Raw genomic sequence first — 288,358 nt, forward strand, 5'->3', positions numbered from 1 at the left:
CATGACCTGAAATATTTTCAGTCAGTCCACATCATCACAGGATTCAAACTATCTAAACTGAGAACATATGAACAAGTTTTGTTCTTTCGAGATCAGTGGTTGGACACCAAAGTGTGTCATGTGTCTTCAGATGCAAGCGAACGACGCCATGAAGCCACATTAAAGCAACATCTGACTACAAAGCACCCAGAAAATATCAGAGCAAACCAAAGTGATATTAACAGGATTCAAATTAAAATTAGTTTCCATGTATCACTGTAAAACAGGTCTGAAGTATTAAGGTTGAAAGGTTTTAAAATACAAATAGTTCCAAAGGCTGAGACTAAATTTTGTCAGTCTGTGTTACGATTATGGGGGGTCTCCCCTGGAAGGGGTTTGTGGCCCCAGATAGTTTAAAAGGCCTGCTGTGGTGTGCTCTTATTGAACTACAAAGTCATCGGTGGTGATTAAGTCAGAGTGCAATTCATGCCAAAAAAATAGTATTGGCATATTTTAAACAATGACAACAACCTTTCCCTAATCTTACCTATGTACTTTTGAATCTTGAACCTTTGCCATAAGCATGAGTATCAGCACATCAATCACATGCTTCCAGCAGCAAGAGATCACAAAATCAAACAGAAACAAAGCTAGACTGATCACAATTATGGCTTAAATTGTTCTCACTTCCCTGCTGTGCATAACTCATAGTATTTAAATAAGCATCTTCAAATTTAAAAAAAAAAAAACTTTGAGAAGTGGGAAAACATCTTCAGTAAAGGGAAGATAAAGTGGCAAAGAGAAGCAAAGTCCAATACATGTGTTGTTCATGGCTTAACCAACTTGGATTGAGTATTTTAAACCTAAATTCTTAAATTGGATTTTCCCCATGGCAGCTGATACTGTAGGACAGGGGTGACCATGGGAGTGTAATAGAATGGTTGTACTGTAAAAGGTGGTGCACAGGACACACCGCACTGGTCGCCTTTAATATTGATAGACTCTTGACTTCTAGAAGTGTGAAGTGAATCAGCTATGAGGTAATATTATTACCACACTTAACCCCGAAACCTCTGACCTGTCTCACCTGGTATCTGATGATTTATTCATTCGGGTGGGGAACTCTACAGACAGGCAGACTGAAAGGCGGATAAAATATAAGGAAAGGGACAGATGGCTTCAAGAGACAAGTAAACAAGCACGCAGACAAATTGAAAGACAGAAGAGACTGCTGTAAGCTGAGCTAGACAGAGGAATTAAAACAAGCTTTAAACAATGACAGTGTTGGCAGTTTTGATTTTAAGAAAAGAAAAAAAAGAAGTGGAATACATTATGAATATATGTGTTCACTTATGAGGCTGGACAAGTTAAAGTGCGATTACCTCAAAAGTAGTCAAGTGACTCTCTTTGGTCAGATTTCTGTTAAATAAACTCAAATCCATGTATTGTATTTGTAAAAGAAGGACAGAAGGAGGTTGAGCTTAGGTTTGCCGAATAAATAGCATGAACTTTACTGAATATGTTTGGCTAAATATAAGATCCCCGTCTAAAATGCCATGCCAATTATGTATATAAAAATTCAATTAATGTTAATATTTGTTTCAATCACTGAATGAAGCCTGCCATATTTGGGACAAGAATTGCGACCTTAAATTGCTTGCACAATACTCTTGATCAGCACTCAGCATTTGTTTATTGTTGTCGTTCATTTAAATCGCTATGTGCAGAGCGTGAGGGTGCGAGAGAGAGAGAGAGAGAGGGGGGGGGCATCCACATGTACTAAAACACATGTTTTTCCTTAGCGTCTGTTTCAAGAAAATCTGCATCCAGACGAATCCACTCAGTGGACGACTCAGTGCGCTGTAGTACATATTCCAGGCCTATATGTGGCGCTGTTTCTGCTACAAAAATGCAGAAGAAGAGACGGAGCTTGACCGGATGTTTGCCGTTGCTATGGCAACACGTGAGAGCTATGGCTTATCTCCACCCGACCACCCGATCAATAAACACCCATAAGATGACAATTTGGCCCGTATAAATAAAACCAACAATAAGCATCAAAAGCCGTCACCCTAAGGACCGTGACGAGTCGTTGTCACACGTTGGGATGGATTAATTGGACAAATAAATGCCTACATTCATGCGAAGTTAGCTAGCGACTGTTTTTGTAGAATGTAGAACACCAGAGATAGAGGCACAAGTGATAGAAGTCTTCTCTCTGCAAAAATGGGAGCTCAACAAATTTGCTACTTCCTTTCGACAAGCCACATTTTGGGAGAAGTTTAAGTACCTACTAGGTTATCATTGAGCTACACCCCTGATATTCGATGTCTGGAGGCTATTAGAAACAGATATACACTGTAGAAAATTTGAAGGCCACAGGTGAGATAGTTTTCCAGATATTGCTGTTTAAAAATGACTTTTCAGAGTATGATGCCAAAAACCGTCTAAACTACCCTTCATTGATGTTTCATGAGAAAACTGTTGACAGTAGAGACCTAATATTTTGGATTTTTTCTATTAACAAGTAGGGGTGGGTAAAAATATCGATTCAGCAATGCATTGCGATTCTTTTCCCCGCAATTCAATATCGATTCAGCAATCTTCTGAATCGATTCAAGCCCCTGGCCAGTGGGGGCGCTGTGACCGACACCCTCGTGTGATTCGCGCTGTATGGACGGGGGCCGCACTAGACCAAACCATTACAATATGGCGACCGGAGTGAGTACACACCGGCCGTGGAAGCGCCGCGAATAGGCGCGTAGCGGAGCCCGCTTCCTTTCGGCGCCCTTGTTAAGCGATAGTGTCGTTCACACAAGACGCGGAGCGCCACGAATAGGCGCGGCCGTCCCGCGCCGTGAAGCGATCGTTTCGGCGTCTGCTCTATTTTTTGCGCGTCCCGCGAGCGAACGCGTCAGTTCTGGCTAGAGTTCTCAACGGGTCGGCCCAGCCCGACAAACCCGACGGGACCCGAAGTTTCGGGCCGGGTCCGGGCCTAAAAAATACGCAAATGAGCCGGGTCGGGTCGGGCCTCGGGCTTCCTTTTTTTGTAAAACACATTTTATTAAAAAATAAAAAATAAAAAAAATTGTAGGTTGTAAATTATATATTGTTTGCTGTGAATCATCGCTGTTCACGTTTGGTCAATCTGGCTGCCTGCTTCATGGGGCAGAGTCAAAGTGCGTGTCCACAGGCAGCGGTGTTTCCCCGCGTCCCATTCATTGTCTATGTGAAAAGCTGTGCAATGCATTCTGGTAGCGTCGCGGCGAATGTCGAGAGACGGCGCGCGAGTTGGCCGCTCCTCATTTGCCTAAAGTTGAAGTCGAATCTACTTTATGCTAATCAGAGGCGCCGGGCTCGACTCGCCGCCTCGGGAACGCTCGCGAACGCTCGCAAAAATGTGTTGTTTAAAGGAGAGCGCCTGTCAATCATCCTCTCGTGGCAGCCCGCCAAGCGTGCAATACCGGGAAGCGGCGCGTCCACTCGCGTTTAAAATCGCCCCTGTGGACACGCACCTTAAGTTTCATTTGAATTCACGTCTGCTGTCTGTCTGATCGTGATAACAAGTGTATGAGGAAAACAATGCAGGCGCGCGGGGGGTCGGGTTCGGGCCGACAATTCATGCTGGTGTGTCGGGCTGCGTCGGGTTCGGGTTTAAAAACCCGCGGGCCGGGTCGGGTCGGGCTGTAATTTTCAGGCCCGTTGAGAACTCTAGTTCTGGCAGTAAATCACACAGTAGCTGTGTCCCAATTCAGGGTCTGCAGCCACAGCTAAAGAAACACGAGACAATCTGGCCAATTTTCAAAATAAAAGCAATTTCCAAAATAAAATACCGCGATTGACAAATGCGATCATAGTTGTGTATCTCAACTCGCACTGGGAAACAGGAAGAGAAAATACATTTAATAAATGTGAAGAGTAGATAAACAAATATGTGCATTTCAACGGTATATCTGCACTACCACTGTCTACTACCATAGCTTCCGCGGCCGGTGTGAACCCATTACATGCACTGTAGTTCAGTGTTTAAGCAGTATCCTGTTTTATCATGCTATGAGTTATACCACGGCTGTTCATAAGGCATGAAACTAAATAAATTATTTGAAAAAATGATTTGGTACTCTTACTTGTGTATTTCTACTTGAAACTGAATCGATATCGAAGCATTTCAATCAATATCGAATCGAATCGATATTGAATCGAATCGTGACCCAACGAATCGAAATCGAATCGAATCGTGAGATTCTAAACAATACCCAGCCCTATTAACAAGTGTGTTGTTGTGGCTGTGATGGTCGGGTGGGAGGCATTTGATGTAATGACACGGAATGACCCTCATTTACTTATTTTTGTGTCGGTAATATGTTGTTAAATATGTTTAAACTTAAATTAATTACCTATACAAGTAGTTATGTCTCGTATTAATCTGTCCTGTTATTGACGTGCCTAATGCGCAACCAGAAGTTTGAATATGTTCGAATATATGCGTTTCTTTTTAAAGGGAATATTCAAACGTCATTTTTGAGCAATTTTGACAGCCCTAATGTGTGTGTGTGTGTGTGTGTGTGTGTGTGTGTGTGTGTGTGTGTGTGTGTGTGTGTATATATATATATATATATATATATATATATATATATACATATATATATATACACATATATACACACATACAGTACAATGTCAGTGACAAATTGACATTGACACAACGCTTTTATTATTTGGGATGCTATTTTCTAGGCATGAAAGAAGCATGAAAACAAAATACGCTTTCAACCCGTGTTTCTTTCACATCAAAAGTTGTACATGTATTTTATAAAATATTGTATATAGTATCCCGAATTGAATTATGGATGAGCGGTCTAATGAGCAAATTAGTGAGTCAGTTACAGCTGCAGTGTTACTCTCCTCCTGGGAATAATTAGTTATTTAAACACACACACACACACACACACACACACACACACACACACACACACACACACACACACACACACACACACACACAATATTAAATTGTTTTCCGTCAGAAAATATTATTATGAATATGAATATTCCTCACAACTCACACAGCCAGGCCTCTGTCAAACTGATCAAAACAGCTTGATAACAATCTGGACGTCCCAGACGAGGTCATGAGAACAGGCTACAATTAAACGGGGAGGGGGGGGGGCTCCACACTGACCCTGCTGACTTGCTAATTCTAAAAGCTCGTCCAACAGAACGAAGGCCTGTTCGTTAACACGTGGACTGGACAATGACAATGACATGAGGGTCCCGGTGTCCCGGTGTGGATATAGCCTTGCTTTATTCTGTCCTGGGTCTGCCCACATGACCAGAAACAGGTGTACCAGCTGGAACAGCAGGAACTGAGTCTGCTTTGTATCCTCGAGCAGAACACACCCACACTGTAACAGAAGGTATGTGCATGTTGTTACTGTATGTGTATTTAATCACACATGTGGGTGCATCCACAACCTCTGCACACACGTGTTTGCTGAAGAAGCACACAGGTACCAGGGTTTCTACCAACTGGGAAGAAAAAAAAGGCAAAACCTCACCTTCACTGTTGAGTAACAAAAGCAAGTCAAAATTTAAACAGGACTTAAAATCCCAGTCTATATAGATAGGCCTATTGTCACGATAGCTATTGACCAGCTATTTGCGCCAGTATCGGCCCGATTGTGCATCCGTAAAAGTTACCTTCTCAAAAGACAAAAACATATGGTTGTGCATTGATGAAACATACAAAATACAAAAGGTTTCATTGTTTAGGATTTTCAGAACCCCACAAGAAAAATAAATCATTGTATGTCCTGCTCACATGGCAGTACAGTCCTAGCTGGGGCGACTGTGGCTCAGTTGGTAGAGCGGATTGGCCAATGTTCGGAGGGTCGGTGGTTCGATCCCCGCCCTTCTCACTGTGTCATGGTCGTTGTGTCCTTGGGCAAGACACTTCACCCAGCTTGCCTCGTGTGAATGTGTATGACTGCTGTATGTTTGTGGTGGTGGTCGGAGGGGCCGTAGGCGCAGAATGGCAGCCACGCTTCCGTCAGTCTGCCCCAGGGCAGCTGTGGCTACTATCGTAGTTTACCACCACCGGTATGACTGTGTGTGAATGAATGGAACCCGGAACGCTGTCAGAGCGCTTTGAGTGTCTTGAAAAGCGCCATATAAATCCAATCCATTAGTTAAACAAGCATCAGATTCTCCAGAAGCTGGAAGACTGTTAAAAAGGGGTGTAGCGTTACTCTATTATGGTTAAGTCATCCCATGAATTACTACTACTACTACACTCACACTTTCTTGTGAAGAAGTGGAACAATTAAGGTCAGCGTAGTTTCACACTCATCATGCATACTCTCCAAGCACTTAAAAAATGTTTAACCACTTGTGCCAGATATGCTCACGGCATTACGGACACAAAGTGCATACTCAAGCTTTTACGGACATGTACTTTTTATAGCCATGTGCTCTTCTAATCTCTTCTTTCTACTGTTAGTCTTGCTCATTCTAATGGTAAATATCACCGCTGCAAGAGCACCGTTCTTGTAGTTGCAGAGAATTGAGCTTGCAACAGTCTATCTAAGCCTCGCAGCCACTTTCTATTTAAACAGTGGGACAGGATTCTTAACAGAGAGGGGTAACAATGTTTGGAGCAAGAAGACTCTTTGGCTGACCAAGGATCAGTATTAGACTAAAGGTGCGCCCACGGCAAATGCAAAGCAAATCTTTGCCTTGCGTTACTCTGCTATGGATAACAAACCGTTGCTATGGACGTAGTTCTGATCTCTGTGGTAATTTTAAATCAATCACATCATTTTGAAAATTGTATACTGTGTGAAATGATTGATGTCTTAAGTAAGTAAGTAGAATAATGTACTACGAAATGAACCCAGGCAGGGTGAGCAGGAGCCCGAAGCGCACGGGTCATCAATCACCTTGAAGGGATGACCTTCAAGGTGTCACCGTACATGATCACTTAACCACCATCAACATATGATGTCAGCATGTTCTGAGTTTCAAAGTGTAGTGCAGTGTGTCCGCATCGTTGCGCTCACTTGTATTAACAACTTGGCTACCTGACTAATTGCTGCAGCTTGGTAGCAATTATAAGATACTGCTATAAATATAGCCGGTAAATTTGAGAGCAAAGAGCGTTCAGAGCTGATCGATTGAACCTTCTCAACCAAGGCAATGCGGATTAATGACCTAATTATGGAGCAACGCGTTGCCATTGATAAGTTCTAGGAAAAAGTAGTCATAGTCCTACATTTGTCTGACATATGAAGCCACAGAATCCATAGAGGAAAATCAACTCATAAATCAGCTCCACTTGTACAACAACCAAAAGCAGAAATTACTTCATACAACAGCACGTACTGCATTTATATGATTTGTGCTGAGTTGGGGGTTGATTATTTGTGTTTCTGCAACCTTTCAAAATAATTCACAGTCCATAACTAATTTGTTTTTGTCTACCAATTGATTGGATCATTATTTTCTGTAATTAATGAAAAGCATCCTAAATTGTAAAACAGTGGTACAGTCCTGAAGCCTGTTAAAAGTAAAGCAGCTCCCTGCCTACATCATCTGGAAACACAGAAATTAAGGCCAGGAGCCTGTCAGTGCTCGGCAAGATGCCAGAAAGCAGACGCAGTTAGTGGCTAACCCCGTCCCACTACCCACATCCCATCAGGGGCTTAAACAGTTTAGGTAGCATAATGTAGCATTTAATTATAATGTAATAATTCTATAATTTCTTAGTTTTACTGTACAACATCAAGTGAAATTCCTGTGTACATTGTAAACTTGTTAATTAAAGTCATTCTGATGTGTCTTGTTATATAATGTCAACAACAATGGCAGGTCTGTGTGAGTTTGTGTATAAGACAATGTTTCACACTAAATAAGAGAACTGTTTACATTATAAATTACAAATAGCTCAACAGAGCAAGCAATAGCCAGAAAGACACACACATACAGTATGTACATTCAACTCCAGACCCCCTGGTACTAGTCCATTCCCTTTGTTCTCTCAGGACTTGCTTATTAGCTCCTTTCTCTTTCACCGACTGTGTGTCCCAACTAGCTTGGGCCATCAGCCACAGACAACTAAAGCTTTGGGGAGTGGGTGGGTCCTGCAGCTCACAGTAATGAGGCGACACACCAACTCTAAATGATATTTGAAGCAACTTTAGTTTTAGACTCATTTCCAGTATTGTATTAAAAGGGTATCTGTGCGCTCCTATCATGAAACGGTTGATGTGACAGCTCAGTCATAGCACTCAGAACTTTAAATAAAAATTAAAACAAGACCAGCTTCTCCTAGGTGGCAATGTGCATTATAACCAACAAAAAGGTGAGGACAGATTAAACATCATACTCACAATGTTGCTGCATTTTACAATGTTATATGTGCTACCACATTCACTATTATTAGTATTATTTTATATTTAACGTGGTAATGGATATCGACACAGAATCTGTGTTATTACAGACACAATAGCATTAAATCTTGCAAAAGTACACAAACATATTTGACTATTGGCTACAACAACTGCAGTCGTACGCGTTTCCTGATGGGATTCACAGTAAAGTCACAATTAAAAACACAACACAATGGTGATTATCACATAACGAGTGGCTTGTTGGCAATAATGGACTACTTATCTACTGGTTATTTACTTACAGTTTTGGCACAACAAGAGGCTGATAAAAATACAAGACAGTAATGAAAGAAAGAAAAAAAAAGGTGGGGGATATCTTACTGCATGTTATTACAGAAATGTGTTGATTTAAAGATGATAAAGTAGCATAACTGTCCCCCAAACATTTTCCATTTCTTTATGAAGCATAAGAGCACTACAGCCCATTGTATCTGCAGACATGCTGCAGGTTCTATAAAAGCCTTGTTTTTTTGTTGTATTAGCATGTCAGTTATGGTTGTGTCAGAGCTATGAAATATTAAAACGTCCACCTCATGTGTGCATATTAAACCCCAGGCTATGAAGCTACCAACAGTATATCTTCATGACATGAGCAAAATATCTCAACTATTGGATGGATCTCTACAAAATTTGGTTAGGCCAACTGAGTGATTCATGGGGCGATCCTTTTCATTTTCCTGAAAGTCAAAATTAAAGATTTATAACCTACGACATGACATTCCCATCAGCCTGCCCTTTGTGTTTAGTGCCAAGTAGCACATTATAACTGTAAAACAAAAGCATGTTAGCATTGTCATTGCAAGCATTAGTAATTAGCTCAAAGCACTGCTGTGCCGAAGCCTCACACAAGCTGCTGGCCTGGCTCTCGAGTCTTAGTCTCATTAAAAGTCATGAGGCCGTGCACCACAAGCCTGCAGGGATTAAAACACGGCAAACCTGGACTCCATATCACAATGGATACTTTCAGCTTTCTCAGACAGACATGCTCTTTTAGCTCCGCATGGCACCAGCAGCCTTCATGACAGACGGTCAAAGAATCGACACATGCAGCTGGAGTAGCCAGCAAACCAGTCAGTCAGTAAAGTCTCTTAGTTTTGAATGGACACTTCCCTTTTGGCTGCCAGATTCCTCGGTTGCTCTCGGCCTTTTCTTTTTTTCCTCCTCCATGTTCTGTTTTCTCTGCCTGGTCTTCAGAGGAAGAACTGCTCCGTCGGACCCATCAAGGACATTTCATTGTTAATCCTTTGTGACCCAGAACTGATGCATTTGCTGCTACTTTATCACGAAATGTAGAGAGTAGAAACAGTGTTTACATGTGAGGTTTGTATTTCAGCGTCTGATCATACATCACAAGAAACCTTTTCTGAACAACCTACTTACATCCAACACTACTGCAGTAACACACTACAAAGAAACTACACAGTACCACGCGGCTGAGTCTGGGTGAAAATACTTTTTTGTCCCATCTCTTCTTAACTGCTCCCATTTACATTTTCTTAAAATGAATGTCATGTTGCACGGAGGCAGGAATATCAGATTTGCCAATGGACGTATTACCCACAGTGATTTTGTCACTCAAGAGTTTAATTTAGGATGTGTCTTTAATGATTGTAAGAGACAAGCATGGAGCATCTCAAGGGAGTTTTTCCTACACCAAAGTGAAATGTCGAAAAATGAGCGACGAGTTTTGAAACTCGCAACTTAGTTGTGCCCCAGAAAAGTTATGGAGTAACAAGGCATTTGACAAATCGAGAAGATGACAGCTCTGGACCTACAGCGAGAATTTCTCACTACCATCTGCACTATTTCCCCAACACTCTTCTTTAACTTGTCGTGCTTTTCATATCCCCCCCTCCTGCTTTCAGAAATTTTATTGAGGGAACTTAAAATTAAAATTAGCCGTGAAAAGAATCCATTATCCTTTGAATTTACAACCAGACTGGCCAATTACAGCAGGAGCCTGAGAGCACTTTGTGAGCACCAGCCCTGAAGACTGCCATACAGATCAGAAGTGACTGTCTCATTATCATGACAGTGTCTGTAGTTGCACAAGTTCCGTTTTTTCCCCATCCTCAGCTATTAGCTGAATTAAATAAGCCTCTTCTCAGCTCCCTGTAGTACTTGTATGACCGACCCCTACGTCTTCAGCTGTCAAGATATCCAGATGTGAAATGATTGTGACAAGTGATCATTTCCCCAAATGTAGATAAGGATCGTAAAGTAAGGATCATATTATCTGAGTTAAAGACAACGAAGCAGTCTTTTTAGCCACCAGCTTTTCATACTGGAGGCAGGAAAAACCCATTCTTTTTGGTGAACACTAATGGTCCCATTAAATACAATACAATTCAATCACTGACGACAGTAAGATATTACAAGATCTTGTACAGAGATCTCTCCTACATTCTGGAGCTTTTACTAAACATTTTTGGTAATAAATCATCTTATTTGTTGTAATTTTTTTGCATCCTACTCATCTGCTCAACCCTAACCCCGAGACATTCCTTTGTGGAAACAACACCTTAATACAATAATAAAGTATTTTTAAGTAAGTTACCCTCGCTGGCGGATTTAGGTATACAGCAACCCCTGGTGGTTCTGGACTGACGAGGAGGCACACAATACAATCGAGAGCACAAACTTCTTGAAGTATTTTTCCTTTGCCTAGAATATTACATTTTTGCCAGGATAAGCCAGTAATCCATTAACCACGCCGCTCTATTGCCAGCCTGGATGATAAGAAACAGAGAGCTCAGCTCAGTTAGCTAGGGAAATTACAGGCCAATGTCAGCCTGACCTGGCATTTTGATTTGAGTGTGTCGGAGCTGACAAGCAGCAAAGGCATCGCCACTGATGTGTCCCGCTCTTAAGAGGCAGCAGGACATGATGCCAGTCCTTTTTCAAGCTTGTCGTCTAGCCCATGTTTTGCCACACACTGCAACCTGTGAGCTGTAAAATACAGTTTTCTATACTTCAGATAATTACACTCTATGTTTCATGATAAAATTAACATACATCTTTCAGGAGGAGTGTATTTTTTTTTTCTCACATTTTTCCCCCCTGTATCTTGTTTGTTAGCAGGAATTAATTCATTTAAAAAGTCAAACTGTGGGCCTGAAGGAAGAAGAGATTCTCTGACTGCTGTTCTGTCACTGAGAATCTGCTCAATGTAATCCCACCCAATCTCTTTTGTAAACCCCAGCTAACTCTTCTTTACTTTTTTTTTTTTTTTTTTTTACTTCATCTTGCTTTCCACTATCTTTGTTGCCCACCCATCTTATTCTATCATAGTGATAAGTGGTGTGACCTTTAAGAGAGCAGACCTGACGGGCTCTGTGCTTTGTTTTCTGTGTGATATTTTATCTCAGAATCCATTTTGACGCCGAGTGTTTCTACAGATGCACCCCCGGATGTCAAAGGGCTCAGAGGGGACCGCGGCTGCAGCGTCCACCAGAGACACGTCTTTACACAACTTGCTTTCTGATCCATGTTGCTTTCAGCGCAGAGCTTTTTTTCCCCCAAAAGTTCAAAGAGTACAACACACGCCTGAAAAATACTTATCACTTACTTATTTCCAACCAAGACCCGGGAGAATCGGCAGCTCTAAAAACATACTGAGTCCAATATTGCAAAGTCAAAGATCTGCTTTAAGCAAAAGTGTTTTTCGGCTCCCTCAATTTCTGTGGCAAATAAAAAGTGTTTTATATATAGTCTGCCAATGGGTGCCCTTAGAACTTCACAATGTGTAGGATGTGTAATTATAAGGTAGTAATCATACAAGCTGGAAACAGTTATAGATAAAGAGAGATACAAGTGAATAAGGTTTAAAAAGCAATGAAATAGATTCCCTTCACTTGAAATTTTCCGATGGTGATTCTGACACCATTTACACATTTTATCAGAAAATATCTATTAGGAAAATTACTCCCATTAAAAATCACTCTGGTTCATGCATCTGAGAATCATTCTAGGAAATCTGGAAGATGAACTAAAAATAGTTCAGCCAGTTCAGCTCGATATCTAATATATGGCAGACACACATAGGGCTTATTCCAAGAACGCCGGGGTGCGGCGCAGATCACTTGTGGCACACTGGTGGTACAGGGTGGGACCTGAAAGGATACATTATAGTGTGCATGTTAGAGCTTGTGGCAATTTGGGAATCCTAAAAGGTTTTCCTCAAAGTCAGTTGTTGTGTGGATGTGCAGAGTATTAAATATGAATACAGCAGCTCAGCTAAATACCATCTAGTGCCATACATTTTTTATATGGATGATTCCCATTTTTTTCATGTTGTATTTCTTCATTTTTTGAAAGTTAAGATATGACTCACATGCAGAAATGATTGCTGACTATCACTGAGAAAAATAGTTGCCTCTAGTTGCCTCCAACGCACCTGTTGATTTACAAAAGAAACTGTGGAATAATTCATTTAAAACAGCATGTCATGTGCGTAGAAGCGTGGAGGCTCCTGTGGTTATTTCACAACAGTCTCATGCCTATTGCACAAAACGTAACCAGCAGGTTCGCCATGTAACTGCGGCTCACTCCGGTTGGAGACTACAAATTAAACGGATGCAGATGAAAATGAAAAAGGGGGTTGTGTGTGATGTTAGAGAGGTTTATGTGGGTGTGCCTTCATCATGTAAAGCGGCCAAAACATTATGGGATACAAGCGCTGAGCTGTGGCAGGCAGTGGGCCATGCTAAAATAAAAAAATAAATAAAAACAATAACACAGGGCTTCCGCCAGTGGATTGCAAGCCCAGCGGCTGAAATTCACTCCCCACCGGGCCGATGAAACTAAAAATGTGTTATACAAGTAGCAAACTCCTTTATGGAATAACTCAGTGGTGGACCAGCTATTCTCATCTGAGTGACAAGCTGCTCTTTCTAGATTTGCTCAGAACACCGACTCCACAGGCTGTCGGGCCTAACAACGTTTCTGACTGAAAAAAACACACTCATTCTCGGCTACCAAGCCTCGCCTCCCACTGGGGCACACAGCGAGCAACCACGAAGCCACACCGGCAACAGCAAAGGACCTCAGTGCGCCCCAGGAAATACCATTTTGGGGACGTGACGCTGCGTTCTGTGGCGAAGCGGAAATAGACGCATACTGCGTTGACAGCCTGCTTCCGAGAAGGGAGGAAGTTCTCCTTTCATCACGACTTATTTCCTGGTTTCATAACAGTCTGAAACATAAACTACTTCAGTTTAGCGAAAATCGAAAAAACTAAATTTCCTTTTGCATGGTTATCACTTTACTGAACTTGAAGCAGCTGTCTTAAGTTGCTATGTCATGGCATTACAAAAACTCCCCAGCTATAACAGCGCCATGATGTTCAAAGGGTTGAACAACCTTTCATGCTGAATGCGTAAATGATCAAAAGCATTTCTGATACTTGACCTTTTTAACATAACATCATGCTTGTAATGCCTAATGAGCTAGGACAGGAATCAAACAAAGAGGCACAGACAAGAGCACTGCGGATATAATTTGAGAGGTTACACTGATGCTTGTGAACTACACGGCCATCCACGGGACTCACACAGCCAAACAGGGCACTGTTGGACCGATTTAGATCTCCAAAATGTTTGTCCTCTTAAATCAATTTGGTTATGTTCCCCATATTTTTAGACATCTTCTGTAATTATCTCTGACTGCAGCTTGCACCGCTCTCTACAGGCAGACACCGTTTTTGTTTACTGTGATGCAAATAGTTGCAAAACAATTCGTGAGAGCCAAAAATTAGATAAAATGCTCCCAAACACCGTTTCCAACATGGTTTTGAATATCTCATATCTGTGTAGTGCCTAGTTTATGAGGCCCATTCTCCGGTGTCTCTCTCTTCACAAATCATCTCCACAAAAGCCCGCCAAGCTGTCCAGATTTCACACATTCACAGGGATGCGCACACAGCTGGGTGCACAACACATGGACATAAATAAGCACAAAAAAGACTCACAAACATAGCATAGCCTGAAGCAGCAGAATTACAAGATTAAATAAATCTAATCCCATCTGCACAATGGGATTAGCCAGTGATGTGGAGGGTACACACATGAGCACACAGACACAATTGCACTGGTAAACACACATGTATGCACATAGCGAAATGCATATACACACGCTTTGGAAGACCGAAAAGCCCACGCGCACAAAAACACAACAACTGCATTATAGCAGCTGTTGTAGCCCCTTGAAAGCACAGCAGCCAGCTAAATAAACATGCATTTAATGAGTACATTTCAGGATGATATTTAGTCAACAACATAAGAAAATGCAAATGTAGACATAGTTACCAAAATAAAATCCTAAGTTCTGATCCAGGTAGGCTACAGCTCAATATTAAAATAAGATCTAATATGCATTCTCACATCAAAAAGGCATCAATGCATGACATAACGAACATTTGCCACACAAAACAAAGCATGAAAAGACAACCAACTCTTGACATTCTGCACAGACCCATTGTAGTCCTGTGCCATGTCGACAGCTTGCTACAACACAACAGTCTGACCACCCAGGCAAAACAAGAGCACGTGATATAACGTTGATAAAATCAGCAAAACACACTGCATTAGCCACGGCGGGACATTTAACCAGCGAGCAAAGACAGAGGAAGGAAACTCAAATAAATAGGCCTACCTTATTAGAGGTCGAAGGCCCTGCGCCATCTTCATTAGGGAGGAAGTATATCCAGAATATTCCACCGCACTTGTTCCTCTGTTGGTCCTCGAGTTGTTGCTAGCTTGTCTTCACAGGAGCATAAAAGCACAGATAGAATCAAACTGATGCCGCTGTTGTTAACTTTACATTGTTTGTAAGTTCATACCTTGGCTGGCTTCGTAGTTTCTTCTTCCAGAGTTACGCCCAACCTTTGCATGCAGCGGCGTGATATGACAGCCTGCAGTTAATTGACACGTCGTTTAGACGTCACCATCACCTGAGGCCTCTCCACGGGGGATTCCTCCGCTGCAGGCTGCAACGCCGTCTTTGACCACACGAACTGGCCATTATAAAGCATAACGACCGGGTGGCGCTGTTCCACTCATTTGGAAGAAAACTACTGCCGGCAGGGGGCGACTACTCGCAAAAAGAAGTCCAAATGCATGGAAGTCTATGAGAAAATGACCCTACTACTCCCTTGATTTATTACCCCAGCAAACATTGTACATATTAATGTCTTCTTCAATACAGCATGATGTCCATTTTGTAAATTATGGTTCCATTTAGAGTAAAATAGATGATAGCAGGGTACAAGTGTGGCTACTTTGAAATTGATAAGTCACTACAGCGGCCCTGCTATCTTAGCTACCGCACTACCAATACAATTAGCTTCTGATATTCATAGATATCCAAGACTTCACATTCAGGCACCAGGAGCCAGAGGCATCAAAGTTGCCGCTCTGTCGCTTGTGTTCATCATCCACCCGTCGCTCCTCCGCATTCCAAAAGTTATGAAATCAATTAGTTCATCACATTGTTTTCTTTCTGAAGAAAATTCATTTTTTTTTTTACAATTGTGACACATTCTAAAAATGTTTGGAGAAACGTTACTGTTTTAACACTGATGATGTAGTTGTATGGATCTGTGAATTAGTATAAATTGGGTATAATTGACCTCAAGTCTTACTATGCTGTTATACAAGTGCAAGCAAATTGAACATATTAGTGTCAGAAGTGTTTGTAAGTTTATATTTTCCTGTCAATGTAATAAGTTTGTGCCCTGGTGAGATCCATTTGTTGGTTTGCATCAACCTTAACTCAGCCCGGCGATTAATAAAACATGTATCCTAGGTATTCTGTGTCAGGAGAGAGGGACTGCAGCAGAGCATGGTGGCTGGAAATCTAGGTCATCAGCGAGCGAGAGAGAGAGAGCGAGAGAGACATACATGATGACAGCAAGGGAGGAGAAAGTACAACAACAAAAGATAGAGGCAGTCAGACAACAGTGAAATAGAGGTGAGGTTTAGTTAAGATGTCTTTTTAGAAAAACAAAATCCAGATCCCTCACTTTGCTAGGGGCAGGTGTGGAGATGATTACAACCTGGGTAACTCTATGTTCCTCCTGTTTGTGCAGATAATACAGGGAAGATTCCAGCTATCTACTGCCTCAAGCAGTGTGATATGTTGGTTTTTTTTACTAAACATGATGCAACATTACTGTAAAGACACAGTATTTTAAACTGTGTACACTTCCATGTGAGGCATTTGGACTTGTCTGAGTAGGAAACGCACAGGTGTTTGCTACTTTTTAATAATGTATGTATAGCAGCTGGATATTTCAGTGGGTAACCTGACTTCGGTATAGGATCCCTGTTAGGGCTTGGCAGATCCAGAGTGAGCCCTTAGGCAAGACCCTTGATGCTATCGGCCTACCTCAGGCATGAGAGGAACGGGGCCCATCATGGAAGGACAAACAGCTGCACGCCATGTACCATCGACAGATTCAGCCATGGTTACATTTCTTTTTATTTACACTTTTGATATGCCAAATGCCTATACATTTTTTTTAACTAGTACATATTTGCAACAAAGTTCATGCACACAATGAATTCTTGTCAAAGGAGCATTGGATCAAAAACTTAATCAACGTGATTACGATTTTTTCTTTAAATTATTAAAACATTCAATTATTTTATGTTTCTAATGTAACCCAGAGAATCCCTAAATTTCCTCCTAGTTCATAGGTCACAGTAAGGTCTCCAAGACCCATCACACACCATTCCTAAAACATATTCAAAAGTAATTTTAACTTTATTTAAACATATGAGCGGAATACAGTAAAAACGGCATGTCTTCTGACCCTGTTGTCTACTCTAGTTAGTGCCCCCTCTACAATACCTCAATCTCAGCTTGAGCTCACTACAGTTTTATCTGTTAGCCAGGAGTTACACACCACCTCATCTGCCCAAGACCCCGAGAATAACATGTCTGGATTTTCAAATAAAGCGGCGTTCCAACAAGAATATTATATCCTAACCTTTCTATTATAGAATATTGTTCTCTGTTGGTGATTTATTTTTATCCTTGTTGTCACTGCTTTTTATTCATTTATTCTCACACAAGGCTGCCTTACAAAAGAGAATCCAGGCTCAGCGGAATGCTCTTGTTAAAAAAGAATATTAAATAAGAATAAGAAGAGAAAAATGAAAAACGGTGTCTCCTCTATAATGTGTACAGTAAATATATTCTATGGGGTTTCTACAGCCAAACACACAAACACACATCCCCATGACCCTGAAATCTGCGAATCAGCAGAGGAGCTTCATTAGAGGTATCATGAAGAGTAATCACACCATGCATTGGTGCATGTTGTGCACGGGGCCCCAAGGGCTCCATTAAGCCAGTGATATCGTTGCTTTGTGTTCGGATGCGGGCGTCATGAGCTTGTTGAGTTGGAACACACACTCTGGAGCTGTAACACAGACACACACCCGGCGTTATCAGCGGTTGAAGCCCCGAGTAGCATGGAATAATTATGTGATCACAGCAAATGCGCATGCACGCATGCAATGTAGATGCTGTGACAGAATGTGCAAATGCAATAATGTGTTAATTAACCGGACGCCAGCAGTAAGACAGCATCGCAACATATCTCTACAGCTCAGCCAGCGGCTGTTTGTGCATACGAGGGATTGTGTTCTCTGCTCGCTAACCTGGCTTTGAGTCAGTGCGTGTGAAGTTTTGTTGAATATATTCAGTAAGCTAAGCTTTGGGCCGTCTTTCATGCTGTTTTTGTTGCCATCCGTGCAAAGATTTGCGCGGCATCCTGGGTACGTTTCTGATGTCTTCAGGGAAAAAAACACAGCTGTGAGCAGTATCTTACTGTTTGAATCGCCATTTCTTCCTCCTATATTAGAAGCAACCTGTTAATGCTCATTAAAAAAACGAAGAGGAAGCTGGCAGCTGCATCTTTTCATACTTCTGTGCTGGTGGACCTCCATGTGTGGGCGGGACCCACAGGTACGCTGACTTTATTGATTAACTCACAGCAAAGGCGATGTTGCAGGGTGAAGGTTTTTTTGGTTTTGGATAGACGTGAAGTAAGCTGTTTGCTTTCACTGCTGTCTGAATTGCATCACCGAGGCATAAAATAGACTGATACCACTGATTGGTTAGAGTAGCTGAACTCTTCAGGGAAGTAACCAGTGTGGAGTGATACAACAGCTACTATCTGGATGCAATGCTAATGAAAGTTTCAGACTATTTTGAACCCCCGAGTATGCCACAGTAAATATTTTATTTGTGTTCATTTTATGAAAATCGGACCAGTGTGATCTGTTAATGACCCATGGTGCTCTCGCTATCGCTGGCCTTTCAGTGAGTAATTACTACAAGATATTCACTGGAATGTGGGCTTTCTCAGCTCACTCCAAAGTTGTTGTTTTTTTATATTGTGGAATGAATCACTGTGTCCTCTAAAGATGTTCTTTCTCTTTCCTTCCTGTGCACGTGAAACACATTCATATACTCTCAGGTGCCATTGGATCTGTTATACCAGCCTACAGTGATACAGACTAATGCAGCAGCCTTGCAATTCTAAAGGCCATAATGTTCCAGTTGAAACTATTTCAGAGAGGTGTTGACTCTAATTTATGGTCTTTCGAATGCCGTAGTTTGTGTTTTTTATTGAACTATAATGTGTTGTATGGGTCCTATTACAGGAGTTTCTCAGTGTTTTATGAAAAAGGAAAAAACTGCCTGTGTCATTTCAGGTTTGCTCGTGAATGAGTAGGAACTGTCCGATGTGATGTCTAGATTCCATGATGCTTTCCCCTTATAGCCCATTATGTCCAATGTGATGGTTTCTCTGTTGACAATCCCATTACCTGAGACAGTTGCCAACTGTCTTCGACTTGCTGCATGGGTAACATCCCTCGGATGAATCTCCTGCAGTCAATTTCCATTTCCGAAAATATACACACAGAGGGTTGAGACACAGGCTGTACGGAATCCACTGAAAAAGAGCACATATTCAACACAGCAAAGTGGAGGTGTTCGAACACTCACCTCGAGTGTGAGCACAATGGTGTAAAAATATAAAGACACACGAGTCAAATATCAACGCTGAATGGATTATCCTTGTTAAAAGGATGACTCTGCAGGGGCTCCATTGAACATTGGATGTAATGAGATCAGAGGGCTTGTTAGAAGGCTGTGAGCTTGGTACTTTGAAAAGACCTAAAATATGTATTTTTTTCCTGACATCATTTTGATGCATTTCCAGGATATTGTGCAAGAGGAAAGACATTCTTTTTGACAGGAATGTGCAGACAGTGAACTATTACTCTAGGTAAGTCAAGGAACTGAAACAGTTTAAAACTCAAAGTAATTAGTATAATAAATGATACTAAAATATCCATAATAGCAATAGAATGTGATTCAAATATGAGACATTTGCACAAATACTCAATGTGATCTAATAACTTAATTGATCTAAAAGCAAGAATATGAATGGTTTCACCAAAACAATGAATTTAGATTTGCAGAGTGGAGTCTTAAATAGATTTTAATGGAAGTGAAGGTTTATTTCCAAGTCGCAGGTCAGTCTTGAAGACAACGCCGGCTCCTCAATTCACTTTCTGTGGAGAAACGGGTGAGAAAAGACAGAATGGTCAGTTTAATCTGACATGTACCAGAACAAACATGTCCTGGATCGATTCTACAGGCTTTTAGCTGGTGCTACTCCCATTGACTGACGCCGTGAACAGACCGCAGGCAACAATGAGAAGACCAATAAGTGAGCGAGTAATAATAATGCAACATGAACGCTACCCACAACTGGATCCGGAGCCGGCAGTGAGATGACAACCAGATGCAAGGAAACACTTCCGCCGTATAGTCGATAGGATCTGCAGACAATGACACACTCACTCAGTTACAATTACGAAAGGCACACACGGTAAATGACATGGCCAAATACACCAAATGCTGGGCCACTTGTATTTTGATGACATGCATTGATGAGATTCATCAAGTTAGGAGCTATTACCCTTCAGGTTTCCGATGTATCAATCAAGACAAATTGTAATGTAACCCAGCTGACAGATTGTACAAAAGCAATATCGGGGCTCAGCCTTTCGTACAGTCAGTGAATTGGCTTCTCACGGCAGCTTCACAGAACCAAACACATTTAATTTTCTCTTTGATTGTTTACTTCAACATCCCAGTCACCAGTTGTAGTGCTTCACACCCCGAGGGCCATGAGGTAGTGTCTGAGTTTATGAGAGAACAGGGTGACGGAGAGAAAAAACCTACAAAGAAAGAGAGGGAGACATAAACTGTCTCCATGGGAGACCAAAAAAAAAAAGCAATGAGGGGGAGGAGATTGGAGTAGATATATCAATTCATCCTCTAGTTTGGTCTCAGTTCTGCATCTGCTCAAGAGCATGTATACATTCACACCATCACCAAAAATATAAAAAGAGATATTTTCAGGCACCCACAGAAGTGTTTACTCGTACATTCTCCGGTGTCCTGTGTTAACCTTCTCTCTCTCTCGGTAACCTGCTTTTCCTGTGTGCATTCAGCGTAGCGACAGATTAAAGAGGTTGACCTGCGACTGTGTGATAAACTACATTTAAAAGGATACATGTCCTACTCTGGCGGAAGCAGCACAGGACTATCTTTAAAAAGTGTCTTCCTGCGAGGCTTTTTCGGCAGCGCGCCAAGGATTTCTGCATGAGCGAGCGAGAGTGGAAGAGAGAGAGTGAGCAGGAGAGAAAGACAAGGTGAAGCTGGTCAATAACTGTGGTGTGTGTGTGTGTGTGTGTGTGTGTGTGTGTGTGTGTGTGTGTGTGTGTGTGTGTGTGTGTGTGTGTGTGTCTGAAAAAGACAGAAGGGAGGAGAGAAATAATTGTTGAAATGTTTTTTATAGAGCTTTCCCTGGGAGATTTGGATGCAGATTCATTAATCTAAAAGCAAGATGTATATCCTCTCAGGATGTTCGCAGCACGGGGAAGAGAGGAGCTCCACTTGACTTTTTCCTCTCCCTCTTTCCTCTAATTTTCTATCCATTTCCCTTCTTTGATTCTTGCTCCTCATTACTCTCCTTCTCTCTCTTACTCTGAGTGTTTTTTATCCGAAAATAAAACATTGGATGTGAACAGTTGATGGAGAATAGGGTGCATCAAAAAAAATATCAAAATAAATAAATAAAATACAGTGGAGTTGAATGGTTTAGAGCAGAGATCTTCAACAGGGGGTCCGGGACCCCTAGGGGGTCCGCAGAGTTACTGCAGGGGGTCCCCAGAATTATTTGATACCAAACTTGCATTCTTCCAAAAATGTGTCCTTAACAAAATCCACCTTAACATGAATACAACCTATAATAAGCAAATATAAATCTTCCTGTTTGTTTAATATTATGAGAAATAAAATTAAAATATTAATCTGTCAACAATTATTATTTTAATGGCTTAGCATTGTATACATCCATCATTTCAAAGTACTGTTATACATGGCACTAGGCTGTATTACACATTATTATTGGCCGGTTTAATAAGCAACACAGTTTTATGTAATAGGGGGTCTCTTGAGGCCTTGGGGGTCCTTGGCCTGAAAACACTGAAGACCTCTGTTTTAGAGTTCACAAGTTATGTCAGTGAAATTCTATGATTTAAATCCCAAAACTGAATGTTTGACATGTATAACATACAGTTGTAATTGTTGTAATAACATCGTTCACACTTCTATTTGGTCTGCACCAGGCTCTATTGCATTTTCATATTTGCTCATATTTTACTCCATGGTGTTTATAGAAGGTGACACCATGATAAGGAACACACACCGACATTGAAGCCCTCGGATGAGCACTAATGTTCACTTCATCGAGGACTTACTCACATTTTCATGTCACCTCTGGATGTTCAGCATTCCTACGGGTTGAACAAAACTGAAAAAGAAAACTGAAAAAGAAAATGCTCAAGAGATTGACTAAACGCTTCCAAACATAAACAGTGTAAATACACTTTATGTGCGTGTGTTGCTTTGAAGGAGTACTGGATGCCTACAACCACAACTTCCTCAGATTACATCAGCCTCTGGTACACACACACACACACACATTCAAACATAAGCACATTCTGCTCAGCGTTCGCTTTCAGCTTTACTTGAATAGAAAGGTCATTTACATTCTTGTTCGTTAGAGCAGCCTAGCAGACAGTTCACATTTATCTCCCATCAAATGTAATAGCGCGTCAAAACACACACACACATGGATTACACATTCTGCAGCACAAGCATCGTGTGATATTTTACCGATCAATCCCCACAGTACTGCAACTAGGGATGCTCGTGGGTACTTCAGCAGCAGGGCCATTTGAACTTTGTGGCGAGGACACTCCTGTTAAAGGATTTTTTCCTTTAGTCCAGTTAAGCGCCACGATTACTTCTCAGCCTGTGGAAACGGTTGCCTCTTTAGATCTGGAGGGAGCTCCTTTTTTTTAGGTGAAGCAAAATCCCTGATTGGGTTTGACACCTTTCACCGGAAGCTCGCATTCCACTCCAGGGATGTGGGATTTAAAAGAGCTTAGCATTTATGAAGCAGGGGGTCTAAAGAAAGGTTTTATTTAGATGCATTATAAGATACAAAAACCAAAAAGTTGGACCCTAAGTGTGGAGTAAAAGTCTGGCGATTTCAGTCTCTACTGCTCTGATTCTGATCGTTCTTTTTGAAATCTGTGTCATTTGATTTGAATTTAGAAGTACTAATTTATCCTATCGTACCCTTTAAATAAAATGGAATAACCAAAGTTTCAATGTAAGCCTAGATATTTTCAATGAAACTAACAAAGACATACAGTGCGTGAATTGTTGAACCAGCTATTGTGACCATGATGTATTGACTTTGATTCTAAAGGGAAAGGTCGTGGACTTTTATTGAAGGATGGAGCCAGATAGTGGTCATGGCAACAAGCACAACAGCAGATATTTTGTCATACTAGGAAAAGCATGGGTGTTACTAATAACAATGGCGCCATTCAATTCAAATGTCCCAGCGACTGTGAGCCAGCGTGCACAATGCCAGGACCCTGTGATTAAAACAGCTACATGGAATTCAGTCAATTATGATTTCATTATTTACACTCATGCTTTTCCTACTGTGACACGTCAAAATGTCCGCCGAGGAAAAAGGTCAGTTCGGCCAAACAGTCCGCCACTTGACCTTTCCTGCAGTGTACGCAAGGAGAAAATCCAGCATGGAGAGTCCAGCCGTTAAATCAAACGGCAGGTTGTTAGTTCTCATTTTCATATAGTGGGATGTAATTGTTACTGCCTCTAGTGTGGTGTGTATGTGCATTTGTGTGGTGTGGTGTGTTTTGACTAAACAATGTCTGACTGGTGACCTGCTCTTCTTCGAAACCTGCTAAATTGAATAGACTGCACCTGCAGGTGCCCTGGTAGCACGCACGCACGCACACACACACACACACACACACACACACACACACACACACACACACACACACACACACAACCTAATAAGCACATGCACATACACCTGTGTTAAATTATGTCAAGTACTGCTCTGCGTGAATGCACAAGGACAAAGGACACACACACACACACACACACACACACATGTATATACACGTACAAACACTCATATAGTATACACCTGTGGGGAAATAGAGATGCTCTGATACGGTTGGTTGCACAAGGTTAAACCCCACATGTGAGTACGCAAACCGCATACGCACACACTCAAATTCACAAATACACACACAAATTAGGCCATACAAATGCATACTGGCACTTGGATTTTGCCGCAGGGGGTGAAGAGAGAGGGAGAGAGAGAGAGAAAAAGAGACTGGACAATAATGAGCGAGAGAGAAAGGAGGACATAGGGACGGGAAAAGAAGAGAAGAAACAAAGGGATGAGAGGAAGAGGGAGGTAATGGGGATAGAAGAAGAGTCCTTCATTTACATAGTTATTCATTGTATTGATTCATTACTGGACTATTCCCCCCAGATCCACAGTTTATCTTTGTTATTACAACATATTACGCCAATTGATACCCAAAATATGTGAAAGAGCACAGAGAAGCTCAGATTACAACGCAGAGGGAGACTGACTTTATTACCTGCTCAGGTTTGCTCCGCCATGTCTTTACATTACAAATAGCGGTTTGAAGCTATGTTAATGATGTAAGTCTAGATATGTTCAAACTGACAAAGATATACAGTGGATGAATTGTTGGACCAGCTATGGTGACCATAATGTACTGACTTTGTTTCTAAAAGGAAAGGTTGTTGACTTTTATAGAAGGATGGAGTCCGTCTCTAGTGGTCATGACAACAAGCACAACAGCAGATATTGTGTCATAAAAGCATGTTTTTTACTTATAACAATAATGTTAATGATCTGAATCTCAAATTAAGTATCTCTATAGGAGTTCAGGAAACATTGGTTTGTTTTTATGTAAAACTCTTCATTTAAGTTCAAGTTCAAGTTAGAACATGAGATGCCCGACACAAACAGAGACTGTATGAAGACGTATATGCAGGTATGCAGTTTTTTGATATCCACACTCTCTCTCGTTCTTATTATGTGCCTGGCAGATTATTTGCATTTCAAACACAGAATTTGGGTGAGCCACTTTTCTTCGTCAGTGTGCACAGTGTGTGTTTGAAGGCTGCGAGGGTTTGTCAGTTAGGTTGCTCAACAGAGAATAATGGTTGGCAAGAACAAGAGGAAGAGGAGAGGAGGTGGAAAGATGACGAGAAACCTGATTCAGCTCATTCTCTGCTCTTAATGGCTGAAGCTGAATGTAATTCTAATTTCTTTTGAGATAAACTACCAGTGAACTTTCAAATGTTTGCAAACTTCATTCATTTAGAAATATCTGTGAGTATTTTTGATCTAAACAACAGTTTTTCTGAACAATGTGTTGGTATCAGAATAAGTTCAAACCCAAAGTGACTTTCTTGTAAGTGGGATTGCATCCGTGAGTTTGAATTAATATCAAGCCAGAAGAATTTGTAATTATCTTTGGAGCCAATTTAACATCAGATGAATGTTTCACTGCAAAATGACCCTAACCAAGAACACGGTTACAAGGCCTCAATTGATCACATTTGCATGTTCTTTCATACTAAGAATCCCTCGTAAATGGCACTTTTTAAAAATGAAATTATAAGTCCAATCATGCCATATGTTTAAAATCCACAAAGATCCCAATTTGGAGTGGTCATACTCTTGTGACTGACAACAGTCCAATTAGCTTCACCAAAAGGTTTTTGTATTGCTTTAATATTAGTGATCCATCAACTGAATCATTCAACCAGTAAAGCTAGAATTGGTAATGTTGAGAAACCAACATAATTGTGCTGGATTTTCAAAATCCTACCAAAGAAAAACCTTGCCCAGTGTTGCCACCTCTTTTCCAATAAATGTAGTTATTATTAGTCTGAGCAACACTGACAGCCGTCCCTTCTGGCCTCCGTCCTACTCCTCTGTAGTTGTTCCTTCATGATGCTACAGTAATGGCACTGTGATTGCTACATATTTAGCAAACTTAAACCTCCTTCTATTAAGGTTTGACTGAAAGCCAGTGTTACCATGGCAACTAAAGTGTTCATTCAGACCTGCTTCAGGAAATTGACATAAGGAGAATTTATCAAAAAAATAAATCTGTCTATGTGAAGTAGTTTGACTGGAATATCATACTGGAATGATGGAAGGTAAATTAAAAAAAAGAAGACAGCTACAGCATGTTATAGATAGATAAACTGTGTTGAAACTCCATGCCAAACATTAATTTAATGCAGAAAATAAGTACATTTAATGTCTAAAACATTTACTGATTGTGCTAAAGGGGATGCAAATCAATTTCAGATGCAATGAATGTTTTATACATTGGATGTTTATGCTTCAGGTTTTGGTTTAAGGACACTGTAAATTGTAAAACTAATCCTGTCTGTAACTGTGAGTAAATTATATAAAATTTACCTGCAGGGGCAAAATGAGTAATGTAAGTTATTCATAAAATGAATAAATGCCATACCAGCTAGATGTCATTTAATTCTAATGCAATATGGGGGAAATTATATTCATATTCATACCATTATTTGCTTGCAAATGTTGTGGTGCTTTCTATTGTTGCTTCATAAGTCATCTGTTGTCTTGAGCAGGAGCAGATGTCATCAGGTGATACCCGGCCTTCATTGAGTGTTTCCAACCACCATACTGATTTGGCCTCTGCAGCTGATCTCCACAGGGATCAACCATGCACCATCCCTACACGCCTGAACTAAGGACTGGCACTTCAAAGCCTTTCTCTTCAGGGCCTCTTCACATCCCTCTTCCCATGGCACTGTTAAATCAAGCACAATGATTTTCCGGTCTTCAGTTGACCATAGTACTATGTTCCACGGAGTGATCTGCGCACCACCTCTGGGAACTGTTCCCTCCTTTTTACGTCAACCCCCATCTGCCTGGACCTGGTAGTTTGCAACAGATTGGGCTTTGGTCTTTTGGTTGAGAAAGGCCTGTCTACCTCCTGCAAGAAAGGGAGGGCCTCTTCTTGCATGTCTCCTGCACTAGTGTGTTGGCAAGAGACCTTATCAAGGTGGCCTCCTGTGCCGTCTTTGAGCTAGAGTTGTTTTGCACCCTCTGCCACTGCCAACATCCTCTTTTGACCACAGGGCATGGTGCATGGGTCCTCTCTCAACCCCCATGTGTGCAGATGTGATGTCAACGGAAGAGTGTCACAACATGAATCAAATAAGACTCCAGTCTCTGCAATTATATCCATTCTGCCCTGTATTCTGTGACACTTGCTTGATTTACCAGGTCAGAGTTGGAATCTCTAAGTTAGTAAGACCTTACATTTCTCCATGATTGATGTAAGGAGAGCTGTCATACGAATGTAAAAGCCTCCTGAAGAAAAATCCTGGGGGAATTCCCAACTTAACAGGTAGTTGTAGTTGTTGGTTTTCCTCTTGATACTCACAACAGTTGTCATGAGGAAGTCCTAAACCGTAAATACCCCCCCCCCCCCCCCCCCCAAAAAAATGGTCAGAATGCCATACATGAACATATTAGATAGCAATGCTATTTTGACCATCTCTCAGACTTTCAGCAGTTGGCTTTTTTTATGACTGATGACTGTATATCAAGAATGTATGTGCACAGCCGTAGATCTGAAATGCTACCCTATAATGTTTGGAGCATGTGGACAGATCTTACACCTTTAAATAAGGCAGAAAGTACTGTACTGTATTATATAGCCACTTGGCTTGGGACACTGCATTTGATTTGCCGTTTATCAGACCACAAAGAAGACAAGAATCACATCTTACGGTCCCTCAGCCTCACTCTTTGCTGCAGGGAGACTACTCCGCCAGGAGGGGAGCAGGCGCCAGCTAAGAAGATAGACCATCCCCGCTGTAACCCAAATTAAGCCAGCCCAAACCTAGAGCCCCCCATCTTTGGAGTGGCCATCTGTTCTCCTCCCGGCTGTGGTCTCCTAGCGGCGGGGAGCAGGGACCCAGGGACACCAGCCCGCTGTTTCGCTCGTTTCTGTAACAAGTGTAGCGATGCACGAAAACATGCTGAAATTAGCACGCTAATGTTAGCTAGCTAACTCGGCAGCTGCTGAATGAGAAAAATGTAACTTCTTCATGCTTCGTCTGCACATTCTTGTCACAGCGTAAAGCAATTTGGTATTGCCAGATAATCATCCATGCTGATTCACCAGACTTTGTTATGTGCTTCATTTACATAAGTCCACAGAAGGAAGGGAACACGCTTGTGCTGTGCTGCGATTGTAATACTACAATTAGTCACAGAAAATGTAAAAACCAAGGGGACTGTGGGGAGAGGCGAGGAGGAGGTACCAATTCTAAGTTCGGTCATAGAATTCAGTCAAACGTGTGTGCAGGCAATAGTCCTAATAAATCTCTTAAGGTAATTCGTGATTTCCATGGTGCTTTCACATTGACCCCGGTACGCCAGTACAATTTTGTCCCTGAGGGATCCATACAAGTGTAATTTTAAGTGACAATCCGAATCAGCGGAGCTCATCACCTACAATGACAGTTATTTAAGAATGTATTTATTATTTGATTTCAGCTGAATTGACTCAGACTTTCACAACTGTGAAAGAAGAAAGGTGGGGATTATTAACAGCCAGTGGATACAAGTGGGATGATAGTTATACTGTGCAAATAGCAACATAGCAAAGAATGGAGCAAAATGAGTTACAAGAACCCGCATAACAACCAGTTGTCAGTTTTTGTTTGTTCATTTCTTTGTATGCTATCATACCTATTACCGTAACGTGTTATTTTTGTTGTTGAATGAATTACAGATGTGCATTCTTTATGCCCACCAACCAAACTTACTAAGGGAGTCATGTGTAAAACTGGAAGTCCATGAGTGCCAATTATATTTGACATGTTTTTATGGTTATGGTGCATGATCTCTTCCCTGTCAGACAGCTGTCATTTCGCTGGATTGATAAGGGTGACAATGTGCATCAACATTTCTGACGTTTCTGAATTTTTACCCACATACATTGACCTTTACTCACTGCCAAAACAACCAATGCAGCTTGACAACCAATTTTCAAAAGCTGCCACATTGAAGATAGACATAAATGTTACGCATTTGTGACGATGTTCAGATGTTATCAAGTGGGAGAAGCACCTACATCTGTGTAATGGCCCTTATCTTTTGAGCAAAACGTGCTTGTCAGTATCACTTCGACATCACAGCAATACAAATGCATGATTCATGTTCATTTTATGCCAATTTAAATATGTATTAATGTCTCATTAAATGTCACTCTTGGGGTGATGGGAAGTGATCTTTATATCCGACATGTGCTATCTCCAGACTTGTTAAAACCAATAAATTTAAAACTTACACCCATGCCTCTACGTGCACGCTACACAATTTATAGTCTGCGATCATTTAATATTAAAATGCATCTGTGCTCGAGCCATACATCTTATTTGGTCCTGTAAGGCACAGGGAGAAAAGAAAGCAGACAAGAGGATAATATGAGGGGAATGAATGAGGTACAGAACAGCAGCAGAAAAAGCCTGGTACAATGGAGGACATGTGACGATACATTGAGAAAGCAGCGAAAAAAGAGGAAGAGTTAGGAAGACAGAAAGGATCAAAAGAGAGAGAAAAAGACAACAAGAGCAAGAGGGACACTGGGGGGTGGCCGTGGGGAATAGATAGCCAGGGGCCTGCAGAGAGGAGACAGTTGGCAACACTTTGACATAACAAAGGCCAGAAGCACACGACTGCGTAACAAAAACCCAAGCTGCTGCCAGAGGGGTGACCGGGTGAGAGAGGAAGAGACAACAGAGGGAGGACGACGAGATAGAGGCATATTGATGTGTGCGTGAGACACCGGAGAGACTGCGTGTTGGGAATGTGTTGGCAGGGCGGCACACTTTGGAGAGGACAGGCAGAGCATGGCTGTAAGCAAAAGTAAGATCCAAGTTCAGCAGAAGGGCAACACAAACAATATTCTCAGAGATTGTGACAATATGTGTACAAGATAGTAGATGCTTAAGTTGTATATGCCAATAAGACATGCTGTAAGACATTTAAAAAAAAAAATACAACATTTTAGCCTGATTCTTTTAGCTGCAACTCCAGCGGTGAAAACAGATTGGGAGCAAAGAAAGAATTAATAGATGATATTAAACACCTTGCATTGCTTTGCTTATTTTTTAGTGTTCACACCAAAGTATTTCACAGCTGAGTTTTACAAAAATAACAACAGGCACGTTGGTGTGGAGGGAGACACACATCTCTTGCTACTGGAGATGTGCCGTATTTGCAGATTAATCAAGAGCAAAACTTGTATCGATATTTTTCATTGGCTCAGTCTGAGGAGTGCTGTGTGCGCATGTTGGCTGGTGTCACTGAGAGTCACTGTCGCTCGTTAAAAGGAGCTGTATACATGCAGAGAATGAATAAATCATCTATGTGAAGATAAAGCGGAGTCATGTCTACCTGAGCAGAGGAGGAAGTCACTCTCCCTCTGTTAGTGTTGTTATCAGAGCTTATCCTTGCTTTGTGTGCTTTTAGTGCATGTGAGCGTGCCCTACCTCCGAGCACATGGATGCCAATCTGCACATCTGTCATAAGGCGGTAAGTACATATGTGTCTTCTAAAGGCCCGGCTACTTGCTAATCTATTCTATCCATTCACTAATAGCACGGAGATATGGAACGTCAATTTGTTTAGGTTGCATTCACCTTTGGTGCCCTCGCATAGTTTGACAAGCTATTGCACCGTATACACGGTTACATACTTCACCATCGTTTACCAACAATGTAAAAGGGTCCAGCGCTGCGACTGTGACTAAGCCGTAGAGACAGTCACTAATCAATTCACCAACTGCTAAATGTTTCTGCTGCATTAATCAGATCGTTATGACTGTCAAGTGTGATATGTGCGGAGATATGGACTGGTATGTGGTTAAGGTTAATCCGGCGGAGGAAGAGCTTGGGGGGATTTTTGCCGAGGCACGGCAATTATGCATGGCGGCCCTGCAGGCTAATGTCACGTATTGATGATCTCACTACTCCACCATTTATCAGGATTGATTTCCTATCCAGCTTGTTGCACAGACGCAAAACTAATTGCACAAGCTGCTCATTCTAAGACAGTATATGAAGAAGTCTCCGAAGGATGAGTGATTATACGCAGCATGTGTGCACCTTCACTTGAGTCACTTGCTCCAGAGAGCCGAGGCTTGGCGGAAATAGATAAGAGTCATAAGAACATAAAAAGATTGAGCGTGGCCATAGATGGGGCCTGGGCTGCAAACAGCACATCAAAGCTGTGCGACTGTCTGTTTTGTTCTTCTGCTTTTGTCTGTCAGATAAGCTGGCTGACGGTGCGGCGAAAAGAGTTTAATTATTGATGCGTCAGGAGATTTAATCCATGCCAGGTCCTCCAGTTTGATAGCAGGACTGTGACATTGAGTGAAATACCCCATTTGCCAGAGTATACTTGCATTGTGCTTAAATAAAGCTTCCCTTCTAAAGGTCGTCTGGCCCCGGCGATTCTAAACGGTCCTAATTGAAGCACGGATATGCATTCCTCATGATTTATAGATCATGGCGGTTTGCAGGGAACACGCTACTCTTTTCAGGATTCAGTGTTTGTCTTTTCTCCAAGATTATTTCCTCAAAACTCCCGACTAACTACCGAAATCACTATCATTGACATTTTATTGAAAGTATCATATTTCTCCCTGCTCTCACAAATGACTTGTTTTTGACACATTGCACCATCAAAATAGAATTTTCTCAAACCTCCTCCGATCTCCCCCATCACCTCCTCTGCCACTTGCTCTCCTCCTCTCCATCTCGTCTATAATCTGTGTTGATATTCATCAGCTGAAATGAGGTGGAGAGACAAGCCTCCGTTAATATCCTGAGCTCTCCCGAAGAATCCGCGTTGACACGTCGCAACATCAGCAGTGACATATGAGCGTGCTGATCTGTAGCGAGACTGACGCACATCTTACTCCCTCCTCTGCCTTAAAGACCAACCGCGTCGCAGGCAAACAGAAGAACAGCCGGCAAACAGACACCCAAACAAGGAAATATATCTAAACAGATTGTTCATCACAGCCCCTCGGAGGATTGTGGAGGATGTGTGTGCGCTCTCAGGGGTGTGTGCGTGTGTTTGTTACCAATCAGATTGCAAAGATAAGGGAAGAAACATAGGGACCGAAAATATACAGAGCAAGAAAGAAGAAGAAAACATGCTGAGGTAAAATGCGTTGTCAACGACAGCAATTTAAAAGTTTGATGCTTTGTCACTTGAGGGAAAAGCAGTGTTATCCTCCAAGCTGAGTGTAAAATAATGTTCAATGTGATAAATCCCGAAGCGGAGGCATCTAATTATCTTTCCAGTGACTTCACGAGCAAAACAATAGAAACTGTTTGACTGGGAGGTTGATTTTGATGTCCCATCGGTGACAAGGAATAAAGAAGCGCTGTCTCGGGAGAATCCCACACGAGACACGCCGAGGCTCCGTTCCAAGCGGAAAAAGAGGCTTCTTCTTAATTATTTATATCTATTTAATTACTTCTAAATATGGAAATCCTTTCAAATTAAAATGCGTTTTGGTGGTGATTGAAAATAAAAATGAGATGAGTGATGGGAAGATACATACAAGACAACAGACCACTTTAAATGTGATGATGTGAATGCTGTTGGTCCTTTTGTCCAACTTTTGATTAGATTGCTTTGAAATTCAGTATATGCATTCATGTCCCCCAGAGGATGAACCCTAACTGACTTCAGTGATCCTCTGACTGGACCTTTTCTTATATCTCTAGGTTGTCAATTATTCAAGGATGGATTGGCACAAGACAGTGGACTTCACCCCACACATGTAGCTGTCGATTTTTGGGTAACTTAGTTTTTACAATGCTATAAAAGGCATTTTATAACTGTAGACTTTTTCTTATTTCAGTTGGTGATTTTCAAATCCTTCTAAAAAATAATATATAATATATATAAATTATTATCTACTGGCTATGTCGGTTTCTTTTCTACCATAACTTATTTAACAGCAGGACCTAAGAGCCAAGATCTTTTTTTTTAAAAACTATTGAACATCAGGGGTCTTAAGGAGGATAAATGAGTTAGAGAGCTTATGGGCATAACCCAAGCATTGACAGCCTTCTGATGCTATTTCTTATTAAAGCAGGTACATCGCCATGGAAACTGCACTGATTACAATTGTCTTTAAATACATAAAAAGCCTCCTTTAATCTCACCAGTCAGGGGAAAATAGCAACACCCTGCTCTTCTTGAAGGAGTTGATTTGGATGCATGAATAATAGCAAGGTTGTTTTTTTCTCCCTTCCTTTGATATGATACGTATTGTTTCTGTGAAAAGTATTCCACTGTCTTACATATATTTACATAATATTGTAGTAGTCAGGGCTATACTTGTAGAAAATATATTTTCAGAAGCCCCGCACTCTCAAAGACACACGTTCTCGACGTATGCATGGAGAAGATTGCTTGTATCGGAGAGGGCTGTGCTATGTTCCATCCAGAACAAGCAATTAAAATCGCCCCCAATAATCGAGTTAGTGTTGGAAACATCTGATACCAACCCAAGTACTGTAGCTTCATGTAAAATTCAGCATCTTCCTGATTAGACCCATAAATATTAAATAAATAACCCAACACTAAGACATATTTCCCGTTCTTCTCATCAATGCTGGATTGATGCCAAAAAGCAACTCCTTAGCGGCTCATAATGGCTCCCTGTCAGAACTTCAATGATGAAGAGTTAAACTTTCTATCGTGTGCCACTCAGAGCACATACGGTTGCTATAGCAGCATTGATTTGGGTCACATGCCTCTACGGCCTCTCTGGACCAGACCACTGCTCCACCTGGGCCTTCTTCTGCATTTTTGTACTCTTTTATATATCTTAGAATCAATACATATTGTGAAAAATTACATAAAACATGTAAGAAAAAAGTTGGGCATATATTATGTTTTATGCTAAGTGAGTTATGAAATATGAATTCAATCAAGCTTTTAATGTCGGTGCTTTTAGTTACACTTAGTGCCCTTATGTTTACTTAATAATAAAAGACATTTCTGCATGACATAAAGTGAAGGTCTTACTAAGAAAAGCACTCAATCATTTTAGCATTGAACTCACATTGTCAGACTCTTCACAATCGATGCGGCAGAACCAGAGATATCGTCCTTTTTTATTCCGCGCATTCTTCTTCCTTGTCAAAACGTAGCACCTATATCACCCACAATGCACCTTGGTAGGTGACAGCTTGGTATAGATCAGAGGTGCCACGGTAGTATCGGCATTTGGGGTGAAGAGAGCCATCACTGAAGATGATTGGCTCACAGACGTCAAGGCAAAGAGTGAATTCCCTCAGCCAGAGAGTTCAACCATTAATATTTCACTTTATTTAATGATAATTTGCAATAATAAGGACACTAACCTTACTTTCCATTGTTCTTATGTCAGCACCAATGTGAATTCACTAATGAGGCTGAAACCCAAAGAACTTTCCATCTATTGTTTCCTCTAACAAGATGTTAGAAGTGTGTTATGAACGGTAGCCAACTCATTCAAAATGTAAGTATTCAACTTTTTCTTTTTCTTGCCAGAAAGAAACCTTTCAAGTTGATTCAAAGACTCTTTCAGATTTTAGTGTGCCTTTGCTCCCAGGCTACAGAAGCAAACTTCTCATGTGAAAACACAGGGTTATGCCACCAGTTGCATAATATTGCATGACTGTAAATCATTTGAATTTGCTTGTGCCAAAGTAATTTGTAGCTTTGTCTTTCCATGTATCACGTTTAAGATTTCTTGATATAAAAGCAGTCTGCGATGTCTTTTTTTTCCTCCACCAATTCTGACTGAAGAATTCGATTGTTCCCACTCTGTAGTCAGAAACTGATCTCAGTCTCCTCTCCCTACAGAATCACAGCATGCTTCCAGCATTATCAAAAGATATCTCCTCTATCTCACATTTGAGCCATTTCTTTTTCTAGTTTATTTTATAGCATTTATCATTCTAGGGTTCCAGGAGTATTCAATTAAAATATATATTTAACGTTGCCTTCACTGTAGGTTGCCATCAACATGGCAAAAGTTTCAAAAAGTCAGATTTTACTATAAATATTGATTCTATGATTGAATCATAGTTGCTTTTCTTTGTTTTAATATTTCCTCTGAAAATATATGCATCTTAATCATTCTGAGCAAAATAAAATTAAGAACATTAATTAATACATACATGAATATTCTTGATTATCAGTATTTTAATATAGAGAAAACAGGACACTTCCTGAATGCCAACAAGCCACATAGATGAAATCTAAAGCACGGAATAAATAATCGTATAAACATATTTTTTTAAATGCACACCATCAGTTGTTATGAGGTTATGAGTTGTAATGTGTTTCAGAGCTGTTTTGTCAGTTTTTTGACCACAAAACCAACGCCCAGCACTCAGACAAGAAGCAAAACCAAACCGTCCTGCTTTCTCAGCATGTACTTACAGTCAGTTTACTAAGCTGGTGAAATATGCATGTGTCCATTAAACAGTGGAGAGTGTTCTGTGTGTATGCTACGTATGAAGCTCCTACCATAGTTGGATGGCTGCCACACTGGTTAACTCCGTCTGAATTCTTCTCCACAGTCACCTGTGCTTAGCTTCGTTTGCGTTGCTGCATTAAAGATGATTTATATCACCCAAAGATAATTTATACATATTGTAAGTGGGAGAATCAATGGACCAAACTGGATTTCCCATCTGATCATACATTTAACGCTGCAGCAGAACTAATTTGGCTTCACAACAGCTTGCTTTGGTGCACAGTCTGAAGATATGGCTTTGCCTATGAGCAGCAGACCAGTTAAAGCACAGAAAAAACTACACTGTTTCACTGACTAAGCCATATTTTGAGGCTGGCTAGTCACCATGCTGGCTTATCGTATTCAATATTTGACAGGGCGGCGAATTGTGGGGGAAAACAGCTGCTCAATTAAGAACACAGATTCTTTAATCAGTGGTGCTCTGGCTTCCCTGTGGTTCCTGTTCCATATGTTTGGTAATCAGTAGCATGCGTTATCTGGATTATATGGCGATGTGTGTTTGTTTGTGTACACACTGGTGGCATGATTAATTAACAAAATACTTAAGAGTGAATATTTCATATTTAGCCCACTTTAAATAGGTCTCTGCCATACAATATGATTGTATTTTATTATTGCATTGTATTTATATTATTTTATATAAACAAAGTTTAATAAAACATTTTTTTTTTCCAGTAGTCTGAGAGAAGATATTGTTATGTAAGCAAAATGTCCCCAATTCTTAATATTGACCAGTAGATGAAAAACAAGTCTTGGTTACAGTGTCCTGCTAGTCTATGGGCATTCCTATGTCCCTCCCTCTGCACATGTGTGTCCGTTTGTGTTATTAATGTACCATCACGTGCTGTGTTAGATTGCTGCTGCACCGCTCTCTACAGGACAGCCACATTCAAAACCTGTACACATCAACGCTCTTTAAACACACATGGACATCGTGGAATATGTATGCAGTTACGTTGGCACTAATCCTGACCTTGAAATCTGGGAAACAACAGTAACGCTCCTATGATGTAACAACCTGATACAGTCTCCCCGGTGCCCTTAGCTGGAATGCATTCTTCAAAGGATTCTTTAGGTTCATTCTAAGGTGCCTTCAAAGTGCAGAAAAAAGTTGGAAATCTTACTGCAAAACTTGAGCAAGTATTTACACAGTAGAGGTGTGACATATCCCTTCATCCAGTTAATGGAAAATACTACCATGTTACTTACTTTTATCTGTAATTTCCTATGATTTGGCTGAGAAATGAAGTGCTGTATTTACAACTTGAAGGTAAATACTGTTTGTCACGGTCCCTGATATTTACCACCGAAAAGCAAGGATTGGCTGGCTGCGGCGTTTCTACTTAAAGGATACCCCTAGTTTATCTCCTGAATGCTGGTAAAAGGTTGCATTTGTCTGCTCTACGGCTGAAGGAGCATTTGGAGTGGGGCAGCCTTGTCAAGATTTTATGAGGCATCCACTCCTTAAATGGGGGACTCCAAAGAACGAAGGCCCTTCGAATTAGGATGCAGCAGTCACAGTAATAGAGTAACCTTGTGCGAACCATCGTTCTATTATGATAATGTGCGTCGGAGTGCTCATAACTGGGACTGGCATCAGCATTAATATCAACAGTTTAATGTGGCTGTTAAGTTGCAGCATGGGGCGAGGTAGAGGTAAAAGGCCAATGCTGTGTTTAAATATTAATAACAGACGAGGAAGAAACTCTATAGGTGTATGTTTGGGCTGCCGGTGGGCAGACAAGAGACAGCTGTGGGGAGAGAAAGGCATCGGGGATGTGGCTCTTTCACCTCTGCTGCCTGCGTGTCCTCAGACCGGCTGTTGACAACTGGATTACTTGTAGCAGGTAAACGCTGTCCGTGGTCCTGATTTGTCCGCCGAGAGTAGAAGCAGCCCAGTCGGAGCAACTGGAGGATATCACACATGGCACAAGGGCAACTTATTGAAATTCTTTTCATTCTCACTTCGGCTACAAGCAGGGAGCGTTGGGTGACTTAAAGGACAGCGCCTCTGGATTCGACCCACTTCTCACTTTTAAATATTTGCACTATAAAAGGTTTGGTTGGCGAGACACAATATTGACACTTGATACAAGTCGCTTTATGCGTCTCAACACTGTTAAATAAATAATGTGTTCCTTCCCTCAAAGCATCTGAGATTAGATAATACTTCATTTAAGAATGTATTACAGCAAAGCGCAGAATAATCTATGATCAATATATTTTAACTCAACCAAGAGTTTTCAAAACAGTGCTTGTCGTCAGTTTGATTACAATGCAAAAGAAATGTAACTTAAAAAACAAACACACACATGCAGAACTACGGAGCCCCTAAAGGGTCATGGAAGGATTTTTTTTTTTTGCGAGATCTCGCAATACTTTTGCGAGATCTCGCAATACTTTTTGCGAGATCTCGCAAAAAAAAAAAATCCTTCCATGACCCTTTAGGGGCTCCGTACAGAACAGATATCAGGGGGGGAATATTTTCGCTTAGCAGTTTTTAAAACTTCTTCCAATTTGACTTGGCCTCTTCCTTTCTCTTCCGATTCAGCTGGCTGCTTCGTTTCCTGATAGGAAGTATGAAAACTACTTGGATCGAGTAAATGAAAAGCCATCGCCTATTTCACTCCAGAGTTAATATCCATGTGTTTATAAGCTTTGGAAACAAATCACCAAACAATCTGTTGTAAAGGCAATGTTCGGCTAAAAGGAGCCGATAATACACTCCCATTCCAGCTCGTTGACGCAACACACAACAAGCCTTAAAGATGGATTTCTGCATTCAGTTACATGGACATTTGGCTACATTCAGCTGGCATTGCTTTCGCTGCCGTGCAGAATTTGACTGTTGTTTAGACTGTTTGGCATGTCGGAACAAAATGAGGAAAGTCGAATTGCCTCTAATAGTATTTGAAAGCCGTTGCTGTTTTATGGCCGCATTATGGTTCCATCACGCCACGTTTTGGGGGAAGCTGATATGGATTTGAGAAAGACTGCAGTCTGCTTGTTTCCCTCCGCCGTTTGCTGCAGGGACCATTGCGAGGATTTAGAACCACAGTCACGATTTACTGTATAACCTGACAGCAGCCAGAGCGCCCAGGGGAGAGGCTGAGCCGGCCCAATGAAGATAAATAGAAAACAGAATCTTAAGTAGCTTCAGTTAAAGGCAAATACCACAGAATTCGGTTAAAATTTCATCGGGCCTGGGGCAAAACAGTTTGTCATAATGAATAATATATCCTATGGCAAGAAATAAGAAAAGATTATCCTGTCAGGCCACACAGTACAGCTCTACCGAGAATTAATTTGGGAAAAGTCTCATTTGGGTGTGAAAGCTCCTATCAGTTCCTCTGTGTTGTAATAAGTTTGGTTTGAGGAGACCCGGGTTGCACATTTTAATAACATCAGAGAAGATTCCTGTGGTTTCTTTGGAGGAGCTGTTTACATTCACTAATACTCACAGGGTGCATTCAAAATAGACCATTTGACCTTTAAAGAAAGATGTAGTGACACACTAGAGGAAAAATCTTTACGGTGACTTTGTTCTCCAGTGGGGAGAAAAAAAACAAACAAAACAAACAAACAAAAACTTTAATTTAAACCGAGGACTTTAGAATCCCACGGCAACCATTATCATCACCCTCGGGCAGCGCTCTCCTTTAGGCTCAACCTGTATTTGTTTAAAGTGTATCTGGGATGGAGAAGAAGTTCCTGACACTTATCTTCACAATGGAATGTAATAATGTATTAATCAGAGCCAGCGTCGTACAAGTCTGTCTCATTGTATTTTAATCTGCAGCAGTCATATTTCATTGTCTCATCTGTTGCTTAAACAACGTGATCTGACCATTGAAGCCCCCTGTGCTGTTTTAAAGGGCTGTTTTCAGTCTGAACAACGACTAAGCCAGAGGCACTGCCTGTAGGAACCGAACCCTGCGTTTCTGCACTAGTGATGGAGAAGTTTGACCCGACACCACCTCTGCAATGTCATATGATCTATCTTGTCTAAACTATAACCATTTACCATAATATCCCGGGTATATATATATATATATATATATATATATATATATATATATATATATATATATATATATTAGGTGGATGCCATCAGTTGCACAATATGTTCCATCACAGCAGCCCTCTGTGATTTGGTGACATGAAATGAAATTGAAATTCAGAATATTTCTGCCCCAAAATAAAAAAAAATACTGCAGATTTCCAGAAGCATGTCAGCATCATTTGATTGCTACAATTTTAAAATCCTTTCCAGGGGTGTGGCTTTGTGGTTCACAGACACCGAGGGCAGGCACACAAGCTCCTCAGCAGTGGGGGGGCGTCACACAAACAGCTCATCGGGCAGGCTGCAGGAAATGTTCTGTCCTTGTTCATGCACAGCAGTGTGACACGCGCTGCAGCGAAATACACTTTTCTCCCGAAAATGACAGGCTTGACAGGTGAAAACCTTCCAACCTGAAAGGGGGGGGGGGGGGGGGGGGGGGGGGGTAGTGTAATTGTATGTGTCTTCAGATTTATTGAGGTAAGCAGCCATGATTCAAAGATGTGTGTGTGTTTGATGTAGTGTGGATGTGGACAAGGATGAGGATAACTTGAGGACCGGCCTGATTGAGATTTATTAATGCATGTGTTACTGGAAAGTGGATTCCAGGGAGCAGAATATGAGAGAAGAAGAGGCAGGGGGCGCCGATACAAGAGAGAAACGACTTGTAATCACAGCGTGGGTGTCCAAGTGGACAACTTATTAAGAAGTTTTTGGCAATGCGTGTCATTTCTTAATGGCAATTTTTAGAAAAGGAAGGAGGGAGAGAAGAGATTGCATGGTGAAAGGGAGAGGCCTCGTTCAGAGAGACTAGAGGGAGTGTTGTGTGTCAGCGGACTGTTGAACATGTCCAAGGTCGGGGGAGAATGAACGGCCTGAAGGGAGCAGGGCAAAGAGGGAGACATGAACCAGAAGAAGAAAGACAGAAGGTGGCAGGAGGACTTCTAAGGGGGATATAAGTGTGACGTAGGATAGAAATGAGAAGATGAGTGAGGAAGAGAGGACTGCATAGGATTGTCAGGAGCGTCTAGAGAGAGGAGTGAATGGAAGAAAACTGGGCAAAGACAAATATGACATTATAGGGGAAATTAGCTCATGAAGCTGGAGTGGGAAGGATGGGAAAGGTTAAGAAAAGTGGAAGAAATAAATGTATTGCAGTGGGCATGCTGGAGGACAGAAAGTTGAGGTGAAAAGCACAATGGAATCCTAAATGTCTTCACGCTCCCTACAGTATATTCTCTTCCTATGTGGAAGTCAGGCTGGAGAACCTGTCTGAGAAGGAAAGGAAATAAACACAATGAAAAGGAGTGGAGGAGTTGTAGCTTCCCATCCTGTATTACGTAAACATACCCAACACGTGTTGCTGCTGATGCTCCCACACAAACATGTAGTTTCTTTCTTTGTCATTAGTTTACTTTCTTTATCGTCTTTTCCCCCGTGCTTTCATTAACTCGACCTTCTCTGTGTCTCTGTCGGATTGCCTCGCTCTCCCCTCTACTTTATCTTCCCTTTCATTTTCACTTGGATTTTCTCCCGAAACAAGCACTTTCTCTTCCAAACAGGGCTTTTCTTTGGCTCTCTCGGTCCCCTCTATCCCTCAACATGGTTTTTGTCCTGCTGCACGGATCCATTCATTTTATTTCTATGAAAAACCCACACCAGGACAGTCGTCAAAGCAGATTACTCATGTACAGAGAGCTATCTTTTTTTCCCCTTTTATTTGCTGTCTTGCGGTGCCAAACGCCCACAAACAGGGTGAGGTACCATCACAACCACCACCAATGAAATGCAGACAAGCATTTAAATAGATTTAAATACAATGCAAACACTGGGAGATGCCTTATTTGTCTTGGCCTGATTTAGCATTCATTTCTAGTATCAAAGAATCCTCTGCAAAGATTATTACACAATGTCAAAGGCAAATAAAGCGGAGGGACTTCTGTTGTTGCAGAATGAGTACTAATATGCGTTAGGCTACTCTATGAAATAATTTCTTAGCAGGGGTTAAAAACAAAATGAGAGCTCTGAAAGGCTGTTTGTAGGCACAGCACAGCTTTGTGCCAAATACAGCATGATGACAACGTCCCAAAGTATTAAGCGTTTGACTGGATGATAGAATTTGATGAAAAGCAACTGATTCGGAACAAATTCATCCAGAGGGGGGAGGTTTGTACCACATTTGATAGCAATCCATCCAATAATTCTCAAGACATTTAACTCAAAATCACTACTCATTAGTATTGTTTAAAATCTAGTGTCAATCTATATTAGTGGATAAGTGAAAAGCTTTTTTTGAGTGTTTCTTTTAGTATCTGTTGTCCACAGCTTCTTTATTCTGTGTGGGAAAAGCTTCTCATCCAACTTATGAAACTGTATCCCATTTTAAGATATGACGCAACCATTTACAAGGTGAAGTAGAATTATTATTATGACTGACGCAGCGTCGGATTAATGCCTCAATCATACAAACTACTTTAACCAAAAGCATTTTATTATTTATTTATCATCCTTTTTGTTCAGCAGCTGTCGTCATGTCACTGTGATTGAATGATGCGGCTGAGGGCAAATTTAATTACCCACCGCACCTTCTGCTCTACATCCCACTTTACCCAGCCTTCTTTTACACGTTTACATTGCATCATCTACATGAACCACAATAGATGTGTTTTAATGCATGACTATAAGTACATGTGGCTGGTCAGCAGTGAGTTGCAACGCCTGTCAAACGTGTAGGTCAAAGCTTTGTTGATACGTTTCCCCATGGTTAAAGTCTTGAGGGAGAATGGGTGAAACCAGCAGCCACAGTTCACTGGTTCCACAGGAGCTGAAGGTAGAAGGCATCTGGGTGAACTCAGACTCATGTCAAGATAAGCAACAGTTTCAACCATCAACATCCCCAATGAATATTTAGGATGTTGCAGAATATGGCAGCTGGAAAAAGTGGAAAAAGTTTACTAAAACTTCCATGGAACATAATACATCTTCTTTTCAGCCAGAAATGTGGATCTAAAATTGTGTGTGTGTGTGTGTGTGAGCTATTACTAGATGACTCGATAGGCGTAATGGCTCTGCCGGTGCATCAGAATGATTGAAATGAAAATAGATGGAAACTGTCAGAGAGGTTGAACGTCACAGAGTTGGAGTAGTAGTATTGGGGAAAACCTGTAACTTAATTATTTAACGTTTACTAGAATATTACAGCGATGCTCCACGATCATGGTTTTGAAAGAAAGCCACCTGAGGTTACATGAATAAAGTATTTTCACATTTACATTTTTTGTTTTTAAGAAATACATTTACAGCTGTCTAGGATAGTGTGACACACACACGCACACGCACACACACACACACACACACACACACACACACACACACACACACACACACACAGCTGTATGCCTGTCATAGGGAGACAGATTATTAATGCACACACGCGGCTCCATGTCCTCCACTGACTGTTGGTAATTTTGCGGCCAGCAGAACACCGCCCAGCTGTACATGGTCGGATTAGGAGGAATACGTTATCTGAAGTGATGAAAACAGGTTTCAGTCATGACCGATCAAATCAATTTCAAAAGCGGCCCACTTTTCCAGCTGAGAAAAAAAACAGGTACATGGAGCGGACCTGTCACAAAAAGGTTTCTCCTGGGAGGGAGCCGATGTTGTTTTGTGGGAAATGCGGTCCCACCATGACCGAGCATACAGCGCCTTCATTTATATTATAATGTCGGGAGGGGCCGTCACATTTGGTTGAAGTGTTGCTCCGGTCTGACACTTCACATGGCGTGATGCACACTCAGGGTTAAGTGTTAGACATCATTCACACCATGGCCACGGGTCTACATGGTTAAGGCCTCAATGCTTCAAACAAAGTGTTTGTGAGATCACCTTGTTGAGGCTGAAACTGCATGACAATTATGTGAAACATGCAAAACCAGTGTGCCCGCTTCATGTGGGAATTGGCCAGGTCAGATGGATTGCATATTGACTCTGCACACTGGGAGATACCTCTCTTCATAAATATCAGACTACCATATTTTATTCACAATTCGGGTCGGTATCAAGCCCTCATTATCGATACTGAGAGTAGTCATACATTTCTGAAACAGACATCAAGGTTAATGTGTCCAGAAATGTTTATCAAGTCTTTATGTAATATTAAAAGACTCAACTAAACTACTTTTGGCTAGGCTTGGCCTGGTTTAAACATTTTCGAACCGGTCTGATGTTAAGCCAAACACCAGACCGGACCGGTATACCAACCTTTACCACTAGGTGTCGCACTTGCCACACCAAGTGAAACATTAGGCCATTTCACGCTGAAGATTGCACTGTAATCGCGGTAAAGAGATTCAAAATGGCTTTGCGGCATAACTCCGCAACGATGTCTCATTTTACAAAGCATCCCGGCTTTGTAAAACCGTTTTCATAAATCAAACCGGTTTAGCTCCGTACACCGAGCCGGACCGGTGAAACCGGAAATCGGACCAAGTCTACTTTATGTCAAAACTAAGATTGTAGGAAAGGATTTAAGAAGCTTCAAGGGACATTTTAATTGTGTATTCTCTGCCATTAAAAATGTTAAGATATTATAATACAGTATGACTCATAAGCCAAGTTTGTGGGTATTTTTGCATCAATATACCAGAATTACATTTTATATGAGTGTGCAATATGCATGCCAGCATGTGCCCTTTGATATTAATAGCATCTGAAATAATCTGAACCTGGGGTCAACGTGTGCTTCCCACGTAATCACCTGTCACATGCGCGCTGACACACATTTCGTCACAGCGAGAGCCAGACTCTCAGACGACTGTCAGCAGGGGTCAATCATCCCATCAGCCCTTTGCTGTTGACATGAATGATCGCTGCAGTTGGAAATTACCTGTTGTGACGCTGGAGGTTAAGCAGAGCAGCGCTTTTGCATTAACTCAACGCAGGTCTGATGAGCGCTGACAGCAGACGTGAGGGCCAGTAGGCTTCACCATGCGTGGATTTCATTTGAAGCCGCCTGCAGAAGCGTACCGACATTATTTCACAAAACAGATGTGACGGGTGATTCAACGTTGTGACCCTGATGAGGTACCTCCAGAAAACCCGTTCGCCCTCTACCCAACACGTGAGATTCTGTCGCACTTATGATGCTCTTACCTCTCTTCTGCAGCCGTAAATTAGAAGCTCTTACAAACGTTGGCCCTTAATTGCTAAATTTGAAGGAAAACATCCCCCTTGATGCTATTCAGACTATGATGATACATGGATGGATGCTTGGATATAACCACAATGAGTTCCACACCAACGCTGCCGAGCTGTTATGATCACAGTGGGGATTTCCACTTGACCATTTTTTCTTCTGTCATTTAACAAACCATGAGAGGCTCAAAGTCATATGTGGCATGAACAGGAGACCCCCCACGCAGCATGTGAACCCTCCATGCAGTGAGGCTTCCTGACACGATCTGAAGCCAATCACAAAAGAGAGTGTTACTCTTTTTGTTTCAGCACAAATGGCTCGGGGCATAATGGTGGGAACCAAGTTTTTATTCATGCAAAGAATTCAGGCAACGAAATCAGAGCTCAGAGAACTACAGAAAATGACACTTTATATGGGTTATCACATCTTTGCGTAGCCCAACTGGCTAACGCCCTATTTCATTTAGAAATTACAGCTGGTTGGGCTCTGTCAAAGAGACATTTATGCACTAATCCTGCTAATTTTTCGAGCAAGCCTTTAAGTGTTGAGATTTTCCTCCTGTGGTCCTGATGTCGCAGAATCAGAAATGGAGGGGGAAAAAACACCATAGCAGGCTGTGGTCATCCTAATGATGCGAATAAACACAAATGACCCCGCGGTCAAACTCGTAAGGTGAAAATGAGCTTCATGTTTGGTGTGAACACACCTTTAGACTGTCCTGACACTCTTCTACGGCAACCTACTGCTAACCGGTTGCATATCAAATGGACAGACACGAGAGTGCTATTGATGTTCTCGCCTAAAACACAGCAAGAAAGCGAATAAGTGTGCTTCCCAAAGTGTCGGCCTCTATGCTTTTAATGGGATGCATAAAAATGTTTGCCTCTAAATCAGCAGAGAGGAAAGTAATTGTTTGTCAGATTTGTTTAGCAGCCCCATTCCCCTTAATAAAGTATAACAGAGTGCATATTGCCAGCAGACTCTTGGAACAATACAACTTTGATTCATGTCATTGCATCCTGCACATCTTCTAGCCGTTGTCCGGTTGCGTTGCGTCAAGCTACAACCAGCTGCAACTGGACACAACCGCAGGCGTTGCTTTACACGTCATCCTGCGTTAAAGAACTGACAAAGTGTCCCAAGTGTCGGCTCTGGTTGTTGCCACTTCAGAGCTCTGGTGTTGCAGCCAGTGTGGCATTATAGGCTGGCAATATCTCACGGATGGTTTATACTTAACAACACGCTGTAAAGACTTGGAACTGGCCTGTGGATTTATAGAAACCTTTGTAAAGTGGGAGTGCGGATTCCTACAAAGCCTCGTTGTGGGAGGGGGAAGACGGGGGGAAAAGAGAGAGTTGGGTAAGCGAGTGGGAGTGGCAGACAGAGGGACAGGCGAGGACGGAGAGTAAGAGATCAGATAGAACAGACAGTGGAGAATTGAAGTTAATTTGTTTTCTTTGATGACCACAGGACACCCAGAATCTGACTTGAAACATTAGCATATCGGATATCTCTGCGATCTCTGCCCTCAGATACAGATCCGCGATTATTTCTGTCACCATCCATTAATCTCCAAATCTGTCTCCTTGTCTCCTCAAGTCCTCCCCCAAAATTCTTCATCCTAGGTCCCTTACATCCCACACAGATAGTTGTCTCCTCCCTATCCCCTTTTTCCATCTCTGGCACACTTTTTCCATCTTCCATTGCTTTGCTTTTAACACACTTCCCTGCCTAAAGTCTCCTGGTCATCCATCTATTTAATGCCCCCTTTTATTTTCAGTTCCTCCAGTCCTTCCTCTGTCCCCCCCCTCTTCCTCACACCCATCCTTATTTTGCCCACCTCCTTTCCCCCCTGCATCCTGCATCCCTTCCCCTCTTCCCTGCCTCTTACACCGTTCGTTGCTTCTCTGAAATGTATTACTGTCATCTAGTGTTTAAAAAATGAACCACAGCACACATCTGTCTTTGATAAATAGCACTTCTGTTCCATCTGTTTTCCTCTCTAGTTAACAAACACAAGTAATATATACGGTAAAGATTCCTCCATTAAGACATGAAAAGGATTACGCAATTGTATTTTTTCTTTTATTGCTGGATCCTTTGGAAGTCTTGTACAATGAGAACTCACTGCTTACGAAATAATAAACATTCTGCAGGGCGTGTCCAAAAAAATACAATATAAACTTGCTTAACCACCAACTCACCCCCTCAATACACAAGTCTCTCCAGTTTAAAAGTATGTAAAACTCCAAAGGCTCTTGCTGTGATACTAATGTCTTACATACATTATTATTATACTGAGCATTAATGTGCAAACACCACGTAATATCATAGTATGCAGTCAGGGTAGAAGATGATTCTCACATTTGATCACATTGTACCTCCGAGGACGTAGCCACTCGAAATGTCAACGATTTACATGATCCTTTTGTAGTCATTTTAACAATGTCTGCCATTCAGTAGAACATGACTCAGCGTGATAGAATATGATCTCCACAGGTTAAAGGCTGTATGATTCAATTCCTGGATAACATTTTGGAAAAACAGCAATTAAGTAGTATTAACTGCACGTGATCGTCATGTCCTAAACATTTTTACATCACCACATTTTGATGTTCGGTTTTGTGTGAAATGGGCGTAACAAACGCGATGCATTTTTCAAACAGCAGCTGACAATCATTCTCGTTGGTTATCTGCCTCGGGCCTCTCACAATGACGTTGATGGGAAACGTAGGTACATTGAGCGCTGGCCAATTCATACCGAAAGCAACTGTGACACACACTGCCTCCGTTTCTGGGTGGAGGGCATTGCTCAACATCCTGGAAATGTTTCCAAATATTGAACTGACAGGGAAGGAAAAACTTATGGAAACAACATAGACAGAAGGTTCCGGGGGAAAAAGGATTCAGATTTGGACAAACTGTTCTCCGCAGGCTGTGTTCTGATCCGTTCGGCTTGCCCGGTCTCTTTGAATGAGACTAAAAAGTGATCCGACAGGCATCTCTCATTGAAAACAGATCGTTATGAAGTGAAGATGATTGTAAGACCGTCGTGCTTTCATATATGACAACACTGATGACAGTGATGAATACAAATCCAAACACAAGGCGTTGCGTCTCCATTCGCCTGCTCCACGGGGCCGCCCATAGCAACAGTCTGCCCAAACGGCTGTCTGCTGTTAGAAGGCAGATCTCATTGTGTGAACAGCAGGCCCAGCTGTCTGACTGTCAGGTGTGTGAAGGTTAATGCTTCTTTTGTTGGGTGAAATTTGCGATTATTGTATGCGTAGCCCAGTTCACCAGTTTTCTCATGTAGATGATCTAAAAACTAAAATTACAAATAATAAAAAAAAAGGAGGAATGTCAGTTTCAAGGGCTGTGATAGAAAGATCTAACTCATATGAGAGAAGTTTTAGGACTATAGTTTTTTTTTTTGCTTGTTAAATCAATGGAGGATGACGGAACACAAGGAGTGCCTCTCTGTTAAAGACCCAGTCGGCAAGTCCGGCGGATCGAGGGATTTTGAATGTTTACAACTCTCACGCTCCTCCCCCACGACCACCGAGCTCCTTCCCCTCGACTCCGTGCCCTTTGAAATCCCTTACATCACCCTACCTTTGAAACGCGGGTCCGATGTTGACTCTGGTTTTATCACGGGCACCGTCGCAATCTTTCTTTTTCCTTATTTTCCACTGGTGTTTTCTTTTCCTTGGTTGTTTTGGACCTTCTCGTTTCGGTTTTTAACAAGGAATTGGAAGCTTGTTGCTACTTCCCTCCGCCTCCCCCTGTGATAGTGGTACGACCCGAGGGAAGAGGGGCTCTGCGTGTGCACGAACACAGTCCTGCGTGCTGATTGGACAGGATGATCCGGGCGCTGTTGATTTTTTGCAAAACAAACAACAGGCTCTATGTGCACGTAGAGGTACACTTTTTTTTCTAAAACCGGATGATTTATGTTGTTCTATCGGAGCATAGCAGTGAGCAGTGAATATGATCAAAAAAATATTGCCGACTGGGACTTTAATCTGACTCTAGCAGGAAGATTATTCCAGTGCAGGATTTGGGACGGGGGTGTGGTCATGAACTAGCCTGGTGCAGCTAAATTGGAGCCAGGCAGCCGGTCGTGACGGAAAGCGTGGACTCGTAGGGCTAACCGTGGCCCGGAGGTACGGAGCTGCAGATCTGTTCGCAGCCGTGTGTGCCAACGCCAAGGGTTTTTAAAAGTATGAGCAGCCACAGGGAGCCAGAGGAGGGAGTGGAGGACGAAGCTGGCATGAAGGCGTTTGAGGAGACGGGCTGCGGTGTTTAGGATGACTCGTGGGAGGGGGGCCCGATGGAGTGCTTCAGAAGGTAGACTACAAGGAAACCGATGTAGCGATACTGGAGCTTGGAGGACTGCCTGCAGAAGACTCACCGGGTTTTATTAATGTTGTAGAGTGTAAACCTGCAGGATCGTGGGGAGATATAAAGCACGACTTTTAAAAGTGACACTACAAAGCCAGGCTGTCAGAGAAGAAACGCTGTTTGATCCATAACCGTGATCTACTGTTTATATTCTTTCCATACAGTTCCGAGTGAGGAGAAGAAAAACTGACATGTCGACATAAAATGTAATATGTAATGTTACCGTAGAGTTTAGACTCAATGGTGCTAATTTTTGGTCAAAAGACACGGTGCAAATTATTAGTTAATTCAGTTTATTCTGTGCTTTATTTGCAAGTGCGCTGGCTCAGCTGTTAAATCGACCTCTTTCATTAGCATATAATAGGGTTGAACCATGCAGTTGCTGCATGGCACTAGAGGGAGAAGCACTGCTGGCTCTGGAATCATAATTTTTTACAACAGTGAATCAACCAGGGCTGCATAATTTCAGAGAGGTGGTCTCTTTTTTTAAACTGGTGCATCAAAAGGAAGGAAATGAAAAGCATTCGGAGAGAGATGACTTGTGAGTTTGTGTCAGCTGACTGTGTCTACTAATTAAGGCTGGAGTGAGGATGAAAATACTGTATGTAGCCATTTAAGACACCAATGATCTCATCCATCATGGATGATGTGTTGTTTTAACTTGTGACAGACAGGTGTCAGGCGGTAATCGAAGGCTGGCGATAATTTGGATGTCGTCAACAACTTCCATGAAAAGAGTCCATCGCTCAGAACCCTATTTTGTGGCACAAAGGCCCATTTCTTTTGGAAATTGATGTATGTCGTCTTTGAAAACAGGTCATGAATACACTTTTGTTCACAAAGAATAATTTGGTAAAGCAGCTGGGAACTATAGTTTCAAGCAACTGTAATCTGTATTTTCATAACTTTTTTTCCTAGCCACATCTTGGGGCGGCTGTGGCTCAGAGGTAGAGCGAGTCGTCCTTCAATCAGAAGATTGGCGGTTTGAATCCTGGCTCCTCCAGTCTGCATGACGAAGTGTCCTTGGGCAAGATACTGAACCCCCGATGCTGCGCCATCGGCGTGAGGGTAAAAGTGACTGAATGTAGTGTAAAGCGCCTTGAGTAGCTAGTTAGCTAGAAAAGCGCTATATAGATGCAGGTCCATTAACCATCTCAGGGGCACCAAAATTGTTGCTGCATACTGTTGGGACCTAACCGTTAGGACTACACCATGCGGCCAGGACAATAGGACAAAGGGGATTAAAAACTACACCGCCATTTTAGTTTCACATCTCACCCAGGTGAGAGATGCGACGCCACACAACTGATGCCTATTGGCTGACAATCTTCAGGGAACCACGGGGGGTCCCCTGGAGCGGCCTGAGCTTTATAAACCGAAGCCGCCTGGAGAACGCTCTCTTATTCACTCTTACTCCGACTCCTACTCTGGCGTCTCTTCCTACAACCGGCGCAACACCACGTTGCAACGGGAGGCGACCCCCTCCTGCAGCGCACCGCTGCAACAAGAGGAACCAAGCCGGTTCCTGCCGTCCAGCTACCAGACGCTGTCTGAAGTAAGCTGACTAAATCGCCAAGCCGCGATTATATCGCCGCTCGTGGAAGGAGGAAACACCAACTGTTTCCTTTATTTGAGTTTGATCAACGAGAGGAAACCCGCTCCGCTCTCGTCTGGACGAAGCCGACTCATCACGTCCCCCGCTGACGCCGGGGACTCACGAACCACCGCCGTTACGGAACGCCGTCATCGTCTTACGCAACGATACCAGTAAGAGGCTATCAGTCTGGGCAGAGACACAAGTGATAGTGTAGGATATGCTTGTAATTCTTGTTAATGTGTTTTAAGTTCTGATCGCGGACCGCCGAGTCCGTTGGTTCATGTGCTGCTGTATTTGAATACTGTTCGTGTACCCACGCAGCTGGGTTGATTTCTGTAACAGTGTTTTCGACTAACCTCCGCCATATTCGCGAGCTCAGAAAGCCTCTACTATCAGTTAAAAGACCGGTCTCGCGGAATAAACGCCAGTTTATTCACGCAAGCCCGTGTGATAGCGGCACGTTTTCTGTGCCTCAGAATATCGCTCGCGTATTTTCTCTCTCTTTGTTTGTGTCCCGCTAACACACACACACATAAACGCGGCACACACGTGCCCTAAGCCAGCTGTTCCCGGCGGACGCTAGGGACATAGCTACATCTGGTGGCTACATACGGCTATCTCTCTCTCTCTCTCTCTCTCTCTCGCTACTCCATCGGACCTCAGTGGCTCCGCCCCTGACCGCTGCGAGGAATAGCTCCACCTCTCTCTCTCTCGCTACCCCATCGAACCTCAGTGGCTCCGCCCCTGAACGCTGCGAGGAATAGCTCCATCTGGTGGCCGCCCATAGCCATCTCTCCCTCTCTCTCTCTCTCTCGACACGCACGCGCACACACACACTCCACGTGTGTATCTCCCTTTGTTTAAGCTTAGCTTTGTGTGTTAGGTAGTTAGGTAATAAGGCTTTGTTAATTGCAGTGTTATTGATTGTGATCATTATTACTGATTTTAATAAATCTTATTATATTATAACTAGCGGTCTCTTGTGCTTGTTGTGTATATGTCACTGGATAACAGCAGGTTGTGAAGGCTAGTGCTTGAATTTCACGCCCTTCTTAATTGTTAGATTGTTTTATGCTTCCATGTCAATGATCACGATGATTGGCATGTGAGTGTAAAACCTTTATATTGAGACTGAATACAGTTTTAGGTTATCTTTTCCCTGATCCCAGGGTGGTGCCCCGTTTATTCATGATTATATCATGATAATATATTAAATATAATTATTAATATCGATAATCATATTGATATTGATAGTTAACTGTTGATAACCAAATCTGCTCCTGCTACAACCCCAACAATACCCTCTGACACTGGGTAGTTGCACCCCTGAGCAGAGGTCTTCAACGCTTTTCAGGCCAAGGCTCAAAAAATAGTGACACGGTGAAGGGACCCTCTATTACACATTGTATAACATTGTGTTGCTTATTAAACCTGGCCAATAATGGTTCAGATTCATATTAATAGAACATATTTTAATTCTATATTGGCATTTCGACATCACAATTTCACAACATAACATTTAACAAAAAGGATTTATATAAATATATATTATATCATATATTGTATGCATGCAATTTTGGACATATTTACATTTTTGGAAGAAAAAAAGTTTGTGATCAAATCATTTTAGGGACCCCCGGCAGTAACTGTGGACCCCCTAGGGGTTCGGAGCCCGCTGTTGAAGATCTCTGCTATGGAGGGTTATTCTCTCCACTTTAACACTTTACAATTCTCTGCATTAGCAAGTAATATTATGCTCTAATGTCTGTTGTTGGATTTAAGTTACAGCTTGTATTTCCTTTAATGCCTTTAGGTTAGTCAAGTTTCGAACACACACAGTTTTTATCGCCATCTCTCCCCTGATGTGAGTGCAATGTCTCACGCCCATGCAGCTCTGCACGTCACTGCAAGTGAGCCTCGGAGCATACTATTTCAGCAGCCACCATTTTAGTCAACGCCGGGATCCTGAAATAGAGAAACCCTGCTTTCCCGTGGAGATACACCCATGAATGCATCAGCCCACACACACTCCGTCACCGACACGAGGACGCTCACGGAAACACCCCAGACCCCGGACCCAAACCCAGACCTCTATGATGTGAGTGGGAGCAGAATTCCAAGCAGGCAATGCAAAGACACTGCGAGCTTGGATGAGACAGGAGATAACAGTGGAAAATGGACCAGCTCCCTAGACGTTCAAACAGATAATGTCACATGAGGGTGCAGACTTTGGGCAAGCATCTTAAGTAAAACATTGCAGAGAGCTGCCTTACCTCGCCGCAGAGCCGCTGACAACAAAACCAGCGTGCTCTGCGTTTTATATTTACACATTAGCAGCCTCCCTTTGAGCTGTGCTCCCAGCCTGTGGATCGTTTCTACCACTTTCACTCAGAACCCAGAATAACGAAGCCACATTCAACCAGCATTTGACCCACTTACACGAGGAGGCCGTCCCGATGCCTAATTGTTGCCGTTCACACAAGAGCTATGATCGCAGCTCCACACGAACCTTTTCAAAACAAAAGCACTTGCGTTCCTTCAAATGTATTTTAATCACACGGTTATTATACAACATGTGGTCCTACTAAAGTCGAGCTGTGTACGTCCTGGAGGAGGGTCGCAAAACGATTTCTGCTTAAATTTCTGTTGAGCGGTTCGGATTGACTGCAAACATGGATTGATTTTATCAGTCACACATCAAAGGTGAAGCCTAGGGGGGATCACCATTTCCATTTCTGGAAACTTGTAAGCCGCCACGCAGGATCAAGTGCTGGAGCCAGAAAATAAACATGGGAAAAAATGAAAGCAAAACGACACGTAGAGGTTAGCCTGTGAAGTAGTTACAGAGCCACTATTTGGAAGAACATTCTTTATATTCATTGTGCGTTTTGTGCGGATGCCGGCCACCATTTGCACTTTTTCAATGGGCATGGGAAGAGCGTTTATGGAACGTTCTCCCTCGGGCCTCCCACTCGCCTCGCCTAGACCAGTAGAAAGCCCTGAAGGAATGATTTCAGGGGTTGATGCTGACATCGTTTCAGCAGCGAGCGAGAGGATGCAGATGTGAGGCCGGTCCTATTACAAAGTCTGGAGGTCAAGAGTGGATAGTGGTAAACAAAGCCCTAGACGTTCCAGGAGTGGTCGGCAGTGATAAGGACCCTCAGGATGCTTTTCCTGCACTGGACACAGACCCTACTGTACTTTTAGTATATCAAAATTCAAAAACCAGGTTGAGGTCTAAATATCGAACCTCACCTCATCTTTGGAGTAGCTCAGCAGTGATTAATAAAAGTATTTTTACACAGAAGGAAAGTACATCTTTAGTATCTTTTGTCCAATTCTATCTCGTGTTTTCTCTTGTTATAAAATGTATGCTTTTGGTTCCACGGCCTGTAAGAATGAAGATATTGTAAGTGATGTGGTGAGAGAGAGAGAGAGAGAGAGAGAGAGAGAGAGAGAGAGAGAGAGAGAGAGAGAGAGAGCAGTCTCTTAACAAGATACTCAGAGCATTAACTGCAATAAAAGCTGACTCCCTCTCCTTTGTCAGTGTAAACACATGCTCTTTTGTTGCACAGTACACTGCCAATGTCTTCAGTCTCTCCTGTAACAGACAGGCAGTCTCTAACTGGACTGTACAGATGCAGAGGCTGAAGATAATTGGGTACAAGTGTCTTGTTGATCAGCTCTCAACACTCAAGGCCTGCCCTCCATTCCACGGCGTCCCGCTGTGCAGCCCAACCAGTAAAGTGACTGTCTCCTCCTGATGAAGTTATTTATTTATGATTGTCTGGACTGCTACACATGTCCAACATTCTCCTGGGATCTCTTTTGTTAAGCCAAGTCACGCGTGGATGCGTCTGGAACAAAGAGTGTGCTCAACAACAGGGTGAACATACATTTTTATATAAGTAATGTAGCACATCAACCGTTTCATACGAACAGGAATTGGTTTGATAGATTTGAAGGAACAATTCTGTGTGTGATTTGTGTTTGTGGTTCATCAAAGTCTGGATTGTGACTTTCAGAGCACAGTCAGAACTCAAGAGGAGTTAGAGATGATCAATTTATACGCTACAGAAGAAAGAAGATGTTATGCTGCCAAAGCCTCTTCCAATCTAAATTATAAATCATGGATATCTGGCAACTCATAGCCTAAACATGAATAGAAAGATAAATTCTGCTCAAGTTGAATCAATTTAACAGTTCGTTTTCATCGTGATATTTCGTTAGTTGCTTCATTTTTTACTGTATAGACAGTTATTATGGTTAAAGTGAAGAGACTGTCTGGTGCATTACGCTCATTCATCAAGTTGACGCTCGTGTCATGTAGCCATGTGTGTGTGGTCGAACCAGTTCACCACCTTTGACACCAGTCATTCCTTCTCACTTTCTCCCACCTACATGTGGACATACTCGTCCTTCTCCCCCCGGCTCGCTGAATAAAACAGCTCTGGGATTTTCCCCCCCCAGCAGGCTCCTGGATGTTTACAGAGGACACTTGTGAAATTGTGTAATGGTTCAAATGCGAGTGTGTGGTGAGGAGGGTTATGCAAGTGCATCTCTCCGGTCTGATTCATGCCTTCTCAGATCTGCATGAGTGTGTTTGTGTGTTTGTTTCGGGAAGGGGGTTGGTACACCTTTCTCTCCCCCTCAGAGTATTGTGTGAGTACACACACACACACACACACACACACACACACACACACACACACATTCAAAGTCTTGGAGAGACACTCGTGAGTGGGTAGAATGTAAGATGGAAAAGTGCACGCCCACAGAGACACATGCACATAAACACCTGCAGAGCAGCTCCAACAATTTCAGTCCACTAAGAAGGTCAGAACGCAGACGTGCGTGTTTTGGCAATGATTCCCTTCGTTGACGCGGGGAAACACATTTGCAAACCTTTATGTGGGGGAGCTAATTGCAAATCCAAACATGAAGTCTCAGGCTGCCCTCCAGTCCAGTCGTGTTTGTTCAGGCAGTCCCCCCCCCCACCTCCTCCCTCTAAATACACATCTAAATTGCTACTTATCTCAATGAGAAAACAATAAAGAGGAGTCAGAATCACTCCCCACACTCGAACTCTAAATTGAGTACTGAATTGAATAGAGACAGAGTGCAATTAAGTCCCGCCCACACCGGAGGAATAAACATGCTTTCCATTGACTTTGTATTGTGTGAAGGTGCCTCCTTGTCAATTCCATCCGCTAACAAACAGAAACATTGCTTAAAACCACTGAGTGGGTGAAAGAGCCCATAACTACATTGTTATAGGCTGCAGAACTGAGAAACGGAGCCTTTAAATTCAGGATTCAAATGGAAAATGCCCTTTTAACCCTTTTAGATCAGATCCCCTGTCATATTGTGCATCTATGTAACAACATATTGTGTATATCGATATCCCAGTCGGGCTGCGTTAGTGTTATGTGGGACACCTAAGCTCCACTGCATTTCTCTCTTCCTTTTCAACACGAAACTAAAGAAGACTGTGTTGCATCAAAGCTGAGGTGTCATAATTGAAATCACATGACTTTGCAGATGTGATGGGGAATAGGAAGTACCCCCTTGTCCACTCAAAAGCCAAGTCATGGGATTTAGACAAAACCAATCTTAAGGATATGAACATATCAAAAATAAAGCAGTTCTTGATTGTTACGTATTTGCAATACTATTGTGAAAATGTGCTTATGCATTATTCTTGTTTTATTTATTTGAAGGATTCAAAGATCATGATTCAAAACCTTATCATGAGCTCGTTTAACATGCTAGACAAAGCAAAAGCTTTTTGCCAAATGCAATGTAATAGAATACATAACATTATTACTGTTGCTGCTTGAAGTTATTTGAACTACGAGGTTCCTGTGTAGGATAAATAGTTCGACATTCCACATGTTAACATACAGGCTGCTATTTTATTCTGGTAAAGACAGTAAAAACATGTGTATGCACATTAAACCATGAGTGTTTGGGCAGATTAAGAGGCTTTGTACAAATGAAGGTTGGCCTTTCTAAACTTAAAAACTAGTGTCCCAGAATATACACAATTATACACAAGTCAGAATAACAATAAGGGTCTCGTATACTTTCATCCACCCGATCGTGCCGTTCTCCTCGAGCTGGTGTTCTGAAGGACCTGCAGCTCGGTCAAGAAATGAACCATTCTCCCCCCAGTGGTTGCTGGTGGAATTTTTATTTTCATGCATACTTTGATTATTGCGCATATGTGTGTTTTAATTGCACTGACCTGAAAGCTACACAATTTACAGTAATCTGTTGTGGTTTCATAATGACTGTGTATTCCTGGATGGCGAACATCTGAGGTGAGCTATACTGTATAACATGTCTCTCTCTCTCTGTGTGTGTGTGTGTGTGTGTGTGTGTGTGCACCTGTGAACTGACACCCTGCTGCTGAACAAGGCTCAGCCACAGAGGAAATAACAGGCCTTGATTTCCCAAAATGGCTCTGAGTGATAATGATACCTTTGTCCACCGACCTACCAAGTCAAGCAAAGACTAAAGCGGGACACGATGACATATACGAGTTGTGTAATGAGGACATGGTTTGGTTCACTGAGCAAAGAACAAAGAGCTGAACATCATTATCATGCATTAGATATGGCGAACGGGATTCATGGAGGTATATTCAGCTTGGTTCCTACTGGTGGAGGAGTGTTAGAAACGAGGTGTGCTCTTCCCCGTCTTGTCATGTGATTGGCCCAGATGGCCTCAAGATGTCACTGCAAGTCATTTGTATTCACTGTATATATTCAAGACCGAGGTGAGGAAAACCAAATGGAGAAAATCTCGGCCCTTTAAACTCAGGATGGATACGGATTCAAGTGGAGCCGGTGGCATGCAGGCCCATCACACCTCGGCTAATATCGCACACATAACACACCAAACGGAAAGATAAAAAACAGGCCGGCGGTCAGCAAGTGTTTTAGTTACATTCAAAATTATTTTGTTTACATTCAACAGCAGGAAACGTGCCGTTCACAGTCTGGCTGTGTGTGCTTTTCTTTTTCTTGCTCCGGTAAATCAGAGCTAAACAGACACAAGATCAGAGTGACCTTCAGCTGTGAGTTAAACACACACAGCCTCCAAAGTGCACTTTCAAGTATACAGAAATACCTTCACCGACTGTTTCTTTAGCTTGTTTTAATTCCTTGTCTTGTCATTTTGAGACTTTAAGATAATAATTTTGCTCATTTTTTGCATTTTGATTTTAGCTTCTTTCAATGACTCACTGTAAAGTCTACCTGTACATGTTCTACTGATTTTAAACAGCAGGGGGCAGCACCACATTAGTAAACTAATGTGTGTGCTTTTGATTAATGTGTATTTCAGTTAGAGCTTATATGTTTTTCTGTTCTTCTCTTAAAAGCACTGATGTTGTTTGAATTGTTTTACAGTCAACAGGATTTCCCAACATAATTAACAACAAACACAAGTTTACCCAGATATGCCCTGGACAGGTGAACAGTAAATAAAAGGGGAACCATTTGATTAAACAGTAAAGCGAATTCAGCCATGGTGCCCTTTCAAAAACGATTACACCTGGTGGAAAGCAGACAGACAGATAAGCACCAGACGCATAGGAAAACATTCTCGTACGGCAAAAAATGTCAGAAGTTTCTGTACTTCTGCTTTAGAGATCCACCCCTCTAGCTATGTGTTATTTTTCCATGCCGTCGCATTTAGTGAGATTGTTTTTGTTCTGTATTTATGCTTCAGTTCACATGACCAGGCCCTCCTATCACACACGGTCAAGTCCAGTCTGTTGCGTGGGGTTTCATAGTTTTAGTTTAGGAGTAATATGGAGCATCCCCACTCACTCTAAACAATTAAAAGAATATGATCTTCAAATTTAATGCACACCATCTTTTAAATTCATTCAGACTTCCAGCCTTTTGTGTTGGCCTTCTCCAGAGTTTACAGTCGCAGTGACATTAACAGTCTATTAATAATGAGGCGTCCCAGTTTCAAAAAGGTCAATAACCACTTCCGTTGGCAGCTTTTAGGCACACTGACATGTCTTCAAATATTTCAGTTCCAAAGGTGTTGTGGCATTAAGAGGTCTGGCTAAACGCAGGCAAAAATAACTCCTCATAGCGTTCTGTATGTTTTCATCCATCTCAATGTTCTGCTTAATACAAAAAGGTTGAAGAATGGGTTGAGTTAGTTGCAACCGCCTGCCGGCATAATCAGCTTTCTTTGCATGAAAAATACTCTGGGTGAAGCCGGGGCTGTACTTTTGCTTTTTAAGCAGAGCTGCGCCTCAGACAGACAGGAAATGGAAAGGCTTTCAGAAGAGGAAGTGAGGCCCCTTGGTACGTCGGAGAGGAAGGTTCCAGTGGGGGGGAAAGAATGCTATTCAAATCAAAAGCCTGCTTGGTACATTATGTACCGTACATAAACACACTTTATCGTGCACAGCCTCCTCTCTCTCAGTCTCCTCGTACTGGTTTCTCCTGTCGAGCACCTTATGGCTTCACCTTTGAACCCGATGGCAGCTGCTGCATGTTGTTGCCGTGACTCCACAAGGGATCGCTAACACGCAGGTGTTAACGCCGACTACACAGACAGTTGTGCTTCACACAGGTAAATGGGTTTTCTAGGCCGACAGACAGGTCATTGAAAGTGAGTCTGCCTGCCTCAATGTTTGAGGACAAGTTAAACATTATGGGATATACGCTTATTTGCCTGATAGCTGAGGGCCAGATGAGAAGACGTTTCCCTCTTGCTTTGTCTGTATGCTAAATATGAGGCAACAACCGGCATCCTGGCTCAGAACAAAGCCTGGAAACAGCTGCTATTGTGAGCACCTTTAAATCACAATAGTCACACGTTGTATCTACTTTTTCTGTACAAAAGCAGAAGTTGAAAAAGGAAAAAAAAAAAAAAACATCACTTCTTCATGGCTGGGAAAAGTAATCCTCTGGAGTTGCTGGGCAACCAGTCATGACCAAAATATAGTCCAGCATGAAAAACATAAAGCAGCAGTTTGATGTTTTTGTCATTTCCCTTCCCACTTCATATGTAGCATATAGAGAGTAGTATCAACATTCACGTCTAAGTCTGGGCAAGACTTCTTATAAATATGAATTTATTATTTCCCAAATCGTCAAACCTTTGCTTTAAGTTTTGCTCCGGCAATATGGAATCAGTCCACAGGTGTGGAAGGAGCCAGCGGCCCCCAATCCATTATTCATCCACCACAGCTGTAACCATGCCGAAGGGGTCCCTCCACCTCATGTTCAACCTTTCCAGTCATCGACAGTCCAACGCTGGCTTCTCACCACACACCTTTTCCTGTCGGTCAGGTCACGCTTTAAGCTTGCTCTTGCTATACAGTATACATGCAGAGTAAGTGCGGAAAGGGCTAATGGAAAAGGAAGGGCCCGCTCCTTCCGCAGGGTCAGGGTCGTCATTTATTTCTGGTTCTGCGTGTGCAAACCGTGGAAAACCACCTACAACTCCCTGACACATCTCTAGAGTCACAAGCGGCTGCCTCTGTCAAACCGCAGGGTCTCTTCGTGTGGGTGTCGATGGTTGTCTGAGAGTTTACCCTGAACTAAGAAAACAATGAGAGTTATAGTATTACCCCTATGTGTTATATTCTGTAGCGTGCATATAGATTTTGTTAACTGTCAGGTAGCTTATAATTAGATTTTCTTTCTTATTCTCCAACAGGTTGTATAAAGCACAGATTGGGAACCTGTCTCCATCTAATGGGTTCTCTCAGAAACCATTTTTTGCAAATGTGTAATGCATCAACCGCTCTATTGCCATGGTGAAAATAATATTTGGTAGAGAAAAAAAAACAAACAAAAAAAAAACAGCCGTTATTGATTATCCACAAATCACTGACATATCCAAGCTTTCTGAATATTACATTCCTCTTTAAACAGCGGGAGATTTGTGGCGTTTCAGCTCGAGGAAGAAGCACCACGGAACTAATGACAAACAGATGTTTCTGTGGTGCGTTTGCTGCAGGTTACAATACATGAATTATAAGCGAAAACAAGGCAAAGAAACCAGAATATGTAACAAGTGTTTTACACAATGATTTCCTGTACAGGCACTGCATGGGCCAGTCATTACACATGCAATGAAACATGCGCAGCCAACAGATGGCTGCGAATATGAGACAGATTATTCAGAGCGAAACAATCAAGTCACACTGTGCCGTCACACAAATTCAAATTCTCACTACATGCATGACTGTATTTTAAACGGATAGAGTAAGAAGAGCAACGCTCACGTACTTGAACTTTGCACTTGATTTTTTTATCTGTCTAAAATAAGTCATTCCGTCCAAAGGCCAACTAATCACATGGTCATCCAGAGGACAGCTTACTGTCGTCAAACACCGCAGACCTTTTAGTGTTTAATATAAGGCCGCATGATTATGACCAAATTGATCATTATTATCTCTGATCAAATTGATTGATACAAACAGAACACTTCAACGTTGTGCTACCTTCGGGTCCTTATTCCCTATTTTTTTAAATTCTGAAAACATTATGTAATTGATGTCATCTGAAGAAAAAAAAACTATTATTATAATTTTAGTAAAGTGAGTTAATTTGCGTATTGTTCGAAACAAATATGGACTGCACTGACAGAGTGCCCCTCTCCCCCTTTTAGTGTATGATACCTAATTACAATCAATGGCCAACATTTAATCCATCTATTCTATTTTAGCTATTAAACCTGCACAGGCAGGTAACATTAAATAGTTCTATAATTAATACAGGAACAGAAAAACAGAAGAAAAAAAACAATCATATGACAATCATATGAAGTGACTAGAAATAAACTGAAAAATTGGAACGATAAAGCACCTGTGAGACAAAAACAATAGCTCTGGGTCCGTGTGGACTCTGGTTGATGAGGGTTAAAGGTCTAGTGTGCAGGATTTCTATTGGCAGAAAGGGCATATTGAAAGATGCCTTCAGGTGTGATAAGCACTGCGGTGTCGTGTGATTGAATGGATACAACACACACATGGCCAACACCCTGCTGCGATACACATGGGCTGTGAGACGTCGTAAAGCACACTTCATTCAAAACAAGCCGTGATGTACGCAGGCAACCGGCTCAGAGTCATTGTAGAAGACACGTTTCACACAGTCCTGTGAAAAACAAAATCCGAGTTGCCAAGCTGCCCGCATAGCAGCTGCTGAGAGTTCTGTTAGCCATTAGCCAAACGCATTAAAAGTGAGGGCCCTCAGCTGTGTTATCACCAGCAGGCCCGCCAGTCTTGCAACCATAAAGGTCAGCGTTTGGCCTCAAAGGGCCGGCGACAGTATCGTCAAGTAAAATCAAGATCATCTTTTTCTGCATTCCTGTTCGGACACCCTACAGTTTCAACTCGTTTCCGCTGTTTTTCTGCCACCGCAATGAACACGCAACTGCAGTGACATAAACGTCACATATTCCCAAAATGGTTTATATTTCCGAAATAGATATAACAATTACAATGGGTACATTGGTTCACTCAGTTGCACTTTGGCTGCTGGCAACACACCAAGCTAGAAGGGACAACATTGCATCTGTGTGTGAGTATTTACCCCACCCGGGTAAATAATCAACAGACATCACTGCTTCAAGGATGTCATTTAGTTGCACTTGACTGATTTATCATGATTAAGAGCACTGAGCTCAATCACCTGGGGTTGAACTAAGTGTTTTGTTGACACAAAAGCCTAAAATATAACGCGGTTACAAAAGAAAAACATCTTGGGAGACTAATTGTCGTGAATTGAGGTGATTCAGACATCGTCAGACATCCGTCTGACTTTTGGGATCATAAAACACTTTGACATAGATGGAATAAAACAATAAACCTTGAACTTCACCCACTCATGAGTCTCAAACACACTCATACACACTGCGCCGGCAGAGGCACTCTAACGTCAGCTCAAATTTACGGTGTAATAAAAGACAATACATACACTCACGAGAACAGACACCGTATCCACATAAAACCTTCTAGAGATAAGAGGACACATATACAGCCAGGAAAATAATAATCATTTGGTCAAGTGATCAAATAAATCACACATATACACAAACACACCGACTTATGCACACTCAGACCAACATGTATATGGTGAATCAGCTGACATACTAATACACACAACCATGTGGAACCACATGGCCGCAGAAGCAGTGAGACTTGAAAAGAAAGTGTGACTGTGTCAGCAGGGTCATGGAGAGGAAACGTTAAAAAAATCCTAATTCATCTTTCTATAAATAACACCGCCATCTTATTTCATGTCACTACATTTTTATTGAATTATGATAATGCATAAAATAATGGTATCAGATTGAAGGCCTGACAAACTTACAGAGAGAATGGAAGGAAAAGGTGTAAATAATATAAATTATAAATAATAATATTTAAAATAAGAATAATGAGGTAGTTGTAACTATATATTAGAAGTTGACGTAGTCGCCATGACGTCACCCCTTGGTTTGTGGACTCCAGTTGAAGCCTCAAGTTCGGCTTTGCAACCAGTGAACAGAAATGACCATATTTGGACTGCAGAGGAGCGACGGGTGGAAAACAAGTGGCAGAGCGGCAACCTTACTGCATCTTATTGGATCTGGCTTCTGGTGCAAGGATGTTAACAAAGTAAGCCTCATAATTCAAGGTAATCTTTGGTGCTAAATGCATTGATAGCATGTTAGCTATGGTAACGACGCTGTGGTAGTGACCTGTCGATCACAAGCCACGGCCAAAATCATATCCTGCTTTATCGTCTATTTCACTCTAAATGGACCATAAATTACTAAATGAAGATATGCTGCATTTAAGAAGACTTCCAACTAGCGATTGAGATCATAAACTCATGTTTACAATGTTTGCTGATATAATAAATCAAGTGAGAAGTTTTCTCATCGATCCCTGTAATCGCCCCCTGATGGCCAGTAGAGAGAATGCAAGCCTAAGGCAGTTTTCTAAATTTTACAGAACCAGAGCTTGCACTAACTGGTTGTTAGCCGAGAATAATAACCACTATAAAAACACACACAAACACTTCCCCTTACATTCTGTTGTCAACAAGCTAATCTACTCACTCATCCAGTCCAGCGTGTTCCTTGGCTTTTTGCTGCGCCTTCCTCTGACAAAAGATTTTTGTGTTACTGTAACTCTAATTAGTTCAACTTTTTAAATAAAAACAAAACAACAAACCTAAATCAGTCCCACTTCTCCAATAAAAATGCCTCGTCATTATCTGAAATCTCCCTTCTTGGTGTTTCTCACCTCACATGAGCTTTGATAGTTCCCCCTCATAGAAGTGCAGCGCCAGTTTCTATCAGTTTTTATTAAACAAATCATTAATCTCTGTGTGCTAGAATGTTAACAGGAAGATGACATATAATACTTTATTTGTCCTCCAGGAGATCATTTCCTTGGACAAAATGTTTTACAAGAAGAATGTTTAAACACATAAAGATATCGAACAATGCCAAACACTTCAGGTAAAAAAAAAGAAGAAAAAACTGATTATAATTATTGAGCTGGCTTGTATTTAATATCAGTATATCAAATGTAACTTAATCTTCAACTCAATGGGACTGGATGTCCACCCCTGATACATAATATCCTTTGTTGTTGCTGCAACTTTTTTCACTGTCACTGCCAGTAAATTCCTTCCACAGTCAAAGGTTACTCGGGTTCTGATTGACCGGGATAAAATCCTGTTTCCAAGATCAGTTTCTCTCCGTGACAGACCAGGCACACACCCAGTTTTAGTTAGGTCAACACACAACCACAAACACACACACTCACTCACAACACACGCACAATAATAATATTATCGCCCCATTCTCAAAATGATCCCCATAGAGCTATAAGGCAATTTGTGTGTTTAAATTGTGTTTTTCTAACAGTTTCCCCCTACGCATAACACACACACATACTGCGTGACACTGACCGGCAGCTAAAAATGAACATAACCAAGAGGAAGTTAACCTTTAACAATGCTCCAATACGACAGTTCCGCAATATGATTTCAAGGCTGGGCGTTGCACAAACGCTACACGAACACACACTTTTGATGAACAGTCATTTATAAAGACACATAAATAAATGACACGAGGAAGCTCCTGCTTGTAGAAATTTCCGTAAGCAGTTTCCTGAACGCAGCAGGAAAAGACACTCAATGCAGTCTAGTTTTATTGGCTTATTGTATTATAAAGTATGAGAGCTTACAACAGCCCATTCCTCCTCAGATCTTCACCATACCTTCAGAATGTCTTAAGTGAGCCACTGCTGACGTTGTCACTAACTTTTGGGCAAATAACCTCCTTCACTTTAGTAAGCAGGTGGCAGGAAAAACGCAGGATTTGGGCTTGGGTCTTAAGGAGATGCAGCGTTTATTCACCAACAAATAAACTGTACACACACTCAACTGCTACGTTTGCAGCTATAACATAATAAGTAATATTTAATAAGACTCCGAGGGCTCTTCAGACATAAAGTATGTGATTTCCTCCTGATAAAAGAAGCATTAAAACTACTAATAATGGGATAATTGTTGCAAATTCTTGGCATAAACAGCAGTGCCTTCACTTACTGTTATGAACTAGATGCATTTGAATGTAGTTTTGGTCGTTTAGCGTGGAAAAGAGGGAAGGAGGCCGCATGGTCACGTCAGTTACTATGAATCTTCAAACTGAGATGAACGTGAGTGATTCCTAATTTACACTTCTAGAAAATATGCCACATTATATAACCAAAACGTATTGGAACATTGGAGAACATCACTGCCGAACAGCGATGATATAAAATGGGCTGTTGGATTTGGTGGGGAAGAGTCTGGTGCTGAATTAGCTCATTCCCCGTTTCCGTTATGGAAAAAGCGTTCTCTTGCCCAGTTTAAACAAGATCACACAGGATCATTATGACTTAACATCACTGCTAATCTGGAGTGCTTCGTGTAATAAAAGCTGCCCCGTCAGCTTTTCCATCTGAGTCAGGTGATGTCATCAGTGTTGTAGAAAAATAAGTGATTCACCTCACATGCATGTACACAAACACACCGATTGATTTATTTCCGCTGATGACCCATGAAGGTGTTTTGATTTTTGAGGCGAGTTTTGAGCGGGCTTCTTCTCCACCGACTGACACCGCCGGCAGGGTGTGCGTTCTGAAAGCCAAACCCCGTCCTGTCAGGTGAGCGTCACGCTGACTGGAGGTGACGTGCAGAGCAACCCTCAGGGGAGAATCTACAGCGTTCAAAAGATCTTATCTTCTTCTCTTTCAGGCGTTTTGTTTCTCAGGAACATAACAAAAGCCTCTGCAGATTTATTTCTGATTGATAAGACGTTTGTCAAACATCAGTTTGATACCGCCTGAGCCAGAATGACCTGCGACATACAGTTTATTTAAAGAGATGTGTGATTTAAACTACCCGAATCGTTGCTACAGGCCAAGGTGAACGACCTTAAAATGCCTTTCAAAAAGGCAGCTAAACGTGCTTACAAAAACAAGTTTGAGGTGATTAGTTTTCACTTTTTTCTTTTTTGCTCAAGAGCTGAGTACTTTATATGTTTTCTGTACTTCTCAAGTTTTGAGATCTCCTCTAATCCCAGCTGTATGGAACCGTGATGAGGAGTCTTGCACATTCAGCCTATCCATTACTGTTCTATGACTGACTTGTTAAACTGTAAAGTGAGACCCTCTTACTTTTGCCAACAACTAGTCAGTCAATTTCTGGTTTCGCCGGTCCGGTCTGGTGTATGAGCTTAGACCGGTTTTGGCTCTAATAAAATCTGCTGATCTTGCACCTGTCAACAAAAGTAGCCTCCAACGGCATCACGGCACTATTGCAGAAGTAAATAAGCTAAATAAGTAAGTTATTTCCTATTTAGAAGTTACATAGTCTCACTTCAAGGACACATTGCCTTTATGTTAATGAATGACAGAATCAGCCACACTTCTACTGGATGGACTACATTACACATGACATACAGTCGATGTTATTATTGTACCTCTGATTCATAGAGATGAGAGTGTGAGCAGAGGGCAAACACCTACGCATTGTTCTCTGTGTTTTTATTTCCGAACTGATTTGTCCCTCAGGAGAGACGGTAAATGTAGAAATATGACATATGACAAACATACTGTCATATCATGAAAGACATATATACTGTAAATGGAACAAAACGTGAGAAACTATAGGCTCTCATGATACACACTCAAATCAAGAGATTGTGGTTATGAGTCACTGCTGTTACCTCTTTGATCTTACCTATCCTCATCATGTGAGCCTGTGTCACTGTGGTTTGACACTGCAGAATATGCACAGTGTAGCATCACAAACAAGGGGGAAGGGAAATTAACCGTGTCGTGGTGGGAAACAAAGTGCATTAATAGGGCTGGAAACTTCTCTGTAGTTTCCTGGTTTCTTGTGCCGAGTTCAAACTGAAATAAAGCAGCTAACAATATGTATCTATTCTAAGATGGCGTACTGCTCTTCTGATACGAAAACGTTGAGTCGAGCAGGAAATCTGAAAAAGCAAAGCGCGTGGTCTCGGAGGCCTTGAAGGCAGCCTCTTCTGCACACCGCACTTCCGGTTTAGACAGACAGGTAACAGTAACATGAATTCAGTTTCACATTTTGATCACTTCGGAAGGAAATATTCAACAAACTTGCTAGTTTGGTGTCTGAACGTTTTAAATTGCACTGGCTCAGGAGGGGATAATCCAATGATACTGCCATGTATGCTGGATGTCTTCATGTCAAACTGATCCATATAAAAGTTGATTATGTTACCATGAGTTACATCATTATACACAAAACCTAAGTTAGGTTTAAATTACAAATACTGTAAAAACAGAAAACAAAAAAAGCACAAGAATAAAGCATAGTACAGGATGTTATAGTAGTTTAGTTCAGGGAAGTATAAATCATAGTATAGTATACTTTAGTATAGTGCCGTTGGGTTAAGTACAGCAAGAAACAATAAGTATGAAGTATAGTGTGGTAGTACTTAAAGTACAGCAACCTACAGTTTAGGCTCGGCTTTTAGTACTTTTGCTTTTAAAGTACTTTTACCACTACTTTAAGTCTGATGTAGTCAGCTCAGTTAATACTTTCCCTACTACTTTAAATTCTAAACACAGGATTATTGTGGTTAACTTCATGAAAATCAAAGGCCATGTACATTAGTTGAAAAGGTCAGCTCTGTTTCTCAACACACAAAACCAAGGACCCTTGACAGCTGCTGCAGTGGAAAATACATCAAAACCCCTTCTAGGTAAGAAAAGTAAAGTATACTTCATTGTCATTGGAGACCATAAGCAAGACGGCTGCACAGGAGAGACATAGGTGACATAAACTAATAGAAACAGTCATGTCTTTCACCACTTTCAACGAGGTCAGGAGGGATTTGTTGTGTCTTGTATCATTGTCTCTGCTTAACAGGAACACAAGGTCATATCGGGTAAGCAGGACAACTCAGTCACCCGGTACCACACGCCCACATCCATAATTTATTCCTGTGATTCATGCAGCTCTAGGATCTGTGTGCTTATGACATCATGAGAAAGTCTTCATTCCCATCCCTGGAGTTTTGGGAGCAACCTTGTGGTTAAAATACTTTTTTTATTTTATTTTTTTCACATGACAAATTTCTGTAATAATATAGGATGAGTGTTCAATGTCCCACCTAACCCTGATCTTATATTCCATCCGACAACAGAATCTTTTCGATTTGACCCCTTGTGTATTTTTAGATATTTACAATCCCAAGTAGCCTCCATCTATGATTGTGACCGTGATATTTTTAGTACGTCTGGAGAAATGTCAGCTGCAATAAAAAAAATAACGGTATACCCTGATCTGCTGGTAAACTAGTCGGCAGCCTGATGGAGCAGAACAACTGTTATATGTTGTTGTATGTAAATGTATCTTTGCTCTGAAGGCGCTCATAATGCACACTCTTTGGAAACAAACCTCCCCTTTGGGAACAATAAATCTGTCTATCTGTTGAATGACGAATGTCCGTTTTTTCCTTCTGTGAGAGCTGACCAGCTGAAAAAGGAGAACAGAGCGGAAACAAACCCTGAAACAAACTCAAGAACTGGTGGAAACCATCGAAACTTGGGAGAAGGAATCGACTGTAGTGACAGATTCTCAGTGACTTCCTTTTCTAACTCATTAGATTATATTGTTACTTTATATTTCTTTATTTTATTCAAACCCATTCATTTTAATTCACAGATTTTTATAGTCGTTACAGATTGAAGAAATGTGATCAGCTCATAAAATGTATTGTAAGATTAATCCAACCTTCTCACCAACCAATCAACTAGTAGATGTCAATGAGTTGTTGCTGATATTTCAAGGTTTCAGATTATTTTTGGCTAACTTTTAAAGGCCCCACATGGTCTTTAATAAAGAACCTGTACTTTTACTTTAATACCTCGTGTGATGACTTGTACTTTTACTTAAGTAGGAATACAAATATAAGATTTCATTGTTTTGCCACTTTTACTTAAGAAAGAGATTTAAATAAGTAAATATCCACCCCCGCGCAATAGATCTATCGTTGGAATGCAAAACACAAATCAGCGCAAGTTAACAAATGGCTTCTCTCCGCGATACCTTCTGCATTAGAATGCTTCTTGGCTCCACATAATCAGATAAGTTCTAGATTGACCTTACGCTGGCGGCTCGGAGGAAAAAGTGCATTCCTTAAAGCTGGTCAAGCTCCAGCATGAAGGGTCCCAGCTGCTGTGCTCGCGCCGTGCACTCGGCATAGTGCACATTCCTCACTGACTCACCAAACTTGTGTGTGTTTTCATCTCTCTACCTCTTTTTAGTCTAGACCTCTGTGTGTGTGTTTGTGTGTGTGTTTGTGTGTGTGTGTGTCGTCTGTCATATAAGTCAATGACTCAGAGTCCATTATATATTACGGTCTGCCCAGCCACTATTTTAAATGCCCGTCAAAACACTCCAGTCCACCCTGTTGCAGTGTGTTAACAGGAAGTGCCACCTTATCGAGAGCTAAAAGTTCACACCGAACCACGCACCATTTCAGGATGTGAATGCCTTTAAAAAAACAACAACACACACACACATCATATAACATCTCTATGAGTCATTGTTTTAAACACACGAGGCGGCGTAGAGATAAAAAAATAATATGTTTTCTCACTGTACCCACATGCCCACACCAGTGCTAGCATCATTTCCTGCCACAAACTAAAAACAGGTTTCACCTGCTGATGTCGTAAGACCTCGCCTTTCTCAAACTGAAGCAATGCCAGGCCACACCCTGGAACTTGTCTCCAGGGGTCACGGTCTCACACACACACACACACACACACACACACACATTTTTTTTAATGGTGTGGATTCTCTGTGTAGTACATTCTCTTCTGGGTAACTATCTTGTACCGTGTCAGCGATCAACAACAGCGGAGAACCTTTCTTGTCACGCTACACATGATACATATCAGGTTATCTTTTGTACTACAGTAGAACTGTGGTTGTGTGTGCCTGAGCAGCAGTGTTTTTGTGTGAATGACAGCGTAGGTGTTGAAGTCGCAGCATTTTTTGACCCAGTTAGCGACACAAAGAAGGTCTTGGTTGGTGAAAGATTGAATACAGCCTAAAGAATTATTATGAAAGCGGGTTTGCTGGGTCAGCTTGTTTGTCTACATTTTACTCCCCTTTCTTCAACACGAGATGTTTTCTTGCACAGCTATTAGAGCTTCTTAACAAAAGCCACAAGGCCGGAGGGGAAAATTCAGCAGTTGTTAGACAATGAAGCTCTTACGAAGAAGAAGGAAAAAAATGTAGCAAATGTATAATTGTTCGTTGGTAATAAACTGGAAGTCTGAAATCTGTAACTCTCCACACAATTAAACAAAGCAATCAGATGACAGAGAACTAGTTCATTTAAGAGGAAGGCATGTCACCTCAAAGGTGTGACTTGACAATCAACTTTTCCTTTTTATTATGAATAAGCAAACTGTACTGTTTGAATTCATTGGGGATAAGATAAGGAGAAAGTAGGTTTGCTTTTGAATCGTTTCCCATTCTGATTCATATGACAGCTCCTGTACTTAAATCAAAAGGGGCAGTGAGTGAGTCTAAACCAACACACTTTTTTTGTCAAAAATATATCAATAAATAACATGCACAGCTCTGGAAGAGAAAAGCAGTCGGAGCGAGAGGGACAGTAAATCTGGGGAGCGGTATTTGTTTGGGTTTCGAGTTCAACTTGCCTGATACTAAAACTAAATAAACAGAGCAGCATTAGCAGTAATGACTGGTATTAAACAGGTTCCTTCCTAATACAATAATGACATCAGCATGGACAGTCTATTGGGCTGTAATGGGTGTTGCAATTACTGTTCAGCTCGTCTAACAACAATGTTGAGCCACATAAATACCACTTAAATGATGTGTGGGCTCCATTTACTCGTCGTTTACAGCGTTATTAAGGCATTTACGTTTGTCAAAGCATCCGCCGCTGATTTATTATGTGCTAAAGAAAGTGTACCGCGTTTGATGTAATTTGATGTAATGCGAATATGACTGAATTTGAAATTGATCTAAATATGCGTTTTCGATTCGCAAAGACGATCTGGAATGTGACATATGAACATGATCTTGTGTTTTTATCATCCATGTGAAAACACACACACACACACACACACACACACACACACACACTCCACATTACATCTTTACACCTTCATACTGTTTCACACACTTTACAAGAGAGCCTTTCAAATGTGAGGAGTGAGTATTGGACTGTGTGTGTGTGTGTGTGTGTGTGTGTGTGTGTGTGTAGGTGTGTGTGTGTGTAGGTGTGTGTGTGTGTGTGTGTGTGTGTGTGTGTGTGTGTGTGTGTGTGTGTCAATAGTGGTGTAGTGGGAAATACAAAGTGTACGTGAGAGAGAGGAAGGAGCTCAGGGACTGGACAGAGGACAGAGGAGTTTCAGTCTCTCTGTATTCTTTCTGACGTAGCCGTCATTCTTAAGTAGACCAATACTTCTATTCACATTTGCTTTTTCTCATAATACTAATATATTGAAGTCCAATATATCAAACGGTTGCAAAAAGTGTACAATTTATCCAAACTGGGGGGGGATCACATACAACAGACAGAAAGGCCTCCTTTTTTCAGATTTCCTCTCAATTCATTTTTCATGCTCAACATTCAGCCATTTTTTTTTCTTTTTTCACCAAAGCCACTGCCAAAGACGTAACCGTCAAATACGTAATGTACACCCGATATTTTCCAGCACTCTTCACGGTCTCCATCACCGGCGATCCGGCATCTGAGGTCACAGTCAAGTCCACCCCTTTCGCCATAAACTCACCTGGCTTTTCACTTGTCAGGAAGATATATATGAGTCAGTGTCATGGGTGATGGCCGTCTTATAAAAGTACCTTTATTATCTGGTTGGTTGCTCCTGGCAAAACGATTACTCTCTAAAACCAGATGAGTTTAAAACTAACAGCGTAACAGCTAACTGGTGACTATTGCTAGACGGGCAGCTGAGCCCAGTTGACAGAATGAAAATGAAATGCAAAAATAAAAAATGGGTGAACACCCACAAGTCTGTCAACCAGCTGTGGTGCATATGGGAGCTCTGAAATAGAAACACTTAGGGGCCAAAATGGACAAAAAATGCAAACTCGCTTTGTCAGTTTGTGCGTCTGATAGCCAAGACACATCTGTGAAACTCCCTCATTCTGTGTGTGTGTGTGTGTGTGTGTGTGTGTGTGTGTGTGTGTGTTGTTCCTACAGTGCAGCCAGGAACATACTTTTCCCTTTTAAAGAAACAGTCAGAGTTAGAGCGAAAGCACAGGGCAGACAGATAGAAGAGGTTGGGCCTACACTCGCGAAGCAGGGTTCGCGGTGACGTTATCAGCGGCGTCTGACACGCAGTGAGATAAGACCAGATAAGTGGCACGACATCAAAGAGGCGCACAGCGTGGTGACGTAGAGCGGGGATGAACGCTGAACTCCCAATATTTTAATGAAACGGCATGGCAGAAAGAATGCTGAGGTCACGTAGAAATATTTAGAGCGCGCGGTTACATTCATCATAAGTTCTGTGTAACCACCGAAACATGAACAACAATAAACAAGAATAACTGAGCAAGAACATTGTTTGTATTTCATTTTGCAACCACTGAATATATTTCCACTGGCTCTTAAAGAAGCCTTCTATAACATCACAGGTAGCACACATTAATAGTTTACTATATTATCCATCCGTATGACCTCTACCTGCATATGAAATACAACCAAACTATGCATTATGTGTTTTTGTTTTTGTTTGGTCCTGATTTAATGAAATCTGTTTATACACTGCTCTTATAGGTATTTATCTTAATAGTCAATAAGATGAATTTCACGTAGATTTGGCCAAAAACCAGAGTAATGTGAGGCACATCAAAAAGCTGGGTTTTAAAAAGTGACAACATAACGTTTCACGCCATGGTGTTTTGGTTATTCGTGCACTTTCCCCCCGTAGGCATCTTCCGGTCCGATCGCCGGTTACATGATTGGAGTGCCGCCGGGACGCTTTTTTGCCCAAAACTTGGTTCCGATATAACTTTTTACCGCAGGCTGCTCCATTTTATCCAACGTCCCTCGCCGTCCCGACCCCTGTGGCCCAAAAACACTACTCCAAATGAATGGGAAGACTGTGGCCTGAGAGCCAGTGAGATAATGAGCACGACTGTTGTCCGTCTCAGGGCTTCAGGCTCTGTCGAGCCTGCTGAAGGCGAAGAAAGGCCGGCTCCGTCTAACTTGCTTGGCGGTACACGCCTCTAGTGTCCTGCATCAAGCTCCGGCCTGCTGCTGGGTGACTTTTAAGAGTAAACTTTACTCATTTTTCCTTCCTGTTAAATTCAGTGAAATGTCTTCCTTGGGGCTCGTGGAGGAACTCAGAAAGCCTTATGTTTGCTCTGAAAGGTGCTGTGAGCCCGACACTTCAACCTGTAATCCATCTGTCAGGCTTAATCTTTGCCATCTTAAAGTTCACGACTCCAAAACCAGAGGAACAGGACAAACTCAAAAACAAAAGGATCTATTTTTTCTTCAGCCCTGCATTAGCAAACGTCAGCTCCTGACAGCGTTAGAAGGATGAGAAGTGAAGGTGAAATAGCCTGAAACCAGTAAAGAGGACTATGGGTTACGGTTACTGTCAATTGACAAAGATTTACATTGTGATCTAAAACCAAAGCATTCACATCGGTGGGATTAAGGAAATTACATGCAATAAACACATTAAACCTAATGACACTAATAGTGTGAGAAATACTCAGAATCAGAGAATGAACTCATAAATGTACAGGACTTTCTGGGGAAAGACACATTAATATTTTGTGTGTGTGTGTGTGTGTGTGTGTGTGGTGTTCTGTCTTATTGATTCAATATGATGCATTCTCATTCAAGTTCATTTTTATATTTCAGGATCATGCAGCTATAAAATTATACTTTGTAAAGGAAAACTTACATTTTAGAATAGCCCTCTCACAGACGGACAAACTGGTCAGAAAACATTTAAAAGTATTCTCTTTGTCTTCTTCTCACAGGCAACAAAACTCTTCCTCCCATGGGGCTTTTATTATACTGCAAAGACTTCAGTATCAAATTTAGGCATTTATGAGGAAATCTAATAACAAATATATTTTTAAAACTCTACATGCTCCTTCCAGGATAAGACAATTATGCCACTGTTGATGTATAATTTTCATTTCCTTTGGTTTTTAGGGATGATTTTAACCTATCATCTAATTTGACGGCAGTTGCTAAACTTTAGGGGCACTCTGCTCCAAGCCTGAGCTCATTTTCTGGCAATTGCTTCAGCCTGCAGTTCAGAACATTTTGTTTCATTTGTTTCATTTTCCGACTGTGGCTTCCCGTCTATCCCTCCCCCCTCATTCTTCTGCATTTCTTCAACCTGGCCCTGTTTCCGTACGAGAAGGAAGAGCACTGGTGCTCTGGAAAATGGGAAAGGAAATAGAGGAGGTGGTAAAACAAAACGTTTTAAGAAATAGTAGAAGTTCAGAGAATTTTTGGGTCTCAGTGGGAGGTGACACACTCGAGCGCAAACAAAGTAAACAGTTGACGGATAGACAAACTTAAAAAGTCAAAAACTTTGAAGCTGACGTGCACAGCTGTATCTATTCTACCGTTTTATGTTCTGTAACGTTATTGCTCAATATGAACACAGTTTGAGATAAGAGAGATGAAAGGTTGGGGTTTTGAAAACTCCCCCAATAGAGAGCGGGTCAATGATTTCTTGGAACAGGGAGAAACCTCTTTTCCTGGCACAACACAAACGCAGTGTACAACTACTACATTCACTATCCTGTTCTGTTTCTGGACTAAAAAAAAGGCAATGTGCTAGAGACAGCCATTTTCCTTTCTGCCGTAATCAGCTGGACCTCCAGCAACAGTACAGAAAAACAGGGAAGTAGGGAAGAATCCAGAATCAAAATAGCAACTCAAATAGTCCCCAAATGTGTTTTAACAGCAAATTTCAAACAGTGTATCAACCAGCTGAACATTAACTTATATATGACATCTTTTACTTTGACCAGCCGTTAACACCACTCTCCTCCACAGCCACTAGGAGGGTGAAGTGCTGAGAAGCAGGATGTGACCTCTGCAACGACTGCCTCCCCCCGCCCCCCACCCACCCCCCCCCCCCCGACCCCACACCCCCTCTCATTTAAACTCACCGCCCTTGTAATGTTGAAATTAAGTGTTTGGTTTTTAACAGTTGTGCTTCTACTCAAGCACAGAATAACAGGAATACACATCACATTTCTGTCAAATGAGGAAACACAGGCTCGTTGCCTTTGCTGTACACGGACTGATCATGTTAACTGTCATGTGTAATTCCTAGCCTGCATGTATGATGCTTCTAACTACAGGATAGATGTTGCTTGCTGGAAACTCGGTGTCAGTGTCATCACCCCCTTTCTCTACTTTGTTTCCCCCCCAGTGGAACGAGATTTGTATTTTTCTCAAAGCTCTGTAAACCGTGTCCTTCCAGCTCTGGCAGAAGAACACCATGATTAAATAGTCCCAAAATAAAACCCCCCCAAAAAAACATCTGCTGACTTCTTGCAGCTTAACATGGTGCCCAGTGGACACAGAATGAAACCTGGACAGCAGCCACGGAGCCAGCCTGCTTTATTTGTGGTCGAATCACAGTCGGTCCGCCGCGGGAGTGCGGCTCCACGCCGAGTGAGTTATAATCTAGCGACGGATGCTGATATCGCCTGACACGCGGCGTGACCTTGAACTAAGAAAGAACCTGCAACGCACACACACACACACACACACACACACACACACACACAACACACACACAACACACACAGACTTTTGCTGATAAAGCATTAATTGTGCCAACATGCTGAGGTTTTTAAAGGATAGCTCAGTATTTGAAAGATATTTAAGGGGGGCTCTCGGTAAGGGGGGGTTTTCACCCAACCAACCCCCCAAAAAACAAATGTTTAACCACAATTAAAGCCCAACAATCTCAGCGGCCTAAATTAGAACATAAATACTGGTACACCAAATAGTACATCTTGTGCAAAGAAAATCATAGATCAAATTAAGTGCTGTAATTATGACTCGTAGTGTGACTGTTTCAAAATTGCTCAAGAGGCATCGTCTTACAACACGACCCAGTTAACGTTGCACAAGAAGAGGAGTCTAATCAGCCGTTCCTCTTTCTCTCCCCCCTCCCCCCCTCACTTTCTGTTTTGCTCTCTCCCTCCAACTCCACAGGTAGAAGGAAGGAAGTAAAGTAAGGACTTATTGCAACATATCTGCTGCATCGCCATGACCGGACATGTCTTCTGATCAGGAGCTCAAATCAGTTCTACGACAGAATCAGATTTGTTTTCCATCCTTCGCGGTCGAGCTTGAAGGATCGTGGCATGAAGCTCAAGTGAGATTTTTGTTAAAGTGCCTGTTTGTTCCTGTGGTGGAAAAAGTTCACACGGAGAAATTTGTTTGGGATGTGGATGAGAAATGTGTAACTCGGTGGAGAAATCGCACACACACAGTCAAGATTTCGCTCTGCGACAAGAACCCACCACCTCTTGACTCCCCTACGGCAAAAAAACAACTCGCTGGGAAAATAATTGCAGGATTATCCTAAATTGCTGTTGCAGCTGTCACAGTAAAAAAAAAAAAATCCAGCAGATCATTTGAAATATTGCTCTTCTATTTGAACATCTGTCTTTTGACAGAGTTTGGCCCACAGCAGAAATTCCTCCAAAACCACACTTCTGCACTGATAGAGGAAGCAGGGCAGATATGCCCTCATTATTGATGAGCCTTGCAATCAGTATATATATATATGACTAAATGCTTTCTTCAAATGTTTATTATATTATGTTTACAACATTTCAAGGCCAAATTGACTTTCTGTATGCGGCGTACGAAGTGTGTTTTTCACACTGATCACTTCTTTGACTATTGCTTCTTAGCGTTAAGCTGCATCCCGCCTTGAAACGAAACACTGTGGAAACGAGTCCAACCAGTCCGGTGTCATGCTGATGCGTGCCACAGGCTACACCTTTGTGCTGTATACGTCTTTAACCCCCTTAGTTCACACTCTAACCTCCTCAGAACAGCTGCCCTCAGTGTGGAAAAGTCTGAGCCAAAACTGAAGGTGACCTCTGACGGGTCACGTTCACTGCGTTTTTACTGCAAAACAAGGACAAATTAGAGAAATGGAATGAAACAATAGAGAGGAGGAATAAAGAATCACACACTGCTTCTCATCAGTATAATCAATGTACTCCACTAATCAAGCCACTGCTGGTTTCAGAACCCCACATTCCTCACAATTTTGAAATAATACAATTATTGATGATTAAGTCGAGGAAACTAAATTAGAAAAGAAAGCAACCGAAACCAAATTGAGATGAATGTGCAAAGTAGAAGAGAGAAGGAAAAAAAAGGACCAGGAAATAGTCAAAGGAAAACACCAGACTAGGATTGCCAAATGACTGTTTAGTGTTTTCTTTGTTGCTCCTAAATGCTGACACATGCGCAAAAAATTCAGACCAGTCATCATCCATTTTAACCTGCTAGATTACTGGTAATGGCGCTCGTGATTTCTCTGCGTATGGACTGATGTAAACACAGAAAAAAGGAAACTGTTACAACATGTGGAGATTTCTCTAGTCTCTAGCACCATTACTATACTCCGACATGGCGAAGAATATCTTTATTGCTTTATCCTGGTTTGTCAGTTTCTAATGTAGGCGCAGCACCTCCTGCTTGAAAGCATGGCTGTTTACACTGCGACTGAAATCCTGTCCTCTCAGAGTTGTTTGTTGGATGAGGACTAGTTCTGTCAAGTCAAATGACCCTCATGGTAACGCATGTGTTTGCACGTTCGCAGTGCTCTGTGGTGTGGCGTGTGCTCAGTGCATGGTTTCCAAAGTCCACAGTCCCTATCAAATTATCCGGCGCGGAAACGGCCTTATCTACAACATAATATATAGGGTAAAGACGGGGACCTGCCTCTTTAAATATACCGTATGTATTTGGAAAAGGCAGGTACTTTCCCCCCCTCGCCATAATGTCAACACCTCCTTGACCAACTTAAACCCCTGACTCAGTTTCTCTTCCCCCTCCTCATGCTCCCATCTCTCCTCTCCTTCCATCTTCCTCTCCTCTCCCCATGAATCACCTGATAAATTCAGAGGCACGGGCAGCTTGGTTAGCTCCGCAAATCTGCTCCGCGGCTGTTGCCGAGTAACCGCCGAACCGGTGCCCGCTTATGTGTGCAATGTTTGGCATGTCACCATAGCGATCTTATGGAGGGCAGGGTTAAATATTTGCAAAGTATCACTTATTGGAAGGCACAGGCTGGTCACAACGTATCCACGAGGGGCTTTAAGTGAAACTGGGCCTCCGAGAGAGAGAGAGGGATACAGGAAATGAAATCGTTAAAAAAAACACATCTTATCTTGAATATACAGGCATTGATATCATCATCTATTTAGTTTCAGCATAAAAGAAACCTTAGCAGCATGTCTTGACCTCACCTGGTGGTCACCACACACCTCATGATGATGACTTAGCAGTTTACAGCAATCCAGGGTGAGTCAGACTCCTAAGAAAATCCCCTTGTGTCCCTCCTATTGGCACACAATAGCAGTAGCTGTCTCTGTGAATATACACCAGCACAGCTAACACAAATAATCCTCAGTGTCATTTTAAAAGTTAAATATTCACATGGTGGAGTTCAGGAGAAATTCACTCAGTTTTGGACAGTGGCACCACAACACACAGTGAAGTCAGGTTTCTAAAAGCTGCACAGGAGAGATTGTACCGAGTCTAAATGTGTTCAAGCACTGATCTCGTCTCCAGATTGAATTACAAGTAAAAAGCAGATGCTACGTGGTTGATAAGGGTAAACACTGGCCTAGTTAATGATCCATCTATACAGCTTAGTGACATTACACAGTCACAGTACATGACGCCATGTGAGCATAGGGATGTGGGGTGTGTTCTGTCTGACCTGCGGCAGCTCCTTCTTCTCTGTATGTTTGACACTTACTATAAAGACATGTTGTTAGTTCCCTTTCTCTGCATACATAAAGTCATCTGTTTGTTTTTTTTTTAAACACAATATAGCATTTTATTTTCATGCCACACATTAAAGGAGCATCCCTCTATCGGAAGATGTCCCAGCGAGACAAATGTGTCGATTTTATGCTATGGGATAACAAGATTGTCATATTAAGGTTCATGTGATGAGAGGGAACTTGGGTTAGCAAATTAAATTAACCGTAGTGAATGGTCACTGTTAAGGGCTCTGAAGCCGGGGTTTTCCAGCTGACAAATGGTCTCCCTTTACTACGCTGTTCCTATACATCTACATGATAAAACACTTGTGGGTTTCAATAACTGGAAATATATGATTAGGACTTTTTCAAGCTTGTATCGCCTCCTTTTCTCATGTTACACATTTTCTCACAGTCCTACTCATACCTATACTCTCTTGTATAACATGTCTGACGCGGCGCTGTGCGATCAAGTCCATGCATGTTAGAAATCTACATGTACGCTGGCATGTCGCAGAAGAAAAAACCCCAGTGGAAAACCTGGCAATGAGTACTCTTTCACTTAGTCACTACGGGAAAAAAAAGAAAAAGAAAAAAAAACGACACAACCTGGAAGCCACTGTCAGCAAGAATGCTCCTTTAAGCTTGCGCTTGTATGAGTATGTACATGTGTGTGAGGGATCGAGTGCCCCTCCCTGTTAGTGACTTTCCATGCAACTGATGTAAGAGACAGAACAGAAACAAGTAGAGCGAGGTATCCACAACACAAAACACATACTACAAACACATGCCACCGCAGCCATCTGCTCCCCTTACCTCTCAGTTTACTGGCATTCTGGTGAGGAAAACACAGTCAGACTCCCTCAGAATACACTTTCCAAAGTATGTAATGCTGTCAGATTTATAGTTTGGTAAGTGAATTATATCTCACTGCAGTTATTAATAGCTGAACATGAGAGGCCTGCTTGGCTTCGGTTGGCCTGTCCGTCGTGACTGTATGTAATTCCCACTAGAAGCTTCCAAAATCTTCACGATCGAGCATCTTTTAAAGAATTAATGTATTTATAATAATTATAGATCACAGGAATGTATACATATACGTTTCAAACACAAGCACAACTGTGAGTCTCATTGTTGCAGAAAGAAGTGGGTATTTAAATGTACGCCACTAACTAGTGACACGGATACGCATGTTGCACTGTAGAAAAAGTACAGTGAGAACATATAGTAAAAATATACGGTTATCTCGTGTCTCGCCGTTTCTCGAAACGGGAAGTCACTTAATAGAAATTTAATTTGGTGTTTTACTTCATTTTAATATTCTATTGCTTCACTTTGGGGCTTCCATTTTTGTGGCGTTGTCTCTTTGGCCCGGTAGAGATGTTTGATATGTGTGGATGTATTTTACATAAAAAAATATAAAGTATGAATCATTACTTGAGTATGTGAAGAAGAACCACCTAGAGCATTAAGAGCATTATACAAGCATATTTTACTCCTAATGTTTACTTTTACTGAAGTATTTGCGGTATAAGGCTGTCGATACATCATCTCAATAATAATAACGTTACATTAAAAAAATAATCTTCAGCAATGTTTATCATGTGTTTTGTATCTTTTTAATTACATAAAAAATACAAGTATAGGGAAAGTAACAAGAACTGTATATGTAAATTGATTAAAGAGGTGCTGAATTATTGACACAGTATAATCATACAGTATCATTCAAATTATATCAATATTTCCTTTTTTGAGTATCATTTATATCAATCAATACCATATTAACGTCCCATATTGTGACATTGTCACTTGAAATACTTTTAAACTACTGTCAGTTAAAACTTCCTCTCCCCCACATTTTGACATTTATTTTATCAAAGAATGCATTGTACACCAAATTATTTATTCCTTCTTGCATTATGGGCCTTATGGCCACAACGGCTGGATCACATTTACAGGACCTAAAGCAAAATTTCATAACTTCATTTTAATAGACAAATAACATTTTGGTTTAACTTTAAGTCATCGCTGTAGCTCTTCTCCACGCCTTCCTACGCAGTGTGAGTTTGTATTTTGGTCTCGGGTTGAATCCGTCGTGGTTTCTGAGGGCACCTGTCTTCTGTCGAGCGTGAGCACTCGACTTTTCTACACTTACACAACTTTTATTAGCACGTATGCACCGTCATTGCCAGGACGGACTGTGACTCATGCGAGTGGGTGACACATGCAGCAGCAGTGCCGAACGCAGTCTCCCAATTAGTGGACGACGATTATACAGAAAGAAAACACAGGCCGACAGATGTGATAACATGCATCAGAAAATGCATTTAGTCACTTCACCAGTTCATGAGACTACTAATCCATCTGCTTCACTCCCATTTCCCCTCCTTTTATCTCACTGGAAACAATCGAAATAATCTCTTATCATTCAACCTTTCCTATTTCATTTATGAATCGCCAATAAACACAGCAACGGAGGCTTGGTCATGAGCCAGTGACACAGTTCTGCACAGATAAGCTATTAGAAGCTGTACAATTGATTAAATCTGCTATAAGTACATTTATATGCTACAAGAAAAGAGGGGCATGACATTCAAAGAATTGAAGTCCGGTGGCACTGTGTGAATGCAGCCCTTGTAATGTGCGTGTCAAGGAAATAACCCTTGTGTGTGTGTACAGTAGGACCCCACGAAATAACACAGGATCACATAACGCACATTATGTTACTGTAATACATTCTTCTGAGGGGAGGGGGGAGGGGGACAGCTGTTGCGCTCCTCTGAATTCCTATGGAAGACAAACAAAACGAGTGTCGCAACACTCGCCATAGAAACCAGAAGAAGAAAGACAAAGCCACTAATAATCTGGTAATGACATCTGTGGGTTTGCTTGTGGAGTTAATTTGATCAAATCAAGAATGAGTTCCGCTGCGGTTTAAAAAGTTTGACGACTATATGGCCCCCGGTATCGTTAAATGTCAAAATCATATGAAAAAAAAACATGATACTACGCTCAAAAGAGTGCTAGAAGGATGGAAGAAAAGGTGTCATTTCTAATGTACGTAGAGCAGGTGAGAGTCCAGCGTTCAGGTTGATTCTGTTTCGATTACTTGGCCCCCCGATGTTTATTTTTTACTCACTTCTATCTCGTTTTTCAGCCCAAAGGTTTCTGACTTCTACTAATCAATATTCCACTTTGTTGAATTCTGATAACTGGTGGACTCTTCCAGCAATCTGGTGGAATATCGGAGCCCTGTTGCAATCACAACAGAAACTAAAGAACGGGAAATGTAACCCTTTGAATTCTGGTAAACAATAAGGCTCAGTGATATATTCTCTCCTCTCTGTGAGACAGGACGATTTAGTACACTTCCTGAAAACCATTAGTCATAGGAATGTATATTCTGAAATGGTGCCTGTGTACGTGTTTGGGGCGTTTTACTATAGAAATCTGCTTTACTTGTTAATGTGGGATGAAAACGATCTGCGTACAGGTTTAAACATTCAGACAGATCCTTCAGCTCGACTGACGTATCACTCTGCAGAAAACCTCAGAATGAATGTGTACAAAAGAAAGAGTAAAAGCAGGAAAGCAACGGTGTGCTACGGGCTAAGATGGGGAACGTGCATGAGAGCTATATGCAAATAAGCCACTTTGCTTTCACATGCCTATGAAACTCAAGCATTTCACACAGCCAACTAAAAATACACAGTTTTCTTTCTCTCTCTCTTTTTTTGTGTTGTTGTTGTTTAACTACCCGCCCTTCTCTGAGCTCACTATGAAATCCGAGGCGGAGGGAGGGTCATCCGGGAACATAGCAAGTGGAAACTCCTCCCAAGCTCGGGGGGAGGGATTTCTAAGGCAGATAAAAAGGCCAGGAAACAGTGCACAAATCTAACTTGACTTAAGTCTGGACACAGGTTTCTAACAGTCAACCGTGGATCAGAGCTGAATCTTCTTCTTTTTGGCCAAAGAGGTACAGCATGTCCGAAATGCTCGACGACATCTTCACAAAGGTGAGACTTCATTTTGTTTTGGAAAGAAAAAAGAAAGAAAAAAAAAAAAAAAAGCTTCATAAAGTTGGAGTGGCTGAGCTCTGGAACTCCTCTCCCAAAGTGTTTTGTTTATTTTCTTTATTCCTGCTCATTTTTATTCCTCTCCGAATCACTGATTTGACAGTGAATTTTGTTTTTACAAAGTTTGGCCACAGAGGAATTCTTCAGTTTAAAGAGATAATGAGATAAGGAAGACAGTTAGCCCCGAGTTGTTTGTTTCTTCAATCCGAACATCCTCTAACAGAATATTCATGAGGATTAGAAAAATTTACATTTAATTTGGTATTTTGTGATCGTATGAAAATGCCAGATAATAGTTTAGAAGTGTTTTTTCTTTTCTGTTCTTTGTTTTGGCATTTTTGTATAATTTTTTTCTCACAATAAAAGACCTTTTCTTGAATAGTTGTCTTTTGCAGAATAAAAGTCTTGAAACTTAAAATACAGTTTTGTTGTAGCAAGTAGGTTTTATAGAAGAAAATGATGATGTATATTGAACATAGAGTATATTGCTTTGAAATGAGTATCGAGGTCTGTATATTAACTATGTCAACCCTCTGTAACAGAACTTTATGAACCTGGCCCTGGAGGATGCCTTGCTCACAAAACAGTGTCAACTCAAAGGCCCGGGGCAGAATCGGTTGAACCGGTCAGCCTCCTTCTTCACTCCCCCCTCTCCTCCTGCCTCCTCAAGCAACAGCTTGAGCACCGAGCATGTTAACAACGACGACAACGGCAGCCCTTTCTGGTCATCCAACATTTGGGGCCAGGGCCCCGTCTCCAAACCGAAGCATGCCCCCTTCAGGCCCGACCGCTCCATGAGCCTGACCGAGTCCAGCAGCAGCCTGCTCACCTCCTTCGGCCAGCTGAAGAACCTGGATGTTTTCCCCTCTGCTACAACCGTAGCTCCGCCGCCTGGCTTCCCTCCCTCATCCACCCTCCCACCCCAGGTTCAACCAATGGTGGCCCCTAATCGTTACAAGACGGAGCTGTGCCGTGGTTTCCAGGAGACTGGCAGCTGCAAGTATGGCAGTAAGTGTCAGTTTGCCCATGGCGAGGCGGAGCTGCGTGGACTGTTCCGCCACCCTAAGTACAAGACGGAGCCCTGCAGAACCTTCTACAACTTTGGCTACTGCCCCTACGGCTCACGCTGCCACTTCATCCACGAGGACAAAATCAGCGCAGGTCCATTGACATCTTCCAAATTCCAGAATCAGCAGCAACCGATCCCCGGTGGTCAGAATCCACGCCACCAGCTGCGCCAGAGCGTCAGCTTCGCCGGGTTCCTGGGATCTTCACGCTGCTCACCGCCGCCATCATTCCCTTCATCCTTCAATGATCCCAACCTGGCCTTCAGCCGCGCTCCCTCCGTTTCTCCACCTCCGGCAGATCTCCTCTCCCCAGTGTTTGGCGACTCCCTGCAGCGGGAGGCGGCGGCATTCCAGTTTGGCAACCATCAGACCCGCGCCAGCACGGGAGACATCCACAATATTCCTCTCATCCTGGAGCCAAAGGCCTCACGCTGTGTGTGTGGCCATGGAAATAACTTTAACAGCAACAACAGCAAAGTCTTTGCCAACATGGAGGACGGGCACCACCAAGACAGCAGCATGCTGTATCCTGGTCCCGGAGGCCACGGAGGGTTCTCGAAGCCGGCTGGACTCCAGCGTTTCTCCTCCGAGGACTCCCTGGAGGACAGCTACAGCAGCAGCAGCAGCAGCGGAGGTTCCAGTGGAACCGAGTCTCCGACATTCGACGCGGCCACCAAACGGCTCACTGTGTTTGAACGCCTGTCCCTGTCCGACTGAACGGATCCAAAAGGGACGTGAAGAGAAGAAAACTGACACCTTGTTCACTGTGGACTTCTCTCCAGAACCAGAACTGATCAGGACAAGTCAACCTTTGACACAGCAACACTTAAAGTTCTTAATTTATGTTTGTTAAATGGAACTCATCTTGGAAAAATTACAAATGCCGAGATGATTTTAGTACCCGAATGTTAGACTCTATTTTTATACTTAAGACTATTGTGTAGCCTATTAGACCTTTGTATGTGGTCTTCCATTAATACAAAATAACTCCTCTGCAGGTCCTGCCAGCACCAGGAAATAGTCTGGTTTGTACTAACTGTAAATCTGTAGTGATCAAAAATGGCTTATCTTTAGTGATAATCACTCATTTCTGTGCCTTAAAGATTCTCCCTGACTCATTGGCTAATTACCCTTGGTGCCACGAACAGTATGTTTGATTCAGTAGCCTTAAAAATCAGTGAGACCTGACATGTGTCATTGATGCCATTTTATCTGTGATATGCACTTTACAGCTAATCCAAATGGGAGAAACTGTCAAATCTCCCAGTAGCATTCAACCAAAGCTTCATACTTCACTCTGCTCTGTGTGCGTGTGTGCGTGTGTGTGTGTGTGTGTGTGTGTGTGTGTGTGTGTGTGTGTACGTGTGTACGTGTGTGCGTGTGTGCGTGTGTGCGTGTGTGTGTGTGTGTGTGTGTGTAGCCATGTCATTTTCCTAAGACCTGGGGTGAAAGCATGTCAAAGTTGCAGAATGCTGAAAGATCAAAGTGTGCTAACAAAAGACATAAACCTACGTCAGGGAGTTTAGATATAAAATCTCTGCATCCTGATACACTTAAAATTCTGTAACACATTCTGTTATCTTTGCTAGTTTGTAAATTTGACCCCATCTTTTATTGTCCCCTGTTTGTTTGACAACCTGGTTCAGGGACTTTCACACCACAGTATTCCTTTTGGTTATTGGTTGCCTTGTGTTGTTTAACTTAAACTAATATATTTATTATGATATTTATTTGTGTTTAAAGAAAACAAAAATGTATTTTGTACTTTATTTATGGAGAAATATTTCAATGTCTGTGAAATGCCAATGTGAGAAAAAGGAGCGAAAAAGATTATATTTTTAATTGCCTGAAAGGGACAAAATAAATTTCTGAATAAAGAAATGAATGTATGCTGTTGTTTTTTACTCCAGAGAGAATTCCTCACCTACATTCTAACATCTTCACATATACAGTTTAGCAACTCACTGACCCATAGTACCATTTAGAGGTGTGAGGGGAAATGTAAGGGTAAAAATGAAGGTACGGTTACTTTGCCTTGAAGGTGGGAAGTTTTAATACTAACATGCAACTTAATTTAAGTGTTGATACAACCTTGTCAACAATATTAGCCCTAAGTTGTAAACAATAAATGAAATGCATGAAAAAGAATAATTTTCAAATGTATCATTTGTGGCTGAAGACAAATTATCTTAACTAAACTGATTGTGCCTGAAGTAAATAATAGATCAGGACAAAATATATACTATGGGCTTATGACAAAACACCCATCAATTCAAGGTGCCATTTTAATAGTTTCTAGTAATAATAATAGTAATACTATGTGACAGTCAAAAAATCTGAAATATGAGATAAGAGATAATAAGTATTTTTTATTTACAGACATGCATCAAATGTGATATGAAGTGGAACCTCTTAAATGCATACAAATCTTAAATTTTTTTAAACCTATTCTGTTCTAATTCAGGTTATAAACACACTTCATGTGGAACTCTGAGCCTTTGTTTCTCTCTCTCTTCTGTTTCGTGACAGAGTGTTTGTTGTGTATACAGCATTTGGATAACCTCAAGAACGGTGGCACGTATACACACATCATCACGTAGCACTTCAACCCCCAGGGGAGAAGATCCAGTAGGTCGCAAAGACACAGCAGAATGGTGCAAGAATGGCAGAATCAGTCAGTGCAGCCAGCAATGGGTTAAATGTCCGAGATGCCAAAAGAAAGTCAGTTCTGGATCAAATATACAAAAGGAAATCTGCCATCTGTACCAGTAACTGGACCTCAGCTTAACGTCGTCACTGATCCACATTCCTGTTGAACAGCATCCTTGCAACCCAGAACTAAGTTCATCAAGTAATTGTGATCTGGGGTGGGGGGGGGGGGGGGTGATTATGACTTAAGCAGAAGTTCGTAAAAAGCTCAACTTTCCACTCCCATCTTGTGTAAACCAATGCGCCACCATACCGCACTGGATTCTGTTCAGCAAGGCAGCAATCTGGAAAAAGGACAACACATTTGTCACAGTAGGGGTGTCTGAGAAACAGACAAAGGGCCCTATTGAAAGCTGCGTTGTTGCATTGGTCTTAAATGTGTCAGAGACATTTTACACGAGTTACATTCAGAACTTGTCAAACAATGGCCTATCTTTGCTAACCATGATGACTATTTTGCCGTTTAGTGAAGGCATGCATCTTGTTTGTAATTGTAAGCAGATAATGATTTGCAACAGACATTTAGAGTAACGTTGGCAGGTCTGGGTAGTGCAGTTTGTTGAGATAAACAGGACCCTGGAGGAACTTCAGAGCCTAAACAATGGGTAGAGGAAGTTTTTATTTACAATGGCTACACTGGAGCTGCTCTCCCTTATTGTGTAGCATTACAAACATTACAGAGGCCTTTTTTTTTTTTACACCTCAGCTGTTTGCATAACCTTGTGTTTTTGCCTGTTGGGTCTGATTCATTTGGGCTGGTTTCAACACCATCATGGGCGTCGCTCCACTGCTACACTAGCACATGTGGCGGCCCAACAACAGGGCTGTGTGATAATGGATATGTGACACGCAAAAATAAGCAACGTTCCGCAATTTGTATACTGCCAAACCCCCCTTACATACTGCAATTAGCACAGTTCACTCGGTAACAACCGTAATGTCAAGAAGAAAGTGCCAGATATTCCAAAAATATTCTGGGAGTGACAAGATTTAAACTAAAATGAGTTACTTTCTAAAGTAACAACAAAACTTTAACTTTAGTGATCATAGTTTTAAAATGCCACAGCAACCAATTCCACCTCATCTGAAGCCTTGAATTAAAAATAAAATAGGATAACATTATTGAGTCACATTCTCAACTCATGATCAGATCTTTATTTGCTTAATGTTTTTATAGAGGATGGAAAACACCAGAAGGCACAATGAAGGACACTTGGTTTGAGTGTAATTACTCATTGTGAACACAAACTACATGAACAATTAAAGAGACAATTTTGTATTTTCTTTTGTTGAACACAAAGACCCAAACGGGGTACTTTCAGTCATTTGAATGTCACACATGTTTACTGTGCTATGTGGACCAACATTCATATACAGATGTGTCCTGCAATCAGAAATTCTCCCTCAAAACAGTCTTTTGTTTAACAGCAACTGGATTTTCATGATGATAAGATCAGGCAAAAAATCACGGGATCACATATCACACAAAAATCCATCTCTTTGGGTTTAAAGTAACGCATTTGTGTTGAGTATTCCAGATCATACTGGTTGAGCTGCATAAGTATAGCCTTTCCATGCACAGGTTTGTTCACTGGATTTTTGACATTCAATAAACCTCAGCCAAGGCCACTTCTGTGCTTTGTTTCTTGCTCCCCTTCCAACCAATTGCAGGATGTGTTGCCATGGCAATGGACAATGACCACAACGTGTAAACAGCAAAGACAAAAAGAAGGGATCAGTGTGAGTTTGTGTGTTCACAAATATTAACTCCCCAGGCGGTTCTATTAGACCAGACTGGTTAAAGTTTACCAAACTCTACAGCTCTGACGAGACAAAACGCCGGACAGTTGCACGGTGAGCCGAACACGGACTGCAACTAACTAATCAACATCCAAATGAAACTCATGGCAATTATGTGAAGCATTCCTTTGAGTTACCCTATCTTTTGATCGTTTTTGCTTCACATTACCCTGAGCTCGTTATTCAACCCCTCTGACAAGTCATTCTCTTAACAGAGGCCTGACATCACCACCGCCTTCTGGGGAACGGTTAATGATCAACCACAAAGCTGCTGCTGTCAAAACTCTCTTTACCCAAGTCACCTGATCCTGAGGGCGCACACACACACACGCACACGCACACGCACACGCACACGCGCACACGCACACGCACACGCACACGCACACGCACACGCACACGCACACGCACACACACACACACACACACACACACACACACACACACACCTAACTTTAAACCAAGTATTCACTCTAAATGGCCGTTTTGGGGGCGTGCAATTGTCCCAACCCCCCCAAAAAAGAAGGTGAGTCCCCACAATGTGACTGCAGTCAGATTTATGTCCCCACATGACAGGTAAAACACACACACACACACACCTTGGAGACAAAGGTCAAACCTGGGTGGAGATCTATTAAAGCAATTAGATAGGCAGTCTAAAGGTGAGAAAGAGACTGAGAAAAGCTCTTATCCAAAGAAAGTTAAGCAACAGTTACAAAAGGACAAAACAGGCATCGGCGCACGACCGCACGTCACAACAGCTCACAAAAAAAACAGAGCAGTGAGTTTGTTCTGCTGCAAGGCGGGAGCAGGTCGAAGATGAGTTAACCGTTTAAACAAAAACAAAAAAAAAGAGGGTTGCACCGAAACCAGACCAAGCAATAGAATGAGTACTTACATGAGTACCTATACTAGTACTTAATAATACCATTACAGTTCTAACAATGACTTGTTGGAAACTTAATGTTGCAGAATGATAAAAGAAATCATCAGTCAGATGTGTGGCTTGTCACTTGAAAAAGAATCGCAGGTTCAGGTCAGACCACCTTCAGTTGTCGCTAACTTTGTGGCGAGACACAGGAACTTAGCTCATAGCATTTATTCACCGACTGCACGCAACATCACGGCGGCCAACTCTCCCAGACGGGTGAACTGGGGACTACCAGTTTTGTGAGTCTTTAGAGGGATTAAAAGCGCAAGAAATAGCAGATAAGGATGGAACTTCAACATCCTGGAGTTCGGGGGGAAAAATTGTGTCCATTTGTTCTTATCAACGGGTAAATGAAGGAGTTTCTGTCAGCAATCTGCTGTCAAAGTTGTTGCTGGTCAGGCCAGTTGTGTTGGAACTATTCAACCTGAAGCAATCAGCAGTAAAGATTGGATAAATCATCTGGAAACAACACGCATGGTCACAATCCTATCTGCAAAATGTGCCTGTGTGTGTCGGTGCATGTTCTTGTGTGTACAAGGCCAGTCAGGTTTCAGCCTTGATTCTTTTTTTTCCTTTTTTTTTTTCACTTCTCCCTCCCTCCCTCCCTTTTAGTCATAACCCTCGGATTAAGCATTATGGTTGAGTAATCTTTCAACCTCAAACCTTCGTCAACCATTCGAGGAGTGATGGAGTACCTTATGTAACTTCTCCTTTGCCAACTAGGTCACTACCTTTAGTTGAATGCACCTTAAAACAGCTTTTCTCAACCACTGTCTGAGAGCCTCAGAGTGCCGACTAGTGGTCTGTAGAGGTACTGCTAAATGCTTAGATTAAATAATTTTATTTTTTATTTTTTATCATTTACAGAAGCTAGTTATTTTTATTCCTAAACGTAATGGAGAATTTAGATGAAAGAAAAAAACTAAAACATAGTAACCCAAACAAAGCATGAATTCAATGACCAGTTACTGAATGTGTTTCGCCATTGTTGGCTAGCTAACATTCCCTAGGATGCAGTGTCACAAAATCTGTGACAGGTTTTGGTCAACACAGGAAGGTGGTCATCGGAATTATTCTAACAATCAGAAGTGGAACTTGAGTTACAAAAAGGTTAAGAACCCTTGCCATAAAATAAATGGGCCCGGAAGAAAAGGTGTAACTCTACAGCACTATTCAAGGAGAGGCAAGTCATACATTCTTATTCTTATTATACATTCTGATGACTAGCATCCAGAGGGAAGTTTTCTTCACTCACAGAACATCAAATCAGTAAATACAATAAATGAGAGATTACTAAGTTTCTTATCAAAGGACAAAGCTGAAGGTAATATATGATATATGGTACTCCTGTGCTTAAAGCTTATATGCTTACCAAGCCGTGCACCAAAGCAGAAACTACTCCTACTTCTAACCTACATATTTACGTATTTTGCAAGAAGAGGAGGAGAGGCCGAGAGAAATTAAGAAATAGCAGCGTCAGTAAGTCAGTCCTGGCAGGGAAGGAAAGAGGAAATATTTGAGTCGTGACATCACAGCAACTGCATGGAAGTGCTCTCCTTTTATAGCCATGTTCCCTCTCTCTGCCACATTCCTCTGCTACAGAACTCAATCAACTCCTCCTCCGGCCTGCTCTTCCTCCGACTTCACTCCTGCGCCAGCCCAAGTGGTGTGACGCAAACGCAGGGAACAGGGGGAGAGGGCGGAGGAGGAGGAGGAGGAGGAGGAGGAGGGGGAGGACGGGGGAGAGGAGCTGGTAAACTCTGCGAGGAAAATTTCCCTGAACTCCCCCCTCCAAGCCCTCCTGACCACTTCTCTTTTCCTTTCACTCCACTCTTCCTCTCTCCACTTTTACTTTCGCTGGCCGCTGTGATTTGGCACCGGCGGTCGACCTGAAGGAGTTCATGACAAAGTTCTCTGTTTCCGATTCACAGGAAAACCTTTCATTGAGCTTCTAATGTGTCTTGAAAACCCCCACTACTCCCAGAAATGCCTCGGGGGAAGCTTGCCACATTTCAAATAAGAGTGTCTTTTTTTTCCTTTTTTCTTATTGAAAAAGAAAACATCTAATGCTGCCCCGTGCTGTGCATTTAAGTCGTACATGAAGACTAACATGATCTAATCAAGGCGAACAAAACATTGCCTATCAATAAACATGTACTGATCCACAAGTATAGCTTTTAAGTGTATAATTTAATGTAATTACGGTGCTCTTCCTATTTTACAAAACAAGAAGTGAATCTAGAGGAGTATGTACAAACTGCTCCAACAGCAGGAACAGCTCCCATGTTGTTCAGACATAAAAAACACAATGTACAACTTGTTTTCTGTAAAGCTATATGATCATACTGTTCTGATTTACACAAATCTATTCAACAATCATTACCCAATGCTTCTTTAGATGCTATTACATTCTCCAGAGCATGAAGCCTCAGAGTTTACAGGCATAAAATAAGCGTGCCCCGCTCCAATGAACCTATGTTTATAGACCATTACGAACGGCATGTTTAATATGACGACATCATGAAGAACACCATGTTTCTGAGTTTCTGTGTAAATGCAAGTTTAAACTTTGTAGAAAAACAAAAGCATTCCATAACGATGACCGTAAACCTGGGAGCAGCATACGTTAAGTCATTTTGTTTGACTGACTTGTTTTATTTTACGAGCATTACTTTTGTTTTTTTTTGTTTTTTTCTTCCCTGTCAAACATTCTTGTGCTTTACATTTCCTTGTATACGGTCTGAGAACATTTTGCGAACCCACATCTTGATAAACTTGCTGTAGTGAATGCACTCTTGCTGAGTTATTGTTCCCAATTCATACAACTTTAGATCTATTCCACATTTCCCTCCTGGTCAAGCGTGCCAACCCTGTTGCACCCCCCCCCCCCAAACAAAACAAACAAACAAAAACCAACCCTCAGTTTGAGAACCACATTGAGGCCCATATTACAACACATATGTCTTCTAAACCGTTGCTCTGTTCTGATCAGTTGCATCAGGCCGTTGAGCAGGAGAAGAAAGTCCCTTTAGACAGTTTCACATCTGTTTGTGTTATTAAAGCACATCTTTCACAACTGGCTGGCCCATACATGTCCACTGCATGCTTCCTGTTCATGCTCACCCTCGGTACATGCTTCTCCTTTTAGACTTCACACTTCCTGTTTTTTTCTGATGTCCTTTTCTTAATATGGTAGGCTATGAAAAAAAATTGGACTGCGTCAGGGTGTTTATTAAGAACAGATGTGTGACCTGCACATGAGAATAAGAACAGCTTTCTGTGTTAAAGGCTACAGACCCAAGGACAGGCCTAGTTTGGTTTTAAAGCGGACAATGTGGGAATATTTGTATCAGTGTGTGATGAAAAGGCTGCATTTGAATTAGAATGACTAGACTGTAGTGCAGGGGACTTTTCCCTGGAGGTTATAGTAGTATAGACAGAGGCTTAGTGAGGACTAATATTAATAGTATACTAATAGTGATTGGAGTATTTTTAAAGTAAGTGTTTGAAACCATATTGGTAACAGTTATATTCAGCCATCAAAACTGTCTGTCGGCGAAGAGATCAAACGACTGCAGGCATTTCAAAGCTTTTAAGCAGATATTCTTCTTCATGGAGCCAAGACAGGAGTTAGAATAAGAGTGAATTTTAGATTCAAATTCATGAGGTGGCCAAACACATACTGATTTTGCTAAATATCTGCTGGGTGTGTAAATAAACTACTGTTTTGCAAACACATCTTCCACGTCAACTTTATAAGGTGATAATATGTCAATTTACTGTTTACAGCCCGTTTCCGTTGCCTTTGAGTGGCCAAAGAATCGGTTATTGAAGGTCTGAAGTTATGCTGAGCAGCTTGGCTTAGCTCACTAATATACCTCATATTTTGAGCTCATCGCACAACTTCACACTTTTCAATAGCACAGAAATAAAAAGGCTATTTTGTGAGTCACATATTCAAGACATGGCGATTCAGGTGCCGATCCTCAGAAACACCAAAGCCTCGATGCTGAGGGAGGCAGTATTAGAGCTCAGCTGCTTCTTGTCAGTGGATGTGTTATTTTAGGTCCAGTGTTTTAGTTCGGAGCTAAAATCAGCAGTGGGCTTGTGGCTGCTGAGCCAGTTCATGACACAGCACACACATCTTAGCCTGGAGGACAATAGGCCTCTCTGTGAGGAAGCGCTCACACACATATGCACATATGCACACTGCTGTGTTTGTACAGGTGGGCAGAAAATGAAGTGGTTAGCGAGGTGTGTGTGTGTGTGTGTGTGTGTGTGTGTGTGTGTGTGTGTGTGTGTGTGTGTGTGTGGTTATTGAAAGGAAAGGAATGGATATGGCGTATGTGTGTTTAGCCTTGGCTTCCCTCCCAGGAATACATACCACAGTGACACTGGCAGTGCAGAGACCAGCAAAATTCCTTATTATGAAAATAAGCATCACGGAAACGTAGCCGAGAGGAGACGAGAGGGGGAGAGGAAACGAGAGGAGAGGGAAGGAAACGAGAGGAGGGGAGGACAGAGGCAGTAGAGAAGGACAAAATAGGGCAGAAATGGACTCAAAACCATGACCCATGCAATACAACGCATGTAATGTATATGTGAAGTTAATCTCAACTCGGGTCACATATCCCGGTCTTCTCTCCATCAGCAAATTGAACTGTGAAACGTCAGTCACATGACATCGAGTGGTTGTGTAGGGGGAGATCGTAGGGATCTTATGCAAATACATGACCACTGATTTACTGATGCAGACCATGAGAGGTGGTTGAAAGCTCTGATAAGTCCACCTCACCTCGAGTTGAGATTATTTTGTCTATTGATCCCAAGGTCGAGAATGAACTTCCATTTTCTACTTCGAGATAATACTACTATTACTACTACTACTACTGCTGCTGCTACTACTACTACTACTGCGCAAGGTTTCTGCCACACAACTATCAACGAACGCTCCTTTACTCATTGTGCTGAGCCCCTTCCTGACACGCCTATCGTTGAGAATAAAGAAAAATTCAGCAAAAAGATGAGGAAGTGGAATTGCCAGCAATCACCACTTCTTACTGACGAAGACATTCGTGGAGACAGAAGGTGTACGCAAGCTCAGTGGCCTTGAACATAGACCTTGCTGCACTCCTACAAGGCTCAGCAAAATGCCAAAAAGGAAACTCGCTTTATCATGAACCGTGACGGCGAACCCCATCATCTTCCTCCCTTAAAAAGTAGGAAATCTGAACCCAAATGAAAGATTCCTATGGTTGTGGAGAAAAAAAGGGGAGAAAGGGGTTCCAAACCACAGCTGTCTATTACAAAAAAAAAACTAAAACATCATCGTGGAGAAGTATGAAAAGCCTCCAGATCTAATTTCTCCGATAGAGCAATCCAAACCCATAACTCTCTCTCTCTGTGTGTGTTGCGGATTGTTTAGTTGATGCTTTACCATCTAGAAATATCTGTTTTAAGCACCCTGACATAGACGTCACTGAGCGGATTTGAAGAGCATGTAACTTTATTGTTTTGCATGTCTTATTGTTGGTGGTAATCCTGAGCGCTGGGACACTTTGAGGTATTGCTATTGGCTACAACTTTGGTCTTCGCGTTGAGTTGAGTTTTGTGTTTAAAGTCGCCATGAGCTCGGCAACGAGCTTGTTCCCTAATTTTTGCTCTTTGCACAGCAACTTATTCGTCGCAAGGGTGGGACCTACCAAATTTGGTCAATATAAAGCAGCGGTTAACAAATCCCCATTACACAGAAAAAAACCATGGTGAGCAGTCACTAAACATGTGGTTCTGAACCGACAGAGCTCATATTGGGAAGTTACAAACGCTAAGTACATCCATGCACGTGTACATAGAGATGGCCAGCATTTTTGGGAAGTGGATTGTTGCGTGGTGTTGTCGCAGTACTGACGGCTGTAAAAAAAAAAAAAAAAGAGGAAGCAGAGATACTGATGACGTTGGGCCGGCGTTTGGCGAGCAGCCCAACAAAGTCTTAATGAGCACACTTTGGGGAAAAACAGATTTTCTTTTACATGATGGTTGCTCCCAAAGGGTGCATGAGCTCTCCCCTTGGTTTCGTTCCTTGGAGAATGTAGCATAGTATCTGGGACACACACACACACACACACACACACACACACACACACACACACACACACACACACACACACACACACACACACACACACACACACACACACACACACACACACACACACCATTCATCACCATGACATAATGTTTACACTACTCCGGCTAGAACACTCCTCAGGAGAATCACATCACCTAGAGACGCTGCCAAATAAAGAAAACTGAATGTTTGTGTGGTAATTTCTGCCATCGCCTCCAGACTTTTCAAAATAATGAAGTATATAAATGCGCATATTTCTAGTCTTTTATTTATGAGGCTGTACCAGTGGTTAACATGTACATCTGATAATTTCCACACAGAGCAATTCCACACAATTTAAAGTGCTTACTGTATATTGATGCATGGTAATATAATCAACAACTTCATACAGTAGATAGTAATAAAAAAAAAACTCCAATATCACAAAGTAAACAGTCAAAGACACGACCGCAAAACTCATTTAACAGTCTATATCAGGAAATGGAAGCGCCTCTAGAGATAATCGAGGGCTGTTAGGATTGTATATTGCTAAATCAGTCTGATGCCACAATTTAAATGTACAAATAGACTATCAGGGCCAAAAACGCTAGTGGTGGTGTGGTAAATATGGCCGAGTACACTTTCATGTTTGGCTATTCCTAAAGTAAGAGGATTGTGATCGAGTATTGCTTTGTTACATTATACCTGAGCAGAATCCAAGATAAACATATATTATGGCACATAATGTATATGTTGTCATAATAAACTAGAAGAAAGCTGTTGAGCATGAATGGCTGCAGGAAAACTACCCAACCAAGGACAACTGTATTAATGACAAACTAGTCTCCTATGGACATTACAGTACTACAATAAAAGCTGGATGTAAATACTGAAAAGAAATGAGATACTTTTCATCCCTCTAAGCTGTAACTTAGAGGTTGTCTTTGAGAGAGAAAAAAAACCTATCATGAGCAAGAATTTAAAGAATTTGAAAATATGTGATAAACAGCATAAATATTTACTTCATCTTCACTTTGAACATGAAAATATATATTTACAGCAGCAACATGAGACTCATGGGACATCTTGAGAGTGCCATTGCCCTGATTCAGATTTAACAGACATGCAAGCTGGTAAAAAACATGGAAACCACTGGATGAAGACGCCACAGGAAACAGCCTTGCACAGACACTTCCCATAACACACCGAAACCCACATACTCCAATGACACAAGCATACGCACATACATATGAGCATGTACACACACACACACGAAAGAGGTCATTGGATATGAGGCTCCAGGTCCATCAATATCCCTCTGATCAGACACACAAGACCAATATTATGAGCTGTTGCCTGGATACAGATGGATGAGCACAGTGTGCGAATATGCAGACCTGGGATCATCCGCACATTTAGTGGTACAAAGACACACGCCGACGCTCACATCCACACATTAGCTACTATTTATAAAGTATTTGTATTATCTATATATTTTTTAAATGTATATACAAACAGACACATTCATTCCAAGGCCATAACAAATCAAGGATATCTTGTCACACACTCATGGTGTTATATGAGGGGAGAGTCAGCAGACATAAATGGAGGATGTAACGTTGTATATACATGTTAGCTTAATGACATTGCTCTGAAGGAGTTGTGTACACGCATTCCGACAAAACTATTTGCCAAAACCTGATGTCCCTCCTCGGGATGGGGTCAAACCCTGAAAAGTACATGTGCACACAACGGAGCATACGTAAACACACTGAGGACATACTCCCGAGTTAGTTAGTCTCATAACAAGGCCAAGTAAATCCTTCTTGTTCATGTGTTACACGCACCACATAAGTAAAGTGACATTGATGATTATCATTGCATACGATTTGTCCATTTACAAGTGAAATTATTTCATAGAAGCAGGAAAGCAGTTTAAAGAGCTTTTGCACGAGGGACCTCATTATCTGTGCACGAGTATCTCTGCGCAGCAGGAACATCTAGAAGATCTGGCTTGTCGTTTACTATGAGTTTAAACATGCTTTTGTGCGGTAGCCTCTGGGATTCCTCAAGCATTTCAGGTTTAGACGGTGAGTCATCCACAGACATGTCTGTCATTATGTACGATCTGATAAGGAACATGCACACCCATCATCTCAGTTCATTATCAGTTTCATCACACCCCAAATTACCAAAGGATTTGCCTGAGATCTAACTGGTTGGAAAAGACCACAAATGCGATGATGTAAGAAACCAATAAACTGACGGCAAAATACTTTTCGGGGGAATTTCACGTGAAAAAAAAAAAAAAAAAGTGTGACGCTGCTGAGTGGCAGATAGGGCGTTATATCTGTGTGTTCCTCTTTAAACAGCTTCACTAAATAAATATGTGGCAACATGGCTTCTTATGACGCTCTCTCTGCATTTGGCTGCGCTTCAGTACCCAAACACCTGACATCACGCTGCAATTTCTGCGTTGGTGATCTAGTTCCTCTCTAGGCCTGAGGCAATTGCAAAGAAAAAGGAAAAGCCCTTTCTGAATTAATTTTCTACTGCAGCAGATTTGTACTCATTAAGTCCAATTATTTTTGACATCTCAGTTAAATAAATAGTTTTGGAAAGGATTTTTCTACTGAAATCCACTGAGAGGACCTCTCCTCTTTTCCACTTTACCACCCCCGATCTCTGACCCTCTCTGTGCTACTTGCTCAACATGTTCCCTCTATTTATTTGAAAACGTCAAGACTTCATCTTCCCTCTAATCAAACTTCTCAGGAATCCCGGCACACAAAACCAGAGCTTGGGATTAATTATATTTTGCTGGAAATCTCGTTCCTTACAAGTGTTCCTGGTTTTCCCGAGTTTGCTGCATATTTAAGGCTTTGCTGTTCCTTCTGGTCACACATGAGGCAAACAGAAACACAATGTCATAAACCATATCTGTGTTATTGCAACAAAGATTTGGCTGTTTGTTTTGGGTTCGGAGGATCTCCAGGAACTGTTGCTTAACGCGCGTACACACACACACACACACACACACACACACACACACACACACACACACACACACACACACGGGTGTGTAAATTCCCCTTGCCAACCTGTCTCTCAGCTCTGGCTTTACTGCCTTGACCTCTTTCTTTGAGCTATTTGTGTGCGTCTCATGAAATTCACTTGTTTCATGTAGTATGGACATTAAAAAATACACATATACAGCCTAAGGTAATGGATGCAGATGTTAATTTATCATTTATTTACACAGAAACTGTATTAGCCGAATTAATCTAATGCACTCAGAGAAGGCCATCAAATTAAGTGGAAATGGAGCAACAGCTCCCCTCGCTGGTGGATCAGATGTACAGACATACAATTTTCATGTCTTTGAAATCGATGTTCACATTGTCTTCTGCTGCTCAACCAAAAGTCAAGGTACTGTTTCTAAGCCAAAAGTATTATTGCTCAGCCAAAATCATGTCTACTTTGAGTACACGTTAAGTGAGTAAACGTTACTGCGTTACATTTTTAAATGACAAAATAGATTGCAACAAGCATTATGACCTGCCATTCATAAACCAGTGTGTTACAGGACTCACCTGCAAGCTGCTCCTCAATGCACAACACAACCAGTCCAGTCCACTCACCGTCCCACTGGAACCAGTCCACCCAGCCTCTCTCTGTCCCAGTGCCATCCTCAGAGTTGTCAAACATTTTCAGCTGAATGTCGTCACATCAGGGTTTATTAATAACAACGACAGGATGGCCTCACACGCCTCCCTCAAGGCACAACGTCTTCGGCGAAGTCGCAAAAATCAGCTGAGAAATCCGCCGGAAGCATATCAGCGAGCACCTGTAGGGTCACGCGACCCCTTCAGGTGTGTGTTTAAAAAATGGGTCACTGGAGTCTGGGGTGATGCGTGATCCGTTCAATTTAAATGCGACCCTGACAGCTGCAGTTCTGCTAACCTTAACCCACTATTACGTTGTGTTTTATACGAATACATCGTTGTCCATTGTTGTAATGAGTAGTAGGCCTAGCCTTAAACAAAAATAAAAAGCCCATAAAACAAACGACTGTTTTTCATAAATATGTAGTAGGTTAAATTATGATATATATTAAAAGCACACATTTGGGTCCAACGTCGTATAATAGCTCACTGTGTATAATAGCACAACCTATGGCTTTACAGATTTGTGATCTGTAATATGTAATCATACTTTCATCCAGCAGAGGGCAGTAGATACATATTGTTTCAGATAGATAGATAGATAGATAGATAGATAGATAGATAGATAGATAGATAGATAGATAGATAGATAGATAGATAGATACATGGATGGATGGATGGATAATAATAATAATAATAATAATAATAATAATAATAATAATAATAATAATAATAATAATAATAATAATAATAATAATACATTTTATTTGTTGGCGCCTTTCAAGCACCCAAGGTCACCTTACATGATAAATTCAATTCAATTCAATTTTATAGTGTCAAACAACAGAAGTCATCTCAGGACACTTAATATTGAGCAGGACTAGAAGACGCTCAAAATGTCAAGAGTCAACACAATTTCAAAGTCCCAACATCATGGATGGATGGATGGATAGATGGATAGATGGATAGATAGATAGATAGATAGATAGATAGATAGATAGATAGATAGATAGATAGATAGATAGATAGATAGATAGATAGATAGATAGATAGATAGATAGATGATGTAGGACCCCAGATTCTATGCCACTCTCCCCCAAAACAAATAAGTCAAAAGAAGAGATCTGAACTCTCCTCCATCACTCTCTCACGCCTCCCCCCTGACTCATTGTCTCCGTTTCCATTGCTACACCTTCTTCAGACATTTGTCACTGTTAACTTGTTTTTAAACCCTCTACGTCCCTCTCCCTCTCCTTCTCTCCAGCTTTCTAATTGAATCCACAGGAGTGAATTCCAGCAGGCAGGAGAGGGAGCAGAGGGAGGAGGTGATGTCAGAGGTCAAAGGTTAGATGATGACCTCTGGCCTGTGAGTAGAACCCCGCTGTGCGGCGTTTCTGGATGTGTTTGCGCGTGTGTCTGTGCATTAAACAGAAACAAGACTGAGTCGTAGTTGTTATGTATTTATGCATAACTCAACATTCCGATGCAGTTACTCACGTCTATTCACGAGGAAGCTGCAATGATTTCTCGTTAACGGTTTGAATAAAAGTGCTTTGCTTCATTTGTTTTATTTCATAGTCTACATTTGTCTTTTCCGTGGTGTTTATTCTCAAGAAAATATCAGTTCATGAAGATCTTAGGCAGGTGCTGTTTGTTCCTATCAACGACAAACAGTTTTTTTGGGAGCACGGTATCACAACATGGATGATGGGAACAAAAGGTGACATTTCCAACACATAGGCTAGTACTTCCACAGAGGGTGCAAGCTGTAGTTTTTGCTGAAATTTCACTGTCGGGGAAATTCTCTTCCTAAATCCCAAACTTTCTCTGTGACTCCCAAAGGCTGTGAATAAGCACACACACACACACACACACACACAGCGGAGGGGCAGGGAGTACATTGTGAAAGAAGGAAGGCGGTGAGGAGAAGGAGGGGTGAAGAAAGGGGAGGAAAAGAGGAGCAGATGTTCATCAGGTCCACACACCCCTCCTCCCCGCTCCTTAATATTTCAATGGCAATAGTAGCCTCTTTTCTGAAGAAGCCTGTGTGGGGATGTAGAGGAATTACTTCACTTAATCATGAGGCTGTCAATAGGCTGAGTGTGTCGTTCTCTGTAACACACACACACACACACACACATAACAAATGGTGTTGATACAGTGGTTTCACTCTGTAAGTTTTCTACAGATTCACACCAACATACACAGTTGTGATTAAGAATTAGCTCACATACCCGGCCTACTCACACCTCTAGCCTTCTTACATCAAACTACCTCTTTTCAGACATCCCTCTTATTGGAGTTCTGTCAAATATTTCTAAGAAAACATGTGTTGTTTCATCCCATTGCTTTAACAACAAACCCTTAGGTGTACAACAGTAGCACCCTGTTATCGGTCGCCTAACAAGTCAACACCACAGTGCAGTGTCACCTCTGTAAATCTCGTCTAATATCAAGCAGATGTTGAATCGGCAAAATGCTTTCCTCGTGACTTGGCTAATTGTTTCACTGCAGGCGGATGTGACAAAGCAAGGCAACGTGACACATCTTTATGCATCTGGCTGATCCGTTCCAAAATCTGTGGATAAAGCTGGTTGCAGAGTCCCGTCCTAACGAAGCCACCTCTGTCCTCTGCCTTTCTCTCATCCCCCTTGTTTCTATTAAAGCCCCCAATCCAACCCCTTCATCCCTCTCCACACCCCCCACTCTTTCCTCCGAACAAGTCCTCCTATCCACGCATTCACCGCCCTCTGTTATTTCCACCGTGTGTGTGTGTGTGTGTGTGTATGGGGGTAGTGTCGCAGAGGGCGGGCCATTAGTTTGTTAGTTGGTTCTGCAGCTCATTGAGCTCATTGTGCTCCAAAGGCCCTCTAGCCCAGCTGGACTCAACAAGAAGCAAGAACTCTCTTTAAAACCTCTCTCCTCTGCTCTCCTCCCTTCTCCTCCCCCCATCTCTCTCTCTCTCTCTACTCCCAGTAATCCCCAACTCAGCCAAAAGGGATTTGTTTATAGAAGTAAACTCTATCCGCCGACCAAATAGCTTGTTTATAGATAACACTTGTTTACTTAACCAAATTAACAGAAGGGCCGGCTTACCTTGAGGCACTCATGTTGTTGACGTGGTGCTAATGGCTTGTTGTTCACAGTGGTGGTCTACATCTCTGGGTTCAAAAACAAACACGCACAGCCAACCTCTTAAGACAATGAACTAATTAGGGCAGTGTCTCATGTCTGGGTTAGCACCCAAAGGTCAGTCGCAATATAATCAGGCCGTGCACGCTTAGCATGAAACGCACCTCGGGTGAAAGCGGGCAGCTTTAAACGCGGGAGGGAACGCAGCCCATAATGCATGCTGGGATCCTGGGAATCACGGTGGCCGGGCGCTCACAGTTCGATTTCCAGCCGACCTTTGCTGCATGTCATGCCTCCACTCTCTGCCCTCGTTTCTTGACATCCCTCTAACTTTTTAGTGTGCACAATCCACACAAAATAAACCACAACTGCTGCTTTACCAGTGCCAAAGCAGAATCACATTTGAGTACATTTAATACGGCAGTTACGGCAGAGATCGACCGGACAGAAAAGAGGTATGCCGTGCAATAAGGATCCACTGAAAGAATGGCACCTGGGACGTTATGGTCACATGGAATAAGTGCGCTGGACACCAGGAAGGACACTAACTCAGCTTCATTTACAAATCACAGGTCAAAAACCTGGCTGGCTGAGTCACCCTCCGGGCTGTAGGGGACCTTTTGGCCTACCATTACATCATCACAGGACATGGGAGACAAGGGTGGGGGGGGGGGGGGGAGACCCTCTGTCAAACACACACAAGCATGTGTACACACACACACACACACACACATAATGACGACCACTTGGCTGGACCAAAACAAAGCTTTTCAGCAGGCTTTGTTCTCAGCTGAACTCATCTTTCCAAGAGGCTCAGAGCTATGTGGTGGTTTCAAGATCTCTCAGACTTTTTTTTCTCGGAGAGGGGTACGTTGTACACAATTTTGACCAATTTCGGACATTTCTTTCTTTTGTGCTCTTGCGAGGACTGTACGCTTTTCCAGCCGACTAACTTAGGAGAATATTTCTCCCCCTTTTTTGTTTTTAAAAAAAGGGAACACTGTCATCTTTAATTTAAGATGGTGCTTTTATTCTAACCATATGTGATTCCAGTCTCAGTTGAAAACAGCACCCCAATGGGAATCAAACTCCTATCTCCAGTGTGGAAGCACTGAAATGTACAGAACTAACTCCTGTCGTTGCAGCACTCGTCAGGCTACTGGGCATGCTGTCGAAATCCTCCTTTCAGTTTCAGAGGTGTGACAACTTCACTCCTGGCAGACCTGTGTGGGTGTGTGTGTGTTCTTGAAATTCTGTCTTTGTGAGGACCAGTGCCTTACCAGAAGGAGAACAAAGCCTTTATTATCAGTGGACACATCATAATTACACATCATTTTCTAGGCTAGAGTTCAGGGTGTATATTGGGTTGTGATTATGTCTCAGATTTGAATTTAGGGAAATACAATTTTACTTTGACATTGTTTTGGTCCTTGCAAAGATAGAGAAACAAACCTGTGTATGTGAGAGAGAGTGAGTGTGTGTGTGTGTGTGTGTGTGTGTGTGTGTGTGTGTGTGTGTGTGTGTGTGTGTGTGTGTGTGTGTGTGTGTGTGTGTGTGTGAGTAGGATTGTCAGATATTCTCATGGCTCTGCTCTGCAATGGAATTTTCACACATCTACCTTTTACTTTGAAATCAAAGACTTCACTCCCCCTCGTCTGTCTCATATGGCTCGACTGTCTCCATACCGTCTTTTCTACCCATGTGCTCCTGTTTTTTGTCCTTGTGGTTTCCTTCTCTTTCCACTGCATTGTGGTTTGACCATTTGCCATCGGGCCTATGGCTAAAAGTGCAGGCCAATTCATTTAAATAGCAAAGATAAATAGTGTATTTTATTTATTTATTTATTTTTCAAACAAACTGTCAGTTTCATACCTTCAGCCTACATTTAAAAATGGCATGGTGTGTCACTTGAAAGAGTTAGCTACTTTACCTGAAGCTAACTCGCTCCCTTCTAAATAGAATTAAACCATAATTATATATGAGGGATGGTACCGGTCTGCTCTGCTCCCTCAAGTCAAGATTCAGTAACTGCTGTAAAAAAGGACAGACAACAAGACATTAGCAGATGAACTGAATGGGTCGGATAATAAAGTAAAACTAGGTGGAAAGACAGTAATTTGCATTTGCCAAATGTAACTTCTATAGTGTTAAAAAAAGATTCATCAATGGCATAAGTTCCTGAAAACAGGCTCTTCTTTTTGTTTAAGTATTAAATCGTTACAAAATCAGTTGAATAAAAACTTTTTTTTATTTTTTATTATCGAGCTGGGACTGCTGGTGAAAACAACTTTCTACCACACACACGCACACACACACACAGAGCCGTGGGAGTGGCTAGCAGCAGTGTTAGGTTTTAAATCCACACGTGGTCTGGGGACTCGGGCTTGTTTCGCACCGCGTACACAACTAGAAACTTCTGACCAACTCATGCCAGCGAGTCGCACACGTCTATCACTGCGGGGGCAGACGGGATCGGACGAAACTTTTTGGTGACCCAGCAAACATGCCATCTTTCCCCCTCAACCAGTTCACCGACTTGGAAGAGATGATGTGCAAGGTAAAGGGAAAGTGCGCAGAAAGTTGAGCGGAGCAACAAGTTGGCTAGCTTTAGGTCACGGGAGGCAGGGGGCTAGCTAGCATACAGTGCTAACTTTATGCTGTTTGCTCTCTTCATCTTTTCAAGTGTTGTTTAGCAAGACTCGGTTTAATGTTAACCACGCTAGGCTTGATCGAGCCTTTGACTGGTTTATAAGTGAATCTGAAAGTAAACTTACCCCGGACCTGAAGCCAACTCGTCACAAAGTTAGAGCGCCGTTGGAAGTTGCCGTTGCGATTCTTCGTGACGTGGGCCCGTTGAAACAGTTTCTAACTAGCAGTTTGCTAATGTAGGGATTTGGTCTCAGTTAGCTAACGTGACGCGGTTAAGCTAGTTTTCGCCGCCGCTGCTCACAGACGGGTTAAAAGCCCCGTACTCTCGGTGGCTCGTTAACGGTAAACAACGCCGACAAACCGTAAACAACGATGCGCTAATGTAGTGCTGGTAACAACAAAAAGTCGCCAGATAAAGTTGTCAACCTGCGTCGGTGGCACGGAGAGGCGTTTAATTCAATGTGTATAGTGAATTAAATAGTGTATAACAGTATAATATCTGCACTTTCATTTGTACTTTTTTGTGATTTTCTGTCCTGTTTTTAAATGGAGGTAATTTGCCTGTTAGGCCTAAAGAGGGAACTTGCTTAAGACGAATTTAATATGGAATGAAAATACAATCAGAAGAGAGCAGGTCGAGTTAGACATATTTTTGACTTAGTAGTACCATACAAGTTTGTTTTCATACATGCTAGCATTTAGTAGGCTACCCATCATCTATGTATACAGTTCTTCATAGAGTACATCATTTATTAACATCTAGTTGAAAGATGGAAAATCAATTAACTGAATGGATTGGATAATAAAGTTAATCTAGGTGGAAAGACAGTAATTTGCATTTGCCAAATGTAACTTCTATAGTGTCAAGTTTGGGAAAAAGATTGATCAATGGCATAACTGAAACTTGATAGTTATTGTAAAATATATCGTCTAATGTCTTGTTTGTCCTTTTTTTTTTTTTTACAGCAGTTACTGAATCTTGACTTGAGGGAGCAGAGCAGACCGGTACCGTCCCTCAATCTGGCAATGAGATCACCGGGGTGCATTGGTCAGCCACGTAGCAACATATCGTTTTCCCTCTCCTCTCTCTCCGGCCTCCCCACTGATGCTTCAGACAGTCCATTTCTGACCTCCAGCCAATGGGGGCAGCAGTCAGAAAGCCACCTGCCCAACCAGCTCACAAATTCCACCCAGTGGGGAAAGTCAGGCTTCCTTGCCCAGCGCTCCATCAGCATGGTAGAAACCAGCAGCGCCACAGCAGCAAGTCTAGGCTGGCCCGGGACTGACATAACGCACTCCCAAGGTGACATCAGTCCTACTGCACTGAATGAGAGCTGCTCCTCTTCCACGTCTTCCTCTTCCTCAACACGCTATAAGACTGAACTGTGTCGATCTTTTACTGAGAGCGGCTTGTGCAAATATGGAGGGAAGTGCCAGTTTGCTCACGGGCTGGACGAGCTGCGGGATCTTAACAGACATCCGAAATACAAGACGGAGCCATGCCGTACGTTTCACACCATTGGATTCTGCCCCTACGGGATGCGCTGCCACTTTGTCCACAACGGCGAGGAAGAAAAGCAACAAGCCCTCTCTCGTTCCTCCTCCTCTTCATCGTCCTCTTCCTCAAGCATTCCCCAGCAGCCACCTTCCTCCTTCCGATCACACAGACCTCCTCTTGTCAGACAGAGCTTCAGCTTTGCCGGGTTTCCCTCTGCCCCCCAGCAAGTCCCTCTACCCGCCCTTACTGCTCACCCTCCTCCTGCCACTGCTTCTTTCATGCGTGCTCCATCGGCTTCTCCTCCTTCCTGTGCTGACATTACTGACCTCCTTTCTCATGCCTTCCTGGAGATGGACTCTGCATTTGAGGCCTCCCCTGCCCACCAGTACCAGCCCCCCATGGGCCAGGCTACTTCAGCAGATCCCCGGTCTCCATTCCTGCCTTCCCCGGACTCTGGCTGTTCTCCTTGTGGGATGTCTCCGACTGCCTCCCCTTCCCTGAGGCAGAGTCCCAGTGCTGGTGGGGCCTTTTCAGGGCCACTGGGTGCACGGTCCCTATCTTACACCTCTTTGTCAGACCAGGATGGAAGCAGCTCTGCTAGTTCGCTCAGTGGCTCTGAGTCCGGCAGTGGCATTAATGAAGTCAACGGCAAACGTCTGGCGGTGTTCAGTCAGCTCTCAGTTCCTGAGGATGCTACTGGGTTCTGCCTTTAGGTTGCAGTGTGCTGTGAACACACATACATATATATATTTATATATATACACATTCAGACACAAACACGCAGAACTGGGATACTCTGAGATGCGATGTATGCAGTACAAAAATATCCCCACACAATGCTCACACACTAGAACCCTATAATTGCACACATACCTCGCTCACAGCCACTGGACCGACACCTCAGACCTTGCTTTCCTGCTAGCATCAAAGAAAAACAAAGACTTTGGGACTGACTCAGAACGTACGGAGAGATTCGCCTATTCGAGTTATGTGGTTAAAATGTCACTGACGTACGCGTTAAGGAAGCCACAGCGATGTGGAAACTGAAATTTGTGTTGCCACCAAAACAGAGTACATAATCGAGACAGAAGTGAAATAGTGCTGGAAGCGATTGATGCTTTACCAAAATAGTCTGTTGAGATGGCAAATTGCGACAAAGATCTTGTAATCACAGTGTGATCGACCTCAGTGCCGCCTGTTGTTGGGTCCAACCACACCATTTGTAGTCCATTCTACCAACATGGCTGAGTGAATGTGACAAAGCCAAAGACGTCTTTGTAGCTCCGAAGTTTTGATTCTGGTAGTACAAACACACAATGTTAACTGTGAACAGTATTGTGTTTATAAGCAGTTGAGTGTTTTTTTTCCCTTCATAACTACAGTCTGATGTTATGTTTAGATCACTGGCTGAATCTGAATGTTAGTTTTTAACCAACTGAAGTGCCTGTTGCATTCTTTACCAGGTCATGTGTTGAAACAATATTTGTTGGTTTGTTAGGAGAGATGTGTGGACGGGGTTCGAGTCTTTTTATTTAGTCGAGTACGCTAGATTGAGTTCAGGTCTCTGTCTGTTGCTGAGATGACCACAATTGTTCTTTTGTGTCTTGTGCGTTATTGACAAACTACCACCAGTAAAATGCCAAATGACCAAATTTGACCTGCCTTACAGGAGGGGGGATGGGGGATTCCGTTTGAGCTCAACAAAAAAAAAGCCAAGTGGGCTCGGTCATATGGCCTATCGTTAACTGTACGACGTGCCAACTGGAAAAACAGGACATGGGAATTGTGGGGGCTTTCAAATGCAAAATGGACCATGAATATTTAGAATCAAAGATGGACACAAAGAAATAGATATTTGATGCCATCACATGATTCTGCATATTATGTGTAAACTGATGATGGCTTGAGTGGCAAGGCACTTGGCATGGAAGGACATTTGAATCAAGTCCTGTGAACGTTTCATTGAAGTCCTGTTTTACATCTGGCGTCTTTCCTAAAAAAAAAAAAACTTTGTGGTGCTAATATGTATTTTAGAATATCACAACATTCCCAGGGAGTGGGTTTCCCCCCCTCCCTTGTCCACAGGCAGCACTGGTGTCACATTTTTGATAAATATTAATGTTTTTGACTCAGCCCACCATATTTCATGTCTCTCTGTCAGTATTAATTCTTCCCGTTATGTACTGTTATGTATGTGTAGCGTTCCTGGTCACATGTATATGAACACCCAGGTCTGTTGCCTTACTGAACTAGATGCAGCATTCTGTAGGGTTAGGGTATGTATGCTTCATGTTTATAGAAATGTTACTTGGCTGTTTTGTGTGTTAATGACGTAGCTGGTAAGAAGAACAGACACTGTGCTGTTACTGGTCTATTTAAAACTGCCTTTTCACCAACATGTTTGAGGCCTGTTTAGTGTTAAAGGTGAGAATCTTTAGTAAATTAATTTCTTTAATTTATTTTAACGTATTTATAGAGGACTTTGTGTTGGTGATGCTTGTATCAAGTTTAATATATTTGGTTTCTCTTGTTTTTTTTTTTCTTTTTTGTACTGGAAATAAAGTTGTTTTTTTAACGGATTGTTTGTTCATTTTTTATCAGCTTCTCTAGGTTACACTTTGAAATCATCTGCAGGTAAAATCTATGCGGGGCACATCCGCTCAGAAACCTTGTTTTGAGGTGCTGATGCATCAGTGCAGAAGTTACAAGACTCACGTTTCCTGCAACTTTGTGCCGAGTAAAATGTAGCACGCTGGCTGTAATATCTTTGCAACAATGTTCATACAAGGAAGGAAGCACGCCGGAAACCAGTGAACTGTCATTTATGGTTTTCATTGTAGATCACGTTCCCCCTGTGGCCTGGTAATGTTGAGGTTTACTGCGTTTGTTTCGCTTCACTCTGCATATCTTAGATTGAACAGTCAGTGATGCTTTCCTGGACTGTAACTGGATGATGAGAACTATTTTTATTGAGGGCTTTTAGTTTTGAACAGATGCTGCATTTACCTGGAACTTAGTGGACCTTTTTGTTTCACAAAATAGCTTCAAATAAAAGTTTTACTTTGACTATCCGTGCTAGCCAGATTTTGAATTGCAAACTTTAATCCAAAATTTGCACTTAATGCACTAAACCGCATATTTCAACAGCATCATTCTCCGAGTTTGTCTGCTAGCAAGACACTGGTGTGCATGTGCATGTAGTCATGCCATTGAGATCTCATGTGGAGATAAGAAGGCTCTTGTTTCGGGTTTAATCTGACCAATCCTGGGCTCCCACCCATGTCCCTTCTCCCTCACTGCCTCTGCTGAATCAATCCTTCCTGCCTAACTTTGTTCCTCTCCTTTCCTTCAATTACATCCCCTCACCACATCCTTTCAGCACTAGTCTAATCTTCTGTTGCTATGGTGACAAACAAGTTTGTCGGGGCAGGTAAAAAAATAAATAAATAACGCACAACTTAATTGATTGACTACATATGATAAAACCAGATAACAGCCTTATGTATAAAACCACATTTTGGTCTAAAGTACCTTAAGTCAGTGAATAATGTTAACACTTAATGATGGTGTGAACTTTTTCTATCATTCACAATGTCCCACAATAAAACAAAACATGGCTATGGATCCACATGGTTGGCCCTCCAGGAATCTCTTTCATGCACACACAAGAGTTATTATCTTGTCACTGTTAACATGAGATGGGCTTGCTGTCTGGGAGTGATTAGTGGCCGTGAAGGGGTTAAAGGTATATGTGTGATTGTATGGTTTCCTGTGTGTGTGTGTGTGTGTGTGTGTGTGTGTGTGTGTGTGTTGCATTGTGTCTGATAGACATTCTCCCACACTCATGCCCTGTGGGACATAGCAAAGGCAGGCAGATGGCTGCATTCAGGTCCACCACGGGTCAACATATGGCCCCGAGAGACAAAGTTTGTGTTTGTGTGTGTGAGACAGAGAATCTCACTCTTGGGCTGCTATGCATGAGCGGAGAAAGTTGAATGAGTAGAAGGGAGGAGGGGGGGAAAGGTAGCTTGATAGCGGAGGCAGAAATAAAAGGCTTTGAAAAAGATGTTGTGAGATAAAGAAGCGGTGGAACATTTTGAGAGTGGGAAGGTGGGTGGCACCCCGGGAGATCAATAAAGCAGGGTGTTGGAATAAACCATACGAGCGGATGCAATTAATCACTGGGGAGTAGCCTGTTGGTCACATGTCCTACATTTGTAATGAAACGTTGCATAACACAACAGCAATAAGTAGTGCTTTACTAATCAGCTGATGCTAGAGGAATTGGTTTAAAGATGCCTTCACTACTGCTCGTTAACCCAGCCAACTGCAACACTAAGAATAAACACGTTAGTAGCTTGCTACAGCATGCTGTATTGATAGTGTCATAGGTAGGTAGCATCAAATGGCCCAATATTAATACACAATTATTGTTATAACCGCTCTACTCGGACATGTTGATGTTGTGCAGCTGCACGTATTGATCAATTTGGCTTCAACGATGATTTTAAATTGCATTTTAGCTGAAGTGATCCTGCAGATCACTCATCCTGGTCACCTTCTCACACAACAAAAGACTTCAGTCAGTCTATATGTGGACAGTGTTACTGAATTTTGGCAAGTCATCAATTTGAGAGAATGAATGCTGGTTTTACTTGCACACACCCCTAACTCCCCATTTCTTTCTTCTAGCCCCTGGACATCCTCCCCCCCCCCCTCCTCGTCCTCCTCTACTCTCCTCCCTCCATTCACCGTCCCTCCTTTGTGAGTGTATTGGTGATATTGTGATGCGTGGCAGAGCAGGAGGAAGGGGAGCAACACAAAAAAACGCCCGCCGCTGAGCCCTCACCATCATCCCTCAATTTCACAGATGCCGTCTCCAGATTTCCTCACATTACAGTGTTTTCCTGACGTTACTTTCACACCTTCCCAGCATTCCCTTCTCCTACACCGCTTGCTCTCCACTGACCCCCCTCCCCCTCTAATAAACTTCTCTTCTCTACCTTTCAATTCCCTCCAGCCTCCTGTAGAGGCTCTTCATTCTCCCCATCTAAGTTTCCTCTTGTCCACTCTCTCAATCTCACCCGCTCCTCCTACAACGCTGCCCCCTCCCAGTCTTTTCTCTCTAATCCCCCCCCCCCCCTCCCCTCCCGAGAGGATTCGGACAAAGTGTTTAATGGATTGCAACAAATGGTTAAAAGAGTGGGCTATAGTCAGGTGCTGCACATATGCGGACGGCGAACTCAGTTTTCCTGACTGTTTTTGGTCTTTCACAACATCCTGACAGTTGAATAGAAATCCCCAAAACCACACATCTCGCTGCGTGATGCAGATCAGCGGGGGCAGAGTGGCGGTCTACTCATAACCGGAGGCCTTATTCAACTTTTCTCGCACTCTTAAGCTCATTCAAGAACTCTTACCTCGAGAGCCTCCACACTTAAATTAGGACAGAACCCAGTTTGGAGTAGCACATCCCAACATTGTAGACAAAGGGGGCAAAGAGCATGTCAAAGGGGATGTAGTGTGGCACTTCCGTGAAGTTGAGGGACTTGGAAGAGAGTTTTTTTTTTTTTTTTTTTTAAAGGATCGCTACAAAACGACTTTTAATCCCAAGCATGGGTCAAGCTCTGAAAAACACTGGATCCAACACTTCCCATGATGCAACCGACAGTAACTCCTGCATTAGATCCTTCCCAACACCATACAATCCGTTTGTATGAAATAAATCAACAACGTCCACACAACCCTGATGACATCACCAGAGTTCTTTTCTCAGACTATAAAATGCTCCCTCGAGAGACACAGAAGCCATTTTACAACTGTTTTCACAGGCCGATTGGAAATTGGTGGAGTGCAGTTAAGTCCCCCCCCCCCCCACTAGTTTATGGCAACCATCTACGCTTCAATGCTGGGTTTGTGACCAAACATTGAGTGGCTATTGTTTCAATGTTGTGGTAACAGATGCGGGACATTTGTCTGTTGCAGGAGATTAAAAATGACTATACTATTATTTCAGTCAAACTTTGGCGATGCCTGTATACGATCTGAAGTGTTTAACCTCGAAAAGACGTGGAGATCTGCCCAAATTTCATTGACCATATATGCATGGCTGAGTCCACAGTAGTTGGCTGCCCTAACCGTGTTTAATACAAATACAGCTCTGATGTTGTCATTCATGATAAAAGCTTTTAAAAATGCACTGAAATACTGAGGCTAAGGTTTCTACTTGTACGGGGAAATATACAACTTCTGTGTCGTGTCCAATCTAAACAACAATGACTGTTGTCACAACAGTCAGAGCACCTAGCATCCACACAGCCGTTCAGCCGAGCCTGAGTCACATTGGGAGCTCATTAAATGGATTCAATTACAAGTAAAGAGCATTTGTTGTTTAAAACGAATACACAGATGGCAGTGGAACACTGGAACGCATTGAGGGATACTGATCGATTATAGCAGAGACAAGCAGCGCTATGACCCATCAACTAGAGCTATAATGTTCATGTGGTGCCATATAAAAATATAACAACAATTCCAGAGGATTAATATCTAAAGTGTAAAACGTTGTATTGAATCTGATGATTTGGCAGAACCCGGGTAGTTATTGTAAACACTAATTTAGAACCCAAATTCTTCAAAACCTATACAGATCGATCTCTCTCTCTCTCTCTCTCTCTGTAGAACAACTTAATGCCAAGCTCATGATATGGATCAACAACATGAAAGACATATTAATAACTTAAGCAGGGATGGTGGGTGAACAGTTGTTACTAGTGCACACAGTGAAATGTATGCAAAGGGTTTATAGACATCTTGTTTTATGACCAATCAATTGTAATAAATTATTTTGATTAAGAAGAAACTGTGATGACTATGACAACCTATTTGAATTAGCTTAAGTTGTGTGCAAGTTGCTAGAGATTTTGTTGCACAAACGGATAAATACACAAGCTTTGTTTATCATGGCACTGTGCAAGTTCTTTGTCCCAGACAAACACTGGGAGAATATCAGAAAGATGAACTGCAGACTTGAGAAATCAACATACAATCGACAGAACTTGCCAAATGGGAAAAGCAACAAACATGAAAATTCTCACAGCTTTGTGTGTCCCCCTAGTGGCACAAAGAGGCAACAGCATTTCAACATGCTTTGTTTTTCTGGTGTTGGCGTCACAACTTTACTATTTGATGAAGAGAAACTACTAATTTGAGAAATTTAAATTAGAAAAAACAGCACACACACACAAGCCGTTTTAGGATTTGCATTTGCAGAGACTTTTATACAAAGCAAAGTGTCATCAACAAAATGTAATCCAGAAATCCATGTGAAACAATTTCAAACACAATTCAATCACATTTGCATCGTACCGCATGCTCAGAAAATGTCAAAACCACACACAACACACATTCATGCTGTACAATATGTACAAATGCTTGACAACAAAATTTGCATTTTGGTACAAAAAAAAAAAGATCTGTACACCAAGTTTGAGTGATCAACACAGAGTTCAAGTTAGAGGAGCAGAGTGATGCTCAGAAACTGCTATCACATCTAATAATAGAACATTAAAACTGAAAGTCCTGTATCAATGACTCAGTCTCAATTTACATTTTGCTTTTTGAAATGTAAAAGTTCACCGGCACACATGAAACACCCAGCTCCTAAAGGCAATCTGCTATGAGGCAGAGAAAAGCACCAGGAACTAGCTACAGATTCTGTGTGTCAACTGTTGTATAATTAATCTGACGTGCCAGGTATAACAATTTCCAAAGTCTTACTTGATATCATGTGGATGGCTGCAAAATGAGATGAAGTTTTATCATAAATTATTGTGGATTTTAAATTATTTCTGGGTAAATCCTCTCAATTTGGACACGCAAACATTTCACTGCATTACATAGAACATTAAATGACCTTGTGATTTACTATACATTCACATTATTGTAGTCACATCGCTGACAAGTCAAAGCTCACTTCTGTTATAAAAACTAAAGTTGAGAACACCATACATTGTTTCACTCAAAAGGGAAACAAACTATCAGAAATCATCAAAATGCAAAAGGAATAAAATAAAGCCTGTTCTGTTTCAGAGTATGACAACTAAGAGGCCCTGTCACATGTACCTGGTTGACAGCAGAACCCGGCGAGCCCTGTGTGACCCAGATGTAGAAATCAAGATGACGTTTGATTCCCTGTGGTTAGACAGCAACTATTATCCTCTCCTGAGCAGAACCCCACGGGGCCCCGTCCATCAGCTCCAGGGTAGCAGAGAGGACCAGGTTACAACTTCTGGACCACCACTTGGAACTTACCTGGCAAGATGAAATTAATGAGAGGTGAATCATTTTTGTGGATCTTAAGAGACGTATCCACTTTTAAAAAAATGAAGTACATTACTCAAGGATACCCCATGAAGCTCACCAAAATTTCCTGACCACAGAACAGCTCTAACACATTGCATGAGTAAAGACACGTTGGCTACTACTGTGGGCTATTGCCCACAGCAAAGGGAGTCATGGATTGGTATTCTGATGGTACTTACAAGATGGCATAACGGAGACCTCGGCTGTCACCACGCTGTCCAGACCAAGGTTAGACAGAGCTCCTCTCACCACGCCACACGAAAAAGCAAGGTACTGAGGGAAAACAAAATATCTTTGGCTGGATATCAAAAAACAAAAGCGTAAAGTGCCTACTTCTAGTAGATCCCCAGCAATAGGAAAGAGAGTGTACTAACCTTTGGAGCCTGATCCAGGTACTGTTTTCCATTGGAGAGCTGAGTCAGCAGAGAAAACTTATTGTCCTGCAATACATAGGTACCCTACGGCAGAAAATGAATGCAAGAATTAATAATAATAATAATCAAAATAGCATAAAAATACATTTTATTTATAGAGCACTTTTCATAGTACTCAAAGCTGCTTTACAGTTAAAATACAGTAAAAATAGAAACAAAACTGACAAGCACCATACAAAAGAACACATCATTTTAAAGAAATGTTTTAATGTAAATAGAGTGTTGCAGTCTGTTGTGTTTTGGGAGAGAATTAAAGTAATCTATGACTTTGAGATTAGATCACTTTGAAATTAGTGAAGATTAAGATACTATAAGCTCTTCTTTGTCATTAAGATATGCGATATCTATCAAAAACCAAGTCACAGTTTCACAAAACATGACATTCCTGTCGGTGGAAAGACTACATCGAGCTTTTATTTTACCTGATGGTTTGTTCTGAGGTTGTCAACCTGCCTCCTGAACACCTTCGTCCAAAAGTCTTTACACACAAACTTCATTACATCCAGCTCATCCTTGAAACTGGGAGAGTCCCTGGTCAACCTAGACAGAGCAAGCATCAATGCATAAGTGAAGAGGATGCATGTCGCATACAGTGTGTGTGAGTGTGTGTGTGTGTGTGTGTTCTACCTCTCAATGAGTCCTTGTCCCACCCTGAAGCCCATGCTTTCAAGGACAGAAACGCAGACAGCTCTGTCCTGAAGAGAAGAAATGCAAGCTGTAATTTGCTCAGTGGACGAGAACTAGCTTGTGTGTGTTAGTGTGATGTGTCCTGTAAAAGCTACGACATTGTACATACAATTGTACTACATGTATATATAATGTAACAGTGAGCTTTGTTGTGGAGCCTGGGCAAGGGGAATACATTGTCAGAGTGATTATCAGGTTGTTTTAGTATCTACCAATATGCTATGATTAGCGAGAAGACGACTAGTAGCTAATATTTTCGTCAAGAGCTTCTTCTATTAATGTGTCAGTTAATTGATTCGTGCATTTAGTGAACACACCTTGTTGTCCAGCTCTCCTTTGCCAGACTGCTGCTCCTTGTAAATATGTGACACGATCTCCATGTGGAGAAAGTCAAACAGAGACTCGTCTGCCATTCCTGCCAATCACACACGTTATTATGTAGGGCAGTAAGACGGTTAAGCTTAACAGTTTCACTCCACACAGTTAAGCTGTGCACCAGAAGAAAGAAATTAGTAAAGAGTAACGCTAGCTAATTGTGAAACCCCCGTAGCGACGTTGACGTTAGCTTGATAGTTAGCGCCACATAGCTAGCTAGTGTTGTTTGCTGACATTGTTCTGTCTCGGCATATGACAGGAAATTAGTATAAATCAATACATGTAACGATACATGTGAAACAGCTTTCAGTTAACTAAATAAATTAAATACAGCGAACCGTTAAATCTGATAAAAACTTTACCTGTCGCTCTGTAGGCTAAACGAAGTAAACGCAAGTCTGCTTCCTGGGTTGCACTCGATATCTCTACCAGGGTTAATTCCAGGGGCTGAGTTAGCGGGAGTTTGCCCTTAGAACAACGTGAGAAGGGACCTAGTGACGGCCGATAACATGCTCCAACACCACAAGCACGTTCAGTGATAAAACGTATTTTTCAAATGCGTCAATAAACCTGGCACGGCAGAGACCGCCTGAAACCATATTAGAATATTACTTTACATCTCGGTGTACGCCGAATTGATTACAAACGCACTCTTTATCATATGGCCCTGGCAGCCCAATAGCGGTATGACACGTCACATCTCACGTGGTATCAGAACTCTGCTCGGATTGGGTCTTTGAGAAACACTTCCTAACTGCTCATGTGATTTGTGAATTTAGCAACAACGGAGAAGGTTTGACAGTTTTCTTATCTCTCTCTCTCTCTCTCTCATTTTTTTGACTGTTTTGAGTTCAACATTTAGCTTTTAGCTAACATTATATTATGGCTTCCTGATGAGTACTGTTCTGGGCAAAGTGATAGTAGGCCTACTGAATAACTTACCGCTATTACTTTTTAGCTACAGTTACAATGTATCGTTTTGTTCAATGTAACGCCCCCCCCCCCCCCCCCCCCCCTCTCTCTCTCTCTCTCTCTCTCCGTAGTCATGTCCAGTGGGTACCAGATAGTGGTGCAGGGTGAGGCCTCCGAGACGGACTCTGATGATGAGGTCTACATCACCTCCATGTCTGTTCCCCAAACAACCACAGTCGGAGCCAAGGTTGTGTAGTGTGTGTGTGTGTGTGTGTGTGTTTTAGTGTGACAGGGAGATAAATCGTGTGTTCATAATCATCATTAACTGTGTTTAATCTATATAATCCACCTGTGTCATGCTGTCAGGTTCCCGGGGAAGCGTCTGAAACAGACAGTGAAGGTGAGGAGGAGCAGGCAGGCCGAGCCTCCTCGCTGAGCCAGGGGAGCGCTCAGTTACTCCGGAGAGACCTGCCTCCTCTTATCGTGGTTAGAGACCATCCTGATATACAGTCGATCGTGGAAGACAGTCCAAGTCCCACACATAGGCCACAAGGTGAGGAATGCCATATCATAAGTAGAATAGTACATTATTCCAATGACAATACTTCTAGTGGGACAGATTACTCTCAATTCATTGGCCCATTTCCTTGCTCCTCATGATCTTCATTTAAAATTATTAAAACGGATGGGTGTTTGATGTGGTTGAAAGCTCTGAAAAAGCTGGCAATGGACCTTGAGTACTGTACTCATCATCCTTAAAATATAGCAAGTCATAAAACAACCTCCCTTCTTAAAATCATACAGTGTGATGTATGTCATCGTCATCGATCGAATGGATACTTGAACGATGCAATGGCGGTTTAGTTCCCAATTATTTCAGTTTGTACTCTTGTTTCCAGGCGACACCCTTTTGCAACAGAAGCTGCAGGAATCGAACAGCCGGCTGTATTCTGACGTGGGACAGACACTAAAGCAGGTTTATGGCAGTGCCAGTCGAGAGGTACGTAGATGTGTCCAATTCGCTTATTGTCATATATATAATTAAGGAATACAAAGGTCTTCGTACATCAGAGACAACTGCTGCATCCTATGATAAGCATGTTGTAACAGCTGATTGGCAAATTTTATTAATTCATCTTTTATCCTTTTTGTCAAAGGTGCACAGTGCAACAGCTCAGCTGAATACGTCGCAGAGTGCCATCATCAATGCCTCCCACAGCATCAGATTAATCCTGGATGACCTGAAGGCTGTGTCCGAGAAGATTGACATCATCACCAGCTGTCAAATATTGCCTGATATTAACATCAATAATCCAATTAATTATACTACGCCTTTACCTTAAAGAATCATGTTTCACACACTTTGTATGTATTTGTCTGTCAGGATTCTCTGTTCCTGGGGACGTTTCTGTAAACAGATAATGTTCTGTCATCTGACGTTTTGCAGCTGTCTTCACATAGAAATGTTTTCACAATATCCAATGTTCTCACTTGAAATGTATTGAATATGAATATAAATGTACTTTCAAATAGCATTAGCAGCAAACAAGCTTTCGTATTAACTAAACACTCTCCTGTGTTCAAAGCAGCTTGTCATGTCCCATGTATACCTGGTTCACTTTAATTGTATTGACACATATCTGCCACCAGATGGAGCCATTGTTCCAGACAAGACAATAGTCGCACAACACAATGACATGAGTGGTGGAAGAAGTATTCTGATCTGTTACTTGTGTTAAAGAAGCAATACCAGAATAGAAATACTCAGTTACAAGTAAACTCACACAATGAACATTTTACTTAAGTAAAAAAGTATTTGCATTAAAATACACTTAAAGTAGCCTACCAAAAGTTAAAGTAATTGTCATTAAGAAAAATAGACAATTTTAGAATAATATGTGTTATTGGATTATAATTATCAATACATCATTGTGGACAGGACTTAAAAGTTGCAGCTGGTAAATCATTTTCATTTACTTTCTATAATTGTGAATTTCAACCTGGGGGATCATCGTATCTTAACCTATAATAATTTATCATAATATATTTGTTACTTATATTTTTGTTCATCATTAATATGAATCTGTTAAGGAACACATCATCAAAAATCTGAATAAAAAGTCCATTATTTCCCTCTGAATTGTGGTGGAGTAGAATTATAATAGTTGATTAAAGCTGCAGTCGGCAAGTCTGGCAGATCGAGTTGACTCAGTCAAATTTCGAATGTTTCCAACACTCAGGCCCCTCCCCCTCTACCACCGAACTCCTCTGCTCCCTCCCATCGAGTGCTCGTCAGTGAGCGTGCACCAGATTCTGTGAACGCGTCTTCTCTCATCGATAAACGGCATGGAGTACACGCTACACAGAGGTAGGCAGGCTAACTTACTCATAGATAGCAACTGCTAACGTCATTTAGCATGTGCCTAGCTTGAGGCGTGTGCCTGTGATATTGTAACATGTGTGAGGAGGGAGGTGGGCTCTGTGGCGTGTGCACGAACTGTGAACTGCGTTAAGTGGACAGGATGATACGGGCGCGGTGGATTTCTGCAAAACAAACAACAAGCTCTAGGTGCATGTAGAGGCACTATATTTTTCCAAAACTGGATGATTTATGTTATGTTTATCGCAGCAAAGTGTCGGTTTCAGTGAATATGATCAAACAAAAGTTGCCGACTGCGACTTTAAATGTATTTACTAATACACAGTATACATTATATTTAATCCATACTGAGAGATATTCTCTTCCCTTCTGTCTAATATAATGATTTATGACAATTAAGTGATGCAAAGTGTTCCATTAGTTTTATAGGAAGTAACGATGATGATATGAGCTGAACATTTTTCTCTCCCTGAGATTTAGGCTACCTCTCTGCTGTTTCTCTTTTCATTCCTGGGCTCTGTTAGCTCCAGAGACCCAGGTCTGTAATAAATGAGAGAATAAAGGGATGCTGCTTTGTTTTGCTGTGGGGCCACTGACTGTCACACAAGGCCAAGAAGCTGCTCTTCTGCCCAGCCACTATTACTGTGTCAGGTCAGATTTTGTTGGCTCGTAGCCTGCCTCTCTGTGTGTGTGTGTGTTTTGTATGTGTGTGTTACTACCAGAATGGAGATGCCTTAGTGCCCTCTCATTTGTGTGTTTGTGTGTGCGTTTGTCACTTTGTATCTGACCTGTTGTGTGTGTGGTGACAATTTAAAGCTCTTTATGGAGATAAATGAGGCCCCATAGGGATATTTGTACTTAAAACTACCAGCCGCTGTCGTGTCAGACTACTTCAACTCCCTTGAGGGAATTTGTTTTACTTTTTACATCATAGCTCATTGTTCAGCAGAGAATTTTGACAATAGAGATCCATTGAGGCTTCATTACAGGCAAAGCTGTGGGGCAGAGGTGAGGTGTTAGTTAAGGTCATTTGTCATTAAATACCACTAGTCCGTGCAAGTGTTAATTTTTCTTAATTGGCCCGTAGAAGATTTAGAACGCATCCACTTTAGGTTCAGAAAAATGAAGATTAATTAAAAATGGTGAGGGATAATGTCTGACCACTGTGAATGTAGAGTGAAAAAAAGGGGTTAATTCAGTCCTATTTGTTAGTTCAGGTATGAGAGTCACCATCCCAACATGGACCTGTGAACCTTGCAGATATAAAGAAAGGTTTTAAACTGAGGTGAACATTTTGGTTTCACAGAGTAAAACCTGTAACATGCCAAATTATGCAATACTTACAAAACAGATTTTGAAGAAGTCAATTCCATCATCCCAGGGGAAAACCGGACAGCCGTCCTCATGGTTATGACATCTCAAAGGCTAAAACTAAGGGAAAGCACAAGCATGTGTTTTTTAAATGTATTTCCTGTAGCAAGCATCATTCTCACTATTTATAAAATACACTTGCTTGCTTACAAGTTTTTTTCTGAATAACGATCAGTTCAAGCATCTGTTTCACAGCAGGCATACTCAAAGTAAATTAACTACCTGAGAAATAAGTAGTAATAGGTACACAAATGTCATTTTAGTAAGCTTGGTGTTTTCTTCATTTGTAAATGATGACAAATCACATATCATTTTTCTTGCCTGTAAGTTTAGCTCCCCCTTTCTGTAATGCTCTAAAATGTTAAAAGTCATTAGAATAATAACTGTATTAATGATCAGGGATAATAATCCTGGTCTCACTGGACCAGAGGCAGTAGACCAGAGAAAGAAGCGATCATCAATAGATCAGCCACTGATGCAGATAACAGGAGTTTAATGAGACCCCGGGGATGTGTGATCGCCATTAGAGGAACCAGCTAAAAAAGCATTCCTCTCATCCCCAGGTGTCAATTATCTCCGTTCCCCTCCGTCCCAGCTGTTGACCGAGCTCCGGGTTTTGAGGGCAGCGTGAAGTAATTTGGAACGAGGGCAAACCCTGCACAACACCAGGGGTCCGTTTCACAAAGCAGGTTTAGTAAAAACCTTGAGTTAGTTAACCCTGAGATGAGGGAAACTCTGGTTTTTCGGTTTCACAAAGCCAGTTCAGCATAAATCTGAGTCAGTTACCCGGGTAACATACTCCGTGAACCTAACCTGCTCGCTAGCAGGTTTGCTTCAACAAACCCTGAGTTTCTCCCTACATGTCTCCGCCTTTTTCCGGAATCTGAACCAACTCCGAAAAATTGTGCCGTCCTTTCATCGTCAACCTAATCAATACGGAAATAAAAGTGATTCTAGCAGCTTTGCGTCGGGAGAGGATTTTGATTACCTTTCCTTTCAATCACATTAGATATTATCTAAACAATATTCTCCGACATTTTCAACATTTCATATCGCGGACATAATCCGCAACCAGATTCTTTGCCAAGCTAGCTTTTTTGCGAACGGGAGATTTATGAAATGTTTAAGTACATTTCTGTGTTGAAATACCTGCTTATATTTACTGTTTAATATGTGAAATATGATTAAAATCATATGCCTTAGTCAACATATTTGCGCAATATTCTTATGCTTAATTTTCAACTGAAGCCACTTTCTTTCTGTGACTGGGGGATTACCCCCAATGAAAATTATAATTTATTCATTGCACTACTTTGTGAACTACGGGAATTGAACCCCTGTCGCCTGCATCATAGGCAGCGTTGCTAACCGTTACCCCACAGTGTCGCTCTGCAAAGCTGAAAATGAACACTTGTTACCTTTAGATCAATCGCCTGTTTCATTCAGTTATACATATTAGATCGGGCAGTAAATGTCTGCCACGCCAACTATCGCTACTTTGCTGCAGTTACGTTGCTCCGCTTTCTCAGGATATGCTCATTTTCTACATAAACACTCGGTAATATCTAATAATACCCTCCCAGTTGCCATGGTGAATCGTAGTATCGGAGCTCCATTGATGATGGCTTTGTAGAGTCGGCAGGCACGCGCGTAACTCAGAGTTTACATACTCAGAGTTGACTGAACTAATTCAAAACCACTGTTCTGAAACCGAAAACTCAGAGTTGCCCATCTCAGAGTTGATCAACTCAGAGTTCAGGGTTAGGTTCAGAGTTTGTTGAACCTGCTTTGTGAAACGGGCCCCAGGTCTGAAGTATTACATCAACATCATCAGGCGTTGTTGATGATGATGATCGTATCCTCACCGCTAAGAAATGATGCCAAAATGACATAAGAAACAACTTGCTGTTCTCTTTCCTCACAGGAAAATAACAGCACTTCTGTATTTGCCAGCGCCAGTGAGGGTAAACATATTAATTGTAAAATATGAATATGAACATCATTTTTTTTTGTCCTGTAAAGACATATAAGAAATACGATTTCAGAATGAGTGTGGCATGATGGCATACAACATTCAACAACAAGATATCGTGTTTTTATGTCTCCCACGTCAAGGACATTTCTTTCATAATTCAACATCAGTACACGATAATGTTACTAATGTGTTTCCTGTCTACTGTGTCCTTACTAGAAGGTTAGCATTTAGAACTGATATGATGTTATGAGACCAGTTTCCAGCTGCATCCCAGTGGGAATGGGATTCACTAGGAAAGGGAAATGTGTCCAGACACAGTGGTGCTTGCACAATAAACGATAAAAGAATAGGTGCATCTGCAGGAGGATAGAAACAATACACAATGTGACTGTGGGTATTTTTCCTTCAAGGCTGGTGAACTTCTGAGCGACTTGTTACACTCAACAGGCAAATAGGACATTAGATTACTGTTTACATAAAACATCTTTCCTTGTTCCAGTGACAGTGGCTCGAGGCTCAGAGCCAGGGATGAGGTTCATGCTTGAGCTGGCAAACTAACTAAAGACTAAAATAGGAACACAGCAAAATAACGGACCAGGGGCGCCGAGGATGGATCATGAATGTTTGCGGTACAGAGAGTGCAGAGGGTAAGGGAGAACAGGAAGAGAGGGGAAGAGACACTCGATTATTAAATTATACTAGATTATACATGAGCTGGAGTCAGATCTGGAGACTATGGTGTGTATGAGTCTTTTGTAAATGCATTTGTGCTTGTGTGTGCACAGAGGGCAGCCACCCACATTAGATAGGTCAGTGGCTCTCTCATGGGGTGCCCGAGGACACACTGTTAGTTTATCTGGCTGGCTGAACACGGCTGCACACAACGGCACAGGTCTACCGAAGCAGCTACACAACTTTAAAAGAGCTCTGCTCTGTGGGTGTCTCCCCCACAACGGCTTTTTTTCCTTCTCCATACCGATAGAGAATTCAAGGCAACGCGAAATTAGGATGCATCCCGCTGACAAGCCGGAAGAACTAACAAGAGGAAAAACCCTCAGAGGAGCTTAAAAAAGAACAGCAGCACTCAAATTGAATCAGGGTGACAAAAAGTGAAAATGCGAATACGCAACTTCATAAGAACAAAAGAATTTGGAGGAACTCAGCTTGATTATGTTCAGATGAAGGGGTTTACTTTCAGGCTCCTCAATCTAATATCATAATAATGGTAAGTATGACAATTGGAAATATGTTTATATACTTATTACACATATTCAACACATCATGTCATCCCTGCAAACATGTACAAGTATCTAAATTATGATGCAAACACCTAAAATTCAGAGTACAACAGCAATAAACAATACACACCAGCTAGTAGACAAATTACTCAAAATCAGACCCAGCGCATATTTGCTCTGATTTTGACACGTGAAGGGGGTTTTAAAATAAGAGTCCCAACAAGAGATGCCTTTCCAGATTTTGCTGGGATTGTAATCCAGAACACATTGCTGGATGCTCAGGATTACAGCCAACAACAGCAGACTCTTCTGAGAGTCTTCTATCCTGCATTTCCAGAGCAAATAAAAGAGCTGCAGTTTCCCCCCAATCCTTCAGTTCAATCTTCTAACGTCAGAGGTCCAAAATAATATAACAATAGAGCTTGTAATAATTATTATCAAAGAACAGTGAAACTCTTTGAAAGTTGTGCTTTTCATTTTTAATTGGCATCAGCTATAATTATACATTATATATATATAAACATTGCATGAAAGTACACCAGATCTCACAGCATTTGTTCAAAGGATCGTAACAAACCGTTTCTTTCCATCAGCTTCATCAAAAAAAAAAAAAGGACACAATGTTGTTCCACAATTCTTGAGGAGGCAGTTTCTTTCTGTTAATAAAATAATTTGTCCCTCGCTGACAGAAGGAAACTGTGGGTTAGTCATTTTGTTTTGTTGCTTGATTAGTAGCTGCTGCCTTCTGGAATGTTGGTCAGTAAATCAGCAAGTCACACAAAACTTTGGTTAAAGGATCATTTCTCGGGCTTTCTCAGGGTTAGATGCCTGCATCACGTGTGCTGCCTGCTCATGGAATCACTTGCAAAGTGAAATGTAAAACAAACATTTTTTTTCATGCATGAGGACCTTTTCTCAACCATGTGCTGCAGCTAATACAGAAAATACCTTTAAAACTGAATCTGTTTTGCTCAAATTTATACAAAAATCTGTCTTCTTCTTCTTCTTAAAAAAAAAAAGACAGAATCTGAGACAACTCAATATTCTTCTGCTTTGTTGCTCTGAAATAACATTACAATATCTTAGGGATCCTCTCGTCCACATTATTTGCTCTTGTCTCAGACAGTCTGTGTCCAATATGCTCTCTCGGGCTAAAAATCAATTCAGCTCATGCATCATGAAAAAACATGAGGATCCGTCTTTGCTTTGGCTGAACATAACACGGTCGCCGGCTGGCTCAGAATCAGACAATGAACATTTTGGAATCCAGACTCCAGAAAGAGCTTTGCCTGTCTTTTGAACATTGCTTTCTTGTTGTCAGTGTTTTGTGTTAGCAATCCATGCTTCGGGGCAGTGGGTGAGAGTCCTAACTTAGGATCCCAGGTGTACTTTGACGCACCTGTTTTCCTCCGGCATTGAAGACTATAGCATACTGTGTGTGCATATGTTAGCCTATTTGCCTTATATAATCATAAAATAAATACCGTAACCAGGCATTAAATAAATCATAAGCAATGCAAAAAGTACTGTATTTGGATGCATGAGTGAGACATTTGTATAGTTAGAAGAAGTCCATGCTGTGTGTGAATTTTGAGGAGGTGGCTGAACGTCTATCGGCGCCTCCTCTTATTGGTCTACTCGACAAATCATGTTAAAAGTGGTCTCAATCGAAATCTGAGACTGCATGCATAACAAACAACAACATCTATCCCAGGCACTGCTATGAAGTTAGGTCGACTTATCAAGTGGACAAATACTGTTATCTCATATCAGGCGACGCTGTTGACTTCCTCCCCGACCAAGGCTACAGAAAACTATTATAAAGACTATACAACTGTTATTTCATGTCTCAATATACCATATAACCCTGTTTAAGTCTGTCTCATATATATTAATATTTTAAAATATTGGACTGAAAATTGTCAAATATTTTATAATAGCACAAAATAAATGTTTTTCAGTTGTTAGTGTTAAAAATATTTTAGAGAGTTTGACCACTAACTGTTGAAAATAAAAAATAATTTAGACAAAATTGGTACCATTTGGGGTTTATAAGTTGAAACCAATAGAGAGGCTAAGTCACATATTTTCACATATTTCATGTACTATACTTCAGTCATACTACAAAATGGGACTTTTTTGATGTGTAAAATTATATTTTAAATTAACAAACATAATATGTGTCATTCATGCCATAATCTATACGCCGTCTTTTGCCATTGACTACTGTATATATATATTTTTCCCAAATATTCCACTGGAAGGGGCGTGACTTAGCCTCTCTATTGCTTAAGCAGTGGTTAATAAATCATTTCTTTTTTCAACCATTAATAAAAACATTACAAACAACTCATAAACGTGTGTCTTGTAGACAAAAAAGTGTTCTATAAAGCATTAGTGGATTATTTATTAACCACTAATAAATGTATTAGTTCCAGCCTATAAACCCTTAAGGGGCCTATAAATGGCATCTCAAAACCTGTGCTAATGTCTAAGTAAACCTGAGTTGAACAGTTGAGTATTCTTCATTTGTTTGCCAACACCAAGTGACCCTTTAGAGGCAGAAACGAAAATATCTCCAGGGCGTTTATGTATTTTCAAAGTCTATGTGAGTGTATTTCTGCACGGCCGCGGCTGCGACCGCCACAGTCTGACAGCGGACGTCTGCCAAACCAAAGGTGGCTCACACTGTGCGTTGGTGCATTGTTAAAATGGATTTCGCTCAACGAACTCCACTGCACAGTGATGAGATGTGACAGGAAGTAAATGTGCAAGTCACATAGATCTCAACGTGCCAACATTCAAATCTCCCGACGTGTGCTGAAAGATGGGATGAAATTAAAGTCTTGAAGAGAGAGGCGAGTAGCAAGTGTGTGTGTGTGGGTTTGTGAGGACACGTTTAAGCTTTAGGGAGTGAGAGTGAGAATGTTTTGGGGGATATTTAACCTTTTTATCACTCAAAGCTGTGGTTGGCAGTGTATTTATGGTGTTATTGGGCAAAAATTCCATAATAACTTTTACATATTTGTATTTCAAGTGGTACTCGAGGGTAGGCAGTTTTCTGGAAAAGGCAAACCCCCCAAAAAAACAGAATTTGAAGATACCCTCATGCTGCAGCTCACCCTTCTCTGTCCTAAGCCCCTCCCACCAAACAAGCACAGACATATCATTCATTTCAATCACCGCTAGATTTTCTAACGCCTGAAAAACAGAGCGAGAAGGAGGTGCAGAAGACTAGCTTTCTTTCAGACTACTTGAGTTACAACATGCTTGAAAGGTTGGAATTTTGAGTGTGTTTGACAATATGATACAGAGAGTACTCTAAGCAGGTGTCCTCTGCTGTTTTTGCCCTCAACAAAGTCACTAATAATTCTTCATAAAAGTTAATTATTCCAGCAGGAAAAAAGTGGTGACTTGTTCATCCAGCATTCTGTAGACATGGCCATGGGAATACGTATCTGTACTATTCTACACTGTATAAAAAATAGACTGTGGTCAACAGAACCATAGATATTTGTGCCTTTCGGATTTGCAAGCAAAGCTGTCCCAACAAAACTCTCGATGAAAAACTGATGCTGAAGTTCACGTTTACAAGCCAACATGTGAAATTGTTCAGTGAGCAATCAGAGTTGCTGGATGTGGGTCCTCTCAGTATTATGTCTTCTCTGGCGTTAGCTTGTTGGTGGAGAAGAGAATGACAAGGATGAAGTGGAGATTCAGGCCGGTCCTCTGTGCTCGCGTGTCAGCAGGATTCAGGTTTGCTCCTCCATTACAGGCACAGTGCTGAGACCTAACATCATATCCATAGTGACGTGCAGCTCCAGTGGAAATGTTGGAACCAAATCCTGATTTTTTTGTGCCTTTATGACTTTCGAGACAGACGTTGAGGCCTTGTGCAGAGGTTTTACGTCCTCCTTTTTCAGTCAATCCACCCTGGTTTACCTTGACTCCTTTGTCGCGTTGGTCTTGATTTGTGCGACATTGTCTCAGTCCAACGCTTCCTCCTCTCTGATGCTTGTAGATCCAATCGCAGAAACACAACACCAGAAAATACACCGTTACCTTGCGGCGCCGACCTTCCACGGAGGGATCTTTGATGGAGCGCAGAGCCGCTGCACAGACGGCAACATCAACACCATCCAGTTCCATGTCTGGGAGTTCAACATCAGCAAGCAGGTCGAGCAAACAGTAACTGGAAGTAATGGCAGGTTTCACATCAGGTATTTTGGTCAAAGTGTGATAAAGATTATAGATATGCAAGTTTGGGTCAACAACTCATCATGCACGTATGTGAAAGAGTACTGCATCTACAAAAACACCAACTATAAGACACATGTATACAAAAATGGCAAATTATTCAAGTGTATTTCTTTTAAATAATATATAATTAGTCTCCAACTGCTATCCAACTATACACCATCAGGCACCTGCCTAAAATGTCATATAATCCCTATATGGGCTATGAACCTGTGCCAAGATAGAATATATACAGGTGTGGTTTAACATATTCTCCACGTCTACAGGTGCTGTTAGGTGTGGCAGGATTATCTCATAGCTGACTCCGTGCTCAGGCACATGAATATCAGACAGAGGTGTATATATAGACGAAGGCGAGCAGCAGGAGGTTGAGTACGATGCCGATGACTCCCAGCACGGCCAGGAATCGCTCCTCTGGTGTGCTCAGGTGTGGACACGTTACGTCCATGTAAAACTTTTTTCAGTCGCTCTACTAACTACAGAAATTAGTATTTAGCAAAGGGTGTGCGTTATTATCTGTATATTCGTATAAATGTTCTATAGGCTGTATAAATGTGGTCCCTTTTAATGATTTGTAGCAGCGTTCCACTTATTTGGTCAAGTTAACTCAAAGGTGCAACAAGATAGATTTAACTGGCAGTAATAATCTCGCGAAGGAGCTTGATTGTTGAAAGACACACTTTCACAAAGTTACGTAACGTTGAAGTATACGACCACCATCAGATCGAAGACACACGTCTTTCGTCGCATGAACACAGAGACATGCCTGCTAACAGTCATTTGACGTGACAATGTGTGAAACAGCTTGAGAAATGGGAAGATGCACTTTAAAAACAGGAGGGTGGTACAGATGACTGCAGCTCCTTCTCTGTGACAGAACTGTCTGGTGGAGGTAACTATGGCTACGATCCAGAACTCAATGATCTTCACATCTTGCTGCTCGCTCTGAGTAACCAAACACTCTTAAGTATAGAAATACTTAAAGAGGAGGGCGGCAGTGCTGAGAAAAGTTGGGGACAGCGCCGACGTCTCTGGCTCAAGCTCCAGCAGAAAAAGCTTAGGTGACGGAGGTGTAGATGTAGACAACGATGACAACTAAGAGGTTGAGGATGGTTCCGATGATGCCCAGTATGGCTAAAATCCGCTCCTCGCGGTCGTTCGTGGGGTCTTCCTCCCTTGCGTGAGCGCTGCAGACATAGCGGCCGCCGGGGACCATGGTTACCATCACAGAAGCCCACTCCCACAGGGCGCCACGCCTGGTGAGACGGTGATGAGGGCGGAGACGAATGGGAGGGTAAAAAGCAAAGAGGAGGAGAGGAAGGAAAAAGAAATGGGAAAAGGAGACAGAAGAGAAAGGTTAATTATTTCTGACACGCGTCTTTTTAGTCAAAAACATTCCCCTGCATGCATTTAGGGATTGAATATTAATAAATAAAACGCTTAAAGTCAGTGAAGAATGAAATGAGATTTTGACTGTTTGCTCTCTGACCCATATGTGCATCAATAGTAGAAGTGCGTCTTCCATTTTCCTCTTTCTTCCAGTTCTTTTTCTCCTCTTCCAACCAAATATTTCTCCCAACGTCCTCAGCTTTGACCTATTCTCTCCCTCTTGTTCCCAACTATTCGAACTTGGATACAACTCCATTTTGACCAATGGATCTATGAGCATCAATACAGCATCAATAATCTGGTGTTTGATATTTCTTATAGTCCAGAGTTCCCCTTTTCTCTGTTAATCTTTTTCTTTCCTCACTAAGCATTAGTGCTGATGTGCCGTCAATGGTGTCTGTTGAAAATAAATGAGGTTGGATGCTGATGAGGGAATTATCCACAGTCCTCGGAGACAGTTTGGGAGCGCAGAGAGGGGGGGTTATAATGATGAGTGTGTGTATTTATATCTGTGTGTGTGCTAAAATGAGAATGACTCCTGGCCGTTAAACAGGATGTGAGATTACCACGACACTTAGGTCCACTCGTGAGTTACTTAGACTAATTTAGTCAATAATTCACATCCCTTCAATAATAGCAGAGACGAATGTAGATCATTGAATATATACAGTTTTATGATGTATTGTTATGGACACTCTTCCCTCCCTGGATAACGCTTGGTCACGCACATCATGCAAAGGAAAAACAGCGTCTCCTGCCTTCTCTTCTTTCATTCCTGCTTTACTTTGTTGTTGTTGTTGTTGTTGTTGTTTCTTTTCATTTTGTAGGTGCTGCCCAACTTTTCAACATCCAACAGCTGTTCTGGCAGCCCAAGGGGTGTATATGTAGGGGACAGGGACATAGCAATATCTTTTGATGCAACCCAATTAGAGGGAATGCACAGCACACCTCAAAACTCAGTAAAGCCTACAGAAGAGAAAAGAAAAATGTGAAGATGACAAAACACGAGGGGAACGAAGAGAAGCCAAGAGTAAAGGAAAGTATAGAGAAAAGAGAACCCAGACGTTTTCCACCTTTATTTGTCCTTCAAATTAATATTTCAACACATCCATTCTATTACAGCCATTCAAACCGTTGTTATTCCACCACATTGCTGTCAAAAAAGAGCAGGGAGGATCAGATGTGATCTAGGTTTATAGTCTAGGTTAATATATACAGATTATTACAGATTTGTATCATACAACACTGTGGGATTCACCACCGGCTTTCCCCGCTGAATGAGCAACGCAGGGCAGTCTGCCCCATGAAACTCATGCATAATATTCGTCATAATTGGTGCAGATAGCTGCTCTGCTTATTTCGCTGTCAAGTTAATTTGTATAGGGTGTGATATGAATTCCCTGCGGATAGTCCATCTGCAGTGCAGTGTGCATTAGGCCTACTGGGAGTCTGAGAGGTTACACTGCCGGGGTAATCTCACGGAAACATCTAGAATGGAAATAAGATCATCTGTGACATTACATAAGGGGAAAAAAGATTGATTTACTGGAAAGGGATATAAAATAGTATGTTTGATAGTTTTGCTTCACAAATATTCATTCCGGTAAATGTGAGCAGTTCCCTTAAATAGCTGGTAACCATTAATCTGACATAACCAGGAGGTTTGATGTTCTTGAAGGACTATTTTGCCCTTCATTGCACGCGTAGTGCTGCCAATGAGGCCGTGTAATGCTCTCAACAAGCTTCATGAGCAAAATGTTTAATTTCAAGGATTTATCAGTAAGATGTCCTAGGAGAGAGCTTTTCGGACGTTAATGCAACCCCTGGGTGTAAGTGCGGCCTGAGAGTCTGTTGAGGACGAGGATTTATTTTATCGGACATGGATTTCCATTATTAAAGGAGGAAAATCATTTCTGTTTGCACACAATTGTTCTACAAATAAGATGGGGATTGGTTAAATCACAGGATTGCTCATTTGTGGAGGGACAACAGACAGACAGACAGACACACAGACACACACACACGTAGAGTAGTTAACAGAATAAGCAGTGATCGATAATGGATGGATGGATCATACCATGATTAAATTCGAGTTGACTGGCTCCAATGCTGTTAATGAGCAACTGACTGAGCATAAAGATTTTGCCCGACGTCTTTCTATTCACATTGGATACTAATGACTTTAGGGTTGAAGGTGATATTTGTAATCTATCTGTAATATTTAATTATTGTGGAATGATTTGACCTGAAATAAAAGCCACACCCCTCTAACAGGGTAGATTGTTAGATTAAGCTTTACATCTAGACGTGAAACGATTCAGTCACGGTGGATCAACTCACTGCTTTATCTGCCCGACATACTATTAATCAGGGTTGATGGTACTTTTGATAACAAGTAATTTCATTTTGTTTTGTTTTAAAATTAACATTTATTGCTCAACCTTTTCCCAACATGTCCTAAATGTGAATAACTATTTGTCTTATTAACACATAAACTATCTCACTTCTTCCCTGATCGCCAGCCAGATTAATCTTTATGTATCTTGGGGGCCTGGGGCGTTAAGATGCTGACCATGTAATAGCAATATTTCATCTGAAGACCTCTGTTGCACATCTTCCCTCAACTCTCCCCTCTCATTTTCTTTCAGCTCACTAATAAAAGCAAAAATGTATAAATAAAGACGATCCGACTCACATCTCTGACTGTCTCCGCTGCCATTGGGACCCTTTGATACATTAACATAATAAACAGGGATCCCTGTTGTAGAGTTATCTCTGCACAAACAAATTAATAACACAAAAAATAAAACTTTACTACTTTGGTCAAATACATGGCCTTTGCTTTTAATCCATCCTAAGCATTTAGAAACAGTGGGCTGCTGGAGAGAGATGGGATTCAGTGTGTTGCTCGAGGACTATTTGACAAAAAGGGATCATACCCCCAACTTCGTGATAAAAAGGACGACCTGCTCCACATCCACTGAGCCACAGACACAAGGATCAGGGAAAGCAGGAATCGCAGGTATTGATTAGGGACATTGATCGGCAGTGCCACTGACTCCACAGAAAGTCTCAATCAATAAGCTTACCGCTTTTGTGTTTACTACAATACAGACATTCTGTTCAGTCTGTCAGAGATCAATGAGCTGTAAAGACCAGCTGTTTGTTGCCAAAAGATACACAGTTGCACGGTGAGCAATACGGCAGTTAGTCATTTTATGAACCCGACATGTAAAAACACACGTGCTTTATATGCAGTATATTCTCAAAGCCTCTCGTTCTCTCTCTGTCTTACACACACACACACACACACACACACGGAGCTGATGCACAGAGTGATGGTGTGGGAACCAGATCCATATGACGTTAGAGCGTTCCTCGGCCTCGTTACGAGCTCGGCTGGCCAGCGCTGCTAGAATATGAGGCCAGCGGCCGTGAAGCAACTGTCACTTCGCCTCAGCCACGGCCCTATTTCCTCCACGTTTGTGCATGTGTGTGTTTTATAGTGTGTGTTTGTGTGTGAAGGAGAATTAGAGAGGGAAAGCGAGGATGGGTGCGCTTACTGTAAGATAGTGTGACTCCATATAGGTTTTGTATCATGACACCAATGAAGACCGTCAGTGTGAGAGAAAGCGTGTGTGTTTGGCTCTTCTTGCTTAGAGTTAGATAATCAGGTCAATAAAACACTAAATACTTTGTGTGTGTGCGCCAAAGAATAGATTGATTATGAAGCTTTGAGAGGTGGTAAAATGTTTGAAACGCAACAAGACAAAACCCCCTTGTTTTTGGGGTTGAATATTCAAAATACATTATTTGGCCGTATGTAAACAAGTTACATAAAACAGTTGCTTTAATCAGTAGAGATGTGGTAATTAAATCCTTGAATATAGCTTATATTAATAATTAAGCACTCTTTCATGCCTGTAGGTGGGGGTTGCTAGCACAATTAGTGATAATGACCTTGTTGATTTCAGGAGATAAAATTTGAGTAACAAGTGACAACGCTAACAGCGAAGATGGATACATATTTAAATAGTCAAAATACCATCACTGGACATTATACTGATGAAGAGCCCACTAAAAGAGAAACAAACACGGTGAGCTCAAGGAAGTACAACAAACAGTTGCACCAACTCCGCTCTCCTTAGTTTGAGAAGAAAACCCCCAAAACAAGAACACAGACGGGCAAATTCACAAAGAAGTCATTGGCAACCGCGATCTGCCCTGTACCAAGGTTGACTTCACAAAAGACATTGTGCCCACAATATTACAGCACATACACAACCATAAAGCTTTGCTCCTTTTTGCATCCGATTGCAATTATCCATATGGTCAAGTATAAATGTTGCCAAAAACACAGTATGTGGAAACAGGAAAATGTCCTGTGCTACAAGTCCTGACTGAGGACGCAGAGGACCTACTCAACACTTCGGACGAGGAACTTCAGTGTGACAGAGAGAAAGCGTGCCATGATCACTGGAGAGACTGGCTGTGACACCCCTTATAGTCGCTTCAGTTACCACCAACTCTCTGAAGATGCTAATCTTTTGCGGCTCTTAGCGCTCATCTTCCGTTTTTGCAATGAGGTTCATTTGTTTAAAAAGGGGCCAATCTTGCACCAAACTAATGCATCATTTCAATATGTTCAGATGCTTCTCAGCACATTTATGGGCGCATCTCACCAGTTTCCTTTTGTCTCGTTTGTGCAGATTTAGCGGCCGCAATTTATTTGGTTCATTGTGGTTCATCGTGGTCAAGTCAAAAAAGCCCCGCACTGTGGCAGACACTAATATTGTCGGCCTGGCATCGTGAACAAGATGCTAAAGTGAGTATAACTATGAGTCCTTACGATACGTGCTGGTGGTGTGCCATGACTCTTTTTTTTAAAAAAAAACAAAAAAAAAACAAGTGTGCCGTGGCACAGAAAGGATTGAAAAACATTGGTTAACGGCTGGTTTAAACAGGTGACCGGAGTCATGTGACCCACCTGGCACCATGTCATGTGCCCTCCATTAAATTGTGTGAGGATGGAAACATAATGCAACCCCTCTGGACCTACATCCAACACCATGGACGTGAATCCTGAGCCTTTCAATTGACCTTTCACCTTTGACCTTGGCCAACCTCCTGAGGCAACATGATGCTCATTTGGTGGACATGCAGTGTGCATGCACTCACACACAAGCACAGACACCGAGACACACATGGCAGCCACGACGGCGTACGATACAAGGTGTACTCACCACACATTGCACCGGGGGGGCAGCCAAAAACTCCCGTCTTTCTTCTCTTTATCCGAGCATGCTGGCAGTTTTTTCTTCTCCTCCGTCCCGCTGGTTTCTCTCACCTCCCTCCCCCCCTCCTCCTCCCCCTCCCTGTCCCCCCTCTCACCACTGCTGTTCAGGTCCAGCTCTGTCGCTGGTGGGGAGAATCCAGGCGACACACACACACACACACACACACACGCTCCCACAGCTCCGGGCGATGCTTTGAAAATGCGCACAGACACAGCTGGGATCACAACACACACCTCCTCACCCACAGCCACACAAACATATGCACCAACACAGCTGAGCTCCTCGACACTCCTTACAACCCCGACGACACACACACACACACACACACACACACACACACACACACACACACACACAGCTGGTCTATCTGCAGCTGAATGGAGACCGTGGCGTTGTGTCTTCCTGCGTTACTGGCATGATGTTTTGAGGAATCGGTGAGTCAGGTCGGACTCGAGGGAGTCTCCAATTCATTTCTTGAACAGATTAAGTTGAAGAATCGTCCTCATGTAGTCACAGAGAGAGAGAAAACAAAGTACACATCCTGCTTCCAATTAAAGGATCCGGCGTGTTGATGCACATCAAAGCATTTCCACACTTATACTTCCACAAGCCATGGCAGCAATCCTTCACTGGCCAAATGAGACCATTTCCAGATATGGTGGGAACAGATCCAATCAGTCCATGACAAAATGAAAACAGGCTTCAGCTGTGTGCGGCGTCTCTCATCTGGCAGTGACTAGCTCCCAGAGCGCCTGTCAAAGCGCGTACGGGGTTTCTGTTCTCGTAGAAAAAGAAGCTCTCAGTGATCACTCGTCGTTCTTCCTCGTTGTTCCCACGCACAAAGAAGGTCCAGCTCTTCCCTCAGTAGTTATTCTGCTCTGCCCAAGAACTTGCACAGCTGGTCCAAAAAAACCCTCCAGGAAGCCAACTGCAAATGCGTTTTTGTCTTAATTTGCAGCAACATTTTAACCTCTGCTGTCATCTGACACATAACAGCTTGTCTATTCCGGTGTAAAAAAAAATCCCTTTGAATGAAAAAGCAGCTGTGTTTCTTCCTTCTGTTCCCCCTCTGTGGAGCAAGGAGCGAGCTCTTTCCAGAGTGGCCTGTCAGCATCAATATTTAACAGGAACCTCTTGCTGTGTTGCTGTCACAGTTAAAGTTTCCACATCCCTGTCGTTGTGCGTTGGATGACATGTTCTCGGGTCTGCAGTGTGTTCTTTTCCAGCTCGATCTATCTCCTTTTTTTAATGGTCAACCTTATTGAAGCTTGTAAAACTCAATAATGTCCGCTCGCTGGGGACAAGACAGTCACTCAGGACTCTCTGCCCTGGAGCTGCTTATTTCGTTTTTCATTAAGCCTGTCCTTCTGGCGTTTGCCTTTTTTTCTGTCTGTCCTCCAGCAAACCTTCATTCAAGCTTCCCTCAGCCCTCTTCAGTCCTACCAAACCGTCTACTTTCTAATCTCGCCCTCTTCTCGCCTTCTTCTCTCTCTAGAAAGCTGATTCACTTGGCCTATATTTCACTGTGTGGCTGCTACTGTCTCATCCTGTCCTTCTTCTGTCTCATGACTGCTCGATTCTGCTCATGTCCTCTCCGTTTCCCCCGTTTTATATATCTCTCATTGTTCGTCTATCTCCCTCCAGCTTGTCTCTTGCATGCCGAATACACAGCATTCTAGCTGCTGTGCTCTGACTCATACTGCTCTCTCCTCCCTTTTCTTTCCAGAAGCTTGCAAACGTTCCTCTTTTTTTTTCTTTTTTTTTTGACTCCTCTCTCTAACAACATGTCAGGATCAGTTCAGCATTTCTCTTGTCTCAGACACTGAAATGACACCTTTGCATCCTGAAGGACAGCCTGCGGATGGACAATCAAGCGAGAGAGACTTTCCCCAACATGAGTCTGCCTTTAAATGTTTGTCTGTTTCTCTCCCTGTGCTCTTACATCTGCTGACAGTGTGAGCACAGGTGGTTTCTTCTCTCCTCTTCTGGACAGCTGAAGTGCCTTTTCACTTGCTGTGGTCAGTGATGCTCCCTTTCCCCCCTTACTTTATCCCCTACTGCTGTTTTTTTTTCTTTTCTTCATTTGTCACAGTCTGGAAAGAGAATAAAAGCAGTGGTAAATGTTGCCTGAAAACACGCAGCAGAGAGACTCTGAGAGGGACAGAGAAGGACTGGAGGAGACGGAAGTGTGGAGATTAATACAATAAAAAGAGATGCCTTCAGGATCTGTGGAAGTGACAGCGGAGTAGATATGGAGGGAGGGGGAGGATGAAGGGGGGTGTGTGGAGAAAAGCTTGTGTGTGGGTAGATTGTGGGAGATGATTGTAAGATGGATATGGAACGAAGCGAGAGGAGGAGCTTGACGGACGGGAGGAAAGAATGGATGGATGAGTGGATGGAAGCCCATGGATGGATGGAGGGTTAGATGGGGGGTAGAGGGGGAGGAATATGAGACTTATGTGCATGGATTTATGGATAAACGCATTAATGCTTTGACAGGTTAACTGCTCTTCTATGACATCCAGGAAGTCTTTGATGCAGCTGTCATGGAAGAAAAGGGCCTCTCTCAGTCTCTCGTCAATATGATTAGTGTTAAAAAAATATATAGTATAAAAGCTGAATTATTAGTTTGCAGCTATTTGATATTTTACCTGTAGGGGAATCCTCTGGTGCTCTCTCTGACAATGCTCTGCTCCTCTCTTAATTTCTCTCCATCTCTCTGTCTGCTCCCGCAGTCTCAGTCAGTGCTATCACTAAAATGCAGCATCCCTCTTCCCTCCTCCTCCACGTCCTGTCTCTCCCACTCCGTTTCCCTCCCCCCCTCCCCCACGCACTCACACTTTTCCCCCTGCACTCTCTATATTTGTCCTTTGCTGCCTCTGTTTCTCACTCTCTCCTTCCATGTCCTCTCCTACTCCATCTTCTGTCTCGATGCCCCATATTCCATCCATCACAACCTCTCCACCTCTCTTTCCTCTCACTTGCTTCTTTTTTTTGTTCACCCCTCGCTCGCTTAGAGAAGCTTCGAGAACATGGCCGGGCTCTGGGACTGGAAAGCTCTCAGGACACGTGAACACCATTCATCACCATGCCACATGAATAATAAACACACAATACATTCATATTTTCTCATATTCATGCACACGTGGAAAATACACACACACACACACTCTCTTTCTGCCTCTCTCTCTCTCTCTCTCTCTCTCTCTCTCTCCATCTGGCCAACAAAAACAACATGTCCCACTGAAGAATAAACATACAGCGTGTTTTTTTTATTATGCATGCATACCTGAGTTCACGTAGTCCAACATTCACAGAGCGCACACACACACACACACACACACACACACTCAAACACAACACACTGTCGGCGTCGGTAATAAGCCAGCTTTTCTGCAGTGTCAGATAAAAGCTACAAATCGATGAAAGATGGAACCAAAAATGATGATTTGTACTGCGTGTTCATATGACACAGTGACACAGCACACACACCGAATGAAGAACGCTTTCATTTGAAATGGAAATTGTGTTTGACAAACAGCGACCGACCCACTGAGCAAATAAATGAAACATCAGCTCCGTTGTGTGACCAGGGAACGAAAGAGAGAGAGAGAGAGAGAGAGAGAGAGAGAGAGAGAGAGAGAGAGAGAGAGAGAGAGAGAGAGAGAGAGAGAGAGATTGATTGTGTGTGTGTGTGTGTGTGTGTGTGTGTGTCCGGATTTGTCTGTAACCTCATACTGAACATTTGTGCATACATGTGTAAACTACGACATGTATCACATTGTCCCTTGTGTGTGTGTGTGTGTGTGTGTGTGTGTGTGTGTGTGTGTGTGTGTGTGTGTGTGTGTGTGTAGCTGGTTAGAGCTGTCCTTCTGGCCTCTAGCATCACCCAGTGCCACCATCTGTCCTGCCAGCCAGATGGTAACGGTGCGTTTGTGTGTACGAGTGTGTCGTAGGAGACGTTTATTTAAGAGAACTGATTCAAAATGGTCGTTGGTTATGCTGTTTATTGTTGAAATAACCAGCAGAAATTGTGTTTGAATGTCTGTTAGGACTCCAGATCACAGGATAAATCTTAATTTAGCAGTATGTCAAAGACACTTCCGGATACATTCATTTTTCACATTTAATTTTGCATTTCTGTTGGAATTTTGCCTCCCACATATCAGTATTGCACAGCCACATTAGCCTGTGAAACTAGCTGCTGATGGAGCTGCACAGATTAACAGCAGCCATTAGCAATGATTGGCTGTGGACAAATGTGGTTATGTCTGCAAGTTCACACCACACTCCTTGTTTAGTTTTGGCCATTGGGTTGATAAGTCTAATAGATATCCTAAATTCCATTCTCTTTTACGGTCACAATTGGTAAAAAAAAATTAAATAAATGTTGGCGATGTCATATTTCATCAGTCACCTTACAACTGTTAAAGCCCACATACAACACAGGACTAACAATCATGACTAATATAGCCACTGGTTTAAAGCCATGTGACCTTTCAATTAAAGAATGCATGCATTATTTATCATAGTTGACTCGTCTGTGAGTCACAATGTCAGCAGAGCATTTCTTACATATAGAGTGAGCAGCTTCAACATTGCACAGCCGTGTCAGGAGTGTTTACGTCATGTGTCGCTGACCATTTGACATGTGACAAAGTTGGCAGTGAAGACCTGAACAGGAAGTGGGACGTATCTCTGCAATGCTCTCTCAAGTCATCTAAACATGGGCAGTGGTGAGACGCCTATATGCAGTGGTGAGATGCCTATATGCAGTGGTGAGACGCCTATATGCAGTGGCGCAAAAAAGTGGGTATGCACTATTTTCGGAGCATAAATATAACCCTAACCCCAACCCAAACCCTTACCCCAATTTTCACATTTTGTCTTATATCTCGGGAACGGAGGCTCGTAGAGACTCAGGAGTTGGGGTCTAATCTAATTCGATCCTTCTGAGTCTAATTATTTATAATTATGGAAGTCCTACAGTGGCTGATATGCTTTAAAATAAACCTTTATCATTTGAAGCCCCTGTGTATAAGGAAGCTGACTGTTAAGAAGATTAGCCTTCACAGATGCTGTCATGGCAATGGCCATCTCCATCTAGCACTCCTTACAGTAAAACCTCTGTCTCCCTGGTCTCTGTTGCAATATTCATCCATTTAAGGGCTGAATGCTGAATGCATTTCTGGGCCAAATACGTTGCATCAAGTCAACTTGGCTGTCGACTACTTTTAATCTTAAAGGCTCCCCCATAATGCGACAGACCAATACATCTTCATCTGTGGCTGAAATTCTGCTTGACTGTTGATTCCGCTATGCTCTTTCTAATCTCGCTCACTAATGTGGCTGAACGGCTAACCAGGAGAGTCCACTCGCCTGTCTTGTCCCTCTGAGTCTTCATGAGTATGCAAGATCTGCTTGAGTACATTACAGGGAACATTAACTGGAGGTATCTGAATTCCTGGTCATTTCTCTTTCATGAGTAACTGCTCTTCAACCCCACATAAACCTGCAACTGCAGCAGAAACACATTGTAAACACCACATTAACAGCATTTTATCAGATTAACATCATCAATGTGTCTTACCCTTATATCCCTGTTAAGATTAGCAGTGTTGGAAAAATCCATAAAAATGGTTTGCTGTGATTGAAAGTCTGAAAAAAAACTTCCCACATTTTGAATTTCAAACAAAAACACATGTTTTTAGAGAGGCTTATCAAACAATTAAGGAAAAAAAACATTAAGCACAAACTGAATGCCCTGCTCTCAACAATGTGCCCTTGAGCAAGGCATGAACCTGTGCTTGAGTGAAGCTGCTCAGGCATACATGCATGTATGCAGCTTTCTTTGCATCTGAAGCTCCTTCCCCGGGTCATAGCTGTTGTTGGAATGTGTTTTCAATTACTTTGCTTGGTTAAATAACAAAAATCCTCAAACAAAGTCTCACCTGAGGCTTTAGTTGACTAGAGAATATTGTGAACAGCTGTGGCTAGCTTGCCTAAAGCACATTGCTTCTCAATGGAAAATCTGCATGAGCTGCAGGTTTTTGGGGAGGGGATTTAGAGATTTCATTTAATATTGTTTTTGATGGGTACATTTTCCTGTGTCGCTATACTTGTAGTTCAGTTGGAAGTGTTTGTCTTGTTTGCTCCAAAGATGGTTTGACCAGCTGTTATATACTGTATGTTCCCCCTTGTGGTCATTTTGATCTGTAGCTTCAAGAAACAAGTCTAATGTCTAAATTAATAACTTTCCACCCTGGTTCATAGCATACCATGTAAAGAAGAAGAACACTTTGGTCTGCTCAGTCTGTGTAAAATGATATTAACCTGAGTGTAGTTTGCATGTTTGTAAATTGTTTCCTATTTGAGTAGTTAAATATAACTATTTGTATTTATTTTTAATCTACCCATGACTCCATCAGTGTGTTTTGTATGAATTAAAGTGATTTAAAGTGAATTTGATTAAAGTGAAGAGATAGAAACAGAGCAAAGGGTGTAAACTGCTAAACAACCCTCACCACTCATATGAATGGTGATGAAGGTGATGAAACTTGAAACATGACTGCCTCCTTGTGGTCATTTGGGAACATTACACTGACTTACATTAATTTCCTGGAGACTAACCCTAACCGGAACCATATACCCCTATGAGTGTAATCCTAATTATAACCCTTACTCTAAAGTTAAATCAAGTCATTGCATAAAGTGTAATTATTTACGTTGTGGGGACCTGTCCCCACAATGTGACTGTGTAAACGTATTCATGTCCCCACAACACACGTAAAATATGCCACACACACACACACACATGTGCCCTCATTCGTGCCGACTTCTCTGACTGAGCATTGTGTTTAATGGTGTGATAGGAAATGTTAAGACAAAACAGACATTTATTTGTTTGACAGCTACAGATATATGCATTTACGGTCTGCATTTTTTATTCTTTTTGACTTTGAATATATGAGCTATCATCAATACTCAGTGACAGCACATCACTTATTTATTTAGAGGTTTTCTTTCTGTTCTTTAAGAATTGTATGGCGATGTGGCGTCATATAATGCAGATGTAAAAATTTGGGAAACGATTATGCAAAATGACATCACTGCTGGGGTTTTTCTCACATTCAAGGGTTTTGAAATGTTCCACCCACAGAGGTCAGCACAAGATCATCTTTTTTTTTAGGTTTATAATTAGCATGACAGTGAATTGCTCTCTGCCAAAACACTCTGCCCACAGATTATTTTCTACCACAAATAGATTTGTCGATTACATTCCATCTGGCTTTTACTTTGATGATGAAGTCACCAAATTCCATGTGCAAATATAACACAACAATGCAGGATGGAGGACAAAAAATAAAGGGTATTTATAGAGGAATAAAAAAAACCTTCCAGCAATGAGCCAAAAACAAATACGCCACGGTGATTCAAAAACAGCTGCATTTTACAGACGCCATTAAGAAAATGCTGAATATGAACCTGCAAAGTCTCTTTCATTTGTCTGGCCGACACATGAAGATGGGCAATCTGAAAATGCTGATCAGTAACATTGCTGTTTTACTGCACTCCTTTCTGTTTGACCACAGTCCCAAAAGTAAAAGAAAACACACTGGCAGAGAACAATAGAGGATAACAATGCATTCTTTGCAATTCAACTTTATATCACAGCCACTCAAAGTGCCCTCAGATCTCCTTATATAAAAGTGGAAACAATTACATTCACCATACAGAATGTCCAGCATTTCCTTGTAAAAACTCTTAGAACTCAAAAAAGGTATAACAATTAAAAAAAAAAAAACTGTTTTAGAAAATAGACCTGCTGAAAGTATACAATTGTAATTGTAAGAAAGTATGTAAAGCACACAGCCAGAAAACACGGTTCATGTTTCTCGAAGACTCACTCGAGCATGTTTGAGTCAATCAAACAAATTTCTATTCATCAAAAACAGACGTTTTAATGCCTGAAGACGTAAAATCATAAACATCAAATCAATGATCATCAACGGTCAACAGTGATGATCGACAATGCTTTAATAACACTGATATTACTTGATTCACAAATGCTGATATGACCAGACCGTTCATTACACTTTGGGCTTGGGATAAGTAACTAATGCTCTATGAATTGATATGAACTATAATAACCGACGCTTCGCTTAGTCCCACACCTCGAACATAGACTGGCTAGTCATAGTGTAGCATCAGCCGGTTCCAACCAGGGTCCGACAACTATCCGGCTCTGCTCCATGGACTCTCACACAATCCTATCAGATTTTCCTATTCTTCATTCTGGTATGGTGTATTTCAAGCTAGTCATGGTTAAAGCAATTTTGTTCTTCCATAAATTAGATAATATTCCTTATTTATTTTTCCAGGGAGTGAAGTTTGTGACAGTGTGGGCTCCATGGTAGACAGGGGGCTTAGCGACGGGTTACGTAGTGTGCTCAGTTAGATTTGCCAAAACAGTGAGTGAGTTAAGGAGAAACTTTATCCTCAATGCTCCTCTTTCCTATGTAAAAAAAACAAAACAAACAGTATTAATTATGATGTATCTCAGAAAATGACAACATTGAATACATCAATATGGGAATCTGGAAAACATGAAAAAAATGCTGAAATTTTAGCAAACTGACACCATCAACATATACGACACCTTCTTCACATACTCCCTTCTTCTCCTCTTTCTCATCCGGTCACTTTCTCTATGTGATACATCATACATTCCTATGCTGTTCACCGCTCCGTTGCTAACCGCATATCACCCCTACATCTTCCTCGTGTGAGCAGTTGTGCTTCCCCACCCGGGACCTCTTGCACTCCAGCAACGATCCCTCCCCACCCTCACACTCCACGTCGTCCAGCAGAATCCTGACGCTGTGGTCTGCCTCCCCAAGCATGGCCCTCTTCATCACCACCATCGCCATCTTGAAGCCGAGCTGTCGACACACCACGGTGCCCGCTTTGCTGGTGAAAAGGTCGTCGCACACTGTCCCCCACTCACCACGGATAAAGATCTCCACTCTACCTCGGTCTGATAAGCCGTCTGCGCTCACCAGACGCACTGAGCCGATCCGCAGCCTTCGCCCTCTTCCTCTCCTGTGACCCCGACCTCTTCCTCTGGGCCTCTTATATATTTGGTTGCCCTCCCCACCCAGTTCCAGCTTCTCTCCGAGCCACAGCCTCTCTTCCTGGGATTTAGGCAGCGTTGTGTTGATTGGTGGTCTCGGGGGCTTGTAGCTGGGCGCTGTGGGTTTCTGGCTCCAATATGGTGACCGCGGTGTGGTCGACGCTTCCGGACGCTCCGGGTACCGTGAGGAGGTCAGGGTTATCCGGGGTCGTTTTAGGGAGGTTGTGGAAGGAGAGGGAGGAGGTTGTGCCAAGGTCAAAGGTTGGGAGGTGGTAAATGGGAAGTGGAGGGGTCTCCCGTGTCTCCTGGTTGGAGGTGTGGTGATGATTGGGGTTTGAGCAGTCCTAGAGAAGGCTGCAGTCATGACGGTTGTGCGATAACCTGATGGAGAGACAGAATCACTCTCTTAATTTGAATGTATGGAGTTTAACAATGTGTTAAATATGTCTTTTTTTTAAGAAGTTTGGCATCAGGGAAATGCTCTTATTCGCTTTCTTATCAAAGTTAGATGAGATGATTGATGGCACTTTCGCTGCAAAGGGGGGTAGCAGTTTTCTCATACATAACTGTAAGAAAGCAAATAAGCACATTTCCCAAAAAATGGCAAATATCTCCAACAAGAACACCAAATTGGTAATTTCAGAGTATTTTACAAAATAAGCCATTTAGAGCAATGTTATCCTTGAAGACAAGCAAGGAAAGACAAACATAAACACCGACACACAAAAGATGAATGTCCAAACTGAAGCTGATGCAGAACCATTTATTCAAAATAAATAATGCCAAAGTACCCAATTTAAATTAAAAGTTTCTGGCAAATACCCAACATATAAATAAGCACCGTTCATCCTGCTTGAGACTCTTGTTCCAGCCAAAGAATATCATTCAAGCAGGAATTAAAGCTGCCATGTTAGCTAATTATCCTGTACCTGAGTTTGACATGAAGCTAATGCTGCATTCACATAGAATTAGGTAGACGGCAGATGGACACCTTCTGGACACATCACGACATGTTGCTATGGTGATGAAATGAAGTCTGTTCAAACAAATACAGGTGATGGAGAGATGTAATGTAATGTTTCTCATGTCATTTTTATTGATATGATTCTAATTATTCTAGTATGTAATTATTCTAGTAATGCATGTAGCAGTAGGATGGCAAAAAGTTTTTTACAGCAATGCCATCTACCATTCTCACTTATTTTACGGTCCTGCTCTTGTTCACTAACATGATAACCAGTTTGCCTGAGTCCATGTAAATGCAGAATTATCCTCATCCTGTATATACGCTCATTTAATTTGCTTTCAGTCAGTAAGCACTACTGTACTTCATATAAGTTTCTGTAAACTTGACTGCAGTTTTATTAGCATTTAATGGTGTCTATACTACTAATCAAATATTCCCTCTTAGGCGATTTAGCACATTTACGTATTTCTTTCCCCCCTACTTTTCAAGTAAAAAGTGCAAAAAATGGCGATGAAGCATAAGAAGAAAATTGCATAGAAGAATTACCCATTGGGTCAACGTATCCTCATACAGCAGTGTTAATGTTATGCTACGAATAGTTACTTTTCATTTATCAGGCATTCTCCTGCAAATATCCAGCAGCAAGAGCAATCAGTGCAAAGTTTATTTAGGCAGCACAACTACTTGGTTAGATTCAGGAAAAGGCTGTGGTTTGAGTTAAAATAAGTATGTTTGTTAGGCAAAATAACTGTGTATTAAGCAACTTCCATAGGTGGCTTGAGTTAAGTATGTAAGTGATTACTTTGGAGTCTCAGAAGTATTAAAAAAAATTAAGGTAATTTTTGAGGATTGTAAAAAGATTTTACACAACAAAAAACAGAATCATTTAAAATACATATATTACTGTCTCAATTGTCAATGTATCAATTTATTTAAAAGTTCATTTTATTTTTAGCATGTGTTTAATCATCCTTTGCTATTGTCACCATGCAAGAAAATACATTAGAGCTAAACTATTGATTAGCTTTGAATAAATAGCACTATAATTGCCAGGAGTGAGCTATAATTAAATCAGTTTCTACCCTGCAATACTTCAAACTGACCAAAAACTGCTTTGTAGCAACCCCTGTGGCAATTTTTTAAACTGTAATTAATAGTTTTATGATTTAAAAATGGTTTGATTTGAAGTTATATTAATCATCGAAATCAGGAAAGGAAATTGCAGAGAATTTTGTTAATTCAGCTATTAGCATGTTAAAATGTAAAGCAAAAACAGAGCAGAGAAGAAGAAACCACCTGGTCTGATACTGGGGGCTTCTCCCAGCACCGACGGGTGCACTGGTCGACTGGTGGGCTTATTGTTAGAGCTAACATTTGACTCAGTGGTTGTGTGAATAGAGGACCTAATGGTTGGGTAATCAGTAGAGCTGGCTGGGTAAACAGGTGCACCAGTAGTCCTACCAGTGGCTGAGGTTGTGGCCGGGGTCGTTGCCATGGTCATCTGGACAGTTGTTGTTATGGTTGTTGGTTTGATTGTTGTTGCTGAGGTTGTTTTTATTGTTGTTTTTGCTTTTATAGTTGTTGTTGGTGGTGGAGTTTTTCTAATCGTTGCTTTTCTTGTTGTTGCTGCTGTTGTTGTTGGTAGCGTTTTTAACGTTGTTGCTTTGCTTGTTGTTGCTGCTGCTGCTGTTGCTGCTGCTGTTGTTGGTGGTGGTAGCGTTTTTCTCATTGTTGATTTTCTTGTTGCTGCTGCTGCTGCTGTTGTTGTTGGTGGTGGTGGTAGCGTTTTTCTCATTGTTGATTTTCTTGTTGCTGCTGCTGCTGCTGTTGTTGTTGTTGGTGGTGGTAGCGTACTTCTCATTGTTGATTTTCTTGTTGTTGCTGCTGCTGTTGTTGTTGTTGGTGGTGATAGCGTTTTGCTCATTGTTGCTTTGCTTGTTGTTGTTGCTGCTGCTGTTGTTGTTGTTGGTGGTAGTGTTTTTCTCATTGTTGCTTTTCTTGTTGTCTGTAATGTTGTTTTCCTTGATGTTGTTGCTGCTGCTGTTGCTGTTGTTGCTGTTGTTGGTGGTGGCATTTTCCTTGTTGTCTTTCTTGTTGGCATTGGTGGTTTGATTATTATTAAAGGATATTTTCTTTTTGGTGGTGTTTTTGTTGTCGTAGTTTTTCTTGTGGTTGTCGTGGGTACAGGTGTTGTGGTTGGTTTCTTGTCGATTACAAACTCTGCAAACATGAAAGATATTTGTACCCATCAAAAACTATCCAGATGACAGATGATTGACAAGATAATGAGGAAAAATAGAGAATAGTATTTTGTTAGCATTCAACACATAAAGCTCTGATAAGGTTTTGATAGAGTGCATATGGCTAAGGGTCTAATACCTAAAACCTACTGAGAAACCAAAAGTGAACTTAATACATTTTAAAGTTTGGCTCACCTGCTTTGGGGTGGAAGTGAATCAGTTTTCCCTTTATCTGAACAGGCAAAGGCTTGACGCTGCATTTTCCTGGTGCCGCCCGCCTGTGTGCTCAGGAGAGATAAAATAAGCACACACATGCAACCTATTACATGATCTTAAGTTCTGTAGCTTTTTAAAGTATACTGTAAAAGTTAAAAGGGAATTTTGGGGTTCCTCAGTTTGCCACACCGGTGGAACAGTTTTGAGAGCTTCTCCCCACTTCTGCTTTATTTGCAGGTCTGAGGGCTCTATTGCATCTGCTGCTACTATTACCACCACTACTATTACCACCACTACTACTATTATAATTCAATGCATTTTTTAAATACAATACAATAATGCTTAGTCTATTAAAAATAATAATTAACAAAATGCACACATAAATACAAATAAATAAACAAGACAAGAATGTGCAAAAAGTCAAAGTTATATTACTAAGTACAAAAATAGCAAAGAAATCAGAAGATCATCATCTTCAGTTTAACTGTTTATGCATATGAAATCTATATCAATTGACCAATTCTGAACACATGGACACAGCTCTCACTTTGGCCATACAAGGACCGGATGGATTGTAGCATTTCCTTTCTGGTGCCGTTTACACACACACACACACACCTGGCCACTTGACAAGACCAGAAAAACCTCTACACCACACACACCCTGTAGGTTTGATGAAAGTGTATTTCTCGCTGCAGTAATGTTGTCATGATTAAGCTACCTGGAAGGGTCCACTATCTTATAGATGACTCCTCCTCTGGCCATGGCACCAGGGATTCCCGTGGATAAGAAATAGAGTTCACCTAGAAACATGGACAGAGCAAAGAGCGACAGAGTCAAGGCAGAGTAAAAAATGGAGAAAGACTCCACAAGAAAGAAAAAGAGGGAGGTGAAAAGAAGTTGGAGAGCAGGGCGAAAGGAAGGAGGAATGGCAATATTTCAAAAATTGGTATGAATGAGAGAGAAAGAGAGAGAGAGAGAGAGCAATAAAGAGGAGATGGAAAGGGAGGGCAGGGGAGAGAAGACTCATAACCAGTTACAAAAATGTGTGATATTGTAAAATAAATGGGGGCTGGTGTCTTGTCTTTGGTTTGGACTTTGCTTGAACTGTTCAACTTAAATCTCTTTCAAGGCTGTTTCAAAGGGAGGGAAAAGGTTAATGAAAAGCAGCAGCATGTCTCTTTAATTCAAAGCAGACTCAAGGCCAAACTTAACCCTCTACTGGGTCCATTTGGTAGTAATTTAATATCATCAACAATACCACAAGTTGAGAAAAAAACCTTTAACCATGTCACTTAACTTCACAGAAGTTTACTTTTAGTTCTGCAATATACAGTATGTGTAGGTTATAATGCATGTTTTTAGGTTCTTACCTGCTTCATCCTCTGCAAAAGAGATGATGTATTTATAGTGACTGTTGATGAGTTTGGGGAATCTGCAGGTCTGGTCTCTTCCCATGCAGATCTGATTGTACTTCCATTGACCTGAAGTGACATTCTCCTTTAGAGACATCAGACGCCTAAACAGAAACGAAATGCACGTAAACGCAAATAGCACAATGTAATCGTTGCTTATCACACTCCTTATTGAAAGTGTTTGTGTTTCTCCAGGCACACTAACTGTGATGATCCCAATACTGTACATTTTAATGTCATTTTGGACTATCATTCCCACATTTGTGAATGAAGAACATCAGACTTGTGGGGAAGGGGAAATCATTGTGAGTGGAAGTATTACTTTAATGCTGAGCAAAAAAGCAAAGTAGTACTAATTAAATTGTATTAAAATGAAAAGGTAATGATGTATAACGGGGCTGAATAGGGCAGGTGGGAGGGAGAGAGAGAAAGTGGATCATACCATGAGGCGGTTGGGGTGGTAAAGCAAAAGTACTGTCTATGATTTTTTTGACCATGTTTAAGCTTGTCAAACACTTACATTGCATTTATCTATGCAATATGTTTTCGGGGTGCTGGGACTCTAAAGCACCACTAAAAACGGGCTAGATACGCCTATGGATCTGTGCATATTTTAATTAGGCTGTGTATTCTTATATTGGTAGCACAAATCAGTCCTTTGTCTCAAGAGTTTTAAAGTATGGATTGAAGTATAACACAAAGATACTAACCCACTCATGTAGTCCCCAAAGATGTAGAGTCCATTGAGGTTGGGCATCTGACAGCCTCTGTAGATGTATCCTCCAGTCACTGACTTCCCCAACTTGTGGGAGTAGGCAAAGATGGGCAAGATGTCATCTAGACATAGAACAACACATTGGTTCATCACCATATCAACGATAGTGGCATACTGCATACTGAAGATTAAGATTGAGAAATACGGATGGAAAGTATGGGGTCTGTTCAGTCTCATTAATACTGAACGCACAGAGACGGATTCACAAATGTATTTTGTGATTTATATATAAATGACTCTCTTCTCACAAATACATTTCGTTTTAAATAAATGTAATATAAATCCATAAATATATGAATTAAAAAAAATATTTGCAATTTTCATCAAAAATGTATTTGTATGTTGTTACATTTATATACAAACTGTTAAACTTGAATTTAAAAGACGCTTTTCATTTGTGAACTTGTTTGCATTTGTTCGTGAACTGGTCTGTATTAATTTGTGGATTTTTGAGACTCTCCTGACTTGGCTGGATTCACAAATGCATTTTTTTCAACAAGGCACTCTCTGTAGCCAATCAGATGCCTCCCTCGTTTTCAGCCAATCACATGACTGCATTCCCACGAGGGGTACCTCGCCATGGCCACAGCACAGCTTTTTCTCTGTGCATTTAGCGCATTTGCGTTAGCTAACTAGTTAGCCATAATGTTTTTAGACAACGGATCATAAGCTAACTTAGCTAGCATAATATGATCCTACTAACATTAGAAAACATAACGGTATCGGTCATTTGCTTGCTAAAGCTTACCTGTTGTTAATGGCTGCAAAAATAAGTTACAAGCAAACCATAATAACTAATAGGTAAATTGCTTACTACATTGGTTTCAAAGTGCTGACTATAAGAGCTAGCTAGCTAATGGATTTAGCTAGCTACAAACAAGCTTCTTTTACCGAAAAGCAACGCAAAATGCGCAGCGAAAAAGGAATGCAGTCATGTGATTGGCTGAAAACGAGGGAGGCATCTGATTGGCTACAGAGAGGCTACAAAAAAATGCATTTCTGAATCCAGCTACGTCAGGAGAGTCTCAAAAATCCACAAACAAATACAGACCAGTTCACGAACAAATGCAAACAAGTTCACAAATGAAAAGCGTCTTTTAAATTCAAGTTTAACAGTTTGTATATAAATGTAACAACATACAAATACATTTTTGCTGAAAATTGCAAATATTTTTTTAATTCATATATTTATGGATTTATATGACATTTATTTAAAACGAAATTTATTTGTGAGAAGAGAGTCATTTATATATAAATAACAAAATACATTTGTGAATCCTTCTCTGTGCATTCATTATTAATGAGACTGAACTGACCCCATAGGAAAGTCACTTGATTTAGATGTTTGTAATATATTATAAAAATAAATAAATGAATGGCAGCAGCAGAGAAAGTGTCCTCACTTAGCGAAGAGTTATGACAGAGTTTGCGATCGTAGCAGCTGAAGCCTTCTTTGGCCCTCCATCCGTAGTTGCCTCCTTTAAACGTGTAGTGACAAAGTTAGTGCAACTTCTCAGGGGAAGAGAAGTAGTACCATTCTTTCCAAATGGAACAACTTCACAACACAGTAAATATACTTTGAAGAAAAAACTTTTGGACTCACAAAACTACTGCTTTGGCTATAATTAGACGTTTATGTCATGCCCCTTATGGAGGGGCATAAGCTTAGATGATGTTGTCAGACTCATGGCCTGTCTGTTTTTAAGAGAGCAGTTTCACATGACATGAAGATGAGGGGGTGATGAGCCTCATCTCACGTGAAAGCGAACCATTTCATTTGGAGCTGTGAAAAATAATATCACCCCACCTTTAACAATGATGTCCACCTCTTCGTATTTGTTCTGGCCTACGTCACCACAGAACAACCTGCCTCCGCCTCGGCCTGTAGCGGGGTCACCTCGGTCAAAGGAGCAACGCCACATGTTGCGAACTCCATATGCATAAATCTCTGCACGGAAAGAAAAAAATGACATTTAAATCTAAAATAAATTGCTGCGTGCAGAAATCAAAGGCATGTGTGTCCTGAATGAAAGGAGATTTTGCATCCGTCTTAGCCTGAAGACAAGTTGAATGTCAATTCATCATCAGATCACAGGATACAATTTCATAATTCCACAGATATATAACATATTAAGAAGATTACCGGGTCGTACTTCCTTCTCCCCTAAGAACGGGTTGTCTGAGGGGATGCTGTACGGGGCTCCATCGTCGTTGTTGTCGACATCAACACGAAGCACCTTGCCAAGAAGTGTTGACCTATGAGCACAGAGAAGAGGGGAGGGGACGATTCAGCAAGATGAGGACCTGGAACCTTTCTTCGATTTTCTTTTCAGCGTATGTTTGACCTTTGACCTTACTATCCAACTTCCTGTCTTTGGTTAGTGTCCTTTCACTCCGTCTATCCGTCTGAGCTAATTCTCTTGTGCTTTTACTCATCTTACTGTCCCTCTCTCCATCTTTTTCATTCCTCTCTTGTTCTCTTCTCTCATGTACTTCGTTTTCCTCCCTTTGCCATGGTAACACTCTCCTCATTGCCCATTTCCACTCTTTCCAATCCCTCCTTCCACTCTCTCTCTCCCCTCCACATACTAGTGTGTGGCGGTCGCAATGTGTAGTGTCAATATTAGACTTGGCAGGCTGCATCCTTCCTCATTCCCAGAACACTTAATACAGCCTGCCAACCCTCAGAAACAGCTCACTGTCTGGAGAAAAGCTGACAGTATCCCAGATAAACCTCTCTAAATGTATCGTCATTAATATAATAAATATGTCATTAACTGCTTATAAAACTGATTTATGTTTCCATAGTTCTGATCTCACTTTGGACTCTTCTTTCAGATAAACAACACTCAGGAACTTTCAAATATAAGAAGGCTACTTTTTATTTTTGGCATGAAGGTGCAATATTCGGTGAATTGATTTAAATGTCTTTTACAGTCTAAGTCTATTTGTTAGATCCACTGTTTGCAGAGTCACTATAGACCCTTTTATAGCCGACGTCATCACAATATGCATATGCATGTGGGCAACAGATGTGGCGTTTTGCCTGAGTCAGGTATAAATATTAAATTAAAAACGGTTACCAGCATCAACATGTCTGGTTGTTGCGTGTTTGGTTATCAGAATCGATATTCCATTAACATAATTGTTTACAAAATGCTCTATTATGTATGACAGTATTGTCCAATATAAATATACTGCAAATGAGCTGTGATGTCGGCACTTTCTACCTTGATGTCCTTTGGCTAATATTAACATTTTAACATCAAATGAGAATAGGGAATGACAGCTGATACACAGCTGAATGAAGGACATTTACAGAGAAAAAACCCACAAATAGCAGCATCCACATATACGTGTGCACATGCGTGAACATACACAAACACACATTGCCTTAAGATACAGCGAGCCCTATATCTATCTATCGAATGAATCAAATTAACTACAGCAAAGGTCATGCGGTCTGATAGGAGAGTAATAATAATAATTTCCCAGTCTGGGATTAATTAAATAATCCTATTCTATTCTAATGTTTACCAACACAGTAAACGATAATGTAATTTAACATAAGGTCCTGAAGTCCCGTTAATAAAAGCTCCTTTTATAATCACTTGGCATAAACACATCACGCCACAACTCCCATTGGCATCTGTGGACTGCCACCAGATACTGATGTGGTTTATTCTTTTTATTTCCATCATTAAAGCCTGAAGAGAACAATAGACATACAATATAAAGTGATACATTCAGTCCATCATTATTTTAATGCAGTCTGTTATTGGGAACTTAAGTGTGTGCATTCATTGTTTGCTCTAATTGGTCAATGACACATGCATCTATCCATTCATGATCTGTAACCACGTATGCTGTTCAAGCTCACATTCACACCTACAGATTCATCAACGTTGAAGTAATCACAGTTTGTTTTATTCTTGCTACTTTAAATATTTGACGTGAGGTGTTAGAAAACACTGAAGTCAACATAATCAAATCATACTTACTTGTTCTGCCCGTTGCCAAACTTTCCAAATGGGTCCCCACCTCGGCCACCGTCGCCAATGAAGATGTACAGGTACCCGTCGAGGCCGAATAGAAGCTGACCTCCATTGTGATTGGATGCCGGCTCCACCACCTCAAGAATGGTTCTAAACCAAGAAGAACAAGCTTCACAACTAACATACAATTAAATGTAGCTTCACAAATCTAAACTAGAACTACTGCCTAGTGGTTGTCTGCATCTGGCAACAAATCCAGATGCAGTTGACATCTATGTCCGTCCAAAATGTCATCACTTCATCATTTTTATTCAATTACATATTCCTGTGGAATTGTCACAAGTAGCACATGAATTCTTGAGTTATTTGAATTTGAAGAAATCATAAAGAGTCATAAAGACTTTTTCTGTGTTATCGGACTCTGAATATGCTCACCTCTCAGAGGAGTGGTCCAGTTGGTTATCATCCTGTGCCAGCAGTGTGAACTCACTAATACGTATCCTCTCCTGCTTATTCATGGACACTGAGTAGTATACGTAGGCCTTTCTGACCGTGGTGATACTGAGCACAGAAAAGAAGCAGAAGAAGTCACATTACACACTCAGGCACACAGTGACTTTTCCCATTGAAAATCATGCAAAATGTGGGGTGTGAATATCCAAAGCATGAACCTTGGGTGCAGGGCCATGCAGAGGAATCCCCTTTCATCTCCAGCCCACCGCGATGTGAGCACGGCATGGGTGAGGTTGAGGAAAGGACGGTCGATCCTGGAGCCGTTGGCCAGATACACCCACACATAACCCAGCTGCTCCGCCACAAAGAATCGATGAGTCCCATCAGCCGCGTGGATCATGGCCACTGGGTTACGGAGGCCATTGGCCACCTCCTGCAAGCACAGCTCCAGACATCCTTTGTGATCCTCGCGTACCAAGCCCAGGTTAACATTTAGCTCTTGGGACAGAAAAGAGAATACAAGCGATGAGAAAGGAGGAGGTTTGAGGAGTTGTCTTCGAGCGTAAGTATGTCTGAGACTCGATTATTTCAGTAGGTTAGCATTAAAAATCTATCTTCAGCAAATATAACCTACTGCCAGAATCAAGAATATCACATAATTATCAAATCAAGTGTTCTAACTATGCTATGCTCTATTTTTTGACATGTGTCTCAAAAAAAAAATCATGCTTGTACCACCATCATGTGCAGACTAGCAAGGCGTGGCAATGTCTGTTTCATAAATCAGAATTAGACTGTCTTGTTAGTGCAAGTTCAGGTTCATGCCAATGCAAATTTAGCCATTTCTTTTTCAATCCATGCCAAACTGTTTGGTCGTTGCTGTGGTCAAATAACTTAACCTTCCAAGTTTTTCCTCACAATTAGATCAGACACGTGTCCATGTGTGTGTGTGTGTGTGTGTGTGTGTGTGTGCCAGTTGCTGAACATGTATGCATACCTGAATTTGTCAATACATTGGGATAGCAGTACTGTTTGTCCTTCAGCTCCAGAAAGTCACAGAAACTCCTTCGGTCTTCCTCTAATATTGCAGTCAGGTTCCCAAACTGCTGCGGGCTCCCCAATTCCTCCAAGAGGAGGCTTAGTGTGTAGCGACAGTGGTGCCAGTAGTCGGCGCAGTAATCACCGCACAGCCCAGGCAGCATCCGCATGGGTGTGTTCGCATCTTCAGCATCATACAGGTGGGCGGAGTACGGAGAACACTCCTGCAAAAGGGACAGATGATTCAACAACTAAAAAAGACAAGATTCTCTTTCCATTAAAGTTACAAGGGAGCCATAAATGCAAGTTTTTTTTTATTAAGCCTTTGTCCCTATGGGTACAGTAGATGTAGATTCCTGGTTTCATGTAGATATTTATCAGCGACTATACTCCTTCAAGCCGATGTGTTTATCTCAGAGGTAAAGTTAAAGACATGATCACGTAAATGCAATTTGTGTGCACTCATTCCACCGCAGCTCCTCACCACCTCACTATGACTGGACAGGCCCGGGTTATATACAGGCTGTGTGAGAGTGCAGCCTGGTATAAATGGATCCCAGGAAGGTCCAGTCAGTTATTAAGTCACAACCACACTGTCCACACCCAGAATGGTGAGCTGCAGGCACAGGGAGGCACGACAACCAAGCCATCATGTGGTTCGACTGGCGCTCTTTCGCTCGGTGCCAGATCATCTCAACCAATCATCACCGGGAAACTGAAAGCCAAGGCACCAAAATGCACAACAACACTCGTAAAAGTACACACATGCGAAAAACCAACCGACTAGATGGTCAACCGATCCAAGGCTTCTGATTAAGAGCACTATCTGTCATGTTTTGTTGTGTTTAATACCCGGAGATGAGTTCACTTTCCCAAAGAATGTTTTTAGCATTTAGCCAAAAAAAAGTAACAGGATGCAAAAAGTTTAAATAATTTAGCACCCATCAGAAGAGCTTAGGCTGACTCTTATTAACAGTCCGCATACTGTAGCACTTGTATGCCTTGAAAGAAAATGTGCTGGTGTCTTTTATTTCCTAAGGACAGAAAGTAAAGTTTGTTTTTGTTTCAGAACCAGTAGCTTTTACAAATATTGATTTTTTTTGCTGTTGTTTAAAACAGTGTTTATGAAGAGGAGGATTTTTTTTAAATAATTTCACTGTGGACCAAAGCTGTATTTCTATTTCTGTATTTCTATTTGTAACCCTTTAATAATGTGCTGTAACTATAACAATGACGTCATTTCAATTAAGAAACCTGGTAAACAAACAAAACCACACGGCAATAGAAAGTTCCCACATGAAAACAAAAATGCACATACTTTATTTAGGCAAACTCGTAACACTGAATGCGTAATGTGCCTCTACCTGGATCTACTGCTTATGAATAATTTCCACTTTTAATTTCTTTGTGCATGTCAAGCTGAAAAATCCCCATTAACTATGACACATTATTAATTATGAATGTAGTAGAAAGAAAGAAAAAGGAATAACGTGTGCCTCCAAGTTTATTATACGTGTTGCTTTGTGAATATGTCTCTCTATTATTCTCTCTACTATGGAGGCAGCTAGATGTCATATCATATCAGCATTTGAGTCCAAGACAAATTTCCCCTCTGTGCCGATAAATTGTCAATCTTAAGTCTCACATTAGTCTAGTTTCAAGGTGTAAGGTGTTAATGATCACCCCATACTCAATGTAATGGCGTATTAAAAATTCCTGCAGGATAATGTACTGAATATCCTGGAACGTCTGAAAAGATAAGTAATAAATAAATCATTATGAGAGATGCTAACTGTAACGGACAGTCTTTGTTAAATGTGATGACGGTACATTGCTGGGCTGAGATGTGAGCTCTCCTGGGAAACGGCGCTAAACAAAAGCTGTGTTCGGTCTGAGCTGCTGGTTCTTTTAATGAAAGCAGTTTCTGGAGCAAACTGGGATGCGGAGCAGATGGAAGCCTTATCGACTGACTGACTTTGTAGTGCTTCAAACTGTTTGATTGATCTTGTTTATTATACAATAGGACATATAATAAAGAAGCAAGAGTCATGCAAAAAGGTGTAAAAGGTACAATATAAGTTAAGTCAACACTGGTCTACGACTACTTTGGTCTTTGAGTGTCTTTAGTTCGTTTTCTGAAATAGAAAGAAAAACAGCTATTGTTCTGAGTCTTATTTTGGCTTCTAGTATCACAGGGAAGGATAAATGCATTGTAAGTACTAACAGCTGTTCCCTCACAATGAAGCCACTTCAAAGTGCTATAATTTGTGTTTACGCGACACACTTCAGAAAAAAACCAAAGTCCAACTTGAGCAAGAAATAAAAGTTTTCAGCCCGCCTTCTTTACTCCCCATACTGCACTGAAATGTCCACGTGGTGGTGTTTTATTATATATCCAAGAGACAGGAGACAGATGGCTGGTAAATGTGTGAAGCACATAAAAGAAAATAGGATAAAAGGTGAGATGAAGAGAAAAAAATGGAAACATAACTTTAAACTAGGCCCGACCGGACTCACTGCCTCAATAGTTGTGATTGTGGTGAAAAGTTAAAAACTGATTGTCGGATGCTGTGTGTCTGTACGTGCTTGAGATCTGTTGTGGTATGGTGCGTTCAAGTCCTGTTGGAAACTGGAACATCAGAGCAAGCAGACACACTGCTGGGGTACTTAAATTAAAAGGTAATAAGAGGACACGATTCATTGAGTGTCCTGTTGTTCTGATAATACTCACTAAACATTTCACACACACACACACACACACACACACGATTCTAATACAACAATTTAACTTTTCTACATCTTTCTGCCCGTCTTCATGGAGTTTATTTATCTTTATCACTGCTATTATCTCCTCCTCGCCTCCCCTCCTCTCCTCTCTGTGCCCCTCTCTTGCAGGAACTTGATATATCCTGTGCCCCTGGCCAGAGGAGGAAATGGTTGTTTGTTTGGTCAGTTAAACTCCTGGTCTCCCTGACACACACAGACCCAGTCAATCCCCCTTCTATCTGTCTCTCTCTTCATCTGCATGTCTGTCTCTCTCTCTCATTGATATCAGTGCCAGGAAGCTCCCGCAGTGCAGCAGGAACAAAGGGCCTCAGTGTGGTGGGTTTACCTCGGATAAGTACCTTGGCAGCGGGGTGATTTGACCAGCTCCAGGGCACCTCTTACCTCAAAGTGGGTCTGAGTGGGACTCCAAAGAAGTTTTTTTTTTTTTTGTAAAATCTAAACAAAGAGATAATATTAAAAACTCAAAGTAAGAACAGCATCAGAGCTCAGTGCTTTATTCTACACGACTGACCCTTTGGTTAAAAGACTCAAATCATAATAAAATGGAAAAAGTTTCAAACCCAAATAATTTTGTATATTTTTAACATAATTACGCTCATTAAAGAAAAGAATAAATTGTAAGCCTGCAGTTTAGTAAACAGTTAAGGAGCTCATTATCTAAAAGTAGGCCTGCGTGTAATGTTGTAAGGAGCCCCTATCTTAGCTTTACATATTTACATCGTTGGGCTGGCTCTATCTTACTCAGCCTAGACTGTCGGAGGTCGTACGTGACTGGAGTGCTGTCATTACACAGTCTGTACTGCTGGGGAACAACCACAGTGGGCTATAATTACCACAGTGATAGAAACCTATATTTTAGGAGTATTGTCACTGTCTCAACATAGTGATGTAACAAACTGCCAGGAACACTTTCACCCCTCCCTTTGTTATTGTTGACATCAAAGATGAAAGTGGTACTGAATATAATAAACGTCTTACATTAACAGTGCTTGCATTCCTTTAAAAAGCAATCACTCACACTGCATTGGCTTAACAAAACGTTCTTGAGTGAAATGTCGCTGGATTGTGATCTTTGAGTATTTCTATTTCAGTATATGTGTTCATGTATTTCTTTTCTGAGCTCCTTCACTAGCAGAATGAGCCTGAAAGCCAGTCCCACACACTAATTGCATAATTAGGTGCTGACTCAGACACTGACTGTGCAGATGGTGGGGTACAAAATGAATGATAGATGCAGTGCAAATCTGTCCTGGCCCATGCACCTCAGATCAAATCTTATTTCTGCAGAAGCCAAAACAAACGGGCTGCGGGCCGTTCTCTAAAATGTTTATTTTGTTTTGTTTTGTGCTATGAAACCACTGTGTATTGTCTCAAAAGATTTCCTCTGGATTTAGCTTCCATTCAAATGATTCACTCATGTTATCTATTCCAAGCTAGAGTTGAAAGGTTTGATTCCTTGTATTGTATTATATGGCTTGTTAAGGTTCACACAGCTCAATAAAAAGCAAAACCGTAAAAAAAAAAAAACAGTTAAGATTGTAGATTAGCTCTCCAAGCATGAGTAAGTGCTGTCTAACAGATGTTAATCTCATTAAACCACATGGTTTGCTGGTTACTGTAGTTTTTTTGGAGATCAGGTTCTTATTGCATTTCCAGATGGGCTTTGTGTGCTTATTTGGTGCCCAATGAAATATGTAAACAACATATTTTTTTCCTGACAAAACAAACCAGATCGATAAATGCATCAAAATGCATCTAAATCCATCGTCTATCAGGGTCGCGAGGGGGGGGGGGTGCTGGAGCCGATCCCAGCTGTCATTGGGTGAAGGCAGGGTAAATGCATCTAAATAAGTTGCCCAAATATGCCCACTGTGCTCATCTCTAAGATGTCTTGGTGTAATACCGTTGACACTGAAACCAGGTTTCCCTATTTGGGACTGCAAAGATCCGCTGTCAGACAAATTTACACCTTGCATGAGAGGCATATTTGAATCAGTGCTGCACATAGTAGCTGGAGTGGAAATTAGTGGAAAAGAGTCAGTTGCAATCACATAATAAAATTAAATTAATAATCAATACTATCCCTTAAACATCTGGATGCCTGGGAAGAGAAAATCATGGGCATCATCAAACCTAACTATGAATGGAATACTGAAAGTCTCACTTACCTGGCAGAGAATGCTACGTAGGTACTTGCCACAGGCCATATAACCTGAATGGTCGAAGTTGTCCATGATGGTGTAAAACCTGACTGATATCTCCTCATCTTTTTCCAGATCACAGCATCCAAACTTGGAATACTCTTTACAGAAGACCAGTGGCTGCCGGGGCTCAAACGGAGGCTTGTAGTCCAAACACTGGGGGTGACAGCATCCCCGCCAGGCCTGGAGGAGCAACAGCAGGACGACTAGCAGGGGGCGAGATGGGGAGGCTTGTTGCAAGTTACAAGTCTGCAGGGTCATGGTGCAAAGATACCGTCTCTCGGTTCTAGTAGTTTGGCTCTTGACCCACGGATAAAGTCAATCAAAGCAGCTTGATTGTGATATTTCTGTATAATGTGTGAGAAGACGGAAGCCTGGTTGTAAGGCAATGCACATGTCACATGATCATGGCAGATTGGATGGCCTCATTTGGTGTCCTGCATTGTCTCTGAAGTTTCAGGGAACTGTGTGTGTGTGTGTGTTGAAGTGTGAATGTGCATCAAACACACTGACCCAGCATCACACCTGCCTGCAAGTCTGCAGAGACCCACAGAGCACTCAGAGCCCAGACATCATGCGTATATGGCAAGCTGCCCTCGTGGGGTGTGCAAATAAGGTGAAGTAAGGTCAAGCCGATCCTGGTCCAGTGAATTCTTTTGATGGTGGGCAGATCAGCAGTGCAGCTGTCCGGGTGGTGTGTGTGTGGCAGATGGCAGAATCCCAACGTCCTATTGTTGTGGAAGGACTCCGTCCGTGTCACCTGCGGATCACAACACAATTTCTTGAGATAGAGAAAGTCTACAAACCTTCCTGTTACTGAACATTTCTCAAAGATATGTTATTGTATGGATGCTCAGCAAGCAAAAGCACTCACATTGCTCAGAAGCAATCCAGTAGGGACGGAAATTTAAAGTCGCGCCTTCAGCCGACGATTTCTGCAAAAATATTTACTTCCAGCTTGAAGTCACTCGGAGAGTCTGGCTGTGTTTGTTCTGGACATGTGCTCACTTGCTGCAGCGGACATGAAGTCGCACACATACAGACGGCCGGGAGAGAGAGGTTCTTTCATTCAGACACAGAGCCACGCTGCAGAACCTAGCTTAGATCCCTCCCTCCTCGCTGCTTTCCTCCTCCTCTCTTCTTTTCATTTGCTCTTTCACTCTCCAACAAAGACACGTGCATTCCTTCCCATAGCATGTGGTCTATATTGCCCTGAAGTTGCAACTTTCCACCTATCCTCCCTCCCGGCTCTCCCCCCTTCAGCATTCCCAGACCTCCTCTCTGTCTCTTTTCCAGACAGACTCCCTCACACTGGTGTGTGTGTGTGTGTGTGTGTGTGTGTGTGTGTGTGTGTGTGTGTGTGTGTGTGTGTGTGTGTGTGTGTGTGTGTGTGTGTGTGTGTGTGGTGAGATGAATCGTGAGCTGGAAGTAAAGACCAATGGATTCTCCAGGCACAAATCCTTATGTCGAGGAGCAGGGCCAGACAACTTCTGTAAGCGATCGCATTGCTTTAAGTATTTGTGACTGCATTAAGCTCCTGAACCAGCGCAGAAACCCGTCTAACAAGTATCTATTGATAACAATTGATGTGCTGTTTCCCATTCATGTGCATATGGTGAATTTGGATATTGTCATCGTCTCATAACTTATTAAAGTGCCTATAATCAATATTTTCACTGCTATGTTGGTGCATAAGAGTCCCAAGAACCACAGTAATGGTAGAAAAGAAAAACAAACAATGACTGCATGTTAGGAATCTTAAATATGAAGTAGGAATTTACAGTAAAAAAGAGCTGTACAGTATTTATAATAACGAGAATGTGTGCAAAAACAATATTATAAAAATCTAACATATGCAATAAAGATTTGCCTTTCAGCTGTTTCGGCTTATTTTCGCTGCTACAATTAGTAAAAAATAGAAATCAGTGATTACAGGCTTTTAAAAGCAGAGGCAAACATTATAATAATCAAATGGCCATTTAGTTCTCCAGTTCATTTGACGATATTGTTGCAGTGATTTGTGTTCGTCTGTGCTTTTTTGGAATCGATACACTATCGGAATGTAAATCAAATCTTTCTTTCATAACCTCTTAAAAACAAATATTTATCTGCTACTGAATCATGACCTTTTTAAGAGAAATGTCACATTCTGTTGAGCATAATGTAGACTAAAGGATGAGCAGCATGTGTACATGCATGTGTGTGTGTGTGTGTGCGTGTGTGTGTGTGTGTGCGTGTGCACCGCTACCATCTGTGTCTCATTATTGCCCAGCCACCTTTCAGATCAGCGAGCGACTTCCATCTGGCTGAGTGTCACTCTGACACTTCATCACTCTGCACGCACAGATAGAAACATAATGTACAGCCAGACGCAGTCAATAGACAGTTTATCTTGTTATGTAACGTCCAGGTTCATCACAGGTCTAATAGATTAACAGGAAATAGTGTTGATAAATCAGCCAACGTCCTTCGTCTGAATAGGACACTAGACAGTAAAAACATCAGATCATCCATCTTGTTTAGTCTTTATCCCCATGTGTTATTAGCCTCATTGTTTAAGTTAATCATGTATTATCTTCCAGGGTCGAAATATCAGTAATTCATCTTTTCAAAGCTCGGCTGTCTAAAAAAGTTGTGAAGCCAGGAGGATCAGATCTGCTCAGACTCGTGCCACGTAACAGCTGAAAACATTTCCTGTAAAAAGTGAACATACTTGTAAAAATGCAATCTTTAGAATGACTGAGTCAGTGAGTCAGTCTTTACTGGAAAAGACACGCATACAAAAAACAAACAACTGTGCTACAAAGGCAAACCAAGCAGCCTCTCAGACTGTGTGCTTCTATCTTTGTTTTATGCTCTCACACACATAAGTAAGCAGCTACAACATCTTGAGGCCATTCTCTGGCAACGTTCACCCCGAGTTAGTTATAACACACGCACACGTGCAAACTCTCATTGTCGTAGCACGATGTCTGGTTGCATTCTGACACAAATATTAACCCCGTAATGCCATTTTTCATCATAAATCATCAGGATCTGACACCATACCTTCAACCAAAATCAATAATTACCTGACAAACCCAATCTGGCACGTTTACTGCCCCCTTGTGGATAGAGAGGCTATGTCACATCCCTTTTGGTGGCCCACCGTGAGCCGTATTCTGAAAAAAATATGCACGGCAGTCAATGGCACGATATAAATTCTGATTTATGAGTCCTGGCTGAATTACGCATAGTATGTTTATCAATTTAAAAGATTGATTTTACACATCAAGTAAAGCGTGTTTTGTAGTTCAACTGATGAAGTACAAGACTGTCAAAATACATAATTAAAAAGATGGTGCGCTGCAGACATAAAACAAGCCGCATTGCCGAAATGTGCTGTTGAACAAGGTGTGTAAACATGTTGTGAGATCAGTTTCACCTCCAAATCTGCCCCGTTGCAGTGTTTGCTGGTGAGATCTGACTGATGAGGCGACAGTGACCTGCTGAGGTAAAACTAATGTACCAGCTTGCCAATGAAAAGACTTTGAAGGCCAAGTTTACATCATTGTTTTCCTTTGCCTGATTCACACCATATATGGACATCTTTGTGCCGGACTGGTTCAGATATTGAATGAAACAGGGGTGTGTGTGTGTGTGTGTGTGTGTGTGTGCACACGAGACATCAGATCTGTATTTACCCTTTGTCCTTTAAATATTCCTAACTCAGTGGATTTATTTAAAAGTAGATTTAATTTCAAGTCAGCCAACGTGTTTTAAGATAATGCAAAAATAAGTGTGATACGTTTACTCCAGACAAAATGAGTCAATCATTTATTTAGCAATCTAACATGGTCTTCTTTTATGATAGAATTCATTTCTCTAACCGCTTGTCTTTTGGCCTCAAATTATAACTAGTATTTTAGCTGTAACATCTTATTTATTCCACAGATAAATCATTTCACCACAACAGTCTTGTGAAGCCGTTCCTTCGTCAGTCATTGCCTTTGTTTATCATTCATAAATCCCTTCCTCCTTTCCCGGCCGGCCCTGGATTAAATGTACTGCCAAAGAGGACAGTGATCACTGTTTTCGCAACTAGGAAGCCAAAAGTGTTTTAATTTGCCTTCCAGCAGATGAAGGGCCTTGGCTTTTCTTCCAGAGTTTAGCTTTTTCAACCTTGAATGTACGCCAACACATTCCTTTTATCTATTGGCAACAGACTCCTTCAGTGTTTAGTCCTTGTGAAGATTAGATGTTGAATGACATGCGATCCTCTCCTCAAGGTCAAGCTATCTTTTGTTTGGAGGAACGTTTCTGCGTGTTTGCAGTTTCCACCTCTCAGGCAGGTCAGAGTAACCACTCCACTCATTTTTTTTTCAGGTGGCGTATCTTCCAAATGCAATATTCATCCACATTAACGAAGCACATGATTTCAGTAAAAGAAAGTAAAAACAAACATAATATAAATTAAACATTTTTTTGAGTCCCTTACAAGTAAAAATGAAAACAAATCGTTTTTGTTTTTTAGAAGCACGGTTATATTTATACATGTTATACATGTACAATTGATTGATGATGATTAAATCATAGTTAAATAATATGGGAGATTGTGTGTGTGTGTGTGGATAAGTTCATCCATCTGTATGAGATGGGTAGACTGTGACACACTTTTAGACATTGGAAAAGAAAGAGGTCCGCCAACCATGGATTCTGTCTGTGATACTCTATGTCACAAGTCTATCAGTGTGCAATTAATTCATTCCATCAGTGCATCTTAAAAAGTTTTTTTACTTGCATCGACATGCGACGACTCCATTAAACTAATACCTAGAGATATTATTTAGAGAGTCCATTAAGATTTTAGATTTTGTGGATCATAAGATTTTATGATCCACATGTGAATATCACCATTCAAACTGCTGAAATCCATTTTTCAATGTAATAGTTATGTTGCTTTGTTCTTCACTAACCTGAAACCATTTTTAGTCATGAACATGCCAGTAAAAGGCAAACACTATGCATGGCCATGAAACGTCAGGTAATAAGGAATAACATGTTCACAAAAACATCTGTTGTTCAATTTTAAGGGTGGAAATAGTTGTACTTACTAAATTCTGCTTTAACAAAATAAAAAGTCTTAGAAAAGTTTTGAGCTGTACATATATTTTTCACGTCTGATTAGGAGCTCCTATTATGACACAGCCATCATTATCTATCATTATCTAAAATCTTTATAATGGTGGAGTCATTTTTAGTTGATGCAGGAAAGACTGCGATAAAGCCAGACGAAGATGATTCAAGGTGAAGCCCCATCTCCGTTAATTAACATTAGTGTTAGTTCACAGCCACTGGTAGATATCAAGACCAACCACTCTGAATTAACATCAACATTGACATCCAATACACTCAAAGCCCAATTACAGCAATGTATCCCTAAAGAGTAACAATTATTAACACTAGTTATTCATCATTCTGCACAGCGCTTTCTTGTAATTAAGTACATTATGAAGAAGGCCAGTGTAATTGGAGTCATTTCAGTTTTGAATCCACTGAAATGAGACATTGTCTTTCAAATCACCTCTTTGAAATCGTCTTTTGACTTAATGTGACTGCGGTCGCTGTTCGAAGACGCTCGTTTGAAATCTTCATCGATTTAATGACGGAAATTGAGAAAGCAGATGATGTGCAGTACATGTGGCATAGTACAAGTCTAATGCATAGTCTGCACATGAATTATGAAAATAGCTTAATGTGCTTGTGAGAGCATTCATTTGTAGAAATGTACATTATATAGTAGTACAAGTAGAATACGTGATTAAGCCGTAAGTTGGATGTGACGAACACCGTATAGACCAACGTGATAGGACACACAGACATTCATTTAATGAAGTTATATTACAGAAGCCATACAGTAGAAAGGTCCAGCTTTACAAAAGGTTGAAGATGAGGAGATACAATTCATGGGGAGAATGAATTGTACAAAGAGTGGAATCTAATAACAACTGAAATGAAATAAAATGATCTATAATCTATAATCAAATGAAAAGCCAAATCCCAACACATAACCATATATTAACTAATACAACCAAGAACGTCATTTGTTTTACTGAAGTTCAAATGATGGACTAATGTGTTTGCTTCTTCACAAATATGTCAATCAGGAGGACAGAAATGGGAGAAAGGGAAATCTGCTGGTAGCCATGCATGTTAAGTGATGTTCACGTTAAAAACTTCCTGTCCTCCAGCGAATCACTCAGTGCTGCAGATGTTTGCAGTTTGTTTCATATTTGCGTGATTGTTTTCATGTCATCAGCTGCCTGACTGAGTCCCTGCGTAATATGTACATGTTTTATGTTTTAAACCACCGTCTTTTGCCCTTCAGACATTTTGGCAGTCGTTACAATAAAGCGTCCACAAATGCATCATCCGTCCTCCGCAAATATCATCGTTTTCCATTTTGCATAAAATGTTGCATAACAGTTTGAATGTTTTGCATATCGTCCACACAAGAAATCGACTGTATTGATTCAGTCCAGCTTCTTGTATTGTTTCTTATCATTAGGGCTGTTGAACAAACATCCATCTCCTCTCCTGGCAAAGATCTTCATCTTCACCACATCCTCCACTCATCGTGCAAATCCATTCCATCTCATGATGTAGGACGTGGTCGTCCCGACACACTTGCACCTCCATGTGCACTTTGTCCCCTTATAATCCAGGAAGGCGGACCAGAACGGAGTCAGTGCCACAATGTAGTCTCTCAGTTTGTTTTGTGGAAGGCAGACCAGTGTGATTACTTCCAAGCCGTTGTCATCAGTCCTGTCTGATGAAGATCGAAGATGGGGATCTCCACGTTGGCAGAAAACATGCTGTTAAAATAAATGTATAAAATAAAGTCAGTATATTTATTGTAGGGCAACTGTTAAAATGCAAAATAGTCTGTTTAATCTTTGCTTTCATTGTCTGATGATTTTTCTATTTGACAGGCAAATACAAACCTTATAATTACAAATATCAATAAAGGGAGTAAAGGAAGAAGTCAGTGTCGGCAGGAGGAAGGGGTGGGTGGTGGAGTCTAAAACCGTAGAGCTTTAACCCTAGAGACTGATGTTCATCTGATGGTCTCCCGTGAGACAACAATTCATGTTGACTAAATGTAAGTGACCTAATTTTGCATAATGTTACAATGTCGCTGGTGTAACCTAACCTACTTGAGTCTTTTACGTAGGTTACTTAACCATGCTGCATATGTTACGTAATGGCCTACTTCATGTTACAAACCTGCTTCAACCCAAACCACCATCTTGTACTGAACTAAAAGATGTTTTTTAAATGTTGTTTCGTGTTCAGTACTGGCCTAGAGGGGTAGCTAGAGCATCTTAATTTGAAAGTTAGAGAGAACATGTTGGAAACTGAGGAAGAGGAACACATGAGAAAGATGGACGAAGAAGAGATGAAAGACTGGACGAGTCAGAGGTCTGGTGAGGACAGTGTGTGTGTTTTTACAGCGGAGGGGTTTTTCAATATAGACTTCACGGTCTGGTGCCTCACATGCATGAAAGGAGGGGTGCAGAGTGACTCGGAGGAAGAGATGTCAGGAAGAGGACAGAGGTTACCACACAATGCAAAGGAGAATCCCACCACTGTGAACACTAGGCTTTTCAAAATAATAAAAAAACAAATATGCTTTATTTTAATACTGATAAGGGCCCAGTGATGTAACAACAAGAAGGCTTACAGTAAAAAACTTCTACTGTTCACCCAACAAACTGATCCAGGATGAAACATTTAGGAGAAACTCTCAGATGCTTTGACGCATTCAGGGTCAGACTGCTCAGATTGATGGATCATTTAGTTTGTTATACTGCCATCTTGGGTTCATATCCAGGTTTTTTTTTGTGGTTTTTTAAAAACATTTTAACTTAATATGTTTCTTAAAAGTGCTGCATGGGCGTCTTGCGAAACAAAAAGGTGCATGAAATTCTATTAGTATTATTGTGCACTTTAAAGACGTGTTGAAAACATTCATTAAACGTCTCAAATCATACCACTGATTTAACACAAACTGCAGTCTACTGTTGTGTTATCTATTCACAAAGTGTGTTTTTTACTTTCTTTCACAAAATGTGGGCATGATTGCCTCTTTTATACACTTTCAGAGTGCCTCATGCATGTGATGCAAGAACAAAAATCTCCCCCGGGGGAGGATGATCTCTCACATGAGCTCAAACTCTGACAGGCACATGGTGACTAACGCTTGCTGCAGACTGGCTCATCACTTTCAGTGAGTGATGTTACAGTAATACTGCTAACGAGCTGTTTTTAGAGGAGAAAGAAAAGAAAAACACAGTAGACCTTCTTCCTTAAATGAAAAAAAGAGAGTTCAACATGAGGTTGCTGCTACTTTACTTCTCACCTCTGGGTGCCTGGATGGTGGGGTTACTGGGGTTACTGGGTTGGTAAAAGAGTCTGGGGAGGTCATCCCTCACTTCCATGTGACGGTGCAGGCAGGTGGCGTTGGAGGGATGAAAGAAACAACTGGGTGCTGCAGATCGCCTTGTCCATAATAACAGATGTGCATGTTTGCTTGCTTTCTTCTTTGTCCACTGAGTCACCAGGTAGAAACACATCGAGGCGTCTAATTGGTTGATGCTGGAGGCCTACGGTTCCGATTAAACTGGCTGCTGTTTGGATGATGAGGGAGTCGGTTCAGGTAAAACTCTAGGTGGTGGTCAATGGTGGACCTCGACTGATCAAGCACCACAAGCTCACTTTGCCTGGAGCGTAAAAATTGTAATTATATTCCTTATAGTTGTGTTTTCAGTTGTTAGTTTAAAGCGTAACTAAATATAATTTTTTTTTTCAAGTTTAAACTTCTGGTTTTAGATTGGCAGAATAAAAAGGTCTCGTTTGCAATACATGTTTCCTAATGGGACGGCCATTACTTTTTTTGCATCACTGGTTTTTATACTTATGTGACCCTACTTTACTGAACTCATTCTTATTCTCTACTATTCTGCCAAACATCATCCTCGTCACACCTCCTCCGCCTCTAACGATTCTCTCGTTTCCTCACTCCCACTCTTATACAATGCCCCCTTTCCCTGCCAGTTAAGTGAATGTATTAATGGCGGAAATGAAAATGAGCACGTTTCCCTCTCGACTACATCTTTCCTTTCAGTTCACGCGTCACTCATTGCCACTCTTTATCTCAGAAGACTAACGTTAACGCTAATTCTCTCTCATTCCTCTCCACTCCGTCTCCAAAATCATCTTCTAATAAAGTCAACCACAGAGATACGATCTGCTCTGATAGCCACCGAGGACACGCTTCCCCCTGGGATATCCAGCAGGGGGGGGACAGAAAAAAATACGGCTAGGAAGCTCAAGCGGCGCATTACAGCTCATTACTCCGCCGAGGACTGACAGGACGATGACATGGCTGTCACAGGCGGAGACAGCGAGATGCATGTGCAAACACATGTATATGTATAAACACACGTGGAGTAGAAGACACTGGCTGCATGATTTGTTCACAATAGACTGGCTCCAAACTGCATAATGCAAGGAAAGTATCTCTTATATGTTGTCACAAGCATAGCGAATGACAGTAGCAAATATAGATTTACCACTATTGCCTGTTTTCATTTAACAAGTCTGTTGTTTTTTTTTTTTTTTTAATATATTACACTGTTGCCTGACAATGTCCATAGTACAAAAGGACTCATCAGCGCTTCTAAAAACAGATATGTGACAGTCAGGGAAATATTGTCAAATTGTGTCTTCATTAAAACGCCTAGGATGTATGAATCACCAGACTACTACAAATGGGCGCTCGTAATGAGAACTCGCTGAGAATCATCACCCTGCAGTTCCTCTCAGCTCAATGGAGCTTCGTAGCGTATTTCAGCCTGTTCTAATTTTGGACCAAAATGTTACTGTTTTCTATTAATCTCTCCAATTTCATCAGCATCATTTGGGGTCAGGGCAGAAAGCCAAAAGCCTATTGTCTCGACTCGCTGCAGATATATTTAATACATAAGCATATGATTTGAATCTTCTCTTACATTCTAGCATCTCTCTCTTCCTGTATCTCCATGTCCTCCCTCTGCCTGTTCTTCTCCCACCCTTGGCTCTTCCAGAGTGATCAGAAGAGAGCTGAAAGCGAATGGCAGAACCCTTTTTAATGATGTATTTATCCCTATAATGGGGTAGAGTAACCCTGACAGAAACACCCCCCTGTGGCCTTCCTCGCTTGTTAAATTTCAACAAATCACTGCTCAATCACAGCTGAGGCCTGCTCCTCCTTTTTTAAAATAGTTTCCTCTAGGCTTTTAAGGGTGCTAAGCTTTCTTCTAGTGCAGGACATGCGTGTCAGACGAACTGGAGTTTTTAAAATTGCCATCAGCGTGAATAGTTAGTGGACACAATGATGAACTATCAACTATGGGAGGAAAAAAAGAAAGGTTTAGTCACGGCATGAGATTGGTGTAATTGACCGTTGCTTCATCCATTTCCATGCTCTACATTAGGTTGCTGACTTTTGGGGCAACTCTGGTCCTGAAACAGGACTCTGCTCTTTTAGTAGGGAATCATAGTGATCATAGTACATATTTAAAATGTTTTTATTGGCTTGAGAAGCCTGCTCAACATGCGTTTAATTCAAGGGTGGTAAATCTACCATTGTTATCTGACTGCTGCATGATAACAGAAAGCTTGACAGGCATAGCTAGAGTTAGCAGGGCTGAGTACTCAGAATTAGTCAACTAAATATACTGGGTGCGAGACATGCAATAACAAAAACAATAGAATAGAAAAGAACAGCATAGACAATACGGGTTGGAGTTCAGCGCTTTGGTCGAGCATCAGCACGATGTCACAGGGCTCAAACCTCTGGCCTCTAGCTACTAAATCCCACTACTGCACGCTCTGAAATGACAAGCTTCAACAGTGGATCACTGTCTGGCTTCTGATCTCACTAAGAGATCAAGCTATGATCTTCTTGTCTAATCCTTCTGATCCACCCTGCCTGTGGTGTAACCAGGACTCAGTGGGTTTATGTAACACCAGCTTGCTTTGCATAACCAGCTGACCAGGCAAGTGTAGTCAAATTATGTTAAGGGCACTGCTTTTTTCCAGCCTGGAATCCAAAATGAATACCTTTAATAATTTTGCTCTGGGACTGATGCTCATTAAAAGATGTTAATGTTGTGTTCACGTGGAGGCTAAAATAAACATCGCTGTGACCCATCTGGTCTCAAACCACAGAAACGAGGGAACCTGAGGACAAGTTGCTCCGATTGTAGGTTCACTGCTAGTGATTCAAGCACACCGATAGTCACATGATTTTTTGTTGTTTACCGTTGATTATCCAGGTGAAATTACTGGTTGGCAAAGAAAAATGGCTAAATGAGGGAACCTGTTAATGTAATATTAGTGACAAACTTTGTCAATTTGGTGTTCAGGTAAAATATGCAACAAAGTATATCCATGCATGGCATTTGTCTGGTGTATGGTCTCGTTTGTTCGGCATCCAGTATTTTAATTTCAGTAGCCCTGGTAAAAAAAATCCCTTATGGCAACTTACTTTTGCTCAACCTTAATTGTTCTGGGTTTTGTCTTAACATTGTTTGGTGGAACAACAGAACATAAAAGGTTAAAGTTAGAAGTCTATGAGATTATTACAAATTTAAAGTTTTTTGTTTCACATTTTCACTGTACTTTTCTTATTTCTACTCTCATCTATTTGTTGACCCCCCCCCCCCAAAAAGCATGCAAGTTTCTTTGAAACTTCAAAAATCAAATCAAAATGTAAGGCAATTTGACATGAATTCTGAAGAAAAATATATTTTCCGGACTCCCCATCATCAGACAGCAGCAGCAGCTTTGCTCCTCACTTCCATCGTGTCAGAAGGCACAAGCGCAAACCACAGCCACCACCACTATGTTGCCAATGGTTGCCAGCACAGCGATCCACAGCCAAATGGTGTCACTGGACACTTTCCCATCATCCTCTGCTTCTGAGGGTCGAGAGTAGCCGGCGTTGAGGTTTGAGGTGGACGTCTGCAGGGACGTGTTGCCGTTGTACGGAGAATCCATGAAGGCTCCGCTCACAGCCGGGAAATGCTGTCAGGAGAGAGAGAGAGGGAGACGAAGGATTAAAGTCTGAAGACTCAACTCGATTCTGTACGAGACAAAGTCTGAGGAAGGTTCAATGCTGAACTCAAAGCTGTAGTTCAGTGATTGGGATTTCATTTTCTTCATATTCCAGCAAGAAACAAACACAATTAAAATGTTGCAGTATATATTAGCAGTTGTGTTATGACTACAAGAGAATGACAGCAAGTTGTTGAAATAGATTGAACTGTTACATTGAGGATGAAACAAACAGTCATGTTTATATCAAATACATTATAAATTAAACAACTTTTCCATGAATGACGAGGGACAATTGTTTTGTAAGAATATAACCATGAGTTAAACATTCCTCTTTTAAACTGTTTTAGGTGCAGAAGGCAGCGCGATGCAACCGTCTTCAATATGGATCATCAGTTATATTCTTTGTCTGAAAAAACCTAAAATGAGATTCATTCAGCCTTAAATGAATCTTATAATGACAAGGACAGCGTGGCTGAACAATAACATGTTCTGTTCAGGAGGTCAACCCCACAGCTGTGCCTGGTCTCAGGACAGCTGTACTGTACAGTGAAGGGGAATCAGCATCTCAAAGGAATTCATTCTCAGACCGATTAACGAAGTCGGACACGTTATGCTTTATGTGTAGAGGGGGACAAACACACACTCACACACACGGGATGGAAGAGAAAGACAAAAAAAGAATCACAATTTTATCTCAGCTGGATGTGTGTGTGTGTGTGTGTCTGGGGGACTTCGATAGCACCCAGTCACCCAGACAGGAACGAGATCCCCTCAGTACACACATCCCTGGTAATTATTACTCAGAAATGTCCATGTCTACAGGAGGAACAAGCACTCTTTTTCTCACACACACAGAATAAAAGCGTTCTCTTGTTTTATTTGCTCGTGTCGCTGCTGGCTCTTCATTCTGGAGGTGTGACACCTGCGTTACAAACTCAGGTGGGTGAACTTAATTTACTGGAATTTTTCACACAAGCTCATGACACACTGCAAAAAAAAAAAAAAAGAAGCCAAGCACACGGACCGCTTCGTAGCGTTACATGCGAACTGTAGTCTGAACACCGTGATACAAACAGACAGCTCAGTGGGCATTAATAATTTAAACTTTCACTCTGACAGCTGAGAGGTTCAAGTGAGTTTGACCCTTTAACTTGTGGGTGTTTTAGCATGTAAAAGTACTATTCTGTGATTGCCAAACACCATTACTTCTAGCCTGACTGTGGATAAATGGAAGTATAGTACAGACACCAGAGGGTTACGTAGATCTGCATAGTTAGAAGATAAGGAGCAGTGACCAAGCTGCAGGATTTAACACAATTGGGCTGAGAAGGTGTTGCTCACATACTTATGGTGATAAATATTCAGATCATTCTGATCTTATCTTTTTACATTCCATTCACCCCTATTGTATTAGGGGTCAATGCAGATATTTAAAATCTCAGCATAGATAATTGTAACATATCAATATTTAATTGTTTTCATAGTAATGCAAGAACGGATGGCCGAGCACAACTGAATAGAAAGTGAAGACGCACAATGTATTAAAGAATAATCAGCATTCATTCATTAAGCCAGTGTGTCTGCAGCTGAGGTCAAACCCTTGTGACTGTAAATAGATTTTTTTCTTACAGTGTAGCTCTGGGATTCTTCAAGCATCAGGTTCAGTTTGACCCCAAAAGTCAAATTGTCACTGAGGAAACCCGTCATACTGAGGGGAATAAAAGAAAAGCAGTTTTACTTTTAGCATCACTGAATATTACAATATATATTACAATGGGAACCCATCTCAGTTTGTGCTTATTGTAGTCCTAAGATTGTAATGTCTTCACAGGGAGGCGGAGGTTTATTCATACTTTCCTACATACCCATATTGAATGAGTCAACAAGTAATCACTGGGGTCATGACATGAGGTTCAAATGTCTGCTGGTTTTGGCCAAATCAGCTTCTTGTCATCGTTCTTTACTGCAGCAGAGGTGCACTTGAGACACTTAAGCAGGTGAATGAGATCAAAAGTCCTGTGAGTGATTCCAAGACTTAATATGAATACAAAATATTAGCATTTTAAGGGATGCAGATAAAAATGTACTAATTTCATGTCCCAACCGGTATGGATTCCAGACCTTATATGGAATATGCAGGATTTTTGGTGCATAACCGTCTCATCGCATCTCACAAAACACCACAAAACCATTGTTTGTGTCATGTCTTCATTCTTTTGCAGGGCTGGAAAAAAAGAGCCTGAAATGCAACCGTTAATATATGGCAGCATAATTTATAAGATAGCTTTAAGAGCTCTCACATCAGCCACTTAATATGTATATTTAATTAACCACCTCCTGCGTTTTTTTCATGAGTGGAGGAAAAGGACGGGACTAAATGTTGGCGTTCTCGTGCTGGTTTGTAAGAACTTGAAGCATCCAAACATGCAACCAAATCACCCAATAGTACAGACAACAATCGCAACCTGGACAAAGCATTTTCTGGTGAAGGGAGCACTGAATTTGTTCACCTCGTTAAAAAAAAAGCCTCTGCCTAGAAGCGGTGTCTCATTCTATGAGTAAAACAGCACCGAAGGGTCATCAACAAAAACAGTATCGAATATGAACATGTGCAAGAGTTATGACACCACAAGCCTGCGAGACAAACAACCCAAAGATATGGGTTTGTTTTTAGAACTGCACGGGGCAAAAAGCTAAATACCTAGCGCATGCTGCTACGCTGCATGGTCAATTGAAAGGAGCAATTCAAGTGGATTCTTGATGGGGAATTCTGCCTATTCTGCCGAACGCACATGTGAATTACCATCGACATGACTAAGCAGAATCTTTAAGAACAAATAGTCTAATGTCATACAACATGAAAAAAGACAAATCATATTTCATATATTCTGCATGCTGCTTGTATTTTTGAAAGACGCGAAGCTCGCTCGGCTTGTAGATGTGATCAGCCTGTCAGTCTTGAAAGATTTTGCACTTAAACTAGCCAGCATACATCGTATCATCTTGTCCACTGATCAAATACAGACTTGACATTGGACAACATCAACATACATATGACCCAGGAATCATCATTGCATAGCTGTGTGACAAAATACCAACGAAAAGAAGAAATAATTCATTGTATTGAATTTTTATCTATCAATCATATTTATAACGATATTAAATAATGAAGAAAAAAAATCACTTGAAAACAATTTTGAAAATGTAATCTTAAATTGCTTCTGCTTTCCTTCTTTAATAACATAAACATGATCTTAGTATCTGCACGAACTGGTAGTAGTCCTTTAATAGCTTTTCTTGGGGGTGAGCATTAAAATTCAATGGAAAATTTTATTAATTGACACCACGTTCATCCAATCTCTAAACTGATCCAGTGACAGGGAAAGATGGTAGAACACTGTAACACTGTAAAAACACAGCAGAGATAGGAATGCTTTTTCAATGGGATATATAACAAATGGCACAATTTCAAACCCAATGCAAGTTCTTCTTCCTGAATACAGACGTATTTCCGTTGTATATCTGAATTACTGGCAAGGGCCTGTTCTCCACCTAAAACCATACACTGTTGGAGGGCCTACTCTCACTACGGGCCCTCCCCACCCCAGGGGCCCAAGTGAGCTTCTCAATCAAAGTAGCCATATTCTATTTTTTCAGAATTTCAGAACGAATGCACCAAAAGGCAAACAACAATATGAAGTGAAGGCTTTCAAATGCTTCTGTTGTACTCTCGAGGACGACACTCCAGTAACATGCTCCTAAAAACGGCTGCAAGCGTGCACTCAAACGAATGGTATTGAAAGGCTACCATCTATGCCACAAATGGAATGCATTTCCTAATGCAAACAACACATTTGTTATTGCTGAGGCTCTGACAGTGCCTGTCTGTCTGGATGTAGACAGAGGAGAGAAACACCTCAAAGTGCAATCACTCTTTGAAAGAGACAAGAAGTCAGTCAATTGGAGCATTATGACCTGTTTTCAAGACTAAAATGAAAAATAATTCATCTTTTTTTATACATCTTCTTCAGCTCACAACACCCACAGTGGTTTCCACTGCATTAACCTCAGAGGTAAATTGTAATCTATGTTTCAGACGCTCTAGATGCTCTGTAAAATCCTGTGGGTTTAACGGATTTTCACTTAGTTTTCTCACAGTATAGAAGGACTCAACTAAACAAGCTACAATAAATTAATTAGTGGGATGTTACACAATAATGTCCTCAGTAGGTGAATACGTCGTACGACAACAGAATATTAAATTAGTGAAATCAGGAACACTCCCAGGCACGGGCACACACACACATGCACAAACACACACACTAAGTAGGCTAACATTAGAAGTGGGAATCTGTTCATCGAGACTAAAATTAGATATACAAGGGAGTGACCTTTACAACTACTTCACATTTCTACTACATCCGTTTCTTACCATTTTAAATGTTTATCTGTACTCAGTTGAAAGGGCTTAATATGATCCTCTTCGAACAATTCTGCAACACACACACACACACACACACACACACACACACACACACACACACACACACACACACACACACACACACACACACACACACACACTTTTGCTATAGTGACCAGTGATATACTCTGTAAATGTATTTGACCCATATACATAATCGTCAAACATAAAAGAACTTTGTGAGGAGTCAAAAATGTGACTCCTCACATGACGGATGGGTGCCATTTAACAACATACCAGGTAGTGTTACAGAAATCTGACACCAGCTGCAGTAGTAGAAGCCCACACGCATACAGCCACTCAGCCCCACGTAGTTAGAAGTGATTTTACAACATGAGTCAACATAAAAAAAGCGTAAGCAAAGACACAAGTAGCCCAAATATAAATTGTAATTACAAAAGAAAACCCAGGAGGAATTTCTTACCACACTCAAGCATCACAACAACAGAAGTAAGAGACACAGCTGGTTTCACGTCAACTCAGTCTAATGTATCATAGATTCATTAGGTGGAGAGAAAGTTTATCCAATGCAGGTAGTTTGACTAAAACTGCTATATCAGAATTTGTGTTGCACCTGGAGCAGCAGGGTATCCTGCATGTTTGTAAGCCCACACACAAGCCATTCCACCATTCAAGCTGAGTTAATATTTCTACAACATGCAGATAAATGTAGCTATAAAACGTTTTTTTTTTTAAATCATAGGTTCCTTGCTACTTCTCGTTAGAATGTAAGCTTAGACAAACAGAAGAGAGAGATGCTTACAGTGTGTTGGGTTAGAGATGGGAGAGAGCACAGTAAAAATATCAAGAAGACAGAGATGGAGCAAGAAAAGAAACGAGAAGAGAAAGAGTTGTACCTACTGCCGGCTGTGTGTGAAGAAAGATCAGCTCTGGCGTTCCTGTCTGTCCTACACTCTGAGGCTGAGTGCATCTAAGGGGGGGGCAGCGCTTCATGAAGGCGGGAGACTGAACTCCATGTGTGAGACAAAGAGAGGGAGAGTACAACCAATGAAATAAACATGTACACTAAAGAGAGAGAGGGAGGTTCCTACTGGAGAAGTGAGTGTTGAGGACACAGATCACAGCATCGACACATACTGTAGGTGTATAAATACGTGTGTGTGTGCGCGTGTGTGTGTGTGTGTGTGTGTGTGTGTGTGTGTGTGTGTGTGTGTGTGTGTGTGTGTCACACGCGCGCGGGTGACAGAGGAGAGTTTTTCCAGGAGATGCTTTCATCCGTGAAACAGCTGCGCTGGGTGTTGTAGCCTCATACAGACAGACTACAGCTCACTAGCTGCGATTTCATCACTGATTTAATTTCCTGGTCAGATAAGTAGAGATTGATAAAAATGCAAAAATGACTGCTAGAACATTAACAACAACAACAACAACAACAACAACAACTCAGACTTACTTAGAACTCGGTGCAAAAAAGACCAATTACAGATTATTTGAAACAATGTCTCTCAAACAATACGACGGTAAACAGTCGGAATGACAGGGTGAGTGGGTATACGACGTGATGGAAGTCGTAAATCAGATTTGAACCAACAGCTTTGTGAGCACATGGCGGTCGACTCAGCCTGCTGACTCACCAGGATGATCAGCTTTTCTGCATCTACATCTGGGACTCTGATACACGCACAACACAAGTAATCAAATGTAGGCTTCCTGTTTTTGCTTGCTGTGTTTTACACACATGCATACACGATGAACATATGGCATGCACCTGCCAGCACGTACACTGCTAGTGTGTACGTTGGGACGGTATGTGTGCATATTGTGTGTGTATGGATGGGTGAATGCATGGGCGAGAGAACATGCATCGTCCTGCTTGTGTACATCATGTTATGCAAACGGATCAAAGGATCAAGTAATCAAATCAAGACATGTCACCTCTTTAGTCTTCTATCTGCATGTTTCCTTTCTTTAACACTCTAAATGAGTAACTTATAACAGCTGTCTACGGCCATCACACTGTTGTATTAGCTTCTAATCCCAAAAGAGAAAATAAATGAGAGAGAACGAGAAAGACGGGGTTATTATGATAAAACAGGACTCCATTGTCCTCTTTCCTTAACCTCGCCTTTCTATTTTTATTCTATTCAAAATCAAACCCTGATGCTGCCACATGCTTGTCGTATCTCCATGACGTAATACCCAACTGTTTACCCTTATTGATTGACACTATCTTCCCCGTGCATCTGTCCCTACATACTTCTGCCTCCCACTCTCTCATCACATTGACTCTCCTTGCTGCCACCTGTAAAACATATTTCTCTTGCACCTTCTTCACTAACTTCATTTATTTACTCTCCTCTCTCCCTCCATAGGTTGTCCCACACCTCCCCGTATCCCTCGTATCATCCCAATCCAGAGACAGATTAGACAGGACATCCTGGTATAGCGTGCAGTGCTACATTGAATGTGGGATTAGAGACGTGCATATAGAGCTTCAAATCTCTAAATCTCTGAAAATGAGAAAGCTACTGCCACATGGCGTATCAGATGCACAACATAACTTTTGTGTATAATAAGTGGGCATACGAGCATGCTTCCTGTGCCCATCTGTGAGTGTGTCTCCTGTGGGGATTTAGATGTAGGAAGCATATGTGTGTAGTCTTTGCATCTGTGTGAGTGTGTGTCTCCAGGAAAGTGACGGTTGATAAAGTTATATAATGTTCTTCTAAGAGGAGATTCAGATACCGCCTCTGGTGATCACATGCACACGCGCACACACACTCATCAATCACTGGAAGCACACACACACACACACACACACACACGAGGCTGGGGTTTATTTAAAATGAGGGGAACTTGAGCGGAATAAGTGGATTTTGGGTGAAGAAGAAAAAGAACTCTCCCATAATTAGCCAATGATGGGGGTTAGGGCAAGACGGCCGAGAGCTCAGTTATCATTTATGAGGCATTTGTCTCACAAGCTATTTATTTCACAAGCTATTAGTGTAGCCAGCGATGTGAAGTTTGCTCCTGGGCGAGGGAAATATGTCAGCCTTGTGCACATTTTCTCAACTACGCAACTTTACCAAGCAAATTAAGATTATATTTGCATTTTATAAATTTCAAAATCGATTTTTCCACGGCTGGAAATGTGGGTCTCCATCCGTGTTCGCTTGAACAGAAAAAACAGGGATGAAAGAAAAAGGATGGAAAAGAAATGAAAGGGTGAATATAAGCAGCCCCGCAGCAGGCAGCTGTTCTGTGCTTCTTCATGAAACATCTGTTGTGAAGAAGAAACGGAACAAGAGAGAAAGAGAAAGTGAAGACAGGAGGGGAAATACAGAAGTGAGAAAGAGAAACAAAAGGAGAGGGCGGAAGAAAGGGTGAAGATCTATAAAAAGAAAATACTATATGAAACATTCATTTCTCTCCTTTGCACGTCTGCAAAAAGGATCTGGTCACAGAACTTATACAGTGTGTCTGTGAGTTTGTGGTGTATGTGTGCCCTCACCCAGTCATGTAATAAACATCCAATTCATCAAATGATTTTAGAATATTTGAAACATTTGCATTATAACAACACTAAAAGGTCTCCAGACATGATAGCGACACTGAAGCTGTACTGAGGTGCACCGGGGCTTTGAGCTGAATGCTCACAATGACAATGCTAACAAGTGACTGGTGAGCGGAGTCGTAAGTTATGTAGGCCTAGAGTTACATTAAATGTATAAGCACTTTTAATTACGTTATTTAAATGATCAGCCACTCTATTCTATTTGCATCAAAATTAAGCTTGGTTTAAAAATCTCTTTCAATGAGGCAATACATTTAACTAAAACGTTTTATTCATTTTATTAAGGCTTTTAAAAGACCTGCAGATACAGTCTCCTGCTAACACAGAGTGCATTTCAAATGACTCTCACGAGATGATGATTTTGCCCTGAAATAATAATGAAATGAAATCAAGCAAACTAAATCAAAACGTGGAAGCAGCTGAAAATAAACTCCATGATTTCCAAGTACTTTTGCCGTGAAATGAGAAGAAAATACTGCCGCTATTATGTCCAGAGGGGACTCGAGATGAATGAATTCAGAACAAAAAAAAATAATAATAATGGAGGGAGCAAGATTAACAGAGAGGAAGACAGAGACAATAGAATGAGCGAGAAGAGAATAAGTGAGAAGAGGAGCGTGACAAGGCAGAGACTCCCGTCTGTAGGTTATGGTGAGTACGAAGAAAAAACTACGTGAGAGAGCGAGAAAGAGAGAGGCTTGTTCTCATGGCTGGTTGAATCTTTGCTTCGTTTTGCTGGAGGCTTCGGAGCCTGACAGACGAGGAAAGAACAGCATTCATCGACATCGTTGAGTGACCTTATCCGGCTCTCATAAGACCCTTCATGCTTCAAACACACGCACATGCACATTGTAATGTAATATCAGTAATATATGCTGTGTGAGAGAGATTATCCTAATCCTAGGTACAAAAGAAATCTGCTATTGCATTGGGATAATGCTAACTGCCAAGGTATCACAGAAAAACAATGACCCATTTGCTGCATTTCATTTAAAGCTAAATCAACATGATTGAATGTATCATCAAAATAGTATACTTTTACTCACAAAATACACTTTAATGTAATGAGGCTCCAGGTTAGATGGTAAACATGAATGTATGCATATATTAAAAGATTTTCTCCAATGATCTCAATGACTCATTTACATAACAAAAGTACAGTTGTGTCCACGCATATACATGTCTAATGTGTGTTTAATCTGTGGTGCCATCCATGCTGAATGAATAAAGCATTATTACGGTTTACACTATGCGTGCCATGAGTGACTCATCTGGCTGTATGCTTAATGTGTTCGGCAGAGTCATAACCTTATCTCTGCAGGTTATCTCAACTCTCGTAGCTGGAATAATAAAAGGAAGAGACACTGACAAGATGTTTTCACATTTTACACATATAGACATTCATCCACCTTAGATGACTCCTGTGTTTGTGTTGCAAAACAAAAAGACGATGCAACATTCAGTGGGAGTGAAGTAAACGTCCAGACTACACATGAAGGAGGTATAACCTATTCCAGGCCTCAGGATCTGATTCATCGATAGCCCATGTATTGAGGGATTGTATGACCTAGTTATTCCAGCTGCTTCTGGACTCCAATTGTTTTTATGTTGAGGAGAAACTTCTTACTGTGCAGGCACAGTCACCTAGAAAAAGAAAACATCTACCATAGTTCAGACTTGGTGAAAAGCCTTGGTATTCCTTCCATACAGGACATGCCAGATTTCTGTACAATGGTCACAAATGTCTAGATCAGAGATCTTCAACAGGGGGTTCGCAGAGTTACTGCAGGGGGTCCCCGAAATTATTTGATATATATTCATCAAACTTTTTTTTCATGTCCAAAAATACACCTTAACATAATAATAATAATAATAATAATAACTTTATTTGTATAGCACCTTTAAAAACAGCAGTTAACAAAGTGCTTTGACATGGTTAAAATCACAACACACACACAAATACAGTAAAAAGCATCATTGTATAAAATGTACAGAGGACATAAGAGGAAATTATTGTTAGCTTGATTAAAAAGGTGCTTGCAAAGAAAGAAAAACAATGGGATGAAGGGATAAAAAGATAAAAAGACGGCATCACAGGAAGGCAAGTCTGTAAAAATGAGTTTTAAGAAGTGATTTAAAAGATGACACTGATCTCCGCGGGCAGGTCGTTCCAAAGCGTGTATGCACCTATAATAAATATAAATCTTCATGTTTGTTTAATATTATGTTGAGAAATTGCGATGTAGAAATGCCAAAATGGAATTAAAATATGAATCTGTCAACAATTATTATTTGAATGGCTTAGCATTGTATACATACATCTTTACAACATTATACATGGCAATATAGGCTGCACTACACATTATTATTGGCCTGGTTTTATTAGCAACACAATTTGATATGATATGTAATAGGGGTCCCTACTCCGGGTCACTATAGGCCTTGGGGGTCCTTGGCCTGAAAACACTGAAGACCTCTAGTCTAGATATTAATAAAATGAGGAATGATACATTTGTTTATAAAATCTTTTTTTGAATCCTAAAATACTGTATGGTAACTTTAAAGTATATTCACTGCATCTGCACAACACCGATAGAAATGCACAAATTCAAAGTTATGCCTACAGTGTTGAACTTCATATTGCTTAGAACTATGATAAAACGTGCTTTTCTTATACAAACAGCCCTTTTCGCTTAACAGAGAAGAGGAGCTGCAAATGATGCATCAGATCCGTGTCTGTGTCGAAGATACCCGCCCCCCCCTGAAGTACTTGATAAACGCTTTAGCAGATGGTAATCTGACCTAACTCTCCATCACATACACCTTGATAGACACAACTTAATTAAACACAATCTAATATTCACAAAAGAAGTCTACTGGTCCCTGTTTGAGCTCAGTGTCTTGCTCAAGGACATATCAGTGATAGAAACAGGAACATCTGTATGATGATGGACATGACATTCTAACAAAATTAAATGTTCTTCTTAAGCTTTTTCTCCAGCTCTTAGAAAAATTATTTTAAAATTAGTCGATTTATTATGTAGTTAATATGCTGACCACATCTATGATGCATTTCAGTCCCCCTTGAGCCTTTCAGCTGCAAAACCACCTCCGTCTTTTATCAATTTCTAAGAGACAAAGTTTTGGAGGTGCACGGTTGTCTCTAGTAAGACGTTGACTGCAGAGTGTGCAGAGACAGTTAGCGTTGGGTGATTAAAGACCACACATTGAGCACACCTGATTAAGTATCTGAGAACAGATGGCTATCAGATGAGGCTTTCCATCAAACTCCTTCAGCTAGACAGGGTTCACGTTTGGAGTAGACCGGCTCAGTGAAAATGTTCAGGAATTTAAAGGGGAATACCGCTCAATCCAGAAATCAGAAAATGGGACCCAATTTCTGTGCAGCAATTTTTCAAAATGGATGAAATTTTACAATCATTCAGAAATTGATTGTGGAAAGGCGGCGACATCTTTCACAGTAACTTGAGTGTGTCATTGCACAGAGGGTTAGCTGATTTAGTACCTTTGAGCAGGTGGCTATCAAAGGGGATTTCACATCACATCTGCACAGCTGGACAGTGTACACTGCAGGAAATGGATACCTTATTCGCTGCATGTGTCTGGCTTCTAGTTTCCCATTTATTATTCAACATCACTCCTGGTGCACTTTAGTGGCAAACATGTTTGATACATGAAACCTCAAGCTGTTAGGAGTCTACAAAAATAGAGATAAATGTATACATTTCTCTCCTGTTCAAAATAACAATTGAACAATAAAGAAAAACTGCAGAAGTAGTGGCTCAGTCCAAGCTCAGTCTCAATAACACCATCTAGTGTCCAGCTTCAACTTGAAACCTCTCTCAATTCATTGCTCATCTAAAAGACATAACTAATAAACCACACATTTCTTTTCTGACAAGAAAGGAAAAACTTCCTCTAGCGAATCGAGCAATAAAGTAACAGTGACTCGATGCAGTAAAAGCAGGACTTTCACTTTGCCGGCACTGGAAAAGCCACAGTAATTACTTTCAAAATACATCCATAGGCAGCAAAGCTCTTTACTTAACAAATGGAGCTTGGTTGTCACAAAGTTCTGCCCTCAGGCCAGTAAAAACTCAACAGCATAGGTCAGAAGAGACAGGGAGAAAATGGGACACTGATGTTTTACCACCACACAGAGCCGGAGAGGAGATAGGACTGCTGCAGTAACTGGGATAGCAGGAAACAAACCCACCAGCAAAAAGAATCACTTCATCTATTGTTAATATCAGCTTCTTTGTAGATGGAGATTAATTCTCCTCATTTTTATGAATTTCAAGAGCACTGGCATACAAAATTTAAAAATGTGTATAATGCATGCTCTGAAAAAACAGAAGCCCCTTTAATTTATATTTAAAACTACTTAATGGAAACCTATTTTGACACTAGCAGACAAATCATGAAAATTATACTTAATATAGCAGCAGAGTAAGCTGTGAGAAATAAAAGCAATATTTAGTTTGAGTTAGGCAAATTGCTTCATGGTATCAGTATCCTTGTCAAACTTAAAAAAAAAATGTTAGTTTAACGATATAACTGGAACGAAAATTGCTCTCAGGCTCAACACAGTACATGTGTTTATGGCTCAGGGATGCTTCACTCTACTCACAAAGGACTGAAGCAGCCCTCATAGACTTGTTGTTTTCCAATAAAGCGTGAGCCCTTGCCTGCATGGCTTCTACTTTGCAGTCTGCTTCTGTGTCATCTTTGTATGTGTGCACTGTCTAGAATCGTATAACTACCATTCAAATTTGTACTTTACAACTTTCCTAGATGTCTTGTGACTCAGTGCGTGCAGCTACGTTTCACGCCCGAGTTATACAGAGTGATAAATAGAAAGATCCCATAGCATCTGCATTATGTCTACTTAAATAAACTTCTTCCAATATCAGACATGACGTGAGGGATTTCACGATTGTTGTGATTGTTAGTCATAAAAACAACAAAAACATCCGATACCATCACACATGTAAAACTAGAATAACTGTCTTGTGTGTGTGTGTCTCTGTCATGTTGCGGTTTACATCCATGTCTGTCTTAAATGTCATCATTTAATCATTTTATTCTAAAAGACATTTGGGTGAAATTGTCATACATTCTTGAGTTCCGGCCAAAAATGTGCCTTTCCAAGGTCACGGTGACCAATTTCTAATCAGTTCATCCTGGAGTCCAAGTTTGTGCCAAATTTTAAGAAAGCATTCTCACAAGAATGGAGGTAGCATCGGTGATGTTGACCAACAAAATCCAATCAATCCTTGAGAAATACCTTATATATATCCTTATGTATATCACGTTCACAAGAATGGAACGGATGTGCGTACGTACAGACAACCTGAAAACATAACGCCTCCTTGACTGATAAACGTATTTCCGCTTCCTTACCTGTGCTGCCATCAGTGATAACTCCATCACCTCTGGATCGACTGTGGCCAGCCTGAGTGTGTGAAAGTCAGATTTGACTGCAAAAGAAAAAGCAAATTAGAAGAAGTTAAAAAACAAAAAGGGGGATGAGAAAATTCTCAGAGTCTGCACTGCTGTGCTTCGCTGGATGAGCATGGATGTAGATGTGCTACATAGTGACACAATGAACGCTTTTCATGCTTCATGGAAGAGTATATTCACTCAGCACATCTCTCTCTCTCTCTCCCGTTCTGTATGGATGTGTATGTTGGGGGGAGGGGAGGGGTAAACTTGTGCTTGAAGCATGCCAGGCAAACCCTGCAGAATTACTGTTCACATTCTGCTCTTTTGACACCACTACCATGTGCATGTTCCTACCATTTTATTGTATTGTTATTGTTTGTATTTTATTTGAAATTAACCTCATAAACCTTGAATTATTCATCTCCATCTGAAAATAATAAACAATCTTTGTGTATCTCCATTTTGTATCTTGAATGCATCTCATGCTTATAGAAAGGGTTTAGTGGCTTAAATGTGATTAATAGGTAGTTTATTATCAATTAATTTATTACCTAGGTAATCCATTTATTAACACGTTATGTAATGTTTATTTCAGTCCGACTATTTTTACAATGGCTTTTGAATGGACTTGTTTTTATCACAATCGGTTTTCTCACCCGAACACTTGCTGACAACAAATGTCAGCAACTACTACTTAACCTAGATAATCCATCTGGCTCTTTATATGAATTTACATGCGGTGGGTGAGGGGCAGCACATGGTATCTGTCAACTGTAGTGTGAAGTAAGCAACTCTTCAAATCCATTCATCCGTATATTTTATCATCAAAATAGGTGTTGTGCTTTCGAAAATGACCCACATCCGAATTTTATAATCCGCCTCCTCATGGTTAAACTACTTTCTCCAGGATCAAAACCTAAACTGGTCAAGTCAGGTTTCCATTCTAATAAAGGACAACATTTCCAACAAAAGTGTGAACTAATGCATGTATCCACCTACTACTGTTGTGCAAATATTAGGAGCCGGGTGCACTGAGATTAAACAGTTGGTGATAAATTCTACCGCAACTTGATGATGGAATTAAAAACTTAAACCAAACTAAAACAATGTGCAAAACATGGAAATACATGGATATATATTCATGCCTTCATTTGAGGTCTACATATAATATGAAAATCTGATGTTTTAGCTTCAGTAGATGTTTTAACATAATTTAGTTCATTTATAAAAAGGCCAATGCACATGAATCATAATTTATGTAAATGTGCCAGTGTTAGCCAGCTGGCTCATTTTCAACTGCAGTGCTTTGGCAAGATGTTCTGAAACCAATGAAGTGCTGGCTAAAAATTTAGACAGAAGAGAAAAAGGACAATGGCAACAACACAAGCATTCACATGACAGTGCTCAAGCCATGCAGAGAAGCAGGAAACGGCAAAAAAAATAAAGGAGTCGGCCTTAAAAAAAATAAAAGGCGTAGGCCAATAACAGAAACAATATGCATATCAGCAACAAAACGAGGTCACTAGGTCCTGATGAAGGTCAATAGACCGAAACATTGACTGATTAAATAAAAGAGCTTCAAGTGAGTGCAGGAGCAAGTGTTGATTTTTTATCAGCAACAATACCCATTTGATTTTTGTTAGCAGATTAGGTTATAATATGACACTGTCAGAGATACATCTGTATTTGGGTATCCAGTTGGAACTATTTTCAACATAACCAACCACAGACGTTTTGTTGGAGCTCCTTGAAGATCAACTGTTAGGGGACTAAACTCTGGGATATTTCGACTTTTGTGAATTCCCAGCATTTAAATGCATGTTTTTTTTTTATTGCACAAATTGAAATGTGCATTACAGCATGGGGATTGAAAGGCAGCAAGGCTGAAAATGTACAAAACCAAGCTGTAACCATTTCACTTAACTATTTGGGACCATGTTGTGTATAAAGTGCATTTTCTTGTTGTGAAAAAAAAAAATCACATATACACACAACACACAGTTTTGCTCAGACAGGCACACTTATTTTCTGGTCTTTGCTTGAAATGAGCACAGCTGCTGTAATGTCAAAGCACACCAAACATAACTGTAGACCTCTATTGTTGGCCTATTCTGCGGCCTTTGGAACAATTACTCTCGCATGAGAAAACCACTTATCATAAGTCTGTTGCCTTAGTGAGTGCGTTACATGTAAGAGCAAGGAAATTACTATATTTGTGTGCCCTTTGTGAGCCTGCATGTGTACATCTGAGGAGAGAGGTTCATTTTCCCTGAGGGCCAGCGAGTCCAGCTGGCAACAGAGTAAGAAACTGATTTTGAACAGGAGAAAGACAAAAAAGGCAGACGTGGATTGAGAGAGAAATACGCAGGTAATCGACAGTATTGTTTCATATTTTTCATAATTTATTTCACCATTACCCCACGACAGGTTGCATGTGTGCAGTTTGTCAAAGAGAAACTAGCCTGCAGAGTTTGTATCTGCTTCACAATACTTTACACACATCCACTTCATAACTGCCTAAAACAGTTTTAACATAGAAAAAACGGTCTAATCCATGGACACTTCAAAAATACATTTGATTTATATCACAAATTTTAAAAATACAAAAAAATATCTCAAGGTGCTTCACATACAGGGTTGCTGTTGAGAAAACATAGTAAAAGTGACCCACAACAAATCTTAATAAACACTATTATATACAGCTGTAGCACATTAGCAGAACGATTCCATTAACTATTTAGAGATGGGGGAAACATGGAGGGGCTGCTTTTGCTCTGGCTTTGTCTCCAAATCCTGAGGGAAATATCTGGATCTTGAATAGCTCAAATCTCCGTTTGTGAAGGTACGAGGGGATTTATCAGGCAGCAGATTCATTGAAAACCTGAGTGGTGAGTGTGAACCAAAACCATAAAGTTGTTGGCTGTAAAACCAAAGACAATGAAGCGAAAGAACGGCAGAGTTGGGTGAATTATCTGTGGGTTCAGTGCCCGTTTTCCCATTATACACATTTGTTAAAAAAAAAATAAAAAAAAACATTGATTAGTGCAGCTGGAAGTTGCCTCCAGATCTCAAATTACACAGAATATATCTGTTGACACTTCATTTCCAACGTTTTTAAAAAGCGTACAGGTAGCTGTGTCAGTGCTTTCTTTAGCAAACTGGCCCTATAAATGCAGTGTATGTTTTATTGTACAGTGCATTTCTTTTTAAGAGATTTTACTGCTGCTGGTGCCAAAACACCCACAATAGCCCCGACAACTCCACCCACCGCTGCTCCGAGGGCCATGCATAACGGACCACCTGCAGTGCCTGCAGCAACCCCAACTGCAACACCGACTTCAGCCGATGTTACTATCAAACCGGTTTCAAGGAATTTGTTTCTTTTTTCTGCCTTTTCTCTTGATTTATTTTTGTGCTCTTCATTAAGAGAATTTAACTTTTTCTCCAGCAGTTCCCCCTTAAACATTGACCTCAGTTGTTGTTCTTCTCTGTGCTTTTGCTCTGCATTCTGCTTCATAATTTTCTCCTCCTCTTCTTTGATTGCTAGCTCAGCCAACTGGAACATTTCATTCGTGTAAAATGTTCCTCCATTATCACAGACCATAGTTCCTATCTTTGCGAGCAGATGAGGCACCTGTTCGTCATCTGGAACTTTGTTATTTAAGACGTGATACCGCCAGTTGCATTTTGCAATCAAATTGCAAAGCGGTTGACTTTGTCGAAAGAAATTTTCGATACTTGTGCGTCCCAGCTGATCACCGTGAGTGAAGAGCACCAAGGTGTAAGCTACCGCTTCATCTCCGAACACCTGCTGAAGGAGTTCAACTGTTTTCTGTTCTTCCAACGTGAATCTGCCCACCTTGATCACAATCAGGAACACATGGGGACCGGGGGCGGTGAGAGAGATACACTCTTTCAGCTTTCTGATCACTTCAGCTTCCTGGTACTTTGTATCATAAATGCCTGGTGTGTCAATGACTGCAACCCTTCGTCCATCCACCGCTCCTTTGGCCTTTTCACACTCCGACGTCATGGAGCGTGGAGAGAAGGCCGATGTAAACGCCTGTCGATTTAGGATGGTGTTTCCCGACGCACTCTTCCCACTGCCCGTCTTTCCAATCAGCACCATTCGGATTTCACCACATGGATCCACATCTACAAAACAATGTGAGAAATGAGAAATAAGCAGGGAAAATCTGTCAGATGGTAGAAGTGTCAAGTATCATGTATCCAGGGATATGAATAACCACATTTCTGTGTTGCATAGACATATTCCAAATATGATCAAAACTGCAATTTATTTTAAAAAGAGGCCTTTTCACACAAGCACAACCTTAAGTCTGAACATCTGCATGGAAATATAAAAAACAATGGTGGGATCTAATAAATCACCCCTGATCGTGAATTCAGCGGATTTCCGTCGACGTAAAAATGTTTGACCAATGATATCCTTTGTTACAACTGCTGTCAAAATTCCAAGTGCATCTCTCACTTCTCAATTTGCCTTTCCTCATCTCCTTGTCCCGCTCACGGGAGTGGCATGCTGAGGAGGCATTTAAGAAAATCAAACTACCTTGCCTTGGAGCCGTCATTACAAATTGACATCAATTAAATATGCTACACTCACGGCAAAAGGCTGTTTGATCGTGCATTTTAAACATCTTTAAATAAATACAAAATATGGATACAAGAGGAAACTTTGTAGGTTCCACCATTCAGAAAACAAGCATTTTAAAAATTGTTGACATTTACAGAGCACCTCCGGGTGATGTTATGAACTCACACAGAACACCGTTTGATTACCTGGCGTATCTGGGACTTCCACAATATGTTCAAAAGCAGCAATAGGGGTTATTTCAGCCATGATTGAGGAAACATTTCCAGTCAAAGAACACAGCACATTAAAAATACAACCATAGTTTAAACAAAATAGGCAGGAAAGGGCAGATTACCTGTATTCAGGTTCCTTGCTGTACAGCCGTCCACGTCTTCTGTCTGACTCTGAGAGTCGAGGGACATGGTTTCACAGATTTCGAGATAAACCGCTGGGCCTTCTCTGGCACGCTTGTGAGAACTGGTGGTTTTGTAGTTACACAGTATATTAGCTCCTCCCCCTTTGTTCTACCATTGGCAGCGTTCCATTAAACTTGTTTAAAAGTCAGCATTCAAGTTTGTTCACATTCTAGAGAAACTGAAAGTAAAATATGTCCCTGCAAACAGGAAATATATTTTCCTGTAACACCGCTAGTACATTCAGGACAATTGACTGACATGAAAAACATTTCTGGGAACTCGCAGCATTTCAAAGAAAACATGTCCAAGTATTGAAGGTTACATGTGGACACCAGTAAGTGATGGTGAAGCCATACAACATCCTCTGGGAACCATGAATGTGTGTACAGAATGTCATGGTAAGTGATCAAATAGTTAAAAAAGCACATTTTCCATAAACATATTTTTGAAGCTATATGGAAATGCCAAAATTCAACAGCTGATACACTAAATGTGATATGGAAACGCCTTGGCCAAATAAGTTCAATCAGCTTTTCCGGCTGTCGCCATAATCACAAATATATACTCGTCTTTGTCTCCGGCGAGTATGAAACATGGACAATATTGGCAGGCATGAAAGAACAGCAACTTTCTGGTTGTCAACCTCTGCTCCTACTGTTTACTGGCAGATTACAACCATGTGTGAAACACAAATATTTTAGAATTAGCACATGATATGCTATAGTTACCATGGTCAGCAAAAATTGCACTATTCCTCTAAACACTCACGTGAAAGCTGTAAGAGAGGAAACAAATGTGTTCTCTGTTTGAATGCAGTTTCAGTTCAGAGGGCATTTCAGTTGCCTATTAAGGCAGTTTTTTTCTCGCCACTGTCGCTGTTACACTTGCCCCTGGGTGGGTGATGTTAGGACTTTGAAATTGTGTTGACTCTGGAAATTGTGAGCGTATTCTGCTCAATGTGTGAAGTGTCCTGAGATGACTTCTGTTGTGATTTGACACTATAAATAAAATTGAATTGAATTCAGTTTTACTTTGTAATCTCAAACCACATTTCTTCACTAAATACAGACGATAGTTCTCAGGATATCCAGTCTATGAAAAGTTAGCCGACTTTGTAATATTTATCACATGTTTTTCTACTTACAGGAACTTCCCATCAGCACAGACACCTTTACCGTCAACACTGAAATGGGAGTAGCCACATTCCAGTTGTCAAAGAACGCTTTAAATGTCTGTGTGTGTAAAAATCCCCAGTCATTGCCCAACATTTAACATCTGCTTTAGTCATCCATCACTGTGACAGCAATTGTACATGACCTGTGATGCAAGACAAAGTTTGACCCATTTGAGACATGTCACGAAGGTATGAAAAAGCACATACTGCCCAAGCTGAAGGATGGCTTTGTAATTTTATATGCAAAAGTGCAGTGTAATGTGATTTGTTGAATAACTTCACTTTATTCCTTATCACAGAATTGTGGCCAGTTTCCATATCTTATTGTTCATGGAATAAGTAGATTTACCTGCTCCGTGAGATTTGAAAGTGAAGGCCTCTTCTTCACGACTTCTCCAGAAGCTCTGGTGTTGGGTGAACCACAGATGCCTTGCTGTCAACTGGATGCCTTCACTTCATGAAGGTATTTTAGCTCCTGAACAGTGTCCGTCCTCTCTTCACTTTGCAAAGAAAGTTGAGCATAATCCTCCCACCTGTCTGACATAGTCAAACTGCAATGTTTTACTAGCGACATTGATTGTTGACTGTCATAATGCAAGAAATGTGAACTCGTACATAAAGTAACTTCATAACTTTCCTCTACGCGGGATACAATACAAATAACTTTTAACTTGGTCATGTGTTTTAGCTGATCTCTCACACAAACTTTAACGGCAACAGCAACATGAACCATTATTTGTAGCGTTAGTTTCAGGAAACCTGTAACACTCACAGTTCAAGTAACAAATAATTAAAATAGCCTACTTGCCTGTGGAGGTGAGTTTTTCCAAGCAATCCATTGATTTCATCCAGCCGTTTCAGTTGGAAGTCAATTGGCCGTGGCACCACCACATGTAGCGGCCCTCATTCACCACTGCCACCGTGTCCAGATCACGCTGCGCAGCTAACAATGCGTTTTAAACAAGGAGTCAGAGCGAAGCGCAAGACCGAGCACCTCCATGTCCCCAGTTAGGTCCTTTTAGGTCCTGTTTAGTGGAGCACCGGCAAGAACATTTTCAAGGAGCCAGCTTTCATGACCTCACAGGGCACCAAGATCAAGAAACTAAAGTAGACTAACACAATAGGTACACTTACTCAGAATTAAGTTGGAAAGGTTTGCTGTGGTATTACATTGGCAACACAGTGCACATCTACACAAACGTGCTGACCTTTTATAAAAAAAAATTAAAAAGCAGCATAATGTGTCCTAGGCATTTAAAATGCCTCAGGTATCTGAATGATGCAACAGATCCAGTCATATATGCAAGATGATGATAATTATTATATACTATAGCCACTGCCAGCTACAGTTCTACTGTCCTGTCCTGAGAATTGTGTTTGCTATAAAATTTGACGGTCACAAATATTTGGCACAGTATATTTTACTTTGTTTGTGCTCGACTATCATTATTGATCAAAACATAATCCCAGACTCATTCAAGCGATCTAAAAAGGGGTTAGCCAAAGATGTCCACTGACCCTCCTCCTCCGTGACTCCACCTGGGAACAGAACACAGACTGTGTCGGTACCGGAGCCCACCATAGATGTTGGTGCACCATTAAAACATAAATTACTTAGTCATGATTTGGCAACTTTATTCTCCCTGTGCCATAACATAAACAAAAAATGAAATATGTGATTTATAACACCACCACAAGATCGGCCAAAATAAATTAGATAATGTTCAGCAATTGAATAAGACTACAACCTTGTTATCACGAACTTGGGTCACAACACTATCACCCACTTCACTTGTCACAGCATCACTATCCTAAGGAGACTCACACAAAGAGGCAGAGCTCCTCCTCTAGGTGACTGGTGTCCGGGTTCCTGTCCTCAGTTTCCATCTCTCAGCTGCTGTTCCGAGCTTGCCCTCCAGACATGTCATTGGCCATTGTGGTCCCTTGCTCAATAGGGATAGGCTCAGTCAATAGTCTATCAACACAATGAAACTTCTGCAGGGGCAAGAGATTCCCAATGAGAGATGGCCAGCCGAAAAATGGCCCTAAAATACATGTCTGGTTAAAACAATACACCCCACAGGACATGCATTGAATATGCATCAATACAAATATCAAAGCCATGCACCAAAACACAATGCCTTCATATAAAAAATAAATTTAAAAAATGTAATAAAAAAAACCTTGCATGAAACAAATTTCCACAACAAACCAGTATCATATGGGCCATAACTGTCACACAAACCACACATGCGGGTAAGAAACTACCGCAAACCCAAAGCCATGTCATTTCCAAACCAACATTCGCTCACATCGAGCAGACAAGGTTTAAAAGGTGCGCTTAAACACGACCACGACTAGTCCGAGCCTACTACTAGCAGGCAGTGGCGCCGCCAGCCGGAATCCTGTACGCACTGTGCTACTTTTTTTGAAGGTGGGCTAGATATTTAAATTTCAGCGGGTGACACCAAACAACGTCTGCCCAAGCAAGTCAGAGCTTTTCTTTCGCTCACACAGTGACCTGGAGAGACGCAGCCGCATTTGAGAGGACGATCGCGCGTGTGTTGGCCCCTCTCCACTACACAATACAGCTCGGCTCTAGTCTCGTCACCTCTCTGCTGCTGAGCACTGTGGGCCGAGCCGATGCATGTCTCTCTCCCCGGGCCGGGAGAGTTATCATACAGTACTGTGCGTGTGTGTGCGTGCGTGGAGTGCTCACAAGCGTGCGCTTGTGTTTAGGGCGGGGATGGAGGGCACAAAAAAAATATTTGCACCGGGGCCTATCACCATGATATACGTTGTATTTTGCCGTTTCTGTGCGTACATTGAAATTGAATCCTGGCGGCGCCACTGCTAGCAGGTACCCCAAAGCACGTAACCACAAATTCACGAATCTTACCTGGAATACGGGAATTGGACAGCGGGTGGCGGTAAATAAAATGTATTTAGTGAAATAACTTCAGAAGTGTAGTGAAGTCGAACAAAGACGGACGCGTGCAGACGTCGGTTGATGAAGCCAGGTGAGCTAGGGAACCTGGGAGTTGTCGTTGTATCCCATAGCACCGCAAGGCCCAGGTGCTCCCAATCTGACTGGACCGCTTTTCCTCTGATACCTTCAAGGGAAACATGAAACGTAGTAGGCAGGGAGGGGCATCGCAATAGGCTACCACGAGCAACAACATGCAAACTAACTACTAAATACACTACTTCAATAAATGTACTTACATTAATCCACTGTTAATGGGAATAACTGTGAGCTAAAGCAAAATGCCGAGTTTATGCTAATTAAACTAGGACACTTATAAACAGCAGATGGCGGTATTCACCTTTTAAGTCGGGTTGTAACCGGTGTCGAACACTAAAAACGAAGAAGAAGAAGAAAACGTTTACTTCCGTGTAGAAAAAAATATATGAATGACTCGCTCCAACTCAACTTCTCCGCGTAGCTTTCTAACTAGTAGCAAGAGCATTTCAGTGGAGTCGGGTATCTGACGGCTGCTGCGTCCACCGAGTTAGTTCAAATGGATTACACGGCGACTCAAAGCGGGTTCAGACAGCGTAAGTTACGTACGTGATATTTAATTTAATCAATCAAATCGCCCTTTAATAGTAGCTAACGGCTGCGTGTGTACATGTTGTACTTGCTAGCTTTCTGGAATTCAACGTAGACGGAACTGAACCGGTCGAGGCTAGCCACTAACGTTAGCTATGACGTTTAACGTCTTGTAAAAACACCCGGCACCAGAAAACCGTCGGCTCAAGTCCCCCACACTCTAGCGTTAGCCAATGTTAAATATATATATAAGTAACCGCTATTTTGCAGACAAACGCCAGCTATCAAGTTTGCTAACTAGCTAATTTACCCAGTAGACTAGGCTGGCTAACGGTCCTCGATGGTACTTAACTGGGCTCAGCCTGTACATGCCATTTGCGTCCCTTATGTATGGAGGTGACTGGGATATGTTTGACAATATTTATTATAATCAGACCATTTAATGCGACCTAGCGTATTCGTTTTAGCTGACGTTAGCATAGCCTTTGTTTCCCATGTTCAATCTGGGTTAGACTTCGGGGCTTGGGTTTATTTTTGGACTCAGACCATAAGCAGGGACGTCTGATGAGTGTTCGGGTTAGTAATAAGGCTATAACCAATACATGGGATTTAAGGTTCCCTCAAGTCGCTAAAGAATAGTATATCTAACAGATATCTGTGCATAAACAAAAGCAAATGAGCCTCCCCCAAAGCCCACTACTCAGAGGATTCAAGCACACCCTGAACAAGGAGCCATGGCCCACTACTTTGAGTTATAAAAATCACGAGACCAATTAATGAAAGAATGCGTGTCAGGTTTTGAGGTATATTTTGTTCCTTTTTAAAGATGTTAAGTTGTTTCTCTGTGTGGACCTAGCATACTGTAGGTTTTATTTTCCATTGCCATGAGGGATGTCAGGGAAAGAAGGTCGAAACTTAATAAAAACCAGCTGTTTGTGGTTCTTCAGTGATGTAATCTGCTCTTGTGATAAGTGTGTGATGAGGTTATTACTACCTCGGGGATGGATTTGGATTTATTTTGGATGTATCTTGCTCATGGCATTCACATTGGGATTGGTCGTCATTTGTAAACACACTGCATTTGATCTGTGTTTGGTGTGCACTGCACATGAAGTGGGAAATGGCATTTTGCTACATGGTGTGTACGACTAAGGATTCCCACAGGTCAAGGAACACTAATGTTTGTAGTTTAAATTTGGGGATGCCTTCGCTGGCATATAACAAACGGAGCACCAACAGCGCCGCACTTCACATCTCTAGACATGCTTTGTTTCAAAGTGGTGAATGTCTGTGATATTCTTTTCTAAAATAAACATTAAAATTAGAATAAAAAAAAATAAAAAACACAACTGATGCATGCTGGTTCCTCAGAGTCCCTGTAATTGTGGCTGCCTGGCATTTGCTTGCTTTACTAATTTCTCTACACAATTTTTCCATCCCCTAAAATGAGTTATTTGAGATTTGCAAATTATTTGACATATCCCTTTCTCTGACTTCTCTTACTATCCAGAGCCTAATATGCGTCTAAGGAATAACTCCGATGGTTTAGAAGGCAGCCAGCTGTTTGAGGATACGAGCGGAGTGGCACATGGACGACAGACAGCATACAGGTGGGAGCCAGGCTGATGTTAGGCGGGATAGGAACTGTTAAATATATATATATATTGCCTTATTGGAATTTGCATGTCTGTGTACTATATGACGTCAAGGAAGAAATCAGGCTGTATTTGTCAATCAATGAGATCTACCCTCGAAGATAACATTTTGACTCTGTGGGAGAAAATAACTATCCTAATTTACTTAATTAAGTTAATTCAGCTTTTCAGTGTATTATCTCCTCACAATAGATTTGTCTACTTTTTTTTAGCTGATACATCTATCATGTTATTACAGTTATACATTTTCTTGTGTCATGTTGGCAGTGGGCAGCAAAGCAGGCCTCAAGCAGCAGGATTTCCTGGCGAGTCCATCCTATCAGACCCCATGTCTAACCTGGCAATGCAATATGGCAGCACGCTGGCATCCCAGGGAAGGGAAATTGTGGACAAGAATGTAAGACTTGAGTCATGAATATTTTATATTATTGCTAACCAGAAATTATGCAAAAGGGATTCCAGCAAAAGCAGCCTGAATAATACATGTGTGTATGTCTTCTGCTTGCTTGTTTCAGCTGGACAGGTTCATACCCATTTCTAAGCTGAAATATTACTTTGCTGTGGATACAGTGTATGTGGGGAAGAAGCTGGGTCTTTTAGTTTTCCCTTACATGCATGAGGTAAGTCTGCTTACACCTCCTAAATATAAAACATATTCTGTTATGCACCTGGAGAGGTAATCCTGTGTATTTCAGGCTTTCCCAATGTGCTCTAGGTTGAGGCAAAATACCTACTCAGTTTAGCCTGTTCTAGTTTACATTCCTTTGAAGAAGTAATCCAGACTATACAGTATGCGGCATTTTATAAGAATCTACAATTTTACTTGCTTTCAGCCCAACATTTACTCAGTAAGGGTTTAGCGAGGGTGATCGTGTGTGTGTGTGTTGCAGAATTGGGAGGTGAGCTACCAGCAGGACACTCCTGTAGCTCCACGCTTTGATGTCAACGCTCCAGATCTCTACATTCCCGCCATGGGCTTCATCACGTACATCCTGGTGGCTGGACTGGCCCTCGGCACACAGAACAGGTACACATGTTACATGTATCCATGTTTTTCATAAACGACAACAACAACAACAACGATAAAAGTTTGGCAAAGACTAATCTAGACTGATCTAATGCTTTATCATCATTCCATTCTTTATCCAAGCAGTGATCAATTACTGATAGATGATTTCTTTGTCGTTCATGTGTTCCAACATAACCAAGTAGGTTTAATGAGAATTCCAGGTGTTTTCCACTGAGACAGTCTTTACTTTTTGCCAGGTTCATTTAATGGGTTGCTCTTCTTTCTAATGCACATCGGAGGAGCAACAACTACACAGCAATTAAAACCTTCAGCTCAGATGGCAGCAACACCTACAGAGAAAACTAAGTCTGGATGGAATAATTACAGTGTTTATGTGATTCAACTTTAGTGTTTTTTTTTTCATAATAATTTTATAATTATTGAAATTATACTAAAAGCACTCAAACAAAAACATCACTGCAGCTTGATAACATAATGATGCACCGTCTCACACTGATAACACAACTAGAGTCTATTATAGAGTTTACAATATACATCTATAGACTGTATGATTTTTGTGCACCCTTCAGGTTTACCCCGGAGCTGCTGGGAGTTCAGGCCAGCTCAGCGTTGGTGTGGCTGATCATGGAAGTCCTGGCGGTCCTGCTGTCGCTCTACCTTGTGACTGTAAACACCGACCTCACGACCATAGACCTTCTGGCCTTTTCTGGCTACAAATATGTGGGGTATGCACAGCATCTTTCTATTGTCACACTCATCCCCAACTCAACCTCTCACCTCATTTTGTTGCGGTTTATTCTCTGGCTAATTAGCAAATTTTGACTTGAAAAATACTAAAAACAAACCCTGTCTTAAATGAATAGTTTAGCACTAAGGATCTGTGGATATTATACCTAAATTCTGACTGGGTGTGTCTCTCTCCTCTTTGTTTCCTCAGGATGATCGTAGGGGTAGTAGCAGGCCTGTTGTTTGGGAGGCCCGCTTACTATCTCTCTCTACTGTGGTGCTGCGCTGCCATCTTTGTCTTTATGGTGAATACCAGCATCTACTGACTCTTGCATTTGAATAATTAATCTTAATCTGACATATCTCATGTTTACAAATAACTGAGGATCGAAGTCTACTCCACAAACTTATTATGTTAGACGCATTCCCACTGCATGGAATGATATACCTCTATATTGTGGAAAGGATGTTTCCTTCTCGGCATCCTGGACATTTTTCCCTCAATCTCACCTCGACTCCCGACAATACTTTTATCAGATTTCTATCCGCTGTCTGCACACACAATTCAATGTTTTTATGCAAAACTTGTACCTACAGACGCATACTGTATACAGATAACTGATGTCAAGCCAACAAAGAATACAGACAGAAGCTGTAATTGTGCACCCTCCCACATTGCCATTTGACATTTTTTTTCTAATTGTAAACGCCACCACTTACTATGACCTCAACACACAATCACATCATTTAATTGACCAAAATCTAAACATGATGACTGACAGAGATGGATGCGTGTCACAAGTCGTGTGGTAGGCCCAGCTGACATATGCATAATGATAATTACATGCGTCTCTCCTCAGATCCGCACCTTGCGTTTGAAGCTGTTATCTGAGGCGGCGGCAGAGGGGAGGCTGGTGAGAGGAGCCAGAAACCAGCTGAGGATGTACCTCACCATGTCTATAGCAGCAGCACAACCCATCTTTATGTACTGGCTCACCTACCACCTCATCAGATAAAACACACACACACACGCTCGTTGTGTACAAGATGAACTCGGCTGTCCAAATGCCATCGTAACCCACACACACATCAAAGAAGCTGGACTTGGATGAAACATCCCATCATTTCCCAGACACAAAGACAGAAGTACTCGCTCCATGTAGGCACGGAGTAAAAACAACACATGCTACAAGACTATTAGCACAGCACGAGAGGCTTTACTGCCTTTTCTCTCACAGCACAGCCCTGCGTCATTAGTAATGCCTTATTTTTGTCCTTTTTTATGTAATGTCTTCAAACATGTGTAGCAAGAGCAGGTGTCTATGTGTTGTTTTTCTATACGTTGTAATTATTTGTTAATTAAGTTTTTTTTAGTAATATTTAAGTATGTATATTTGTGTATAGCAAAGGTATTATTGCAGATGTAGCTCTGGTCTGATATTTCATGTGATTTTTCTGAGCCAGCTCAAAAGCACACTAAGTTCATACAAACCGTCCATTTAGTGACAAGGAAGAAGTCAAATCCAGCTTTAAAAGTGGTTTCACTTCGATGTTTGACTTATATTTATTTCATTGCTGAGAGAAATGCCCGTTCTGTCGTTGGATCTGGATACAAGTGTCATCTAACCGGTGTGTAAGTGTGGGTGTAGTAACGCCTCCATTTTTATCCGTGTAATCTTTTTGTATGTGCTTTGATACATTTATGAGCTTTGCTGCCTGACAACTCTTGAATAGAAATATCAACTATGTAAGCCACGACATGAGGATGTAGACCTTGTGATGAAATGTTGAATTGACGTTGATATCCTTTTAAAAAAAACTGAGTAAATTATTTACTGCTTTAATACTGAAAGTCTGATGGAATAAAGAAAGGGAAGGGATGGTCTGTTCTGTGAAAATAGTTTGTCTGTTTGAGATGCTTGAAAATGTAATGTCAGGAATACTCTTTCTTTAATGTGCTTGTAAATCATCTGTCAGCTTTTTTATGTTGCCAATGTTAACTCAAACTAGGGTAGGATTCATGTCTTTAATGAATTGAATTTAGGAAACTATTACAAATTCAGGATTTTTGCATTTTGCATGATTATCTCAGTCAACTGAGGTGCCAATAAAACCCTTTTCCAAATATTTTTGACAAAGTGCTCATTTAAACGGGAATGCTGAAATTGCAGCATGTCATTACGATTGTCTTATATATAATTTACCTGTTTTCAGGGTTAATCATGAATGGATTTCATCCCTGTCAAAGTAGGCTGAAAGCATCCAATCTTTCAAATCAAGCAATTGAAGCAAAATGACTGATCAATAAAGTCTGACTGATGGAACTGCTGAGCTGTGACTTGTGTTTTTTGCTCAAAATTCACTCCGACTTGTATTTCTCTGATGTGATTTTTTTTTATTAAGTATTTTAAAATAAAAAAACCAGGCACTACAAGCGATACGAGCGATTTTTATGACGTTTTAACATTTATTCATTATTTTTTTATGAATTTATTTTGACTGCCTGGTTTTATCTCATCAAACAAATCCGCAACCATTAGCAATATTGGATTCACAGGATGTTTGTATGAGTATCATGCTTTTATATTTAGATATGAAACTGTATAAATTGTAGTGATTTTTTTATTATTAAATCGTCATTTATTTTTTGAATTTGGGTTTTAATGCCTGTTTTGGACTCACTACAATCAGACTTGGAGCGACAAGCAGCCATTTTTATGACGTTTTAACATTTATTCATTATTTTTTTATGAATTTAGTTTGACTGCCTGGTTTTATCTCATCAAACAAAGCCGCAATCTTTAGCAATATTGGATTCACAGGATGTTTGTATGAGTATCATGCTTTTATATTTAGATATGAAACTGTATAATTTGTAGTGATTTTTTCATTATTAAATCGTCATGTATTTTTTGAATTTGGGTTTTAATGCCTGTTTTGGACTCACTACAATCAGACTTGGAGCGACAAGCAGCCATTTTTATGACATTTTAACATTTATTCATTATTTTTTTATGAATTTATTTTGACTGCCTGGTTTTATCTCATCAAACAAATCCGCAACCATTAGCAATATTGGATTCACAGGATGTTTGTATGAGTATCATGCTTTTATATACATATTTAGATATAAAACTGCATAAATTGTAGTGATTTTTTCATTATTAAATCTTCATTTATTTTTTGAATTTGGGTTTTAATGCCTGTGTTACATCCCCTGGGAGGTCTAGGGGCTGTGGGGGAGTAACACATTACAAAAAAAGGAAACTTAACTCCCAAATCAGTTTAAGGCTTTATTATGTTGCCAAGAAAACACACTGACTCACGCTTTGAGCACGCAAAGTGAAAACACAAACAGAAAACAAGCTTCCCTTTAAAAGAACAGGGAAGCCGGTGGGACCACACAAGTAAGCTTCCACTAGCAACAAAAACACTGGAAGGTTCAGTCTGCTCCCGCTCTCGAAACACACATGCAGCATGGACGCTGCTGGATGACCCACTGGCTCCAGCCACAGCTCTGGCCCCAGCTTAAATCATTCCCCTGATTAACAACTGGAGACAGCCATGCACACCTGCTCCGGCGGGGGAGGGTAGTACCTGGAGGACACAGGAGCACAGAGAGGAGAGCAGCCACACCCACACACAACCACTGACGGCTCTTAGGCCGTAACACCCCCTCCCATAAGAACAAACCACTGTTTTGATGATATGAGAAGAAGGGATCTACATCACCCAACAACCAATAACACCAGTGTCAAGTTAAATTTCACACAAGCTAACAACTAAACACTGTCACCATGTCCATCACCATAAAACTGTCACCATCTCACCCACGGGAGAGCGCGTCAGCAACCACGTTTTCAGATCCCCTCTTATGCTTGATTTCAATGTTGAAACCTTGTACGAGCAGGGCCCACCGCATCAACCGCTGGTTGTGGTTATACATCTGGGCCAGGAAAACCAGAGGGTTGTGGTCGGTGTATACCGTCACCGGTGATGGACTTGAACCCACGTACACCTCGAAGTGCTGCAGGGCGAGCAGCATGGCCAGCGTCTCCTTCTCGATGGTTGAATAGTTCATCTGGTGCCGTTTGAACTTCGACGAGAAGTAACACACCGGATGACACACCCCGTCTGCACCGTCCTGCAAAAGCACTGCACCGGCTCCAGAGGAACTTGCATCCACCTCGAGCTTGAAGGGAAGAGAGAAATTAGGAGCAGCCAAGACAGGAGCGCTGCACAGAAGGGACTTAGCAGCCTCGAAGGCATGGCTACATTCACCAGTCCACACAAAAGGAACAGCCGGACTGCACAGTTTAGTCAGGGGAGTCACCACAACAGAAAAGTTTTTACAGAAACGGTAATAACCAGTCATTCCCAAAAACCGTCGGCGCTCACGCCTAGTAGTAGGGACTGGATAGGCCAACACAGCAGCTACTTTAGCATCAACCGGACGGACTTGCCCATGACCAACCTGTTTACCTAGGTAGGCGACAGTAGCCTTACCAAACTCACACTTGGCAAGGTTAAGGGTTAATGACGCCTCAGCCAGCCGCTGGAACACTACCCTCAGGCTCGACATATGACTCTCCCAGTCATCAGAGTACACTACCACGTCGTCAAGATACACATTACAGTTGGGTACTACCCCTAACACTATGTGCATGAGACGCTGGAAAGTGGCGGGTGCGTTCCTCATGCCAAATGCCATCACAGTGTACTGCATGAAGTGGTCCGGTGTGACGAAGGCTGAAATGTCAGATGCTCTGGGGGTTAATGGAACCTGCCAGTATCCCTTAAGGAGGTCTAACTTGGTGATAAACAAAGCAGAACCAAGGCTGTCAATACAGTCTTCCATGCGGGGAAGTGGAAATGAATCTGGCACAGTCACTGCATTGACTTTGCGGAAATCCGTGCAAAACCGTGGTGTACCATCAGATTTAGGAGCCAGCAAGCAGGGGGAACTCCATGGGCTACAACTAGGCTTGGCTAAGCCATTTCTTAGCAGATAGTCAACTTCCTTCGCCATTTGCTTTTCTATGGGACAGCGGTAGGCATGCTGTTTAATTGGGCGAGCAGAACCAACATCGATGTCATGCTGTAACACTAGTACATGATGGTACGTCACCCGCCAGCATGGGGTATGAGCACAACAAGCCGAGCACCTCACCGGACTTCAGTAAGATAGGAGAGACGTGGCTCCATGTTAGCTAAACACTCCGAGTTAGTCAGCCTACCACACTGTACACCATCAGAAGGCACCAACAAATCATCCTCCGACACAGGCACCCCACAGACCATGGAAGCCGAGCTCGTGTCTGGCACAGCCATCTCCAGAGTGCTTTTCCTCTCCCCGTTGGCAGCTTCTCTGGAATGATAAGGCTTCAACATGTTAATATGACACATCCGGGTTTTCTTTCTGCGTTCTGGTGTGTGGATGACATAATCCGTCTCTGAAACTCTGCTTTCCACTACATATGGGCCTGAAAACCGGGCAGTGAGGGCAGATCCAGGCATAGGCAATAAAACCAGCACCTTATCACCTGACTGAAACTGTCGCTCAACTGCTTTCCTGTCATACCATTTTTTCCATACTACCTTGTGAGGAGCGAAGGGCCTCCTTCGCCAGCGAAGCTGCACAATGCAAACGCTCCCTACACTGTGAAACAAAGTCCAACACATTAGTCTTTGCAGAGCCAGACATAAACTGCTCTTTCAACACCGTCATCGGGCCCCGCACATTGTGACCAAACACAAGCTCAGCAGGACTAAAACCCAGGGACTCCTGCTTTGCATCTCGAATGGCAAAGAGAACGAATGGCACACCCTCATCCCAATCTTTCCCTGTGTCGTGACAGTATTTTCTTAGCATGGACTTAAGGGTCTGGTGCCAGCGCTCAAGAGCACCCTGTGACTGAGGGTGGTACGCACTAGACACCGAGTGAGAGACACCCAAGACCTCTAAGGTCTGCTTGAAAGCTCTAGACAGGAAGTTTGTACCCTGATCTGTCTGCACAACTCTTGGCAGCCCAAAGGTTGTGAAGAACTTTGTCAGCGCCTTAGTGACTGCCAAAGCAGTGATTTTCTTTAAAGGAATCGCCTCAGGAAAACGGGTTGACACACACATCACTGTTAAAAGAAACTGGTTACCAGACTTTGTTCTGGGCAATGGCCCAACACAGTCTACAATGACATGCTCGAACGGCTCACCAACAGCAGGAATTGGGCGCAGTGGGGCAGGATGCATGACCTGGTTTGGTTTACCGACAATCTGACATGAACTGCAGGTTTTACAGAAACGCACAACTTCAGCTTTCATGCCTGGCCAGAAGAAATGTTTCAAAATCCGGTCATATGTTTTAGTGACACCTAGATGACCAGACCACAAGTGCTCATGTGCTAGCTCTAGCACATGCCGTCGCCATCCAACTGGAACAAATATCTGGTACACTGTACCCCAGTCCTCACCAGTATTAGCCGCTGCCCCAGCTGAATGCAAAACCCACCTGCGCATCAACACCCCATCATCTAAAAGGAAACACTGTTTTTTAGCACATTCGCTAGGAGAGTCAACAACTGCAGCAAAACATTTCTCTAGAGAGGGATCACTCCTCTGGGCGCTGATGAGTGCCTCACGAGTCAGCAGCTGTGTCTCCTCAGGAGCAGCGATGGGCTCCGCTACCTTCCCACACATTTTTGAAGGACGGTTCCCTACTTCATCAACAGAGGGCATCCTGTCTTCAGACAAAACAGAGGAAAACAGTGAGTCAGACAGATCTACTTCCAGAGCCTGCTTGCGAGCCTGTGTTCGGGTTAAAACGCTAACCGCAAAAGACTTTTGGATGACTCTGAACCAGCTCATCAGGTTCAGGCACGGAGATAGGGATATCCACCACTTCAGGATCAGGATAAACTTTACCCCCAGCTATGTCATTTCCCATGATAAAATCAACACCATCAATGGGAAAACATGAGCGGACAGCAACCGGGAAGAAACCAGAGACCAACTTAGACTGCACGTGAATACGGTGTAGCGGTGCGGGCACAAAACTCATACCAATACCTCTAACTACCGCGCTCACATTACAAGCAGACTCGGCACTCAAAGGCAGGATACTGGAGAGGATAAAGGATCGCGAGCCACCAGTGTCTCGTAGCACAGTGACTGGACGCTGATCCTCAGCCTTTCCTGTGAATGACACAAAACCGTTAAAAATGAAAGGTTTAAAACATTCGTCAGGTGCTATGGGAGAGGTGGGATGGCTACGGGGGGACACTGTCTTAATTAAGCCCACTCCTTTTGGCTGCTTTGAAGTCTGACCTTGCTGTTTACGCTTCCACACCACACAATCAGCAATTAAGTGACCGGACTTCCGGCAGAAGAAACAGACTCTCACCTCTCAGACCTGACGATGACTCAGTTGGACGTGTGATCTGCACTTCCTCTGTTCTATGATAAGGCTCACGGTGGGAGGAATCGCGCTTGGCAAAAACATTTTTGTGAGTTAACACAAACTCATCCACCAAAGTAGCGGCCTGCTGGAGAGTGGTTACTTTTTTCTCATTTAAATATACCATTGTACGCTCCGACACACAGTTTTTAAACTCCTCCACTAACATCAGCTCACGCACAGAAGCCAAGTCATCCGCCTTACAGGCCAAACACCATCTGTCAAACAGGATACTCTTCTCCCTGGCAAAGTCAGCATGAGTCTGGCTCATTGATTTTCTAAGGCCTCGGAAACGCTGTCTATAAGCCTCCGGCACTAACTCATATGCTCTTAATATAGCGCCTTTAACCTTTTCATAGACCAGACCATCTTCCACAGATAAAGAACAAGCCTCTTGAGCCTTACCAGCTAACTTGCATTGCAGGAGAATAGCCCAGACATCTTTCGGCCAATGCAAAGCCGCAGCAATGCGCTCAAATGCACCGAAATAAGACTCGACCTCAGACTCACGGAAAACAGGCACAAGAGAAATGTGCTTACTCACATCAGAAGTGCCGGCGGAACCCGACGAGGGCCTTGCACCAGCAGGAACTATGGCAGGTGGATCGGCAGTTACCTGTAACTCCAACTGACGCATCCTAACGGCTGTATCTGCTTCCAACCTTCTATATTCCAACTCCTTTCGGAACTGGAATTCTCACTCTCGCTCCTCCTTTTCTAACTGAAAGCGAGCCAAGCGGACTTTTACACGAGCATCTAGTTTTGAACCAGGAGATGACTCCACAGAAAAAGGGTCAAACTGTGGCAACGTAAACGGCTTTTCCACACCCCCATTACCCCTTACCTTAATGGCTGGCGTAATCACCTGCGGTCCGATCACCTCCCCCACTGGAGAGAGAGAGCGGCCTTCGCCCCCACCAGGAGCCGACCCCGCTGCCATAGCCCCGGCTAATTCAAAAACACCCAAACCAACCAAGCCACTAAAGAGGGTGGTTTTGATTTCTTTTTTAGCCAGGGAGCTAGATACAGAAATGCCATAGTGTTTTGCAATTTCCATCAAATCACATTTCTTACATGCTTCAAACTGACTGATTGTAGGATTGTCCACAAACAGAGCCAAATCAAAAGCTGCCATACTCACCGACAGGCAATCAACACAACACACCGCAGCTGTATGCTACGTGACCGGCAAACAGTCAGTTAGGGGCAAGCTAAGCTAATTTCGCCGGTAATGCTACAGTTACCTTTAAACCTAACCGACAGCTCCTAAGGCTGAGAGCAAACCTACCAGTGACCAAACAAAACAAGTACTTATGCCAGGTGCCGCATACACATACAGACAAATAACACTCCAACCAACAACAACTCCTCAGATCCTGCCTCACCCAACCTAAGCCTATCTGTCTTCTGGAGCGTGCCGGGCTCGAGGCGACTTGAAAGGCAAAAACATCAGCGGCCGGAGCCCTGAAATGCCTACCCCCACTGGAGAATTATATCCCCGCCCAGGATTTGCCCCGAAAATAAAAAAGGCAAAATAACAAATGAGTGCTCGAGGGAAAGGTGGTTTAAACCCAGCTGGACACTCCTATCTTACCTGAGGAAGCTGTTCGTTCACACTCAAGGCTGGACAGCGGACACCAAGACAACAGCACTCGCCAAGCTGACCACGGCAGATACAACCTACCACAAGAACAAACTACAAAAAAGTAGAGGCTGTGGGGGAGTAACACATTACAAAAAAGGAAACTTAACTCCCAAATCAGTTTAAGGCTTTATTATGTTGCCAAGAAAACACACTGACTCACGCTTTGAGCACGCAAAGTGAAAACACAAACAGAAAACAAGCTTCCCTTTAAAAGAACAGGGAAGCCGGTGGCACCACACAAGTAAGCTTCCACTAGCAACAAAAACACTGGAAGGTTCAGCCTGTTTTGGACTCACTACAATCAGACTTGGAGCGACAAGCGATAAGAGCCATTTTATCACTTTTTAAAATGTATTAATTATTTTTTAGTCATTTATTTTGGCTGCCTGGTTTTATCTCATCAAACAAATCCGCAACCATTAGCAATATTGGATTCACAGGATGTTTGTATGAGTATAATGGTTTATACATATTTAGATATAAAACTGCATCAATTGTAGTGATTTTTTCATTATTAAATCTTCATTTATTTTTTGAATTTGGGTTTTAATGCCTGTTTTGGACTCACTACAATCAGACTTGGAGCGACAAGCGATAAGACCCAATTTTATCACTTTTTAAAATGTATTAATTATTTTTTAGTAATTTGTTTTGACTGCCTGGTTTTATCTCATCAAACAAATTCGCAACCATTAGCAATATTGGATTCACAGGATGTTTGTATGAGTATCATGCTTTTATATACATATCTATATATAAAACTGCATAAATTGTAGTGATTTTTTCATTATTACATCTTCATTTATTTTTTTAATTTGGGTTTTAATGCCTGTTTTGGACTCACTACAATCAGACTTGGAGCGACAAGCGATAAGAGCCATTTGTATGACGTTTTAACATTTATTCATTATTTTTTTATTAATTTATTTTGACTGCCTGGTTTTATCTCATCAAACAAATCCGCAACCATTAGCAATATTGGATTCACAGGATGTTTGTATGAGTATAATGGTTTTATATACATATTTAGATATAAAACTGCATCAATTGTAGTGATTTTTTCATTATTACATCTTCATTTATTTTTTGAATTTGGGTTTTAATGCCTGTTTTGGACTCACTACAATCAGACTTGGAGCGACAAGCGATAAGAGCCATTTGTATGACGTTTTAACATTTATTCATTATTTTTTTAATAATTTATTTTGACTGCCTGGTTTTATCTCGTCAAACAAATCCGCAACCATTAGCAATATTGGATTCACAGGATGTTTGTATGAGTATAATGGTTTTATATACATATTTAGATATAAAACTGCATCAATTGTAGTGATTTTTTCATTATTAAATCTTCATTTATTTTTTGAATTTGGGTTTTAATGCCTGTTTTGGACTTACTACAATCAGACTTGGAGCGACAAGCGATAAGAGCCATTTGTATGACGTTTTAACATTTATTCATTATTTTTTTATGAAGTTATTTGGACTGCCTGGTTTTATCTCATCAAACAAATCCGCAACCATTAGCAATATTGGATTCACAGGATGTTTGTATGAGTATCATGCTTTTATATACATATCTATATATAAAACTGCATAAATTGTAGTGATTTTTTCATTATTACATCTTCATTTATTTTTTTAATTTGGGTTTTAATGCCTGTTTTGGACTTACTACAATCAGACTTGGAGCGACAAGCGATAAGAGCCATTTGTATGACGTTTTAACATTTATTCATTATTTTTTTATGAAGTTATTTGGACTGCCTGGTTTTATCTCATCAAACAAATCCGCAACCATTAGCAATATTGGATTCACAGGATGTTTGTATGAGTATCATGCTTTTATATACATATCTATATATAAAACTGCATAAATTGTAGTGATTTTTTCATTATTACATCTTTATTTATTTTTTGAATTTGGGTTTTAATGCCTGTTTTGGACTCACTACAATCAGACTTGGAGCGACAAGCGATAAGAGCCATTTTTATCACTTTTTAAAATGTATTAATTATTTTTTAGTAATTTGTTTTGACTGCCTGGTTTTATCTCATCAAACAAATTCGCAACCATTAGCAATATTGGATTCACAGGATGTTTGTATGAGTATCATGCTTTTATATACATATCTATATATAAAACGGCATAAATTGTAGTGATTTTTTCATTATTACTTCTTTATTTATTTTTTGAATTTGGGTTTTAATGCCTGTTTTGGACTCACTACAATCAGACTTGGAGCGACAAGCGATAAGAGCCATTTGTATGACGTTTTAACATTTATTCATTATTTTTTTATTAATTTATTTTGACTGCCTGGTTTTATCTCATCAAACAAATCCGCAACCATTAGCAATATTGGATTCACAGGATGTTTGTATGAGTATAATGGTTTTATATACATATTTAGATATAAATCTGCATCAATTGTAGTGATTTTTTCATTATTAAATCTTCATTTATTTTTTGAATTTGGGTTTTAATGCCTGTTTTGGACTTACTACAATCAGACTTGGAGCAACAAGCGATAAGAGCCATTTGTATGACGTTTTAACATTTATTCATTATTTTTTTATGAAGTTATTTGGACTGCCTGGTTTTATCTCATCAAACAAATCCGCAACCATTAGCAATATTGGATTCACAGGATGTTTGTATGAGTATAATGGTTTTATATACATATTTAGATATAAAACTGCATCAATTGTAGTGATTTTTTCATTATTAAATCTTCATTTATTTTTTGAATTTGGGTTTTAATGCCTGTTTTGGACTTACTACAATCAGACTTGGAGCGACAAGCGATAAGAGCCATTTGTATGACGTTTTAACATTTATTCATTATTTTTTTATGAAGTTATTTGGACTGCCTGGTTTTATCTCATCAAACAAATCCGCAACCATTAGCAATATTGGATTCACAGGATGTTTGTATGAGTATCATGCTTTTATATACATATCTATATATAAAACTGCATAAATTGTAGTGATTTTTTCATTATTACATCTTTATTTATTTTTTGAATTTGGGTTTTAATGCCTGTTTTGGACTCACTACAATCAGACTTGGAGCGACAAGCGATAAGAGCCATTTTTATCACTTTTTAAAATGTATTAATTATTTTTTAGTAATTTGTTTTGACTGCCTGGTTTTATCTCATCAAACAAATTCGCAACCATTAGCAATATTGGATTCACAGGATGTTTGTATGAGTATCATGCTTTTATATACATATCTATATATAAAACTGCATAAATTGTAGTGATTTTTTCATTATTACATCTTCATTTATTTTTTTAATTTGGGTTTTAATGCCTGTTTTGGACTTACTACAATCAGACTTGGAGCGACAAGCGATAAGAGCCATTTGTATGACGTTTTAACATTTATTCATTATTTTTTTATGAAGTTATTTGGACTGCCTGGTTTTATCTCATCAAACAAATCCGCAACCATTAGCAATATTGGATTCACAGGATGTTTGTATGAGTATCATGCTTTTATATACATATCTATATATAAAACTGCATAAATTGTAGTGATTTTTTCATTATTACATCTTTATTTATTTTTTGAATTTGGGTTTTAATGCCTGTTTTGGACTCACTACAATCAGACTTGGAGCGACAAGCGATAAGAGCCATTTTTATCACTTTTTAAAATGTATTAATTATTTTTTAGTAATTTGTTTTGACTGCCTGGTTTTATCTCATCAAACAAATTCGCAACCATTAGCAATATTGGATTCACAGGATGTTTGTATGAGTATCATGCTTTTATATACATATCTATATATAAAACGGCATAAATTGTAGTGATTTTTTCATTATTACATCTTCATTTATTTTTTTAATTTGGGTTTTAATGCCTGTTTTGGACTCACTACAATCAGACTTGGAGCGACAAGCGATAAGAGCCATTTGTATGACGTTTTAACATTTATTCATTATTTTTTTATTAATTTATTTTGACTGCCTGGTTTTATCTCATCAAACAAATCCGCAACCATTAGCCATATTGGATTCACAGGATGTTTGTATGAGTATAATGGTTTTATATACATATTTAGATATAAAACTGCATCAATTGTAGTGATTTTTTCATTATTACATCTTCATTTATTTTTTGAATTTGGGTTTTAATGCCTGTTTTGGACTCACTACAATCAGACTTGGAGCGACAAGCGATAAGAGCCATTTGTATGACGTTTTAACATTTATTCATTATTTTTTTAATAATTTATTTTGACTGCCTGGTTTTATCTCGTCAAACAAATCCGCAACCATTAGCAATATTGGATTCACAGGATGTTTGTATGAGTATAATGGTTTTATATACATATTTAGATATAAAACTGCATCAATTGTAGTGATTTTTTCATTATTAAATCTTCATTTATTTTTTGAATTTGGGTTTTAATGCCTGTTTTGGACTTACTACAATCAGACTTGGAGCGACAAGCGATAAGAGCCATTTGTATGACGTTTTAACATTTATTCATTATTTTTTTATGAAGTTATTTGGACTGCCTGGTTTTATCTCATCAAACAAATCCGCAACCATTAGCAATATTGGATTCACAGGATGTTTGTATGAGTATCATGCTTTTATATACATATCTATATATAAAACTGCATAAATTGTAGTGATTTTTTCATTATTACATCTTCATTTATTTTTTTAATTTGGGTTTTAATGCCTGTTTTGGACTTACTACAATCAGACTTGGAGCGACAAGCGATAAGAGCCATTTGTATGACGTTTTAACATTTATTCATTATTTTTTTATGAAGTTATTTGGACTGCCTGGTTTTATCTCATCAAACAAATCCGCAACCATTAGCAATATTGGATTCACAGGATGTTTGTATGAGTATCATGCTTTTATATACATATCTATATATAAAACTGCATAAATTGTAGTGATTTTTTCATTATTACATCTTTATTTATTTTTTGAATTTGGGTTTTAATGCCTGTTTTGGACTCACTACAATCAGACTTGGAGCGACAAGCGATAAGAGCCATTTTTATCACTTTTTAAAATGTATTAATTATTTTTTAGTAATTTGTTTTGACTGCCTGGTTTTATCTCATCAAACAAATTCGCAACCATTAGCAATATTGGATTCACAGGATGTTTGTATGAGTATCATGCTTTTATATACATATCTATATATAAAACGGCATAAATTGTAGTGATTTTTTCATTATTACTTCTTTATTTATTTTTTGAATTTGGGTTTTAATGCCTGTTTTGGACTCACTACAATCAGACTTGGAGCGACAAGCGATAAGAGCCATTTGTATGACGTTTTAACATTTATTCATTATTTTTTTATTAATTTATTTTGACTGCCTGGTTTTATCTCATCAAACAAATCCGCAACCATTAGCAATATTGGATTCACAGGATGTTTGTATGAGTATAATGGTTTTATATACATATTTAGATATAAATCTGCATCAATTGTAGTGATTTTTTCATTATTAAATCTTCATTTATTTTTTGAATTTGGGTTTTAATGCCTGTTTTGGACTTACTACAATCAGACTTGGAGCAACAAGCGATAAGAGCCATTTGTATGACGTTTTAACATTTATTCATTATTTTTTTATGAAGTTATTTGGACTGCCTGGTTTTATCTCATCAAACAAATCCGCAACCATTAGCAATATTGGATTCACAGGATGTTTGTATGAGTATAATGGTTTTATATACATATTTAGATATAAAACTGCATCAATTGTAGTGATTTTTTCATTATTAAATCTTCATTTATTTTTTGAATTTGGGTTTTAATGCCTGTTTTGGACTTACTACAATCAGACTTGGAGCGACAAGCGATAAGAGCCATTTGTATGACGTTTTAACATTTATTCATTATTTTTTTATGAAGTTATTTGGACTGCCTGGTTTTATCTCATCAAACAAATCCGCAACCATTAGCAATATTGGATTCACAGGATGTTTGTATGAGTATCATGCTTTTATATACATATCTATATATAAAACTGCATAAATTGTAGTGATTTTTTCATTATTACATCTTTATTTATTTTTTGAATTTGGGTTTTAATGCCTGTTTTGGACTCACTACAATCAGACTTGGAGCGACAAGCGATAAGAGCCATTTTTATCACTTTTTAAAATGTATTAATTATTTTTTAGTAATTTGTTTTGACTGCCTGGTTTTATCTCATCAAACAAATTCGCAACCATTAGCAATATTGGATTCACAGGATGTTTGTATGAGTATCATGCTTTTATATACATATCTATATATAAAACTGCATAAATTGTAGTGATTTTTTCATTATTACATCTTCATTTATTTTTTTAATTTGGGTTTTAATGCCTGTTTTGGACTTACTACAATCAGACTTGGAGCGACAAGCGATAAGAGCCATTTGTATGACGTTTTAACATTTATTCATTATTTTTTTATGAAGTTATTTGGACTGCCTGGTTTTATCTCATCAAACAAATCCGCAACCATTAGCAATATTGGATTCACAGGATGTTTGTATGAGTATCATGCTTTTATATACATATCTATATATAAAACTGCATAAATTGTAGTGATTTTTTCATTATTACATCTTTATTTATTTTTTGAATTTGGGTTTTAATGCCTGTTTTGGACTCACTACAATCAGACTTGGAGCGACAAGCGATAAGAGCCATTTTTATCACTTTTTAAAATGTATTAATTATTTTTTAGTAATTTGTTTTGACTGCCTGGTTTTATCTCATCAAACAAATTCGCAACCATTAGCAATATTGGATTCACAGGATGTTTGTATGAGTATCATGCTTTTATATACATATCTATATATAAAACGGCATAAATTGTAGTGATTTTTTCATTATTACTTCTTTATTTATTTTTTGAATTTGGGTTTTAATGCCTGTTTTGGACTCACTACAATCAGACTTGGAGCGACAAGCGATAAGAGCCATTTGTATGACGTTTTAACATTTATTCATTATTTTTTTATTAATTTATTTTGACTGCCTGGTTTTATCTCATCAAACAAATCCGCAACCATTAGCAATATTGGATTCACAGGATGTTTGTATGAGTATCATGCTTTTATATACATATTTAGATATAAAACTGCATCAATTGTAGTGATTTTTTCATTATTAAATCTTCATTTATTTTTTGAATTTGGGTTTTAATGCCTGTTTTGGACTTACTACAATCAGACTTGGAGCAACAAGCGATAAGAGCCATTTGTATGACGTTTTAACATTTATTCATTATTTTTTTATGAAGTTATTTGGACTGCCTGGTTTTATCTCATCAAACAAATCCGCAACCATTAGCAATATTGGATTCACAGGATGTTTGTATGAGTATAATGGTTTTATATACATATTTAGATATAAAACTGCATCAATTGTAGTGATTTTTTCATTATTAAATCTTCATTTATTTTTTGAATTTGGGTTTTAATGCCTGTTTTGGACTTACTACAATCAGACTTGGAGCGACAAGCGATAAGAGCCATTTGTATGACGTTTTAACATTTATTCATTATTTTTTTATGAAGTTATTTGGACTGCCTGGTTTTATCTCATCAAACAAATCCGCAACCATTAGCAATATTGGATTCACAGGATGTTTGTATGAGTATCATGCTTTTATATACATATCTATATATAAAACTGCATAAATTGTAGTGATTTTTTCATTATTACATCTTTATTTATTTTTTGAATTTGGGTTTTAATGCCTGTTTTGGACTCACTACAATCAGACTTGGAGCGACAAGCGATAAGAGCCATTTTTATCACTTTTTAAAATGTATTAATTATTTTTTAGTAATTTGTTTTGACTGCCTGGTTTTATCTCATCAAACAAATTCGCAACCATTAGCAATATTGGATTCACAGGATGTTTGTATGAGTATCATGCTTTTATATACATATCTATATATAAAACTGCATAAATTGTAGTGATTTTTTCATTATTACATCTTCATTTATTTTTTTAATTTGGGTTTTAATGCCTGTTTTGGACTTACTACAATCAGACTTGGAGCGACAAGCGATAAGAGCCATTTGTATGACGTTTTAACATTTATTCATTATTTTTTTATGAAGTTATTTGGACTGCCTGGTTTTATCTCATCAAACAAATCCGCAACCATTAGCAATATTGGATTCACAGGATGTTTGTATGAGTATCATGCTTTTATATACATATCTATATATAAAACTGCATAAATTGTAGTGATTTTTTCATTATTACATCTTTATTTATTTTTTGAATTTGGGTTTTAATGCCTGTTTTGGACTCACTACAATCAGACTTGGAGCGACAAGCGATAAGAGCCATTTTTATCACTTTTTAAAATGTATTAATTATTTTTTAGTAATTTGTTTTGACTGCCTGGTTTTATCTCATCAAACAAATTCGCAACCATTAGCAATATTGGATTCACAGGATGTTTGTATGAGTATCATGCTTTTATATACATATCTATATATAAAACGGCATAAATTGTAGTGATTTTTTCATTATTACTTCTTTATTTATTTTTTGAATTTGGGTTTTAATGCCTGTTTTGGACTCACTACAATCAGACTTGGAGCGACAAGCGATAAGAGCCATTTGTATGACGTTTTAACATTTATTCATTATTTTTTTATTAATTTATTTTGACTGCCTGGTTTTATCTCATCAAACAAATCCGCAACCATTAGCAATATTGGATTCACAGGATGTTTGTATGAGTATCATGCTTTTATATACATATTTAGATATAAAACTGCATCAATTGTAGTGATTTTTTCATTATTAAATCTTCATTTATTTTTTGAATTTGGGTTTTAATGCCTGTTTTGGACTTACTACAATCAGACTTGGAGCAACAAGCGATAAGAGCCATTTGTATGACGTTTTAACATTTATTCATTATTTTTTTATGAAGTTATTTGGACTGCCTGGTTTTATCTCATCAAACAAATCCGCAACCATTAGCAATATTGGATTCACAGGATGTTTGTATGAGTATAATGGTTTTATATACATATTTAGATATAAAACTGCATCAATTGTAGGGATTTTTTCATTATTAAATCTTCATTTATTTTTTGAATTTGGGTTTTAATGCCTGTTTTGGACTTACTACAATCAGACTTGGAGCGACAAGCGATAAGAGCCATTTGTATGACGTTTTAACATTTATTCATTATTTTTTTATGAAGTTATTTGGACTGCCTGGTTTTATCTCATCAAACAAATCCGCAACCATTAGCAATATTGGATTCACAGGATGTTTGTATGAGTATCATGCTTTTATATACATATCTATATATAAAACTGCATAAATTGTAGTGATTTTTTCATTATTACATCTTTATTTATTTTTTGAATTTGGGTTTTAATGCCCTCCTTGAACCGACACCTTACCGTGGTGGAGGGGTTTGAGCACCTGAATGATCCTAGGAGCTATGTTGTCCGGGGCTTAATGCCCCTGGTAGGGTCTCCCAAGGCAAACAGGTCCTAGGTGACAGGTCAGACTAAGAGCGGTTCAGAAACCCCTTATGAAGAAAAACCATAAAAGGAAGTGTACGTCGCCCGGATTGGCGTCACCGGGGCCCCACCCTGGAGCCAGGCCCGGGGTTGGGGCTCGCAGGCGAGCGTCTGGTGGCCGGGTCTGTGCCCACGGGACCCGGCCGGGCGCAGCCCGAAGGAGCGACGTGGGCCCGCCCTCCTGTAGGCCCACCACCCGCAGGAGGGTCCATAAGGGGCCGGTGCGGTGGGATTTGGGTGGCTGTCCTGGGCGGGTGCCCCGGCGACCCAATCCCCGGACGGTGACTCTAGCCATGGGGACATGGAATGTCACCTCACTGGGGGGGAAAGAGCCTGAGCTAGTGCGGGAGGTAGAGCGCTACCGGCTACAGGTAGTTGGGCTCACCTCCACGCACAGTCTGGGCTCTGGAACCCAACTCCTTGAGAGAGGCTGGACTCTCTTCTACTCTGGAGTTGCCCGCGGTGAAAGGCGCCGAGCTGGTGTGGGCTTGCTTATAGCCCCCCAGCTCAGCCGCCATGTGTTGGAGTTTTCCCCAGTGAACGAGAGGGTCGTCTCCCTGCGCCTTCGGGTCGGGGATAGGTCTCTCACTGTTGTTTCGGCCTACGGGCCAAACGGCAGTGCAGAGTACCCGGCCTTCTTGGAGTCCTTGGGAGGGGTACTTGAGAGTGCTCCAACCGGGGACTCCATTGTTTTACTGGGGGACTTCAACGCTCACGTGGGCAATGACAGTGTTACCTGGAGGGGCGTGATTGGGAGGAACGGCCTCCCCGATCAGAACCCGAGTGGGGTTCTGTTATTGGACTTCTGTGCTAGTCACAGTTTGTCCATAACGAACACCATGTTCAAGCATAAGGGTGTCCATCAGTGCACGTGGCACCAGGACACCCTAGGCCGGAGGTCAATGATCGACTTTATGGTTGTGTCATCTGACCTCCGGCCGTATGTCTTGGACACTCGGGTGAAGAGAGGGGCTGAGCTGTCAACTGATCACCACCTGGTGGTGAGTTGGATCCGCTGGCAGGGGAGGAAGCTGGACAGACTTGGCAGACCTAAACGTGTTGTGAGGGTCTGCTGGGAACATCTGGTGGAACCCCCTGTCAGGGAGGTCTTCAACTCCCACCTCCGGGAGAGCTTTGACCAGATCCCGAGGGAGGCTGGGGACATTGAGTCCGAATGGACCTTGTTCTCTGCTTCCATTGTGGATGCGGCTGTTCGAAGCTGTGGCCGTAAGGTCTCCGGTGCCTGTCGTGGTGGCAATCCCCGAACCCGGTGGTGGACACCGGAAGTAAGGGATGCTGTCAAGCTGAAGAAGGAGTCCTACCGAACCTGGTTGGCTCGGGGGACTCCCGAGGCAGCTGACGGGTACCGGCAGGCCAAGCGTGCTGCAGCGCGGGTAGTCGCTGAAGCAAAGGTTCGGGTCTGGGAAGAGTTCGGGGAGGCCATGGAGGAGGACTATCGGTCGGCCTCGAGGAAATTCTGGCAAACCATCCGGCGCCTCAGGAAGGGGAAGCAGCCCTCCACCAACACTGTTTACGGTGGAGGTGGGGAGCTGCTGACTTCGACTGGGGATATCGTCGGGCGGTGGAAGGAATACTTCGAGGATCTCCTCAACCCCACTGACACGTCTTCCATTGAGGAAGCAGAGGCTGGAGACTCGGAGGTTCATCCACCCATTACCCGGGCTGAAGTCACCGAGGTAGTTAAGAAGCTCCCCGGTGGCAAGGCACCGGGGGTGGATGAGATCCGCCCTGAGTACCTCAAGTCTCTGGATGCTGTGGGGCTGTCGTGGCTGACACGTCTCTGCAACATCGCGTGGCAGTCGGGGACAGTGCCTCTGGACTGGCAGACCGGGGTGGTGGTCCCTCTATTCAAAAAGGGGGACCGGAGGGTGTGTTCCAACTATCGGGGGATCACACTTCTCAGCCTCCCCGGGAAAGTCTATTCCAGGGTACTGGAGAGGAAAATTCGGCCGATAGTCGAACCTCAGATTCAGGAGGAACAATGCGGTTTTCGTCCTGGCCGTGGAACACTGGACCAGCTCTATACCCTCTGCAGGGTGCTCGAGGGTTCATGGGAGTTTGCCCAACCAGTCCACATGTGTTTTGTGGACTTGGAGAAGGCATTCGACCGTGTTCCTCGTGGCATTCTGTGGGAGGTACTTCGGGAGTACGGGGTCGGGGGCCCTCTGCTAAGGGCTGTTCGGTCCCTGTATGACCGGAGCAGGAGCTTGGTTCGCATTGCCGGCAGTAAGTCAGACCTGTTTCAGGTGCATGTTGGACTCCGGCAGGGCTGCCCTTTGTCACCGATCCTGTTCATTATTTTTATGGACAGGATTTCTAGGCGCAGCCGTGGGCCGGAGGGGATCTGGTTCGGGAGCCACTGGATTTCATCCCTGCTTTTTGCAGACGATGTGGTCCTGTTGGCTCCTTCGAGCCAGGACCTCCAGCATGCCCTGGGGCGGTTTGCAGCCGAGTGTGAAGCAGCCGGGATGAGGATTAGCACCTCCAAATCTGAGGCCATGGTTCTCGACCGGAAAAAGGTGGCTTGCTCCCTCCAGGTCGGGGGGGAGTTCCTGCCTCAAGTGGAGGAGTTTAAGTATCTTGGGGTCTTGTTCACGAGTGAGGGAAGGATGGAACGTGAGATTGACAGGCGGATCGGTGCAGCGGCTGCAGTAATGCGGTCGTTGTATCGGTCCGTCGTGGTAAAGAGAGAGCTGAGCCGAAAGGCGAAGCTCTCAATTTACCGGTCAATCTACGTTCCTACCCTCACCTATGGTCATGAACTTTGGGTCATGACCGAAAGAATAAGATCCCGGATACAAGCGGCCGAAATGAGCTTCCTCCGCAGGGTGGCGGGGCGCACCCTTAGAGATAGGGTGAGGAGCTCCGTCACACGGGAGGAGCTCGGAGTAGAGGCGCTGCTCCTCCACATCGAGAGGAGCCAGTTGAGGTGGCTCGGGCATCTGTATCGGATGCCCCCTGGACGCCTCCCTCGGGAGGTGTTCCAGGCATGCCCCACCGGGAGGAGACCCCGAGGAAGACCCAGGACACGCTGGAGTGACTATGTCACCCGGCTGGCCTGGGAACGCCTTGGGGTCCTCCCGGAGGAGCTGGGGGAAGTGTCCGGGGAGAGGGAAGTCTGGGCGTCCCTGCTCAGGCAGCTGCCCCCGCGACCCGGTCCCGGATAAAGCGGAAGAAAATGGATGGATGGATGGATGGTTTTAATGCCTGTTTTGGACTCACTACAATCAGACTTGGAGCGACAAGCGATAAGAGCCATTTTTATCACTTTTTAAAATGTATTAATTATTTTTTAGTAATTTGTTTTGACTGCCTGGTTTTATCTCATCAAACAAATTCGCAACCATTAGCAATATTGGATTTACAGGATGTTTGTATGAGTATCATGCTTTTATATACATATCTATATATAAAACGGCATAAATTGTAGTGATTTTTTCATTATTACTTCTTTATTTATTTTTTGAATTTGGGTTTTAATGCCTGTTTTGGACTCACTACAATCAGACTTGGAGCGACAAGCGATAAGAGCCATTTGTATGACGTTTTAACATTTATTCATTATTTTTTTATTAATTTATTTTGACTGCCTGGTTTTATCTCATCAAACAAATCCGCAACCATTAGCAATATTGGATTCACAGGATGTTTGTATGAGTATAATGGTTTTATATACATATTTAGATATAAAACTGCATCAATTGTAGTGATTTTTTCATTATTAAATCTTCATTTATTTTTTGAATTTGGGTTTTAATGCCTGTTTTGGACTTACTACAATCAGACTTGGAGCAACAAGCGATAAGAGCCATTTGTATGACGTTTTAACATTTATTCATTATTTTTTTATGAAGTTATTTGGACTGCCTGGTTTTATCTCATCAAACAAATCCGCAACCATTAGCAATATTGGATTCACAGGATGTTTGTATGAGTATAATGGTTTTATATACATATTTAGATATAAAACTGCATCAATTGTAGTGATTTTTTCATTATTAAATCTTCATTTATTTTTTGAATTTGGGTTTTAATGCCTGTTTTGGACTTACTACAATCAGACTTGGAGCGACAAGCGATAAGAGCCATTTGTATGACGTTTTAACATTTATTCATTATTTTTTCATGAAGTTATTTGGACTGCCTGGTTTTATCTCATCAAACAAATCCGCAACCATTAGCAATATTGGATTCACAGGATGTTTGTATGAGTAAAATGGTTTTATATACATATTTAGATATAAAACTGCATCAATTGTAGTGATTTTTTCATTATTAAATCTTCATTTATTTTTTGAATTTGGGTTTTAATGCCTGTTTTGGACTCACTACAATCAGACTTGGAGCGACAAGCGATAAGAGCCAATTTTATCACTTTTTAAAATGTATTAATTATTTTTTAGTAATTTATTTTGACTGCCTGGTTTTATCTCATCAAACAAATTCGCAACCATTAGCAATATTGGATTCACAGGATGTTTGTATGAGTATCATGCTTTTATATACATATCTATATATAAAACTGCATCAATTGTAGTGATTTTTTCATTATTAAATCTTCATTTATTTTTTGAATTTGGGTTTTAATGCCTGTTTTGGACTCACTACAATCAGACTTGGAGCGACAAGCGATAAGAGCCAATTTTATCACTTTTTAAAATGTATTAATTATTTTTTAGTAATTTATTTTGACTGCCTGGTTTTATCTCATCAAACAAATTCGCAACCATTAGCAATATTGGATTCACAGGATGTTTGTATGAGTATCATGCTTTTATATACATATCTATATATAAAACTGCATCAATTGTAGTGATTTTTTCATTATTAAATCTTCATTTATTTTTTGAATTTGGGTTTTAATGCCTGTTTTGGACTTACTACAATCAGACTTGGAGCGACAAGCGATAAGAGCCATTTGTATGACGTTTTAACATTTATTCATTATTTTTTTATGAAGTTATTTGGACTGCCTGGTTTTATCTCATCAAACAAATCCGCAACCATTAGCAATATTGGATTCACAGGATGTTTGTATGAGTATAATGGTTTTATATACATATTTAGATATAAAACTGCATCAATTGTAGTGACTTTTTCATTATTAAATCTTCATTTATTTTTTGAATTTGGGTTTTAATGCCTGTTTTGGACTTACTACAATCAGACTTGGAGCGACAAGCGATAAGAGCCATTTGTATGACGTTTTAACATTTATTCATTATTTTTTTATTAATTTATTTTGACTGCCTGGTTTTATCTCATCAAACAAATCCGCAACCATTAGCAATATTGGATTCACAGGATGTTTGTATGAGTATAATGGTTTTATATACATATTTAGATATAAAACTGCATCAATTGTAGTGATTTTTTCATTATTACATCTTCATTTATTTTTTGAATTTGGGTTTTAATGCCTGTTTTGGACTCACTACAATCAGACTTGGAGCGACAAGCGATAAGAGCCATTTGTATGACGTTTTAACATTTATTCATTATTTTTTTAATAATTTATTTTGACTGCCTGGTTTTATCTCATCAAACAAATCCGCAACCATTAGCAATATTGGATTCACAGGATGTTTGTATGAGTATAATGGTTTTATATACATATTTAGATATAAAACTGCATCAATTGTAGTGATTTTTTCATTATTAAATCTTCATTTATTTTTTGAATTTGGGTTTTAATGCCTGTTTTGGACTCACTACAATCAGACTTGGAGCGACAAGCGATAAGAGCCAATTTTATCACTTTTTAAAATGTATTAATTATTTTTTAGTAATTTATTTTGACTGCCTGGTTTTATCACATCAAACAAATTCGCAACCATTAGCAATATTGCATTCACAGGATGTTTGTATGAGTATCATGCTTTTATATACATATCTATATATAAAACTGCATAAATTGTAGTGATTTTTTCATTATTACATCTTCATTTATTTTTTTAATTTGGGTTTTAATGCCTGTTTTGGACTCACTACAATCAGACTTGGAGCGACAAGTGATAAGAGCCATTTGTATGACGTTTTAACATTTATTCATTATTTTTTTAATAATTTATTTTGACTGCCTGGTTTTATCTCATCAAACAAATCCGCAACCATTAGCAATATTGGATTCACAGGATGTTTGTATGAGTATAATGGTTTTATATACATATTTAGACATAAAACTGCATCAATTGTAGTGATTTTTTCATTATTAAATTTTCTTTATTTTTGGAATTTGGGTTTTAATGTTTTGGACTTACTACAATCAGACTTGGAGCAACAAGCGATAAGAGCCATAATGCCTGTTTTGGACTTACTACAATCAGACTTGGAGCGACAAGCGATAAGAGCCAATTTTATCACTTTTTAAAATGTATTAATTATTTTTTAGTAATTTATTTTGACTGCCTGGTTTTATCTCATCAAACAAATTCACAACCATTAGCAATATTGGATTCACAGGATGTTTGTATGAGTATCATGCTTTTATATACATATTTAGATATAAAACTGCATCAATTGTAGTGATTTTTTCATTATTAAATCTTCATTTATTTTTTGAATTTGGGTTTTAATGCCTGTTTTGGACTCACTACAATCAGACTTGGAGCGACAAGCGATAAGAGCCATTTGTATGACGTTTTAACATTTATTCATTATTTTTTTATGAATTTATTTTGACTGCCTGGTTTTATCTCATCAAACAAATCTGCAACCATTAGCAATATTGGATTCACAGGATGTTTGTATGAGTATAATGGTTTTATATACATATTTAGATATAAAACTGCATCAATTGTAGTGATTTTTTCATTATTAAATCTTCATTTATTTTTTGAATTTGGGTTTTAATGCCTGTTTTGGACTTACTACAATCAGACTTGGAGCGACAAGCGATAAGAGCCATTTGTATGACGTTTTAACATTTATTCATTATTTTTTTATGAAGTTATTCGGACTGCCTGGTTTTATCTCATCAAACAAATCCGCAACCATTAGCAATATTGGATTCACAGGATGTTTTTATGAGTATCATGCTTTTATATACATATCTATATATAAAACTGCATAAATTGTAGTGATTTTTTCATTATTACATCTTCATTTATTTTTTTAATTTGGGTTTTAATGCCTGTTTTGGACTCACTACAATCAGACTTGGAGCGACAAGCGATAAGAGCCATTTTGATCACTTTTTAAAATGTATTAATTATTTTTTAGTAATTTATTTTGACTGCCTGGTTTTATCTCATCAAACAAATTCGCAACCATTAGCAATATTGGATTCACAGGATGTTTGTATGAGTATCATGCTTTTATATACATATCTATATATAAAACTGCATCAATTGTAGTGATTTTTTCATTATTACATCTTCATTTATTTTTTGAATTTGGGTTTTAATGCCTGTTTTGGACTCACTACAATCAGACTTGGAGCGACAAGCGATAAGAGCCATTTGTATGACGTTTTAACATTTATTCATTATTTTTTTATGAAGTTATTCGGACTGCCTGGTTTTATCTCATCAAACAAATCCGCAACCATTAGCAATATTGGATTCACAGGATGTTTTTATGAGTATCATGCTTTTATATACATATCTATATATAAAACTGCATAAATTGTAGTGATTTTTTCATTATTACATCTTCATTTATTTTTTTAATTTGGGTTTTAATGCCTGTTTTGGACTCACTACAATCAGACTTGGAGCAACAAGCGATAAGAGCCATTTTGATCACTTTTTAAAATGTATTAATTATTTTTTAGTAATTTATTTTGACTGCCTGGTTTTATCTCATCAAACAAATTCGCAACCATTAGCAATATTGGATTCACAGGATGTTTGTATGAGTATCATGCTTTTATATACATATCTATATATAAAACTGCATAAATTGTAGTGATTTTTTCATTATTACATCTTCATTTATTTTTTGAATTTGGGTTTTAATGCGTGTCTTGGACTCACTACAATCAGACTTGGAGCGACAAGCGATAAGAGCCATTTGTATGACGTTTTAACATTTATTCATTATTTTTTTATTAATTTATTTTGACTGCCTGGTTTTATCTCATCAAACAAATCCGCAACCATTAGCAATATTGGATTCACAGGATGTTTGTATGAGTGTAATGGTTTTATATACATATTTAGACATAAAACTGCATCAATTGTAGTGATTTTTTCATTATTAAATCTTCATTTATTTTTTGAATTTGGGTTTTAATGCCTGTTTTGGACTTACTACAATCAGACTTGGAGCAACAAGCGATAAGAGCCATTTGTATGACGTTTTAACATTTATTCATTATTTTTTTTATGAAGTTATTTGGACTGCCTGGTTTTATCTCATCAAACAAATCCGCAACCATTAGCAATATTGGATTCACAGGATGTTTGTATGAGTATAATGGTTTTATATACATATTTAGATATAAAACTGCATCAATTGTAGGGATTTTTTCATTATTAAATCTTCATTTATTTTTTGAATTTGGGTTTTAATGCCTGTTTTGGACTTACTACAATCAGACTTGGAGCGACAAGCGATAAGAGCCATTTGTATGACGTTTTAACATTTATTCATTATTTTTTTATTAATTTATTTTGACTGCCTGGTTTTATCTCATCAAACAAATCCGCAACCATTAGCAATATTGGATTCACAGGATGTTTGTATGAGTATAATGGTTTTATATACATATTTAGATATAAAACTGCATCAATTGTAGTGATTTTTTCATTATTACATCTTCATTTATTTTTTGAATTTGGGTTTTAATGCCTGTTTTGGACTCACTACAATCAGACTTGGAGCGACAAGCGATACGAGCCATTTGTATGACGTTTTAACATTTATTCATTATTTTTTTATGAATTTATTTTGACTGCCTGGTTTTATCTCATCAAACAAATCCGCAACCATTAGCAATATTGGATTCACAGGATGTTTGTATGAGTATAATGGTTTTATATACATATTTAGATATAAAACTGCATCAATTGTAGTGATTTTTTCATTATTAAATCTTCATTTATTTTTTGAATTTGGGTTTTAATGCCTGTTTTGGACTCACTACAATCAGACTTGGAGCGACAAGCGATAAGAGCCATTTTTATCACTTTTTAAAATGTATTAATTATTTTTTAGTAATTTGTTTTGACTGCCTGGTTTTATCTCATCAAACAAATTTGCAACCATTAGCAATATTGGATTCACAGGATGTTTGTATGAGTATAATGGTTTTATATACATATTTAGATATAAAACTGCATCAATTGTAGTGATTTTTTCATTATTAAATCTTCATTTATTTTTTGAATTTGGGTTTTAATGCCTGTTTTGGACTCACTACAATCAGACTTGGAGCGACAAGCGATAAGAGCCATTTGTATGACGTTTTAACATTTATTCATTATTTTTTTATGAATTTATTTTGACTGCCTGGTTTTATCTCATCAAACAAATCTGCAACCATTAGCAATATTGGATTCACAGGATGTTTGTATGAGTATAATGGTTTTATATACATATTTAGATATAAAACTGCATCAATTGTAGTGATTTTTTCATTATTAAATCTTCATTTATTTTTTGAATTTGGGTTTTAATGCCTGTTTTGGACTCACTACAATCAGACTTGGAGCGACAAGCGATAAGAGCCATTTGTATGACGTTTTAACATTTATTCATTATTTTTTTATTAATTTATTTTGACTGCCTGGTTTTATCTCATCAAACAAATCCGCAACCATTAGCAATATTGGATTCACAGGATGTTTGTATGAGTGTAATGGTTTTATATACATATTTAGACATAAAACTGCATCAATTGTAGTGATTTTTTCATTATTAAATCTTCATTTATTTTTTGAATTTGGGTTTTAATGCCTGTTTTGGACTTACTACAATCAGACTTGGAGCAACAAGCGATAAGAGCCATTTGTATGACGTTTTAACATTTATTCATTATTTTTTTTATGAAGTTATTTGGACTGCCTGGTTTTATCTCATCAAACAAATCCGCAACCATTAGCAATATTGGATTCACAGGATGTTTGTATGAGTATAATGGTTTTATATACATATTTAGATATAAAACTGCATCAATTGTAGGGATTTTTTCATTATTAAATCTTCATTTATTTTTTGAATTTGGGTTTTAATGCCTGTTTTGGACTTACTACAATCAGACTTGGAGCGACAAGCGATAAGAGCCATTTGTATGACGTTTTAACATTTATTCATTATTTTTTTATTAATTTATTTTGACTGCCTGGTTTTATCTCATCAAACAAATCCGCAACCATTAGCAATATTGGATTCACAGGATGTTTGTATGAGTATCATGCTTTTATATACATATTTAGATATAAAACTGCATAAATTGTAGTGATTTTTTCATTATTAAATCTTCATTTATTTTTTGAATTTGGGTTTTAATGCCTGTTTTGGACTCACTACAATCAGACTTGGAGCGACAAGCAATACGAGCCATTTGTATGACGTTTTAACATTTATTCATTATTTTTTTATGAATTTATTTTGACTGCCTGGTTTTATCTCATCAAACAAATCCGCAACCATTAGCAATATTGGATTCACAGGATGTTTGTATGAGTATAATGGTTTTATATACATATTTAGATATAAAACTGCATCAATTGTAGTGATTTTTTCATTATTAAATCTTCATTTATTTTTTGAATTTGGGTTTTAATGCCTGTTTTGGACTCACTACAATCAGACTTGGAGCGACAAGCGATAAGAGCCATTTTTATCACTTTTTAAAATGTATTAATTATTTTTTAGTAATTTGTTTTGACTGCCTGGTTTTATCTCATCAAACAAATTTGCAACCATTAGCAATATTGGATTCACAGGATGTTTGTATGAGTATAATGGTTTTATATACATATTTAGATATAAAACTGCATCAATTGTAGTGATTTTTTCATTATTGAATCTTCATTTATTTTTTGAATTTGGGTTTTAATGCCTGTTTTGGACTCACTACAATCAGACTTGGAGCGACAAGCGATAAGAGCCATTTGTATGACGTTTTAACATTTATTCATTATTTTTTTATGAATTTATTTTGACTGCCTGGTTTTATCTCATCAAACAAATCTGCAACCATTAGCAATATTGGATTCACAGGATGTTTGTATGAGTATAATGGTTTTATATACATATTTAGATATAAAACTGCATCAATTGTAGTGATTTTTTCATTATTAAATCTTCATTTATTTTTTGAATTTGGGTTTTAATGCCTGTTTTGGACTCACTACAATCAGACTTGGAGCGACAAGCGATAAGAGCCAATTTTATCACTTTTTAAAATGTATTAATTATTTTTTAGTAATTTATTTTGACTGCCTGGTTTTATCACATCAAACAAATTCGCAACCATTAGCAATATTGCATTCACAGGATGTTTGTATGAGTATCATGCTTTTATATACATATCTATATATAAAACTGCATAAATTGTAGTGATTTTTTCATTATTACATCTTCATTTATTTTTTTTATTTGGGTTTTAATGCCTGTTTTGGACTCACTACAATCAGACTTGGAGCGACAAGCGATAAGAGCCAATTTTATCACTTTTTAAAATGTATTAATTATTTTTTAGTAATTTATTTTGACTGCCTGGTTTTATCTCATCAAACAAATTCACAACCATTAGCAATATTGGATTCACAGGATGTTTGTATGAGTATCATGCTTTTATATACATATTTAGATATAAAACTGCATAAATTGTAGTGATTTTTTCATTATTAAATCTTCATTTATTTTTTGAATTTGGGTTTTAATGCCTGTTTTGGACTCACTACAATCAGACTTGGAGCGACAAGCGATACGAGCCATTTGTATGACGTTTTAACATTTATTCATTATTTTTTTATGAATTTATTTTGACTGCCTGGTTTTATCTCATCAAACAAATCCGCAACCATTAGCAATATTGGATTCACAGGATGTTTGTATGAGTATAATGGTTTTATATACATATTTAGATATAAAACTGCATCAATTGTAGTGATTTTTTCATTATTAAATCTTCATTTATTTTTTGAATTTGGGTTTTAATGCCTGTTTTGGACTCACTACAATCAGACTTGGAGCGACAAGCGATAAGAGCCATTTGTATGACGTTTTAACATTTATTCATTATTTTTTTATGAATTTATTTTGACTGCCTGGTTTTATCTCATCAAACAAATCTGCAACCATTAGCAATATTGGATTCACAGGATGTTTGTATGAGTATAATGGTTTTATATACATATTTAGATATAAAACTGCATCAATTGTAGTGATTTTTTCATTATTAAATCTTCATTTATTTTTTGAATTTGGGTTTTAATGCCTGTTTTGGACTCACTACAATCAGACTTGGAGCGACAAGCGATAAGAGCCAATTTTATCACTTTTTAAAATGTATTAATTATTTTTTAGTAATTTATTTTGACTGCCTGGTTTTATCACATCAAACAAATTCGCAACCATTAGCAATATTGCATTCACAGGATGTTTGTATGAGTATCATGCTTTTATATACATATCTATATATAAAACTGCATAAATTGTAGTGATTTTTTCATTATTACATCTTCATTTATTTTTTTTATTTGGGTTTTAATGCCTGTTTTGGACTCACTACAATCAGACTTGGAGCGACAAGCGATAAGAGCCAATTTTATCACTTTTTAAAATGTATTAATTATTTTTTAGTAATTTATTTTGACTGCCTGGTTTTATCTCATCAAACAAATTCACAACCATTAGCAATATTGGATTCACAGGATGTTTGTATGAGTATCATGCTTTTATATACATATTTAGATATAAAACTGCATAAATTGTAGTGATTTTTTCATTATTAAATCTTCATTTATTTTTTGAATTTGGGTTTTAATGCCTGTTTTGGACTCACTACAATCAGACTTGGAGCGACAAGCGATACGAGCCATTTGTATGACGTTTTAACATTTATTCATTATTTTTTTATGAATTTATTTTGACTGCCTGGTTTTATCTCATCAAACAAATCCGCAACCATTAGCAATATTGGATTCACAGGATGTTTGTATGAGTATATGGTTTTATATACATATTTAGATATAAAACTGCATCAATTGTAGTGATTTTTTCATTATTAAATCTTCATTTATTTTTTGAATTTGGGTTTTAATGCCTGTTTTGGACTTACTACAATCAGACTTGGAGCAACAAGCGATAAGAACCATTTGTATGACGTTTTAACATTTATTCATTATTTTTTTTATGAAGTTATTTGGACTGCCTGGTTTTATCTCATCAAACAAATCCGCAACCATTAGCAATATTGGATTCACAGGATGTTTGTATGAGTATAATGGTTTTATATACATATTTAGATATAAAACTGCATCAATTGTAGGGATTTTTTCATTATTAAATCTTCATTTATTTTTTGAATTTGGGTTTTAATGCCTGTTTTGGACTTACTACAATCAGACTTGGAGCGACAAGCGATAAGAGCCATTTGTATGACGTTTTAACATTTATTCATTATTTTTTTATTAATTTATTTTGACTGCCTGGTTTTATCTCATCAAACAAATCCGCAACCATTAGCAATATTGGATTCACAGGATGTTTGTATGAGTATAATGGTTTTATATACATATTTAGATATAAAACTGCATCAATTGTAGTGATTTTTTCATTATTACATCTTCATTTATTTTTTGAATTTGGGTTTTAATGCCTGTTTTGGACTCACTACAATCAGACTTGGAGCGACAAGCGATACGAGCCATTTGTATGACGTTTTAACATTTATTCATTATTTTTTTATGAATTTATTTTGACTGCCTGGTTTTATCTCATCAAACAAATCCGCAACCATTAGCAATATTGGATTCACAGGATGTTTGTATGAGTATAATGGTTTTATATACATATTTAGATATAAAACTGCATCAATTGTAGTGATTTTTTCATTATTAAATCTTCATTTATTTTTTGAATTTGGGTTTTAATGCCTGTTTTGGACTTACTACAATCAGACTTGGAGCAACAAGCGATAAGAGCCATTTGTATGACGTTTTAACATTTATTCATTATTTTTTTTATGAAGTTATTTGGACTGCCTGGTTTTATCTCATCAAACAAATCCGCAACCATTAGCAATATTGGATTCACAGGATGTTTGTATGAGTATAATGGTTTTATATACATATTTAGATATAAAACTGCATCAATTGTAGGGATTTTTTCATTATTAAATCTTCATTTATTTTTTGAATTTGGGTTTTAATGCCTGTTTTGGACTTACTACAATCAGACTTGGAGCGACAAGCGATAAGAGCCATTTGTATGACGTTTTAACATTTATTCATTATTTTTTTATTAATTTATTTTGACTGCCTGGTTTTATCTCATCAAACAAATCCGCAACCATTAGCAATATTGGATTCACAGGATGTTTGTATGAGTATAATGGTTTTATATACATATTTAGATATAAAACTGCATCAATTGTAGTGATTTTTTCATTATTACATCTTCATTTATTTTTGAATTTGGGTTTTAATGCCTGTTTTGGACTCACTACAATCAGACTTGGAGCGACAAGCGATACGAGCCATTTGTATGACGTTTTAACATTTATTCATTATTTTTTTATGAATTTATTTTGACTGCCTGGTTTTATCTCATCAAACAAATCCGCAACCATTAGCAATATTGGATTCACAGGATGTTTGTATGAGTATAATGGTTTTATATACATATTTAGATATAAAACTGCATCAATTGTAGTGATTTTTTCATTATTAAATCTTCATTTATTTTTTGAATTTGGGTTTTAATGCCTGTTTTGGACTCACTACAATCAGACTTGGAGCGACAAGCGATAAGAGCCATTTGTATGACGTTTTAACATTTATTCATTATTTTTTTATGAATTTATTTTGACTGCCTGGTTTTATCTCATCAAACAAATCTGCAACCATTAGCAATATTGGATTCACAGGATGTTTGTATGAGTATAATGGTTTTATATACATATTTAGATATAAAACTGCATCAATTGTAGTGATTTTTTCATTATTAAATCTTCATTTATTTTTTGAATTTGGGTTTTAATGCCTGTTTTGGACTCACTACAATCAGACTTGGAGCGACAAGCGATAAGAGCCATTTGTATGACGTTTTAACATTTATTCATTATTTTTTTATTAATTTATTTTGACTGCCTGGTTTTATCTCATCAAACAAATCCGCAACCATTAGCAATATTGGATTCACAGGATGTTTGTATGAGTGTAATGGTTTTATATACATATTTAGACATAAAACTGCATCAATTGTAGTGATTTTTTCATTATTAAATCTTCATTTATTTTTTGAATTTGGGTTTTAATGCCTGTTTTGGACTTACTACAATCAGACTTGGAGCAACAAGCGATAAGAGCCATTTGTATGACGTTTTAACATTTATTCATTATTTTTTTTATGAAGTTATTTGGACTGCCTGGTTTTATCTCATCAAACAAATCCGCAACCATTAGCAATATTGGATTCACAGGATGTTTGTATGAGTATAATGGTTTTATATACATATTTAGATATAAAACTGCATCAATTGTAGGGATTTTTTCATTATTAAATCTTCATTTATTTTTTGAATTTGGGTTTTAATGCCTGTTTTGGACTTACTACAATCAGACTTGGAGCGACAAGCGATAAGAGCCATTTGTATGACGTTTTAACATTTATTCATTATTTTTTTATTAATTTATTTTGACTGCCTGGTTTTATCTCATCAAACAAATCCGCAACCATTAGCAATATTGGATTCACAGGATGTTTGTATGAGTATAATGGTTTTATATACATATTTAGATATAAAACTGCATCAATTGTAGTGATTTTTTCATTATTACATCTTCATTTATTTTTTGAATTTGGGTTTTAATGCCTGTTTTGGACTCACTACAATCAGACTTGGAGCGACAAGCGATAAGAGCCAATTTTATCACTTTTTAAAATGTATTAATTATTTTTTAGTAATTTATTTTGACTGCCTGGTTTTATCTCATCAAACAAATTCACAACCATTAGCAATATTGGATTCACAGGATGTTTGTATGAGTATCATGCTTTTATATACATATTTAGATATAAAACTGCATAAATTGTAGTGATTTTTTCATTATTAAATCTTCATTTATTTTTTGAATTTGGGTTTTAATGCCTGTTTTGGACTCACTACAATCAGACTTGGAGCGACAAGCGATAAGAGCCATTTTTATCACTTTTTAAAATGTATTAATTATTTTTTAGTAATTTGTTTTGACTGCCTGGTTTTATCTCATCAAACAAATTTGCAACCATTAGCAATATTGGATTCACAGGATGTTTGTATGAGTATAATGGTTTTATATACATATTTAGATATAAAACTGCATCAATTGTAGTGATTTTTTCATTATTAAATCTTCATTTATTTTTTGAATTTGGGTTTTAATGCCTGTTTTGGACTCACTACAATCAGACTTGGAGCGACAAGCGATAAGAGCCATTTGTATGACGTTTTAACATTTATTCATTATTTTTTTATGAATTTATTTTGACTGCCTGGTTTTATCTCATCAAACAAATCTGCAACCATTAGCAATATTGGATTCACAGGATGTTTGTATGAGTATAATGGTTTTATATACATATTTAGATATAAAACTGCATCAATTGTAGTGATTTTTTCATTATTAAATCTTCATTTATTTTTTGAATTTGGGTTTTAATGCCTGTTTTGGACTCACTACAATCAGACTTGGAGCGACAAGCGATAAGAGCCAATTTTATCACTTTTTAAAATGTATTAATTATTTTTTAGTAATTTATTTTGACTGCCTGGTTTTATCACATCAAACAAATTCGCAACCATTAGCAATATTGCATTCACAGGATGTTTGTATGAGTATCATGCTTTTATATACATATCTATATATAAAACTGCATAAATTGTAGTGATTTTTTCATTATTACATCTTCATTTATTTTTTTTATTTGGGTTTTAATGCCTGTTTTGGACTCACTACAATCAGACTTGGAGCGACAAGCGATAAGAGCCAATTTTATCACTTTTTAAAATGTATTAATTATTTTTTAGTAATTTATTTTGACTGCCTGGTTTTATCTCATCAAACAAATTCACAACCATTAGCAATATTGGATTCACAGGATGTTTGTATGAGTATCATGCTTTTATATACATATTTAGATATAAAACTGCATAAATTGTAGTGATTTTTTCATTATTAAATCTTCATTTATTTTTTGAATTTGGGTTTTAATGCCTGTTTTGGACTCACTACAATCAGACTTGGAGCGACAAGCGATACGAGCCATTTGTATGACGTTTTAACATTTATTCATTATTTTTTTATGAATTTATTTTGACTGCCTGGTTTTATCTCATCAAACAAATCCGCAACCATTAGCAATATTGGATTCACAGGATGTTTGTATGAGTATAATGGTTTTATATACATATTTAGATATAAAACTGCATCAATTGTAGTGATTTTTTCATTATTAAATCTTCATTTATTTTTTGAATTTGGGTTTTAATGCCTGTTTTGGACTCACTACAATCAGACTTGGAGCGACAAGCGATAAGAGCCATTTTTATCACTTTTTAAAATGTATTAATTATTTTTTAGTAATTTGTTTTGACTGCCTGGTTTTATCTCATCAAACAAATTTGCAACCATTAGCAATATTGGATTCACAGGATGTTTGTATGAGTATAATGGTTTTATATACATATTTAGATATAAAACTGCATCAATTGTAGTGATTTTTTCATTATTAAATCTTCATTTATTTTTTGAATTTGGGTTTTAATGCCTGTTTTGGACTCACTACCATCAGACTTGGAGCGACAAGCGATAAGAGCCATTTGTATGACGTTTTAACATTTATTCATTATTTTTTTATGAATTTATTTTGACTGCCTGGTTTTATCTCATCAAACAAATCTGCAACCATTAGCAATATTGGATTCACAGGATGTTTGTATGAGTATAATGGTTTTATATACATATTTAGATATAAAACTGCATCAATTGTAGTGATTTTTTCATTATTAAATCTTCATTTATTTTTTGAATTTGGGTTTTAATGCCTGTTTTGGACTTACTACAATCAGACTTGGAGCGACAAGCGATAAGAGCCATTTGTATGACGTTTTAACATTTATTCATTATTTTTTTATGAAGTTATTTGGACTGCCTGGTTTTATCTCATCAAACAAATCCGCAACCATTAGCAATATTGGATTCACAGGATGTTTTAATGAGTATCATGCTTTTATATACATATCTATATATAAAACTGCATAAATTGTAGTGATTTTTTCATTATTACATCTTCATTTATTTTTTAAATTTGGGTTTTAATGCCTGTTTTGGACTCACTACAATCAGACTTGGAGCGACAAGCGATAAGAGCCAATTTTATCACTTTTTAAAATGTATTAATTATTTTTTAGTAATTTATTTTGACTGCCTGGTTTTATCTCATCAAACAAATTCACAACCATTAGCAATATTGGATTCACAGGATGTTTGTATGAGTATCATGCTTTTATATACATATTTAGATATAAAACTGCATAAATTGTAGTGATTTTTTCATTATTAAATCTTCATTTATTTTTTGAATTTGGGTTTTAATGCCTGTTTTGGACTCACTACAATCAGACTTGGAGCGACAAGCGATACGAGCCATTTGTATGACGTTTTAACATTTATTCATTATTTTTTTATGAATTTATTTTGACTGCCTGGTTTTATCTCATCAAACAAATCCGCAACCATTAGCAATATTGGATTCACAGGATGTTTGTATGAGTATAATGGTTTTATATACATATTTAGATATAAAACTGCATCAATTGTAGTGATTTTTTCATTATTACATCTTCATTTATTTTTTGAATTTGGGTTTTAATGCCTGTTTTGGACTCACTACAATCAGACTTGGAGCGACAAGCGATAAGAGCCATTTGTATGACGTTTTAACATTTATTCATTATTTTTTTAATAATTTATTTTGACTGCCTGGTTTTATCTCATCAAACAAATCTGCAACCATTAGCAATATTGGATTCACAGGATGTTTGTATGAGTATAATGGTTTTATATACATATTTAGATATAAAACTGCATCAATTGTAGTGATTTTTTCATTATTAAATCTTCATTTATTTTTTGAATTTGGGTTTTAATGCCTGTTTTGGACTCACTACAATCAGACTTGGAGCGACAAGCGATAAGAGCCAATTTTATCACTTTTTAAAATGTATTAATTATTTTTTAGTAATTTATTTTGACTGCCTGGTTTTATCACATCAAACAAATTCGCAACCATTAGCAATATTGCATTCACAGGATGTTTGTATGAGTATCATGCTTTTATATACATATCTATATATAAAACTGCATAAATTGTAGTGATTTTTTCATTATTACATCTTCATTTATTTTTTTAATTTGGGTTTTAATGCCTGTTTTGGACTCACTACAATCAGACTTGGAGCGACAAGCGATAAGAGCCATTTGTATGACGTTTTAACATTTATTCATTATTTTTTTATGAATTTATTTTGACTGCCTGGTTTTATCTCATCAAACAAATCCGCAACCATTAGCAATATTGGATTCACAGGATGTTTGTATGAGTATAATGGTTTTATATACATATTTAGATATAAAACTGCATCAATTGTAGTGATTTTTTCATTATTACATCTTCATTTATTTTTTGAATTTGGGTTTTAATGCCTGTTTTGGACTCACTACAATCAGACTTGGAGCGACAAGCGATAAGAGCCAATTTTATCACTTTTTAAAATGTATTAATTATTTTTTAGTAATTTATTTTGACTGCCTGGTTTTATCTCATCAAACAAATTCACAACCATTAGCAATATTGGATTCACAGGATGTTTGTATGAGTATCATGCTTTTATATACATATTTAGATATAAAACTGCATCAATTGTAGTGATTTTTTCATTATTAAATCTTCATTTATTTTTTGAATTTGGGTTTTAATGCCTGTTTTGGACTCACTACAATCAGACTTGGAGCGACAAGCGATAAGAGCCATTTGTATGACGTTTTAACATTTATTCATTATTTTTTTATGAATTTATTTTGACTGCCTGGTTTTATCTCATCAAACAAATCCGCAACCATTAGCAATATTGGATTCACAGGATGTTTGTATGAGTATAATGGTTTTATATACATATTTAGATATAAAACTGCATCAATTGTAGTGATTTTTTCATTATTAAATCTTCATTTATTTTTGAATTTGGGTTTTAATGCCTGTTTTGGACTTACTACAATCAGACTTGGAGCGACAAGCGATAAGAGCCATTTGTATGACGTTTTAACATTTATTCATTATTTTTTTATGAAGTTATTCGGACTGCCTGGTTTTATCTCATCAAACAAATCCGCAACCATTAGCAATATTGGATTCACAGGATGTTTGTATGAGTATAATGGTTTTATATACATATTTAGATATAAAACTGCATCAATTGTAGTGATTTTTTCATTATTACATCTTCATTTATTTTTTGAATTTGGGTTTTAATGCCTGTTTTGGACTCACTACAATCAGACTTGGAGCGACAAGCGATAAGAGCCATTTGTATGACGTTTTAACATTTATTCATTATTTTTTTATGAAGTTATTTGGACTGCCTGGTTTTATCTCATCAAACAAATCCGCAACCATTAGCAATATTGGATTCACAGGATGTTTTTATGAGTATCATGCTTTTATATACATATCTATATATAAAACTGCATAAATTGTAGTGATTTTTTCATTATTACATCTTCATTTATTTTTTGAATTTGGGTTTTAATGCCTGTTTTGGACTCACTACAATCAGACTTGGAGCGACAAGCGATAAGAGCCATTTGTATGACGTTTTAACATTTATTCATTATTTTTTTATTAATTTATTTTGACTGCCTGGTTTTATCTCATCAAACAAATCCGCAACCATTAGCAATATTGGATTCACAGGATGTTTGTATGAGTATAATGGTTTTATATACATATTTAGATATAAAACTGCATCAATTGTAGTGATTTTTTCATTATTACATCTTAATTTATTTTTTGAATTTGGGTTTTAATGCCTGTTTTGGACTCACTACAATCAGACTTGGAGCGACAAGCGATAAGAGCCATTTGTATGACGTTTTAACATTTATTCATTATTTTTTTAATAATTTATTTTGACTGCCTGGTTTTATCTCATCAAACAAATCCGCAACCATTAGCAATATTGGATTCACAGGATGTTTGTATGAGTATAATGGTTTTATATACATATTTAGACATAAAACTGCATCAATTGTAGTGATTTTTTCATTATTAAATTTTCATTTATTTTTTGAATTTGGGTTTTAATGTTTTGGACTTACTACAATCAGACTTGGAGCAACAAGCGATAAGAGCCATTTGTATGACGTTTTAACATTTATTCATTATTTTTTTTATGAAGTTATTTGGACTGCCTGGTTTTATCTCATCAAACAAATCCGCAACCATTAGCAATATTGGATTCACAGGATGTTTGTATGAGTATAATGGTTTTATATACATATTTAGATATAAAACTGCATCAATTGTAGTGATTTTTTCATTATTAAATCTTCATTTATTTTTTGAATTTGGGTTTTAATGCCTGTTTTGGACTTACTACAATCAGACTTGGAGCGACAAGCGATAAGAGCCATTTGTATGACGTTTTAACATTTATTCATTATTTTTTTATTAATTTATTTTGACTGCCTGGTTTTATCTCATCAAACAAATCCGCAACCATTAGCAATATTGGATTCACAGGATGTTTGTATGAGTATAATGGTTTTATATACATATTTAGATATAAAACTGCATCAATTGTAGTGATTTTTTCATTATTACATCTTCATTTATTTTTTGAATTTGGGTTTTAATGCCTGTTTTGGACTCACTACAATCAGACTTGGAGCGACAAGCGATAAGAGCCATTTGTATGACGTTTTAACATTTATTCATTATTTTTTTATTAATTTATTTTGACTGCCTGGTTTTATCTCATCAAACAAATCCGCAACCATTAGCAATATTGGATTCACAGGATGTTTGTATGAGTATAATGGTTTTATATACATATTTAGATATAAAACTGCATCAATTGTAGTGATTTTTTCATTATTACATCTTCATTTATTTTTTGAATTTGGGTTTTAATGCCTGTTTTGGACTCACTACAATCAGACTTGGAGCGACAAGCGATAAGAGCCATTTGTATGACGTTTTAACATTTATTCATTATTTTTTTAATAATTTATTTTGACTGCCTGGTTTTATCTCATCAAACAAATCCGCAACCATTAGCAATATTGGATTCACAGGATGTTTGTATGAGTATAATGGTTTTATATACATATTTAGATATAAAACTGCATCAATTGTAGTGATTTTTTCATTATTAAATCTTCATTTATTTTTTGAATTTGGGTTTTAATGCCTGTTTTGTACTTACTACAATCAGACTTGGAGCGACAAGCGATAAGAGCCATTTGTATGACGTTTTAACATTTATTCATTATTTTTTTATGAAGTTATTTGGACTGCCTGGTTTTATCTCATCAAACAAATCCGCAACCATTAGCAATATTGGATTCACAGGATGTTTGTATGAGTATAATGGTTTTATATACATATTTAGATATAAAACTGCATCAATTGTAGTGATTTTTTCATTATTAAATCTTCATTTATTTTTTGAATTTGGGTTTTAATGCCTGTTTTGGACTCACTACAATCAGACTTGGAGCGACAAGCGATAAGAGCCAATTTTATCACTTTTTAAAATGTATTAATTATTTTTTAGTAATTTATTTTGACTGCCTGGTTTTATCACATCAAACAAATTCGCAACCATTAGCAATATTGCATTCACAGGATGTTTGTATGAGTATCATGCTTTTATATACATATCTATATATAAAACTGCATAAATTGTAGTGATTTTTTCATTATTACATCTTCATTTATTTTTTTAATTTGGGTTTTAATGCCTGTTTTGGACTCACTACAATCAGACTTGGAGCGACAAGCGATAAGAGCCAATTTTATCACTTTTTAAAATGTATTAATTATTTTTTAGTAATTTATTTTGACTGCCTGGTTTTATCTCATCAAACAAATTCACAACCATTAGCAATATTGGATTCACAGGATGTTTGTATGAGTATCATGCTTTTATATACATATTTAGATATAAAACTGCATCAATTGTAGTGATTTTTTCATTATTAAATCTTCATTTATTTTTTGAATTTGGGTTTTAATGCCTGTTTTGGACTCACTACAATCAGACTTGGAGCGACAAGCGATAAGAGCCATTTGTATGACGTTTTAACATTTATTCATTATTTTTTTATGAATTTATTTTGACTGCCTGGTTTTATCTCATCAAACAAATCTGCAACCATTAGCAATATTGGATTCACAGGATGTTTGTATGAGTATAATGGTTTTATATACATATTTAGATATAAAACTGCATCAATTGTAGTGATTTTTTCATTATTAAATCTTCATTTATTTTTTGAATTTGGGTTTTAATGCCTGTTTTGGACTTACTACAATCAGACTTGGAGCGACAAGCGATAAGAGCCATTTGTATGACGTTTTAACATTTATTCATTATTTTTTTATGAAGTTATTCGGACTGCCTGGTTTTATCTCATCAAACAAATCCGCAACCATTAGCAATATTGGATTCACAGGATGTTTGTATGAGTATAATGGTTTTATATACATATTTAGATATAAAACTGCATCAATTGTAGTGATTTTTTCATTATTACATCTTCATTTATTTTTTGAATTTGGGTTTTAATGCCTGTTTTGGACTCACTACAATCAGACTTGGAGCGACAAGCGATAAGAGCCATTTGTATGACGTTTTAACATTTATTCATTATTTTTTTATGAAGTTATTTGGACTGCCTGGTTTTATCTCATCAAACAAATCCGCAACCATTAGCAATATTGGATTCACAGGATGTTTTTATGAGTATCATGCTTTTATATACATATCTATATATAAAACTGCATAAATTGTAGTGATTTTTTCATTATTACATCTTCATTTATTTTTTTAATTTGGGTTTTAATGCCTGTTTTGGACTCACTACAATCAGACTTGGAGCGACAAGCGATAAGAGCCATTTTGATCACTTTTTAAAATGTATTAATTATTTTTTAGTAATTTATTTTGACTGCCTGGTTTTATCTCATCAAACAAATTCGCAACCATTAGCAATATTGGATTCACAGGATGTTTGTATGAGTATCATGCTTTTATATACATATCTATATATAAAACTGCATAAATTGTAGTGATTTTTTCATTATTACATCTTCATTTATTTTTTGAATTTGGGTTTTAATGCCTGTTTTGGACTCACTACAATCAGACTTGGAGCGACAAGCGATAAGAGCCATTTGTATGACGTTTTAACATTTATTCATTATTTTTTTATTAATTTATTTTGACTGCCTGGTTTTATCTCATCAAACAAATCCGCAACCATTAGCAATATTGGATTCACAGGATGTTTGTATGAGTATAATGGTTTTATATACATATTTAGATATAAAACTGCATCAATTGTAGTGATTTTTTCATTATTAAATCTTCATTTATTTTTTGAATTTGGGTTTTAATGTCTGTTTTGGACTTACTACAATCAGACTTGGAGCGACAAGCGATAAGAGCCATTTGTATGACGTTTTAACATTTATTCATTATTTTTTTATTAATTTATTTTGACTGCCTGGTTTTATCTCATCAAACAAATCCGCAACCATTAGCAATATTGGATTCACAGGATGTTTGTATGAGTATAATGGTTTTATATACATATTTAGATATAAAACTGCATCAATTGTAGTGATTTTTTCATTATTACATCTTAATTTATTTTTTGAATTTGGGTTTTAATGCCTGTTTTGGACTCACTACAATCAGACTTGGAGCGACAAGCGATAAGAGCCATTTGTATGACGTTTTAACATTTATTCATTATTTTTTTAATAATTTATTTTGACTGCCTGGTTTTATCTCATCAAACAAATCCGCAACCATTAGCAATATTGGATTCACAGGATGTTTGTATGAGTATAATGGTTTTATATACATATTTAGACATAAAACTGCATCAATTGTAGTGATTTTTTCATTATTAAATTTTCATTTATTTTTTGAATTTGGGTTTTAATGTTTTGGACTTACTACAATCAGACTTGGAGCAACAAGCGATAAGAGCCATTTGTATGACGTTTTAACATTTATTCATTATTTTTTTTATGAAGTTATTTGGACTGCCTGGTTTTATCTCATCAAACAAATCCGCAACCATTAGCAATATTGGATTCACAGGATGTTTGTATGAGTATAATGGTTTTATATACATATTTAGATATAAAACTGCATCAATTGTAGTGATTTTTTCATTATTAAATCTTCATTTATTTTTTGAATTTGGGTTTTAATGCCTGTTTTGGACTTACTACAATCAGACTTGGAGCGACAAGCGATAAGAGCCATTTGTATGACGTTTTAACATTTATTCATTATTTTTTTATTAATTTATTTTGACTGCCTGGTTTTATCTCATCAAACAAATCCGCAACCATTAGCAATATTGGATTCACAGGATGTTTGTATGAGTATAATGGTTTTATATACATATTTAGATATAAAACTGCATCAATTGTAGTGATTTTTTCATTATTACATCTTCATTTATTTTTTGAATTTGGGTTTTAATGCCTGTTTTGGACTCACTACAATCAGACTTGGAGCGACAAGCGATAAGAGCCATTTGTATGACGTTTTAACATTTATTCATTATTTTTTTAATAATTTATTTTGACTGCCTGGTTTTATCTCATCAAACAAATCCGCAACCATTAGCAATATTGGATTCACAGGATGTTTGTATGAGTATAATGGTTTTATATACATATTTAGATATAAAACTGCATCAATTGTAGTGATTTTTTCATTATTAAATCTTCATTTATTTTTTGAATTTGGGTTTTAATGCCTGTTTTGTACTTACTACAATCAGACTTGGAGCGACAAGCGATAAGAGCCATTTGTATGACGTTTTAACATTTATTCATTATTTTTTTATGAAGTTATTTGGACTGCCTGGTTTTATCTCATCAAACAAATCCGCAACCATTAGCAATATTGGATTCACAGGATGTTTGTATGAGTATAATGGTTTTATATACATATTTAGATATAAAACTGCATCAATTGTAGTGATTTTTTCATTATTAAATCTTCATTTATTTTTTGAATTTGGGTTTTAATGCCTGTTTTGGACTCACTACAATCAGACTTGGAGCGACAAGCGATAAGAGCCAATTTTATCACTTTTTAAAATGTATTAATTATTTTTTAGTAATTTATTTTGACTGCCTGGTTTTATCACATCAAACAAATTCGCAACCATTAGCAATATTGCATTCACAGGATGTTTGTATGAGTATCATGCTTTTATATACATATCTATATATAAAACTGCATAAATTGTAGTGATTTTTTCATTATTACATCTTCATTTATTTTTTTAATTTGGGTTTTAATGCCTGTTTTGGACTCACTACAATCAGACTTGGAGCGACAAGCGATAAGAGCCAATTTTATCACTTTTTAAAATGTATTAATTATTTTTTAGTAATTTATTTTGACTGCCTGGTTTTATCTCATCAAACAAATTCACAACCATTAGCAATATTGGATTCACAGGATGTTTGTATGAGTATCATGCTTTTATATACATATTTAGATATAAAACTGCATCAATTGTAGTGATTTTTTCATTATTAAATCTTCATTTATTTTTTGAATTTGGGTTTTAATGCCTGTTTTGGACTCACTACAATCAGACTTGGAGCGACAAGCGATAAGAGCCATTTGTATGACGTTTTAACATTTATTCATTATTTTTTAGTAATTTATTTTGACTGCCTGGTTTTATCACATCAAACAAATTCGCAACCATTAGCAATATTGCATTCACAGGATGTTTGTATGAGTATCATGCTTTTATATACATATCTATATATAAAACTGCATAAATTGTAGTGATTTTTTCATTATTACATCTTCATTTATTTTTTTAATTTGGGTTTTAATGCCTGTTTTGGACTCACTACAATCAGACTTGGAGCGACAAGCGATAAGAGCCAATTTTATCACTTTTTAAAATGTATTAATTATTTTTTAGTAATTTATTTTGACTGCCTGGTTTTATCTCATCAAACAAATTCACAACCATTAGCAATATTGGATTCACAGGATGTTTGTATGAGTATCATGCTTTTATATACATATTTAGATATAAAACTGCATCAATTGTAGTGATTTTTTCATTATTAAATCTTCATTTATTTTTTGAATTTGGGTTTTAATGCCTGTTTTGGACTCACTACAATCAGACTTGGAGCGACAAGCGATAAGAGCCATTTGTATGACGTTTTAACATTTATTTATTATTTTTTTATTAATTTATTTTGACTGCCTGGTTTTATCTCATCAAACAAATCCGCAACCATTAGCAATATTGGATTCACAGGATGTTTGTATGAGTATAATGGTTTTATATACATATTTAGATATAAAACTGCATCAATTGTAGTGATTTTTTCATTATTAAATCTTCATTTATTTTTTTGAATTTGGGTTTTAATGCCTGTTTTGGACTCACTACAATCAGACTTGGAGCGACAAGCGATAAGAGCCAATTTTATCACTTTTTAAAATGTATTAATTATTTTTTAGTAATTTATTTTGACTGCCTGGTTTTATCACATCAAACAAATTCGCAACCATTAGCAATATTGCATTCACAGGATGTTTGTATGAGTATCATGCTTTTATATACATATCTATATATAAAACTGCATAAATTGTAGTGATTTTTTCATTATTACATCTTCATTTATTTTTTTAATTTGGGTTTTAATGCCTGTTTTGGACTCACTACAATCAGACTTGGAGCGACAAGCGATAAGAGCCAATTTTATCACTTTTTAAAATGTATTAATTATTTTTTAGTAATTTATTTTGACTGCCTGGTTTTATCTCATCAAACAAATTCACAACCATTAGCAATATTGGATTCACAGGATGTTTGTATGAGTATCATGCTTTTATATACATATTTAGATATAAAACTGCATCAATTGTAGTGATTTTTTCATTATTAAATCTTCATTTATTTTTTGAATTTGGGTTTTAATGCCTGTTTTGGACTCACTACAATCAGACTTGGAGCGACAAGCGATAAGAGCCATTTGTATGACGTTTTAACATTTATTCATTATTTTTTTATTAATTTATTTTGACTGCCTGGTTTTATCTCATCAAACAAATCCGCAACCATTAGCAATATTGGATTCACAGGATGTTTGTATGAGTATAATGGTTTTATATACATATTTAGATATAAAACTGCATCAATTGTAGTGATTTTTTCATTATTAAATCTTCATTTATTTTTTGAATTTGGGTTTTAATGCCTGTTTTGGACTCACTACAATCAGACTTGGAGCGACAAGCGATAAGAGCCAATTTTATCACTTTTTAAAATGTATTAATTATTTTTTAGTAATTTATTTTGACTGCCTGGTTTTATCACATCAAACAAATTCGCAACCATTAGCAATATTGCATTCACAGGATGTTTGTATGAGTATCATGCTTTTATATACATATCTATATATAAAACTGCATAAATTGTAGTGATTTTTTCATTATTACATCTTCATTTATTTTTTTAATTTGGGTTTTAATGCCTGTTTTGGACTCACTACAATCAGACTTGGAGCGACAAGCGATAAGAGCCAATTTTATCACTTTTTAAAATGTATTAATTATTTTTTAGTAATTTATTTTGACTGCCTGGTTTTATCTCATCAAACAAATTCACAACCATTAGCAATATTGGATTCACAGGATGTTTGTATGAGTATCATGCTTTTATATACATATTTAGATATAAAACTGCATCAATTGTAGTGATTTTTTCATTATTAAATCTTCATTTATTTTTTGAATTTGGGTTTTAATGCCTGTTTTGGACTCACTACAATCAGACTTGGAGCGACAAGCGATAAGAGCCATTTGTATGACGTTTTAACATTTATTCATTATTTTTTTATGAATTTATTTTGACTGCCTGGTTTTATCTCATCAAACAAATCTGCAACCATTAGCAATATTGGATTCACAGGATGTTTGTATGAGTATAATGGTTTTATATACATATTTAGATATAAAACTGCATCAATTGTAGTGATTTTTTCATTATTAAATCTTCATTTATTTTTTGAATTTGGGTTTTAATGCCTGTTTTGGACTTACTACAATCAGACTTGGAGCGACAAGCGATAAGAGCCATTTGTATGACGTTTTAACATTTATTCATTATTTTTTTATGAAGTTATTTGGACTGCCTGGTTTTATCTCATCAAACAAATCCGCAACCATTAGCAATATTGGATTCACAGGATGTTTTAATGAGTATCATGCTTTTATATACATATCTATATATAAAACTGCATAAATTGTAGTGATTTTTTCATTATTACATCTTCATTTATTTTTTAAATTTGGGTTTTAATGCCTGTTTTGGACTCACTACAATCAGACTTGGAGCGACAAGCGATAAGAGCCAATTTTATCACTTTTTAAAATGTATTAATTATTTTTTAGTAATTTATTTTGACTACCTGGTTTTATCTCATCAAACAAATTCACAACCATTAGCAATATTGGATTCACAGGATGTTTGTATGAGTATCATGCTTTTATATACATATTTAGATATAAAACTGCATAAATTGTAGTGATTTTTTCATTATTAAATCTTCATTTATTTTTTGAATTTGGGTTTTAATGCCTGTTTTGGACTCACTACAATCAGACTTGGAGCGACAAGCGATACGAGCCATTTGTATGACGTTTTAACATTTATTCATTATTTTTTTATGAATTTATTTTGACTGCCTGGTTTTATCTCATCAAACAAATCCGCAACCATTAGCAATATTGGATTCACAGGATGTTTGTATGAGTATAATGGTTTTATATACATATTTAGATATAAAACTGCATCAATTGTAGTGATTTTTTCATTATTACATCTTCATTTATTTTTTGAATTTGGGTTTTAATGCCTGTTTTGGACTCACTACAATCAGACTTGGAGCGACAAGCGATAAGAGCCATTTGTATGACGTTTTAACATTTATTCATTATTTTTTTAATAATTTATTTTGACTGCCTGGTTTTATCTCATCAAACAAATCCGCAACCATTAGCAATATTGGATTCACAGGATGTTTGTATGAGTATAATGGTTTTATATACATATTTAGATATAAAACTGCATCAATTGTAGTGATTTTTTCATTATTAAATCTTCATTTATTTTTTGAATTTGGGTTTTAATGCCTGTTTTGGACTTACTACAATCAGACTTGGAGCGACAAGCGATAAGAGCCATTTGTATGACGTTTTAACATTTATTCATTATTTTTTTATGAAGTTATTTGGACTGCCTGGTTTTATCTCATCAAACAAATCCGCAACCATTAGCAATATTGGATTCACAGGATGTTTGTATGAGTATAATGGTTTTATATACATATTTAGATATAAAACTGCATCAATTGTAGTGATTTTTTCATTATTAAATCTTCATTTATTTTTTGAATTTGGGTTTTAATGCCTGTTTTGGACTCACTACAATCAGACTTGGAGCGACAAGCGATAAGAGCCAATTTTATCACTTTTTAAAATGTATTAATTATTTTTTAGTAATTTATTTTGACTGCCTGGTTTTATCACATCAAACAAATTCGCAACCATTAGCAATATTGCATTCACAGGATGTTTGTATGAGTATCATGCTTTTATATACATATCTATATATAAAACTGCATAAATTGTAGTGATTTTTTCATTATTACATCTTCATTTATTTTTTTAATTTGGGTTTTAATGCCTGTTTTGGACTCACTACAATCAGACTTGGAGCGACAAGCGATAAGAGCCATTTGTATGACGTTTTAACATTTATTTATTATTTTTTTATTAATTTATTTTGACTGCCTGGTTTTATCTCATCAAACAAATCCGCAACCATTAGCAATATTGGATTCACAGGATGTTTGTATGAGTATAATGGTTTTATATACATATTTAGATATAAAACTGCATCAATTGTAGTGATTTTTTCATTATTAAATCTTCATTTATTTTTTTGAATTTGGGTTTTAATGCCTGTTTTGGACTCACTACAATCAGACTTGGAGCGACAAGCGATAAGAGCCAATTTTATCACTTTTTAAAATGTATTAATTATTTTTTAGTAATTTATTTTGACTGCCTGGTTTTATCACATCAAACAAATTCGCAACCATTAGCAATATTGCATTCACAGGATGTTTGTATGAGTATCATGCTTTTATATACATATCTATATATAAAACTGCATAAATTGTAGTGATTTTTTCATTATTACATCTTCATTTATTTTTTTAATTTGGGTTTTAATGCCTGTTTTGGACTCACTACAATCAGACTTGGAGCGACAAGCGATAAGAGCCAATTTTATCACTTTTTAAAATGTATTAATTATTTTTTAGTAATTTATTTTGACTGCCTGGTTTTATCTCATCAAACAAATTCACAACCATTAGCAATATTGGATTCACAGGATGTTTGTATGAGTATCATGCTTTTATATACATATTTAGATATAAAACTGCATCAATTGTAGTGATTTTTTCATTATTAAATCTTCATTTATTTTTTGAATTTGGGTTTTAATGCCTGTTTTGGACTCACTACAATCAGACTTGGAGCGACAAGCGATAAGAGCCATTTGTATGACGTTTTAACATTTATTCATTATTTTTTTATTAATTTATTTTGACTGCCTGGTTTTATCTCATCAAACAAATCCGCAACCATTAGCAATATTGGATTCACAGGATGTTTGTATGAGTATAATGGTTTTATATACATATTTAGATATAAAACTGCATCAATTGTAGTGATTTTTTCATTATTAAATCTTCATTTATTTTTTGAATTTGGGTTTTAATGCCTGTTTTGGACTCACTACAATCAGACTTGGAGCGACAAGCGATAAGAGCCAATTTTATCACTTTTTAAAATGTATTAATTATTTTTTAGTAATTTATTTTGACTGCCTGGTTTTATCACATCAAACAAATTCGCAACCATTAGCAATATTGCATTCACAGGATGTTTGTATGAGTATCATGCTTTTATATACATATCTATATATAAAACTGCATAAATTGTAGTGATTTTTTCATTATTACATCTTCATTTATTTTTTTAATTTGGGTTTTAATGCCTGTTTTGGACTCACTACAATCAGACTTGGAGCGACAAGCGATAAGAGCCAATTTTATCACTTTTTAAAATGTATTAATTATTTTTTAGTAATTTATTTTGACTGCCTGGTTTTATCTCATCAAACAAATTCACAACCATTAGCAATATTGGATTCACAGGATGTTTGTATGAGTATCATGCTTTTATATACATATTTAGATATAAAACTGCATCAATTGTAGTGATTTTTTCATTATTAAATCTTCATTTATTTTTTGAATTTGGGTTTTAATGCCTGTTTTGGACTCACTACAATCAGACTTGGAGCGACAAGCGATAAGAGCCATTTGTATGACGTTTTAACATTTATTCATTATTTTTTTATGAATTTATTTTGACTGCCTGGTTTTATCTCATCAAACAAATCTGCAACCATTACCAATATTGGATTCACAGGATGTTTGTATGAGTATAATGGTTTTATATACATATTTAGATATAAAACTGCATCAATTGTAGTGATTTTTTCATTATTAAATCTTCATTTATTTTTTGAATTTGGGTTTTAATGCCTGTTTTGGACTTACTACAATCAGACTTGGAGCGACAAGCGATAAGAGCCATTTGTATGACGTTTTAACATTTATTCATTATTTTTTTATGAAGTTATTTGGACTGCCTGGTTTTATCTCATCAAACAAATCCGCAACCATTAGCAATATTGGATTCACAGGATGTTTTAATGAGTATCATGCTTTTATATACATATCTATATATAAAACTGCATAAATTGTAGTGATTTTTTCATTATTACATCTTCATTTATTTTTTAAATTTGGGTTTTAATGCCTGTTTTGGACTCACTACAATCAGACTTGGAGCGACAAGCGATAAGAGCCAATTTTATCACTTTTTAAAATGTATTAATTATTTTTTAGTAATTTATTTTGACTACCTGGTTTTATCTCATCAAACAAATTCACAACCATTAGCAATATTGGATTCACAGGATGTTTGTATGAGTATCATGCTTTTATATACATATTTAGATATAAAACTGCATAAATTGTAGTGATTTTTTCATTATTAAATCTTCATTTATTTTTTGAATTTGGGTTTTAATGCCTGTTTTGGACTCACTACAATCAGACTTGGAGCGACAAGCGATACGAGCCATTTGTATGACGTTTTAACATTTATTCATTATTTTTTTATGAATTTATTTTGACTGCCTGGTTTTATCTCATCAAACAAATCCGCAACCATTAGCAATATTGGATTCACAGGATGTTTGTATGAGTATAATGGTTTTATATACATATTTAGATATAAAACTGCATCAATTGTAGTGATTTTTTCATTATTACATCTTCATTTATTTTTTGAATTTGGGTTTTAATGCCTGTTTTGGACTCACTACAATCAGACTTGGAGCGACAAGCGATAAGAGCCATTTGTATGACGTTTTAACATTTATTCATTATTTTTTTAATAATTTATTTTGACTGCCTGGTTTTATCTCATCAAACAAATCCGCAACCATTAGCAATATTGGATTCACAGGATGTTTGTATGAGTATAATGGTTTTATATACATATTTAGATATAAAACTGCATCAATTGTAGTGATTTTTTCATTATTAAATCTTCATTTATTTTTTGAATTTGGGTTTTAATGCCTGTTTTGGACTTACTACAATCAGACTTGGAGCGACAAGCGATAAGAGCCATTTGTATGACGTTTTAACATTTATTCATTATTTTTTTATGAAGTTATTTGGACTGCCTGGTTTTATCTCATCAAACAAATCCGCAACCATTAGCAATATTGGATTCACAGGATGTTTGTATGAGTATAATGGTTTTATATACATATTTAGATATAAAACTGCATCAATTGTAGTGATTTTTTCATTATTAAATCTTCATTTATTTTTTGAATTTGGGTTTTAATGCCTGTTTTGGACTCACTACAATCAGACTTGGAGCGACAAGCGATAAGAGCCAATTTTATCACTTTTTAAAATGTATTAATTATTTTTTAGTAATTTATTTTGACTGCCTGGTTTTATCACATCAAACAAATTCGCAACCATTAGCAATATTGCATTCACAGGATGTTTGTATGAGTATCATGCTTTTATATACATATCTATATATAAAACTGCATAAATTGTAGTGATTTTTTCATTATTACATCTTCATTTATTTTTTTAATTTGGGTTTTAATGCCTGTTTTGGACTCACTACAATCAGACTTGGAGCGACAAGCGATAAGAGCCAATTTTATCACTTTTTAAAATGTATTAATTATTTTTTAGTAATTTATTTTGACTGCCTGGTTTTATCTCATCAAACAAATTCACAACCATTAGCAATATTGGATTCACAGGATGTTTGTATGAGTATCATGCTTTTATATACATATTTAGATATAAAACTGCATCAATTGTAGTGATTTTTTCATTATTAAATCTTCATTTATTTTTTGAATTTGGGTTTTAATGCCTGTTTTGGACTCACTACAATCAGACTTGGAGCGACAAGCGATAAGAGCCATTTGTATGACGTTTTAACATTTATTCATTATTTTTTTATGAATTTATTTTGACTGCCTGGTTTTATCTCATCAAACAAATCTGCAACCATTAGCAATATTGGATTCACAGGATGTTTGTATGAGTATAATGGTTTTATATACATATTTAGATATAAAACTGCATCAATTGTAGTGATTTTTTCATTATTAAATCTTCATTTATTTTTTGAATTTGGGTTTTAATGCCTGTTTTGGACTCACTACAATCAGACTTGGAGCGACAAGCGATAAGAGCCAATTTTATCACTTTTTAAAATGTATTAATTATTTTTTAGTAATTTATTTTGACTGCCTGGTTTTATCACATCAAACAAATTCGCAACCATTAGCAATATTGCATTCACAGGATGTTTGTATGAGTATCATGCTTTTATATACATATCTATATATAAAACTGCATAAATTGTAGTGATTTTTTCATTATTACATCTTCATTTATTTTTTTAATTTGGGTTTTAATGCCTGTTTTGGACTCACTACAATCAGACTTGGAGCGACAAGCGATAAGAGCCAATTTTATCACTTTTTAAAATGTATTAATTATTTTTTAGTAATTTATTTTGACTGCCTGGTTTTATCTCATCAAACAAATTCACAACCATTAGCAATATTGGATTCACAGGATGTTTGTATGAGTATCATGCTTTTATATACATATTTAGATATAAAACTGCATAAATTGTAGTGATTTTTTCATTATTAAATCTTCATTTATTTTTTGAATTTGGGTTTTAATGCCTGTTTTGGACTCACTACAATCAGACTTGGAGCGACAAGCGATACGAGCCATTTGTATGACGTTTTAACATTTATTCATTATTTTTTTATGAATTTATTTTGACTGCCTGGTTTTATCTCATCAAACAAATCCGCAACCATTAGCAATATTGGATTCACAGGATGTTTGTATGAGTATAATGGTTTTATATACATATTTAGATATAAAACTGCATCAATTGTAGTGATTTTTTCATTATTACATCTTCATTTATTTTTTGAATTTGGGTTTTAATGCCTGTTTTGGACTCACTACAATCAGACTTGGAGCGACAAGCGATAAGAGCCATTTGTATGACGTTTTAACATTTATTCATTATTTTTTTAATAATTTATTTTGACTGCCTGGTTTTATCTCATCAAACAAATCCGCAACCATTAGCAATATTGGATTCACAGGATGTTTGTATGAGTATAATGGTTTTATATACATATTTAGATATAAAACTGCATCAATTGTAGTGATTTTTTCATTATTAAATCTTCATTTATTTTTTGAATTTGGGTTTTAATGCCTGTTTTGGACTTACTACAATCAGACTTGGAGCGACAAGCGATAAGAGCCATTTGTATGACGTTTTAACATTTATTCATTATTTTTTTATGAAGTTATTTGGACTGCCTGGTTTTATCTCATCAAACAAATCCGCAACCATTAGCAATATTGGATTCACAGGATGTTTGTATGAGTATAATGGTTTTATATACATATTTAGATATAAAACTGCATCAATTGTAGTGATTTTTTCATTATTAAATCTTCATTTATTTTTTGAATTTGGGTTTTAATGCCTGTTTTGGACTCACTACAATCAGACTTGGAGCGACAAGCGATAAGAGCCAATTTTATCACTTTTTAAAATGTATTAATTATTTTTTAGTAATTTATTTTGACTGCCTGGTTTTATCACATCAAACAAATTCGCAACCATTAGCAATATTGCATTCACAGGATGTTTGTATGAGTATCATGCTTTTATATACATATCTATATATAAAACTGCATAAATTGTAGTGATTTTTTCATTATTACATCTTCATTTATTTTTTTAATTTGGGTTTTAATGCCTGTTTTGGACTCACTACAATCAGACTTGGAGCGACAAGCGATAAGAGCCAATTTTATCACTTTTTAAAATGTATTAATTATTTTTTAGTAATTTATTTTGACTGCCTGGTTTTATCTCATCAAACAAATTCACAACCATTAGCAATATTGGATTCACAGGATGTTTGTATGAGTATCATGCTTTTATATACATATTTAGATATAAAACTGCATCAATTGTAGTGATTTTTTCATTATTAAATCTTCATTTATTTTTTGAATTTGGGTTTTAATGCCTGTTTTGGACTTACTACAATCAGACTTGGAGCGACAAGCGATAAGAGCCATTTGTATGACGTTTTAACATTTATTCATTATTTTTTTATGAAGTTATTTGGACTGCCTGGTTTTATCTCATCAAACAAATCCGCAACCATTAGCAATATTGGATTCACAGGATGTTTGTATGAGTATAATGGTTTTATATACATATTTAGATATAAAACTGCATCAATTGTAGTGATTTTTTCATTATTAAATCTTCATTTATTTTTTGAATTTGGGTTTTAATGCCTGTTTTGGACTCACTACAATCAGACTTGGAGCGACAAGCGATAAGAGCCAATTTTATCACTTTTTAAAATGTATTAATTATTTTTTAGTAATTTATTTTGACTGCCTGGTTTTATCACATCAAACAAATTCGCAACCATTAGCAATATTGCATTCACAGGATGTTTGTATGAGTATCATGCTTTTATATACATATCTATATATAAAACTGCATAAATTGTAGTGATTTTTTCATTATTACATCTTCATTTATTTTTTTAATTTGGGTTTTAATGCCTGTTTTGGACTCACTACAATCAGACTTGGAGCGACAAGCGATAAGAGCCAATTTTATCACTTTTTAAAATGTATTAATTATTTTTTAGTAATTTATTTTGACTGCCTGGTTTTATCTCATCAAACAAATTCACAACCATTAGCAATATTGGATTCACAGGATGTTTGTATGAGTATCATGCTTTTATATACATATTTAGATATAAAACTGCATCAATTGTAGTGATTTTTTCATTATTAAATCTTCATTTATTTTTTGAATTTGGGTTTTAATGCCTGTTTTGGACTCACTACAATCAGACTTGGAGCGACAAGCGATAAGAGCCAATTTTATCACTTTTTAAAATGTATTAATTATTTTTTAGTAATTTATTTTGACTGCCTGGTTTTATCACATCAAACAAATTCGCAACCATTAGCAATATTGCATTCACAGGATGTTTGTATGAGTATCATGCTTTTATATACATATCTATATATAAAACTGCATAAATTGTAGTGATTTTTTCATTATTACATCTTCATTTATTTTTTTAATTTGGGTTTTAATGCCTGTTTTGGACTCACTACAATCAGACTTGGAGCGACAAGCGATAAGAGCCAATTTTATCACTTTTTAAAATGTATTAATTATTTTTTAGTAATTTATTTTGACTGCCTGGTTTTATCTCATCAAACAAATTCACAACCATTAGCAATATTGGATTCACAGGATGTTTGTATGAGTATCATGCTTTTATATACATATTTAGATATAAAACTGCATCAATTGTAGTGATTTTTTCATTATTAAATCTTCATTTATTTTTTGAATTTGGGTTTTAATGCCTGTTTTGGACTCACTACAATCAGACTTGGAGCGACAAGCGATAAGAGCCATTTGTATGACGTTTTAACATTTATTCATTATTTTTTTATGAATTTATTTTGACTGCCTGGTTTTATCTCATCAAACAAATCTGCAACCATTAGCAATATTGGATTCACAGGATGTTTGTATGAGTATAATGGTTTTATATACATATTTAGATATAAAACTGCATCAATTGTAGTGATTTTTTCATTATTAAATCTTCATTTATTTTTTGAATTTGGGTTTTAATGCCTGTTTTGGACTCACTACAATCAGACTTGGAGCGACAAGCGATAAGAGCCAATTTTATCACTTTTTAAAATGTATTAATTATTTTTTAGTAATTTATTTTGACTGCCTGGTTTTATCACATCAAACAAATTCGCAACCATTAGCAATATTGCATTCACAGGATGTTTGTATGAGTATCATGCTTTTATATACATATCTATATATAAAACTGCATAAATTGTAGTGATTTTTTCATTATTACATCTTCATTTATTTTTTTAATTTGGGTTTTAATGCCTGTTTTGGACTCACTACAATCAGACTTGGAGCGACAAGCGATAAGAGCCAATTTTATCACTTTTTAAAATGTATTAATTATTTTTTAGTAATTTATTTTGACTGCCTGGTTTTATCTCATCAAACAAATTCACAACCATTAGCAATATTGGATTCACAGGATGTTTGTATGAGTATCATGCTTTTATATACATATTTAGATATAAAACTGCATAAATTGTAGTGATTTTTTCATTATTAAATCTTCATTTATTTTTTGAATTTGGGTTTTAATGCCTGTTTTGGACTCACTACAATCAGACTTGGAGCGACAAGCGATACGAGCCATTTGTATGACGTTTTAACATTTATTCATTATTTTTTTATGAATTTATTTTGACTGCCTGGTTTTATCTCATCAAACAAATCCGCAACCATTAGCAATATTGGATTCACAGGATGTTTGTATGAGTATAATGGTTTTATATACATATTTAGATATAAAACTGCATCAATTGTAGTGATTTTTTCATTATTACATCTTCATTTATTTTTTGAATTTGGGTTTTAATGCCTGTTTTGGACTCACTACAATCAGACTTGGAGCGACAAGCGATAAGAGCCATTTGTATGACGTTTTAACATTTATTCATTATTTTTTTAATAATTTATTTTGACTGCCTGGTTTTATCTCATCAAACAAATCCGCAACCATTAGCAATATTGGATTCACAGGATGTTTGTATGAGTATAATGGTTTTATATACATATTTAGATATAAAACTGCATCAATTGTAGTGATTTTTTCATTATTAAATCTTCATTTATTTTTTGAATTTGGGTTTTAATGCCTGTTTTGGACTTACTACAATCAGACTTGGAGCGACAAGCGATAAGAGCCATTTGTATGACGTTTTAACATTTATTCATTATTTTTTTATGAAGTTATTTGGACTGCCTGGTTTTATCTCATCAAACAAATCCGCAACCATTAGCAATATTGGATTCACAGGATGTTTGTATGAGTATAATGGTTTTATATACATATTTAGATATAAAACTGCATCAATTGTAGTGATTTTTTCATTATTAAATCTTCATTTATTTTTTGAATTTGGGTTTTAATGCCTGTTTTGGACTCACTACAATCAGACTTGGAGCGACAAGCGATAAGAGCCAATTTTATCACTTTTTAAAATGTATTAATTATTTTTTAGTAATTTATTTTGACTGCCTGGTTTTATCACATCAAACAAATTCGCAACCATTAGCAATATTGCATTCACAGGATGTTTGTATGAGTATCATGCTTTTATATACATATCTATATATAAAACTGCATAAATTGTAGTGATTTTTTCATTATTACATCTTCATTTATTTTTTTAATTTGGGTTTTAATGCCTGTTTTGGACTCACTACAATCAGACTTGGAGCGACAAGCGATAAGAGCCAATTTTATCACTTTTTAAAATGTATTAATTATTTTTTAGTAATTTATTTTGACTGCCTGGTTTTATCTCATCAAACAAATTCACAACCATTAGCAATATTGGATTCACAGGATGTTTGTATGAGTATCATGCTTTTATATACATATTTAGATATAAAACTGCATCAATTGTAGTGATTTTTTCATTATTAAATCTTCATTTATTTTTTGAATTTGGGTTTTAATGCCTGTTTTGGACTCACTACAATCAGACTTGGAGCGACAAGCGATAAGAGCCATTTGTATGACGTTTTAACATTTATTCATTATTTTTTTATGAATTTATTTTGACTGCCTGGTTTTATCTCATCAAACAAATCTGCAACCATTAGCAATATTGGATTCACAGGATGTTTGTATGAGTATAATGGTTTTATATACATATTTAGATATAAAACTGCATCAATTGTAGTGATTTTTTCATTATTAAATCTTCATTTATTTTTTGAATTTGGGTTTTAATGCCTGTTTTGGACTCACTACAATCAGACTTGGAGCGACAAGCGATAAGAGCCAATTTTATCACTTTTTAAAATGTATTAATTATTTTTTAGTAATTTATTTTGACTGCCTGGTTTTATCACATCAAACAAATTCGCAACCATTAGCAATATTGCATTCACAGGATGTTTGTATGAGTATCATGCTTTTATATACATATCTATATATAAAACTGCATAAATTGTAGTGATTTTTTCATTATTACATCTTCATTTATTTTTTTAATTTGGGTTTTAATGCCTGTTTTGGACTCACTACAATCAGACTTGGAGCGACAAGCGATAAGAGCCAATTTTATCACTTTTTAAAATGTATTAATTATTTTTTAGTAATTTATTTTGACTGCCTGGTTTTATCTCATCAAACAAATTCACAACCATTAGCAATATTGGATTCACAGGATGTTTGTATGAGTATCATGCTTTTATATACATATTTAGATATAAAACTGCATCAATTGTAGTGATTTTTTCATTATTAAATCTTCATTTATTTTTTGAATTTGGGTTTTAATGCCTGTTTTGGACTCACTACAATCAGACTTGGAGCGACAAGCGATAAGAGCCATTTGTATGACGTTTTAACATTTATTCATTATTTTTTTATGAATTTATTTTGACTGCCTGGTTTTATCTCATCAAACAAATCCGCAACCATTAGCAATATTGGATTCACAGGATGTTTGTATGAGTATAATGGTTTTATATACATATTTAGATATAAAACTGCATCAATTGTAGTGATTTTTTCATTATTAAATCTTCATTTATTTTTTGAATTTGGGTTTTAATGCCTGTTTTGGACTCACTACAATCAGACTTGGAGCGACAAGCGATAAGAGCCAATTTTATCACTTTTTAAAATGTATTAATTATTTTTTAGTAATTTATTTTGACTGCCTGGTTTTATCACATCAAACAAATTCGCAACCATTAGCAATATTGCATTCACAGGATGTTTGTATGAGTATCATGCTTTTATATACATATCTATATATAAAACTGCATAAATTGTAGTGATTTTTTCATTATTACATCTTCATTTATTTTTTTAATTTGGGTTTTAATGCCTGTTTTGGACTCACTACAATCAGACTTGGAGCGACAAGCGATAAGAGCCAATTTTATCACTTTTTAAAATGTATTAATTATTTTTTAGTAATTTATTTTGACTGCCTGGTTTTATCTCATCAAACAAATTCACAACCATTAGCAATATTGGATTCACAGGATGTTTGTATGAGTATCATGCTTTTATATACATATTTAGATATAAAACTGCATCAATTGTAGTGATTTTTTCATTATTAAATCTTCATTTATTTTTTGAATTTGGGTTTTAATGCCTGTTTTGGACTCACTACAATCAGACTTGGAGCGACAAGCGATAAGAGCCATTTGTATGACGTTTTAACATTTATTCATTATTTTTTTATGAATTTATTTTGACTGCCTGGTTTTGTCTCATCAAACAAATCTGCAACCATTAGCAATATTGGATTCACAGGATGTTTGTATGAGTATAATGGTTTTATATACATATTTAGATATAAAACTGCATCAATTGTAGTGATTTTTTCATTATTAAATCTTCATTTATTTTTTGAATTTGGGTTTTAATGCCTGTTTTGGACTTACTACAATCAGACTTGGAGCGACAAGCGATAAGAGCCATTTGTATGACGTTTTAACATTTATTCATTATTTTTTTATGAAGTTATTTGGACTGCCTGGTTTTATCTCATCAAACAAATCCGCAACCATTAGCAATATTGGATTCACAGGATGTTTTAATGAGTATCATGCTTTTATATACATATCTATATATAAAACTGCATAAATTGTAGTGATTTTTTCATTATTACATCTTCATTTATTTTTTAAATTCGGGTTTTAATGCCTGTTTTGGACTCACTACAATCAGACTTGGAGCGACAAGCGATAAGAGCCAATTTTATCACTTTTTAAAATGTATTAATTATTTTTTAGTAATTTATTTTGACTACCTGGTTTTATCTCATCAAACAAATTCACAACCATTAGCAATATTGGATTCACAGGATGTTTGTATGAGTATCATGCTTTTATATACATATTTAGATATAAAACTGCATAAATTGTAGTGATTTTTTCATTATTAAATCTTCATTTATTTTTTGAATTTGGGTTTTAATGCCTGTTTTGGACTCACTACAATCAGACTTGGAGCGACAAGCGATACGAGCCATTTGTATGACGTTTTAACATTTATTCATTATTTTTTTATGAATTTATTTTGACTGCCTGGTTTTATCTCATCAAACAAATCCGCAACCATTAGCAATATTGGATTCACAGGATGTTTGTATGAGTATAATGGTTTTATATACATATTTAGATATAAAACTGCATCAATTGTAGTGATTTTTTCATTATTACATCTTCATTTATTTTTTGAATTTGGGTTTTAATGCCTGTTTTGGACTCACTACAATCAGACTTGGAGCGACAAGCGATAAGAGCCATTTGTATGACGTTTTAACATTTATTCATTATTTTTTTAATAATTTATTTTGACTGCCTGGTTTTATCTCATCAAACAAATCCGCAACCATTAGCAATATTGGATTCACAGGATGTTTGTATGAGTATAATGGTTTTATATACATATTTAGATATAAAACTGCATCAATTGTAGTGATTTTTTCATTATTAAATCTTCATTTATTTTTTGAATTTGGGTTTTAATGCCTGTTTTGGACTTACTACAATCAGACTTGGAGCGACAAGCAATAAGAGCCATTTGTATGACGTTTTAACATTTATTCATTATTTTTTTATGAAGTTATTTGGACTGCCTGGTTTTATCTCATCAAACAAATCCGCAACCATTAGCAATATTGGATTCACAGGATGTTTGTATGAGTATAATGGTTTTATATACATATTTAGATATAAAACTGCATCAATTGTAGTGATTTTTTCATTATTAAATCTTCATTTATTTTTTGAATTTGGGTTTTAATGCCTGTTTTGGACTCACTACAATGAGACTTGGAGCGACAAGCGATAAGAGCCAATTTTATCACTTTTTAAAATGTATTAATTATTTTTTAGTAATTTATTTTGACTGCCTGGTTTTATCACATCAAACAAATTCGCAACCATTAGCAATATTGCATTCACAGGATGTTTGTATGAGTATCATGCTTTTATATACATATCTATATATAAAACTGCATAAATTGTAGTGATTTTTTCATTATTACATCTTCATTTATTTTTTTAATTTGGGTTTTAATGCCTGTTTTGGACTCACTACAATCAGACTTGGAGCGACAAGCGATAAGAGCCAATTTTATCACTTTTTAAAATGTATTAATTATTTTTTAGTAATTTATTTTGACTGCCTGGTTTTATCTCATCAAACAAATTCACAACCATTAGCAATATTGGATTCACAGGATGTTTGTATGAGTATCATGCTTTTATATACATATTTAGATATAAAACTGCATCAATTGTAGTGATTTTTTCATTATTAAATCTTCATTTATTTTTTGAATTTGGGTTTTAATGCCTGTTTTGGACTCACTACAATCAGACTTGGAGCGACAAGCGATAAGAGCCATTTGTATGACGTTTTAACATTTATTCATTATTTTTTTATGAATTTATTTTGACTGCCTGGTTTTATCTCATCAAACAAATCTGCAACCATTAGCAATATTGGATTCACAGGATGTTTGTATGAGTATAATGGTTTTATATACATATTTAGATATAAAACTGCATCAATTGTAGTGATTTTTTCATTATTAAATCTTCATTTATTTTTTGAATTTGGGTTTTAATGCCTGTTTTGGACTCACTACAATCAGACTTGGAGCGACAAGCGATAAGAGCCAATTTTATCACTTTTTAAAATGTATTAATTATTTTTTAGTAATTTATTTTGACTGCCTGGTTTTATCACATCAAACAAATTCGCAACCATTAGCAATATTGCATTCACAGGATGTTTGTATGAGTATCATGCTTTTATATACATATCTATATATAAAACTGCATAAATTGTAGTGATTTTTTCATTATTACATCTTCATTTATTTTTTTAATTTGGGTTTTAATGCCTGTTTTGGACTCACTACAATCAGACTTGGAGCGACAAGCGATAAGAGCCAATTTTATCACTTTTTAAAATGTATTAATTATTTTTTAGTAATTTATTTTGACTGCCTGGTTTTATCTCATCAAACAAATTCACAACCATTAGCAATATTGGATTCACAGGATGTTTGTATGAGTATCATGCTTTTATATACATATTTAGATATAAAACTGCATCAATTGTAGTGATTTTTTCATTATTAAATCTTCATTTATTTTTTGAATTTGGGTTTTAATGCCTGTTTTGGACTCACTACAATCAGACTTGGAGCGACAAGCGATAAGAGCCATTTGTATGACGTTTTAACATTTATTCATTATTTTTTTATGAATTTATTTTGACTGCCTGGTTTTATCTCATCAAACAAATCCGCAACCATTAGCAATATTGGATTCACAGGATGTTTGTATGAGTATAATGGTTTTATATACATATTTAGATATAAAACTGCATCAATTGTAGTGATTTTTTCATTATTAAATCTTCATTTATTTTTTGAATTTGGGTTTTAATGCCTGTTTTGGACTCACTACAATCAGACTTGGAGCGACAAGCGATAAGAGCCAATTTTATCACTTTTTAAAATGTATTAATTATTTTTTAGTAATTTATTTTGACTGCCTGGTTTTATCACATCAAACAAATTCGCAACCATTAGCAATATTGCATTCACAGGATGTTTGTATGAGTATCATGCTTTTATATACATATCTATATATAAAACTGCATAAATTGTAGTGATTTTTTCATTATTACATCTTCATTTATTTTTTTAATTTGGGTTTTAATGCCTGTTTTGGACTCACTACAATCAGACTTGGAGCGACAAGCGATAAGAGCCAATTTTATCACTTTTTAAAATGTATTAATTATTTTTTAGTAATTTATTTTGACTGCCTGGTTTTATCTCATCAAACAAATTCACAACCATTAGCAATATTGGATTCACAGGATGTTTGTATGAGTATCATGCTTTTATATACATATTTAGATATAAAACTGCATCAATTGTAGTGATTTTTTCATTATTAAATCTTCATTTATTTTTTGAATTTGGGTTTTAATGCCTGTTTTGGACTCACTACAATCAGACTTGGAGCGACAAGCGATAAGAGCCATTTGTATGACGTTTTAACATTTATTCATTATTTTTTTATTAATTTATTTTGACTGCCTGGTTTTATCTCATCAAACAAATCCGCAACCATTAGCAATATTGGATTCACAGGATGTTTGTATGAGTATAATGGTTTTATATACATATTTAGATATAAAACTGCATCAATTGTAGTGATTTTTTCATTATTAAATCTTCATTTATTTTTTGAATTTGGGTTTTAATGCCTGTTTTGGACTCACTACAATCAGACTTGGAGCGACAAGCGATAAGAGCCAATTTTATCACTTTTTAAAATGTATTAATTATTTTTTAGTAATTTATTTTGACTGCCTGGTTTTATCACATCAAACAAATTCGCAACCATTAGCAATATTGCATTCACAGGATGTTTGTATGAGTATCATGCTTTTATATACATATCTATATATAAAACTGCATAAATTGTAGTGATTTTTTCATTATTACATCTTCATTTATTTTTTTAATTTGGGTTTTAATGCCTGTTTTGGACTCACTACAATCAGACTTGGAGCGACAAGCGATAAGAGCCAATTTTATCACTTTTTAAAATGTATTAATTATTTTTTAGTAATTTATTTTGACTGCCTGGTTTTATCTCATCAAACAAATTCACAACCATTAGCAATATTGGATTCACAGGATGTTTGTATGAGTATCATGCTTTTATATACATATTTAGATATAAAACTGCATCAATTGTAGTGATTTTTTCATTATTAAATCTTCATTTATTTTTTGAATTTGGGTTTTAATGCCTGTTTTGGACTCACTACAATCAGACTTGGAGCGACAAGCGATAAGAGCCATTTGTATGACGTTTTAACATTTATTCATTATTTTTTTATGAATTTATTTTGACTGCCTGGTTTTATCTCATCAAACAAATCTGCAACCATTAGCAATATTGGATTCACAGGATGTTTGTATGAGTATCATGCTTTTATATACATATTTAGATATAAAACTGCATCAATTGTAGTGATTTTTTCATTATTAAATCTTCATTTATTTTTTGAATTTGGGTTTTAATGCCTGTTTTGGACTTACTACAATCAGACTTGGAGCGACAAGCGATAAGAGCCATTTGTATGACGTTTTAACATTTATTCATTATTTTTTTATGAAGTTATTCGGACTGCCTGGTTTTATCTCATCAAACAAATCCGCAACCATTAGCAATATTGGATTCACAGGATGTTTTTATGAGTATCATGCTTTTATATACATATCTATATATAAAACTGCATAAATTGTAGTGATTTTTTCATTATTACATCTTCATTTATTTTTTTAATTTGGGTTTTAATGCCTGTTTTGGACTCACTACAATCAGACTTGGAGCGACAAGCGATAAGAGCCATTTTGATCACTTTTTAAAATGTATTAATTATTTTTTAGTAATTTATTTTGACTGCCTGGTTTTATCTCATCAAACAAATTCGCAACCATTAGCAATATTGGATTCACAGGATGTTTGTATGAGTATCATGCTTTTATATACATATCTATATATAAAACTGCATAAATTGTAGTGATTTTTTCATTATTACATCTTCATTTATTTTTTGAATTTGGGTTTTAATGCCTGTTTTGGACTCACTACAATCAGACGTGGAGCGACAAGCGATAAGAGCCATTTGTATGACGTTTTAACATTTATTCATTATTTTTTTATTAATTTATTTTGACTGCCTGGTTTTATCTCATCAAACAAATCCGCAACCATTAGCAATATTGGATTCACAGGATGTTTGTATGAGTATAATGGTTTTATATACATATTTAGACATAAAACTGCATCAATTGTAGTGATTTTTTCATTATTAAATCTTCATTTATTTTTTGAATTTGGGTTTTAATGCCTGTTTTGGACTTACTACAATCAGACTTGGAGCAACAAGCGATAAGAGCCATTTGTATGACGTTTTAACATTTATTCATTATTTTTTTTATGAAGTTATTTGGACTGCCTGGTTTTATCTCATCAAACAAATCCGCAACCATTAGCAATATTGGATTCACAGGATGTTTGTATGAGTATAATGGTTTTATATACATATTTAGATATAAAACTGCATCAATTGTAGTGATTTTTTCATTATTAAATCTTCATTTATTTTTTGAATTTGGGTTTTAATGCCTGTTTTGGACTTACTACAATCAGACTTGGAGCGACAAGCGATAAGAGCCATTTGTATGACGTTTTAACATTTATTCATTATTTTTTTATTAATTTATTTTGACTGCCTGGTTTTATCTCATCAAACAAATCCGCAACCATTAGCAATATTGGATTCACAGGATGTTTGTATGAGTATAATGGTTTTATATACATATTTAGATATAAAACTGCATCAATTGTAGTGATTTTTTCATTATTACATCTTCATTTATTTTTTGAATTTGGGTTTTAATGCCTGTTTTGGACTCACTACAATCAGACTTGGAGCGACAAGCGATAAGAGCCATTTGTATGACGTTTTAACATTTATTCATTATTTTTTTAATAATTTATTTTGACTGCCTGGTTTTATCTCATCAAACAAATCCGCAACCATTAGCAATATTGGATTCACAGGATGTTTGTATGAGTATAATGGTTTTATATACATATTTAGATATAAAACTGCATCAATTGTAGTGATTTTTTCATTATTAAATCTTCATTTATTTTTTGAATTTGGGTTTTAATGCCTGTTTTGGACTTACTACAATCAGACTTGGAGCGACAAGCGATAAGAGCCATTTGTATGACGTTTTAACATTTATTCATTATTTTTTTATGAAGTTATTTGGACTGCCTGGTTTTATCTCATCAAACAAATCCGCAACCATTAGCAATATTGGATTCACAGGATGTTTGTATGAGTATAATGGTTTTATATACATATTTAGATATAAAACTGCATCAATTGTAGTGATTTTTTCATTATTAAATCTTCATTTATTTTTTGAATTTGGGTTTTAATGCCTGTTTTGGACTTACTACAATCAGACTTGGAGCGACAAGCGATAAGAGCCATTTGTATGACGTTTTAACATTTATTCATTATTTTTTTATGAAGTTATTCGGACTGCCTGGTTTTATCTCATCAAACAAATCCGCAACCATTAGCAATATTGGATTCACAGGATGTTTTTATGAGTATCATGCTTTTATATACATATCTATATATAAAACTGCATAAATTGTAGTGATTTTTTCATTATTACATCTTCATTTATTTTTTTAATTTGGGTTTTAATGCCTGTTTTGGACTCACTACAATCAGACTTGGAGCGACAAGCGATAAGAGCCATTTTGATCACTTTTTAAAATGTATTAATTATTTTTTAGTAATTTATTTTGACTGCCTGGTTTTATCTCATCAAACAAATTCGCAACCATTAGCAATATTGGATTCACAGGATGTTTGTATGAGTATCATGCTTTTATATACATATCTATATATAAAACTGCATAAATTGTAGTGATTTTTTCATTATTACATCTTCATTTATTTTTTGAATTTGGGTTTTAATGCCTGTTTTGGACTCACTACAATCAGACGTGGAGCGACAAGCGATAAGAGCCATTTGTATGACGTTTTAACATTTATTCATTATTTTTTTATTAATTTATTTTGACTGCCTGGTTTTATCTCATCAAACAAATCCGCAACCATTAGCAATATTGGATTCACAGGATGTTTGTATGAGTATAATGGTTTTATATACATATTTAGACATAAAACTGCATCAATTGTAGTGATTTTTTCATTATTAAATCTTCATTTATTTTTTGAATTTGGGTTTTAATGCCTGTTTTGGACTTACTACAATCAGACTTGGAGCAACAAGCGATAAGAGCCATTTGTATGACGTTTTAACATTTATTCATTATTTTTTTTATGAAGTTATTTGGACTGCCTGGTTTTATCTCATCAAACAAATCCGCAACCATTAGCAATATTGGATTCACAGGATGTTTGTATGAGTATCATGCTTTTATATACATGTCTATATATAAAACTGCATAAATTGTAGTGATTTTTTCATTATTACATCTTCATTTATTTTTTGAATTTGGGTTTTAATGCCTGTTTTGGACTCACTACAATCAGACTTGGAGCGACAAGCGATAAGAGCCAATTTTATCACTTTTTAAAATGTATTAATTATTTTTTAGTAATTTATTTTGACTGCCTGGTTTTATCTCATCAAACAAATTCACAACCATTAGCAATATTGGATTCACAGGATGTTTGTATGAGTATCATGCTTTTATATACATATTTAGATATAAAACTGCATCAATTGTAGTGATTTTTTCATTATTAAATCTTCATTTATTTTTTGAATTTGGGTTTTAATGCCTGTTTTGGACTTACTACAATCAGACTTGGAGCGACAAGCGATAAGAGCCATTTGTATGACGTTTTAACATTTATTCATTATTTTTTTATGAAGTTATTTGGACTGCCTGGTTTTATCTCATCAAACAAATCCGCAACCATTAGCAATATTGGATTCACAGGATGTTTGTATGAGTATCATGCTTTTATATACATATCTATATATAAAACTGCATAAATTGTAGTGATTTTTTCATTATTACATCTTCATTTATTTTTTGAATTTGGGTTTTAATGCCTGTTTTGGACTCACTACAATCAGACTTGGAGCGACAAGCGATAAGAGCCATTTTGATCACTTTTTAAAATGTATTAATTATTTTTTAGTAATTTATTTTGACTGCCTGGTTTTATCTCATCAAACAAATTCGCAACCATTAGCAATATTGGATTCACAGGATGTTTGTATGAGTATCATGCTTTTATATACATATCTATATATAAAACTGCATAAATTGTAGTGATTTTTTCATTATTACATCTTCATTTATTTTTTGAATTTGGGTTTTAATGCCTGTTTTGGACTCACTACAATCAGACTTGGAGCGACAAGCGATAAGAGCCATTTGTATGACGTTTTAACATTTATTCATTATTTTTTTATTAATTAATTTTGACTGCCTGGTTTTATCTCATCAAACAAATCCGCAACCATTAGCAATATTGGATTCACAGGATGTTTGTATGAGTATAATGGTTTTATATACATATTTAGACATAAAACTGCATCAATTGTAGTGATTTTTTCATTATTAAATCTTCATTTATTTTTTGAATTTGGGTTTTAATGCCTGTTTTGGACTTACTACAATCAGACTTGGAGCAACAAGCGATAAGAGCCATTTGTATGACGTTTTAACATTTATTCATTATTTTTTTTATGAAGTTATTTGGACTGCCTGGTTTTATCTCATCAAACAAATCCGCAACCATTAGCAATATTGGATTCACAGGATGTTTGTATGAGTATAATGGTTTTATATACATATTTAGATATAAAACTGCATCAATTGTAGTGATTTTTTCATTATTAAATCTTCATTTATTTTTTGAATTTGGGTTTTAATGCCTGTTTTGGACTTACTACAATCAGACTTGGAGCGACAAGCGATAAGAGCCATTTGTATGACGTTTTAACATTTATTCATTATTTTTTTATTAATTTATTTTGACTGCCTGGTTTTATCTCATCAAACAAATCCGCAACCATTAGCAATATTGGATTCACAGGATGTTTGTATGAGTATAATGGTTTTATATACATATTTAGATATAAAACTGCATCAATTGTAGTGATTTTTTCATTATTACATCTTCATTTATTTTTTGAATTTGGGTTTTAATGCCTGTTTTGGACTCACTACAATCAGACTTGGAGCGACAAGCGATAAGAGCCATTTGTATGACGTTTTAACATTTATTCATTATTTTTTTAATAATTTATTTTGACTGCCTGGTTTTATCTCATCAAACAAATCCGCAACCATTAGCAATATTGGATTCACAGGATGTTTGTATGAGTATAATGGTTTTATATACATATTTAGATATAAAACTGCATCAATTGTAGTGATTTTTTCATTATTAAATCTTCATTTATTTTTTGAATTTGGGTTTTAATGCCTGTTTTGGACTTACTACAATCAGACTTGGAGCGACAAGCGATAAGAGCCATTTGTATGACGTTTTAACATTTATTCATTATTTTTTTATGAAGTTATTTGGACTGCCTGGTTTTATCTCATCAAACAAATCCGCAACCATTAGCAATATTGGATTCACAGGATGTTTGTATGAGTATAATGGTTTTATATACATATTTAGATATAAAACTGCATCAATTGTAGTGATTTTTTCATTATTAAATCTTCATTTATTTTTTGAATTTGGGTTTTAATGCCTGTTTTGGACTCACTACAATCAGACTTTGGAGCGACAAGCGATAAGAGCCAATTTTATCACTTTTTAAAATGTATTAATTATTTTTTAGTAATTTATTTTGACTGCCTGGTTTTATCTCATCAAACAAATTCGCAACCATTAGCAATATTGCATTCACAGGATGTTTGTATGAGTATCATGCTTTTATATACATGTCTATATATAAAACTGCATAAATTGTAGTGATTTTTTCATTATTACATCTTCATTTATTTTTTGAATTTGGGTTTTAATGCCTGTTTTGGACTCACTACAATCAGACTTGGAGCGACAAGCGATAAGAGCCAATTTTATCACTTTTTAAAATGTATTAATTATTTTTTAGTAATTTATTTTGACTGCCTGGTTTTATCTCATCAAACAAATTCACAACCATTAGCAATATTGGATTCACAGGATGTTTGTATGAGTATCATGCTTTTATATACATATTTAGATATAAAACTGCATCAATTGTAGTGATTTTTTCATTATTAAATCTTCATTTATTTTTTGAATTTGGGTTTTAATGCCTGTTTTGGACTTACTACAATCAGACTTGGAGCGACAAGCGATAAGAGCCATTTGTATGACGTTTTAACATTTATTCATTATTTTTTTATGAAGTTATTTGGACTGCCTGGTTTTATCTCATCAAACAAATCCGCAACCATTAGCAATATTGGATTCACAGGATGTTTTTATGAGTATCATGCTTTTATATACATATCTATATATAAAACTGCATAAATTGTAGTGATTTTTTCATTATTACATCTTCATTTATTTTTTTAATTTGGGTTTTAATGCCTGTTTTGGACTCACTACAATCAGACTTGGAGCGACAAGCGATAAGAGCCATTTTGATCACTTTTTAAAATGTATTAATTATTTTTTAGTAATTTATTTTGACTGCCTGGTTTTATCTCATCAAACAAATTCGCAACCATTAGCAATATTGGATTCACAGGATGTTTGTATGAGTATCATGCTTTTATATACATATCTATATATAAAACTGCATAAATTGTAGTGATTTTTTCATTATTACATCTTCATTTATTTTTTGAATTTGGGTTTTAATGCCTGTTTTGGACTCACTACAATCAGACTTGGAGCGACAAGCGATAAGAGCCATTTGTATGACGTTTTAACATTTATTCATTATTTTTTTATTAATTTATTTTGACTGCCTGGTTTTATCTCATCAAACAAATCCGCAACCATTAGCAATATTGGATTCACAGGATGTTTGTATGAGTATAATGGTTTTATATACATATTTAGACATAAAACTGCATCAATTGTAGTGATTTTTTCATTATTAAATCTTCATTTATTTTTTGAATTTGGGTTTTAATGCCTGTTTTGGACTTACTACAATCAGACTTGGAGCAACAAGCGATAAGAGCCATTTGTATGACGTTTTAACATTTATTCATTATTTTTTTTATGAAGTTATTTGGACTGCCTGGTTTTATCTCATCAAACAAATCCGCAACCATTAGCAATATTGGATTCACAGGATGTTTGTATGAGTATAATGGTTTTATATACATATTTAGATATAAAACTGCATCAATTGTAGTGATTTTTTCATTATTAAATCTTCATTTATTTTTTGAATTTGGGTTTTAATGCCTGTTTTGGACTTACTACAATCAGACTTGGAGCGACAAGCGATAAGAGCCATTTGTATGACGTTTTAACATTTATTCATTATTTTTTTATTAATTTATTTTGACTGCCTGGTTTTATCTCATCAAACAAATCCGCAACCATTAGCAATATTGGATTCACAGGATGTTTGTATGAGTATAATGGTTTTATATACATATTTAGATATAAAACTGCATCAATTGTAGTGATTTTTTCATTATTACATCTTCATTTATTTTTTGAATTTGGGTTTTAATGCCTGTTTTGGACTCACTACAATCAGACTTGGAGCGACAAGCGATAAGAGCCATTTGTATGACGTTTTAACATTTATTCATTATTTTTTTATGAAGTTATTTGGACTGCCTGGTTTTATCTCATCAAACAAATCCGCAATCTTTAGCAATATTGGATTCACAGGATGTTTGTATGAGTATGATGCTTTTATATACATATTGAAATATTATGTATTTTATTTTTTATTTATTTTTTATCATTATTTTATATTAATTAATTAATTAATTTGAATTTTGTATGACTATAATGCTTTTAGACAGACAGACATTATTGATCCCAATCTGGGAAATTAAAGTGTAGCAGCAGCATTACACACAGTAACAACACAGTAACTAAAGATAAAGAACACAATAGGTAAAGAAACAACATATAAAAAGAGCAATATAAAATGTATAGCAGTAAATTTCAAGTGCAAACTGAAAAGGGAAAAAAATCAGGTGCAGTGAACAGATAAACATAATAGACTAAGGTGCTTGAGGACTGTATTATTATGAATGATAATATATAGATATTTAAATATAAAACTGATCATAATTTGTAGTTATTTTTTTTTATTTAATTAATTGTATTATCCGTATTTTATATTTTTATTTATTTTTTTATTATTTATTTTTTTTACTTCTACCACCACCAGATAAATAGGCTTGGGCAAAGAAATCATATCCTGAATTAACAAACCCCAACTCCAACCCTAACCCACTAACCCTAACCCTAACCTAGACTAAAAATGAATAACGGCTCACTCGACCGCATTTCAGGGTCGCATAGAGCCCGGCTTCACTGCACCTGTAGACCGCGTCCTGACGTTCGGCCTGACGTCTGCCCGAACACTTCCGTTGCCATGGTGCACAACTATGCATTTGCACCTGTTTGGCATTTTATGAAATATGTCGCCGGCACCATTTTTTTCACAAATCTCCTTGTCAGATGTGGAAGATTTGACGCCTCAAAACACAACTTTCCGACCACCGCACTTTCTATTACGACACTCCACGGTTCTCTCGCCATATTTAAAACATTCTGCCCCACAAATATTCACTTTAAACAAAGACATCGTACAGCGAGTGTTTCACCAAATGTGGGTTTTCTCACCAGTCCTCATGAACTGATGTGAACTCTTCACCGTCAAACTCCAAACGTGACACTGATTTCTGGACTTTGGGCGCTTTTAGCGTATTTCAGGGATGAATCAACAAGTAAAACGCGAAAACCAAACCAACAAAGATGTCTTACCCCGATGCCGTGGTTCAGATCCGGGCCCTGCTGGTGCTGCTCCTGGATCCGCATCCCGGAGCGGCTTCGTCTTCTTTCCCGCAGTAGCTCGTTGAAGATCCTCTCGTCCGGCGTCCTCGCAAAGATTCGTTCAGGGTCCTTTTTTTTCCAGCGGTTTGAAACTCTACCGTTCGGGTCAACTCTCCAGTTTAACCAAGTCGTGTCAAGTCCAAGCGCGAAAAGAGTACACAAAATGGTCGACAGCCCTTTTAAACCTGCTCTGGTGTTATCGGTCTGTTCAGTTCTGTTTCCACGGCAATGACGGACGCGCGTGCGTTCATGCGTGTGTGCGCGCGTGCGTGTGCTTGAGCATTCCGAGACACATTTCATGGTTTTTTATTCTCATAATGTATTTTCATGTTCATGTATTGTTCCGACACTTTGACAGGACATCAAACCATCTTCAACTAATGTAGATTCACTAATTGGCTTTATGCTCCACATAGCCTGTAGATATAAAGCAAATCTGTACCATAATTAAATTAAAATAGATTCACAGAAATGCCTTTTAGATCACAGTAAATTTCAAGTGCAAACTGAAAAGTGAAAAAAATCAGGTGCAGTGAACAGATAAACATAATAGACTAAGGTGCTTGAGGACTGTATTATTATGAATGATAATATATAGATATTTAAATATAAAACTGATCATAAATTGTATTTATTTTTGTTTTATTTAATTTATTTTATTATCCGTATTTTATATTTATTCATTTATTTTTATTTTTTTTACTTCTACCACCACCAGATAAATAGGCTTGGGCAACGAAATCATATCCTGAATTAACAAACCCCAACTCCAACCCTAACCCACTAACCCTAACCCTAACCTAGACTAAAAATGAATAACGGCTCACTCGACCGCATTTCAGGGTTGCATAGAGCCCGGCTTCTGCACCTGTAGACCGCGTCCTGACGTTCGGCCTGACGTCTGCCCGAACACTTCCGTTGCCATGGTGCACAACTATGCATTTGCACCTGTTTGGCATTTTATGAAATATGTCGCCGGCACCATTTTTTTCACAAATCTCCTTGTCAGATGTGGAAGATTTGACGCCTCAAAACACAACTTTCCGACCACCGCACTTTCTATTACGACACTCCACGGTTCTCTCGCCATATTTAAAACATTCTGCCCCACAAATATTCACTTTAAACAAAGACATCGTACAGCGAGTGTTTTACCAAATGTGGGTTTTCTCACCAGTCCTCATGAACTGATGTGAACTCTTCACCGTCAAACTCCAAACGTGACACTGATTTCTGGACTTTGGGCGCTTTTAGCGTATTTAAGGGATGAATCAACAAGTAAAACGCGAAAACCAAACCAACAAAGTTGTCCTACCCCGATGCCGTGGTACAGATCCGGGCCCTGCTGGTGCTGCTCCTGGATCCGCATCCCGGAGCGGCTTCGTCTTCTTTCCCGCAGTAGCTCGTTGAAGATCCTCTCGTCCGGCGTCACCGCAAAGATTCGTTCAGGGTCCTTTTTTTTCCAGCGGTTTGAAACTCTACCGTTCGGGTCAACTCTCCAGTTTAACCAAGTCGTGTCAAGTCCAAGCGCGAAAAGAGGACACAAATGGTCGACAGCCCTTTTAAACCTGCTCTGGTGTTATCGGTCTGTTTAGTTCAGTTTCCACGGCAATGACGGACGCGCGGGCGTGTGTGCGCGCGTGCGTGTGCTTGAGCATTCCGAGACACATTTCATGGTTTTTTATTCTCATAATGTATTTTCATGTTCATGTATTGTTCCGACACTTTGACAGGACATCAAACCATCTTCCACTAATGTAGATTCACTCATTGGCTTTATGCTCCACATAGCCTATATAAAGCAAATCTGTACCATAATTAAATTAAAATAGATTCACAGAAATGCCTTTTAATTATCAGAATATCGCTGCATTGTTTGACTCATAAATAAAATTAATGATAAATCATCCAAACTGCAGTCTCTTTTTCCTTTTCAAGACTGCTCATTTTGTAACTTAATTCAAATTAAGGACATTTACGATTTAATTTTCATAAGATGCCCCAGCAAATAGTTACCAAAATTCAATTTGAAATATCCAATTTGAAAATGAAAATTTTAGCAGAGAGGCGTTTTAATTTCAAGTTCAAAGCTGTGTTATGGGACTCATAAATCAAATTAGTAATAAATCATCCAAACTGCATTTTCATTTACTTCAAGACTGCTCATTTTAGCACACAAAAAGGAAACAAAGAGGACAGACGAACAGTGAAAAATAAGGTCCCAACTCCTATTCCTGGACCTCTGGAGAAAACGTCACGGGGTTAAGGAAAGGCGATAGGAGAACTCAAAGGATTTTTGTAAAAGACGACTGTCACAATAGTTATAATACCAGCAATTAAAATGTCCCCTGTTAAAGAAAAAGTCACAACCTGTGGCTTTAAAATACATTTAAAACACAAGTAAAACTTTAGTAAAAGTCCAAGTCTCTAAAAAAGGGTAAAATAGCACAAATTAAAATGTCTCCGGGTTGCAAAGGTCCATGCAGGGTACAGTCCGGGTAAAAGCAGTCCTAACTCCTGACTGCAGCAGATGGGGTCTCCAGTCCCTCACTGTCTTGGTGTCTTCCGCTGGTGAGTAGAGGACGAAAAGAATCAGCAGTTATCACCGTCCCACACTGCACCAAGAGTTCACACAGAAGGATGTATAAATTATAGAAACTAATAGGTTTGAGACAAAATAAATTCATAACCACTTCAACCAAAAACAAACCAAATATCCATGCAATAAATAAAATGGATAAAACAAAGGGCAGAAGTAAACACAAAGGCTCTCCCCTCTTCAGTAGCTGCTTTCATTCCTTCTGTATGGATCCACAAACGCATTGGCTCTTCACAGATAGATCAATGGTAGAAATAATGGTGAGGGAGGGGTGATGCGCACTCTCACCCCTCCAAGTTCCCACGTGGCGTGTCTCACTCTCTCCTGCAGCAGCCTGCGGGTGCAGCGCGTGTGCAAAGCTCCGCCTCGATCGTGGCTCCTGCTGTGTCAGTCGTCTGCTCAGCTGTTGGCCGCTTCCCCGACCGGGCCGTAGGCTGCCTGGAGTCCGTTCTCGGTCCGTTCAAGTTCCGTAACACTTCGTCCCCTCCTTCCTGCTCCGCAACGGCGTCCGTCTGCTCTGCTCTCTATCGCGTCCTGCCCCCTTCTTCCGCCTCACCTGTGTGCAATGAAGCTGAAAACACGGCACACTGTCCTGTGTCGGCCAATCCTGTGCTGCTGTGAGGGGGGGGGGGGGGGGGGGGGATTTATAGATTTGTAAACTCAGATGTGCATGTGTGTTTGCACACGTGCACGTGGTGTGTGCGTGTGTGTGTGCGTGTGTGTGTGTGTGTGTGTGTCAGTCAAATGTTCAATCTGCCACTAATATTCCTAGATACATATAATAATTGTGTAATTATCCTTTTCAGTGATAGTGGACCGGCCCCAGTCTGCTTGGACCTATAGACCACTGGTCTGTCTACAGTGAAAACAGAGGGAGGTGTAAATATCCTGGATGCAATGGCATAACCAAGGTCAAGTGCATGAAAACACAAATTAGTTGCAGTTTTTGATTTCTTAACATGAAAATTGAATGAGAATGAGTGCATAAAAATAATACACCTTTGTTGCGCATTGTTGCTTCTAGGTAACAAACCCCACTAAAATGATTACTGGTTGTAACTGTATTACTTTTTCAGCAGATGTGTTTTTTAAATTAAGAGGATGTTGAAGATCTTTTATAATATGTGTTTTGTTACAAAATAAAGAGATATATTTTAAATAGAGTGCACTTTTTGTATTTATTCCCATTATTGCGCCAAAGTAACATACCTAAATCTACCCCCTATTATTATAATTTGTCTAAATTATGTGTTGAATTGTTCAATGTGCTCTATGACAGGTAATAAAATGGGTGGACATATTTTGTTCTCTATTATTTCATATATCATGCAATGGAGGGTTAACTATTGCAGATAGAATGTGCTCCATGGGCCTTTATGGTTTTAAACTAAATTTCCGCACCGAGTTGACGAGGAAATTATATAAAGCAGGAAATAACCAGTCACTAGATCATGTCTTTAATTAAAACCTTATTAAAATTACTTATTTTTTAACATAATGAACTGCAAGCCAGTATTGAGGATAAATGTATTTATTTTGTCGATTATTAAGATAAAGTGCAAGAAACAAATACACATTTTAGTTGTTTTTCTTTTTTCACACAAACATAAGGTATCTTTTAAATCTTTTTGAATCTTGTTTGGGCTCACTAAAACTAAATGAACGTGGAAACATCGAATATAACTCACTGTAAAGCTTAATTAAAATGTGCAAGTGGCATTAAAAACAAGGCAAAAAACAACAAATATTGCTTCTCAAACTTAAACTTAAATGCCAGAACACACACTGCTGATCTAAATCTGTGAAGCCCTTTCATAACTTATAGTAGATCCTAAGTAAGCACAACATTAAAAGAAGAATAAATATTGCAGATTTTAGAGACCAAAAAACCCAAACTAACCAAACACAAGATGTTTACACAGAAGACTTCATCCCGTATTGTCTACTTCCTTCCAGAAGCCTCTGTTGTGATCAATAGCCCTAAGAAGCCTGGTCTGCATCGTCCTCGCCACTGGGCATCTCCGGTAGATGGGCAGTAATAACAGGCAATGGCACGTGAGGGACTCTGGCAAATGCAGCTCAGTGAAATCAGGCAAGACGTCGACCGTCATCCTGATGCTCTCCATGCCCAGGAAGGGAACACGGTCGCAGCCTGTGAGGAACACTGGAGACAGAAACAGCATCTTAAATCCATCCATCCATTTTCTACCGCTTATCCTGTATTTAGGGTCGCGGGGGGGCTGGAGCCAATCCCAGCTGTCATTGGGCGAAGCATCTTAAATGAAAAACTTTAAGAACACTAAGGAAAACATAAAAATGGTTCTTTCAGCTGAATCCTATAAAGAGACGACCATCCCACCGTAAAGACAAACTCGATAAAAAGCACAATCGATGTGTTATACTTACGAAGGAACTTCTTCTTTTGCTTTTCTGTCAGATTTTCAAACACCTCCCAGAAGGCCAGGATGTTTGTATGCTCGGCATGGTATTCTCCTTTATAAACGGTGTTCTGTTTGGGAATAAAAGAGTTGTGGAAAGTAACTAAGAACATGTACTCAACTGCTGGGTTTAAGTACAATTTTAATGTACATGATTATGTCCACTTTTGACTACTACAATACAAATCAGAGGGCAGTCAGAATAGAGAACAGAGTATTAAAAATTTACATTCTGAAAATACATGGTACGCAAAACTGACAGAAGTAATGTAACATACAGACAAATGGGCTCATAGTTGGCAAAAAAAACAAACAGCTGATTTAATCTTTTCCATATTTTTATACTGCGTTCTTGTCAGGAATTATATTTTAAGTTTATATAAAAAGCTGAACATCTGAATTTAAATGAGTGTGCAACAATAAATATCAATATCTACATTTCTGACGACCGATCATCAAGATTCAAAAGGAAAAAGCTCTCCTGGCTTTCAGCAGACCTTCTTGAAGATCTCCCAGTCGTAGTTTTCTTGGCCCACCATCACCGCCTGCAACTCCTCGGGCTGGAAGAACTCCACCACGTCGATGTCACACACCTTGAAGAAGCCTCTCTTGAACGCTCCAAACACTCTCTCCACTGATTCGTTGAAGGCATAGTTGACGAAGGCGTTTACGAACTCTTTTCTATTAAGAAAAATAATTAAACTAGGATTGTGTGTCTCCGCCGACCAGTCAACATGCAGTGTGCATCCACATCTGTGCAAAAATGTCATCCCTTCATCACGTTATCCTATTGTTATAATAATGAGTATGAATTCTTGAGTTATGGCTTGAAATGTTTTGGGTGACCTTGTCCAGAGATCTTCCCTCACCTAACCACTGCAAGTCTGTTTGCAGGAATGTTCCTTAAATCTTGAAAGGGGTGGAAAACACTGTTGCACTGCCCTCTACAGGCCAATGGCTTTAACGCATGGGAAAATATCAGAGATGGATGGAAATGTAAAACATGTCTTTACATACAGCAGCTCTGCATAAACATACCTGTTCAACGCCGTGACGAGTTTTCCCGTTTCTGTCGGATCAAGCTCAACTTCCTCCCCGCCCCATGGCACCTGTCAAGAATGGTAATTAACGCCAGATTGAAATATTGCAGCAAATAATGCTGGTAATCACTCTGACTGTGATTTAATGAACTTACAGTGAAAGTAGTCTCCATGCTTTGGACCTTATCAGGGGTGTAGTCCTCCAACATGCACCGCAAAGACCTGGAGACGCAGCAAATATACAAAACCATCAATGTATCCCAACTATGACCTGCACATGTGATCAATGATTCAAATCAAAACAACCAAACAAGCTGTATAACCTTCGGCAACAAAACCATATCTTACTCTCCCATGACCGGTTCAAACTCCTTCATGTCGTCCAGCGAGGGGTTGACTTGAAGCAGCTTCTTGAAGAGAACCAGAGGGAAGGGCATGTGGACAATGTTGCGGTGGTAGAGAGCCAGGCCACACAGAACGCCAAACAGGAAGTAGGTGTTCGGCTCCACTTTTGGCTGCATCGTTTGATGACAAAGACATGGTTAGGATTTGGTGCAATGCAATAATGATCTCCTAAGTTTTCACAGGATGATGAGGTCAAATATACAGGATGTGATACAGTACTTCACATCAGACATTAATAAAAAAAAGCAGAGTGTAAAATCTCCATTATTTCTTCACACTGTGAAAGCAAACTTGTCATTTCTAGTCATAAATGTTACAAAAAGTATTGTGTTGTCACAACCACTTCAATCAAGAAGCGTTTAGTGCTTACAAGAATGGACGAACATATGCAAGAATTGAATACATGGTTTTCTCTTGCATTATCTGCTCTTACCCGGGGAGGGAACCAGGCCAGGGTGTTGCTGTACATGAACATTTCAGACTCCGGGGCCATCAGCTCATCGAACACATGCAGGAACAAGTCCTGCATGTTGACTTGCATCACCTTCCTGTCATCTACAAATTCCACCTATGAAGGATAGAATAATAATTCAAACTGAATGACTATCAGCTCTAACGGGAAATGACGCATGACATATTTATGCATGTAATAAATGGTTTTGTGGGACTTCCAAATGTATTCATTACTAATTCCGACAGCTCACCTACACACAATCACTTGCTACATTTTAAACTTTAGTCAATAAAATTGTGTATTTATTCAGTTTTCATCACAATAAAATACATTTTACTATCTGGTTTTGGCATATTTCCAGGTGGTTTTGTCACATATGTAATGTCAAATGAATTCCAAATTCCCTCACACGAGAGCTCTATCTATTTTAGGCATAGTGGAAATATTACGTTGCATTGATGGAAGGGCAGGATCTAGTCTTCCCATACCAATGACTAAATCTTCAAATATCCTCAAATCATCAAATACCTCACTGGAGGACCCCTTTGTCTACTCTGGCCTGAAGTTATCTAAAGACAAAAGCTACAAAATGTTGCTTCAGAACACGAAAGCTGGCAAAGAGTGGATGGCGTGTTTACCAGAAGGTCCTTTTTGAAAGCGGAGTGGTCGGCTGCACCGAGCTGTCTGAAGGTGTCCTCGACCAGGTGAGTTCGTCTCAGAGTTAGCTGGAAGACCGGGGCCGGGGGCGAGTCTGAGGAAACTCCCGGCAACCCCTCAGGACACGACACAGCCAGTCGATGAACCAAATGCTGTTCTCCCTATAATTACAAAACCCTTCTTTATAAAGAAATCTCACAGCTGGAAAGCAATTTCATTACAACTATAAAAAATCTGTATGTTCTTTAAAGCAATTGCAGCCATATTATGCAGCAGCATACACATAGTGTACCTTCTTTATGGATGCAAAGATGTTAAAAACCGACACCTTCCAAACCAGAGTGAACAGGAATGGGTAGCGGCAGAAAATAACGGGTGTGTGGTCCTCATCCTTTAAAAAAAATGAATCAATGATTTACCAAAAAAGAATTTCAGCAATAAGCAGACTCGAAATTAACAGTATTTAGGACAAAAGGAAACACAGTGTTGGTGTATACTGCACGGGGAGTTTTTACCTCGATGTTGGACCACTGAATCCAAAGACTGACGTCCGCAACTGGCAGCACATTTCCATGGATTTCCTCTACATAAAAGGTGCTCAGTGGGACTTTGTAGGACTTTCCAGTTTTGTTAGCCTGTAGAAAATGTATACATGACAAAAAAAAAATACTCCATAGTAATAACATTTCCTCTGGTAATGGTTTAGGGTTAGGATGACCCGGCAGTGAGACAACAGTTGTTCTCAGTGTTCATTCTGATCACACAAAAAGGACAATTATTTTCCAAATGACCAACAACTGCATCAGACGTCTTCTAGATGATGGCTTTGTGAGCCTAAATGACTTCCTTCCATCTTTGCCCAACTTAAAAATTAGGCTATGGTAGATGTGACCAAACCCACTGGCGACTGATGAAAACAGCGAACACTGACCTTGTAGAGTAGCTTGAGGGCTTCCGCCAGGTATTTGACTCCTGGGTTGTGAGTTAGCAAGAGGCCATTTCTCAGCATGAAGGCCAGGGCCTTTCTGAACACCAAGATGTGCTTCATTAGGATGGAGGGTTTCAGGGAAGACCAGTGATGTCCTGCAGATCAAAACACATTGTAGGACTTAAGGAAGGGTACAATATAAGAGCTCAACCTAATGCACACAACGCCCGCACACAACTTATTAAAGGACCTTTGTCAGGTCCGAATATTTATGAAATGAATAATATGAATTTACATAATGAATTACCAAGCATATTGTATCATATTAGCATATTGACGGAAATATAAAAGTGAAAAAATTCATATTTCTATTTTGCAAGGCCATTTTCAATATTCAATGTCCAATTTTGCGATATATTTCAATACTGTACAGTTAGCTCAGGCATCACTACATCTCCCCAAACCTGTAACAAAAAAGACAAACGTTTGCTGTTTGTTTACTTAGTGTTTTCAGAGTCTTCTCCTGCAGATCTGCAATAATCACAGCCAAAGGCAACACCCAGTTCATGACACTAGACTCCTCTTGGAGAACGGGGCATGTCAGCAGAATCAGGAGGATCTCCGGTGATTTCAGGGCTTCTTTTGAAGGGTAAAGGAACTCAATCAGGAGTTTAAGGTTTACCTGCATGGAAAGAGATCCACAATGGCAATTGTTCACACAGCATCTATTCAATAAATCAATGGCTAAGAGGGTGAGAGCCCGGTAGGTCTGCAAACATTAAAGGAAAACACCACCGCATTTCCATACTGAACTATGTTCTGCTCTGATCTTAGACGAGGTGATACATACCTCCCTCTCCTCTGTGCGTGCACTCAATGGCTCTTGCGCGCACTCCGCACAGCGCTAATTTGCTAGCATGTAGCTTGTCCCAGTATATTCCTTAGGATCCAAAGGGGGGTGAAGTTAGAAGCGACCAAGCACTTCCACGTTGTCCCTATTTAAATACGGTTACGTGAGTAGTTACACGACCCAAGTTTGGTTACACAAAATGAAACATGCCAATTTTTCTAAGCGGATAACAAGGATAACTATATAGTATGGCGGAATAACAACTGGAAGCACTTCCGACGTCGGCGCAGTAATATCATCACCCAAAACATGACGGGACTATATACCTTCTGCTTGTTTTCACAACCCTGTACGATGCACGTTATAACCATGATGTTTGATTGTTCACAAACTATCTTACTACAACCTGATGCTTCCTCAACTGTGCACAAACTACTACAGGCAGTGCAGGCGACGGCGTGCAGGTCACGTAGGTTCTATTGACGGAAGTAAGAGGGGGAGCGGAGTGATGATATTACTGCGCCGACGTCGAAGTGCTTCCAGTTGTTGTTCCGCCATACTATATAGTTATCCTTGTTATCCGCTTAGAAAAATTGGCATGTTTCATTTTGTGTAACCAAACTTGGGTCGTGTAACTACTCACGTAACCGTATTTAAATAGGGACAACGTGGAAGTGCTTGGTCGCTTCTAACTTCACCCCCCTTTGGATCCTAAGGAATATACTGGGACAAGCTACATGCTAGCAAATTAGCGCTGCGCGGAGTGCGCGCAAGAGCCATTGAGTGCATGCACAGAGGAGAGGGAGGTATGTATCACCTCGTCTAAGATCAGAGCAGAACATAGTTCAGTATGGAAATGCGGTGGTGTTTTCCTTTAAAGTGGGACTGGTTTTCTCAGTCTGTCAATGTATGCTTCCACCTAAAGAAGAAATGATCTCAGTGATGCATGATTAAAAAAATAATAAATGTGTGTTCTTCACCGATTGTTTGATCCATGGTATTGCGAGCAGCTGGTCGAAAGCTTGGCTCGCCGCCTCAAGGTCCACAGTTAAGGTGTCTGCTTCTAATGGAGCCCCACTGATACCAAAAGCAAAGCATTAAAACAAAGCAGCACACGTATGTGTATGTGGTCCTCATAATCTTAACTTTATAGATTGCCACCAAAGTAAACAGGAAGAGGACTCACTCAGCCTTCGTGAAAGTTGCAACAAGACTTGAACTTGTCAGAAACATCGCAGATATTTCTCTGTTGAATTAACAAAGAGGGAGCCTTACTAATACTGTCGTTACTGATCAGGAGACTGGTATTTCATATGTGCAGCTCCATAATTACAACCATAATACAATTATGAAAAATGGACCTCTTTGCCTCTACGTTGCCATGTCTCATTGACAGCCATTGTTGCAGTTTTGCCTCATCAAGACGCCCAGTTATCTGTCCTCGGTCCGAGCTCTTAAAGGACAGGCAATTATATATTAATATGTATTCAAATGAATCAGAATGTGTTTTTTTATATACAAAGGGGACATTTAAAAAATAATTCGTACCAATGTACTTACTTTTAAATATTACACACATTACCTGTGTAGGAGAAGTGTAAGCGAAGTTTGAATTCCACCCAGCTGATATTTTCAGATCTGCTTAAACAAATAAAAACACATTTACAATTTGCATTTTTATCAGCTAGCCAACAGAATACAATCAATCTACTTACATATTAATTAAGTACATATTTTACTGCCAACTGCTGTGACCGTTGTATGATTCTACTGAGCACTCCAAGAATAAGGACCGCCTTTAACTCACCTCATCTAATAGTCTTTGGCAGCCATGTTACTGTCGGACATGCATCTCCTGGGATATTAGACAACACACTGTCCACAGATACACACCTTTGGGGACGGCTGCACCGTCATTGGTCCATGGAAGTTGTACCAGAGTGGGAGCCAAACTTTTCTCGAGTTGTCCGTTTCCAATTTGACCTTTGGCCCCATTGCCAAAAGCCCACATCTGGCCGGAGGAGCCCAAAACCAGCGTGTGATGTCTGAGAGACAAGAATGTGAATTTAATGAGAAACTTAATATGCAAAGTAAAGATGTTATCACACCAAAACTAAGTGAGTCAGTTCTTACCTGCCACACGAAATCTGAGAGGCGGGTCCGTCCAGACCGTCGACTGCTCGAGGTCGAAGGTCACTCACTTCATCAGTGGAGGGGTTGTAACCAAGCTGACCGTGGCTCCCCTCTCCAAAAGTGAAAACCTTGCCATCCTGCGAATCACAGCATGGCGAGAAGCAACGTCTTAAGACTGTATTATTATTATTATTCAATACGAAGTAATGATTGGATGATTTGTACCCGTGTTAATGCAGCAGAGTGTGCCTCTCCGCAGCTTAGGAAAGAGACACCCAGAGGTCTGAGGGCAGGAACCATACAGATGTTGAACCTGCCTGTTAGAGAAGAGAAATGGAAAAAGGATGCTTATTCAAAATCATTTACTGTTATAAATACACCTTCCATGTTAGTTCATGAAGTTCATGATTAATTCAAAGATCAATGCTGGTTGATTTACTGTCTGGTCTCTGAACAAATATGAGGCATTATTGTAGAATTTTTTCCTTCATTTCTGACTAAACCATGTCAGGACTTCGTGACGACAAGAGGAGAATCTCAATGCTGATAAGACTTTCACGACTCAGCATGAGGCGTTCTTTCTCAACTTCCACTTCATTTGACTCACATTGACTTTGTATAGAATTACACTGTAAGAAAAGTTGGCGTAAACACAAAATAAAGCTCATTGTCTGCAGGCAGTGAGTGGTAAAATTGCAGCAGCTGTTCCTCTTGTCGCCTGTAGATGGCGCAGATTGACACTAAAAACAACCAATGCGCTCCACTTTGTATGCATGCTAACTGTGAGTGAGTGACAAAGTGTGTGACGGAGTTGAAGTTAGGTATTTTTTACCCTTTTCATCCACCCTGTTGAGCCCCAGTTGGCCATGTTTATTGGCCCCACAGCAGTACACCAGGCCTGGAAGCGTGAGGAACAGAGAGTGGGTCGCTCCGGCTGAAACCTGGGTCACCGCCACACCGCTCAGAGCACACACCAGGTGGGGTGTGTGCTGCAACGACACCTCCTTCCCCAGGCCCAGCTGACCATGACTGTTCAAACCCCACGAGAAGACATCACCACCTGCAAGGCAGGACATAATGGGAGAATTCAATGTTAGCACACTTAAAATTGTTGTAAATCAGTATACTTTTATATACTGGTGGTATTAATTAGAGGCTTATATTATTATTAGGGTTATTATTAGGGCGATAAGTGCCAAAGTATTAGCTGTTTATTTATCAGGATGCTCACTTGTGACTGAAATATCTTTATTTGTTTCCAGAATTGTTGCAACTGTTTTTTCTTGAAGCTCCTACTACCTTAAAGAACATTTAATTGGCACTTTATCGTGCCTGCAGGGAATAAAACAAACAGGATTTGCCATAGTGACGTATGAAAAATGTGTGTTCATCGCCTTACCTTTCGTCAGCGCCAGGGAGTGGGAGTTCCCACAGGCAACTTGAACCACTGGTATTTGCGGCGGCAGCGGCACCTGACTGCATGTTGATGAGACAGTAATACGTTGCTTACTTCCAGTGACAGGTATGCACTTCCACATATTTCACATACTGACACCTTGCCTTGGTCTTTTGCCCAGTAGATTTGGTAGAACGCCTCGCTGTCCGTCCTCTCTTGCGCCCCAGGAGAACACCTGTCCGGATGCACACACTGCTAAACAGTGGTCCTGACCACACGCGATCGCCACCACATCGCCCAGCCCCTGCACCCGACCTGAAACAGGGCGACAGACACAGAATCACAGACAGACAGTGGGCTGTACAGTGTTAACTATGCATATGTAAACATAATAAATCAAATCAGCTACTATAATAATCAGCCTAAACTGCTTACGTGTTACAAGCTATGAAGAAGAAAAAGTTTTCACTTAATACCATGTCATACTAGAAAACAACTGAATGTTTTTGACAGTTCTAGTTTCTCTTCACAGGAAGATTTCACATCAAAGCATTTATGTTAAAATTAAGTTTTGTCCATAACAATGCAAATTAATCTATAATTTGCATTGTTATGGATAAAACTATCCAACACCCGTCAACGAAGGGGTTAATAAGTCCCACCTCTATGAGCTAAAACAAAATGTTGCTGAAATAATAATAATCATAATAACGTTATTTATATAGTGCCTTTAAAAACAGCAGCTTACAAACAAACAAACAAGGAACATACAGATCCATACACATATACATTACATTATATAATATACTTGAATGATCTAAATACTTCCACCACCACTATCCTGATTGTCCAGCTTTCCCACCTGCACTAAACTCAACGCATACTAAAGTGCTGCGTTTACTTTCGTTTTCCTCGGTGAAACGAGGAAAACGAAACTTAAAATGAGAGCTGAGCTCCCGAGTGACGACTGGCTCCCATGAAGGCAGTTAACT

The 288,358-nt window shown here is 39.0% G+C and overlaps 8 protein-coding genes and 1 long non-coding RNA gene across 15 annotated transcripts in view; 4 read left to right on the forward strand and 5 right to left on the reverse strand.

Moving 5' to 3' along the window:
• Window positions 1-38,068: 38,068 nt before the first annotated feature.
• LOC311020381 lies at window positions 38,069-172,680 on the reverse strand. 2 transcript variants are annotated; one of them, XR_014597900.1, is made up of 3 exons: window positions 169,368-172,680; window positions 167,569-167,820; window positions 38,069-38,081 (listed from the first exon to the last, which is right to left on the reverse strand). It is a non-coding gene; the product is annotated as an uncharacterized lncRNA (long non-coding RNA). The 2 variants fall into 2 exon arrangements; XR_014597901.1 differs by lacking the exon at window positions 38,069-38,081 and having other exon boundaries at window positions 167,566-167,820.
• Window positions 83,321-86,473, forward strand: LOC311019904 (uncharacterized protein). Its single transcript, XM_084019556.1, has 2 exons — window positions 83,321-83,453; window positions 84,056-86,473. Exons 1-2 carry the CDS (start codon window positions 83,421-83,423, stop codon window positions 85,295-85,297), a joined length of 1,275 nt encoding a protein of 424 aa, XP_083875682.1. The 5' UTR covers window positions 83,321-83,420; the 3' UTR covers window positions 85,298-86,473.
• LOC311019853 (mRNA decay activator protein ZFP36L1) lies at window positions 105,306-109,640 on the forward strand. The gene is made up of 2 exons (XM_084019465.1): window positions 105,306-105,477; window positions 106,536-109,640. Exons 1-2 carry the CDS (start codon window positions 105,424-105,426, stop codon window positions 107,778-107,780), a joined length of 1,299 nt encoding a protein of 432 aa, XP_083875591.1. The 5' UTR covers window positions 105,306-105,423; the 3' UTR covers window positions 107,781-109,640.
• On the reverse strand, window positions 114,319-117,430 carry trappc6bl (trafficking protein particle complex subunit 6B, like). Its single transcript, XM_084019330.1, has 7 exons — window positions 117,290-117,430; window positions 116,870-116,967; window positions 116,493-116,560; window positions 116,288-116,405; window positions 115,806-115,889; window positions 115,611-115,704; window positions 114,319-115,380 (listed from the first exon to the last, which is right to left on the reverse strand). Exons 2-7 carry the CDS (start codon window positions 116,963-116,965, stop codon window positions 115,349-115,351), a joined length of 492 nt encoding a protein of 163 aa, XP_083875456.1. The 5' UTR covers window positions 116,966-116,967; window positions 117,290-117,430; the 3' UTR covers window positions 114,319-115,348.
• On the forward strand, window positions 117,679-119,829 carry bloc1s3 (biogenesis of lysosomal organelles complex-1, subunit 3). The gene is made up of 5 exons (XM_084018884.1): window positions 117,679-117,720; window positions 117,971-118,086; window positions 118,206-118,392; window positions 118,739-118,839; window positions 118,997-119,829. The coding sequence occupies exons 2-5, from the start codon at window positions 117,973-117,975 to the stop codon at window positions 119,180-119,182; spliced, it is 588 nt and encodes a 195-aa protein (XP_083875010.1). The 5' UTR covers window positions 117,679-117,720; window positions 117,971-117,972; the 3' UTR covers window positions 119,183-119,829.
• Window positions 143,217-162,045, reverse strand: LOC311019753 (HHIP-like protein 2). Of its 2 annotated transcripts, XR_014597831.1 has the most exons (16): window positions 161,841-162,045; window positions 160,934-161,726; window positions 155,938-156,202; window positions 155,159-155,438; window positions 154,923-155,048; window positions 154,494-154,637; window positions 152,636-152,748; window positions 152,300-152,440; window positions 151,896-151,970; window positions 150,428-150,554; window positions 149,676-149,821; window positions 149,024-149,105; window positions 148,282-148,364; window positions 147,308-148,066; window positions 144,406-145,260; window positions 143,217-144,261 (listed from the first exon to the last, which is right to left on the reverse strand). XR_014597831.1 is itself a non-coding variant. In XM_084019323.1 (15 exons), the coding sequence occupies exons 2-15, from the start codon at window positions 161,225-161,227 to the stop codon at window positions 144,500-144,502; spliced, it is 3,396 nt and encodes a 1,131-aa protein (XP_083875449.1). In that variant the 5' UTR covers window positions 161,228-161,726; window positions 161,841-162,045; the 3' UTR covers window positions 143,217-144,499. The 2 variants fall into 2 exon arrangements, 1 of the variants encoding a protein (XP_083875449.1); XM_084019323.1 differs by having other exon boundaries at window positions 143,217-145,260.
• Window positions 172,681-172,732: 52 nt separating the features above from the next.
• LOC311019578 (uncharacterized protein C14orf132-like) lies at window positions 172,733-193,290 on the reverse strand. Of its 3 annotated transcripts, none has more exons than XM_084019116.1 (3): window positions 193,131-193,290; window positions 186,553-186,629; window positions 172,733-173,077 (listed from the first exon to the last, which is right to left on the reverse strand). In XM_084019116.1, exons 2-3 carry the CDS (start codon window positions 186,577-186,579, stop codon window positions 172,859-172,861), a joined length of 246 nt encoding a protein of 81 aa, XP_083875242.1. In that variant the 5' UTR covers window positions 186,580-186,629; window positions 193,131-193,290; the 3' UTR covers window positions 172,733-172,858. The 3 variants fall into 3 exon arrangements, with proteins under 3 accessions (XP_083875242.1, XP_083875241.1, XP_083875240.1); XM_084019115.1 differs by lacking the exons at window positions 172,733-173,077; window positions 186,553-186,629 and adding exons at window positions 188,982-190,749; window positions 191,547-191,595 and having other exon boundaries at window positions 193,131-193,188; XM_084019114.1 differs by lacking the exons at window positions 172,733-173,077; window positions 186,553-186,629; window positions 193,131-193,290 and adding exons at window positions 188,982-190,749; window positions 191,547-191,703.
• Window positions 193,291-196,186: 2,896 nt separating this feature from the next.
• yif1b (Yip1 interacting factor homolog B) lies at window positions 196,187-202,069 on the forward strand. 2 transcript variants are annotated; one of them, XM_084018747.1, is made up of 8 exons: window positions 196,187-196,339; window positions 197,845-197,944; window positions 198,257-198,386; window positions 198,505-198,609; window positions 198,880-199,016; window positions 199,589-199,744; window positions 199,957-200,050; window positions 200,606-202,069. In XM_084018747.1, exons 1-8 carry the CDS (start codon window positions 196,303-196,305, stop codon window positions 200,759-200,761), a joined length of 915 nt encoding a protein of 304 aa, XP_083874873.1. In that variant the 5' UTR covers window positions 196,187-196,302; the 3' UTR covers window positions 200,762-202,069. The 2 variants fall into 2 exon arrangements, with proteins under 2 accessions (XP_083874873.1, XP_083874872.1); XM_084018746.1 differs by having other exon boundaries at window positions 196,190-196,348.
• A 76,511-nt stretch (window positions 202,070-278,580) lies between these two features.
• LOC311019601 (putative E3 ubiquitin-protein ligase HERC4) overlaps window positions 278,581-288,358 on the reverse strand; it is a 10,628-nt gene continuing 850 nt past the window's right edge. The window contains exons 2-23 of one of the 2 annotated variants that reach the window (XM_084019153.1): window positions 287,531-287,681; window positions 287,370-287,446; window positions 286,803-287,030; window positions 286,196-286,287; window positions 285,971-286,107; window positions 285,731-285,882; window positions 285,420-285,475; window positions 285,199-285,290; window positions 285,024-285,083; window positions 284,818-284,914; window positions 283,489-283,669; window positions 282,991-283,142; window positions 282,575-282,694; window positions 282,352-282,450; window positions 282,041-282,220; window positions 281,382-281,516; window positions 280,892-281,058; window positions 280,699-280,765; window positions 280,542-280,612; window positions 280,001-280,184; window positions 279,472-279,574; window positions 278,581-279,229 (exon numbers count right to left, since the gene is read on the reverse strand). In XM_084019153.1, the coding sequence (XP_083875279.1) occupies window positions 278,994-279,229; window positions 279,472-279,574; window positions 280,001-280,184; window positions 280,542-280,612; window positions 280,699-280,765; window positions 280,892-281,058; window positions 281,382-281,516; window positions 282,041-282,220; window positions 282,352-282,450; window positions 282,575-282,694; window positions 282,991-283,142; window positions 283,489-283,669; window positions 284,818-284,914; window positions 285,024-285,083; window positions 285,199-285,290; window positions 285,420-285,475; window positions 285,731-285,882; window positions 285,971-286,107; window positions 286,196-286,287; window positions 286,803-287,030; window positions 287,370-287,446; window positions 287,531-287,681 (2,837 nt within the window). In that variant the 3' untranslated portion in view covers window positions 278,581-278,993. Of the gene's footprint in view, window positions 279,230-279,471; window positions 279,575-279,940; window positions 280,185-280,541; window positions 280,613-280,698; window positions 280,766-280,891; window positions 281,059-281,381; window positions 281,517-282,040; window positions 282,221-282,351; window positions 282,451-282,574; window positions 282,695-282,990; window positions 283,143-283,488; window positions 283,670-284,817; window positions 284,915-285,023; window positions 285,084-285,198; window positions 285,291-285,419; window positions 285,476-285,730; window positions 285,883-285,970; window positions 286,108-286,195; window positions 286,288-286,802; window positions 287,031-287,369; window positions 287,447-287,530; window positions 287,682-288,358 lie in introns of both variants that reach the window. The other variant, XR_014597821.1, reaches the window with a different exon arrangement.

The sequence above is a fragment of the Eutrigla gurnardus genome (genome assembly GCF_963514095.1).
Source record: "Eutrigla gurnardus genome assembly, chromosome: 10".
Lineage (NCBI taxonomy): Eukaryota > Metazoa > Chordata > Actinopteri > Perciformes > Triglidae > Eutrigla > Eutrigla gurnardus.

Excerpts from the sequence above, each read along its gene's own strand:
- bloc1s3 (XM_084018884.1), top strand. The coding sequence starts at position 117,973 with ATGTCCAGTGGGTACCAGATAGTGGTGCAGGGTGAGGCCTCCGAGACG. Across the intron at positions 118,393-118,738 it reads TCCCACACATAGGCCACAAG|GCGACACCCTTTTGCAACAG; the intron begins GTGAGGAATGCC and ends TCTTGTTTCCAG. Across the intron at positions 118,840-118,996 it reads ATGGCAGTGCCAGTCGAGAG|GTGCACAGTGCAACAGCTCA; the intron begins GTACGTAGATGT and ends TTTTTGTCAAAG.
- LOC311019753 (XM_084019323.1), bottom strand. The coding sequence starts at position 161,227 with ATGACCCTGCAGACTTGTAACTTGCAACAAGCCTCCCCATCTCGCCCC. Across the intron at positions 152,749-154,493 it reads TTTGGCAACGGGCAGAACAA|GTCAACACTTCTTGGCAAGG; the intron begins GTAAGTATGATT and ends CTGTGCTCATAG. Across the intron at positions 149,106-149,675 it reads TTTTGCAGAGGATGAAGCAG|GTGAACTCTATTTCTTATCC; the intron begins GTAAGAACCTAA and ends CCATGTTTCTAG.
- yif1b (XM_084018746.1), top strand. The coding sequence starts at position 196,303 with ATGGATTACACGGCGACTCAAAGCGGGTTCAGACAGCGTAAGTTAC. Across the intron at positions 196,349-197,844 it reads GTTCAGACAGCGTAAGTTAC|AGCCTAATATGCGTCTAAGG; the intron begins GTACGTGATATT and ends CTTACTATCCAG. Across the intron at positions 197,945-198,256 it reads GGACGACAGACAGCATACAG|TGGGCAGCAAAGCAGGCCTC; the intron begins GTGGGAGCCAGG and ends TCATGTTGGCAG.
- LOC311019904 (XM_084019556.1), top strand. The coding sequence starts at position 83,421 with ATGTCCGAAATGCTCGACGACATCTTCACAAAG. Across the intron at positions 83,454-84,055 it reads TCGACGACATCTTCACAAAG|AACTTTATGAACCTGGCCCT; the intron begins GTGAGACTTCAT and ends CCTCTGTAACAG.
- LOC311019578 (XM_084019114.1), bottom strand. The coding sequence starts at position 191,613 with ATGTCCCTCGACTCTCAGAGTCAGACAGAAGACGTGGACGGCTGTACA. Across the intron at positions 190,750-191,546 it reads AGCAAGGAACCTGAATACAG|ATGTGGATCCATGTGGTGAA; the intron begins GTAATCTGCCCT and ends ATTGTTTTGTAG.
- LOC311019853 (XM_084019465.1), top strand. The coding sequence starts at position 105,424 with ATGCCATCTTTCCCCCTCAACCAGTTCACCGACTTGGAAGAGATGATG. Across the intron at positions 105,478-106,535 it reads TGGAAGAGATGATGTGCAAG|CAGTTACTGAATCTTGACTT; the intron begins GTAAAGGGAAAG and ends TTTTTTTTACAG.
- trappc6bl (XM_084019330.1), bottom strand. The coding sequence starts at position 116,965 with ATGGCAGACGAGTCTCTGTTTGACTTTCTCCACATGGAGATCGTGTCA. Across the intron at positions 116,406-116,492 it reads GGACAAGGACTCATTGAGAG|GTTGACCAGGGACTCTCCCA; the intron begins GTAGAACACACA and ends TGCTCTGTCTAG. Across the intron at positions 115,381-115,610 it reads GGTCTCCGTTATGCCATCTT|GTAAGTTCCAAGTGGTGGTC; the intron begins GTAAGTACCATC and ends TCATCTTGCCAG.